Source organism: Zootoca vivipara, chromosome 6 (genome assembly GCF_963506605.1).
Source record: "Zootoca vivipara chromosome 6, rZooViv1.1, whole genome shotgun sequence".
Lineage (NCBI taxonomy): Eukaryota > Metazoa > Chordata > Lepidosauria > Squamata > Lacertidae > Zootoca > Zootoca vivipara.
Window position 1 is genome coordinate 52,819,638 of NC_083281.1, and position 288,358 is coordinate 53,107,995.

Below are 288,358 nucleotides of genomic sequence, written 5' to 3' on the forward strand. Positions count from 1 at the left end.
GGGTGTTGTTGGGTTGCAATGGGAAGGAGGAGACATTGCAAATTGCCTGGGCCACCACCGTGTAGTCCCCTGGGGTGACAGATTCTCCTCAGGACAGATATGCTTTCACCATTGAGGAAGAGAGACAATATGTTGGCTTATCCTGTGGCTCATCAGCGCCAACATCTCATGCCTGCAACTCCCAGTCCACTCAGCCCCCACTGCCACTCACTTCAGAACATCCTCTGTGTCTCTGGCTCCTGGTGTGAGATGGGGATGTGGGAAGGCAGCCTAGTCATACAATGGAGAGAGTGAAAGTGGGGCGGGGATGGGAAAGAGGCGTTGAAAGAGAGGGCTGCCAACCAACTAAAAAATTCTTACTCTCCTGACCAGCAAGGGCCACCACCCCTTACATTTTCCTCCTCAGGCATGGAGGGATGCTGCTCATAGCTTGCTGTATCTTCTCTTAGTTAGGGTTTAAAACCTGGATTAAACATTAGGACTGGCTCTTGATTCACTTTTTGGCCTGGAAATAGGTCAGGTTGGCAAATAGGTCAGGTTCTGCATTTGACTGAGCCCTGGTCAGCATCAGGAACCCGTCCCCTGTGTGTGTGTTATTTTAAACATACGGGCAAAAACCATAGCAATTGTGCCAATAGAGCATTTCATCTGTTTCACAACCATCCACTTTTTCCTTCCACTTAACTGCAGATGCTGTACATGTGTGACTGTAAGTGCTCCACTTTATCATTTCAATCCAGATAAAGCATTGCAAAGAGTTATGGAATCCTCCAAATATCTCTGGTTTTCTGCTGCCAATGGGGAGTGTATATGTGTGGGTGGGTGCATATATATATAAATGTCTCAAACTGGCAGTGGTTCTGAACAGATTATTGATGGATTCATAGTAAAATCAGCAAGGGCAGCATCAGCACCCAACACCCTCAGGCAGCTGTGAGGGTCACTGCTACCAGCTGCCCTAGCCTTCCTCTTCAAAAATATTCTGATCCATTTCTCTGAGCAGCTGCATTTAAATTTCTCAGAATGTCACTGATGCAATGTTGTTTTGAGTTGTTGTGGGAAAGTGAAATGGGTGGGTAATCCCAGCCACCCAGTCCACTGCTGATTTGCACCCCCTCTAGATCAGCCTACCAGGGCCCACTGACAGTGGGGTAAGGCCCTCTTGGCACTTGAAGTTGGCCCATTCTGGACGGTCACACTCTTGTTACTATATGTCACTATAAGACCTGTAGGATTCAGAATATACTACCTACAGTGATGTCTATGCTGAATGGGCAACATTGTGGGGGTGACGGAAATTAAGCTGACAATATCATTTGATATGCACAACAATGCATTATTAAAAAATAGTCACTTTTTAAAGACAGAAAGCATTGGGTCCAGAGAGGTTCCATGCAGAGTAGACCCACTGAAATAAAATAATCTAAGCTAGTAGTGCTCATTAATTTCAATAGGTCTACTCAGGGTAGAATTAACATTTGATTCAATTCAAAAACAGGATGCATTTCTATCAATCAATAAGTAACTTTGCATATTTGCTCATGTGGATAAGTGTATTGAACATGTGATACCATCCCAAGGGACGTGGTAGGGCAGGACTGTGGGCAAAAGTCTGGAGTGAGCGCGGAATCAGGTCCAAAGAGCGCTCAAGGTTAAACTAGGAGGTACAACTACAAAGCAAACCAGGCATTAGAACTAAATAGAAAAACATGTCTGAGATCTGGTAGGCTTTGTTGCTTAAAGAAAGAAACACTGAGATATGAAGGTCTGCTATACTAATTTCTGCCCAGGATAAGTCAATGACTAGTTTGAAAGGTTCTTCACTGAGAAGCTGTAATAATGTGGATTCCACAACACATTTAAAAGAGCCTGGCACCTAAAGGTGTATAATGAAGGCACAAGACAGCCTACTTGAGGAAAGTATTCCACAAATGGATTGCTACCTTATGATAGATCTACCACCTAGCTCAGAATCGTCTGCACTGACTGGCAGCAGCTCTTTATGTTCTTTCCCAGACACATACCTGGAAACACCAGGGATGAACCCAGACCTTATGCATGTAAAACATAAGCTCTACCACTGAACTACAGACCTGCCTCAAAGCACTGACTAAAGGAAATAGCAAGGGACTCCTGTTGCATATTGCTTCAGGCAATAGGTTAATGCTGTTTTATTCAAAATTAAACCATGGGACAAAAAGATGGGGAAGGGGGTCGGCTTTGTTTTACTTTTTGTGAAATTGTTCTATCTTGCTACATGTTCAAAACCAAATGAACAACATATTTAATTTGTATGGCTTCCTGTTGTTTCGTATTAGCCCTAATGAGTATGATAGTTTAGAACATCTGCGGATCATCAAGCTTCTAAAGTAGCAGCGCATTCAATAGGTCTCTTACAGACAGGTGGAATCCCACGGAGGAAAGGGATTGAGGAGGAGTACAGATAATGAGAATGTATTTTAAGGAGCATATTAAACTGCACTGTAATTAATTGCCAGTGTTTGGGATCAAAGGGGAGAGTTTATTACAGGCGGGCAGGATGGGGTGGGGTAAGGGAGGCAGGCAAGGAAGTCAAATCTTGGCCAGAAATGTTTTTAGCTACAACGCAAGAGAAGTGTGGCATCAGAGCAGATGCGTTATGGCAAAACATTGCCCATTAATGTCACATCAATGACATGTGCCATGACCCAGGGTGGGGGGCTAAGGCAGGGAGAGGGCAGGGGGGATCATTTGTTTGTAAGCTATTACCACATTAGCAGTTTGAGCCAATTGCCAAAAGCTTCCCCGTCTGACAGAATGATTTTTAAGCTAAGAGCGTGGAATTGTTCATTAAGACATTGAATGGCAGCCTAATATAGCAAATCAGTTCAGAAGATTTCCGAATGCATTAGCACTGGCAATTTAATACCTTCAACAAATTTAGCTGTCACTCATGAGCCTATCTGTCCTTGTTAAAAGAAAAGAGGAGGAATTAAATAGATTCTTTCTCGTGATGGACAACAACTTGGCGGAGACAAAAGCCCTGCTTTGGACTTTTCTGTTGGGAGGTGTTACATTAATCAGGATTAAATAACCCGTGTGAAGTGGTGGTACTTTAGGCCAAAGGGTTGGGTGGGATGCTCAAGATTGTGTGAGTGAAATTCCTATTGTTGCTCCTGACTTCTTAGAGGCGGTTTACTCATAAATGAACTGTGAAGTTTGCCTGTTTCACTCTATTTACCCACTCTTTTCTGTATGTTTTATTCATAGTGCCTAATGGCAAAATCCTAACTGTGTCTACTTAGAAATAAGTCCTTTTCCAAGGGTAGGGAAACTTTGTCCAGCCTGAGTATAGTATAGTATAGTATAGTATAGTATAGTATAGTATAGTATAGTATAGTATAGTATAGTATAGTATAGTATAGTATAGTATAGTGGGCAATGGGCTCAGAGTAAAAAGTGAACAGAGTGACATGTATGTTATATATATATATATATATATATATATATATATATACATATATATACACACACACACACACACACACACACACACACACACACACACACGTCCTCCATAAAGCGAATCATTATCAGAGTTCAAGGAGACAATTCAGCTATGCAAAAACACTTGGGGAGCACATAAAACAAGGACAGTGGGGTGTACAATGGGGAGGGTGTGTAATCTGGCAAGAGTCCCAAGGGCTAGACAGAGAAAAAAGAAGGGGCACATTTAACCCCTGACCATCAGATTACCCTGTTGTCTTTGTCCATGGAGTTTTCTTGGCAGGGATACTGGAGTGGCTTGCCAGTTCCTTCTCCTGGTGGATCATGTTTAGTCAAAACTCTCCACTATGACCTGTCCATCTTGGGTGGCCCTGCATGGCATAGCTCATAGCTTCTCTGAGTTATTCAAGCCCCTTCCATGATCCATGAAGGGAGGCTTGTAACATTATACAGGAGGCAGCAACGAAAACCATCCCAAGGAAAAGGAAATGCAAGAAAGCAAAATGGCTGTCCAAAGAGGCCTTACAAATAGCGGAGGAGAGGAGGCAAGCAAAATGCAAGGGAGATAGGGAAAGATACAGGAAACTGAATGCAGATTTCCAAAAAACAGCAAGGAGAGACAAGAGGGTCTTCTTAAATGAGCAATGCAAAGAAATAGAGGAAAACAATAGAATGGGGAAAACCAGAGATCTGTTCAAGAAAATTGGAGATATGAAAGGAACATTTCATACAAAGATTACCATAATAAAGGACAAAAGTGGTAAGGACCTAACAGAAACAGAAGACATCAAGAAGAGGTGGCAAGAATACACAGGAATTATACCAGAAAGATATGGAGGTCTCGTACACCCCAGGTAGTGTGGTTGCTGACCTTGAGCCAGACATCTTGGAGAGTGAAGTCAAATGGGCCTTAGAAAGCATTGCTAATAACAAGGCCAGTGGAAGTGATGATATTCCAGCTGAACTATTTAAAATTTTAAAAGATGATGCTGTTAAGGTGCTACACCCAATATGCCAGCAAGTTTGGAAAACTCAGCAGTGGCCAGAGGACTGGAGAAGATCAGTCTACATCCCAATTCCAAAGAAGGGCAGTGCCAAGGAATGCTCCAACTACCGCACAATTGCGCTCATTTCACACGCTAGCAAGGTTATGCTTAAAATTCTACAAGGCAGGCTTAGGCAGTATGTGGACCGAGAACTCCCAGAAGTGCAAGCTGGATTTCGAAGGGGCAGAGGAACCAGACACCAAATAGCAAACATGTGCTGGATTATGGAGAAAGCTAGAGAGTTCCAGAAAAACGTCTACTTCTGCTTCATTGACTATGCAAAAGCCTTTGACTGTGTTGACCACAGCAAACTATGGCAAGTTCTTAAAGAAATGGGAGTGCCTGATCACCTCATCTGTCTCCTGAGAAATCTCTATGTGGGACAAGAAGCTACAGTTAGAACTGGATATGGAACAACTGATTGGTTCAAAATTGGGAAAGGAGTACGACAAGGTTGTATATTGTCTCCCTGCTTATTTAACTTATATGCAGAATTCATCATGCTAAAGGCTGGACTAGATGAATCCCAAACCGGAATTAAGATTGCCGGAAGAAATATCAACAACCTCAGATATGCAGATGACACAACCTTGATAGCAGAAAGTGAGGAGGAATTAAAGAACCTTTCAATGAGGGTGAAAGAGGAGAGCGCAAAATATGGTCTGAAGCTCAACATCAAAAAAACCAAGATCATGGCCACTGGTCCCATCACCTCCTGGCAAATAGAAGGGGAAGAAATGGAGGCAGTGAGAGATTTTACTTTCTTGGGCTCCTTGATCACTGCAGATGGTGACAGCAGTCACGAAATTAAAAGACGCCTGCTTCTTGGGAGAAAAGCAATGACAAACCTAGACAGCATCTTAAAAAGCAGAGACATCACCTTGCCGACAAAGGTCCGTATAGTTAAAGCTATGGTTTTCCCAGTAGTGATGTATGGAAGTGAGAGCTGGACCATAAAGAAGGCTGATCGCCGAAGAATTGATGCTTTTGAATTATGGTGCTGGAGGAGACTCTTGAGAGTCCCATTGACTGCAAGAAGATCAAACCTATCCATTCTGAAGGAAATCAGCCCTGAGTATTCACTGGAAGGACAGATCCTGAAGCTGAGGCTCCAATACTTTGGCCACCTCAAGAGAAGAGAAGAAGCCTTGGAAAAGACCCTGATGTTGGGAAAGATGGAGGGCACTAGGAGAAGGGGACGACAGAGGACGAGATGGTTGTACAGTGTTCTCGAAGTTACGAACATGAGTTTGACCAAACTGCGGGAGGCAGTGGAAGACAGGAGTGCCTGGCGTGCTATGGTCCATGGGGTCACGGAGAGTCGGACACGACTAAACGACTAAACAACAACAACAATCAGATTACCCACCCCTGACCTATTTAATTCATTGGGGCTAGGAATAAGGTTGTATCCTGTGCCAGTTCTGCACTGAGAACAATACTCAGAGTGCTTTATTTACTTACTTACTTACTTACTTACTTACTTACTTACGAGTAAATAAATCCAAAGTTCTCAAGGCAACTTAATGATATATTTTAAATTATTTAAATTAAATTAAATAGACAATGATACAATGGTCACCACAGCATGGCAAAGGTATATTTAAGCCCCCCCCCCCAATTCTCTGACATTCTAACAAATGCCATTCTGCAGCCGAGTCTCCTGGACTAGAATTGATTATTTGAGCAACTAAAAGTTAGTCCCACACAGGTAAGTTATTCATTGCATGACAAGTTCAGAGGTAACAGTATTTTTTTCTCCTTTCAAAGAGATCTCATTTTAGGGGTGCAACCTACATACAGGGCAGTTTATATTCAGAATGGTATTGGGGAAAGTGTGCATAAAAATGCTTATGTTAGTGAAAAAAATTGCTTGAAAAAATGCAATTTTTAGGCAAAATTGCAAACATGTAATATGTGCTGCTGCTGTTGCTCTAAACTATTTTATTATTATTATTATTATTATTATTTTATTTGTTTGTTTTTATACTTGCAATTGTTTAAACTTTTTATGTATTTAACTATACATATACAGTTGTACAATACTATTGTATTGTAAATCACCTTGGGATGCCACACAGAATGAGACACTAAGCCAGGCACCCCAAACTTCAGCCCTCCAGATGTTTTGGACTACAATTCCCATCATCCCTGACCACTGTTATCTAGGGATCATGGGAGTTGTAGGCCAAAACATCTGGAGAGCCGCAGTTTGGGGATGCCTGCACTAAGCTTTCTCTCTTCTAGGTTATTTCAATAACATTACTTTTATAAAGCTCCTTTATTACATGCAGAAAGGTTGGGGGGTGTTGAGCTATAAAGCCAGAAATGGTTTGGGAACACAATACCTCGAGGACTGCCTCTCCCCATATAAAGCAACATGGGTCCTATGATCATCATCTGAGGCCCTTCTTTGTGTGCTTCCTCCATGAGAGGTCAGAAGAGCAGCAACACAAGAACAGGACTTTTCTGTAGTGGCTCCCCACTTGTGGAATGCTCTCTCCTGGGAGGCTTACCAGGTGCCTTCGTTACGTACCTTTAGGCAACAGGCAAAAATATTTCTCTTCTCCCAGGTCTTTGGCTAATTAAACAATCTACAGTGGTAGCTTGGTTTAAGTACACAATTGGTTCCGGAAGTCTGTACTTAACCTGAAGCGTACTTAACCTGAAGCGAACTTTCCTATTGAAAGTAATGGAAAGTGGATTAATCCGTTCCAGATGGTCCGCGGAGTACTCAAACCGAAGCGTACTTAAACCGAGGTATGACTGTACAGGCTTTTGAATGGGGGGTTATTGTTTTTGTTTGTTACTATGTTATGCATTTTTGTGTTTTTATATTGTAAATTGCCCTGTGGTCTTTAGCACTCATATCCACAGTATATGCAAATGGATTTTTTTTTCCTGGAAGCAAACAGTACATGCAAGAGCACTTAACTAGCACTATATTTCACAATGGTTCCAAAATAGCTTTTACATCATGTGGAAGCTCAAATATAATGGGGGGGGGGAAGGACATGGAATAAAGTGCTATGTGAGTGCAGTCAATGCCGGGATGGAAGGTGGAGAGTTGCAAGTTGGAACTTTTGATTTCTGCATAGCTGGCTGTAGCCTGATGCACAAAGGTGAGAGCCACATCTTTTCCATTTTTGCGCATGGCCACACCCCGCACTGGCACATGGCTCCTAAATGGTTTCTCATAAGAAAATGCACCCCTCGGGTTTAAAAAGTTTCCTTGGGCGAAAGTATTGGAACATACAACACTGGAAGCTACCTTAGAGTTAGCTGGTTCATCTAGTTCAGTACTGTCAACAATGACTGGCAGCGACTCTGATTAGTGCCCATCTTCAGATCCTTACTCAGCCACAAAGCGGACCTTGGGCTTCTTACCATCTATCAAGCCCTACCTAACAGGGTTGCTGTGAGACTAAAAAAGCCACTTGGAACTGCATGGAAGTAAAGTTAGATAAAAATGTCTAAGTTGTTTTCTTACGATGATTTGAATTAGCATGGGAAGGGGGTGTAATTATTTCCCCAACCAGAAAAAGAAGCTGATTTTTAGCCCCACTGATGCCAATAGTAGAAATGGGCAGACCACTCTATTTTCAGTCTATTGTCACTTTTGAGCCACACTCTAGTCTAGGAGGCAAAATCAGGTCAATTTGTACAGATCAAAAAGATTGAATTCCTGAAGCATCTCTACCAAATAGCAGCTCCAGGGAATGATTTCATTCACCTCTCCTTGATCCCCTTCTTCCTTTCCATATGTATGTAAGAGACATCTTCGGTTAATGCCATTATTTAGCAAAGGCAGCTCTTCAGAAGAACATGATTAAAGTGGACCGTGTTGTGTAAGTAAATAGCTTTCATCTTAGCCAAGGGTCAGGGTCAAAATATTGCTGATTGGGGATGTTACAAAACCCTCCTATGAAATGTCACTAAGTGTTCCAAAAACTCTTATGGCTTACTTGAAGAAGCTACAAATTGACTTTTTGAATATTACTTTAGACAACACCTGGTGACAATATAGGAATGCAAAGAACTCCTGAAGTAATTCAAGTGGTCTTTTCAAAACATTTTTTGCTTCCCTTGACCCAAGTGAAATGATCATACTAACCTTTGCTGAAATATTTGGAGATAGTGGGGATTTGCCCCCCTCCTCCATGAAAATGGTTTCCAGTAAAAGAAAGCTTGAACATAACAGTGCAGATGGATATTACAGAACTAATGTGAGCGATATGAAATCCATGAGGCTAAGTAATTCCCATATCCCTTTCCAGTTCATTAAAGGCTGTATTTTTAATTGAAGTTATAATATTTATTTGCTCATTCTCACCTGTTTGGGTATGCTACATTTCTTCAGTAATTTCTCTAGTGATTTTTTGTGCAGTTAAGTCTATTCCCTCCCATTATCTCTGACTTAATTGTGCTGCATCATAGCAAAGGCTATATGCCAGCTTTTAGATTTTCAATGAATTCAATTTTTGTGCTAGGTCTGATACACATACCCAGATCTATGACCCAATGTTTGGTCAAGAGCAAGCACATTGAGGAGGATGTGGTGTTAGAGTGCTTGTGAATACTCTCCCCTCCTCATGTGTTTATCTATGTCCATTGGAAATTCATCAATTAAGGCATATGGGGCAGCTCCCTATGTGCTCTCTGCCTGCCTGCCTTCTAAGTTACAGCCAGTCCACAGGATGGTACTGCCTGTCAGCTTCCTCCTCTTCCTTAGTCTCAGTGTTGCCCCTTGTGAACTCAGAAGGAAAAGGATGTGGATGAAACTAGAATTAGTTCCCCCCTGCCATTGGCTCTGACACAACCTACTTTCCAGACTCCTTGCCTACCACCTTAGGAGTCCCAGTGGGCAACAGTCATCACTGTCTAAGCCTCATTAGACAGTATTTTAAAGATGTTTGAGAAATCACAGACCAAAAGAAGAAGAAGAAGAAAAGTGGTATGCCTTCAGGACAGGACCCACTTCATAGGAGAACAGCAGAGGTTTCCTCTAGCCAATGAAGGCAAAGACAGAAACCCCATTCCAAACTATTTATTTTAAAGATGAAATCCAAGCATAGGCATATGCAGTGCATTTCATTAGGGTGTGCGCCCAGGGATTATGTATGCATCTATTTCAACAAATGAAGAAGGGGGGAAGTGGCATGATAAAGAAATCAGTAAAGAGGCAAAAAGCTAAAACAACCACAATAAGTGTGGTCGTGTAGCCAAAACAGGGGGTGGATATATATATATATATATATATATATATATATATATATATATCAAAGAAAAAGACCCATGGCAAGCTGACAAGAGGACAGATCTGGAGGGCCAAAGATGGGGTGTCTCCTTCTTTTTCGCACACCACAAAAGCAGTCCTTCGCCCCCACAGTTCTCTCTCTCTATAATAGGTGTCTAGCAGAGCTTGGACAGAGGCGGAGCCATGAGGCAGAGACAGATTAAGGCCAAGAAAAGGGCTGAAATGAATCTGCAGTTTCTGCCTCTGGAAAAGCCCCTCTTCCTCCCTTTCTTACCACCACTGAAACCAATAATCACACTACTACTTCCAGATGCAGACATAGGGAAGAGCTGTAGTTCCATTCCAGCCTTTTTCTTCTGCCTGTATCTTTCTCTCTCTCTGCTTCCCTCGATCCCCACCTTTTTGAAATATCAGGGGGGGCCTGGACACACCCTCTGCACATGCCTATGGGTAAGCAAAAGATCAACCTTTAATGAGAGAGGGTCTTGGAGGTTTGCCTGGGCAGCACATAAGCAGAAAACTGTACTTATCCCCAGGAAATATTTAGAAAATGTGTCAATTAGAGGAGCTATCTCTAATGGATGGTTAATTTTTGCATTGGTCAATAAAGTGGTGAGTTGGTGTTTATATGTTGGCTGGCTGTATAAATTATGAATGGCAATAACTTTTCACACATTGTTGAGTGGAAGAAAAGTGTTCGTGGCAGCCAAGTGATTATTAAGCGAAAGTGGACTTAGGCCTGGTTCTATTTACAGGCACCCAATATGGGTAGACCCAGGTCTATGGTCCAGTTCCCAATTTCAGCTCATAATATGTGGATGCCTTTAACTGACACTAAGGCAACTTGCCTGAAGGAAGAGATGTGTGGCAGGAGTTGCCCTGTCCTCTTGGAATGGGTTTTGTTACCAGCTCTACTCCTGGATCTGAGCGTTTCAGGGAAGAGACTTCTACTTATCAGGGGGAAGACTGCTGGAACCTCCACTGGCACCCACTGTAAGTTTAAGAACTGTGATTCTAAGAACTTGTTACTGTGCTTTCTTTTCCCTCCCTCCCCCTGTTCTTTTTTCCTCATGTGCCATTTCTTTTTTAGACTGTGAACCTGTCCTACAGTTTATTTTTTAAGCTGCTCTGAAAGACCACTTGGCTAATGGATGTAAAATAATAAATGATAATGACCAACAACAAGCCCAACTGTAGATGGTAGAACTGGCATGGCAGATAGAAAGCGAAAGAAGGCACGGTGTCATGCCCATCACACATGAATAGATCCAGATAAGAGTACTGTCTTTTCCAGGCTGCATTGTAACATTTGAACAAGCTATTCCTTCCTATCTGCGTCAACAGGGAAATTAACCATAAAATGTCATTCTACCCCCCCCTCCAGTACAACAGTAAATACAGTTGCCATTGTATTTAAAGATCAAGCATGCATTTCACAGGGTTGGAATTGGCTTGTTCCCCCTGTCTGATGTGAATTTATCTTTTGCTTGTTTGAATATACGCTACCAGCATGGAAGAGCAATGATTCAATATGTGGTAAAATATATCACTTAATGGTTGCAGTGTTTGTTAGCTGGAAAGCACAGCCAGCCTCAACATGACAGGGGTTTGGTTGTAAATCTCAGTTTAATAACAGTTACTGAATGGAGGAAGCTTTGGTTTATATATTTCTATTGCACTGCTTTCTCCTTTTTGCATGAATCATGGCTAAGTAAAAGCTGTAGCTCACAGGACTTAAACTCATGCTCTAAATTTCATGCCGGCAGGAGCAATTCTAATGGACAGGTCATTATGACCTCATCTAAAATATGCCTCAAGGGAGAAAAAAGTTACTTTTTTATCATGAGATCATAAGAACATAAGAAGAGCTCTGCTGGATGAGACCAAACCTGCCTCAACCAGAATCCTGCTTCCGATCATAGCCATTGTTGGAAATGCAATAGCAGAGATCATTCAGTTTGTAGATTAAGGGCTAATTCTATTATCAGCTAACCAAGAGGGGTTAAAGTGGTAGAGGCAGGCCCATGTGTAAGTGTGGGCAGCTGGGTACCCTTGTCCCAGGACTTGGAGGACTAAGCTGGCTGGTGGGCTCCGCCAGGGACCTGCTGGACTTACACCAGACATCCCCAAACTTCAGCCCTCCAGATGTTTTGGACTACAATTCCCATCATCCCTGACCTCTGGTCCTGTTAGCTAGGGATCATGGGAGTTGTAGGCCAAAACATCTGGAGGGCCGCAGTTTGGGGATGCCTGACTTACACTGTCATGCCAAGAGGAAGACTCCTACTCCAGGTCTCAGACAAGCTCTGCATGGCTCTGGGTGGTATGTTGCTTAGCAACCAGGCAAAGTGGCATTGTCTCTAGTGAGGCAGCATGTGCTCTGATTGGCTGTGTAGTTATGAGGGAGTCCCCCCCCCGTGCATGTGTTGTTGTATACCTAACTTTGCTCTGTACAAGACTTGAACAAAGAAAAGACAAAGAACCTCTCCTCAAAATACTACCCCCCAAATGTTTTTCTTCAGTTTTCTCCGTAAAGTGTTATCAGAATTTTTCTCTCCGGACTCCATCTGCTTTGCTTATGTGATTTTGCTAACACCATCTGGACACATATGAGGCACCTGCAATCAGCACATGAGGGCAACAGCTCTCTTCTACTGTTGTCTCCCATCAACTGTTTATTCAGAAGCACACTGCCTCTGATATGGGAGGCATGTCCACAGGCATCATGACTAGTAGCCAGGCTCCATTAACATCCGTGAGAGCTTTGCCAGCTTGTCAGGCTACTTATTCTGCCCACCATGTGGGTGCTACCAAAAATAGCATCCCCATCTCCATATCTAATTAATTCAGCAGTACGCTGATGAGCAAAAATCTATGTTTTCATCGGATCAAGTTGGCAAAACTTGGAGTACAATGGCATCAATATGCAGGTGGCACTCAACACTCTCCCTTCATTCCTTCTTAATCAAGAGAGGCTGTTCAGTTGCAAGAAGAATGCCAAGATGAAGTACTGGGCTAGAGATGAAGAAGGGAAAACTGAGACTTCATTCCAACAAGTTGGAGGCACTGATGGTGGGAAATTTCTGGGAGTAGGGTAGGCAGATTGTTCTGGAAAGAGATGTGTGGCCACTGAAGGAAAAGGCTAGTAGTCTGGGAGTGATCCTGCCATTTGAGATCCACGTGGCTAGGTAATGAGGAATGCCTTTTTCCACCTAAAGTTCATTTGCCATCTACAGTTCTTCTAAGACTTGAATAGTCACATCTAGTCAACCTCCCATTATACAATTGCAATGTACTCTGTGTGGAACTGCCAGTGCTGATTCTGCAGAAGCTGCAGCTAGTGCAGAATAAAGTCACCAGGCTACTGGGTGGCTCCTAAAAGAACTGACTGGCTGTTTGATGCTGGACGCTGTTCAGGTTTTTGAATCTGGTGAATAAAGTCCTCCACCACTTGGGACCCAGGTATTTTAAGTTGTGCTTCTCTTATTATCTGCTAGCCCAGGCATAGGCAAACTCAGCCCTCCAGATATTTTGGGACTACAACTCCCATCAGCCCTAGATAACAGGACCAGTGGTCAGGGATGATGGGAACTGTAGTTTCAAAACATCTGGAGGGCCGAGTTTGCCTATGCCTGTGCTAGACTGTGCTTTGATGGGAGGTCCTGTCTTGATTCCATGGCCCTCAATGTTTTCATAGTGCAGAGCCATATTTTATGGCTCCCCAGTTGTGGAACTCCATTCCATTGCAGGTATGATCAATCCCCTCACTTTTTGCTGTCTTTTTAATTAATAAGAAGATCCCTAATTGATCCAGCTAGAAGCACATCTAGTGCAGCATCCCATTTTCACAATAGCATTCTGGAAGCATATGGGGAACCCACAAACAGGACCTGAGTGCAACAGCATCTTGTGATGCCCAGCAATGGTTCAGCTGAAGACATAGCTGTTCCATCCAGCATTTGGAGAGAGATGGGGTATTTGAACGCCCTGTTAGTTGTACACCACCCAGGGACTCTTGGTTAAAGGACAGTTTAAATAAATCATCTGAAGTGTGAAATTAGGGGGGGGGACACATACGGGGAAGGAAACCCTCAATGTGGTTTCCGCAACATCAACATCATGAAAAAAACCTCTCTCTACCACTCAAGAATTCTGAGTACGACAACAAAGAAAACCTTGAGTGAATAATGTAGTGTAATTTAAGACTGCTGGAGTTTCTTAAAAGTGACAGGTGCTTGCGTCAATCTGGTAGCTAGACTACAATAGTCCATATTAACAGAGAGCTTTTGCATTAACTAGTCTTATAAAGTGAACATGCTTAATATCAACAGGCGAACAGCTAAGGTGCTTTGTAGATATGTGTCAGACTACACAGGAAAAGGTGTCAAGACACTTTTTGTAACAAAGCACCTCATAAGTCTCTAGTACTTTAGTAATATGTGGAAATCCAGTAACATTGTAATTCCCAATTGACAGCTATGTATAAAGCATTATCTAGAAAAGAGCATTAAAGAATCCCAGCAAACGGAGACTGTTGACAGGCTCTCACCTGAGGTAGAAATAAAAATATTGGAGCTGAATTTGTCAAAAGAACTCCTTCAGTTTTGGAACAGTGTTGTTTGAGCAGCAGGAAGGCAAATTTTGCCCTTGAACAGGTTAGCACTGAATTTTGAGGTCTGCCACTATCCCAAGGGGTAAAACATATTGGCTCCCAACAATGAGAAATAGCTTAATCTGAGATTATTCAGCCCTAAATTGCCCCAGCTAGAGATATGATAGAACCAAGATTGGTAAATAGCTTAATCTGATCCAATTCGGTTCTATAGTATACTCAGTTAGGGAAGTGGCAGGGCCATTCCCTTCCTCGCCCCTCAAAACATGAGTCCCCAACTCCCTCCCCTCCTTGTCAGAGTCTTTCCTCCCACAACCCCGTGATCTTACTCACTAACATCTCTGCTGGCTTTGTAGATGGCAATTGTGGTAATGAAAGACTTCCCCTTCCAGTGCCCAACACCCTGATGTGCAAGTAGACCTGGTAAATATAAGCCTGCTAAATACCAAAATGGGGAGAGATCTCCCCATAGCTGCCAAGTTTTCCCTTTTCTCGCGAGGAAGCCTATTCAGCATAAGGGAAAATCCCTTTAAAAAAGGGATAACTTGGCAGCTATGGATCTCCCTCTTTTCCCTCTTTGTTTTCACTTGCCAACACCTAGGTGGAAAATAAGAATCGAGTAATAAAGTGTGTCTTGTATTTGACACATCACATATTTGCTTTCTATTGGTGTATTACTAGCCCTCAAGGTTCATATTTCTGAGCCAGGAAATACAATTTTCAGTGACATTCTTATTAAAAACTAAGCCAGTACAATTTAGAAAATGAGGATACCAATAAAGATCATGTGAGGAAGAAGTTGAGGGCAAAGCCGGTGGTAGCATCTAGCTACTGTGCCTCCCTGTTGATGGCTTGTATACAGGAATTGTGAGGTCCAGAAGGGGAATGTCACAACAATGACTAATCTAGGGGTATGCTCTTAGACCACAGCACTGGCGTTAAAGCTTGGCAGCAGGTGTCAAAGGGGTGGAAGGGTTGGCTCAGAGCATTGCAGCTGCTGTGTGTTTGCTTGAACATAGAGGAAGTATTAAAGTACAAGGTTCTTAACAACTTGGGTCCAGGATTTCTTAAGGACCACCTGATCGCTAATATCCCCTCCCAGTTACTCAGAGCAGTTTCTGTTGGCTTAGATACACAGTTCATAATGACGAGGAGCCATGCTTTCAGTTTCATGGGCCCAAGCCTATCACATTCCCTCCTGCCTGAGTATAGACAGGCATTCCTCCTTGCTAAACGTCAGGTGCATGGCAATGACTTTCTGGTTCCAGCATGCATTTTAATGCGGTGCTCATGTTTATGCTCAATTCTGTGTCTGTATATTGACTGAGCAAGACATCAATCTGATCTTAAGTGAATATTTGATTTCATGGTGGAAGGAACTAGACTGTGATGTGGAAATTTCTAGGCCATATATAGAATGGGCCTATAGAAGCTTGGCCCCCTAACCTAAGGACAATACTCGTCAGCAAATACATTATACTTGCATTTAGTAATTGTGCAGTCAAGGATGCCCTAACTAGAGTCATAAGAGACAAGGGGCAAGTAGAAAGTGAGGGAAAGCCAATTTCTTCAAGTGTGAAAATGCTACACACACACACACACAGAGAGAGAGAGAGAGAGAGAGAGAGAGAGAGAGAGAGAGCTTTCAAGCATGCCACTGATCTATGGAGAAAAGCTGTGGTCCAATATAAATGGAGCTTTTCATTTGCCCTAATCACTGAAATAAAGGGCATATAACACCTGCAAATTCATTGCTATGAAGACTCAGAAGACTTTAAAGACTTGATTGATTACTGGGAAGACTGGGAAATGGTTCTGTCCTCCATTAGGAAGTGCCACCACCCTAAGGCTTGACCCTACTTTATCTCTTTCTCACACTTCTAGATTTATCTGGTCTATTACTTCCAAAAAGAAATGAACAAGTGGTTTCAGGTTAAGGTTGTCTATGCATTCAGCAGGAAGTTATGGGACACACACTGACTGGAAACAAAGCAGTGAAGCATTATTTTCACCTCAAAACTTTTGCAGGGCAGGGCATATTGAAATAAGAATCACATATAATCACCCTGATATCATCATGAGCACATAAAGTATTATCATGGCTGCAGAATAGAAAGGATGCCTGGCCGTGGGTGGAGGTTGGGAGCAATGAGGCTGGATAGGAATTTGCGATAAAATCTTAGAGCTCAATCAGAGCATGAATTCTTAAACACTGTTGTTTTGCCAGTGAGGTATTAACACAGGCCAGAGAGAAGATTACAAAAGGAATAAGATGTCTGGAGGGATTTGATAGATGAATATTTTCAGTTAACCACTTAGTTTTTTCTTCTTCCTTTCATACATTTAAATTTTGTAATAATCCAGCGCTCACTGATAGAGTCTTGTTTCCTGTGTCTTTGGCAAACAAACATTGGTAGATGTTTGTTCTGATGTGAATATTTTTGCAGGATTTCCTCCCCTCCCTGTGCTGTTATTGTCTGATTTATGTACATCGGCAAAGTCAGGGGAAAGTCACAGATTCTTTCTTCTCACTATTACTTTCTTACCGTGAGCACCACTTTCTGTCCTGTATCTTTGATGTACTGGGTGCTTGATATTGCTGGCAATATAAATCCTTGCTCCAATCTTATTTACATAGACAGAAGTTATGTAGTGACAAGGTCCCTTCAAGGCTTGAATGGTTTGTTAATAACATGTACTAAATAGCATCTGGTATCAATCTTGTCCTGCAGACATGCCTGTAGTGATTTAAAGCTTTCATTCTTTGAATTCAAAATCTAATTTTTAATGCACTTTTTGTCAGCTGTCTTTGCACCTTTTAAATGAGATTCTGTCATCTTGACATACTCCCAGATAAATTGAAATTTAACTGGGGGGGTGGAGGTAAAATTGCATAGAATATTACCTGCCCACACCAGCCTATACTGTACAACTATATTGAAACTAGCTGTTTGTGATTTCCCTGCCTCCAGTCTGTTTATACTATTCTTTATCCTGATATAATAGCCCCTGGCTTAATTTCAATCTTTGGTTTTACTGGTTCAATGAGTGACTCAGAGGTGGTTGTAAATTGAAAGAGACAACAATCTCTAGCCTTGCATCACCTTTCTTCCATTTTAAAATAAAGAATCTTGAATGTTATACTTTATTACATTGGACAAAGGCTATAGAGTCTTGAGATTAGCACCAGGGAAATTTATAATCTAGGTGATTGTTATTAATCAAAAACACATACACACCCACACACTCACACACCACTGCTGATTTCAGCACCATTACTTAGGGGTAAGGATTGAAGAGAAAATTGATTCTGTTTATGTTTTGTTGTGAACATACTGAATTTGCACTTTCTAAAACTGTGAAAGAATTATCCATCATGAAATCATAGCACTGTAGAGTTGGAAGAATTCATACTTCTCTGAATTTTATGATGCAGTTTTCTAATGAAAATCTGTTCACAAATATGCATATATTAGGGGAAAGCATTACTAGAAAGGAATATACCAGTGACTATAATATATGGAAAAGGAAAAGTGTTATATTAGAGGAAGCATCTTGCAAAAGTTGGGAGAAATGCACAATGAAATGCTAATGAATTCCCACAAGAACTAAAATAATAAACATTAAAAAAATAATCAAATGGATTCAGAACCATGGAGAACTGAACATAAGGCTGGACAAACGAGAAACCGGGAGAAATAAAACATGATAGATTCATGCAGCCCTACTTAGGATCCTCTAAATAGGGTTGGATGAATCTGTCATTTTTAATTATTATTCCCCCCAGTCTTGTATAAGAAAGAAAGGTCCTATCTAGCCCAGCATCCTGTTATCACATTAGTCAACCACATGCTTATGAAAAACCCACAAGCAGGACCTGAGTGCAAGAGCCCTCTCCCCACTTGTGATTCCCAGCAATAGGTATACATAGGCATGCAGTGGAGGCAGAATATGTGTATGTGGCAGCTTGCATAACAATTGTCTTTGATGGCTACAGCCAACCCTGGATTTTCATCTTTCATTCTTTTTTAAAAAGCGAGGGGTGAGGAAAACTACACAACTAATGTTCTACCCAATTGTTTGCCAAGAAGTAAAGTTGATCCCATCTTTCACTGATCAGACCAATAAGCGCAAAGTCACTGGGATAACACACAACATTATACAACTAAAAGAAGAAGAAGAAGAAGCTACTCTTGCATTTTATCCTCCTATATGATAATAGTGAGCACACTTGGCAACAAGCTTGGAGGAGGGAGGGGAACCCCAATATTTGCAGAAGCGTGAAGAAACGTAAGAGGAGGGAGGAGCCCCAGAAACAGCTAAATAAGAACTGTTGATACAGTCATACCTCATGTTACGTCCACTGCGGGTTGCGTCTTTTCAGGATACGGACGCGCCAAACCCGGAAGTCCCAGAATGGGTTACTTCTGGGTTCAGCACGCACACATGTGCAGAAGTGCTAAATTGTGCTTTGTGCATGCGCAGAAGCACCGAATTCCGTCACGCGTGCGCAGATGCAGCACTTCAGGATGGATGCGGCCTTTTCATGTTGCGAACGGGCCTTTGGAACGGATCCCGTTCGCAACCAGAGGTACTACTATATTCTGTTTGGGGAGGAGTGAGGCAGAAAAGAATCAAAGAACTATTGAGGAGGGAGTATACTAGATAAGGACCTTCAATAGCCCACCCATGAGACAAGGTGAGGTGACTACCTCAGGTGGCAGGATCCACAGAGACAGCAGATCTAGCCTTCAAGGAATCCATTGCCTGCTGGCACAGCAACAGCTGTGGCGCTCTGATTGGATGTTGGATTTGCTGCCTCCTCTGCAGTCCCCTATGCCACCTCTCCAGCAGCCTCTTGGTAGATAGGAGTCACTGTTGGTATCCTCCTACTCTTTTCCCCCTTGTTCCTGTTGTAGGTCTTGTTGCAGGTCCTTGCTGGCTGGGAAGGGAGGATATCATTTTATGCTTTGCTTCAGGTGCCAAAATGTATTGGGCCGGCCCTGGAGCACTAAAACATTTTCTTTCAGGCCCCACTTATTTTATTTATCTTCATTGCAAGTAAATAATTTTAGCCCTCTTAGGCTACATAGATCAGGGGTCGGCAAACTTTTTCAGCAGTAGGCCGATCCACAGACCTTGGGGGGGGCACTATATTTTGGGGGGGAAATTGAATGAATTCCTATGCACACCAGATAGGCCCCACAAATAACCCACAGATGCATTTCAAAAGGACACATTCCATGCAAGAGCACCAGGCAGGCCAGACAGTATTGTAGATGATAAAAATAAAAATTATTTCTTACCTGCACTGATGATAGTCATTGTTTGGATGGAGGAGGGGGGTCCTCACCTGGGTTTGATGCTGAGTTGTGGCCTGCTGGGCCTCCTGCTGCTGGCACCTCTTCTGTGCTCTGGGGATGGGATGGGGGCCCTCCCGATGGCAGCAGAGGTCAGATCGCTGCCGTGCCAGTGGCAGAGCGAGCTCTGGACTGCGGGAAGGTCTCCAGAGGCCTTCCAGCAGTCCGGAGCCTTCCTGCCGGCAGCAGAGACCAGATCGCCGCCGTGCCAGCGGCGGAGTGAGCTCCGGGTTGCCCACAGGAGCACCGGGGGGGGGGGGGCGGTGGAGAGAAGATGAGCAGTGTGAAAGGACTGGCTTCAGAGAGGGGCTGCAAAAATGTTGCTCAGCCAGCTCAGGCCAGCCCCCTTCCTCCTCTAGGCAGGGCAAGGAGAAGCCAGAAGGAGGGAGGGAGGGAGGCGCCGCCGTTACGCTGTGTGAGAGGGAGGGGGGGTATGGCACAGGTGGGGAAATGGCAGTGCAGGAAAAAATTCCCATACCGATCCACAGACAGTTCACAGGCCAGATCCTGAAGGCAATTGGGCCTGATCCGGCCCATGGACCTTAGTTTGCTGACATAGATATAGATTTTCTGCAATTATTCATTACCTCCCCATCACAACATTTCTGGTTATCTGCCCAGACAGAGCAGTGGTGAGCGAGGGTGAGGTTTTTGTTGTGGTAGGAGCAAGTTTGAACAGAATGAGTTGGAAGGTACCCAAAGAGTCAACTAGTCCAACCCCTGCAATGCAGGAATATTTTTAAATATTGCTGATGGACCCAATGGCTTTGGCACAGTCTGACTCTCTTCTCTTAGCCCATGACTTCCTACATTCTGCAAGGGGAACAATTGAATTTCATTCAATGTTAAGTGAGCCAAATCTCTCAGAATAACATCTTTCTCAGAAAAATCTGTTGGAAAAGTTCACTTCCCGCTGAAAAAAAATGCCTCCCTGACCACAAATAATATGGATTTTTTTAAAAAAAGAGGCTAGTTTACATTCTGCCCTACAAAGAATTGTTAGCAGAATCACTACAGATGTAAAATGTGTTGGCAGTTATAGGGGAGTAGAATGGATATAAATTTGCAGTCAATACCCTTGCGGTGGTGTACTGCATTTGTGATTCATGTCATTCATGACTGATTTATATTTCACTGAATCCTCTTCTTCCCCACTCATGACACATCCCACCCCATCTAAATGCACCCCTGCTTATTTATTTATACACTGAATTACTTTATCAAAGCACAAGGTTGTTCTGAGTTCATTTCCCCTCCAGCCACTGACCGGACCCTGACCAGATTAGTTTCAGCACTCTGTGTCTGCATACTATGTCTAAAGAGCTGGGAAAGACTTCCTGTTGCTTTCCTTCCCCTTTTTAGTTCACATTTTCAGGAGCGCCACTTTCACTTACCACCTTTTCCTCACAATGTTTCTGCCTTTTGAAAAAGGAGCAGGGATATGAAAACAAAGCTCCCTGTTATATAGCTAGAAATGGCTGACCCCACACTGGGCTAAGGTCAGTGGGACAAAAAGAGATGATGAATGGAGTCACAAAAAACCAACAACCCAGCTGCCGAATGTGACAGAATTTGACAAATCACTTCGGCATGATCGCCAAAGTAGAAACAAACAAATAGCTATTCCTGCATGTAGGAGGAATGTTGGCAAGGGGGAAATGATTGAATGGGTGGCACCTTATCAACTTAACCTCTTCTCTCTCTTTTTGTTACATAAAGATGATGCTCCAAAACAAATCACTGCCAAATCTGTACAAAATCTAAGGATGGCTGAGAACCTGAGAATCTTTAAGGTATCCTGATTAAATTTGTGGCCAGGTGATCTATTTTATATATATATATATATATATATATATATATATATATATATATATATATAATTGTTTATCTTGCACTCAATGGACAGAATTCAACAAGGAGTTAAATCATGTTGAAACTCACAGATTTTAATAAGCTTACTTCTGTGTTGGTTTAGGGAGAATTTGTGGTGGCTTAGGGATTTCAAAAAGTAAACCCAGGCAGTTTACTTTGGTGCCCTTTGCGGATTTTGTAGCTCTCATCATCTGAGGCCCTTGGTCATGTGCCTCCTCTGAAAGTAATCCTAAGGGTGGCAAAATGAGAGCAGGCCTTTTATGAGATGGCTCCCCCTTGTGGAATGCTCACCTGGTGCCTTTGTTACATATCTGTAGGTACCAGACAAAAACACTCCTCTTCTACCCGGCCTTTTAAAGTGTGTGTAGGGTATTGTTTTTGTTTGTTACTATGTTGTGTACTTTTGTAAGCATCCCTGTGATCCTCGGACCCAAAGGAGGTCAATATATGTTTGAAACACTGTCTTCCCCCTTCCCCAGACCTTTCTGAATATTTCACCCCTGTCTCATTCAGCCCTCCAAGTATAATGGATATGACTTAGGATGGAGGAGGAATCCACTGGGAGCTAAATAGTAATTATTGGGGAAGCCAGCAGTTGGCCCTTGGGACTCTACTTCACCTATCCACAATGCTGAGTGCTTTGATTTTCTCTCAATGTATGGACTTATTTGGTCAGTGACAATACTGAACTATATGGATCAATGGTCTGATTCAGTGTAAGGTGGCTTCCTAAATTCCTAACCACCTTGTCTTCTTTTATTCTAAGGATGGGTGCATTAGGCATCGAGTGGTTGGGGCAAGTCATTTTTGTATTAGTTGACCGCAGAAAAAGCAACACACATTTCTGTAACAAACCACCAATACAGTTGACCCACACATAGATGGTGTTTGGCTGCCAGCAGTTTTCGATACAATGAGAATTCTCTTATCAATCTGCTGTGCCTAAAGCAATCTTCCAGTGGTTTTCTGACTGCAAAGATAAAGGAGCTTAAAAAGCTAAAGAGGCTGAGAACTAAGTTATTGCCATGTTCACTCATAAATACAGAGCTTTCTTAAGTAATATACCACCAAACACCTTGCAATGCTCCAGAAAGCTATCTGCTAGGCACTCTGGTCCTACCTGTCTGGCCCATATTTCTTCCATGCCACCGTTAAATACACTGAGCCTTTCTTATCACGATATTTGTGCCATTTTAATAGCTTGAGGATTGCCCAAGAGACCTTGTGATTCAAGCATCTTTATATCTGATCTCAACTTTGGTCAATTTAAGCATCCTTTGGGGTAGCAGAAAGGGGACTAAGATGGTAAAGGCTGAGATGGTGACAGTTATAGGTAATGAAATAATAGCCATCTGTGAGCTAAGGGAGCTATATTTTTGTTCTCCCTTGGTAAACTTTCCACAGAACAAATATAAGGTTGTTTATTTGTATCCAGTCATCAGACCCTCACAAAAGAAACTTTAACAGTATGAAGCAATACAAGGTAACATCAATAGATGTTGACTCGAACCCAGATAAACCACAACATAAACAGACTAAAGATGCTGAATTCCCTTGGCTTTTAAAAGGGGGTGGGATATTACATTTTGTTTTACAAATATGAAAAAGAAATATTAAAAAAATAAAATGGAAAGGAATACAATATGCAAATCTGTGTAAAATTATGTAAAACCCAAATAAATGAATGAAAGAGTTCTTAAACTTCAAATTCTGAAATCTCCTTGGCAAGATACAGCATTCCCTCCTAAGATTTTTTTTCTCCTCTCACTAGTTACTACTGATAGAAAATGCACCGTCTTCTTGGTTGTATATTTCTCTTGCCTACCCTGTAAATAAATTACAGACTCCCCTTCTATCCCTAAAATTTGTTCCGAGCATAAGTGAAATTCCAGCTGCTCTGCCACACTATTCAGAGGAATCACAATGCGAGTACTGAATTTCTCATATTGCAATTGGTCCTGTGCTAAAAAAAAAAATCATTTTGTGTTATTGTCTACCCTCACCCATCAATTAGTGGAGAAACAAATTGTTTGCAAATTGTGCATTGTGTACACTGACTGGCAGCAGCTCTCCAGGATTTCAGACAGTTAAAATGGGAGCCAGTACCCTTTTTGTGTTTGGTCTGGATTGAGACTTCAGTATGGTGATAAGACTTGACCCTAGCCCCTCCCTCCCTCCCTCCCACCAGGATCAGCCTCCTGACCCACTATCTGCAACTACCACCACCCCAATTGTAAACTGTGTGAATGAAGTCACATTTATTTTGCTGGGCCCCAACCAAACTTGTCTCTCAATGTTGTCGTAAAAGAATACATATTGTACATATATGCTCTGAAAGAAGTGCAGTGTTTTTGTTTCGTTTTTTGTATGTGTGTGTGTATGTATTACTGGTTACATGACGCTGTGTTGCTCTAGATGGAGATGGTTGAATCAACTGGTTGTAAATGATGCTTCATGTTGCAAGGGACTTTTTGTAGATCAGACTTCACTTTGTGAGAAATGATTAGTTGAGGATTAGCTGTGTTATAGGTATGGTTAGTGGGAATGGCTGACTGAGGTTTTTTATGGAAAAATAAGGTAGGAGATGCTTTGAAGGTTTTGTGGGCGCAGCTTCTATTTCCATTATTTTGTTTGGCTGCTAATTACATTTTATATGCAGATGTTTTATTCATTGTATTTTCATACGTATTTGATTTTCCCTTGTATTTTTTTAAAAAATATTTAAGATAATGTTTTGTATTCCTGTCTGTTTAAATGAAGAATAAATAAACTGCTCCTATTTTACAGATGGGAAAATGAAACCAAGGAAGTATGGGAAAATGAAACCAGGGCCATACCTGTTCATTCATATGCTGAATACTTCTTTTGACTATACTTTCATGTGGTATTATCTGAAATTGTATCCCATCCTAGTAATCTATCAATGGCTAAATTGCTCAGGGGCATGGTGAGTCTAATATTTCATTATGCAAGGGTACATTCTGATGAAATGCAGAAACTTTCCACTGATCTTCAGAAGAGGATTCAGCTCGTGCTTGAAGTTAAATTGCATCAACAGGCATGTCCTGAAAGCAAAGCAATTGTTGATTATTTGTTTATTTTATAAAGACCTGCTACTGTCTGTGAATATGATAAGCTTATGAAAGTTGCCCCCCCCAATAAACCCATTTGTTTAAAGTAGTTCCACATACTTCAAAAAAGTATTTCAGCATCAAATCTCAGCATTAATGTCTTTTCCCTAAGTTTTATGCTAAGCCTCTTTAGTTCAACAATGGAAACATTTAACTTCACAGTTTGACAGAGCAATGTATTTGCAATGCCAGAGATGACTGTGTCATTCATTATCATTAAATTAAAACAGTTTCTGGGAGGCACTGCATGAGGTGTTAGCAATACAGTCCTTTTCTCTCCCTTTTCTTCCAACTTTTTTAAAAAATGTTGATTTCCTTGTCATGAATTGGTAGAGCCATAAGAATAAAAGCCCTGCTGGATCAGACCAAAGGCCCATCTAGTCCAGCATTCTTTTCTCACAGTGGCTAAGCAGATGCCTTTGGAATCCCATTTCCCTTTGCAAAGGTAAACAGTGTGAGATTCTATTAAGAGACATTGATTAACACTGAGAAGAAGCTTGCTATATCAGGCCTATAGGAACATAGGAAGCTGCCTTATTCTGAGCCAGACCATTGGTCCATGTAGCTCAGTATTGTTTACACTGATTGGTGACAGCTCTCCAGTGTTTCAGCCCTAGCTGGAGATACTGGGAATTGAACCAGGGGACCTTCTGCGTGCAGAGCAGATGCTCTACCACCAAGCTATGCCACCTATAGCAGTCAGCTATCTCTGGGAAGCCCAGAACCAGGATAGCTCTCCCTTTCTCAGCCCCCATGGGTGAAAGGGGGTGTCATTCTGGTAAGTGTGACCTGATTGGTTGCCACCTGCTCATCCTTCCTTGCAGTTCAGCATTTGCTTGCCTATTCTGGGTCTTGAGCAACCTGCTGAGGCAAGCCAGGAACCAGAAGCTAGAAGTGTAAAGGACTGAAGTACAGGTCAGGACTAAGGATACACTAAGCCTGAAGTTGAGACCAACTTGCAAATTAGGACTAAGGGACAAATCAAAAGGCAAGGTTAAGGAAAAATGAATGACTGGGAAATAATCAACAGTAATGACTAGTGTGTCTATTGGGGTCAGTAGGACTGGGAAGCCAGCAAGGAGTAGGTGGAGCCACAGCTAATAATTGAGTTATCTAATTCTAGGTTTGTTACCATCCTACTCCCTCTTGAATTACACAAGAGCAAAACTGATTAATAAGGAGGCAAAGGCTAACACCCAGGGCCACCCCTTGAACTGGTTATCAGAAGGCAGGCGATTGGCGGTTGACTGAGCCTGGTGGGTCAGTACCCTGTTTGCTTTAATGAAACAGCCTCCACTGATAATCAAAAATACAGGAACATACCAGAGATCAGAAAGACCTGCTGAAGCAGAGCTCAGACAGAATGGAAAGACTTTCTGCCCATAATGATCCAATGTCAGACAGATTGGGCAAAGTCAGTCTAGGGCCATAAAGTTCTTCATTTAGAAGCTGCTATCTACCATTCAATGGTTCACAACAGTTCCAGATACACCTGGAAGAGGTGAAGGTTGTACCTAAATTCTATTCAGAGCGGACCCATTGAAAGCAAAGAACATGGCTAACTTAGATCCATTAATTCCAATGGATCTGGTCTGAGGAGCTCATTTGGATGCAGTCCACATAATGTAATGTGCACAATGTGTAGGCTCATAGGTGCATAGGTTTGAATTGTATAGTATTGGGGGGGTGGGGTGGGAAGCATTTTACAAATGAGGCCTACACATGTTGCCTCATCGTATGCTGTGGATGGGTGATGCACATTGTCATCTTAAGCATATGGAGATTAGTTTTCGGCCCAATAAATGTGAAAACGTGCCCTGGAGATGGAGTTTCAACCTAACCATTGTGTTATAATTTCTGAAACATGGCACTGGGGACATTCAATTCATGGGCAATGTCCCCCCCTCCACTTCTGTATGTGGGGCATTGGGCTGTGTGTCAGTTGCAGGGACTGTTATAAGTTCAAGAGAAAGTTAAATGCTTGGAAAGGTAAAAGCAAAGCAGAGATAACTCTTGTCAACTTTCCAAGCTGGGTAGAAAGTCTCAGAGCTAACAGTAACACAGTGAATCCTTTCTGCAGCCCTGGATTAGAAAACGAAAGTGGATTTTAAAACTATCTCAAGCCTTTGAAGGGATGCTCAGCATCTATGAAATGAACCGATTGGGGGAAGTTTTAAAAGGATTATACCAATGATTACACTGAAATGACACTGCCACTTAGAGACTGACTTGTAATATCTTGGAGGTTAAAGAAAAGGCAGCAGAGATAGAAAGTTGTTTTAGCACTAAAGGGCAGAAAAATTACAGCGTGAGAAGCTGAAATATTAGGATTTCCACAAAGTTTGGAACAGCACACTGGTTGCAAAAGTGAGTAAGTCAGAAATGGAATTATTGAATGCAGTGGGTATCATCATCATCATTATTTATATGAATGCCATTAAAGGTTTGTATGGAATAAAACCAGTTTTTAAAAAGTCATTTAGAGCTTTCTACTAAACATTTTTGCTTGAAAGCACATCCCACTGAGATCAACTGGAAGCTTCCTGACTAATATGTTTAGCATTAAAGCCCCAAGGACAGATGTTCTCCTGAACAAGCGCCACATAAATTGGGACATGCCTCATTGGGGAAGAGGGGCATGGAGTCTTACACTGTCTGGAACTTATGCTCTAAGGAAAATATATTCACATAGGCATCAGATGAAGAGCATTCTGTGAAGAGTGCTCCATAACTAGGTTGCCATCACCAAGAAGGCCTTTTCCTTAGTAGCCACCCACTAGGTGGATGAATCTGGATAAGTGCCTCCAATGCAGATATTGAGGTCTGGACCCTAAACTATTCAGATGCACTTAGCCCCAAGATAATACTAGTGCTTTGTCCTGGGGCTGGAAATGGGCTGAAAGCCAATACAGTCATACCTCGGTTTAAGTACGCCTCGGTTTGAGTATTTTCAGTTTAAGTACTCTGCGGACCTGTCTGGAACGGATCAATCCACTTTCCATTACTTTCAATGGGAAAGTTCACTTCAGGTTAAGTATGCTTCAGGTTTAGTACTCCGCAGACCCATCTGGAATAGATTAATCCACTTTCCATTACTTTCAATGGGAAAGTTTGCTTCAGGTTAAGTACGCTTCAGGTTAAGTACAGACTTCCGGAACCAATTGTGTTTGTAAACCGAGGTACCACTGTACATATTATTTTATTCAATGTAATAAACTTCTAACTGGAGGCATAATACAATAAACATAATACAAAATAAAACCACAGTTAAAACTGTTAACTTTAAGTCATGAGGAATATAGCATGATGAAAATACAATGATACATTCCAGTCAGTGGCAGAGCAAGGTCAGGTTGTACCTTGTGCGGAAAATTTCTTGTCAACCCACCTCCCGGCCATTGAATTCCCTCCCCCTGCAACAATTTACATTTTTTTGGAGGGGGATAGAGCCAAAGTTGTTGAGCTTTTGTTGAGGCATGTTGCAACAAGGAGCCTGCCGGCCGCCATACAACTAAGGGAGAACCGGCAGGCAGACCATTTCAGCAGCAGGAAGCCTGTGCATGCCAAAGCAACAGCGTCCCTCACAGCCGTTGACTGCCTCACAGCATTTTGTCACCCCTCCCCCTCAGAGGTGGCACCCGGGGCGCACCACACCCACCTGGTGACACCTCTGATTCCAGTGCCTGTCAATAATCCTGCAGCCCTATTCTGCACTAGCTGGTGTTTCTAGATCATTTTCAAAGGCAGACTCACATAAAAATTATGTGATCAGTCCACTGCAAGCTCCTTCGCCCCATATAAAACAACCCAAAACATTTTTTCTGAGTAAAATAACAAGGAACAAAAACACAAATATACACTTTTTCAATTTACTACTGAGGGGTGTCTCAAAAAATAATGATGATCCTGTGATGGATTCTCCAGATTCTGCAAGCTAGTTCAAACACGCATACCAGAACTTGATGTCCACAGAATGAAGTGATGGTGACTTGCATACATGATCCAATACTACACACTAAACTTTATTATCTCCTCAGCCACAACACATTTCATGGCTGCTGCTTCACATATTCCACTGCTTCTCAAGAGAAGAGAAAGACAGTGATATATATATGTATATATGGACTGGCCACTGGTTGCTTATAAGATTCTTCAAACTAGTTCAGTTGCAGTAGCTGAATTCATGCCTAGATAATGACCTCACCTTTGTTTGCCTTCTGAAATATAATTAATACTTGAAATTAGTGGATGTTCACTCTCTGCCGCCTACTCTGTCTGCAAACTTGTTTTTTTATCAGCTACTAGAGCCATCAGCAGTGGATTAGACTCAATTTGCCCTCAACTCTTCATGGCATTTGGACAAATCCCACCTAGAGACCTCAATAGAGACACCAGACTATTAGATTCACAGGCTTTCTCCTCCTTGGCATTTAGAGATTGTCACAGATGTGAAAAAGAAAGAAAGAAACCTCTGAAAGTGTAAGTCTTCGGTTATTATTTGTTGTTTTGTCATCTTGGTAATATGATGCACAGATCCTAAAGTCTAAACAACCTGGAGATGGTCAGCTGTTATGATTTTCCCTAGAAACCAACACTGAAATGGCAAATAATGAAAATAGAAGCATGGGATATGTTCCCTATATACAATGACCAAATTTTAAATTCACTTATCCAAAATGTAAGGATAATTGTACACCATAATCTATAATCAAATGTTTCGTTTCAGATATTTGGAGGCACAATCTGTTGAAAATCTTTGTGAAATAATTTATCCCACTGAAATAAATAGGATCTACATAAGAACATAAGAAAAGCCCTGCTGGATCAGGCCAAACTTCATTTAATACAGTGGTGGGAAACTTCCAGCCTCAAACCATTTCCCCCAAACCATGGCCATTTGCCCACACCTGACTTCAGAAAGAAACACAGCTAGATCAGCTATGTGACTGAATTTTGATCCAACATAGCTGGATCAGCTGCACAATCAAGTTCCTCATGGGAAACTAAGTTGTATAGCTGATCCCTACAGAAAGGAGGGCTGAAGGAGGAGCTAGGACTTGGATATGTAAGGAAAGGATCTGGTGAAATCTGTCTTGCCCACATTTCCAGTGGAAAAGCAGGAACCACTTCCTTCTTGAGCCTGAGACTGGCAGTGTAGAATACCCAGAGACGGCTTCTTCTGACTTTGACCTTCCCTCTGCAGGAATCAAGTCCCATCATGCCAAACCACTCCCTAATACCTGCTCACCAGTGCAGAGTACACACCAGGAATGAATGAAAGGAACTTACTGGCCCCAAACTGAAGCTTCCTCAACCATCAATGGTGTAGTCTAGGAGTCTATAAGACATTATCTGGAGCTAGGGCGCTTTTGGAGCAAGCTGTTTCCTCCTGATGATCTGTCCATGGTCCTGAAGACCTTGTGCTTGACGCCCTTGCTTCTTTTGAACGCCCTTGCTTCTTTTGATTGTTATCAGTTGCCTTTCTCTGTTTGAATCACACTGGAGTGACCTCCTCATTGATATGAATTCCCCTATGACTGTTGATTTGATGCCCTGCTGTCTTTGGACTCTACTACAATGGACTGGAACAAACTGGGAGAAGTGGGAGGGATGACATACTAGGAAGCACCTTTATCTATCAAACATTCTGAAGCAGCAGCAATGAATTCAGCATGCTAAGATGCACTTTCTCAAGCCCCAAGCTGAGAGAGAGAGAAGCTTAAAAAGCAATTCTAGATTTAACTGAGGGTGATAAGTAATGTAAAAGGCTCTGATAGCAGAGAAATTATCTCTGTTAGCTGGTCCTTCACTTGAGCATTTCTGTATTAGTTATTTCAGCACTCCGCTCCAAATGATTGCTTTGTCACTAGCTAAGAATTACAATTTCAGCATTCTTAAACAGACTGGGTGGAAAAGAGGTCAGCACATTTCAATACCAAAAATGAAAATAAGAGAGAAAATGAAGGATGGTGTCCCTCAAAGCCACAAATTGTTGTTGTTGTTCCTGTTGTTTTTTTTTTAAAGTCAGGATCCAAGTTATGAATACCTGCATTTTTTCAGATGTAAAATGAAGTCAATGTAGCAAGAACAATTTAGTTAATAACATTACATTTTTTTTAAAAAAATGCTATGAGCAGTCTAAGTTTAAAAATAGGTCTTGTTAAGGTATTTCCAATGTCCTGGTAAATGTTCCAGTTCTCTGGTGAACAATATTGTACTTTTGTGGAAGCTGTTCAACCCATTGATCTCTTCTTCATTGTAGCTATTGCATTCCCCTGCCACATTGGTAACTTACTAAAGCAGAACTGGTTGCATGCAACTGAAAGCACCATAGCTCAGTGTTAGGATGCCTGCTTTGAATGTAGAAGATTCTAACCTCAATCTCTGTTACTTCCAGTTAAAAACAAAACAAAAACTCATTTAACAAACATAGACCATTGGAGATCTACTGCCAGTCCAAACGGACAGCTTTGAACTAGATTTGATACTCCCAGACAGTTTCATATGTACTATATTGAGACTTGTAAATTCAGAGGACTAAAAACAAATTGAGACAACAAATGTTTAAACTACTTATTAGGGCCCAGCATTTTCAGCTTGCTTAAGTTGTAACCAGGTGCGTCAACTCTATGGGGCCAAGGTATCTTCAATCGCCCTCAATAGCTGTTGGAAGTGGGCTGGTCACCCTCAGTGTTGAGGGGGTGGGGTGGGGCCAAGTGCAGAGCCAAGTGTGGCACGGCTTCATTGGCCATGAGGGGGGAGGAGCCACTGGTCATTGAAGGTGCACCATGCTGGGCTCCATGCTCAGCCTCCTCCTGACATTGCAATGTTGTGTGTGTGTTGCATGTATGACATCATATTCATATGATGTGCGTCATGTACATGACATCACACAATGACACTGTGTGCAGGGTCTCCTCAATCTTGGGAGCAAGTCAGCACTCTGGTTGTAAGCCTTCCTAAGCATATATTTAATGTATATCTAGGGAATAAGATTCAGTAAATTCAGTGAGGTCTGTGAACTCAGATGATTTTACTGTTGAATAAGTGCTTAGGAATGGGTTGTAACCTAAGCAACACACACACACTTTAAAGAGAGGTCTCTTTAAAGAATTGTTCCATCAGAACAGAAAAGGGTCATTTTCCCACTAATTTGATTAGTCTTTCATCCTGTTAGTACAGAAGAAGCATACTTAGGCACAAATGTCTATGGTCATCTCCAACAAATGACAGTGGGTGTGGGCAGAAATAATATAAAGAGGACAATTTTGAGTTTTGAGTCTGTCAATAATTATTTAAGATGGTCAAAAGCAATTATCATGGCTTCAATCCTAAGTAAATTGAACTGCAGATTGATCTCACTGAACCCAGTAGGATCAACTGCTGAATAAGCATGCTTAGGATCACACTGTGCATTCACCAACCTTTTTAGGTCCAAAAGCACATTTGCAAACCAGAGAAACTATTGTGGACACCATGTCCAAGACACAACTCTGCATTTCAATTGGCCCCTGTACTACAAGTAGACTTGGGGGGGGAAGCCTCCTGTTGGCTAAGGAAGGCCTCTTTCAAGGATCATTTCAGCAGAGGGAGGGGTGGAAGATAGGACCCTGCCAGTGTCAGGGAAGACCTTTGAAGGCACAAGTGGCACTACATTGGAGATCCATGCATTAAAACAGATTGTACAGCAAGACTTTTCTATGAGGTCCTAAACAACACTTTTGGAGTAGGGTATATATGCAACCAAAGCACAATGTAGTATCTGATCCTGTCAGCATTAGATTGTAACTAGTTTAGCCAGCATTTGAAAACTGGGTCAGGAAAGGTCATGTGTATGAACTTGAACCGCTGTGAAATACACTTTGAATTATCCAAACCTGAACTTGTCCCTCTTGCTGCCCTCACAATGTTGCTTTTGAAGTCCACTCTTCTGGAAGCTTGCCCTAAATGGGAACTGATGTTGTTCTAAAAACTTCTGCAAGCTGCTACTGGACTTTGAAATCTGCCGTTCATCCAAAAGCTGAACTATATCAACATTGGAACAGTAATATCATCAGGTCCTAGAACCAAGCATGAGGTGAAATGAGCTCTTTCACATGGTAACACCCATAATCAAACTAAGTAAGTGGGCAATGGAGTGTGGCATTAGTAGGCTACTAGGTCAATATTACTGGCTATCACTAAGATTTCTTCAATGAAAAGCAGAGGGCTGCTCTGTCAATGCAATACACATTTCTATTTTGTACACAATAGGCTTCAATTCATAGCTGCAATATGAAGTGTGACAGGAGGGAAGCCATTAAGCATCGGTCTCAATTGGTATCTTTGCCAATGCAAAGAAATCACAGTTTAACTTCCATGAAACTCAAGCAAGACAGGTATGTTTTAAATTAAAAATGAAAACAGCCACCATCAGAGTTTGGAGCACTGTAAATCTACAACTGGGACCCTTTGCCATCTTCCCCCTCATTTTAGGTAGTAAGGCCTTTGAGAAGAGGGGCATGCCAAATTTTACTTACAAAACTCTATAGGATGCTAAGTATATGGATGGCTTCTCATTGCTTGCAAGTATTTTTTTTTAATAAAGCATTTTATTGAATTTTCCAATTAAACACATTTAAAACAATAAACAAAACAAACAAACATTCAAAAACAAATACAACACACACAACAATCTTTTTAACATTTATTTCCAAATTTCTTCTTCTCAATGCTCTGCTGAGCTTGACTTCCCTCCCTCCCCTCATTTGGTTTTCTATTCAGTTCTTATCTCGCAGTTCCTTTATTCCATCCATTTAAAATCAATTCGTAGGATTTATTTCAGTCCTGCAAGTGTCTTTAAACTGCTACAGTTCTTTTCCATATAGTCCACAAATTTACTCCAGTCTTTTTGGAACCTTGTTTCCCCCTGGTTCTGGATCCTGCTAGTCAGTCTCGCTAGTTCCACATAGTCTATAATTTTTGTCTGCCACTCTTCAATCGTCGGTAAATCCTGAGTTTTCCATTTTTGGGCTAACAAAGCCCTAGCCGCAGTTGTCGCATACAAAAATATTATATAGTCCTCCTTTGCAATCTCTTGTCCAATAATTCATAATAAGAATGCCTCTGGTTTTTTGGGGAAAGTATATTTTAAAATCTTTTTCAGTTCATTATATATCATTTCCCAAAATCTTTTAACTTTTTCGCATTTCCACCACATATGATAAAAGTCTCCTTCCTTCTCATTACATTTCCAGCACATTTTATTACTCATTCTATACATTTTAGCTAATTTCGCTGGTGTTAAATACCATCTATACATCATCTTCCAGGCATTCTCTTTCAGGGCGGTACATGCAGTAAACTTCATGCTTGCAAGTATTTAAGTGGAGTTCTGGACAGGTATGCCGAAGCTGCATCCAGTACTGAGCAGAAGCTTGGACTAACATACCTCTAAGGCACCTGCCAACTCTGTGATTCTATAGTTCTGCAGTCCTATATAAAAATAACTGCAAGAAGAAGGGGGGAAAGGAATATTGCAGGCTTTCTGGTAAAGTATCCCTTATTTTCCAGTTGAGAGACAGGCGAAATCAAGGAGAATAATCTTAGAAAACAAGAGCATAATTCTGGTCCCAGCTGGAGCAGCCTTTTGTCTCTTGTCAGAGACACGATATGGGTCACAAAAACCACATCACGCTGACAGTTGTTACTTGAGGGATTAGCTCCATTTTATCCTCCCCTCTCCCTTTCCTCTAGGAGTTAGACAAGCAGCTGCCTTTGGGAAATAGATATTTCTCTCTCAGAAGAGAACTGCTATCTGCATGGGATGCAGATTGAGTTTAATTTCACCTTTCCATTTATTTCTCTAATACTTACGGTGCTGCTATCGCTCACAGCACTACTTGGAATCCTGCAGGTAAAGAGAATATAAAAGAATGCATGTTAGTGGATTAGTCATCAGATTTAAATAGCAGGTTCTATGTAAAGCAGGATATTACTTTTTTCCCTGAGAGATGATTTATAAAGAATTTTTACAGGGGATTAGAGGTACCTGTCACCCCCCGTTTTCTGTGAAGTGGCTATGTTTGCTGCTTTATATGCTGGAGGGAATAATAATAATAATAATAATAATATGCACATTTGTCATCTTATGAAACTTCTTCATAAAGAGCCAATGTCTTAATTTCAAAAGACCCAGATGGAATGAATGTGCCTCCCCAACCCCAGAAGGTCCTTTTGTATAGAAATCTGCAGGGCACTGCTGAGAGCTGGAGCATGTCCAGAAGAGGGCAACGAAAATGGTCAAAGGCCTGGAAACGATGCCTTATGAGGAACGGCTTAGGGAGCTGGGTATGTTTAGCCTGGAGAAGAGAAGGTTAAGGGGTGATATGATAGCCATGTTCAAATATATAAAAGGATGTCATATAGAGGAGGGAGAAAGATTGTTTTCTGTTGCTCCAGAGAAGTGGACACGGAGCAATGGATTCAAGCTACAAGAAAGAAGATTCCACCTAAACATTAGGAAGAACTTCCTGACAGTAAGAGCTGTTCGGCAGTGGAATTTGCTACCAAGGAGTGTGGTGGAGTCTCCTTCTTTGGAGGTCTTTAAGCAGAGGCTTGACAGGCATATGTCAAGAATGCTTTGATGGTGTTTCCTGCTCGGCAGGGGGTTGGACTGGATGGCCCTTGTGGTCTCTTCCAACTCTACGATTCTATGATTCTATGAGAGTAATGAACTCTAGGTGTACAAATAAATATTGTTCCTAGCCTCTGTTGCTTCAGTTTAGATTTATGACACAACCCCAACCCAATATTTACCAGGATGAGCAAGTTTGGAACATGCAGAACTTGGACTGTCCTTGGCCAGGGCTGCGTCAGTGCAGCTCCCTCATCCTGGCTCAACCAGGGATGCATCAGCGTAACTCCCTCAACCTCACTGAGCCAAGGCTATGCTGGCTCAGGCTGGCCTCTGCCAGTGAAACTGAAGCTAGCAGAATTTAAGTCAGTACATGTAAATCCCCAAAAAGGGCCACTCCAGGGACATCACAGGGCAAGGAGTGATTTCCACCTATTCCAAATCTCTCTCTGCCTTACCATGCAACCTGGCAACCCAGCAGAACCTTTTCTTCTATTTTATGTTCCTCTCTAAAACTATTTTAATCTACAAATTAATGTAGTCATGGAATAGAACAGACTTCTAAATCAGGTATAGGCAGTATATATCTGCCTGGCTGTTCTTGGACTATGGTTCCCCATATCATCCCTGCACATTGTCTAGGGATATGAGAGTTGGAGTCCAAAAACAAATGGAGGGGTGCAGGTTTCCCATCCCTGATGTCAATGAAAAAAAATGCAAAACTGATATCAGCAAGGAATAGGCTGGTTCATTCATTCCTAGTCCTCTGCCTTACTGTAGTCTGCTCCTGTCTCTTATGCCCCCTGTCTTGCTGTGTGCCAATTCTGTATCACATGTTTCCTTCCTATTGCACCTGTTGTTTGTTGATCCTTGCCTCTCTGTGACTTCTTTGTGTTTCTCTCCTCTCTCTCTCTCCCCGTACCCCCAGCAGTTCCTTTGCTCAAAATTCCCTGAAATGGTTGGGCTCTATGTTTTCCTTAAACATTGTTATTTTGGGTGACATATGTGACAACTTTAGGAAAACAAAATCATCTGGATCACTTGGAAGGAGAGCTGTAGCCCAGTTGCTAGAGCATCTGTTTTCATGGAGAAGGTATACCTGCTTCAATTTCCAGCATCCCTAGGGACATATAAGAGAAACCCCTGTCCAAAATCCTGGAGAGCCTCTACCAGCAGTGCCAGATTACCAAACAGGTAGAGTAGGCACTAGCCTATGGGCCCCATGCCTTTTAGGGGCCCCATAGCAATGGATCAAAATAATATTAGGGGATAATTTGTGAAAGCCCCCCCCCCATTTCAAGTGCTTAGGGGCCTCCACAGGGTTTAATCCGGCACTGTCTACAAGCCAGTGTAGACAACACTGAGCAAAATGGTCCAATGGTCTGACTCACATATATTATATATTCTGTGTTCTTCCTCCACTGTTAGAGAGAGAGTATGCCTCCATATAGTAGCTGCTGGGGGACCCACATGGAAGAGTGATGTTTCAGTCCTGCTTGTGAGTTTTCCATAGGCCTCTGATAAGCCACTATGAGAACAGGATACTGAACTAGATGCTGAACTAGAACCAGCAGTGCTCTCCTTATAGTCTTCCAATTGCGATAACTCACAATTGGCTTACCCTGTCTAAACTAATGGTATAATTTTGTGGTAAAGGAAAATAGAATAATTATTTCACTCACTATAAGCTTGTACACCAGTTGTTTGGTGAGAGAAACTTAAATACTAATGTGCCGCACAGTATGAGCAAACAGTGACCTAAGTCAGAGGTACAGTACTGTATACATTGAACTGGCTCCATCTTTTTTGTGGGAAGTAAATTGCATTCACCTCTGGTAGGCACTTTTGCTTATTTCTAGCAGTCATGGAAAGTTACGTTCAGTGAACAAGGTCCAGCCTGCCAAATTCTAGCAGAGAGTCACAGGTACAAATTGCATCTTGAGACTGGCAATTTTAAATGGATTTAAACAGGCTCCAAAATTCCAAATCTCCCACTCAAAATATGGGCATGTGTTGGAAAGCATTTGTTTCTCTCATTCTTGTACATTGCCAGAATAGGAGTAGGATAATGTAGGGTACAAGTGAAATGAGTGAGAAGCTAGCCACAAAGGAGATGCCAATTTCCAGCTCTGCAGAAAGACAAACTGCGCTCTACAGTAATAGTTCCCACTGTTTTTACCTAACACAACTTACTTTAGTTATATCCTGCTCTTTTTCCATTGAGCTCAGGCTATAGGGATCTCTCTCTCTCTCTCTCTCTCCCTCCCTCTCTCCCTCCCTCTCTCCCTCCCTCCCTCCCTCTCTCTCTCTCCTCTACACCCACACATCCACACATCACATTTTATTTTACAACAACACTTAAAGGTAGGTTAGGTTTAAATATTTTTTCCCAATGAGCTTTGTGGCCACGTGGAAATCTGTATCCAATTCTCTTTTGTTTTAAGTACAACACTCTATGCACTGTTGGAAGGTGATTTTTACTCACAGTAGACACAAGAAAACTAATGGGTATGACGAAGTTAGTTCCACTGACTTTAGTGGGTTTACTCTGAGTAAAAGGTAGTTGAATGACACTCATTTTAGTTAGTTCATTTATGAATCACTTTCTATGAAGCATCTCAAAGTGATTTCACAAAACAGTATAATGTATATCAAAAGCTTGTAGAGCTAAAGTGATGCTAGGAAGAGGCAGGAACATCACAAAGATATCTAGACAATGTTTTGTGCTCAAATAATGTTCAGAGCACTAAGTAAGTAATCCTTTTAGTGCATATTGCTTGGTTGAAGAACAAAAGCTCTGTTTTAGTTCATGTATTGTTTTGAAAAGTGCAAATTAGGTAGGTTTGCCTTTAAAATGCAAACTGAATGAAATTTCTCCCTCATCCCTATCAGAAGGCGACCTTACTAAAGCTACCCACTATTCCCTGGTTAAGGCAAGATCTGAACCAAGGAGTATCCAGTTCCTATTCTCAGCTATTATACCGTCCAATGCCAGTACATGAGCAATACCTTAAGCTTAGGGGAATCCCCCCCACCCAAATAAATAGTGGCAGGCACAGCTCTATCAAATGATCTCTCAACAGACAGAGAACAATGAGTTTTCCAATGATCCACTATTAACAGCATCTATCAGCTTTTTCGGCACTGACAGCAATGAAGGCTGCAGGTCAAAGGTGAACAAATGGATTAAAAGCAGAACTGCACAACTAATGTTGCATGCACTGATATTCTATGCTTGATTGCTTCCCTGGTTATTCATTCTTTACACCTGTCTTTGGGGACAAAATCAATGAGATTTTATGTTATGCTTCAGGGTCATCATCATAGTTTATACAGATGCAACATTTGTTCTGGCATATAAACTGCAGATAAAGCAAATAGCTGATTTTAAAATGACGTATAATGTATTTTGAAAAAGTGAGGGTGTAAGCTTTTTGTCATCATTCTCTTCCTTCTGTTTATGGAAGTTTTGAAAACAAATGCCAAACTGATAATTTCCCTAGATAAATGTTGTATGTGCCTTCCCCCAAATTTCTTTAAGTCAATATTTTAAGTTTACATTCCTTAGATTCCTTATCTATCCCATCTCATCCTCGTGAACATGCACCTAAAACAGGTTGCATTCTTACAACCTTGAGGAATTAATTAGAATATGTTCAGGAATTAGAATTTTAATCCCAAGAAACACACACTTAAAATTTGAGAATAATTCATCATTTCACCATCCTGTAGATGGCTATAAGCCTGGTTGTAACTGAGCCTTAATTTCTCATTACAAGATTGAGGAAGTATGAATTTTGAGCTTGCATTTCCCCCTTTTACCTCCCAAACTCTTCTGCATGCAGTGGGTGAGAAATTAAAACTTTCATTTGCAGTTTGAAAAAACCTGCCATTTCCATTAGATCTTAATATGAGAAGCTCTGATTTGTTCATACTGTTGATATCCTAGTTTGTAACTTAGCTGTGGTGGTTTGAACAAACTACAATTTCCAATGATCCATTCTACAAACAGAAGCTGACAATGGGTCCAAACCTTTTTCATCTTGCCTCTAAACAGTATTAGGATTTTGCTTTTTGGTCCTCCATAGTTATCATCATTGGATGAATATTCATGGTTAAAATATGAATGCCTAGTAAATATTTCTCACTATAAATGTAAAGACCGGTTACAAAGGAACATTCCTTAGCAGCATTAACTTATCTTTCACAGCTGATGTCATAGTTTTTGTCAGGGGTGAGAAGAAAACGGATTGAGATCTACCAGTATATCTCTGGTTGGTGTGCAGTAGAACAGCCAACATATCTTGTTCACAATTGTTTAACAGCAGCAACAAACTCTTCCTACCCAAATTAGGCTACTGAAATGAAGAAAACCTAATCAGAGATGGACATCTATGCGAACTGCATGTGAGCTCAAGTCAGCTTTAGTTCTGGTACCGAAAGAAAACCATATGTTCAGAATGTGCTCAGATGCAGCCTTGTTTTGTAATTCTAGCTATGTGTCTGCTACATACATCTCTAGTTGGTAGTTCTTGGCATTCAAGTGTAAAAGAAAGTAAATCCAAAATGCCTGGAGTCTGCTAACCCCTGGGTCTAGCTCACGCTCTGTAGCTTTAACCCACATGTACTCTACTATAAATTTTATCTGTTACCAAGCCAGGGGTGCAGGGCCATCCTGCTTATGAAATGGGGTGAAGCAGTCACCTCAGGCAGTGGAAGCCACCAAGACGATGGTGCAATCTTGTGCGATCTTGCTGGAAATTAGCGCCAATGCTGGTGTTGCTTCTCTGCTGCGGGCAGGGCAAACAAAGCAGTTTCTGTGCCCAAACTGGGCCTAAGCCGCGACTGAAATGAATCTAGAAAATCAGAAAATATACACATTTTGCAAAGCATTCTTTCTGAAATGCATTTTAACATTATTCTCACCAATATATGCATTCATATGGACACTTCACATTATTATTATTAATATTTCCTGAATTTGTTAATCCCTTTTTTTCTTGCCAGGACAACTTAAAGTGAATCAGGGCTCACCCACTTTACTTATCTAGGCATAAGTCCAGGTTTTCCAGGTCCAGGTCCAAGCACTTTTTCTTTTTGGCCTGGTATGTTCCCTGAAAAAAACTGTTCTTTATTGCTGAATCAGAGCAAACGGCAATCTGTGGTAAACATCGGGTTATCCTGGGGAAAGAGGTTGGGCAAACAACAAAGTGCTCAGACATGGACTGGGAGAGTGCAGACTAGTGCAGATTTCAAAGGATAGCTGTGTTCCAGTATTATTTCTTAAAGTGGAAATTAGGTAGGCTCACTTTACATAAGTCATGAATCAAATTTCATTCCCATTCCTACCCTAAATGCACACAACAGCACGTAACAGTATCGGGTCTCTTTTAGGAAAGACTGGCCTTACATTAGAATTTCGTATTTTTGCCCCCCTCTCGTCATCTTTTATCCACTCCCGCTTTACAAATACTCTTGTTTTCTACCCATTCTGCAGAAGTCAGCTTCACAGGAGTCAACCTATTTCATTTTATAACAGATTTCATGTGAGAAATTCTGTCAGTTCTGGAAACATCTCAACCCAAGAGGGATAGCAGCAACCAAGAGAGGGCAACTAAGATGTGATTTTCAGCTTGCTCTATTGTATAGCTCTTCAGTCAGATAAGTGACTGTTTCTATGTAGTCTTTTGACAGGAGCAGAGGGTTCCCCCCACCTCTTTCTCTGCTTTATACATTCACAAAGGTGAACACTTGGCACTTAGAAGAGCAGCTTTTCAAGAAACAATTTAGGCTCTGGGTAAGGCCTTAGAGAACTAGGTCAAAAGCAAGGGAGGGCAAAGGATGTTTGAAAATATCCCACATAGCCATCAAGTGGCAGCAGTTATGGCATGCAACCAAACTGATACACCATCTCCGAGATGCTTTTATTTTCTCCCGCTGTCAGGTGAGGAGAAGGCAACTGACAGCAGCTGTGTTAATTTAGATGTGACAACTGAGAAGAGCAGAAGGAAGCTAGGGAAAGAAGACCACAGCTGAAAAGGAAGCAGCGGACACTGTGGGAAAGAGACAGAGTGTGTGAGAGTCACTTTAAAAGCATCAGATTCAGGTTTTGTGAAAAACTACTCAAAGATTTGCTGGAGACATTATGGATCTATTGTCTACAGTGCTGGCCACCACAGTGCAAGCAAACGCAGAAATACTGTAACAGTCCTTTTTACATAAATCATAGCAACACTTTGATCATTCCTAACTTTAGCCATGCTTCTTCCTCCCAAGTTAGCCACACATTGCCTTTCCATTGTCACCTTATTTAAGAGACAGAGGTCAGAACTCTTAACAGAATTGGCATTTGCACTTGCATCTCTAACAGCAGTTCAAATGGTAAATACCTCATTAAATCTGTTGGTATCTGAGAATGACTAGCACTACAAATCTCTTTGATGTTAAAGGCCACCTCGTTAACATGACCTTAGGATTCTGCTTGGAACTTTCAAGCAGCCCACCAATTTAAAGCTAATAGGGGAGTTTGATAAATGTCTTTTAGCCTTAACTAGCCATTATAATCGTCATAATCACTGACAGGCCCTGTGTGGCAAAGCAAAAGGAATGTGTTTTTCAGAATCCTTGAGTCCTGTCATCTATCCTTTGAAAAACCCATATTATCTTTTGGAGAAAATGTTAAGTTACTTTCAGATATGCTCATCCTAGGACGTCCCACTATAAGGATGATTGTCAAAGCCAATCATAGCTGAAGCAGATCCCTGAAATAAGTCCATGAGAATGACTATGTGTATACTTGTGCTGGTGCACATTCAGAGTTGTTTAGTTTGTGATTTATCTCTCTGTATTCCTTGGGCATGGCATTGAGCTTCACAGTCTCAGCATCTGTAGGATACCACATTGGTTACCCCCGTCCTATATCAGAAATATATTATTTATTATGTATTATAATACATTATAAATGGATTATTTATTGTTTTATTTAATTAATTCAATTAATTTATACCTGACTTTTATTCCCAAATAAGTCCTGGACAGAAGACACATTATGATAAACTAACACACACACACACACACAAAGCATTCTAAAAACAGTTTAAACATTCAACTAATGATCTCTGAGGGGCCAGGGACAGAAGTTGCAACCATCAAATGCCTGGCTAAACAGGGGGAATCAAGCACTAACATATTTTTTAAGGAATCTTTTCAATATTTCTTTAGAGGAGAAGCTCAAAAAAACCTCTCATAATTATAGTTACCAAACTTTGCTGCAGAATTTCTGGGAAATCTCAAAATCCCTGTCTTCAAATAGCTGTTGTATTGCCCACCATACATGCCTAATTCAGTACTGACTGATGAAATACAAACCAAGTCATTCAAGGTAATTGAAACCCTTGATGCGGGACCAGGTGTACAAAAATGTTCAAACTAATTATTTAATCATAAAACAATAACTAGTGCTGTTAAACCTCTTGTTGATTTTTCAAACGTTTATTAATTTCAGCACCTGTGTTATCTTGCAACAATTTCCTTTAAAATACTTATTACACTATGTGTGGCATGTAAATTTACAATGGATGTGATTATCTCTTGACACACACTTGTTCCAGATGCTTATAATGATTGGGTGCACATTTTTACTTTAACTTTTGTGTAGATTACAGCCTTTTGAGTGTGCTTATATAATAATAGTTAGCATTCAGAGAACGTCGTCAAGCAATTGGATTTAAATTAAAATCCCAGTCTTTCCATTCACACAGATCTAATAAGTTAAGTTTAAGTTAGAAGATCCCTGCTGGATTAGACCAGAGGTCTAACTAGTCAAGCATTGTGTTTCCGATTGTGGCTGAACCAGAAGCTTTTTGAAAAGACCAAAGGCAGGAAACAAGAGCAATAGCACTCTGTTGCTCATGTCCAGGTGCACTAACTCAATTTTAAGAGGGGCAGCCCGCAACAATATTCAGGCAGCCCTGCAGGTGTTGTGTGTGTGTGTGTGCGATGTCACATGTACACCACCCACTGTGCACTACAGGTCCAATGGCCAGCTCCTCCAAAGCGCTTGGCCTCCTGCATTGTGCAAGTGCCATCGCACACACGTGACACATGATGCATGATGAACCTGTGACGATGTGCACACACGATGTGTGACAGGCCTCTCCAATCTCGAGGGCAACCCAGTGCCTCATATCCCACAGAAACAAGTATTCAGAAGCAGGAATTGTATCAAACAAAATCATGGCACAAGCACACCCTCTCCATAAGGGAGCATCCCTTCCCTCCATGCCCCACCAAATCTGCTCTGAGATTTTCCACCCACCCCCCAGTGCAGATCTGGGGTAGGGGTGGAATAAATGAGGAGGAGAGGGGGGAATTTCCATTGCACAAGCAGAAGTCATTCTGCACATGCAGAATTCACCCCATGTTGCATTTATCAAGCTATCATGACTGCTCAAAGCAATGGAGAACCAAAATACATTCTCCCCATCTCCTTCTCCTTCCACAACATCATGATGGAGCATAAGGTTCAGACAAATTCTGCATTAAATTCCAATCTGTTTTCCCCCACCCGCAGAGTGGTAGCAGGACACTGTTGTATCCAGTATATGAAAGAGGCAGGGCAGAGGGGGAGAGTGTGCAGACACACTGAACATCAGCATGTTGCTTGTGGGAGATGTGGCCAGAAAAAGGTTTAAAAGTCTTTGCCCCTCCAGCAATCTTGAAGTCATCTTCACACCATCCCTCCCACGTCTGATGTTTATAGTATAGCAGTATCCTGTTGTTTTGAGGCCAAGTAGGGATTCCCACCCCACTCCAACTAGTTTGGTAAAAGGGAAACAATTTTTCCACCTACCCTACACCTCTTCTAAGGGAGATTTTCATCTAATTCTGTTCAATGCTGAGCAGTTAAACAGGCTGCTCCAGCTGGCGGAGCTTCATGCTCCACCACCGGGGGCGGAGAGCAGGCGCGCTGCCCCCACAGACGTGGTGCACATTCTGGGGGTGGGGCGTACCATGTGCAGGGGCAGAATGTGTGTGTTTTTTGGGGGGGGCGTGCATTTTGGGGTGGGGCTGGCATTTTGGGGTGGGGCGGGCAGCCGCGATGGTGCCCCTGGGATCGCGCCGCTCAGTGCGCCCTGTCCCCACCGCCCCTATCTTCCTATGCCCCTGGGCTGCTCACAATGGAAGGAGCATATTGCAAGCTGAGCCATTTATACATGTTCAGAATGCTTGGTATTTGAACCTTGGCTAGATCATAGCCTTAGGGTGGGAGAAAATCCGGATGACCTTCTTCACACACAAAAAGCTTGAACAAACCAGGTAGAAGCAGGTGCTTTTTTCCAGCTCAGGGCAGGATCAGGATCACCCATATCAAACAAGCAAGGGGGAGGTCACACGGTGATGCCTGGCTTAGCTGGTTTCTGTACATCTGATCGTGCTCTCTCCCAGGCCATTACCCCTGAGCTTCAGAGAGTGGTAGAACAACCAAGAGTGCACTCTCCATTGATCTTAGCATCTCAGAGGGTCTGGTAGGAAGGAATCCATTTCTTGGCTCTTTAAATCCTGAGTTGTTCAGGGCTTCAAACATTAACTTGAGCACCTTGACTTGTGCCCAGAAGCTAACCAGCAGCCAGTTCACTTCCAGGCCCAACTGAAGGTGCTCATGCTAGTGCTTAAAGCCCTTAAATAATTTAGGCTCCTGAGTAGGATTAGCAATAGGAATACTACTCTACATGAATTTAGGCATTTCAAAAGTCCCAAAGAGTTTTGCTATGACTAGCAAAGAGATATTGTTTTATGAGATCTTCCAGCAGCTAAATCCAAATTTACTGCTGTTCTAAGGGGGTATGCAGAAAGCTGGACTCTTGAACAAGGTTGAAAAATCAATTGGAAAACATTTGAATGCCCATTCCTGTCACAGAGCTGAAAGAACAAATATTGGAGGCCATTTGGTTATTGGTGGGATCTGGTTGCTATTGTCACCAGGACAGTCTCAAGCAGGTCAGCTGCCCTGGCACTGAGGGGCGGGGATCGCTCCGGCGCCCCCGCCCTCGCAGGGCTCAGCATGGCTTCCGCATGGCTTTGCCGTGCAGCGCCCTGCCTACCGGTCCCGCGCCCTGCCGCCCCGCGCCACCGGGACTCTACCTAGAGCCGGCCCTGATTGTCACTCAGTCTCAAGGTTTTCAATTAGGAAGTGACATGATAAGTTATAACAGGAAAGCTTTTTTTAAATAAAATAAAATAATGCAAACAGAACAATACCAAATATTTCTAACCAGTCTCCCCAAGCTGGGCACCAGCTTATTTTGCTATTAAGGGGGAGACAGTGTTCCATTGGCTAAAGCTTTATTTTAAAAGCATAGAACAGTGCTGCGGATATGGCAGAATAACAATACAATTGAACAGCATGAGTTGAATAAATGGGCAGTATTAACTGTATCATTGCAACAGCTTCAGCAGTGGCTATAATGCCTTAACAGAATGTGCAAAAGTAAATGAAATGGCACAGTGATTACACTGATTACACCACTTCCAAATATGTTAGGATCCATTCTTGCTTCAGCAGGGCTGTAATTATGCTTCAAAAATGGCCACACACTGAGCTGCCTGATTCTTATTGCATTTCTCCTGCTAATTTATTCCTACTAACATAGGGCCCAATCTCATAGACTGTTGGAGCATCCTCTCTCATTTCCTGGTGACAGCAGACCAGTGAATGTGAGCGAGACCTGACTCTTATTATCACATGTTCAGATATACAGGGATTCTCGAGTCACGTTTGGGCCACATGAGTGGGTGGGGAGAGAGATACAGTCATTTGCTGCAAAGAACTAGCATATCCAACAGATTCAACAAAAGGTGTTCAAATATGCCAGTTTTGGTTTCTCTTATCCTCAGTTTTCCAAACTTAAGTTCGGCTCTACACACTTCCACTTGCAGGGATTTTTTTTAAAAGTCCACATTAAAATTCATCAGCATTTCCCATAATAATTTCTCCTATTATACCAGAGGTCGGCAACCTAAGGCTCATGGGTCAGAAGCAGCCCATGAGGGTTGCTTAACCAGCCCACGAGCTGCCCTCAAACCGAGCTGGCTGCTCAGCGAGTCCCCACGCGCTGCGCTAAACCGGCACAGTGTGGCGTGGGGACTCTCTTCTGTGGCTCCGGAAATTGCTTCTGCACATGCCCAGACGCCGACAATCATGTCTGCTCATGTCCGTGGTGCCGAAAATCGCTTCTGTGCATGCCCAGACACTGGAAATCGCTTCTGCGCAGGTGTGATTTTTGGCGTCTGTGCATATGCAGAAGCAATTTCCAGCGTCGCGCTGCGCCGGCCCGGCCCATGGAGGCTCTCCACGGGAGTGATCTGGCCCATGCCCGGTAAGCTTTGCTCATTACAAAGCCTTTACAAAGCCATTTCCCATAACATAATGCATGTCGCTATGGAATTTTCACCAATATATGCATACATATGTGCATCTTATCCAATTATTTGTTCTTATGTACAGATTATTTGTTCTTATGTACAGGGGACGACAGAGGACGAGATGGTTGGACAGTGTTCTCGAGGCTACGAACATGAGTTTGACCAAACTGCGGGAGGCAGTGCAAGACAGGAGTGCCTGGCGTGCTATGGTCCATGGGGTCACGAAGAGTCGGACACGACTAAACGACTAAACAACAACAACAACAGATTACTTAGCTGCTGCAAAATTCAGAGAAGTGGTGAATTTCAAAGGGTGGCTTTATTTCTCTTTTTGTAATGTTTCAGAATGGAAAAATCATGTAGGTTCACCAATACACAAATCAAAACACAACTATCCTTCAAAATCCACACTTCTACACTTTATCCAATGTCTTCCAAGCAGAAAATGGGTCCAAAAGGCATATATTAGGATAAAGTCTGCATAATAATGCATATATTGGTGAAAATAACATACAAAATGCAGCATATTCAGGAAATTTCCTTGCAGAAAATGTGTGTGTTAGTTAAAACAGCAAAACTAGGGGGGGAAATCTTAATTTGGTAGCTCCCTAAATACAAACTGGAATGAATTGTAGCAAGGGCCTGAACACATATGAACAGAAAAGCAATAATGATTACTGCTTCTAATATACAGCTACATAACTGCTATCACCTAGGTAAATATGGTTTGATATGATTGAATACCTTGTTATCTCCCCTGTTAAATAAATCCACTCAGCATTCATTAAATCATCCTGTAGTAAATGGTGCAGCTCTTTAATATCAGGACACTCTTCCTTCTCTCTAATGTTTTAGTATTAAAAGAAACTGGAGAGACTCCTTTGTTGAGCAAGCCTTGATTATTGATTCAAGAGGAAGAAAATGCATCTGGGGTTGTTTTTTCTGCTTCCAGGGGGTAAGAGGACTGCAGCAACACTTGAAACCAAAGGGAAAGAAACAGAAAGGAAGGAAAGTGCCTTTTGATGTGTCTAAAAGTCCCTCTGCACTTCAAAGTTTTTTTAAATATTACAGAAAGGCCCTTGAGGGTAGCAGAAAAGATTTTCAGAATACAGCTCAGATGCCTTGTTGTAGAGAGAACATCTTGGCTGTTTGCTAGTGCAGACCTAGATTTCATTGCCACTGTCCTCCATGAACCACCATGCAGGAAAGGCAGCAGCAACAGCATAATAATAATAATAATAATAATAATAATAATAATAATAATAATAATTATTATTTATACCCCGCCCATCTGGCCGGGTTCCCCCAGCCACTCTGGGCAGCTTCCAACAAAATATTAAAATACAGAAATCCATCAATCCATCCATCAGGGCTGCCTTGAGATGCCTTCTAAAGGTCTGGTAATTGTTGTTCTCTTTGACCTCTGGTGGGAGGGCATTCCACAGGGTGGGTGCCACTACCAAGAAGGCCCTCTGGCTGCTTCCCTGTAACTTGGCTTCTCGTAGCGAGGGAACCGCCAGAAGGCCCTCGGCACTGGACCTCAGTGTCCGGGCAGAACGATGGGGGTGGAGACGCTCCTTCAGGTATACTGGACCGAGGCCGTTTAGGGCTTTAACGGTCAGCACCAACACTTTGAATTGTGCTCGGAAATGTACTTTTTTTGTTTTATGCTTATGATAATACATTATTCTCTTGTTAATTATGTCATTTAAAATATGCATTTTATATTTAACTCCCTTGATGTTTTCTTTTCAAATATTTAAGTTTGCTGTGTTAATGTGCATTGTGCAGTTGATCTTTTAAACATTTTATTTGAAATCTTTAAGATTATATTGTAGTTTCCTGTTAATAATGTTGCTTTGAATGTATTAATTTTGACTTCAGTAATGCTTTATTCTGGATTTTTTTATTTGACGTTTTTAATGTGTTGTAAACTGCTTTGAGATTTTTTTCCCGTAAAAATATAAAGTGGCACAGAAATGAAATGAACAACAACACAATAAATTAAAAGGGCATGTTGGGCTCCTGGAACCAGACTGTTATATTTGGAATCTATCTGTGTTATGCTGCCTTAACTCATTGTACAATGCACATAGCTGCAGAATGATGACTCATCTTGCTTGCATGTGTCAGTTCCTCTGCTAGGAACAGGTATGCACAGTCAAAGCAAAGTCCTAGTTTCAGGTAGGTAGCCGTGTTGGTCTGCCGTAGTCGAAACAAAATAAAAAAAAATCCTTCCAGTAGCACCTTAGAGACCAACTAAGTTTGTCATTGGTATGAGCTTTCGTGTGCATGCACACTTCTTCAGATACAGGTGGGCCAACCCAACCCAGAAAAAATCATGAACTGCCTCCACCAAAATAAGATCTGAGTATGGGAGAATGTGATACTCATGTCCAGTATCAAGATCTACCAGACTTGCATGTTGAGCATTGTTCTTGGGGATGCATCTTTAACAGGAAAATGATTCCATCTGTGTCAGAGGGCAACATAAAAACTAAGCTTTTCACAGCTGGAGGCTGTACTTTGCCTGTCAAGGCATTGATAAATGAAGGCAATTGCCTTAGTCCATAGTTAATTACAATATTGCAATTAGTGGGTTGAAAGTGCAGGTGGTTAAGGGTCACTGTTCATGGGCCTGACACTTGATAAGCCACAAAGGGATGGGGGGGGGGGTGGAAAGGAGAAAGCGGTAGCAAAGTCAAACTGCAATGAAGCTTTAATGGCACAGCTTATATACCCCCTCTTTCATACAGACCTTTATATATATATATAAACCTAAAGACAAGATTAATGTTATCCCATTTCACCCTTGTGTGGCAACCTGTCCATGATTTTTATGGCTTTTTCATAGTATGCAAGCTCACTACATGCTAACTCAAAAGCTTATTATGGACAGAGTTTGTCCATATCTTGGTCAAGTAAGCAAGCAAATTTTATTTGTTTGGACAAATAAATTTGTTTGGACCATAATAAAACTAAAATATCAATGCAAAATTCTAGGGTGGTGCACTGGTCACAGAATTCAACTTGTATCTGTATCTTTTCGAATCAGCCAGATCTGTCTCAGAGTTGCTATGCATTATTCCAGGTTGACTTGTTATCTGGGGCTGAATTAAACTTGTTAGAAGCAAAGGTCTGTTTCTTTTTTCTCCAGTCACTATAATGGGGCTGTAAAAATCCCTAGAACCTTAATTTTTGGGAAATTGGGTGCAATTTGTAGCCATGTTCATCCCTTCAGAGGGGACAAAGTATGCCAAATTTCAGAATAATAAATGCAGCAGTACCTCTGCAAGGGAAGACTACCATTATGTAATGGGTGCAGTAGTTGCTATAGGGGATTGGGGTTAAAATAAGAGCATGGATCCTAAGGAAACACTGCAGTGGGGATGTTATCCCCAGCAAGGACCCTTGGTGGGGCTGGGCTTCAGACCCCCCACCATGGATTTGTGGGGGATATAATGGGTTTTGGGGAATGATTACATGAGAGGGAGAACTGCACAGATGCATGTGAAAAGACAAATAAAGATTTTAACGTTTACTTAAACATCCGTCCCCAAAAACCACTGAAATTGGAGTGCCCTGGGGGAATAATTTACTGTGATCAAAAGCTAAACCAACAGTGCACAGCTCTCCCTGATCCAATTTGGGGTCCAATCCAGTGCTTCAGAATGGCCCCAATCTGTTTTGGGATGATTTAGTGCCAGCCTAAACTGTATCTGGGCCCTGAATCAATTTGGGGGATTTTCATAGTCATGAAGTTGAAGAGGCGAGGGAGGTGTGTTAAAGCTCTGGTTAAACACATGGTCAGGAGAGGTGGAAGAAAGAGACACACACAGTGAGCTAGCCCATCTCCTTTTTTTTCCTGCTCTCATCAGTGGCAGGCTGCCACCATTTGACAGCTCTGGACCATAGCTGATCTGCAACAATCTCAGACTGCCTCAACGCAATTCAACTGAATCTCAGTTTGACCCAATTGATTCAGGATCCAGGATCTGTTCAAGTCCAGTTCACAAACACAATTAATAATGACAATTGAATCATATCTGTCAGGGTTTGTTGTGACTACTCTTGAGTAACGACCATCCACATGCTTGTCTTTCAGACGTTTTTATTGGTGCACATTATTTACAGTGTAACGGATTGCTCATTTCATGCCTACCCGCTCAAGTCCGATTCCTGCACTAGCCCCTTCCGCGTTCGGGACCAGCATAAAAGCCTCGGAACTGAGAAGCGCCTCCCTTTCCTCCTCCTTCTCAATTCCGGCATTGGGGGGACAGGTCTTCTGTCTGACCTATTCCTGTCCACTCTTTCCGCCTCCCTCTCTTCTTGCCTATGGAGCAGGGGCTCTTTGATGTTTCCAGAGCCCTGGCACTCCCTCTCCGTTTCCTGACTAACCCCTTCAGACCCCTCGCTCTCATGACTGCTTGGAGACGGGCTGCTTCTGATGAGGGGGGAGGGTTCTCTATAATCCCTCCCCCTTACAATATCCATTCTTGACAAAGTGCTAACATAAATAGTACACGGGAGTCTGAAAGGCAGTTTAAGCCTTATGTTGGGAAATGATCAGAACCTTAAGAGATTACAAGGTTTCTCCCAGTACGACAAGTTCCAGGAAATGACACCACTGGTTGGTAGATTATTTATTTATTTTTATAGCTTACTTCTGCCATGCACTATTTCTCCTAGTCGGTTTGAAAGGATCCGTTAACAGGGATTAAAGTTCATAGTCCCCTGAATGGTGTTTGCCAAAATCAGTACAAACTGCACATTTAATTATTGTGTACTCAGAGACTGATAATTGTGAGAGATCAAATACACAGCTTGGCTGATTCAGAAAGTATTTTTAATAGGGTGCTGTTAAATTATAGAGCTAAACATTATTAGATATATTTATTCATGAAAGCTAATTTGATATGTTACAAAATAAGCCAATACATGGTGTAACCTCTTGCAGTCTAATTTCCATGGATGAGCTCTTGCATATTTAATATCCTTTGAGGATGTATTTTAACCTACTCTAATTACTGCTTTCCTCTTAGTTCGTATTCAGGAAGACATAGACATTAAGGCTAAAATAATTTAATAATGTTATTACTGCACATACAAAGCAAATCTAGCTTATTAAACTGGAAGCTTTTAATATATGCAGCATATTCTAGAAAATCCATTTCAGTTGCTGGTACATATGTGTAGCAGACACAAAGAACAGAAAGTTCCGGGGCAGCACTGAGGTGTCAAAAGTGAACTCTCATATCAGCCTTGAACTCGCAGCTGTCGTCTGGATGCTTACGTAGGAATAAGTCTCATTTACAGTCACATGACTTCCTTGTGAGGAAAGATTCATAGACTCAGTCTTAGCAGCAAGGTTTTGTTTTCTTAAACCCGCTTCCCATCTAAAACATGAGGACATTAATTCTAGCCCAGGCTTCCTCAACCTTGGCCCTCCAGATATTTTTGGCCTACAATTCCCAGCATCCCTGACCACTGGTTCTGCTAGCTAGGGATCATGGGAGTTGTAGGCCAAAAACATCTGGAGGGCCGAGGTTGAGGAAGCCTGTTCTAGTCCATCTTGCATGGCCATTGTGAGCATAGCGAAGACAATTTTAAAATTTGTCCACCTGTTATCCACATAGACACCCACAGTGTCAATAGTCATTCACGCTTCTGGCACAATACATTCTGCCTTCTTAGGCAAAGCCACTGCTATTGCCCTGCTGCCCTCCCTCCTCTCTTACACAGCAATTGTTTCTTTTTGCTGCTGCCAGGGATGTATTGGAGGTGGACAATGAGCCAGTGGGGCCACTGCATTTGTCAAGGTTTGGCAGCAAGGTTCAAGGAAGAAGTATTCCTTCCAACCCTTTGCTTTGAGGCCACAGGCATCACCTCTAAACATGCCCAGGAATAGGGAGTGACCTCATTCTTATCATTTTAGCAAACTTTGCTGCCTGGAATGCAGTTTGTTGTCGCTTGTACCACACCAGGGTTCAATTCTAGACAGCTCCCATATAGCGGCTCCCATATATGCCAACCCCACCCACTTGCTCTTAGTCAATAAAGTCTGGTGTCCGCTTGATTTATTTCCACTGAATTCATGAGCTACAAAATGCACCTGCCCGGGCAACCATAAGTATTATTGGTTTGTAATGATACATAATGATCAAAGCAGTGTTATTAAATGAAGAAGAATAAACACTGTGCAGAAACATAATTAGAATACAAGAATTTGTGTGTATCGTAATATCAGTTTAAATATAAACAATATATCCTTCTTTCCTTCCTTCTTCTTCTAATCTCTCTCTCTTTTTTTACCAAGGAAAAATAATAACATGAACTCAGCGAGGTTGTCAATGAAATAGTTCCCAAGGGAGAATTTTGTTCTCCTCTCTCATTTGTCTGGCCACGTGTGTAGGCTTTTGACCCAATTTAGCATAGATAAATGACCCATGATGTGAAATTCCCCAACAGTTTAATAATGCATTTAACTCAAAGTGACACTTGCTTGCAGCTGCCTTAGAGCAGTTCCTAGGCTATATATGTCTCTTTGAAATGATGTATGACATGCAGGAAAGCTTCCTTGATAGAACCCCAACTCTCATGGGTGAGGAACAAGAAAATCCTTTTTAGACTGCCAGCAGCAAAATCATACTTTGCAAGTCTTTATTTAATTTTGTATGGATTTTTCCTCCCACTATCATTTACAGCAATGACCATTAGTTTAGCTGTCATGTAACTCATGGAAAGCGCTATATAAATTATTTTTCCCCCTTCACCCTGTAATGCATTTTAAAGGGTTTATTGATTTTATTATTTCTCAGCAGATCAAAAAGCAAAATCCCTGGTTTATTTCTTAAACTGTTTGCATAATCCAAGTAATAAGTTAGCAGCAGCAAAACTACTTTGAGTAAACTGTGCAATGGAACAAGAAAACTTTATTGCACATATGAGCATAGATGCACAAATGCTTTGTTAGCTCCATAAAAAGCCAAGGACTCAATCCATCTCCTTCAGCATGCACATGACTGGCCTCATACAAAGGTCTCCTGATACCCTCAACTCTCATCTTCTCTGACCATTAGCCATGCTGACTGGGGCTGATGGGTGTTGGAGACCATCAACATCTGGAGGGCTACAAGTTAGTTCTTCTTATCATACATGGTGCATTGAACCTCACACCTTACAAGACTGCAGCTGGACATGTGTCATGCTATCAGTCTGAGAGGCCTTCCAGTTTCTCACTTAGAAATGTCCAATGGGCTTTGCCCTCGTCAGGACCCTAACACATGGGGTGGCAAACTAAGGCCCGCAGGCTGTATCAGGCCCAATTGCCTTCTGGATCCGGCCCACGGATGGCCCGGGAATCGCTGCGTGGATTGCCAGCACATGCATTCTTTCCCTCTCCTTCCCTCTCCCTCACATGGCACCTCCTCCCTCCCTCCTCCTGGCTTCTCCCCACCCTGCCTAGAGGAGGAAGGGGGCTGGGCTTTGTTGGTGCCAGCAGCAGCAGCGCTCAAGTGGCCGCCATTTTAAGCAGCCCCTCTCCGGAGCCCTTTTGTGCGCCGCTTATTGTTCCTCCACCACCGCCGCCAGCCCCTGCTGCTCACAAGACACAGGTAAGCAGCCACTGGGGCTTGTCCAGTGCTGTGGAGAGGGGGGGTCTGAGGGACAGTGGACTGGTCCCCTGCTGAAAAGGTTTGCTGACCCCTGCCCTAGCATGTAATCTATTTGTATACCTAGTGAGAATTGGTGTGCCTTTATTTGCTTTCTTCTTCCACTGTTCTGAGGAACTCTGAAAATTCTGTGCTGCCAATTCTTCAGGTTTTGAACTCTTTGTGGTTCTTTGGGAATTCTTGGTTTGATTGCCTCTTACAAGACAGAGGTCTCAGATAATCACTGTTCTTTCCCTGATGAATGATGGGGAGTCACTGAAGAAGCAATCCATTTGTTTCTTTTTCCTAAAGGTCCTCTATTTGAAAAAATGTTGATTATTGTATCATAGCTGCCAAGTTATCCCTTTTTTTAAAGGGATTTTCCCTTATGCTGAATAGGCTTCCTCGCGAGAAAAGTGAAAACTTGGCAGCTATGTATTGTATCCTGGTGTTGTTGTTTTCTGTAATCTGAGTTTAAATTAAAGGTCATATTATATTAGCCCATGGATCATTATTTCCATCCAGGGGAAAGGAGGATGGGATTAAAGGACACAGATGGTGTTAAAACAGGGAATACATCGCCAAAATCCAAAAGAAAAGAGGACAAAACTGCAAAAGATTTGCAATACATATATGGAAATGTAGGGGGGAATACTATAGTTCAACTAAAGATTCAATACATCACAACAAGAGCATGGCTTGGCATGGTCAAATTTGCAATTTTTGTTCTCCAGGGTTTTCATTTTTCCAATCTTGCATTCAGTTCTCTGCATTTCCACAGCAATCTGCAATTTTATAAATAAAAAGTCCTGATAAATATTGGTCAGCATTTTAGGTGTATTTTTCCTAATATGCACATATCATTATATGCAGTTCTGACTAACATACAATTTTTCCCAAAGCAATTTCCCTGAATATAATCCATTTTTGAATGCTATTTTCACAGATATATGCATTTTTATACACACTTTACCCTAGAATATGCAGTTTTGTACACATTACTCCTCTCATGATACTGCGCTATTTACTTTCTGTCTCCACCAGATGGTAGGGCTGACTGTGTTTCACCGGTCTACAAAGGGCACTACAGTTCATTTTTTTTTTGGGGGGGTGAAAGTATCACCTTCTTGTTCTGGAAATCAGATGGCAAGCTAAGAATGGCTTGGTTAGAATGTCAGTATCAGAACTGAGCAACTTGTTCCAGATCCAGTTATTTGTATGTCTCTCCCCCTCTCCATATGACTTAACCATATTTAAAAAGGAGTATGTCTCCTTTAAAAAAAACATGATCCCCAAATACTATGGTTTTAAGGTATTAAATTACTTTGAAATTAACACATTTTCTTCAAAAGTTGTCATTTAAACATTTGTGCCTGGCAGCCTTCAGAGCTAAAAGCAAACGGAATATCTGGAGCAACCTCCCCACACCACAATGATTTTTCTAAAGTGCAGCCTGATTTGATGTTACCTCCTTCAACAGTGACTGCTAATGAATAATTATTTTGCATTCTAATGGCTTTATGTAGTGTGATTAAAGCTGATATGGAATCTTTATTTGCATGATTAAAAAGATATAACAAAATAACTTCAGAAGAGCAAGTTTAGTAATATTGAAAGAAACCAATCTAAGAAATAAAATACCTTATATTTATAATTTCAGAACCCCTTCCCAGTGTGTCAATAACCCTGCCTACAGGAGACATTCGTTGAGGCAAGACCATTAACAGGGTAAGCTTAAATCAGTGTGGTTGTGTGTGAGGTATATATGGCCAAATTCCCTGCTGTCTCAAATATTTTTCAGGCAATACATTACTAGAACATGACATGTTACTGCATCTTTGAGCGGCCATGTAATCATTATGGCATACACAGGACTTTTGGTTGTGCAGAAGAACATGCACACACCAACAATCCTTGGAGTAATAGGCTTCTTGCTGGGGTGTTGGCGAGAGGGTTACATTTTCCCATCCCAATCCTCCCTGGAAATTTATATTAAGTTTCTATAGCCCATTCTACTATGCAAGTCATTGTATTCTCCAAAATCTGTGGAGAAAGACAGAAGACTCCCTTTCCCCTAACTAATGACCCTTCGGGTAACAGGGTAATTGGTGGGTGTGGGTGAATTTCCCCAACCCAGTCTTCCATGTGGATCTATGACCCTTTTTTCCTACTTCCAGTCCCTATAATTCCTATTGTAAAAGGTAAAAGTGAAGGACCCCTGACAGTTAAGTCCATTCACGAATGATTCTGGGGTTACGACACTCATCTCGCTTTACTGGCCAAGGGAGCAGACGTTTGTCTGCAGACAGTTTGGTGAAACCAGAGCAGCGCATGGAAACGCTGTTTCCTATTCCTGCTCCTTTTGTACCCATCCCCAAAGAGTGAAGTCTAGCCGTTCAGGGCAAGTACTGCATCTATTAATGTGGAATATGGGAGACTTCATCAATTCAAAATTGGTTACAATGCCTGTAAATTGCATCCAGTTCAGGCAGAAAGTAAAAGAGTCAGACTTTTCCTTGTTCTTTTTTAAAATCAATTTTAAAGGCACTCCACCCCACCCCAAGAAACACCCAGTAAGAGGAAAGGTCTACTCAAGAGGTGGGAGACACCAAAAAGGACCAGGTGTACCTTGTAACCCACAGTAATCAGGAATGGGGTGGGTTGATTGTAAATATCCATGTCTATGCTGGGAGATAGATGCATTATTGGTCACATTTAGACAGGCATGGTGCTAGTGTAATTTTCCCTTGAGTATACTGCACCTCTAACAGGAAAGCATGGTGTTGTGGATCCTTTTGCAGACCCACTTGGAGTGCACCCCACCCCATGAGTGAAGACATTAACCAATGATAGGTGCAACTAACTTGACACAACTACTTACTGGGATTGAAAATTGGCCACAGCTTTATTTATTACAGGTGTAAATAGGCTTTGACATTGGGTGTGCATCCATATTCAGCTTCTGGGGTGAAGGAGGCAGGTAGCGTATTGCGGCACAACTTTGCTCCAGTGATGAGGGCTGGGCTGGTGTAGCGGGCTTCTTTCACCCTCTGTGCCCTGTACCTGCCTGGCATGCCCGCACCTGCCCCGGGCACTGGCAAACAATGCTACTTGCTGCAAGGCACAGGCCCACCCTGAATCAGGTAAGCAGCCTTTTTGATACTACCTATACCTTCACTGTTGCTTGTAGGTTGCTTGTATGCTAGATATGAAGAATGGACCTTGGACCAGTTATCTTTTGCTTTTTGCACCAGTTATCCCTGTGCATGAAAGAGGTATAGGAAGAAATTGTTGCCTTGCATCAATGACAGATAGTCCTTTTACCTACAGTAATATGGTGAGAAGAGAAATAGGATGAAAGGACCACCCTGGGGATTCGGTTTGAAAAGAAGGCAAGAACACCATGTATCTTGCTTGATAACTGCATGAGTCATTCAGAATAATAGTTTTTAGCTTCTGATTATTCAGAATTTATTACAACACAAATTTCCAATTCAAAGTATTTTTTATAAAGAAAAATACCCACTTGTCCTTCCTGGTGGAAAATTAGCATTAGCCAAGATGATTTATATGGATGCTAAACTGAAGTGCTTTGGTTTTATTGTAAAATCTACCAAGAAGTTATAATGTAACTCTAAAAAGTTTTGCTTGAATGTCATTGGAAGGGAAAATAGCAATGGAGGGAAAAATGAAGCTTGGATTTATGGCATTAGCCTGGCTTTGATAGGTGTTGATTCACACTGCTGGGCTGGTGATTTGAGCAAGGGTGGTATTCAGACAGAGACAAAGGAGGCACTGCTTCCTGGGCCTTCTGCATTTTTTTAGGCTCAAAAGTCTGTGTCCATAGTAGCTCAACTGTACAAATGAGCAAGAGCACGTTCTTCTCACAAACACTTGTACATGTGGAGAGACCATGTGTACCTGCATTCAGTATAGTAACGTGTGAATGGACCAAAAGTGGCCATTCAATCTATTTATTGTGTTGAGTCATTATTATGACTTTTCTGTGCTGGAAGGGAGCAGGATTACACTCCGCAAAGATTGTTGAGAGAAGAGTCAACAAGCCAGCTCCAGATCTTGAAGGGTGCTTGGGCAAGAAGCCCTCAGTGGGTCCCTTTCCTTCACCACTGTTCCAGATGCCCATTCACCTGCCCTCACCCTCTGTGCTTAGCCTGCACAGCCTGTTGGAGATTCATCTCCCATGTCTGCAGGCATGGGATTGTTGTCTATCACATGACGGTGTATGTTTTCATTCCACAGTGTGGGAAGTGACGGAGACAGGATGTTTTGGAATTACTGTGTTCCGTGAAGTGGGACTATTGTCCTTTGTTCTTTCTCTCTTTGCTGTCTGATGAGAAAGAGGAAGGAGCTAAAGCAGAATGCTCTGAGTGTATGTAAATAAAGTAGATTAGCCAAAATACTGTGCTACTGAGTTCTGTTACGCAAAGTGTGAATGCTCTGCGGATCCCTAAGTGTGCTGATGTCTCCAAGGCATCAGTCACTGTGATGTTCAGGTTGGAGAAAGCTTTTGATGCTCCCAAACGATTGACCAGGAGGGAGAGAACATGCCAGTCAGGCATGTGTCTCTGCCAGGGTCCTACACGAGAGTAGGACGCTCCTAACACAGCCGACCAGTGGAGGACTGCAATACTAGAGTGAAATACTTCTTTTTGCCTGGTCTTATTTAATGGTATGTTTACACCTCACCTTTCTTCCAAAGAGCTTCTTCCCTTCCCCATTTTACTCTCACAACAGCCCTGTGAAGTAAATTAGGCTTTGACTGGCCTATTGAACCAAACAGTTAAGTACTCCTATTTCAGGAGTATTATTGCTGTTTTTGTTAATTTTACAATTGCACATTTATTAGCCCAGAATTCAAACCCAGTACACTAGGTCAGCCTTATCTTCCATTGATGGTCACCATTTGTGTGCTTGGAGAAGGCAAGTGAAGAGGCATAAAGACCAAGGACTCTTCAGGTGTGTGTGTCTCAGCAGCTGCATAATGGTGCTGACTTATAATGCCAGCCCTTAAAAGCATTATCCAATTCCAGTCAGTATCCCAGCCAGGTTTTGGCACCCCAAATCTCCCCTGATACGTTTGACCTTTAAACACTTAAAATATCATTGCAAGTACCAAGCAGGTTGAAGGGAATTTCTAATTGAGCGCAGCTTTGATGTATTTTTTTTAACATAGCAATTTGCAATACAGCAAGTACAGCGATCAGATTTCTACAGTAAAAGGTAATATCTAGCAATTATATAAAAATAGTTTAATTAAACACTTTTGCTTCCAGGAAGATGGTTTTTTAAAAAGGACGTAACCTAACATTTGCAGCCAATAAAATAGGAGGGATTTTAAAAGAGTGACTTTTCCATTTATTTCACCATAAAATGTATGCTGTAAAAGTACAGGGAATGTCAGCAGATATTTCACCAAGCAGCACCATCTGCATTGCTGGCAGATTCTTGAGGCAGTGTGGGTGTCTCAGAGCAATTTGGATCTATAAAATCACCCACCTAGGTTGTTTGAATGGGTGACCTTTCCAATGTTGAGATGGGTTTGTGATCACATCATTGGTTCCTTGAAAAGTTTGTTTTGTGTGCTCATTTGGTGGAACCTGGTGTGTGTGTGTGTGTGAATCTGGAAGTGTTAATAATTGTAGCCCCCTTTGGCATGAAATAAACTTTACTAAACATGTGTGCTTCAAATGCAAACCTTTCCTTTAATTCTGTAAAGATCACAATAGTTGTTACCCATTTCTACTTTTGTGACTGCTTTCTTTTGCTCTTCAACACAAGGCAGGGTGTTACACAGCTGTCTGGCTGAGCTCCCTATTGGGGAAATTGTCCCTTGAAACAATTTAGTATAAGTGAAAATTGGAACAGGGGTAGGATGGTCTATGGTGGTTTGATAGAACTTGCCCTTTCTCCGTCATCTGCAGAGGAGAAAAAAATTAAATGTGAAGCCCTGGAACATTAGGTAAAGGGACCCCTGACCATTAGGTCCAGTCGTGACCAACTCTGGGGTTGCGGCGCTCATCTCGCGTTATTGGCTGAGGGAGCCGGCGTACAGCTTCCAGGTCATGTGGCCAGCATGACAAAGCTGCTTCTGGCGAACCAGAGCAGCACACGGAAACGCTGATTACCTTCCTGCTGTAGCGGTACCTATTTATCTACTTGCACTTTTACATGCTTTCAAACTACTAGGTTGGCAGGAGCAGGGACCAAGCAACGGGAGCTCACCCCGTCGCGGGGATTCAAACTGCCGACCTTCTGACTCGCAAGCCCTAGGCTCAGTGGTTTAACCCACAGCGCCACCCGCATCCCTGGAACATTAAGTGGGTATAAAAGTTGCTGGGGTATGTTTGATACTGATGAAAGGCTACAGCATGATGGGGCAAACAAGCAAATTGGGAAATGGCATAGGAGTGGAAGACTTTAATACATATGACAAGAGGGAAGATGTAAGGAACTGCAGCACGAAGGAAAGGCAACACATGGCCTTGCTACACATCCTTTTTATTTTGCATTCCTTATAATTGGAGAAGTTATACATGATCTCATTTTCACTTTTGTTTGTGTGTGGTGGACATTCAGCTTTGTTTCTCAATGGAGCATGTCCTGTATCTTCCTGCTAAAATCCTGTAACTTCTCAGTCCCAGTAAATAGTTCAGCTGCTGCATTCTGTTTGATTTAAAGATAGAGCTGTCTATATTATGTCTGGGATATGTTATAATTCACACAGGCCTCCCAGAGGGTCCATGTACAAACCCTAGCATTGCTTGTGGTGGGCTGACAAAGAAAATTCCTTCTCCTGGGCCACCACCTCTGAGGGTAGTGCAACTATCAGTAAGGTCCCTTTTGCCAATCTTAATGTGTTAAAGGGCCTGTAGGGAAGGAGGTGGTGTTTCATATATTTTGGGCTTAAGTCATCAAGGGTTTTAAACACTTGCGAGCACCTTAAATTGGGCCTTGATAACTAGGCTGTTGCTATCCTCTCATCTTGTTCACAGGCATATGCTAGCTCCCTCTGTGCTTTTTCCTAACATAATCTCCATGGCAAATGTCAGATATTGCACTCTGTCAGGTTTTGGCAAACTATAGATCCAATCATCCTAGACAATTGACCATCTATCCTGGAGCTGTTGGCAGTTGTAGCCCACCAACATTTGGAGAGCATCACTTTGAATTCCCTCTGCACTGTGGCAAACAGCAGGGCCGTCTTAAGTGTATCTGGCGCCATGGTGTAAAGGTCCCTCCGGCGGCCCCACCCCACCTCGTTTCGCAGCGCGGCTGTCTGGTGGGTGCAGCACGGCTGCCACGGGCACAGCAGTGCAGCGTCCCCCTGGCAGCTCAGTGCCCTGGCGCATTGCGCCACCCAGCCTTGTCTTAGAGCCGGCCCTGGCAAACAGCAAATGTATCTGTTGCAGTTGCTATATTCCTTCACATGTTCAGCTACCAGAGCCAAGCAACTTACTTTATATTCTTGGCCCGTAATATTCCATGCCACTACTATTTTAATAAATAAATAACAGGAAGAAGCTGAGTTTTGTAACAACAGCTGGTTAGCTTTACAAATAAAATTCTTCTCAGGTAAAAAAACAAACAAAAACCTCACAAAATATGTTCTTTCCTCAAGAGTGCACTTCACTCCTACTAAATCCTCATCAAGCATCTAAAGAATGACAAGAGTATCATAATGATATCTCCCTGTCAAGTACAGCTAGAATCATATTCCCATTTGTACCCTAGGGGAAGGCGGATTGAATAAAACCATTTTAATGTTTCTGAATTGCTCATGTGGATTAAAAAAGAGAGAAAGGCAATCAGAGTCACTATCTTATTAGAGTGTTTCAGTCAGCCTGGAATTTGAAACTCCAGGAGGAAAGAAGGTCTTTCACAACTTGTAGCAGTGACTCACCAAGCTGAATGTGGCCCATCAACTATGGGAGTGTGGCAACAGCTCTGTGGTAGGCTGTATGCTTTCCAAATAGGTTCAGTCCCTAAGAACATAGAAAAATGTCATATGATGAGTCAGACCATTCATCCATCTAGTTCAGTATTGTCTACACTGACTGATAGATATGTGTATCTCTAGGCCAAGCATCCCCAAACTTTGGCCCTCCAGATATTTTGGACTACAGTTCCCATCATCCCTGACCACTGGTCCTGTTAGCTAAGGATCATGGGAGTTGTAGGCCAAAACATCTGGAGGGCTGCAGTTTGGGGGTGCCTGCTCTAGGCTAAACATACCCAAATCCCACAACCACTCCTCATAAAACTTAGTTTTCAGACTCTTTATAATCTTGGTCACCCTCTTATGCACACATTCCACTTGTCAATATCCTTTTTAAACTTCAACTGTGGTGCCCAGAACTGGACACAAAGTGTGGTTTGACCAAGACAAAATAGAATGGTACTATTACTTTCCTTGATCTGCATCCTATACTTCTGTTGGTCTAGCCTAGAACTGAATAGATCCCTGTTTCGTCGTTCCTGGACTGTGAGTGGGGAAATGGTTGAAGATGTCTCAAAGTAGATTCCTCTTTGGAACGTCTGACTTTGTTTCTCATGGTCCCCTGGGCAAGTGAAAGAAACTGCACCCAGTCAATCAGCACCAACACCAGTCCTGTTACCAGCCTCTTGCAAAGCACCTGTCTCATAAAGTTACACTATGTTCCATTACACAAAGTTCCCCTGGGATGGTCTGGAGAAGCAGAGAGGACTAGTCACATGTGCCATTAACAGGGCTCAAGGGAGGCAATTTGGAAAGAGAGCCCTGGAAGATTTCCTCTGCAGTAAGGTATCTGCCTGCCACTTTAAATGAGCTTTCTTTCTTTTTTTAATTAAAGGAAATCATTTCTGCACTGAAAGAAACTGCCTTTCCAGCCATCTTCCCATGTTGGAGGAGGGCTTAACGGTAGGAATTCACAAAGTTCACCTGTCATTATCACTGGAGGTGCAGCAGACAAATGTAACAAAAGAGCAACAATCCCCGCTTTCGGTCCTGAGTATAATTCCTGACAAACCTTTCATTAGTTTCCATTAAAGCCTGGTTTTTTAAAAAAATCAGATCACATTACCTATTTCTTATCCCGGTGAACAGAACTGCTGTACTAGCCAGATAATCTTAAGAGGGGAACTGAAGGCACATGTCAGAGACAAGATGAAGGCAAATTTGAAACAAAATCAGCATCTGGATTATGCAGCTTTTATATTCTCCAGGTTTGACATTGGGAGGGGGCTAGAGAGTGGGGTGGGGGAGAATATTACATCAAGGATGAAAGGGATGTCAATGCTGCGTATCAAGTAGCAGGTGAAAATGCCTGCAGTTCATTCCAATACGTCTCGGTTGTGCCTTCCAGCACAGCCCACAGCAAGGCAGGTTGTGTTCAAATCACAATGGCATGAATCCTCCCAGCAGGCATTGCACCTCTGAGATGGCAAATCACATTATATCTCTTTTCCACCACCTTTGCCCAATATATTTTTTTGCTCCAGGGGGATGGGCACAGAGGGAAGAAAGTTAGTTAGGAAAAATAGCTTAGAAAGCCAGGGGCTACATTTGCTGCAAACAATTTGATGTAGGAAGCTGCCTATTTGTTTCATTTATTTTCAAAAAAAATCATTGTGCTGGAACCATAGTTGCTTTCTCGCAGAAACTGCTGGCCATCATTGTAGGAAATCAGGGAAATCAGTGAGGGGTGGTGGTAGTGGAAGTGAGGACACCACAGTCACTGGGGATAACTTCTGAAGAAGAAGAAGAAGAAGAAGAAGAAGAAGAAGAAGAAGAAGAAGAAGAAGAAGAAGAAGAAGAAGAAGTAGGAGAAGAAGAAGTAGGAGGAGGAGGAGGAGGAGGAGGAGGAGGAGGAGGAGGAGGGGTTTGGATTTGATATCCTGCTTTATCACTGCCCTAAGGAGTCTCAAAGCGGCTAACATTCTCCTTTCCCTTCCTCCCCCACAACAAACACCCTGTGAGGTGAGTGGGGCTGAGAGACTTCAGAGAAGTGTGACTAGCCCAAGGTCACCCTGCAGCTGCATGTGGAGGAGCGGAGACGCGAACCCGGTTCGCCAGATTACGAGTCTACCACTCTTAACCACTGCACCACATTGGCCACTGAGCTATGGCCCTTCCCTGGCTATATCAGTGTATGCCTGTTAGCATGTGGCCCAGCTCACTGGCAGGTGCTGCGGGAGGTCTGGTCCTTGCACAAGCTGAACCAACTCCAAAGAGCCAGAGCCATGTGATGTGATCAAAGACAAGCTGGAGATCAGGTTCCTGACCAAACAAACAAGAACCAAAGGCCAGAGGCAGGAGACATAGCTCCAACTAGGCAAGTGAGATGAGAGGCTGCATTGCAATTCAGGGCAAGTTCCTTAGATCAAAGAACCAAGTCCTGAGCAGCAGTTATATAGAATAAGCCACACTCCACACACCCTGGCTAGGTCCTCAGGTTACGTGGTCTGGTTTAGCTTATGTACTATAGTGTCTCGTCCAGTTGCAAAACAAGGATCAATGAGATAGTATCTCCTTCAGCTTTTACACATTCGAGCAAAACAAGATGTGAAGCTACTATCTGCATTTCAAGGGGAGCTTCCATGGGTGTCCATGGACCAACATGAGAACATGAGAAGAGCTAGGTGGATCAGGCCATTGGCTCATCTATCCATCATCCTGTTCTCACAGTTATAATAATAATAATTTATTATTTATACCCCACCCATCTGGCTGGGTTTCCCCAGCCACTCTGGGCGGCTTCCAACAGAAGTATTAAAATACAATAATTTATTAAATATTAAAAGCTTCCCGAAACAGTTGCCAACCAGGTGCCTGTGGCAAACCCACAAGCAGGATTTGAGCACAAGAACACACTCCCCACCTCCTGTGGTTTCCAGTAGCTGGTGTTCAGAAATGTTGGTGCCTCCAACGGTGGAGACAGAGAGCACACCCACCATGGCTAGTAGCCATTCATAGCATTCTCCTCCAGGAATTTGTCTAATCCTCTTCTAAAGCCATCTAGGTTGGTGGCCATTACTGCTTACTGTGGGAACAAGCTCCACAGTTTAAGTGTCCATGAAGAAGTATGTTCTTTTCGCTGTTCTTTCATCTGACCAATGCTCAAGGATGATGGAAGCAGGATTGTTTTTATAATGTTAGCTGCTCAGAGCCCGGCCTCGGCTGGAGAGGGCAGGATACAAATAAATTATTATTATTATTATTATTATTATTATTATTCTGTAGGGTGCCACATTAGCTACTTCTGTTCTAAAGTGTCTGCTCAGACCAGCACTTTCTCTCTAGCACAGGGTCCCAAACTAAGGCCCGGGGGCCGGATGCGGCCCAATCGCCTTCTAAATCCGGCCCACGGATGGTCCGGGAATCAGCATGTTTTTACATGAGTAGGATGTGTCCTTTTATTTAAAATGCATCTCTGGGTTATTAGTGGGGCAAAGGAATTTGCTTTTTTTCTTTTTTTCCCAAAATATAGTCCGGCCCCCACAAGGTCTGAGGGACAGTGGACCGGCCCCCTGCTGGAAAAGTTTGCTGACCCCTGATCTAGCAACTTAAGCAAGGGTCTTTTTCAGTTTTCCACCTGAAATCTGCTATATTGGAAGACTACAGAGAGACTGAATCCATAACATGAATGATATCATGCTTTCACTTCCTTTCAGTTTGTAGGGGATGGTACAAAAGCCTTAGGCTTCAGGCTCATGTACTTTCACCTACCAACTGTAAATGTTAGGGCTAATGTATGTACATTCCTGCATGGGTTCATGAAATCTATTCATCCTGAAAGAAAGAAAAAAAGATAATGAACAATGACCTAGGGCTAGGGCAAGTGAGTTGGCTTTCATTAATTATTCTAAAGGTGAATATAAAAGTTATTGAGGAGAAAAAAAGCAATCTGTTCTGACTACCTGATTAAGCCAAGGTTGTCACACTGACTTGAAGCATTTGATGTTAATTATCCAAGGTGGGCAGGAAAATGGCAGTTTTGCAATTGCGGTGTGAGAAATACCACATGCAGCCTCTTTTGAGCACTCTGCAGGGTGCAGGAAGAGATGGAGAGGAATCGAAGAAATCTGCTGAACATGAACTTCTGTGTTCAGCTGGTATGATCACACAAATGTGGAATAGAAGTATAACTGCATGGCTTCCTTAAAGGAACACATCTTTATTACATTGTACTTGTGGTGATGAGCTGAGCTGGTATATTATCTTAGCTGTCCAGAGAGCGTTTGCAGTCCAGCTTCTGTGAAGGATGAGAAAGTCACCAGTTTAGCATGGATTAAATCTCACACAGGCTAAATTCAAAGAATGGGTCTTGCAACATAGGGAAAAATAGAAGGAAACTGGTGGAAGGGTGTGGAATAGGCAACAGAATGAGAAAGAGGTGGTGAGAGACTTGACAGGAAGGACAGAAGAGATGGAGAATTGTGGCAAGAAGGGGCTAAACAAAGATCATTCCCTCAGATTGAACCAGGGGTCCTTTTCTCCCACCTCAGTGGCAGCTGGTGCCCACTAGCCCTTGTGAGGCTGCTACATGTCATCAGGGCATGACCAGCAATGTAATGAGGTGTGTGGCCAAAATTTGGTTTTCACTCTATCTTCCTTTGTGGGCATGTAAGCATTGGCCGATTTATAAATTGAGCCTCATCCAACAGACAAACATCTTACTTTGGTTCCTGTTGTCACATTTGCATTTCTGATGGGGGGAAAGTTTTGTTGCCTTCAACTTCTCTGGTTCTTTCTCTCCTTTGCAAATAAAATAAAATAATGTATACATCTAAACATTTTAATTTCAATTTTATTAGTACTTAGCACCTAGCACAATTTTAGTACTACAATTGTTCTCATGAGTGTGCACACAGCTAATCCATGCCTTTGTAAAGGTAAAGGTACCCGTGACCGTTAGGTCCAGTTGCGGACAACTGTGGAGTTGCGGCGCTCATCTCGCTCTATGGGCCAAGGGAGCCGGCATTTGTCCACAGACAGCTTCCGGGTCATGTGACCAGCACGATTCAGCCACTTCTGGCAAACCAGAGCAACACACAGAAATGCCGTTTACCCTCCCACCAGAGCGGTACCTATTTATCTACTTGTACTTTGACGTGCTTTCGAACTGTTAGGTGGGCAGGAGCTGGGACCGAACAACGGGAGCTCCCCATCGCAGGGATTCGAACAGCTGACCTTCTGATCAGCAAGCCTACTTGCTCAGTAATGTTTCCCCAACCCTATGAAAGAACACACGCCATGAGTGAGTTTCTGGAAACACATTTTGAAGGCACTTCCAAAGGCTTCATTCCTGTGCACAAAACACAGTGTGGTTTATTCAAGTTAAAAGTAAAATGAAAGGTATACACACATTTGGGCAAATGGGTAATTTTTAATTGTTTTTTTAAAATAAATGTGCACCCATAATTGAATGCATACACTGGTTAGAGTGTTGGACTAGCGCTCGAAAGACCTGGGTTGAATTCTCTATCCACTTAAATGAACACAGTCGGGCTTACCTCTAAGTAAAATGATTAGAATTAACCCAGTCACCACAGATAGATCATACGTCCTCCTTAGTATACTTAATCATTATGCATGCTAGACTACATTACTCCTATGGAAAAACAACAGATATTACATTCAGGAATATTAGCAGTGGATTAAAATATTATGTATAACAGTCATTGGCTAAAGATCTCCAGAATACCTTTTTCTTTTTCTTTTTTAAAACCAATCCTGTAAACTGCAAGTTGTGATTTCTCAAGGGGAAAGATGTGGTGGATGGGGGAAAAAACACTTCCCCACACAGTGAAATTTGGGCTGGAAGTGTGTCACAGTATTCTCTATACAGACTGACTGTGGCTCTCCAGGGATTCAAAGAGTGATCTCTCCCAGTCCTAACTGGAATGCTGGGGACTGAACCTGCTCTACCATTGAGTGTATGTGTAATAGAATTCTACTCAATATTGATCCATAGCAGAACTCTGATGTATACTGTAGTTAGCAGAGTAAAAACTTAAACATGTAGCAAGATTCCCCCAAAATAGACCAGAATCCCTTCTAAATGGAATTTCACCTAAAGGGGTCAGACATGAATCAAATGCAGAGGTTCTTGCTTGGACAAGTGGTGATGGGGAATTTAAAGAGATAATTAAATTTCTTTGCCCATTATTAAATTCTGTTAAGCCACCATTTTGAGGGGAAAGGGTTCCATTCTTTTGCAAATCTTCTGCCCCATTTGCAACAGCAAAACCATCTACTCTTTCTACCATTCAGAACTGTGCAGCTGAGACAGATTGGGCTCTAGGATATGAAGCTGTTAACAATGAATGTTCCTTTATAACAAAAAGGAGCCAGAGAGAATTCTTTTTAATATTCATTCATCATATATTTGTAAGGGTGTGAATTTGTTTTATGGGTAATAATTCACTGAATTTTTGTACGGAGCTGGGATGCTCTGTGAGGATGCAATTAACCCTGGATCTAGGCTTCTCTACTAGATAAAAGATGGTGATCTGTAGGTGGAGGAGTCAGGTCTGACTCCTTTGTCATGGACAGTTCATTACTTAGGTTGGATTTTAAGGCTAGCTGTAATCTTCTCAGGGGTGAAAGAACTCTTCCTCCTGAGGGTTTCTTGAGGTTATTGGGGGGATCCCACCCCCCGCCGATTGAGCTAGCAGTCCTGTCAAGGCCCACAGAAGTTAATAATGGCTCAGTTGTTTTTCTAGTACAGTGGTACCTCGAGTTACAGACGTCTCAGGTTTCAAACGCTTCAGGTTACAAACTCCGCTAACCTGGAAGAGTTACCTTGAGGTGAGAACTTTGCCCCAGGGTGAGAATGGAAATCGTGGGCCAGCGGCGCAGCAGCAAGAGGCTCCATTAGCAAAAGCACGCCTCTAGTTAAGAACAGTTTCAGGTTAAGAACGGACCTCCGGAATGAACTAAGTTTGTAAGTAGAGGTACCACTGTACTGTGGGTTGGGTTTGATTGTTGCATTTCACTGAATTATGCTACATTGTTATAGATGGACTCTTGCTGGGTTTGCTTGTCCTAAAAAGAGAAAAAGCAGAAATGGGAGCTTTTATGAAAGCTGAATTGATCACCTACTCCAAATATCTCCACTGTTGTGGCTTCTCTACACACTCATGCTATAGTTGAATCCAACATTAAATAAAGCCTCACACAGATGAAAAATCAGTTCAGTATATTCAGGTTTCATTTAGTTCTGGACACTGACTGTGCTGGCGCAGCATTTTGGTCTTTATATCCTTCCAGTTTCCATGCAAGAGAAGAGTGTTACTAACATAAAAGAAGAGGGGGGAATTCTTGACATGGAATCAGAAGCTATTAAGCAGAAGCTACAATATAACAATGCAGACTTAATGGGACATTTAAAAAATATGCTGTTGCTGATATTGTTCATGTGCTATTACTGATATTGTTTCATTATCCATTTTCTTGTACATGGTTGTCATGCTTAAGTGACCCCTAAATTGGACCGTAGCAAATTGCTGCTAATGGGTTTGGAATGCAATACATGATAGTATTTGGGACTAGGACAAAAGTGCTGTTCAAGAGATGCTGTGTTTAATGTTTCAATCTTTGCAAGTATTGCTGAATGAATTGTGGATGCCAGGTCAGCATCCACTTCATAGACCACCTTACTCTTGGGAATGTCATAATATTCTGGTAGCCGTGTCTAGTGTTAAGGAAATAATAATAATAATAAAATTTTATTTATAGCCCGCCCTCCCCAGTGAGAGCTGGGCTCAGGGCAGCTGACATCAATAAAGTTACAATAAAACATAAAAGAAAGAAAACAATTTATTAAAATGCAGATTAAAATACAATTTAGATTTAAAAATTGTTTTAAAATGCAACCTCATTTTAAAATGGCCCAAATCAAAATCCAAAGGCCAGGTGGAACAGCTCCGTCTTGCAGGCCCTGCGGAAAGATGTCAAATCCCGCAGGGCCCTGGTCTCCTGTGAGAGAGCGTTCCACCAAGTCGGAGCCAATACTGAAAAGGCCCTGGCCCTAGTTGAGGCCACCTTATGGCTCGGGATCTCCAAAATATTGTTATTTGTGGACTTTAAGGTCCTCCGCGGGGCATACCAGGAGAGTCAGCCCCATAGGTACGAGGTTCCCAAGCCGCATAGGGCTTTAAAGGTCAAAACCAGCACCTTAAATCTGATCCTGTACTCCATCGGGAGCCAGTGCAGCTAGTAAAGCACTGGATGATTTACTGAAATCCCGATGACCACTTCTTGCACCCATGCCTAACAGAAAGAGGCAAGACACAGATGCATAGGAACATAGGAAGCTCTCTGAGTCTGACCATTGGTCTCCACTTGGACACAAAAAGCACTGTATGACCTTGAGCCAGTCACTGCCTCTCAGCTTTTGTCTACAAAGACTGGTAGCTGCTTTTCAGGATTTCCAGCAGGGGACATTTGCAACCCGAACTAAGGATTCGGGAGTTGAACATGGGACATTTTGCATGCAAAGTAGATGTTCTATGACTGAGCTAAGGCCCTCCCCTATGATTGTAAAGGTAACTGGAAAACTTGAGCTTAATCAACTTGATTAAGTGGATAGCTTTATTAGACAAAATCTACATTGCTAAAGTTGCACAGAGCTGCCATCTGAGCTGTTAACCCCACTTTGTCTAATGGCAGAGCCTGGTACAAATATTTCCACCCACCCACCCCTCCAATTCAACTCACCCCATCGTCTGTCTCCCACTTTTTCTTCATTTTCTTGCTAGATGGTTTCTTTCTGTTTCATAACTCTAATAATTTCAGCCAGATTTTCTTTAGCAGTTGACAGGCTGAGCATGTCAAAAGCTAGGTAAGTAGCAAATGGGAAGTATATAGAGAGCAATTTTTGCTACTAAATCCCAAGCAAAAGAGGGGTTGCCACAGAATGTCTGGTGCTTATATAACCATGAATGAATTCCATATTGCATTTATAGACACATGACCCATGGTACAGGCTGGAGAGAACCTCTTCCACTCCACTACCATATCTCGTAGCCATGTCATGGGGATCAGCTTCCCATTTTTTGCATTTATTAAAAATATAAGACATGATGTAGGTGCTTTTTCTCGTGACTTGGGCTAAATGTGTTTTGTAGATGAGCTATTATTAGTTGGCGTGAGATGTACTGTCTTATTTATTTGCCATTATGTGTAAACACATTTCCATTGCATACCACTTGCCCATACATTACTTATGGCATTTTAAATCCCCTAGCAATTCGAAAGCACGTCAAAGTGCAAGTAGATAAATAGGTACCGCTACAGTGGGAAGGTAAACGGCGTTTCCATGTGCTGCTCTGGTTCGCCAGAAGCGGCTTAGTCATGCTGGCCACATGACCTGGAAGCTGTACACCAGCTCCCTCGGCCAATAATGTGAGATGAGCACGCAACCCCAGAGTCGGTCACGACTGGACCTAATGGTCAGGGGTCCCTTTACCTTTACCTAACTGGTGGTTAAGAACTTTCTTTGCTCCCAGTGGCTGTTCTCTCATGCCATGCATTAGCATTCTTTAATGTACATTATCAGGTTATTTCAGCAAAAGGCAGCACCTCGTAAATTCTTCCCCATGGAAGCAGCAAAGTTTATCTGCAACTGTCAAGATGATGCATTTCTTCATGCTTGATCCATGTAGATCTTTTCTCTTCGCCTCAGTATAATCAAGAAACACAAGAGGTGAAGTGAAAAGATCTTGAGTACTGTTAACTGCTAAGTATTTGGTGTGGTGTTTTTTTTTTTTTAAAAAAAGATGTAAAGTTCTTATCTTTTGATCAGAAGTTGAAGAGTTGCAAGGAGGTAACATCTCTCTTGAGTGCACTCTGTTGTGCCAAAGTGGTTGTTGTCTTCTGTGTTACGGAAGCAAATTTCTCAATGTGAAACCACTGCATTGATTTGGCAGCTTGCAATGTTCCTCTTTATTAGTAATGGGCAAATTTCTGTCATCTCAGTACAGAATTGGCTTGGCATTTACAAGCGCTCTCTGAGAATTCTTAGGGAAAGTGTCTGCGTGGTGGTTTTTATTTATTTATTTGTGCCATACCTTGGGAGCAGGTCGCACCTATCACAACCCTAACCCACCTCATCTACCAACCTTTCTGACTCTCTCAGCTTCTCCCAAGTATTGGCTTTTGGACCTGTGTTTTTAAACTTGAATTGTGGGTTTTGATACCGGACCCAAGAGTAATTTAGTACTGGCGACAAGCTATCATCCCCCTCATCAAAATGTTCAAGGAGGTCTTGAAATGCAGAATGAAATTAAGAAAGCATGCAAAAGATGAAAATTTTGTAGCAATGGAAGATAAAACTTCATTCCCACAGACCCTCCCACCCCCACTGACTTTCTGAAGTTAAGGGTTAAATATAGTTGGGGGGAAGAAGGATGGGGGAAAGGGTACTGAACCCATTCTGCAGGAATCAAGTCATAATGATAGTCATAATAATACATGCTAGTTTATAAGGAAAACTTCAGTGGAGGAGGAACATAAATATTGTAGCTAGTAGCCACTGATAGCCTTATCCTCAATTAATCTTCCTATTTTTCTTTTAAAAGCTTCCCATACTGATTCCGTACCTCAAAAGCAAGCCCCACATTCTTCAGTAGGGCTCACTCCAAGGTGCCTGTGTGTGTAACAGGATTGCACAGATTACTCAGTCACAAGCAAGCCACATGAAAAAGCCTGTACACTCAAACCTTGGTTTACGTCTACCTCTGTTTGCGACTGCTTCGGCGAGTGACCGCCGCGGACCCGGAAGTGTTTACATCTGGGTTCCGCGGTTTTGGATGCACAGATGCAATCTGCGCAGCTCGCACATGCACAGAAGTGATCTGTGCAGCATGCGCGTGTGCAGAAGCGCTCTATCAATGCTTCGCGCACGCGCAGAAGCGTGCCTTCGGGGAGCGACCACCTCGGGGAGCGACCGCCTCCGCGGAACGGATTGTGGTTGCAAATCGAGTTACCACTGTACATTAATGCTCTAGATTAGAACGCAGTACAATTATTTGATATCACACCACTCCCTCCGTTTAGAGGGGACAAATTCATCACAGCCCAGCTCTTCTAGGAAGAAGACTTGAAATGGTTCTTTCCAATGAAGGATCTAGGTTTAGTCCTCATGGGTAGCGTGCCCAATCAGGAATGGGAACAAGCGAGCCCCTTTAAACTTGGTCCTCCCACAAATGCTTCCTTCTCTGCTTGAAGCTTCCTCCTTTCCTTCCTATTCAGTATGGACACTGCTAGTCACCTGTTTGGGGATTGAATAGGAAGTTTTGGGGGACTCTATTTTGTTTGGCTTGCTATTTAATTGGTTGCTTTGCAGATTCTCTTGCAGATTTTGACAGTGCTTTTTTTTCTTAAAAATGTTTAGGGGTGCTCTCTTTCCTACTCATATTGAAATACTGCTCCTCAATTAGGCCAAACTTAGATTCACAAAATGTTTAGGGGTATGCGTCCCCCTGCGTCCCCCCAGAAAAAAAACACTGGGTTTTTAATAACTACAACTAGTTTTTCACCATCACATGACCAATGAGTCTTCTTTCAGGGTGTGAGCAATAAATAAGCACAGACAAACAGACACATGCAGACTTTCTGTAGTCTAGATAAATAAAAATGTAAATGTCCGTTTGTACAAAATCAAAAATCTACAAATGTTCTTGACCGATTGCTTTGAAATTTTGACACAACGTTCCCATCAAATACGGGAGTGTTTGCATATAATTAGATTATATAGATGTCACACATATGACAGGTAAAAATATGCTTTTTGGAAAAACAGCGCCATCTATTGGATGTCAAAGCAACACATGCTATAGTAAATTTTTTACTCCCAGGATGCATTGGGGTATGCAGTGGCGTCCTTCTGGCATGAATGCGCAGAGGGTACTGGGATCAGGTGGCCAACGGCTCCTTCTGGGAGAGTGGGAGCCAGATCCTGTCCCTTCACCACCACCGCCTCTCCTCTCCCCCCTGCCCTCAGCATGTCCTCCTTCGATAAGGGACTGCACCTGGATCGCCTGCCCCCTTGCCCACTGGGATCCACCGGGGGAACTGTCCAGGCCCTCCCCAAAATGTGCATATGGTATGCGAGGGGGAGAGAAAGAGGGGTCAGGGTGGAGGGTGGTGTAACGTGGGGGAAAGATGATGTCATGTGCCGGGGGCAACAGAGAGAGGGTGTCGTTACGTTATGCACCTGTCCTGGAAAACGTGGGCCCTGACTGAGCCACAGCAACATGTGGCTGGGTACAGCTAGTTACAAATATAAGACAACTCTCTACATCTGTTAATGTTGATGTTAGCTTTCCTGATGTCATACTTCATTTTTAAATAATGGTGTGGGGGGGAGAGAAAGCCCTTTGCTTCACTTTAACTTCAGCAACCAGCTGCTTAGCTTTAAGCAAGAGATATTCTATTGCTGAAACACAGTATCAAGATGAGATGTATAAAAATTGATGTTTCTTACAGGCAGTTCTCCTTTCCCCAGAGAATTCTAGATTTTGTATTTTCTCCTTATTCTTTCCCCCTTGTTCTTTTGTATAAAATAATTTATACTTCTTCTTTTTGCATACACAATTTCCCTGTATTTTCTTTTTTTAATGTCAGTGCTTTCATTTAAAGGTCTCCCAATGTAAAAAAAAACAAAACAAACCCACAATTCCAGAGGTTCCACACAATGCATCCATAATGAATAAGTATTGGTACTGCAAACTTCAGAGAATCATCTAACAAAAGAAAGTATTGGAAAATAAAATATAAAAAATTAATAGAATGATTGTAGTGGAGTAAAGTGCAAAGAGAATAATACAAGAGAGCTTACTGTAGGCATACACATTTCATGTTTATTTAAGTATAAGCAAAAATCAAATTAGCAAATGGATAGAAAAGAAACCTGTAAAGATAAATAAAAAAATAAGGAAACAATGTTTATTGAAATTTCATTTTTTTTCTTTTTACATTAATCTCGTTGTTTCCCAAGACTTGTTTTCTAAGATTCCCCCCTTTAGCAAGAACAATAATGACAACAACAAACAGAATTAGCCCAGATCACAGAATTTATGTTACATTTCTCAGTGAAAAAAGATGGTTGATGTTTAAAGAGAAGTATATTTTACATGACACACACAAAATATAAAGACTTCTGGGAAAAGCAATAAACACAATACCACAGCCAGCTATAATTTTCACTCTTTTTTAATTTTATTGCAATAGTCTGACGAAGATGCCTTAGATCAGGCAAATAATTGCTTGTCTGGAAAGTACTCACAAATCTGGCCACAAAATTAAACAGTCCTGCAGTATTTCACATTGGCTTGTACAGATCTATAAATCCAAGCAGTGTTGAGGGAACTTTATATAAATAGGAAATGGTCATAAATTTTAACATAGGCTTCCAACTCTTGCACCTATAAATATGCATTATGGATTGGGGAACACATCTCTGTGACTCATGAACATATATGTAATCTCACAATCCAGGCTTGGAAAACAATTGAGCAGAGTTTGAAAACATTGAAGCAGTATCATACCTCTTTAAACAGTCATGGCTTCCCCCAAAGAATTCTCTTGAAGATGACTCAGAAATGTCAACTGGTCCAAAATGCAGTGGCCAGATTACTCTCCAATTTAAAGTGCTCACATTGGTGATTGAAGCCCCAAATGACTTTGTCTTCAAATATCTGAAAGAATGCCACTTCCCGTACAGAATCCCTTGGGTGTTAGAATCAGCAGAGAGGGCCTCTTGCCATTTCTGCCGCCCCTGGGGTAACTGTCCAAAAGGCATTTTCTGTGGCACCACCTAAGCAAGGAGTAGTCAACATGTTACCCTCTATATGTTCCTGGGCTACAACTCTTATGAACTATAAGTCAGCATGGCCAGTGGTCAGGGATTGTGGTACGGTAGTTGTAGTATGAGTACTCTAAAACTAACTGAAGTACAGGTTGGTTAAGTAGCAGTGTTCATGCTGAAAAATAATTTCTACCACATAGCACTTTTATACCTGGATAATTGTCATGTGATGGCAATAATGATACACTTGACATAAAAGAATGACTACATGAATCAATCCTTAGGCAGCACTTAAATTGTGCTGGGTGATGAAGATAAAATTAACTATTTGGTGTGTGTTACTTTTTTAAAAGAAGTGAATCATACAAAACACAAACGTATGCATCTTATGTTGCAGTGGAGACACACAATTGCCTGTCTGGGATTTTTTCTTTTTTTAAAAACAAAAACAAAAACAAAACTTATTTTACTGACTCACTCCAGTACACAACTGAATATTGTATCACTGCAGCTTCTCATTTCCCAGGAAGCATCTTGAGCAAAGCACACTTTAAATAGAAATCAATCAAACAAATGCAGAATTGGCAAGCCATTGGGAATGGCATGTGAATTACGAATCCTATCAGAGCAAAGGAGTTTTTCCTCTCCCATTATCCACCCCCCCCCTCGCCCAGGGACTTTCTTTTCCCGTTCTGCTGGTCCAGCATGTCAATTTCTCATCCTTTACGTCACTATAAATATCCTCTCTGTACTGAATGTTAACACAGCATAGTATTGCATAGGATGAGCAGTGTCTGCTTATCTAGAGTATCGTGGATGGTACCAGGGGCTTGTGTCTATTAAGGATATTGGCAAAGAATGAGAGTCCTTGGTTTCTCAGCACTAGATAAATGGTGTCTGAGTTAGCATTCATGAAGATCCTGGAAGACTCATTTAAAACAGCCCCTGAGGCTATATGCTTCCTTGGATTCCAGAACAGCACATAAAGCTCTTAGTGTTCTGATCTGCATTTGGAATGGATTGCCTGCATATTACAAAGATTATGCAGGGAATATCGAGTAGCTTTGCTGGTAATGTTCATTCCAGGATTGTTGTATATATGCTGCATGCAAGCAATACTACCAAGTGAGCCAGAGAGTCCTTTGATGGATTAAAATGGAAGGCTTTTATGTTGTTTGCCATGGAAAGCCAATGCCAGTGGAGAGTTTCACAGTGCCTCCTCTGCCAGAAGTGAATCCAGAGGAAGTGGGCGGTAGGGGTGTGTTACAGATGAGCACAATTCCTCTAATACCCAGCATGGGCTCTTAAAGAGGACTCTTGTCTGGGCAAGAGGAAGAAGGCTCCAATGAGAAAGTGAGGAAAGGAAGCACCTTCATGAGTGGGGGTAGACACCTTGTTTAGTTAGAAAACAGCCTAAATGGACATCAAATTTGCCCTCCATATTCAAAAAGTGGAGACTCTTGAGAGTCCCATGGACTGCAAGAAGATCAAACCTATCCATTCTGAAAGAAATCAGCCCTGAGTGCTCACTGGAAGGACAGATCCTGAAGCTGAGGCTCCAATAGTTTGGCCAACTCATGAGAAGAGAAGACTCCCTGGAAAAGACCCCGGTGTTGTTACTTCTGACGCTATATTGAGTTCAGCGCTTTGCGGCGGGGGTTCCTTCTCCGACTGGGTGGTTACCATAATAGGTCCCTGTTTGTCTTTTGCTTTGCTGACTCGCCGGGGAGATTTGTTTGGGCCAGGTGTAGTGGATGATGGAAGTAGGTTGTAGAGTTTTTGCCAATAGTTGAAAACAAGAAATACGTTGCTGCCCCGGCAGCGTATCTCTTTTATCTTGAATCCAGAAACTCAAGAAGAGCCTTCACACTCGCCCGAAGCTCGGCATTGCCCTCGCCAGTGCTGCTAGGCTCATTCAGAAAGATCCCATACGAGCAGAGACTCTGCTCCTGCCCGTTGGGGGAAGTAGGCAGCCCTGAACATCTTTCTTTTTAGATGCCCTCTGTTCGATAAGGTACGTAGAGATACCATTGCCCCCATTCTGGAGAGCCTGGCCGACCTCCCAGATAAGGCCAAACTAAAGGCCCTACTATTAGGAAAAGAGCAAAAGTTAACTCGGATGGTAGCCAGATTCTGCACCCAGATCTGCAGGACCAGTCTTCCCTCCCCCCCAGAACAGGACAGCCATTGGAATAGTAAACGCGGGATTGGACTGTGGGAAGTAGTTCCTTCGCTCGGGCACGAAACTGAGAACTTTGAGCAGCACCAGGAGAAAGGCCAGCTGGACCCGCCTTCTGGAAACATAGCCGCTTCAAACTTATAGACTCTTATATCCACCCCGAATGACAACCCCCATAGCCCTGTAAAGCATTTTTATTTTAATAGCTGGTATACAATCGTAATAAAGCTTGATTGATTGATTGATTGACCCTGGTGTTGGGAAAGATTGAGGGCACATAGAGGAGGGGCAAGATGGTTGGACAGAAGGGAGAAGGGGCAGAGGACAAGATGGTTGGACAGTGTTCTCAAAGCTACGAACATGAGTTTGACCAAGCTGTGGGAGGCAGTGGAAGACAGGAGTGCCTGGCGTGCTCTGGTCCATGGGGTCACGAAGAGTCAGACATGACTAAACGACTAAACAACAACAATTAAAAAGTATGAGAACTGCAGTCACAAACACCTGGAGGGTATCAGGATGTCGATCACTGGTCCATATCAATGTGTTCTCAGAACACACCCAGAAGCAGTACACAAAATGCTGTCTATTTTGGAAGCCAAGGCCAAAAAGGTCACAGGCTGCAAGTTATGGTGCTAAACTCGCAAACCAGTCATATGTGTGTTTACACATATAAGTCCCAAGTCTCTGCACAAAATGTTGCAGAATGGGTTTGATAAAACATGGTTTACCACCTGAATTTGCTTTCTTTCTTCTATCAAGAAATGGGCACCAAGGGCTCCTCAATATTATCTATTTATTGAGCAGTCATCCTGATTAACATGTGCAATGCTTACATGCAGGTTAGACTATGGCTGTATTCAAACAGCACTTTATTCTCTCTTCCCAACATTTCATTACTGGATTGTTTTTATATTTTACATGATCTTTCAAATGACATAAAAGTCATTGGACCAGGCTTCTTGTCTGCAGCTCCCCCCCAAAAAATATATATATAGAGGACAACAGGACAGAAGGCAGCTACATTGCCAGAGGCATTAAGATAGCCCCCATAGTAGTCCCAGTTTCATCAGTGGCAAGATTTGGGTTTTACAATTTCAGCGGTGGCCTGTACAACACCAAAAATTTGGCACCCACCCCAGCTCTTGCATTCCATTGTTCATCATTGTTGCAGAGCCCCCTGCCACACCCTCTCAACTTGGCACCCAGTGCGGGCAAATCAGTCACACTCCCCTAAATCTGCCTATGGCTTCATTAGCACACTTCCTGTCCACCACTCAAAAAAATCTTAAATTATAATTCTTCCATTCTTCCATTTTTTTAAAAAAAGCTTTTCAGAAGCACCTTTTCTTATAGGATTGTAACATTTGTCATAATGCAATCTTTTCTTTTCCGTTTGGCTATATGAATACATGAAAGAAACTATGCATTATTTTATTGCTGCAATTATTGCCAATTATTTCTAATTAGCTAAAGTGTAGGCTCTCTTACGAAAACTTAAACTTTTTCACGTATGGCTTCAGCTTGGTTGTCAGGCAAAGTTATACTTAGGAACTGAACAAATGCAAAGGACTGGGCCGGATCTGAGAGAGAGGTTCACTAGAATAGACAAAAGAATAGCATAATATAACTTCTTTTTTAAAAATAAAGAAGTGAACCTTTGCTGGTTCTGTGCGTCTAAGGAGTGTGTGTGTGTGTGTGTGTGTGTGAGAGAGAGAGAGAGAGAGAGAGAGAGAGAACTTTATCCCACCCAGTTCTGTATTTCATGCAAATATTATCCTAGTACTGTATATGCATTTTTGTACATATTAGCTTGCTGGAGAACTGCATTGCAAAATTCGAAAAAAGTATGCATTTAGAAGGATTGCCATGTTTTAGTTCACATATTCTTTAGGAAAGTATAAATTTGGAAGATTTACTTTTAGATGCAAACTGATTTGAATCCCCACTCTAGCCTCCAGTTAAAGGTAAAGGGACCCCTGACCATTAAGGTCCAGTCGTGACCGACTCTGGGGTTGCGGTGCTCATCTCACATTATTGGCCGAGGGAGCCGGTGTATAGCTTCCAGGTCATGTGGCCAGCATGACAAAGCCACTTCTGGCGAACCAGAACAGCACATGGAAATGCCATTAACCTTCCCGCTGTATTTATCCTATTTATCTTATTTATCCACTTGCACTTTGACGTGCTTTCGAACTGCTAGGTTGGCAGGAGCTGGGACCGAGCAATGGGAGCTCAGCCCGTCACAGGGATTCAAACCACTGACCTTCTGATCGGCAAGCCCTAGACTCTGTGGTTTAACCCACAGTGCCACCTGTGTCCCAGCCTCCAGTTACCCCCTTCCAAAAGAAACCAAACCCGAGTAAGCACCACATACCTGGAACTTCTTGTAGCTCCAACAGATGGGGATGCATGTACCAATATGACAAATCTGAACATAAAGTAGCAATTTTAGCGCAGCTTTTTTATTCCTAGCATATAAAGAATTAACACTGGAATCCTATATACATCTACTCAGGAGTATGGCCCATTGAGTTCAATGGGCCTTGTTCAAAGGAAAATGTGTGTATGATCGCTCACTAAATGTGCCCGATGAATATATATAACAATTAGTTCTGAAACACAGAACTCAGTTGAATGCCAAATAATAAGATTTATCTTAATGTCTGGTTGATGATTCAACAATCACTAATTTGTCATGAAACTGCCCCTCTAAGAATCTGATAATATATATAATTCTGGCCACGTATCATCATCATAATAAGACAATGCCAATTCATTAAAAAGGCACTTCTAGAAAACTATTTCACATAAAAGAGAGAGATATTTTAGTAGTTGACTGTTAACATTTATATTCATCACTGGCATCCATCACAAAGTCAAAGCAAAATATAACAGGCAGGGCAGTAAAGCTTGCTCATCAATGCAGTGTTCCTTACTGTGTCTATTTCACCATAAAGGGAGGAAAATGGACTTAAAATAGGAATCAATTAAATAGCATAGCAGAATAAGAAAAATAATATTTAAAATAATGTAATACATGATCTGCTCTATTTTTGTTGTTCCTTGAGTAAAGATTACTCATTAGAGCCAAGGCTAAGTCCTTCACACAAGTATGAGATGATTACTTTTGTAAAATTAGATTCATAAAAATTATAATTATAATGGAAATCCAGTTCTTCAATTTGCATTAGCTGATTAGTACTGAGTGGGTTTTAATGACAATTTATTCACAGGTTTTATCAACCAGTTCTACAAAGATATTGTGCCCATTACCTGCCTGCTCTAGTGCTACAATAATAAAGTAGAATTTGGAAGAAGGATTGCTAATCTTACTTCAAGAAAGTCTGCTTGGGGTCAAAACTATCTATCCCCACTCATGAAGACTTGACGGACATATGTCAAGAATGCTTTGATGGTGTTTCCTGCTCGGCAGGGGGTTGGACTGGATGGCCCTTGTGGTCTCTTCCAACTCTATGATTCTATGAAGATGCTTCATTTTCCCACTTTCTCACTGAAGCCTTCTTTGAGAGCTCTGGCCATGAGAAGATGACAGTCTGAGGATTCATGCTCATTTCATTTGTGAAGCAGGTGGTATAAACTCTAAGGTTTGTATTTCATATCATATAATCATATAATATGAGCCTCAATGACATCATGCTCTACTCCATGGCTTCCAATGAATGCACAGAGATGGACATGTCCAAGAACTATTCAATAATAATCTGTATGGAATCTTGGCTGAAAGTACCATGACCACAGAGTACATTTTGCATTAACTCTCCCCAGTCAACCTGTTTTCAGAGACAATTCATAGCAGACTGACTACAAAACTCACCACCTGGTTGTGTTAAGGTGTCCCCCAAGTTGCAGTCTCTCTTTGGCCTTCTGTCATTTCTGCGAGCTGTTCCAGTTGGGCATAAGTGTGCTATTTGTTCCAAAAACATTTGTCATGGGATTTTACAGGCATCCAGATACGTTTTCTTCTTGTGCCTGTTTTTGTTTTTGGAGTAGAATAAAGATTCTCCAGTCATCCAAGCATATAGATATTGGCAGGTAGCAAGAGGTTTTCATCCCAAGCACGTAAACAGAATTTCCAAAGGATGCCTTGAGGGGGCTTCTTTTCCAAAGCTCGAGTCCTTAATAAACAACTCTATTCTGTTCTTATTTCAGATACCTTGCATTTAGCTTTAGTTGATCCATGCATATAATAAATATGGCACTGAAAAACAACAGCAACGCTTAAATGGGAACACTGTCAAGGCAGAGTGGGTTAAAATGATTTTCATTGTACTTAAGAAGCACCTTCCTGGTGAAAAGGGAGCCATTAATGGAACTCAGTATTTAAAGGGTTTCAAAACAAAACAAAACCTCTGGCAAATTATTACTCTGGGCTATCCTTCTTCTTCTTTGAATAATATATAGGTGCAAAATAATAATGATGTCTTCAGCAGTACATAGGTTTTGTCATTTTAAAGTAATTTTTATTGTGCATTTATGATGATTTGTGCCCCTGATAGCATTGGGATAGTTATATGAGACCCCACTTCCAATACTATTTGCTTCTTTCTAAGTTTCAGAGTGGGCACGGTGCTCCATTTTCACTCAGAGCTTGTCCCATAACTTCCTACTGAAATTCTGTAACCACTGAGGTTCATAACTGAGAAGCTGTATAGCTGACTAGTGATTGTCCTGGCCAGGAAAGGTAAAGATAAAGGGACCCCTGACCATTAGGTCCACTCGTGACCGACTCTGGGGTTGTGGCACTCATCTTGCATTATTGGCCGAGGGAGCCAGCATACAGCTTCCAGGTCATGTGGCCAGCATGACAAAGCCGCTTCTGGCGAACCAGAGCAGCACACGGAAACACCGTTTACCTTCCCTCTGTAGCGGTACCTATTTATCTACTTGCACTTTGATGTGCTTTCGAAGTGCTAGGTTGGCAGGAGCTGGAACTGAGCAACAGGAGCTCACCCCGTCGCAGGGATTTGAACCGCCAACCTTCTGATCGGCAAGCCCTAGGCTCTGTGGTTTAACCCACAGCACCACCTGCGTCCCTGGCCAGTAGCGACCACCAAACAAGCAAAAAGGTTCTTTTGGTCTCCATAAAATTGAGGGCCAGACAGACTGTTAAGTTTTAGAAGAAAGCTTTATTAACTGATACATTACTTAACAAGGAAAGTAGAATAGCATTGATATCCCACACTCACTGCAAAGTAATAACTAACAACATATAAAGCCAATAATAAAGAAAATAAGCAGAGATATTAAGCAAGGATATGCAAAAAGATACAGTTAGGAAATGAAGCTCATCAACATGTCCCCTCAACCACTGGAGATCCCTTTAGCAGCAGACCAACAGACAGTTCCCCAGTTAGGCACAATATGCTTGCACCTTCCCAGAATGGTCTAAGCCAAGATCTCATCTGTCTTCTCCAAGTCTGGGCTTTTATACAGTTCAGGGGGGGGGATCATGACAACTTTGCAAATGTGCCACACCATCAGGTTGCCTCCTTTCCATATTCTCAGCTCTGAGCCAAAGTCTATGTCTGGGAGTCAACTCTGAAGCTGGTTGAAAGTCAGGCTGCCCTTTTTCTCTCTGCTCCCGCTCTTATTTTCACAGCTGGTGAACTTGGTCAATAGTCAACTCTCATTCTCATATATATGAATGATATGCTATATTATAAGCTACATTGAAAGCAGGAGCACTACCTAGTGTCTGTTTCCCTGCTACTACTGTACTACTGAAGCCTCTTGTACCTGCATTTGCTACTTCATCATAGATACCAATGATGAACTCCTTTCTGGTAGGGTTCACATGGTGGAAGTGAGAAAACAAAGAGTTTGGTAACCCTTCCTCCCAAGGTGGAGTGACTTCATCAAGCCTGGCAGGATAGTTGGCTCCTCACTCCATCAACTGTCACCTGGCAGCTACAATTTCACTAGGCTGAAGCAAAGTGGTGCTGGGGTGGGAGAGAGAAAAGATGCAGAGTGCTGTCCAAGTGTTCACTTTTGATAGGCAACTTCAAGGTTGATCTGCTCTTCTTTCTGATTGGTCTATTCCATAAGACATCCATTGTGGCTGGACAGTCCTTCAAAAAGAGCACTGTCCTCTATAAAGCCGGAAACATGACCTAGTTCTGATGCAAAGAGACTAAGACCCAAAAGGTCAGGCGCAAATGATATAGTTTTGGCTCACTCATACAAAACTCTCAGCTATAACTCCATTGCACCTGTATTGATTTTTAGGGTGTTGGGGAAATTTATTTCCAGGGAGTCCAAAGACACGGGCTATGTTGTGCTATGCAGTAATGACATAGTTGTGGGCCAGGACCTAGCAGTCTCACTTCCCACCACAGGACTCCCCTGGGATGCCTCTCTGCTATCAGCCATCACCCTTCATAACGCATACACACACAAGAATAGGTGGATAAATATTTTAAAGATTGGTACGGACCCTGGACACTTAGAGTCCAACCTGAAATTGATGAAGTTGTAGACACCTAATATCTGGTTAAGGGGGAAAGCCTTTCCAGTTGCGACCCCATGTCTATAGAATGCTTTTCCCAGGGAGGCCTGCCTGTTGCTGACATTAACAGTATCCTAGCACCAGATTTGAACATACTTCTTCATTCAGGCTTTCAATGAGACTCCACCACACTCCTTGGTAGCAAATTCCACTGCCGAACAGCTCTTACTGTCAGGAAGTTCTTCCTGATGTTTAGGTGGAATCTTCTTTCTTGTAGTTTGAATCCATTGCTCCGTGTCCGCATCTCTGGAGTAGCAGAAAACAACCTTTCTCCCTCCTTTATATGACATCCTTTTATATATTTGAACATGGCTATCATATCACCCCTTAACCTTCTCTTCTCCAGGCTAAACATACCCAGCTCCCTAAGGCATTGTTTCCTCCTCTGGACACGTTCCAGCTTGTCAGTATCCTTCTTGAACTGTGGTGCCCAGAACTGGACACAATACTCCAGGTGAGGTCTGACCAGAGCAGAATACAGTGGTACTGTACTATTACTTCCCTTGATCTAGATGCTATACTCTAGATGCTATACTCCTATTGATACATCCCAGAATTGCATTGGCTTTTTTAGCTGCTGCATCACACTGTTGACTTATGTCAAGTTTGTGGTCTACCAAGACTCCTTTTCACATGTACTGCTCTCAAGCAGTAAATTTTTAGGGGGAGGAGGACATTTATTGTTTTACTGTAAACTTTATGAGATTTTGTAATTATATAAGTTGCCTAGAGGTGTATTATATTTAATAATAATAATAATTAATAATAATAACAGTTATTATTAATGGACTCTGCTCTCCAGATGCTTATGTGGTTGCACAGAGCAACTTAGATGACTGAAAAATTGGTATATATGAATACTCAGATATAGGTGCCTCCTTGGAACCTTGGATCTATCATCATTTACAATGTTGAGACCACCTTCCAGTAAAACTATTAGAATAAAGCAATAAGGATAATAAAGCACTAGTATAAAATATAAAATCACATATAAACAAACAGAGCAGAGCAACATCATAAAAATAAAGCATAAAGCTTCAGCAAAGCACATAAAACATCATTCAGTGGATTAATGGACAGGTATTCCTGGGTTTTATGCTTTAGGGATGGGCAGATGCCACTGGTTCTGCTCTGAAAAACAAGTTAGCAAAACTAGTGCAGTTATGCAGGAGTTTGAAAGAACCAGGTGGACTTTTGTGCCTACTTTCTTGGGGTCATCTTTCTCTCCAGGCCAGGAAAGGGAAACTGTGGTCTTCCAGAGATTGTTGGACTCCAACTCCCATCAACCTTGACCAGCATGCCCAAAGGTCAGTGATACTAGGTCCAACAACAAGTCAAGGGCCACAGGTTTTCCATGATACATGCTAATGATGTCATTGGTGCAAGCACTGGCGGAGGAAGGGTTGTGTGGTGGGTGCGGCCTGTCCTGGGTGTCATCCCTGAGGGGGGGTGACATTGCCGCACCATCCCCTGGGACGCTTGCCTCAGGCGATGCCTGTTATTTATATGTGAATGTCTCAATTCCACTTTTATTCGTTTCTCTATCTTTTCCCCCAGTATTAAGTTCAGTTCTTCACATTTCCATTTGACTTGGCCAGGCATAGGCAAACTTGGCCCTCCAGATGTTTTGAGACTACAATTCCCATCATCCCTGACCACTGGTGCTGTTAGCTAGGGATGATGGGAGTTCCAGTCCCAAAACATCTGGCGGGCCAAGTTTACCTATGCCTGTAAAAGGTAAAGGGTAAAGGGACCCCTGATACCATTTACCTTCCAACTGGAGCGGTACCTATTAATCTACTTGCACTTTTTGGGGGTAAGCTTTCGAACTGCTAGGTTGGCAGGAGCTGGGACCAAGCAACGGGAGCTCACCTCTTCGTGGAGATTCGAACCTCTGACCTTTTTATCGGCAAGTCCAAGGCTCCGTGGTTTAGACCACAGCGCCACCCATGTCCCATGCCTGTACTAGGCAGTAAAATAAGTCGTCATGAAATTCATTATTTTAGCACAAATTTCTCTTAATATACAAACATGACTTTCTTTCTTTCTTTCTTTCTTTCTTTCTTTCTTTCTTTCTTTCTTTCTTTCTTTACCAGATATATACATTTTGCCAAACAATTTTCCCTGGGAAGAGGGATTGATTGTTAAACCGCTCTGAGAATTGTAGCTCTGTGTGGGGAAAAGAGGTCTAATAACTCGCAATGTGTTTAAGAAACCACAGCTCCCAGGATTCTGTAGGGGAAGCCATGACTTGCTTGAAGTGGTATGATACTGCTTTAAATTTATAGTACAGATAGGACCTGTTTGTACATGACGGAACCAGCACTCAGTTGTTACCATTCCCAGAACAGTCTGTTCAAGATGATTCACATGTCCTGTGTTCCCCAAGTTGGGCGTCTGGAAGCCTGAATGCTTGCCTTCTGAATTAGTTGCCCTGCAATTGATTGGATTGCCTGCCTGGGAGAAAGCGTCCCCTTTTAAGAAATACCTAAAAAATCACATTATATACTCAGGCTGTTGTATACACAACCAATCACTATGCTCTGCAGGAGAGGGCAGCTGCAGATGCCAGCTCTTCAGGAGGTCTGTTACATACAATGTAGTAATTGGGCCCTTGACATGGTGGCACCTGCCCTTGAGAACAGTCTCACATTACTTATCAGGCAGATATTGTCTCTCCAGTCTTTTTGTCAACTATTGAAAACCTTCCGTTTTCAAGAAGGCATTTAAATGGATATTTTCTATCCTAGTGTGTATTGGGATTGGATTTGAATTTGTTGTTACTTATGAAGTTGTTGCAAAGGTTTTCATACATGAAATTGTTTTACAGACTTGTTTATTGTTGATTTGTTTTGAGATGCTTCTTTGAAGTGATTCATAGAAGGAATTAAAAATAATATATAAAGCATGCATGTAACAGCCTACTGGATCAGGCCAATGGCCCATTAGTCTAGCATCCATTTCTCACACTGCTCAACCAGATGCCAATGGAAAGCCTGCAAGCGGGACCTGAGACCTTTCTCACCATTTGTGATGCCAGGCAACTGGTATTCAGAGGCACGCTGCGCCCAACACTGGAAGTGCAACACAGCAGTTGCAGCTAGTAGCCATGGATATCTCTACCCTCCATGATTTTATCTAATTCTCTTTTGAAGCCATCCAACCTGGTAGCAATCTCTGCCTCTTGTGGGAGTGAATTCCATAATTTAACGGTGTGCTGTGTAAATAAGCACTTTCATTTGTCCTGAATGTTCCAACATTCAACTTCATTGGATGTCCAAGAGTACTAGTGCTATGACCACTTTCTCCACACCATGCATTATAAAATATGCAATTCTATACTATCTATCTATGTATTGCAAGAGATGCTAAAATAATTTGGGGAAGGGAAGGGCTGGATGGGAAACTGTTCCCATTTGCCTTCATTAATCACTTCGCAAGGCCCTCCCCACAAGAGAGAAGTTATGTAGTAGGGGCACATGCTATTAATTACAGACTGGGAGAAGCTTCTCCAGTTCAAATTAATTAATTATGCTCCTTTGGGGAGAAGGAGTCTAGTTTAGCAGTGGAAATTCAGGGTCACGATTCCTTCCATCACTTCTGAAATGAATATATTGGGTCTGACAAGCTGTTCATTGAAAGTCGTACCTTGTTCAACCAATCACGGCGTAACTCTTTGCATATTTCTGCTATCATTTACCGAAGGCTAGAGCTTTTTCTTTGCAAGCTCTCTGCTTATTACCAGGCAAGAAAAAATTATGTCTTATATTGGATCAAATTAAGTAAGTGAAAGTGTCACATATCTGCTCAGCCCCCAGACTCTAAAGTTTTTGGTGGGCAAGTGCTGCATTTTCTAGTGCTGTACCAAAATCTCTCCTTCAATTTCTGAAAAGTTTTCTCTCCCCATGAAAGAGGCCTCTCCTTTTTCTTATTCATTTGTACGGCATTTCATAGCATTTCTTTAGAATTCCAGTGTTCACAATTGATTTTACTTCATTAATTCAAGCTGGCCAAAGATGGTGTGTGTGTGTTTCTTTCCATTAAATATTTTCCCACTACACTGCAACCCTCACTTCAGTCCCATCCACACCATACCTTTAAAGCACATTGTTTCCCTCAAAGAATTCTGGGAACTGTTCTCTGCATAGAATTATCTTTCTGTTAAAACAACCACCACAGTTCCCAAAATTATTTGGGATAATCCATGTGCTTTAAATGTATGATAGCACATGCACATAGAAAGACAATCATTATGATAAACCCTGGAAACCAAGCCTTATATAGAATGGTTGAAGGAGTTGGGTAAGTTTAGCCTGGAGAAGAGGCGACTGAGAGATATGTTAAAAGGGTAAAGGTAAAGGACCCCTGACAGTTAAGTCCAGTCGTGGACGTCTCTGGGGTTGTGGTGCTCATCTCGCTTTACTGGTCGAGGGAGCTGACATTTGTCCGCAGAATGTTTTTCCGAGTCATGTGGCCAGCATGACTAAGCCGCTTCTGGCGAACCAGAGCAGCGCACGGAAACGTCGTTTACCTTCCCGCTTGGAGTGGTACCTATTTATCTACTTGCACTTTGACGTGCTTTTGAATTGCTAGGTTGGCAGGAGCTGGGACCGAGCAACAGGGATTCGAACCACCAACCTTCCGATTGGCAAGGGCTGTCACATGGAAGATAAAGCAGGTTTGTTTTCTCCTGCTCCAGAGGGTAGGAATCAAACCAATGGATTCAAATGATAATAAAAGAGATTCCAACTAAGCATTAGGAAGAACTTCTGGTGGTGAGAGCTGTCTGACAGTGGAGTGACTACCTTAGATGGTGACAGACTCTACTTTACTGAAGGTTTTAAACAGAGGTTGGATGGTCATCTGTCTGGGATTATTTAGTTTTGATCCTGCAGAGGGTGTTGATTAGATGACCCTTTGGGTCTACTTCTCTCATTAATTCTTTGATTCTATGTAAATGTGACCTATCGGCTATCTGCTCCTCTGGGGTTTTATTGAAATATGCAAAGCCAGGGAGGTTGGTTATTAAGCACACTGCATTTTATGTTTCTTTTAAAAAAAATCCTTTATTTTACCTTCTGGAAAAAAAATATTCCACACTGTTTTATAGAAAAGTAAAAAAGCAAAGAAAAAGGCATACATATCTCCCTAGGGGATTAAGGTGTGAATTGTTTTGTTTCAGAATGTCTGAGTGTTCTTGTCAGTGAGCTGACATGCTAAGGTTGCAGAAGGGCTGGGAATTAAACAAGCAAAACAGCAGCTGCATTTTTTCCTCCTTTTCTGAATCAGTGGCTGCACTGAGGAAGCTTCAGCCAATCGAGAATGAATGGCGCAGAACTCCAAATCCCTCAGGATGGGGACTTATACCTGATAATGGAAATTCTGGCAGAACCATTGCGAGTGCAGCGTGACTGGTGCAGTGATTATTCTTTATTGCTGTGGCATTTACTGCTGGTAGAGTAGTGGGCAGCTCCTAACACTCAAAATTAATGTGCAGTAACAGCCTTACGTGAGGCGTAGCCCAAGGTGCAGTGTGTAGAAGCCTAATATATCAAAGTGATTGCAGTTCTCCATTTAAGTTGGTCCGGTCACTCTCCATATAACCTGCTGCTTCAAAGTTACTTTTAATACTTTGCTGAATAAATCAATCAAGATATAGATGGAGAAACTTCTTTTTTAAAGAGATTCTGATTCCTGATGAACATGGGGTGCACATAGTAGGCATATGAACCACAGATTCTTTTATTAACATATTATTCTGTGTGTGATGGGTTAATGGAACCTGCTGGTGCAAAGGAACTTGACCTGGGAATATCAGGTGCTTGGAACAGAGCAGGTGAAGACTACTAGCTTCATGACCCACTTATAAACTTTTTGAAAGCACCTGACCGACCAAAAGAAAATGCTAGATTAAACTTGAGAAAAGGGCTGTAATGCAGTGCAGAACACATGCCTTGCATGCCCAAGGTCACAGGTTTGATTCCCCTTGAGAGGGAGGAATCCCAGGATGTCTCCAGATTGCCACTATTTTGCATGGTTGTTTCAAAACTTGCTGGAAATTTAGGTTTCTGCAGTTAAAGTGGATTGAAGCAACTCTAGTGCAACATTTCCACTTTAAAAAATCTTTGGAGAGCTGACTGCAAAGGAGAGCTACAGTACTCCCAACATTTTGAATGTTCTTCAGTGCAGAAAAAGAAACCTTATCTGCTTTTAATAAATTAGCACATTTCTGTGTCTTGAAAGTTTTTTTGCTGAACCCTTATTATTATTATTAATATTATTGTTGTTATTAATTCAATAGCAATGCTATTCAGATTTCTTTGTTAATCATAAAATGTCATGGATGCTAGAAGAAAGAAAACTAAAATTGCAATGCTTATGCTCTGTCTGAAGTAGTTATTTTGTTAGCAATCCTGTAAACAAAAGCACTTACACAATTCTGCTTCATCTGTTATAAAAAACACCTGACAAAAATATCTACATGATAAGAAATAATTAAATAAAACCATCTGATTTACAAAGGGGAGGGGTGAGATACAAGTATATCTTGCAGCATAAAAGTGATTTTTCTCATTAGAAGTATTGGAATTTGAGTTAAATATGATCCAGCTGTGTGGGCGGTATTCACATTTGTGTGAGTTTGAAAGTGAAGAGAATAGTCTTTTATTTATTGACTTCCTTCAAGTCTTTTTATGGGCAAGGAGAAAGAAGACACACTGTAACAAGGGTAACTCAATCTCCACTATCCTGATTCTCCTGTCTGGCTGTTGCAACACTGACTCCTAGAACATTTGTATTAGTGGTCTTAGGATCTCGCATCCCACACATCACATGAGGCAGATATTCCACAAGTCACACACATCAAGCTGATAAACATTCAGTATGGGAGGTAGGCAAGAAAATCTGGCAAAAGTTCTTGCCTCTGCTAGATAGGGGGAGAAATTAAATTCAGTTTGCATTTAAAGGGGGGGGCACCTTAATATGAGCTTTCTGAAGCAATATGCAAAAAGAAATACAGCCATCCTTCAAAATCCTCACTTCAAATTTTGCAGTGTAGTTCTCCAGTATGTGTACAAAATGCACATACAATTGTAAAGCATGCATTTAAATGCATTTATTAGTGAAAACAGCATACAAAATTCATTATTCTAGGTAACATTGCTTTCTATCAATGTGTGTATTATCCAAAATTGCATATAAAGTTGTATATAAAGGACAATTTGTACTAAAAAGTTAATAAATTTTCATGATATAAACAACAACAAGAACAACAACAACCTGCTGTGGAAATGTGAACTGAATGCAAGATTGGGAAAATGAGATTGGGAAAGAAAACAAAATTGACTTATTAGTCCATCCGTGTGATTAATCCATCTCACATCCCACAAGTTCAACTTACGTTACATTTCAAATCAATTCCATATTAAGAATCTGAAAGGACTGCCTTCCCTATTCATGTAATGGAAAATATATTTATTTTTTCCCCCTCTGTTCTACTTAGTATTATTCCAAATCTGTTTATTGACTGTGTGTGGGTGTCATTCAAAACTCCTCCCCCCACCTTAACATAAGAAAATGTTATAATTTTTAATCCATTGTGGGGACTCTTTGTACCTATCTGCTTCATAAAGATGCACACTCTTCTAAAGTTCACAGAATCCAATTCCATTTATCTTGCATAAATCAATATTAATACTTCTTCCATCACTCAGCAACAATAATCATAACTTACAATCATGTCCCTCTGTAAAAATATAAATTAACCTGAGCAGCCATCACATGGAGCGTAAACAATAAAATGCAATAAGATGTTTGTATTTTATTCCTTTAATCTGAAGTGATGATGGTCAGACAGATGAACGGATAAAAGAATTGGACAGTTAAAAATTAAATCCAGGGGCAAATAAAAAGGATCAATAGCATTTCCTTGCCGCCACATTCTCTTGTGGTTCCTTATGTTGGACTAGTAGTGTGGTGGAGTGCTGCCGTTCACTGGTCCATCACATCACCGCTGTTTACTGCTCCCAGAAAGTGAGGTAGGATGTGGTGGTGGTGAGGCTGGTGCAGTGCAAACACACCAGTGGAGTCATTTCAGTTCAGTTGCTAGGGCATTTGCACTGTGGCACTTTCCCCAGAAACTCCTTGGCACTTCCACCTCTTGGGTAAGCAGTAACAATGCAACGGACCAGAGGTCAGGTGAGCAGTGCCACACCGTTCCTCACTTCCATGTCTCACCCAAACATAGGAGCTGTTCTGTCTGAGGCAGGCTATTGAACTATCTAGAGCACGACACAGACAGGCAGAGGATTGCTATGACTGCAGACAGGGAATGTTTTGCAGTCCTACCTGGAGATAGTTATGATAGAACCTGGGAAACTTTTGCATGCAAAACAGATGATCTCCCACTAAGCTATCCCCCTACTCAATGATTGGGGGATTCCTCAGAACAGCAGGGAATGAGGTGGTGTGGCTGCAGCTGGGGATGATGCCAGCAGAAATCAGAGATATCTCTTAAACAAGGGGAGACACCTCTTACTCAAGGGGAGCGTTGAGTCACAACAGCTTGGAAAGGCCATGAAATAAATGTGTTTGTGGGTATAGTCTCCCCAAGTGGAAGGCCAATGAGACAGAGGCATTGAGTTTCATAGTTGACATTTATCAGATTTTTTCTCATACACACACAAGCACAAGAAAGATGGGCACAACCTTCACTCTCTGCTGAGTGGTAGCAAGATTCCAGGGGGTTCCAGGTGCTCACCCAGGGTTTGTGCTCCTTTGGAGAACTGAAGAGTCAGTGGAAACTGTCATGGCTTTAAGAAATATGATTTATTCACATATTTATACCTTCAGACTGCATGGAGGGCATCTAGATCTTACAGCATGGTCACCTCTAGTAGGGCTTGTTTCCCACAACAGTGTAGCACTAGAGTTCAAGGCATCTCTCTTCCTTCTGGTTCCTAAAACCCAAGCCTTCCATACATTGAAATGATTGGTTCTTTTGACGCTTTAATGTACTAATGGTTAATCCCCACAAGGTGTCACCCACCAAAGAAGTCCCCCCCCCCCAAACACACCTTATCAACACTTGTTGATTGACTAGGAATACAGACTAGTACACACTTAGGATGTTTACCTTGGTTAATTAACTTTTGAGAAGTTTCAAGGAAGATCCAAAGAGTTTTGTGAAGACCTAATCAAATGTAAATTCCACTAACCCCTATACTGTCAATTGATCTCACATGAAGCAAAATTTGAGTCAAAGATTAGGGACACTTGTGGAATTCAGTCTCTGTGAATTTTGATGTGAATGGCCTGTTTTTCACTTCCAGATTAATGTGTGGTTTGTAACTTAATTATCCAGATTTTGCACTTACACAATACACTGTAGCAGTTTGTGGCTCTCCCTCCCACAAAAAGTGCAATTTTTTTGTATTTTAAGCAAAATTTGTATTTCAAGGAAATGAAAAGTGTGGTAGGACAGGAAACACTTGTCTCTATTCTAAGTGAAACAAATAAGACTAAATGTTGTTGTAATTAGTTATTCAACATTGTATCTCTTGCTGGGGCAAAAGAGTTGACACCTCTGCATTGGTACAATGTCATGAATTGTCTGATATATTTCCTGTGCAGTACTACAACATGTGAGATTTCTGCCAGATCCTCAGTATTGACACCCCATCCAGACCAGTGTGCCCGTATAGTGGCCCAATCTTTTTGTAATCAACATTGAGCATCTTGCTAAGAAAGTCCATTCAATGCCTTCTCATTTGTTATTACAAAAGATGATTGTACTTTGGAAAATTCAATACAAAGTTAATGAAAGAGAAATAACCGGGAGGGTTTGCATTCTTTATTATTTGGTTATTATTAATACAACTATTTCCCTGTTGGCATGTACTACTTTTTATATCTGAAAGTGTAAAATAAAATTGTATATTCACATATTTCCACTACCTTCTATAGATTGACATATTTGGCAAATATTGTTTCCCCAGCAATTCATGAAAAGCAAGTTGCAGTTCTGTTAAAAAGGCACACTTACTTCCTGTCCTGATCATTGCACCCTATTTGCTTGAATATATTGATGTCTGATTGCAGTGACAGACCTTGGGGTCTCAAATTTAGGTGGCCCCCTGTGCAATGCTAAAATCTAGTACTCCCCCCCACCTCTCATGCTCCATTCTAAATAATAGTTGTGGCATCCCCTGTAGTGCTCGCAAGGCTCCACACCTTGTGCAACCAAATTGGTCATGCTCCCCTAAATCCGGTTCTGCTGATTGACATGTCTTTGGGTTTCCATTTGACTGATATTCATGTAGGTGGAGACATATTTTAATTTTCTTACCAAATGGATGGGAAGCAAGCATTGACATTAGCTAGTACTTCATCTTGAACGCATGCCAAAGTGTGCTGGGGAAAAATAATTTAAAGTTTTCATTTTCATGAGTTTACCATGTAGTGGAAGATGAGCAACTTTCTAGTCATCGGCATTTCTTAAGGAGAGATCAACTGCTGTTTAAATCCTTTAATAATGAGACACATTGTTATGAAGTAATAATCTCCTGTGTTGACCTGGTTACTGTGCATACACACAGAATAGTGATAAATGTCTAATCACTGGATTATTTTGCATGTGTATTGGGATTTATATAATGAACTTGGGTCATATTGCATAGTGAGTGGTAGGTACTGTTTAAGATAGGGCAGGGGTCGGCAACGTTTTTTGAGGCTGGGCCGGTCCACTCCCTGTCAGACCTCTTGGTGGGCCGGAGCGTGCACTCCCACACTCAATCTATTTCTGGGTGAGGATTGCCCATGCACACGCACTATTTCTGGTGCTCTTACAACCCGGAAGTTGGTCCCAGCAGCGGGGGGGGGGGGAATGCCGGCGTGGGGGGAAAAGCACAGAATCCCCACGCCGATCCATGGAATAGCCATGGACCGGATCCAGGAAGCTCATGGGCCAGAACCAGCCCCTGGGCCTTAGGTTGCTGACCTCTGAGATAGGGCATTATGACAGAGCTGCAAAGCAGGAGGGCAGTCTGGTATTTGAAACGGCAAAATATATTAGTAAGCACCCTATGGAAACCTGTACAAATATACAGCTGTCATCAGATCGTTTGTCTAGAGAATCAGACTCAGGATCCAGGTACGTGAAGGCCACATTCTTTCATGAGCAACATCCCAGAGGTCATATGCCAGTAGTAGGTGGGATCAGAGACAAAAGTAGGTAGATTGACAGATGTGTCTCTTACCTATGTATTCCTGCCACGCTAGGGTCAAAGGTTTTTACACTCACAGATCTCATCTTCCATCCAGACAAGCAAGAGGCATTATTGTATTCCTATGAAGCAAAACCTGCAAACAGGGGCACTCTGTTTGCAGGAACATTCCTTCCCACTTCCAAATATGACAACCATTAAAGAACCACAGCAAAGCTGTGCCGTAGGAAGGGAAAGGTTAGCATAAAGAAACTCAAGATATTACTAGCTAGGGTGGGAGGGAGGGTTGTTCTTTGGCTGGCTGCTATCCCTGGGGTGAGGCACAACTGACCTTTATTGGCACCCGAACCCCACCCACTCAGCCTAGCCAGATTGGCTGGAATTTAAATCAAGCAGCTGGTGGGAAAGCCCACCAAACTCTAGCACCTGGCCTGGGAATTCCCTAATCTGCTGGCTGCTGGTCACAGGCATTGCTCCTTGGGGGGTGGGAGTTCTCTGTGCTGGGCAGCAACAGCACACTCAGAAATCTGCAGCTGTAATAAGCATTCTGCTCTTCAACTGGGTAAGCAGCCATTCTAGACAGGCAAAAACACTCAAAAAGAAGGCAAAGGAGGGCCAGGGAGGGACAAGCTGATGGATGGAGCATGGCCTGCAGGGAGTCCCGAGGGCCAGACAGAGGGACCCAGATGGCCACTTCCACTTATTGGCCAGAGAGACCCCTACTATGTTTACAGGGATGTTGCAAGTATTTCATTCCATTGAAAGCACTTTAAACATTTCAAAGCTTCACATTCTGTGCAATTCAGCAGAGCATACTTTTGAGTAGACTTAAATAGGCTAGTTTTGTTCAGCTGCATTCCAGTGTTCACTTACCTAGTTGTAAGTCCCACTGAACTCTTCAATGGGGCTTACAGATGAGTAGAGTGTATGTATATCTCAAAGTGTTACATAAATGCTAGTTGTTATTAGCATTTTTAATCCCGTACACTCAGAAATCTGGAGCTGTAAGAAGCATTCTACTTCTGGCTATTTAATTTTCATTCATTGATACTTTGCAGTTTGACCTTTGATAGATGCCATTTCCCTCCCATTTCATCTTTTTATACATATCTTCTCAGAAATATCTCTTCCCTGCGCGCGCGCGCACACACACACACACACACACACACACACACACACTCCTGCACACAATTTCCCTGAAACATGAGGCTTCATAATGGAAAGGTTGCTGCTAATCCCTTTTCTATATATCCCCTTCCTTGGAGTGTATTTTGTTCATCCACTTTCATCTCAAGAAATACTCTCTATTCATAGACATTTACTCAGATACTGAAAGAGCCACTTTTCTAAGCCACTTTTAATATATTTTGAGTGTTGTGATGCATTACCTCTGGAAAAAGAACCCCAAAGAATACAAGGGTCTGTTACTGGAAGATCTTTTTTTCCTTTTCCTTTGCAGAGCAGCAGAGCTAGAGTCTAGTGCTGTGTGGTTAGAATTTAATCTTAGGTGGAAGAGGCTGAGTTTCAAATGCATTCTCACCTATGATGAAGTTGACTTGCAATGATAGTCTTTATCAACCTAGTCCTCTCATAAGGTTATTTTGAGGATAACATGGGACAACAGCAATACAGATGAGTGAATCTATCAATTTCAGTTTTCTCTCTGTTTCCCATTTTTTATATATTAAATTTGCATTTATTTTTATAGGGTCTTTATGATAAATTATTGGTATTCTGGTGCCATTTTCCCAATAGATAGATAGATAGATAGATATTAGGGCTGGACGATGTTGGGTTTTCAACATCCCAGTGTATTACCAACCAAACATCGCAGTTGGGTGATAAACTATGATGTTGTAAAAAGCTGCATTGGCCCCAGCCGGCAAGGTGCTGGGTGAAACTGCTGTAGCTGTCACCATGGGAGTTGAGTCACTTTCACCTCAGCAACTTGCAGGCTGTGGACAATACAGCTGGCCCCAGCCCACTGCTCAGCTGGGGGGCAGAAAGGTTCCTGCCTCCAGCTGAGTGAGCCCCGAGTCTTATATGCCCCGCGGAGGACCTTAAGGTCCACAAACAACAATACTCTTGCGATCCCAAGCCATAAGGTAGCTAGATTGGCCTCTACTAGGACCAGGGCCTTTTCAGTATTGGCCCCAACTTGGTGGAATGCTCTTTCACAGGAGACCAGGGCCCTGCAGGATTTGTCATCTTTCCGCAGGGCCTGCAAGACAGAGCTGTTCCGCCTGGCCTTTGGGTTGGACTTAGTCTGACCCCTGTGTTTTCCTCCCTCATGGCTTGGATTTATGGACTACTTAGATTGAGGCTGCACTTTAAAATTTTAATATTGTATTTTAATCTGTATTTTAATTAATTGCTTTTTATGTTTTATTGTAATTTTATTGATGTGAGCCGCCCTAAGCCCATTTGATTGCCCGTGTGGGTGCACTGTTTCTTTTCTCGGGGGGTTGTTCATCCCCAGGGGAAATATGCAGCCCACCCACACGGGCAAAGTTCGCAAGGCACGGAGTGCAAACCCACCCTATCTGCACCTTGTGGAGCAGGGCTGCTGGAAGCACTGGACCAGCTACCAGCAGCATCAAAGAGCCCCACAGAGCCTGGCTGTTTTCCAAGCAAGCAAGGTTGCAGCCCCAATCCCACTTCTATTCTCCTGGAAGTAGGGCCAGGGCCAGGGCCAGGCCTCTGAGAGGATGACCACTTTAACAGAGCCCCCATCCCACCGCTGGCTTCTGCAAGCTGGTGGCGGGTCAGGGGCTCCATAAAACCACTACTGCTTGAGGCCCTCTGCCTCCAGCTCCTGGCTAGTTTGTTTCTTCCTCAGCACCTTGGGTGCTGGAAGCAGAGGGACTCAAGATCAGTGGTGGTTTCACCAGCAATATACCGCTGAGAGAAGCTGTCATCACGGTCTCGCCCCAACCCCATACCCACTGCTAATACACATACATACATACATACATACGTGTGTGTGTGTGTGTGTGTGTGTGCGTGCGCGCGCGCACACACACACACAGTACACACACACATATATGCATATATGGGACGCAGGTGGCGCTGTGGGTTAAACCACAGAGCCTAGGGCTTGCCGATCAGAAGGTCAGCGATTCGAATCCCCTCAACGGGGTGAGCTCCCGTTGCTTGGTCCCTGCTCCTGCCAACCTAACAGTTCGAAAGCACGTCAAAATGCAAGTAGATAAATAGGTACCACTACAGTGGGAAGGTAAACAGCATTTCCATGTGCTGCTCTGATTCTGCAGAAGCGGCTTTGTCATGACTTAGAAGCTGTACGCCGGCTCCCTTGACCAATAATGCGAGATGGGCGCCACAACCCCGGAGTCGGTCATGACTGGACCTAATGGTCAGGGGTCCCTTTACCTTTACCTTTACATATATCTTAATCCTACAGTGAACTGAAAATTGTAATCAACAGATAATGACTCAAAAATAAATCCGAAACTGAAATAAAGTAGTATCACTACCTCCTTGGATCCCGCCCCAAACCAGACAAATTTGTGAAATGAGCTAACAAAATCAAACAATCCATTGTTCACCACACCGCAGTTGCCACATTCAGGATCCCAGTCCTATGAATTTCATTGAGAGTGCTTTTCATATGTTCTAAGACTAAGTGGATGAAATGGAGAGAGAGGAAGAAAAAAAAATGAGGGGGAAACATCAAATGCAGTTGTGAATCTGCATTACCTTGTAATTCAGCCAGGCTTTGGGCTGATTGATATTCTTTGTTTTGTTTTTTGGTGGTAGCATTAAACCATGGGTAGACAAACTGTGGCCTGGGGGCTGGATCCGGCCCAATCACCTTCTGTATCTGGCCCGTGGACGGTGCAGGAATCAGCGTGTTTTTACATGAGTAGAATGTGTCCTTTTATTTAAAATGCATCTCTGTGTTATTTGTGGGGTATAGGAATTCATTCATTTAATGTTATTTTTCAAAATATAGGCCACCCCACCCAAGCTCTGAGGAACAGTGGAATGGCCCCCTGCTGAAAAAGTTTGCTGACCCCTGCATTAAACTTTCTCCATTTTCCTCATTGAAGGCTACAAAAGGTTAACCCTATGAAGATACTGCTCATGTGCTTTGTTCCTGATCAATCATATGTTCCTCTATTCAAAGCTCAGGAGTTTGAGATGCATGTCCCAATGTTGGACTTAAACAAAATATTAACTGCAGTTCATGAGTTGAATTAATTATCAGTGTAAGAAGTGCACTCTTTTCTCCTTTTTTTTGGTCCTGTTGTTCTGCTCAGTTAAAAGGCTGTGCATGGGAAAAGTGGTGATTGTCACATAAAATAATTTAGAGTCCGTAATGGTTTACAAATGTCAGTTCAATTAGCCACTTAAGGAAACCATGCCTATTTTCTCGAAATTAAGTGAAGTGAATCTTTAAGTACTGTTAATTGCAACTTTGTATATTCTTGTTCAGCCTCATTGGAAGCTTTCAAACATTCTGAAATGTTCTCTATATGTAATTGGCGGTAAATGGGGGCTATATCCAAAGGCCATGGAAGTCACAGTTCACATTCCCACAGTTCAGAAAATGTGAAGTATGTCTGTTAAGAAATTAGAAAAGCTGTGGGGAAATATTTCCCCCACAAATGGGCTAAGAAAACATCCCATTGCCTAGCCCTAGAAACCACTAATGTTTATTTTTTAATTTATTAAAAAAACATACTTATCAGCATTGCCATTGACTTTTGAAAGTGTGCATGCATAAGTGTGAAGCATCTAACATTTTCTAAGCACTCTGCAAAGATTAAAACAACAGCAAGATAATTCCTGTCTGCAGGCTCACAATTTAAGATAGACATGATATGAAAGGGTCTCTCAACCAAGTATAGAACACAGGAAGTTGCCTTTTGCTAAGTCCAGCCCACTGGTCCATCCGTCTCAGTTCAGTATGATCAACAACAGGGATAAGAAAACTGTGGCCTTCCAGATGTTGTTGCTCCAAAGTCCCATCATTCTTGAACATTGACCTTGATGACTGGGGCAGATGGGAGTAGGTTTCCCATTCCTGATTTAATTAGGTTCAAATTAAAGTTATTATTAGAGAAATATAACTGGGAAATTATTCCTTCTAATACATGGTCAGATTTATTATTTTGTCTGAAAAAAATCTGGGCAATTGCTAATTGCCAAAGCTAATCTACTATCTCAGACATGGTAGCCAATATATTGTCCTCAGATGTTGTTGGACTTCAACTCCCATCATCGTTAATTGGCCATGTTAGCTGGGGCTGAAGGCAGTTGGGAGTCCAGCAGCATCTAGAGGGCATCATGTTGGCTGCCCCAATCTAACAGCACTGTGGTTCACTAAAAAACAAACATTGGCTATGGTTCATTGGAATAACAAATTCTGGGACAATGTTCATCTCCATATGCCTTTTCCTATTCTGTAATAAAGGTAAAGGGACCCCTGACCACTAGGTCCAGTCGTGACCGACTCTGGGTTTGCGGTGCTCATCTCACATTATTGGCCAAGGGAGCCGGAGTACAGCTTCTAGGTCATGTGGCCAGCATGACAAAGCCGCTTCTGGTGAACCAGAGCAGCGCACGGAAACACCGTTTACCTTCCCTAATAGGTACCTGTAGCTGTACCTATTTATCTACTTGCACTTTGACGTGCTTTCGAAGTGCTAAGTTGGCAGGAGCTGGGACCGAGCAACGGGAGCTCACCTCGTCGCGGGGATTTGAACCACCAACCTTCTGATCGGCAAGCCCTAGGCTCAGTGATTTAACCCACAGCTCCACCCGCGTCCCAATATCCTGTAATATTGCATTACTATTCTGACACCAGTAAATGCAAATAAAAGTTATCTACTTCTTTCAAGATTTGTATCATCCACACATATGCATATACAATGCATAATTAACTTATGAAGTGCTCTGTCACAAGGTGTGGTGATTGCCACCAGCATTGAGGTAAAGACTACCAAATGAGTACTAATGATGTTCATATCTAATGTCCAAGTTCAGAAGCAAGATGTTACTGAATACCGGTTGCTGTCTGCAATAATGGAAGAAGGTTATTACCTTCACATCCTATACTTCTGAGAGTCATGAAGTAGGGCGCTAGACTAGATGGTCAGATCCAACAGCGCTCTTCTAATATTCTTAAGAACATATATTTATTTATTTATTTATTTATTGAATTCTGATAATCAAATCAACCATGCAGTTCTGCTCCTCCATCCTAAGGAAGAAACTATTAGCACCCTTAAGGATGGACAAATGTGTCAGTTTCTATTGGTTTATATTCTTTCCCAGTTTTACGTGTTGTTCATAATATTTCCTCAACATGTGCAATATTATTTTCAAAAACCTTCAGGAAAATCAATCAGCACTTCAGTGTGCATTTCTCCTAATACATACATTAATATGTTGATTATAACTAATATATGCATTTGTATGCACCCTTTTATGGATATTTTCAAGCATATGTCTTGCATGGAGAACTGCAGTGCAAAATTCAAAGACGTGTGTGTGTTTTAGTTTGCACATACGTTTGGAAAGTGTTATTAGGTGCTTTTACATTAAAATGAGAACCAACCCCAAAGACTAGATCTAAAAGACAAGTTCAAAGTAGGTGGCACATTCCGAAAGACTGCAGATTACCATGATCTCTAGTCTGTTCTCGTATAAAGAAACAGTGGGTTGGATTTTGTGCTTGTTGAAGATCATTTAATTTTCCAGGGAAATTCTGTACTTCTAAAGTGACTGTGACATAATTCATAAGCTTCCCTTTTTATCATGAAAATATTGCTTTGATTTGACCATTGGATGTCAGACTTCCCCCCGGTAAGTAAAGATAGATACAAGCTGCTTTGTCTTTTTACTTCCCTCATATAAAGATTCAGCATAAGCCTACAAAATATGAAATAATTTCCCCCTCTAATCCCAACTCTACAACCATTTAAAAGTAATTAGGCTTTAACACAAAAGGTCCTCTTGTGCATCAGGATTTGGTTAAATAGCAGGAATTAGAGAGTAGGAATAGACGGACAGTTTTCCAATGGAAAATGTGGAAAGTGGCATCTCCCAAGAATTGGCATTGGGACCTGTGCTTTTAAACTTGTTCATAATATAAATGATCTAGAGGTGAGCAGTGAGATGGCTAAATTGCTGATGATGCTATATTGCTCAGGGTAATTAAAACAAAAAGAGATTGTGAAGAGCATTTGGGGCATCTTGGGTCCCTGCATGGGCTGTTAATTGCCCATGTGTTGTGTTCAGGGGAGAGATACAATTTCCCCTACATATTGTAATCTTGAAGGGTGGTATTTTTCATCTTTCAGATTACCCACCTACCTACCCCTGTGTGTGTTAGGAGACAAATCTGCCTTCTTATGTGGACCTATTTGCAAAGATGCAAGTCCAATGCTGAAACGCCACACCGGGTTTATTTCAGCCTCAGGTTTTGCCTCAAGCTCATTCCCCAACCCCCTCATTCTGTCCCTCCCCCTCCGTCCCTTTGTCACCTCTTCCTGGCCACGTGCTGCCTCAGCAGGGGCAGGGAAGGAGCCGGAGCAGCCCTCCAGCTGCTGCCTATCAGTGCGCAAGGATTTCACACGACGCATGTGTCTCACTTGAAGACAGTGGCAAATGCCTCTATCAGTATCAGTTTCCAGGGGTCCTGCGAGGGTGCCAAAAGTCAAGCCCATGTTTTTGTTTATTTCCCCATTCAAGAAACTGACCAGCCAAGGTGGGTTTTGTAGTTTGTTTATTTTTTGTTGGTCTCTCCTCCTCAATTTCCACCTGGGAGGCAGAAAGAGCCATGTTGAGTCAGTTCAGTGGCATCACCCAGGCCTTTTCCTGTTTCCCAAGAGATCTCCAATATTGGGATTTTTGAAAAGAGGGTTCCTAGTAATGAAGGGCGGCTCCTTGGTTAGGTAACTGCAGTAGGACAAACAGGTCCAAGTTGCAATCCACAATTCCCCAGCCTCTTGAGCTGTTCCTTCTCTTTTGAATAGGGTTACTCGTGAGAAAATGGCTCCTGTCTCTGGAGTGCAAGAGGACATGCTCGTTCATATTTTTTCCCCGAAACTATAGTACGGCCCCCAACAGTGTCTGAGGGACAGTGAACCGGCCCCCTGTTTTAAAAGTTTAAAAAGTTTGAGGACCCCTGGTCTACACTGATTGGCAGCAGCTCTCCAGGATCTGAGATATTGGGGATTGAATCTGGAACCTTCTGCATGCAAAGCAGATACTCTGCTTCTGAGCTATCATCTTTCCCTTTATTATTAGTAATGTGTCTTTATCTTATTAGTATTTTCAGTCTGTTCCACTGGAATCAATTTATCTCATTTCAGTTGGGGGGTGTGTGGAAATCTTTTGGCTTTCTTGCCATGCTTTGTTGAAGCCTCTTAAGTCATAGCCTGATCAAATCAGTCATTTTCACAGCAGGTGAAAAGATTTGAGAGTTGTGAGCATCTCATCTCTTCCTCCCTCTTTCAAAATTTCTCTTTCAGATAATTAATCCAGAGAGTTAAAGCTAATTTAAGTAATGCCAAGTGAATTGCCACTTGGCTCGCTTTCTTCTTTCTCTAAATGAGTAAAAATGTAGGATGCACCACTATAAAAGATAGGAATGGGAATAAAATAAGCATGCTAATGAAAGTTACTGGCAAATGAAAGAGTGCTAAATGGTCACACATCATGCCTGCATTATGTCTCACAAAAAATTATGCGTCACAAAAAATATGGGCTCAATCATTTCAATGGGTTTGCTCTGAGAAGGACTAACTTTGGGCGCAACCCTATGTTAGAAGTAAGTGCATTTTCTCCATGAGGTTTGCTCATTGTGCACAATGGCTGGTGTCAGAGGGTCATCGTGGCTACTCTAGAGTAACTCCGCCTGAGTCCACTTTGTCTTCAAAGATGTTTATTGTGCTATTTATTTACAGTGTAGAGACAGCTTAAAATATGACCTCTCATCCCAAATCAGAATCCGGCAATGGGTGTACGTCTGTTCCTACGCCAGCAAAGTAGTCTAGGCACCCCAAAATGCCACCCCTTGACCTGCATTTGCGACGCTCTCCTTACTTCTTGCGCTGGAAGGAGTGATGCCCTTCAGCTTCCTCCCTAAGCAGTCGGTGCCCTGGCTCTGCAACATCCCTGAGCATCTGCCTGTAGCCCTCCACCCCCGAGCTTTCCCATTGTTCCGCCCTCTGATTTCTCTCCTCCTCCGAGTCTCTCCTTCCCCCTCTGGCTGCTTCAGAACCACTGGTGCTCTCTGTACTTGACGAGGTGGACGTCAGGATGATGGGGGCTGGTTCCCTGTAGGGAGTCACCCTTACAGCTGGTAATTATGCACATTAACCACTCAATTTACATTCCCCTTAATATTAAGGACCTTAGTGAATGTGATTCAGGTAGGTAGCTATGTTGGTCTGACACAGTTGAAATAAATAAATAAATTGTCCAGCAGCACCTTAGAGACCAACTAAGTTTGTTCTGGGTATAAGCTTCCATGTGCATGCACACTTCTTCAGATACCAACTGTATCTGAAGAAGTGTGCATGCACACAAAAGTTTATACCCAGAACAGACTTAGTTGGTCTCTAAGGTGCTGCTGGACAATTTATTATTATTATTATTATTATTGTATGTGAGTGAGACAAACACTGTTCAGTAAATCACAGGTCTAAAGGACCTCCATATCTCTATACAACAATAGCAAAAGGATCCGAAATTCTGAGTGATGAGGTGCATCTTAAACAACCAGGGAAACTGGAACATTGAAGATGCCTGAAGATCCAGCACCCTATGATCAGAACCCAGAAGCAAGACCCCAAGGAGGATTGCCTCCAAAAATCTCACCTCTTGGGCTGGCCCACACCAGGAGCAATACTACATCACACTATGTTCTTCATCCTGCATAGGAGTCTATGCTGATTTCAAGGCATGGTAGAAGATGTTCTGAATGTACCAAGTTACATATACTGACTTATAACATTCAATTTTATGGTCTTTCTTGCCGTGAATTTCTATGGTTAATAGTGACTACCTTTAGATTTTGATGAACTATCCATGTTTAAATTGAGTAATACCTCTTCATAAGAAAGGGGGGGGGGACTTGAGATGCCTGCATTCCATAAATTTCAGCAGATATCTATTTCCAAATTGTTTGGGGCCACTCATTATGAGACTTGCTCACTGCCTTCCCTCCTCTCTATCACTGTGTTGGTCTCAGTGGGCATAATTAATAGCAAAGCTGTTTTTAACAAGAATACTTTTATACCTCTCAAAGCACTTTTCTAATTAATAATTCCTTTTCAAAAATAGAGAGAAAATTATAATATAATGATATTTTGCTCTTCCCAAATGACTGGAAGGCAGCTGTCAAATACATGCCCCCCATGCTTTCCCTAAGTTCCACAGCACCATCTTCTTCATTGAAACTCCACTGAGATCCAGGGTTGCATCTGTTTGTAACAGTTTTGAATCTGACTTGCATTTTTTTAAAGGACATTTCAAATATGGATGAAGCAGAACAAAATATTTGTTCCTGATGCTGTTGATTTATTTTTATTTTTTATTCCCCCTTTTTGGTCCCCTCTCCCCATGCCTCTGGAAGCTTTGATTACCCTAAACAATAAGCTCAGGAACACCCCTTGGAGTATTTTAGTTTAAATACATTTCAACTGTCCCTGTTTGCCCAACAGTCTCTGTTTCCTGAACATGTGCTCCCGATGCTGGAGAAAGTTTTCTTTTAAACATGCATGTGCTTTCTTGCGGTTTTCAGCATCCACTACCCACCTTATTCATCATAATTAGTACATCACACTTCCAGAGGAAATAAAAAAAAGCTTGACTTGGGAAAAGGGGTAAACAGTACTGGAGGACAGCACAGTGAGCCAGGAGATACTGCAAACAGCTGCATCTCAGTTCAAAATGATGCTCCATGCATCATTTATTGCCAGGATCACAAGTACTGATTACAAGTCAGTAATCTCTACCTAAAGTGACACGCAGAGCATGTCATCAGACCTCTTCAATCTTGCAATCAGCTTGTTGACCAGTCTGATTGCCTCATCTCCTTAGGTGCCATTGGCTTATCTTCTCTGATGTTAAAGTGACCCCGTGTTGGTTGCAAGGTCACAGCCCCTCTGGCTGCTAGGCTAACTAGCTCAGACTTTCCTGGTGTGTTGCTCTTCAGATGTTGCTCTACAGATGTACTACAACTTCCACCATCCCTGTCCACTGGCCGTGATGGAACAGGGTTGATGGGAGTTGCAGTAAAAAGCTGCAGGCTGGAGAAAGATGGCTTAGGTGCTTTGAACCATGGTGATTTGAACCATGCAGTTTGAGTGTCAAGTGTGAATGGTGGACCCAACAATCTGAATCCAGCATTTAGTAGATTTAACCACATAAATCTTATGTGCCAACCACAAGCTTTTGACATGGCTCAAATCACTAAAAACTTCTGGATCCTTGGTGTGTGCACCTGTAGCATGGTACTGCTACTTGTGGTATATTTCCTTGAACTGGTAATCCTATATAATAATGTCCATGTTGTCCCTGCGTCCAGATGTCCCGTGTGTCCCTGGGGTACTGCGCATGTCCCCCAGAGACACAGGGATTGGACGGAGGGACAACCAGGGACACAGGGATTGGACCCGTGCTCTCGGGACACAGGGAACAGCCAACTGCCGCTCCGCCAACCGCCGCTCCGAAGCCCAGTCTCATGCTGGAGGTGCGCGGTGAGGCGGCGGGGGAGAGAAGCGCTCCCCCCCCCCGGCAGCCTTGCCGCACACCTCCGGCATGGGACGGCGCTTCCTCGGGGAACCCGAGGAAGCCGAAGCGGCAGCGGGCGCGGAGGGAGGCCCGCTTTGGCTTGGCAGCGGCGGGAAGAAGGGGAGGAATTCCTCCCCTTTTTCCCGCCGCCGCCAAGCCAGTCCCGGAGCCGAATTGCGGCGCGGCGGGGTTTTTCGCCGTTTGCCTCCCCCTCGAGGGAAGGCAAACGGCGAAAAGCCCCCGCTGCGGACTGGCTTGGCGGTGGCGGGAAGACCCGCCACCGCCAAGCCAGTCCCGGAGCCGAATTGCGGCGCGGCGGGGTTTTTCGCCGTTTGCCTCCCCCAGGGGAAGGCAAACGGCGAAAAGCCCCCGCTGCGGACTGGCTTGGCGGTGGCGGGAACATCCCGCCACCGCCAAGCCAGTCCCGGAGCCGAATTGCGGCGCGGCGGGGTTTTTCGCTGTTTGCCTCCCCCAGGGGAAGGCAAACGGCGAAAACCCCCCGCTGCGGACTGGCTTGGCGGTGGCGGGAAGACCCGCCACCGCCAAGCCAGTCCCGGAGCCGATTTGCGGCGCGGCGGGGTTTTTCGCCGTTTGCCTCCCCCAGGGGAAGGCAAACGGCGAAAAACCCCCACTGCGGACTGGCTTGGCGGTGGCGGGAAGACCCGCCACCGCCAAGCCAGTCCCGGAGCCGAATTGCGGCGCGGCGAGGTTTTTCGCCGTTTGCCTCCCCCAGGGGAAGGCAAACGGCGAAAAGCCCCCGCTGCGAACTGGCTTGGTGGTGGCGGGAAGACCCGCCACCGCCAAGCCAGTCCCGGCAGGCCGCTTCCTCTAGCGCCCGTTTTTAAACGGGCTAAAATCCACTAGTGAGAAATAAAAGCCATGAGGATATCCTGTCATCCCTAATGGATGAACATATTTATTATATTTTGGATGAATGGATGTATTTATTTATTACATTTACATCCCCCCTCCCCCCCTAATTGAAATAAGTAGTGTGCATGCATCTTCCCAAGTGGTTTCTCATCCATGCAGTGTTTAGCCTCTGGCTCATCTTTGGGATCTCTGCCAACTAGGATAAGGTAGATGGCAAGCAGAGAAAGGTGCTTCTCAGTTGTGGCATCACATTTATGGAACTGCTTAGTCAAAGACATTTGCTTGGAGCCAGTTGTCTTTCCAAAACCATGTGAAGAAATTATCCCCAACAGGCTTTTTAATGCATTTCTATTTCAACAAGCTGCAATTTGCTGTTTTAGCTTGATTTTTGTATTTTATTTTGTCTACTGATCTGGAAGTGCAGCTTAAGGATGTTTTCTACATATCTACTGTAGGGGTAGGGTATCTCAGCTCAGGGGGTTGCAGTAAGGTCAATGTATGTCCCCTATGAAATGATTTGGGGCCCAATCTGGTATTCAGAAGTGGTCCCAATTTGGGATGGCCCAACCTGGAACTGGGCCCCAAAGCAATTGGCAACCTTGTGTGGTCAGAAGGTGGGAGAAGGACACACACACAGGCTGCCAGTGTGCATCTTCTCCTTCCCTCCTTGTCACCAGACAGCTCTTCTCTGAGAGCCCCAGATCACCCTAGGTGAACTAAAAGTGACCCGGGGCAATCAAGAGCTCCTTAATTTGCTCTGATCAAATGCTAGGCCAACCTGAATTGGCTGGATTGTTTGGGATCCAGGATTCAGCTGAAACTGGTGCAGAGCCCTAGTTGCATCAGCTAATTACAACAAAGGCAGCAGCAGCAGCAGCAACAACAACAACAACAATAACAACACATCTTAATAGGAATACATATTTATACATACATAGTAAGAACAGCCCTGCAGGGCCATTGTAACTGATCAAGTATCTGAATGACACCAAAGTCCTTATGTTAATTCTCAACAACAAACTATGACTGCAGAATCAAATAGCATTTAAAATGGAGGGGAAATGTGAAGGTTGGCTATAATAACAAAAAACCTTAGTCTGCCTTGCATGAACTCACAACTAGAAAATATTTACTGAGTACGTTTAACAAAATGATTTTTAAGTGCACCTAATCTATTTACAACCATAATCTGGTAAACTGAGCTCATTGTTTGAATGCCTGTTTTTGCAATCGAACTGTAATCATGTGTAAACTATGTGCAATCATGTGCAGCTCATCTGCAATTACTAACAAAACAGTTCTCACAAACTCCAGTTGTATCTCTAGGGATAATGAACATCAACAGAGAGGAGTTTGGAGAACATCTTTAAAATGCACATGAAAGGGATAAAATAATTCACCTTTGCATTCTAGAAATGTTACTAGGGCATATTGCTGCAGTCAATGCATCAGTTTTGGTATGCAGGTGCTAGGGATGTTTAAGGACTTCAGTTTTTGTATGTAATTCTAAATCAAGCTGACCTTATCTGCACCTTCCAGACTAGCATGTCCATGTGCCCAATCTATTCTGTTTTCAGTTAGGAAATGTAAAAGGTCTGTAGTCATAGCTGCTTCTGTGAAGTAGCACACTGGATTGTCTCCATTTTCAGCACCCCTCAGAGTATACCTATTGAAAGTAATGCCAATGGGCCGTTCATAAGAAACAATTGCCTTTGATTTCCTGAATTTCAGCTTCCTTCCCAGCAATGCATATTTTGCTTCCAGAGCTTCACGACTGCATTGCCCCACATCACTGATCCTGAAGTGCACAATGACTGCCGACTCCTCTACAGCACTATCAACCAGTATATCTGGCTGAAGTATGATACCTGCTACCTTCACACTAAGTATGTGATCTATATGCCCATCACAAACCCATAACTCTGTTTCTAATTATTGAACTGCCAAATACCAGGAGCCCTTTGCCCCCAGAGGCATGTTTTTGGTGTGAGAGATTACCTGCTACTCCCCACAAGGAATGGATCCCTTCCTCCCCTTAGAGCAATGCTTTCCTTGCCTGAGACTTTCATTCTCCCGGACAGAAGAACTGTCATCCTACACATCCTTGAAGGCTTCAGCCACACATATTTCTACTTCTCTGAGTCTTACTCCTTTGGCCTCAAGGTACTGGGGACTGTTGCCCATTGGGCCTTGTAGGGTGGAAGTCAGGGAGACCAACAGTTGATGAAGAGAGAACCAATGACAGGCACAGCCAATTTATTTTATCTTTGTCATTCTTACTGCTGAGCTCCACAATGGCAAAAATTGGAGAACTGGGTGCAAGCTTAACTAAATATATTTCAATAAGGACAGGTGTAAGTTTCTGCACTTACGCAGGAAGAACCAGATGCACAAATATAGGATGGGGGACACCTGGCTTACTAGCAGTACATGTGAAAGGGATCTAGGGGTCTTGGTGAACCACAAGCTTGACATGAGTCAACAGTGTGATGCAGTAGCAAAGAAAAAAGAAAAAAGGCTAATGCTGTTCTAGGCTGCATCAACAGAAGTATAGTGTCCAGATCAAAGGAAGTAATAATACCACTTTATTGTCCCTTGGTCAGACCACACCTGGAATACTGTGTCCAGTTCTGGGCACCACAATTCAAGAAGGATATTGACATTCTGGGACGTGTGCAGAGGAGGGCAACCAAAATGATCAAAGGTCTGGAAACTAAGCCTTATGAGGGGCGCTTGAAGGAGCTGGGTATGTTTAGCCTGGAAAAGAGGAGACTGAGAGGAGATATGATAGACACTTTCAAATATCTTAAGGGCTGTCACATGGAAGAGGGAGTAAGCTTTTTTCCCCTCCTGCTCTAAAGGGTAGGACCCAAAGCAATGGATTCAAGGTACAAGACAGGAGATTCCAACTAAAAGTTTGAAGAAAAAAAACCATACTGACAGTAAGAACTAGAGGAGCTAGAAAAAGAGGAGCCACAGCAAACAAGCTCACCCCCCCCAAACCTCTGCTGCTTAAACTTCTGATCCTGTGGTCTCTGTTCCTCCTCCTGCCTCCAATGACTTGCTGACTTGGCAACATGGGAGAGTTAGGATTTGCATTGGACTAGTGTGCTGCCCAAGTTTTCTGTGGTTTTAGGAGGCTTGTTTTTTATGGTATAATGTAGCCATGTTAATGCTTCATATGTGTTGTAAATCATTTGGAGACTTTTGGATAACAAGCGATTAACTACTCAGAATAACATCATCACCACCACCACCACCGCCATTACCATTTAAACTGTTCATTTCTTCATTTTCATTTGGAAGTAGTTTGTCGGGTGGGGGAGACGTTGGTGCTGAAAGCTATGGTGGGTCTGTCACCAAATAAATAAATCATTTTTGTCTGAGGAAAGCGCAGGCAACACTTCCAATCTTGTTCCTCTTTATAGGCTGCGAAGTGGACAGCAGGGGAAGGCAATGAAAGTTTAACATGAATGCCATTTTATTTCAAGGTTTTCTCTGTAAAGCACGTAACAATAAAACTTCATAAGCTGATGGCATGCAACAACAGTTTTACTGGTTTTCACTTAGCATGACCCAAATAAATCAGTTCGAGCTTCGCTGCATGTGTGGCATATAATCAGCTCCCCTGTTCCCCAATAAAAGTTTTATGCCGAATCACACTTTTTATGTAGTCTCTCTCCTCCTCTTTTGCACAGCTGTGTTCTGGCCCATTGAGCTGCACAGCTACCACACATACCATTTGAAAAATGGTATGCAAACCTACTGAATAATCCATCCCTTCTCATGGTAGCAGATGTGGTCATTCTCACATGCCTTAGCCAGGTGTTCAGTTTCCCCACACAATTTGAATCATGCAGAGGAACACAGGTTTATGTCTCTCCCCATGCCCAGCTCAACACTCTGCATGGATTAGAGGGTAAATGGGTGCAGATGGGATGGGTGAATCTGCCAATTTCAGTTTCTCCTATTCTTCCAATCTTAACTTCAGTGTTCTACATTTCCATATCAGTTCAGATTTTTTTTTCTTTTTAAAGTCCTTAGGAAAATCCACAATTTCTCCTAATACACACAGTTTTGTATGTGATTTTTGACCAATGTTATGCATTTTGCAAGCAATTTTGCATAATGCGATACGTTATTATGTAATTTTCACCGATGCAAGTATTTGGTTTGCACATTTTTCCATGCTTATATGCATTTTTGTATATATTGATTGGAAAACTGCATCACAAAATTTGAAGAAATGTGAACTTCAGAGGCCAGCTCTATTTTGGTTCACATATTCATTTGAGAAGTATGAATTGCATAATATCTCATTAAAATGAGAACAAAATCTAATATCTCTGCCATCCTTAGGTATTTCATTGTAACTAAGCAACTTACTAACACACACAGAATTTGGAAGAGGAGAGTTAAACTGAAGGCCTGACTTTAGTCAATCTATTCTATATTATCCCTAAGCTGGGCTTTTCTCTCTTTTTTGGGTGTGTGTGTGTTCCTGTTCTGTTTCCTTCTCCCCTGAACAAGTAATTAGGAGTTGTTTCTTGTGAATATTACAGTGCAGTGGTCGATTCTATTTTTAAAAAATGTCAAGGTATAAAGCAGCCATGTATCAAATCTGAGCTCCGAATTGGGTGGGGGGAATCAAAGGGGAAGTTATTCATCAAATATTATATCCTTCTATTACAAAGGCTTTATATTTCTATACTGTTGCGTGATTGATGGGGTCTACATGTAATCATTCTTTTCATGTACTAGGGTATCAATTGCTCACTGTAGCATTGTTAAATAGTTGCCTTTTGATTAACTTCAGCTAGAGTGTTTTGTGTGTTGGCTGAGCAGGGAAGATGATATCCCCTTCTCATGCTAATCGGATACACACCCAAACACACACATAATATGTTTACAAATAAATCAAGGCCCCTCATAGCTATAAAAAGAAGCCTTCATAGCTATACGTTTTCTATCATAGCCAAAGGTGTGTGGTGTGTGTGTGTGCACAGAGATGTGCTGAGATCAGTAGAGGGAGCCGTCTTGGTAGTTTCTTAGCCCTCAGAGGCTTGCGGGGTAGCAGCCCGAGAGAGGGCATTTTCTGTGCTGGTCTCTAAACTATGAAACTCCCTCCCCACAGAGGGGCATCTGGCTTCCAGAGAATGCTGAAGATGTGCTGATTTACCTTGACTTTTGCCACTTCAGGTGTATGTTTTTAGAACCAGCCTTATTTTTATGATTTTAAGTTGTTTTACGTTGTTTTAAATATTGTGTTAATGCTGTAACACCCTGGGTGTTAGTCTAGGAGTGAGGAGGTCTGGGCTGGATTCAATTCCCCTCTCAGCTATGGAACTCCTGTGTCACAGGCTCCATCTGCAATATTAAAGCAGGATTCTAGCACATCAAACAGCCATGTGTCCCCCCCCCTCACCCCCCTAGAAATCATGGGAACTCTAGTTTGTTAAGAGGGGTGAGAATTGTTAGGAGACCCCCTATTCATCTCACAGAGCTACAATTCTCAGAGATCCCTGTGAGCCATGGCTGATAAGTTTCAAAGCAAATGAACAGGTTAAAATTACATGGCTGGTAAGCTTGCTAAACAAAAAAAGTTGTTAGCATGTATTGACAACAGTATATTATTATTATTATTATTATTATTATTATTATTATTATTATTCAGAAAATAAATACAATGCAAAATGCTTCTCATACTGTATAACGCAGTTATACAAGAATAATCTATATCACATAATAACATTTTAAAGAGCTTACCATATTTAACTCATTGAAATAATCTACATTTAAATAAATAGTTCTCTTTGATTGAATACTAAAACACAGTGGCAAAAAGAGAGAGAAAAGCAAGCAACATGCTGAATGAAACTAAGGAAGATACTAAACACATTTATATATTTATAATTTCTGTACCCTTCTGTACAATGAAGGGACTTGCCTAATATCAATAGTCAGGGAATTCCAGAGAATAGGATCTGTCACACTAAAATGTTGGTTTCTTGGAAGTGGGGAACATTCATTGCATGGGGCTTATGAAAGCGTGGAACAGGTGAAAATGCCAGTTCCATGGAATGAAGCATTTGCGTCTGCACATAAGGTGCTACTCAAATAAAGTGGTCCAAACATGCTCGGAATGGCTGAAACACTGAACAAAAGCATTTTCTTGCTTGTAACACCTTCAAACTTTTCAGACCCAGGTTCCACCTTCAAGCCAAACATGCATTGCGGACCCATTTCTTAACCTTTTATCATATATTTACATGATGGTAGTGTTCCTGTTATCACCCACCTTGGGTCAGGCCACAATCCACTAGTGTGTCCTGACCCACCAGTTGAAGATCAGTGCCCTAGAACCATTTTCCATGGCTTCTCAAACATAATTATTGGCTAGTTGGTGAGTGCCATGCCATAATTACCGACAGATATGCAAAGCATTTGTAAATTGTCAGTCTCTGCCGAGTTATTACATTCTCCTGTCTTTGTTTTTCAAAAAGTGAACAGGACAAGGAGTCACACAGCTGCATTTGTTTTATATTCTGTAACGACAATATTATGCCGAAATGTCAGTTTTGTGTTATTCATTGAATCACACAAGCCTGCTTTTTAATTATTTTTAATCACTAGGTGCAAAAGCGGTGTGTTTGTGTATATTGGCAGATATTTTATCTCTTAACATTAGAGTCACCTGTGTGATTAAATTGAAGGGAATAGCTGTTGTTCTGTGAGAAACAAAGATAATTATTTGTTTGTTCCCCGCAAACACAAACAATGTACCCCTCCTCATTTCATATTCTTATATCGGCAGTGGTGGCTGCTTCCCGTTGGACCCGGTAGGACAGAAGAAACATCTGTAGGTGGAACCAAAGCCAATATTTGGCTGAGCCAAATAATTCTTGCTTTGTTCCTATCCTCCTCCCTGCTCAGTTCTAGCAGGGCAACTCTGAGACAAAGGAGGAGGAGGAAGTCAGTAGGTAATCCTACACTCTGGACTGGTTGTAAGGAAGAAGGCAGACAACAGGTGAGGGCTGTCTAAGGGCAAACTGAGGTTGGTGGGCCGGCGCACCATTTGCCCTAATGGCTGAGCCTCCATGTAATTCCACTTTATGATGAAGTATTTTTTTAAAAAATAATCTATTGATTTTTCACTTGGCATTGAATATCCAGATACCATGAAGACAGAAAGACATACTTAAAAAGGGGAGAAAACAACTCCCTCTGCTAAAGGGAGTAGGTAAATCAAAACAATAATTCTTTAGCATCTTGGCTGTGAGTCCTGGAAGACCCACTCATTGCCTTGCAGGTCTTTTCCCACATAGCCTGGGAGGGCAGGGCACAGACTGACTCCAGCTACCAGAAGCTGAGGCTGCTGAAGAGGCCAGATACCATCTTGGCTGCTCCTTTGTGCAGACCCACATCATTGAGCTTGAGCTTCCACAGCTGCTACCTGCTATGAACTACCATTGGCAGCAACAGCAGCAGATATGTTCAATACTTATGGTAATATTTTATTCTCTTGTTGATGGGTATGATCCCATCAATGATGCTGCTTTGACTTCGTATTTGAATTTCTTCAGTAACGTTTTGTTCTGGATTTTTTTTTTATTTGATGTATTAATATGTTCTAAACCACTTTGAGCTTTTTTTGCTGAAATAGCAACAACAACAACAACAACAACAACAACAACAACAACAACAACAACAACATTTATTATTTCTACCCCGCCCATCTGGCTGGGTCACCCCAGCCACTCTGGGTGGCTTCCAACAAAAGATTAAAAATACATTAAAACACCAGTCATTAAAAACTTCCCTAAACAGGGCTGCCTTCAAATGTCTTCTAGATGTCAGATACTTGTTTATTTCTTTGACATCTGATGGGAGGGCGTTTCACAGGGTGGGCGCCACAATAAAGCAGTATAGATATGAAAGGGATAATAATAATAATTTTAGTGTGCATATTTCCTAATGTACAGTTTTGTATGTGATTTTGCCAAATATACACATTTTCACAAAGCATTTTCCCCATATATAATGCACATTACAGTGGTACCTCAGTTTAAGAACAGCCCTGTTTATGAACTATTCTGTTTACGAACTCCGCAAAACCGGAAGTAGTGTCCTGGTTTGCGAACTTTACCTCAGTTTACAAACAGAAGCCAAATGGTGGAAGGGCACCGGCGGAGGGAGGCCTCATTAGGGAAAGTGTGCCTCATTTTAAGAATGGGTTCAGTTTAAGAACGGACTTTCGGAATGGATTAAGTTCATAAACCGACGTACCACTGTACTTAACTGGAGAGCTGGACAACTGTGTTGCAAAATTCAGAGAATCAAGAATTTCAAAGGACTGCAATGTTTTGGTTCATGTACTGCTTTAGAAAATGTGAATTAGGTTAGTTCACCTTTAGATGGGAATTTATTTAAATTTCTCCCTGATCCCTATAGTTGGGACTCAAGATAGTCTATTATTATTATAGAGGTTTTTTTAAAAAGAAATATTTTAGATGTACTTAATGTTCTCAAAGTTTTTTACTTATTGTATTTTTAATTCTGATGTATTAACACTAAGTTGTTTGCTGCCCTGGACTCTTTGGGAAAGAATGAAGGAAAGGACAGAAATTTAATAAACTGGGAGAAAAGTGGGATAGAAATTAAATAAAACAAGCAAAGAAATTTGTGTTGGATATTACACAGGAGAAAATAAAATTAGTGTCTGTTGACCTCAAAGGAGAAACACAGATGATCATTATTAGTAACTGATTGCTATCACAGAATATGAACAATGAATAACTTCCTTTTACCTGCTAAAATCCAAAACAAAATGACAACAATATCATGGCACCCTCATATTCATTATTTCAGAGTAAGAAATATAATCTTCCAGTGCCATTAGCTTTTCTTTCCCCCCTGCCCCACCTTGATTTTTTATTTAATGCCCAGGGAGTCATACCACAAAGTTACAAGCTTTCTTTTGATTATCTGGATGATTGAGAGATATTTGCTCATTAGCAACTAATTTGCTAGTCCCGATTCGTAGTATCACGCCTAACTATGGAAATCTTGCCATGAGCATCAAGTCAGCTAGTGCCACTTCTGAGTATTTGTCTTATTGTTCGAGCCACAGCAGGGGAGTTACCTGGTATCATAGAGAAAAGAAATCCAAGTGCCATGCCCACGAGCACTGTGGCTTAATTAAGACGAAGTCCCTTATTGTCAGTGAAAAGTAGTGTCATGAAAAGACTGCATCAGTTTCTCAGCAGCAGCAAATCAAGGTATTTCTCCATGACCTACATGTTTTGTAAGCACCAATTTAGGCTTCAATTTAATAGTTTAGATATATGCTGGTAATGTAATTTTGATAATGTCTCTTTATGATGTATATGTGTGTGTCCTGGGGGGGTCTTCTTTTTGGTCGAAATTGCTGTTTCTTTTTTTTGGGGGGGGGATTTATGTCTATGGATGTCTACACTCTTTTAAATTATATTCCTTTGATGTGGGAACTAACAGATGGACAATGAAAGTGGAACCTGTGAGCCCTTCTGCTGGCAAGGAGATTTATACTTCAGGGTTGGAAGAATAATCACCGATCATTTATTACCCAGTGGACTGAAGTTCTCACTGCTGTTTCTGCGTGTGTGTGTATATCTTCAAACTGGTTTGGGCATCTATTTTGACATATGGATTGCTTATATTATCTATGTTTTAATTTAGGTTAATGGATTTTTTCTTATTGTTAGTGTGAGAGCTGAAATCTTTTTTTTTTCCTTCGCACACACATTGATACCCCACACAGATTGGAACTTAACCCTTCTGCCCCACACTGCGGCCCCAAGAAACAAAATCCTTGCCTTGACAATATATAGGGATTCATAATGTGTCTATTGCACAGGTGTCAGAAAAGTGAGATGTGGTACAAATAGTTCTGGGATTTTAACAAAGCTATTTATTATTATTATCATGTATTGCACGTATTTGATCATGCACCATACAGTGGTGACAACTGTTTCACTGGAATCAAAATGCCTCCTCTAGCCAGGGAATTTCCTTTTATTACCATTAAATTTAGCATCGCCATATGCTAAATCTGTTTTCTCAGTGGAAAGCACATGCCCAGCTTTTGATAAAGAAAACTGTTAAAGTAGCTCCCATAACAAGAAGTACAAAGAATGGTAGATGCAGCTTGCTATCAAGAGTTAGAACTCTGCAGGACCTTTTTAAAAGCAAGGCTCATATTCATTGGGAACTTGACCCTTCAAGAGAACCACTGTCTACCACTGGCACCTTTGGGCTTTGACGCTCTTCTTCCTCCTTGCTGTATTTGATTACCGCAGGAAGCTGCTTTACGCTGTGTCTGACCTTTGGTCCATTTATCTCAGTACTACCAGTATCTGCTCTGAAAGGCAGCAGCTACCCAGAGTTTGAGGCAGGAGCTTTTTCCACCCATATTTGGCTGTGCCAGAAATCAATCCTGGGACTTTCTGCATGCAGAGAAAAAAAATCTACCACTTAGTTATTGCCTTTTCCAAGCATGCAACAGTGAGGAGATAGAAAACAACATTTACTTTCCTTGTACTTGAAATCTGGACCATTTTATGGATTAGTTTGAAAGGGTGAGGTTTTTATTTGTACAGCCCCAAACAGTGTGGGATCCAGGTATGCTAAGGGTCACCTTCTTCCATGTCTTCCTTCTCAAATATTTTGTTAAATGTCAGGGATCTTCCTGCAGTTCCCTTGGATATATAAGGTGCAGCAGGCAGTTACTAGGAATAAATATTTTCCCATAATCTTGTGGAATGCTCTCTCAGCTGGGATCTGTCAAAGCATATGAACGTATTCTTTCAGGAATTTGCTTAAGAAGGCTTTTTGTTGAGTACTTTATTATTGGTTTGTTTTGCCAATTCTGTTATTAGAATTAAGAGTACAATAAACACACGAGGGGGCAATGGGAATGAGCATGCTAGCTGGCATCATATGGCATTCAAACATAACCCCAAACCCACTCCTTGGGAACCATCCTGATGAATTGGATTTGAAATTGTTTGGTCCAGCATCTTAATTCAAAGCAGCATCTTGCATCATCCAAACATAGGCCGAAGCCCACTCCTCACTCTCTGAAACCATCACTTTTGGTCTTCCATTTTGATTTAAAATGGCAGCTGGCATCCAAATGTAGATGAAAACTAGTAGCTCCATCTCTGGAACAATCATGCCAAATTTGGCAGGAATATCTTAATAGAGAACAGATAGAAAGACAAACCACTTTCCACAATATATCCAAAATATACCCCAAATATATATTACACTGAACAATCTAGACAAAGATAAGCACATCAAAATTCTGTCAATTTCAGTTGGAAAGGTTAAAGCCTGTATCACTGCTCTGTTTGAACCCACAATGTATACAACAGTGATATAGAGAGTATGAATCAAACTGCTGAAGAACTTTCTGAACATTTAAGGCTTCCATAGCCCTTCACCAGTAAGTTGAAGCTTTGTAGATATAAAAGGAGGATCCCATTTGCATTTTTTGTGCTAAGAATGCTTTGTCCAAAGCTAGTATGGAAGCTTCCCATTAAATGTTTTCTCTTTAGGTTTTTAAAAACAGTACTCAAATGTCTGTTATGATGATCCTAATCCTACCAATGGTAAATCATTCTTTGTATTGATTGCATGGCATTTTGATATTAAGATGCATAAAATCTGCCAACACTCTCGAAATGAAGCACCAGCAAAGAGGATTATTGGTCTCCCGAAATAATAATGCGCCCATTAAGAGGATAACATTTTCCAATTGCAATTACATGGCTTCATTTTAAAGAAGCAATCATTTACAATAATTTGGCAGATTCAGTCCATATTTCTTTCACAAATTTATTTCTTCATTATGCTTCCAAACAAATATATGGCACATTTACGTTGTGGGAGATAATTTGCTTAGTTTATTGTGAATGGGAATCAGTAATTACACAATCCCATTTTCTAGTGACATAAAGTTAATTCATGGTGGTAATTTTACACAGAATATTAGCTTGGGTTAGTTATGATGAAGATGTTGCTGTGGCAAATGCTCTGTTACAGCATCATTTCCTTGGGCTTGATGAAAAGGGGAATATTGGTTTGCTCATAACACTTCCACATGATGATCTGAGGGGCTCAGGTTATTTCATGGATACATTACACCCTATGGACAAAGGATAGTTACCTGCATAAAAAACCATAATAAACATTCCTAGTATCCAAAGTCAGTTTGGGAAGTTCTGACAATCTGAAACAGTGGCTGAGGTCTGTTTCTTTTAATAACCCAGAGATGGGTTAGCTTGCAATGGTTATGTAGGCCAGCGTTTCTCAACCACTGTTCCGCGGCACACTAGTGTGCCGCGAGACGCTGGCTGGTGTGCCGCGACGTGCGGCGACGAGAAGGCCGATTTGCATTGTCACGTGCCTGGTGGCCGCCAATACACAACGCTGACCCGCCGGAAAGCAATATTTCTCCTTCTCTTTCCCAAAGCTCAGTGCAAACGAGCCTGGCGGCCGCCAATGTACAACGCTGACCCGCCAGAAAGCAATATTTGGCAAGTGTTTCTTACAGTCATAATTATAATATAGGGCGGCACAGAGTTAATTTTTTTAACTTTTTTAATGGTGGTGTGCCTCGTGATTTTTTTCACGGAACAAGTGTGCCGTGGCCCAAAAAAGGTTGAGAAACACTGATGTAGGCTACACCTATTTAAAATTCCTGTTGAGTTGAGTCCATTGCACCATCTCAACCCAAGACATGCCACTTGTTTCATCAAAACTATTTTTGCTTCTATCATGTTGTTTACTCTAGAGACGACTCTAGTCCCAGGACTTATAAACACTGCCCATTGTGTAGACAGTTTCTTCACCAACCCAACAGGACAGGCCATGATAGATTTCACCCACAACAAAAGGGACAAAACAAGATAGCAGAGGAAGAACTAGTTGTCAAAAGACTCTAAGAGAAAAAGAACAAAATAACAAAAGGTTGATGGATCAGGCCAATGGCCTATCTAATTCAGTACAGTGGTGCCTTGGTGCTTGAACATAATCTGCCCTGGAAGACCATTCAAGTTCCAAAATGTTCAAAAACTGAAAACTCAGTAGCAAAAAGCTAGGCCTCAGGATCTTGGACTCAGTGGAAGCTGTGTGGCATGTTCAACTTCTGAGGCATGTTCAAAAACTGAAGCATTTACTTCTGGGTTTATGGCGTTTGAAAACCGAAACGTTTGTCAATTAAGGCATTCGAAAACCAAGGTACCACTGTATTCTGTTCCCACAGTGACCAACCAGATGCCCATGGGAAGCCTGTAAGCAGGACCTGAGCACAACTTCACTCTTCCCTGCTGCGGTTTCCAACAGATGGTACCCAGAAGCATGCTGCCATTGACAGGGGAGGTAGATTATAGATTACATTACTAGTAGTCACAGATAACCTTTACTAAGTTCAGGGCACGAGTTCTGGGCACCACAGTTCAAGAAGGATACTGACAAGGCCTGGAAACGCTGTTTTAAGAGGAACGGCTTAGGGAGCTGGGCATGTTTAGCCTGGAGAAGAGAAGGTTAAGGGGTGATATGATAGCCATGTTCAAATATATAAAAGGATGTCATATAGAGGAGGGAGAAAGGTTGTTTTCTGCTGCTCCAGAGAAGTGGACACAGAACAATGGATTCAAACTACAAGAAAGAAGATTCCACCTAAACATTAGGAAGAACTTCCTGATGGTAAGAGCTGTTCGGCAGTGGAATTTGCTGCCAAGGAGTGTGGTGAAGTCTCTTTCTTTGGAGGTCTTTAAGCGGAGGCTTGATGGCCATCTGTCAAGAATGCTTTGATGGTGTTTCTTGCTTGGCAGGGGGTTGGACAGGATGGCCCTTGTGGTCTCTTTCAACTCTATGATTCTATTTTTAATCCTTCATTCATTTTTCTAAATAGGAACCGGTGCCTCTCTGTGTATTTGATGGGCACTGAAATATAGAAATAAGGGAGAACGAGCCATCAGTAATGAAAGTGGTCCCTCTTTTTTTAAAGGGATCATGATCATACCAAAATAGAGCAGCAGTGTCTACCTAGGGCAATTGGCTATCTGATTGGGGGGGATCAGACATATAACCAGGCAAAAAACAAAAACAAAAACACCATTGCCATTGCTGTCAATGAGCTTTCTTTTCTCTCTGTGGAATCATATTGTCAGATCACTTTTAACAAACTAGGTTTAACAAGGAGAAATTGCAGAGTTGGGCATAACACAGGAACTAAAATAAAAAAGCCAGCAGAACCTTTCCCAACTCCCTTCTTGCTGTATTCAAATACTGCCTTATACTGCTACCTCCTCCCACCAATGTTATCCCTTGTTCACTCTAATCAGACCTCTCCTGTTGTTTAAAATCATGACTTTTCCCCTCTCAGTTTTTCCATTCCTGCTTTATTCAATCTTCTGTTGTTGTTTAAAACCACATTTTACCTTTCAGATGCCTTCAGTTCCATGGTACTCAAACTTCTGCTGTTAAGCCACTACTTTCCCCTAGTCACTGTCCTCCCATGTCATGGCCACTGGTGTTTGACAACCTACCATCTCTTTTACTCCACTCTCCTTACCTAACTTCGTGCAAATCCAGGGCTGTGATACAGCACTATAAATCCTTCAACAGATGACAGCCTTACATTTTGATGTATATAGAAAGATATATGAATTGTTCATTACTATGCAGAACTGGGTGTACCTAACCTTTTGAAATTAACATGTTTTATCCCCCACTGTCACTAATACAATAACGGCTTCACAAAACCCATGATGTTTAAATTAATGAAAACTGAAGTCTTCCATTTCATTTATTTCTGCATTAAAGACCGTTTACAGCATAGTGGAATGAAAAGCTATCAGCTAGCTAACTTTCCATGGGGAATTTGGGTAACCCTACCCTGTCTTAAAGATGCACTTACAAGGAAGGGGAAAACTCCTGTTCTCCCAAGTAAACAAAAGGAACACAAACCTGTCATTAGTCTTTATATCACAATGTGTCTGTCTCAGTGTTTGTTTGTTTGTTTGTGTGTGTGTGTATGTGTGCTCGTGCACACAGACACACACTCATTAAAAATAAATGAGCTTTGGTGAATTCTTGTTTAGAAACGAGACCATTACCAAGCATTTAAACTGTTAAGATTGAATTACTTGTGGGATGCTTAAGGAGAAATGCTTGACCTCAAGGAATATCATGGAAATTATACTACTTAATCTATTGATTGCTACTTTACGATCTTAGTGGAAATATTTATTATACAGTTAGGATTATGTGTATTTAAAGCCAAGGAAGCATATGGGGCACCAGCAAACTGGAATACTTTGATTTCAAGAGAAGCCAGAAAGCTATAAAAATAATTATTTCATAATTAACAAGATCTGATATGGGGCTGCACATATTTTATATCAATTATCCACACAACAAGCCTAAAAGATAGACCATTTTTATTGTCCAACTGTTGCATGACCTTAGGTGGACTAAAGCTGAGAGCCAAAAGTCTGACTCAGCATACATGGAAACATTTGCAGTCCTGACCCCTTCCAGCGTATTCTGGATTCCCAGCTTAATTTTTAGTTTTAAGGTATAGGGTTGTTGTTGTTTTTTAATGCCCTTTTTATTAAGGGGGGAGACACAGAATCACATAATTACTTTGCTAATTCTAGGTTTGAAAAGAAGCAACTTTATGGACTAGCTTTATGAATACTGAAGTGACTTCAAATGCATCAGAAAGAGGTTCAGGACCATAAACAGCAACGCTGCAAAAGGGGGCAGTTTGTTCCAGTGCTGATTTGCTGCCACTGTCAGAGTTCTGTAGTCTTACATGGAATTTCAGCACTGAAGTTCCACATTCTGAATGTCGCAATGTGCCAATTAAAGGGCCATTGTCTTTAGTTCAGTAGTAGGGTGTTTTTGTTTTTTTCCCCAGTTCAAGGCTGTTGTGCAGGGGCCCAGAGGCAAAATTGGGCAGAGCAGTGAGTGTGGATTTTTCCCTGGTGAATTTTACACATGTGAAGGGCTCTGTTTTCTGTCCTTGCTCAAAATCTTGGTGATATGACGTTGCCTCCTGAAAGGCATAATAAAATTTTTTAAAAATAGTTTTTTTATGTAAATCAGCATTTCTCAAGGGGAAGATGAAAGTAATTGCTGATTGTAGTGTGGTATCCAAGAATAACTCACTGTGTTGCTATTAACTGAAAATTATCTCACAAGCGAGCATTACTTTGAAAAAAAATATAAATTTGAAATTATAATGCTAATGGGCCACAATGGTTATGTGGACTTTAAGAATGGAACCAGTTTGTGATTATTATTTTTTAAAGTTCTCATAAAAACCCACCAGCATTTTAGGGTGAATTTATCCTACTATGCACATTTTTGTTTGCAATTTTGCTTAATATACACATTTTGCTAATTAATTTCCCCTGTTACATTTCTGTATGAGATTTGCACCAATAAAGCCATTGTTATGCACACTTTTCTTTTGTATATGCATATTTATAGATATTTATTGGCTGAAGAACTGCATTGCAAAATTTGGTGAAAGTGCATGTTTTGAAAGATGCATGTGTTTGGGTTCATAGTTGTTTCAGAAAGTTCAGATTTGGTTCATCTTTAAATATGAACTGAATTGTACTCCTCCTTTCCCACCTGCATTCCTAGACTCAGCCTATATGACCTAAACAGGAAGCAGTTCAACCCCAATGCTGCATTCTATCTGCATTCTATTCTTAATATTTACGATATTGGATCTAATCTATCTATCTAAATACCTTTGGAAAAAATTAAGCAGCAGTCCTATGCCCATGATACTCAGAAGGCAGTCACACCGAACCCTTTCTTTCAAAATAAGCATGCATAGGATTGGGCTGCAGTTTTGTCAAGGCTATTTCCCTAGTGTGCATAGATTAGGAAGTTAGCTTAATAAATAATAATAATAATAATAATAATAATAATAATAATAATAATAATAATTTATTTGTACCCCGCCCATCCAGCTGGGTTTCCCCAGCCACTCTGGGCGGCTTCCAACAAAGATTAAAATACATTTAAATGTCACACATTAAAAACTTCCCTAAACAGGGCTGCCTTCAGATGTTTTCTAAATGTCAGGTAGTTGTTTATCTCTTTGACATCTGATGGGAGGGCGTTCCACAGGGTGGGTGCCACTACCGAAAAGGCCCTCTGCCTGGTTCTCTGTAGCTTTGCTTCTCGCAGTGAGGGAACCGCCAGAAAGCCCTCAGCGCTGGACCTCAGTGTCTGGGCAGAATGATGGGGGTGGAGACGCTCCTTCAGGTATACTGGACCGAGGCCGTTTAGGGCTTTAAATGTCGGCACCAACTTTGAATTGTGCTCAGAAATGTACTGGGGGCCAATGTAGCTATAACTTACCTACCAAGCATAGCTGCTGCAGTTCCCACTGCTCTTTGCATCCTGTCAGCTATAGAAGTTTTATAAAGACAGGCGTTTTACTGTATAAAGATTCTCTCTTCCCCCCCCCCTGCCCTTTGAGGTCTAGCATGCCTCCTCCTTAATTTTAAGTGTTTCGTTTTCATAGATCCTGTCCATTTTAGAACTATGTAGCCTCTATGATATTTTTCTCTTTCTTTTTTCTGGCAGTGAGGAAATCGGTGCCACAGTTTAGACCTTGGACTATGTTCTGGGTTTTCAGATCAATGGAATAATGCATCTCAGTGTGCTACCTGTGAGGCTTCCATGAGTGGCAAGAGCTCAGTAACTTTGCTCTCCATTTGAGCCAAGTAAAAAAAAATGTATTCCACCACCAAAAGAAGAAGAAATATTTGAAATCGGAAGTCTCACACAGAAACTACTGTAAAAGGAACAATAATCTTTTAGTCAAGAAGAGCAAAGTGTACTTAGTCCTCCAATAGTAACAAACTTCGCCAATAATAATAGTAATAATAACAAGACTCTTCAGATGTGGAATGAAAAAGGAGAAGATCAACAGAAGATGCTAGGTTCCCTTTCAGCCATATTGATCTACAAGAGCTCTAAGACATCAATGACACAATGGTGTAATGAAATATTTTTTTTTTAATGGTGTAATGAAATATTGAGAGTATAAGATACTGTGCACCATCCAGTGAAAGGTTTAAGCCACACTGAAATCAATGGAAGTTTAATGTCAAATTAGATGCATAAAGCTGAAATCCTAAATGTAAATAATGTAGAGGTAAATCCCATTGAAACAATGGCTGGAACTTGGCTGGAATTGGGAGGCTGTTGGCATAATTGGCTTCAGTCTGTCTCGGGAGACAATGGAGGAGTGTACCTTTGTGGGTGAATTTAAACTGTTGTAAGGTTACAGTGCCTGCTGTGGCTGTAGAGACAGATATGGTAGAGATGTTTTGTTGCAGCTGGGCCAGATAAAGGTTTCTGGTTGTTCTGGTGCAGATGCACCATGGTGTTTTGTCTCTCTGCACTCCTCCCAGCTGAAAGTCTCATTTACAGCAACTGAACAATTTCATTCTCCAAGGAAGGTATTTACAACCCTGTCATTCCTAACAATGCTCTCATTTTATGAAGAGGACAGAAATCTTAAGGCCCCCTAAATGGCCTCGTTCCTGTATACCTGAAGGAGCGTATCCACCCCCATCATTCAGCCCGGACACTGAGATCCAGCACCGAGGGCCTTCTGGCGGTTCCCTCATTGCGAGAAGTGAGGTTACAGGGAACCAGACAGAGGACCTTCTCGGTAATGCCACCCGCCCTGTGGAACGCCCTCCCAGCAGATGTCAAGGCAATAAGCAACTATTTTACTTTTAAAAGACAACTGAAGGCAACCCTGTTTAGGTAAGTTTTAAATGTTTGATGCTGTACTGTTTTTAATATTCAGTTGGAAGCCGCCCAGAGGGGCTGGGTATAGAAATTAGTAATTTATTTAATAGTATGGTAGCTACCCTCATTGTCATGTGGTGTATTTTAATATATTAACTGATACACACACACACACACACAAATATATATATATATATATATATATATATATATATATATATATATATATATATATATGGATTGAACTTTAGTATATCCAGTCTCATCCTCAGAAGAAGAGGGAACCATCGGCATGGAGTTGGCTATGCTACAATTCTACCACAGCACAGGGCCATAGCTCAGTGGTATAGAATCCACTTTGCATGAAGAAGGTTCAGTTCCTGGCATATCCAGGTAGGGCTTGGAGAGACTCCTACTTTGAAAACCCCAGGCAGCCACTGACAACCAGTGTGTAGACAATACTGAGCTAGATGAACCAATGAGTCTGCCTCCGAATAAGATATCCTCCTACCATAGCAAAAAGCAGGAAAACTTTCCTTACAGAGGTTAAGTGTATTAATGGTTACTAGCCACAGTAGCTAAGTTCTACCTCCACCACCCGAGCCAGTAAATCTCTGAATACCAGTTACTGGAAATCGCAAGTGAGGACATACTAATACACTTGGGTCCTGCTTGCAGGTTTCCCCAAAGCCATCTGGCTGGCCACCAAGAAAACAGATTGTTAGATTATTGTGCTATATTTGTAGGGGACACTTATGGGAGTACCTTTATTCTCTTTACGCAACATAAAAAGCAGAAGTAGGCACATTAGTCCATAACAAAAGCTCACAATCCACCGCTGAGCAGTACCTTCACTGGGACTAGTATAGCTGCCCCATCCCACAAATGTTATTGCTGAACTGTGGACTTGAGGAGTGGGGGTGTGTCTTGTTTTACTGCCATTGCACATGGAGCAAGTAGAACCTCTTTGCATCGTATTTTCCCTTTCTTTCTCCTTGATGGCTTTGTCCCAAGCACTAGCCTTAACAGTCCTGGACATTGGCAAGTGAGAATTGTGTCCAAGTTTATTTTTTGTTTCAGGAGGCTGCATTAGTTTTTGTAGAGCAAGAAGGGTCATGTCTCTCCTGCTTTGCTCTTGATAAAACTGTTCCTTTAATCTCTCTCTCCCCACCAAAATTCAATAATACTCCCCTCTTCTCCCACACCAGGCAATTAAATGGAAAATATGCTTCATTTTGAAAAATAAGCAGCCTGTAACTTGCTTTTAAGCTGATGCTGCATTCACAGTTTGGTCTAAGCGGGGAAATAAACACCACCATCCCCACTTTTTTTCCACTGCATCCAGTGCAGTTAAGTATTTAAAATGCACCATCACTAGCTATAGAGTTAGATGGAATGTGCTTTTTTTAATTCAGATGTTCTCTTGTGTGTATTATATTCCCCACTCCAGCAATTCAGCTAAATAGTTTAGTTGCACTAAACATGTAAACACCCATAAAAGCATTTAAAGAGACAGCATCAGGAGAGATAAGAAAAGCAGAAGTTACAGAATATTTTAAATTCATTCATATGTACTCACAACTCACAGGAAATCACAGTAGCTGTTAGGAATATAGCAATTTCTATGCCACTCTCCTGTCTTCCCAACTGAAATACTCAAGAGGGAATCTGAATGAAACAATAGTAAAAGCACAATGAAACAGGGTTGTTGTTTTTAACAAAGCACATCCCTACACCAATCTATTAAAAGCAAAGGTTAGCCATTAAGATGATGATGATGATGATGATGATGATGATGATGATGATGATGATGCAAGACATTTTTAATGAGAAAAAATACAAAAAGACTATATATAGATAGACAGATACACACATATTAAGTATTTTAACATCTATTATGCTTAATTAGAAAGCAAATATCTTTAGAAAACAATATGTTAATACTTTAATAGTAATCACAAATAATAACTTTTATTTTATTTGAAATAATTATTTCAATTTCAATTTTAATAATTTTTTCAATTCATTTTAATATTTTTTTCAATTCATTTAAATAGTTTTCCCCCCATTCATTTTACCTACTTCCAACACAGAGTACAATGCATCTCCCAACACAATGTCATCACATCTTGCAATTTGGTTATTCTGTTAAGAAATAAACATAGATTTCTTAATTGCATCATATGCATCCTATAGTTTAAATAAGGAGCAGCAACACATTTCCATTTTGGATATATTGCCATTCTACTTACTGGCAGCAGGTGGAAGTCCTAGTACATTTGTTATTATTTGTGTTTTCTTTTTTAATACCCCACCTTTCCTCCAAGGAGCTGACAGTGATATGCATGATTCTCTCTCTGTCTCTCTCCGTTTTATCCTCACAACAACTCTGCAAGGTAGGCTAGCTGGAAAGACACTGCCTGGCCCAAGGTCACTCAGTGTTTTGAACTCTAACCACTGCACAGCACTGATTCTATTAATCCACTCAGAATAACATGTGAAGGCTAAGCCTGAACTCACAAGCACTCTTTGGACCTCCCTGCTCAACATGGGAAGGTGAAGGTGGAGGTGCTGCACACCTTGTTTGCAAGAATACTGTAGGGGTGTGGCTGCCATGCATGTGCCCACTCTCCCCGCCCACCTCAGTTTGAACCCTCATGTGTTAACCAATATATGCATTTTATACACATTTTATACACATTTTATACACATTTGAATCCATCAATGCATATTACTTGGCTGAGCGCCTGCATTACAAAATTCAGAGAGGAGCCAATGTCAAAGGATCACTTTGCATATTAATTCAGGAAGCTTTTTTTTTTAAGTAAGTTTGGCTTTAAATGTGAACTGAACTGAATTCCTCCTCTAATCTTAGTTGCAGCCCAACAACATCAGGCTTAAACTATTCATAAAAGTTATATATTTCTTTATATCATTATTCTCAGAATGATTAGGTAAGTCATTTTTGTATATAATTGTCATTGTTGTAATTTGATACTTGTTTGTATATTTATTTTAGTTTTGGTACTCTTTTGTTTGTTCCCCAGTAGTAAAACACTTTCCCCCCCTCCAAACCCAGCAATCTCCCTACAAAGGAATGCTTGGCCACAGCCATAACAATATTTAAGTTATCTAGTCATTTGTCTGATTCCCCCTGTCTGGATGCAAAATGCCAGTATTCTCAAACGACGTGAAGATGCATATTTTCAATTAAGATGGTGAGGCTTCTGTTTGCAAATCTTTCTGCTGGTGCTTAATATTACAGTTGGAGAAAAAGAAACTGGCATAAATACTGGAAACTTTTTCCACTCTGGAAACAGTGGGGCAAACAAACTCTGTTTCGGCACTGTAAATATGCTCTTTTTACTTCATGGCACTGAAGTAAGTGGAGGTTTTCATATCACTGAAATAAAAAGCAGGGTAGGAATTGAAAACAGTAAATTCAGTTTGTTTCTTTAAAAGGCAATTGAGCCCCTAATTAGGGGTCACCAAACTTTTCGGGTCTTTTAGCACATGTTGCTACTGAGCTCAATTTCTGCCATGGCACCCAAGGCAATTTACAATTTAATCACTAAAACAAATACATTATATAAAAAGAAGACTGATAGAGTCCTCTCATCCCAACTGCGAGCTGATAGTACATGTGTTTCCTGGCCTGGACTCCTTCTCCACTCATGATTTAGGTTGGATGAGGCCCTCAGCTACTGAAGGTAATGGGGCCCTTTATATGTCCAGCTGTACTTTGTCAACAACAAATTGCCGCTGCTTTTTTGTGTTGAATATATGCTATATGGTAATTTATGGAGCTAATAGTTATCTAAAGCCATTTGCACATAACAAAATGTGTATTTTATCAAAGTAATTGTTATATTTTGGAAATGTACATCCAGGTTGTTCCTCAGATTATTTCATTGGAGGTGCCTGATTATCAGGAGAGGTTCCAGAGTTAGCTGTTTGATGAACTTTGTCTCCAATGAAATCTTGAATTCCCTCTATAGATGCTTTACAGCCCACAATACAATCAACAAGCAGCCAGGTGGGATGTTTTGCCATAAAACCTGGCTGTTATTAAGCAATAAATATTATTTAACATCTCAATAACAATGAAAAGTTCAGTCACTGAGCTGTCTTTTCAGATTCATGCAACGAATCCTTGCCAATAATTTGCTGACATGCCCATTATTACAACACTTAAAGGGGCACAACCCCCCCCTTTTTTTTTTGTTTAACCATCAACAGCATACCAAAGCCTTGCCAGCAGTACTGGGAAAGAATCCAGAACTCGTGGAGCAGCAGGAAAGCATTCTGAACTGAGAATAAATTACTGCCTCAGTGAAAGCATTCATGAGTGGGTAAATTACAGTTCTTTTCAGGAACAAAGGGACATCTCTCTCTGCAACAATTTGGGCATAGATATATTAGTTCAAGGGAACTTGCCCAACCATAATAATAATAATAATAATAATAATAATAATAATAATAATAAACCCCTCACACAATGACATCCAATATTAGAGTTGCAAAAAATTATCAAAACAACTTTTCCTGGCCTGAACTATTTCAGCGGTGTGGGGTGGATAGCATTTTCCAATGCTTCCAATATTCTTTGTGCATCACCATCATGCTTAAAACATCATGGGGAGGGCAGAGGGAAGCAAACAAATTCAGATATGCAAATGTTTCAGCACATCAGGGGAAATGATAGAAGGTTTCACTTTCCTGACACACTAAGGACCCATCTGCACATGTAAATCACATTTAAACTGTCATGGCTTCCCCCACGGAACCCTGTGAACTGTAGTTTATTAGGGATGCTGTGAAATATTAGGAAAACACAATTCCCAGAATTCCTTGGGAGGAGTGATTGACCGTTAAACCATTTTTTGAGAATTGTAGCTCTGTGAGAGAAATACATGATTATCTCATTTTCCAAACTTAAATTCACTTCTAAACATTTCAGCACTATTGTGTGACCCCCCCCCCAAATATACCCATTTTGTCTCCATTTTTGACTAAAACAGAATTTTTTGCAAACATTTCCCCTATTATAATGCATTTTGATGTTATTTCCTTAATATAAGTATTTTATGCACTTTCTGACATTATTTGATTAGGGAATCGCTTTGAAAATTTGGAGAAATGCAGATTTCAAATGATAATCTGTTTCAGTTTATGTATTGCTTATAGAAGTTTGAAATCGTAGAATCATAGAATTGTAGAGTTGGTAGGGACCCTGGGGGTCATCTAGTCCAGCTCCCTGAATGCAGGAATCACAGTTAAAGCACCCATGTTGAGATAATGAGAAAACAAGTAGTTTCTCATTAAAATGCAAACAGAGTTGCATTTCTACACCATTCCTACCTTGCTCACCAGACAGGGAAATGTTTCTTTAAAGACTCAAAAATCAAATGAGATGAAACCTAAAATGAAGTCTCCAGTTAAGAATTCAGAATGGAAATCTATGCAACCATAATTAAAATTAGGGTGGAAATCTATGGAAAATCCAACAAAAAGGTTCCAGAACTTTAAGTTCTCTCCCACCACTGTAGGCAGTTGGTACATATGATGCCGAAGCTTCTTTGGGTCATAGTTTCTGTGGAACCTTTCAGCATATTTTCCTTTATAAAGTCTAACACAACTGGCCAATTGATCCTGAACATAAAACTAAGAAGCAGAACAACCACGAGCCTTTGTGCTCATTACAATAACAGCATGGTTTTGTTCAACAGCTAGGCAGGACATTTGAAATTGAACTTGCAACTAACTGTGTGTATTACAGGAATTACGTTACATTTAGGCTGTCACTGTAACTAATGTTTGCACACCCTCGGCTAGTGGGTAACTTTTGACTTGTTTCCAGGGGTGACTGAAGGGTTTCGTTACAAACAGTAAATGGATGCCCCAGGTAGCTTTTGGGAGGGTGTTACAAATGAAGACAAATTTTGCCTTGGAAATAGCTTCTTCACTTTCTTTCTTTTTTTTAGTGCATGGTGGTCACAATTGTTATTACCCTACAGAAGGGATTATTTCCTAGTAAAAGAAACAAAACACAGTGTGAAAAAGTGTCTTGCACTTAGTAGTAAATTATGCATATTCTCTATGATGCAGAAACCTAAGAAGCATTGAAAAGCAAAGATTGGACTGTAGGGTTAAAAAGTCACTGATAAAAACACATGAAGTATTTGACACAAAGGAACCAGCTCTCTTCATTGACTAATAGACTGCATGCTGATATCAGATGCACTTTGGGGCATCTCCCAAGGCTTAAACTTCAGCAGGGATAGCATTTCCAACCCCAAAAGCCCCTTGACCATGCCACTTCTCCTGCTGCAGCACACCTGCCATATATAATTGATTTATTTAATTTCTACCCCCACCTTTTCTCCGGGGAGTTCAAGGTGACATACATGGTTCTCCCTCTCCTCATTTAATCCTCACAACAACCTTGTGAGATGGGTTAGGCTGAGAGGGAGTTACTGGCACAAGGTCATCCAGTGAGCTTCATGGCTGAGTGGGGATTGAAACCCTGCTCTCCCAGGTCAAAGTCCAACACTCTTGCAACATCATGGTGGCTTGCTCTGATTCTGTTCAGAAGCATTAGATTGGGTTGCTCAGACTGGGACTCAAGGAAAAAATCTACTTCCATGGATGTTTGTCCATATCTGCTGCCCCATGGGCTCAGGCGGGCGGGATAAATATAAGCAGTGCCCAGGAATCACTTGTAAGGTTTGTTGTGATGGGGCACATGGAACAAACACATCTGAGACCTTTTATTTTATTTTATTTTTTAATTCTCACAGGAATATGGTAAATCAGTATTTGGAAACCCTTCATGTCTGGATCAAGCAGCCCAGTTAAGGGCAGCCTGAGGGTATTCCAGACTCATGGGACTGAAGACTTTCCAGCTCACTGTGAAGCAGATCAAGGGGAGTTCTAACCTGCTGCTGCTTAATTCACATTAGCAATTCTTTGCATCTACCGGGGAACTTAGCAAAAACATTTTCCTTTCCAATTCACTCAGCATGAGTGAAGCACAAGCACAGGGCCTGGGATGAAAGCATTTTCGTGTTGTGATTCAGTATCATTTGCATAGGTGTGCAAACAATTTATTAGCATAACATGAAAACATCTCCTAAGAGCCTGGGTTTCCTATTTTTATAGGCCAATGCAACCTTCATAGGACATTGCAGGGCAAAAATAGTAGGTCTCCACCAGACAAAAATTAAGTCATCACACCTTATGCCAGATGTGAGCTGATTCAGTGCACAACTCCTTATATTTCTATTTCATCACCGTGAAGTGGAATAAACCATCTCTTGCATCAAGAGAGAGAAATCCCCCTCAGCATCTTTGTTTTTAGGCATAGCCATGCAGAGAGGAATATAAGGCTCAAGTGTTATCAGACATTATCATCACTATGCTGTGGATTCATAACAAGCCCAGATGCTGCAATGCTTTTATGCTCCCTAATGTTGCTTTTTCTTGCTTTTGTGCGGCATATTGTGTGCTTCCCCCCTCCCTGCCAAATGTGCACATCTGTTGTAACTTCTTCAAGTAGGCTTCCTTTGCTGCAATTAGGCCTTCTGAAGATTTGTCCAGCCATAAATCAGATCTATTGTAAAAGGAAAGGATAAAGTTTGTTTGTGTAGCTAATCAGCATCCTTTCAAAGATGGAACGTTCTCTCCTACAAAGCTGGGAAACGGGTGGCTTTGGGAAAAGAAGCTCTGTTCCCTTAAGTCAGTGATAGCAGGAATGCACACAACTGGCAAGAGCAATTTCACTCAGGAAAAGATTTGGAGATTGGGGGTGGTCCTTGAGAAAAGTCCCCTCCATGGCCCTCTCCCATACCAATAGGCCTCCTTTCTCAAGCTCAGAAGATGGGAAATAGCTGTAACTCAGTGGCAGACCAGCATGTCCAGGTAGATCTGAAAAAAGATTTCAGTCTGAAGCTCTGAGAGTCACTGCCAGTCAGTGTTGATTGAACAAGATGGACCAATGGTCTGGCTTGATGTAAGGCAGCCTTCATCTGTTCCCATCTCCTTATCCAAAAGAGAAGACAATAACCACAATAGTGAGAGTCTTGATTATTAGGAAGCTATTAGTCCTAATGATGAAACATCAACTTATCTGTGTGATCAGTGTGGAGATTTAGCCAGCAGCCTTTCTTTTGTTACTACCATATGTGGTGGAAGTTTTCCCAAGTGGGGAAGATTATGGTAAATGGTAACTGATAAACAAGGGAAGGGCAAATTGCAGCCCTCCAGATATTGGTGGATTGCATCTCGCATTACACCTCACCATTGACTATGCTACTGGGGATAACAGTTTACCATGAGCATTTTCAAACTAGAATAATGATTAACCTATTAATTACTATGTTTTGTATACCTAAACTATGTCAGATGCAGGAATTGTACATGTAGTTTTACTCCTTTCTTTCCACAACTGTCAGTCTTGGTAGGCCAGCATGGCAATAATCTTGATGACAACAGAGAATTGTTGCTGGTACAGAAAGATTGACTCGTGTTTAAGATGCAGATTTCAAGAAAAAGAAGTGCATCTTAGTCTAACTTCCATGTGCACTGCTGTCAAACATTATTCTAAATTTTATGAGAATTTATATGTACATATGCATAGCTGTAATGCTAAGGACACAAGTCATTGCTTCGATTTCCTCCCACCCATTTCTACCATCAGTCCAATGTTATCCTGCTGAGTCAAATCTGCACTTCCAGAAGTAGTGCCTCTGGAGAGAACAGCAAGAGGCACCTCTATCAGAGGGGAATGAGTCATTTCTGCACAGTGGGGATGAGACAGATTAATGCCAGCCTGAGAAGGAACCAGGGAAGAGAGGCTGGTGGTGTCCTTTAGAGAAGGGAAATTATAGCACAAAAGACAACGTATCTAGGTAGATTTATTTCTCACTCTGCTGCAAAAGGATGAGGGTTAGTTGCAATTTGAATTGCTGTGAATTTCACCTAAAGTGAAATGGAGAGACCCCAGGCCAATAACTGAGATGCTGTCAGAAATGTCCCCTCCCCCAAAGAAGATTTAAGTAAGATGAGCTGAAATTTGTCCCAGTGGTCCACACATCACTATATTTCTGATGAGATTCCATAAAAAATGAACTCAGGTTGAATCTGGCAGTCCTCATTTGGTCAAAACATCAAGAGCAAGTTGAGGGAAATGAAAATAGTTTCCACGACACTAGTGAAATTTCTTGGAAGGGTAAGAGAGAGTGTCTGCACACATTTTTGTCCTCATTTAAAAAATTGGATAAACTGAGAAAAGAGTTGCAATTTTACCTAAACCAGAGGTAGTTATCCTTTTCATACTTACCACCTACTAATGCATCTTTCTTGATGGTAAAATTTCCTTACTGCCCACCTGTGCTCAATGGAAGGAGGATTCAGCTTGTACCGTAGAACCCCCTACCGCCTACCTAGAATCCTGAAACGCCCATTAGTGGGCGGTAGGGACCAGGATGACAACCCCTGACCTAAACTGAAATTAAGTCAGTTTGGAGTTGCTCCCTCAAGCAACACACCTCAGAATTGTCAAGGGAGGCTAAACTAGGTTTTCTATGATGAGCATTGGGTAGGACCCTTAGTTAAGAATGAGGGGAGGGGTTAAGTCTTTGCCTTCCCCCTCCAAGAGAAGAGGGTATCCCATTAAAGAGATCCCAGGGGAGGTTCATATGTCCATACACCCAGATGGGGACTGTGGGCCATAGCACCCCCAAAGGCAGTGATCCTGTTGGGTTGCTCCTATTGGATGTATGCCATAGGATCATCCTTGTCCAGGTTCAACCCCCAAGAAAATCAAACAGCAGGCAGGCTGGATGATGCAGAAGATCCTCAGTGCCTAAGCCAATTATCACTTACATCTGTAACCAACAAAGTTGTGGCCTGGTTTGATCCATGTTTGTTTTCCTGTAATTCTTCTTATTTGCACAAACAACACTGTAGGCAGTGAACACACTGTGCCTTGACACCCAATATACAACATAGCTGCCAAGTTATCCCCTTTTTTAAGGGATTTTTCCTTATGCTGAATAGGCTTCCTCGCAAGAAAAGGGAAAACTTGGCAGCTATGATATACAACCCTGTGCACAACTATTTCCCCTAATATAAGACACGTCTTACTTTCCCCTTCAATATTTCCTATGGGTTTTTTTCTTTTAAAAAAACCATACACACAAATGTGCATTACTTTAAACATACTTTACCCTCCTCTTTTGCAATATCTGTATTATTGTACCCATGCCCACCTACAATATGGAGTTTTGCGAGCATCTAAACCAGGCATCCCCAAACTTTGGCCCTCCAGATGTTTTGGACTACAATTCCCATCTTCCCCGACCACTGGTCCTGTTAGCTAGGGATCATGGGAGTTGTAGGCCAAAACATCTGGAGGGCCACAGTTTGGGGGTGCCTGATCTAAACTAACACGTGTTTTTAATAATCATTTAATAATCATTATTTGTTACATGCCTTGAGCCAAGAACTATTGTAAAATTTTGAGAAGTGTGAAATTGAAGGATATCTATGTTTCAATCTCTGTATTAGTCTGTGAAGTGTGAACTGGGGTATTTTGCTTAAAAAAATGGACCAAATGAAATCCCTTGGCACAAGCCAGTCTCCCTGAAAATGGGCTCAGAGAAATTAAATGGACAGAGAATGTTTAGATTCCTGTAGTTCAGGAATAGTCAATGCAGTGCCCTTCAAAATTTGCTGGACTACAATTCCCATGTTTGTGACCATCAGCAATGATTGCCAGGCGCTGATTTATGCCCAAGATTAAGGGGGGATGCATCGCATGCATGTGACCTCATGTGTGTGCTGTGTGTTGCATGTGTGTGACATCGTGCATGTGAGATGTGTCACAAGTGCGGAGCCCAACATGATGTGGTTTCAATGGCCAGCAGCTCCTTCTCTTGCATGTTCAGGAGGAACTGGTCGCTGAAGCCATGTTCTGCTTAGCTCTGCACTCAATCTCCACCTCCTCAACATTGAGGGGGCTGAAGACAGCTATGCCCCATAGAACTGGTGTGCCTGCTGATAGGTTTTGTAGTCCAGCAACATCTGGAGAGCACCCCATTGACTATTCTAGCTATAGGTATTGCCACTGAATTTTTCACTCAGCAAATCTGCTTGGGCTAAATACCTGAGTTTATTTTTTTTAATTGTTTTTATTATTATTTAAAAAAATGCTTCAATGGATCACTGGCAATATTTCTCAAGAAGAAGAGTTTCCATGACTCTGTTCATGTGGGCAGCATCTCAAGGTATACTTCAAAATTAGCACTTTCCTGACAATCTCCATGGTTATACTCCAGAGACATTCACCTGCTACATTCCCTGCAAATCAATACCATGGTGTCTCTTTGGGCAGCTGCCTATTGATGGAAAGTGGAATTAGCATGAAAGAGCAGCCACGGAATGTGCAAGATAATCTGTCTTTATTTTTTTTTGCCTTCTCTTCCTGGACTCTCTCTCTCTGTTATGCTTATGTTATTACCAGGGAAAATTGCTTCCCTTTTCACTGCCCTTTTGGAATTTCAAACAAATTACTATCACGCATAATTGAAATGTTAGCCTTCCTGGTGGTGCCGAGATTAAACTTGAATGCTGTCAAACTCATAGCAGTTACTGCAACAAACAACCACAAAAAAGCAGTTACTGGGGAGGTGTGCAGGGAGAAGCATGCTGAATTAATCAAATGTGTTCCTTTCAAGAACTTACAATTCCAGAGGGAGATGCATAGTGTGACAAGGGGGAACTGAAAGCTTTTAAAGCTCTCAGGCATGCAAAAGACTGCCACCTACTGGTCTGTAAAAATGCAGCTCAAAACAAACGTTTCAGTTCCAATTCAACTTGACGAGGGGCAGGAATACATGTTCTAAGTAGCAATAATATCCTGGTGCATGTAAAATATGAATGAATGGAGCTTGGATTTCCCAAGCATAGACAAACGTCCCTCAATGCTACAAGAAAACTCTCCAAAGGGCTCACTTCCAGTTATCCCCCTCCAATAATCCAGGTGTCTGTAATACACAGGTTCTCAATTTCCAGACATATGGAATTCTGATACTGCACAAGTCCTTCATTTCTTAGTCCCTCCCCCCCCTCACATAAATGAATCTTCCATTCCACAAGCACATGCACATGTTTCTAGCTGCTAATGGAAGCACATCCTCCCTAAAATTTTACTCTGAAGTGGAAATGGGGACTCCCACAGCCCAATATTCATCTCATATGCAGCATGGTTTATCCTATACTGCAGGGATGTCCAACTCCCAAGAGACTGTGATCTACTCCCGGTGGGGGGGGACTGCCAGTGATCTACTCATTATTGGGGGGGGGAGGTCAAAGTTGTTGACCTTTTTTAAAACAGTAAGTGTGCAGAATTAAGATAAAATGCTCAACAACAACACAGCCGCTAACAGATGAACACAGCGCTACAGAAGACAACAAAGGAACGCATACTAAACGTGACACAGGGAAAGACTGAGGGGTGTGTGGAGACATGATTCTAAACAATGCAAGCAAAAATGATCCTGCAATTGACCGCAATTGACCATGATCACCCGGGGATTGACCTGTCCCGGGGAACATCCCTGCTATACTGGAATGCTGGCCTCGCAAATATGCAGCATGTTTGGTCAGCAAGAAGCGAACATGCCCCATGTTCAGACTTTACTAATAATTGGTAGGTTGTATCCAGTTGGTGCCATTGCATGAGATGGTTGAGTTGTTGTTGTTGTTGTTTGTTGTTTGTTGTTTGTTGTTGTTGTTTTGTTTTGTTTTGTTTTTAATCCAGTGGGAAATTGCACTAATTGACTTTTTTATTATTAGTTGGTATGGTGTAAAGCAAACCCTGTGCACCATAATTTTGTATTTCGAGGAGATAGGTCAGTTGCTTTCTACAATTCTTTCTCCTTGCTTATTGGCACATCCCAAAGTGTTAAACCCTATGGGACTGTCAAGAGTTTTTGGTTTGCTTTATTGTTTAGATTTACGGGTTGTGCTCCAGGGATAAATATGAGCAAGATGTGGGAAGATCCACTTGTGGGCCAGGTGTAGGCTGAGTTCCTGCCAGCGGTAGTGCAGCTCCAGGCTTAATTAACTATACTGGCCCCTGTATATTGGCATAGCGTAACAGGAGGGAGCAATTTAGACATTAGTCCAGCCAGCATATAGACACTAAGGGTTTAAAGTATATAAATCTCTCAGATTGGGGGCTGACCTTGGAGCTTTGAGACTAGCTCTGCCCTGGAGGGTGCTGCATACTGGCCAGCTGGAGGCTCTCAATTACAGTATCAGTCCCTGAAGCTCCCAATAACTGAAGGGGGAAGTAGTTTATCTTCCTTATGCCTTGTTATTCTACATAAAGACTGTTCTCCTGCTTTTTATTCTGTATTCATGCCTGCTACTTTACAGAAGCACTGAACTTCACTCCACCAGTGTTGTTACTGCCACTGAATCAAAAAGAATCCTTGCATTTGGCGAGACGTGTGGCTACAGGTTAGACTTCTGAGGCAAGTGAAGTTAAAAAGTCTTGGTTATTCTCTCCACCGAGGTGACACTCTTTGCTTTTTTGCTTTGGGTTCCGTTGAAGAGCATGAACTCTTGCAATATAAGCAGTGGCTTTAAAATGATAATTTGCTAATAGAGCATTAGTGTGTAAAGCCCTAAATGAATCAGGCTTCAAATATCTGGCCCCAATTATCCAGCGGATGGCTGGGTGGAGCTTAGGATATCACATGGATGGAGCCTAGGAAGCCAAAAGTGTAGAACGCAGGAGATTGATCATGTTGAGGTCACCATCCTCCTCCATTGCTATCTATCTTCTGAGAAGAGAGAGAGAGAGAGAGAGAGCAGAAGAATAGGACAAGACTCTTTCCGCCTTACCTTCCTAGCGTTTTCTATGTGAGACAATTGCTTGGGTCTTTTAAAACCGTTTCCGCACCTTGAAATCAGGTGATGGAATCTACTGACTTTTTTATGACTGCTAAGCAGAGAAGATGGACAGAAGCTTCTCAGCAAAGGTGGCACAAGAAGTTTTGATGCCTGAGGCAAAATGTCCCACTTATATCCCTGCAATGGGAGAGGTGAAGCTCTGAAAGAGCTTTGCCGCCAGTCCCTCTCTGTCCCTAGGGGTGGGATGGCAGAATGCCTCCCCTCTTGCCTAGTTGGAGAAAGTGGTAAAGCTGGGTAGTGGAATGTTGTGCCCCTCTGTAGCCAATCCTCCTTTACCTGTGTTGCTTCTTTGCAGCTGGGGGAAGTGGTGGGGTGGGCAGGGTGCCTGTGGGAGCACCGCCTCTTGTTCCCACCACCTGAAGCAGCTGCTTCATCCTGCCTCATGGGTGACACGAAACATATCAAAATCCCAATGAGTGCCTTGCATTTAAGGGGAAGTGATATTGTTTTGGTGTAATCTGTGCTCAAGTGGAAAGTATGTCACTGAGTTAGAAGATTTCGGGGAGCCTCTGCGGTCTACTGGCTACAGTGTTGAGAGACCAGGGTTCACATCCCCCAACATGGCCATGAAGCTCACTGAGTGACTTTGGTCACTCATTTTCTCTCAGTCTAACTAACATCACAGGGTTGTTGTGGGGATTAAATGAGGAGTGAGAGAACCATATTGTTACATGCCACACCAATCAGGAGTTCCAGGAGTCTGTGTTTCCTTTTAGAAAACGAGGCATAGCTTGCCCCATCTTCCATGTGACAGCCCTTTAGATATTTGAAGATGGCGATCATATTTCCTCTGTCTCCTCTTTTCTAGCCTAAACATACCTGGCTTCCTCAATTGTTCCTCATAAGGCTTGGTTTCCAGACCCTTGATCATATTGGTTGCCCTCTGCACATATTCCAGCTCATTAATATCATTCTTAAATTATAGCGCTCAGAACTGGACACAGTACTCCAGGTGTGATCTGACCAAGGCAAAATAGAGTGGTACTGTTAGTTCCCTTGACCTGGACACTATACTTTTGTTGATGCAGCCTAGAATAGCATTATTATTTTTGCTGCTGCATCACACCATTGACTCATGTTAAGCTTGTGGTCTACATAGTTGCCTGCATAGTTCTTTTGTCTTGGAATTTCAAAGAGTTTTCTGTTCAGGTAAATCAACATCCACTTCAGGGCTCAAATCACAGCTTCAGGGTTTGTTTGTTTTTTTTGGAACCCTTTGATTTTGCTTTGGCCTCTCCTCTGGTTGTGGATCAGAGGCTCCAAAATCACATTCCATTCCCAAATGGTCCCTGTAGCTGTACACAGGGCATCATACACAACTCAAGGAACACATCTGCTTCCTCAATGGCACATTGTGGATCCCCTTCATTTATATTCTTCTCGCTGGCCTTGGGCCATTCCACTTCACCCCCTCCCTCAAACTGCAAATCAAAGTCTTGCTCCAAGTCCTTATCTGCAGGCACCTTTTTCAGAATCAGCTGGCCCAGTCTCCCCAGGTTGGCAAGCCAGGAATTCCCCTCTCCCCTTACTCCCAAAAACTCTTGAACACTTCAAGGATGTAAACAAAGACAGGTAAGCTTCCTAGTGGCTCTTGCCCACAAAACCCATAGGTCCACGAGTGACCCTGGCTGCTGGATCCTGGTTAAGGGCTACATCCAGTGTAGGCTTGGGGCACCAGAAAGGGGGGGGGATCATCAATTTATTTATTTTTTTATCTCACCCAATTAAGCAGGAGCTGACTGCTCTTCTCGCTTCTCCACTGCAATGCACATAGGAAAACACCTTTTCCGTGGGCTCTGGCTGCTCTTCCTGTATGCCCACAAGCACCTCTAAGGCCTCCTGCTCCCCCTTTTATGCAGTGGGCTTCTAGGGGTTGGATAAAACACTTAGAAACAATTCCTCATTTCCAGGCAGCCAGCCCATCTCCACGGCAGGCTCCTTAGAGAGAGAGAGAGAAAGTGTGATACAATTAAATAATAAATGTGATTCAATTAAAAAATAAAAGATATGTGTGTGCAGGCAAGATTACACACATGCATGTCCCCACATCATACACATGCACACAGAGAGAGACAGGGAAAAGGAGATGGAAAGGTGTGTGTGGGGGGACGTAAACATCAAGCAAATTTCAGTTGTCACTTGTTGGGATCATTAACTAGGCATGTCCAAAATAAAATGCTGAGTGCAAAAGGACATGTCATGCATTCTATAAATTATGTGGCCAGTGAACCTATTAAAGCTGACAGTGAAGGGGGCTCTGAATTGGTGACGAGTCTGATTACACCTCATTCTTTATTCCCTATTGACTTTGGATATGCCATACTTTTCCATTTCCTGGAGAAATAAATTAAAAGTCAGAAGTAATTTGCCTGATGGAGGGTGCAGGTAGGATTCTTTTCTCTCTTTTTTACACTGAGGAACATTTGCACACTGAAAAATCCAATTTAACCCCTAGATGGGGGATAGCTTATTTTCTTTTGTTGACAGCTTTGTGGCAGCTAAAATAGGAACCTGATTAAACGGAGACAGTGAGAGATTGAGGTCTTGTTCTAACAGGAGGAGGATCAAGGCCTCTAATCTCATCTCCCTCTACACAGAGATGAACTGCAGGTGCTGGCAGTGAGATAAGCCTCACCTCTTTCAAACTATCAAAAGACCGCTCAGCGCCCACCCACGCCATGAAGTGTTGAGTGAAGGAAATACTTTTTTTCTGTAAAGAGGCATGGACATAATATCGCTTACATCAATTCATGGTTCTCCAGGTACAAAAACCCAGCATGGTGCTATGGAGCACAGTTGGATCTGGGTTAAAATCCCCCCTTAGCTCTGAGGCTTAAAAGGTGCCTTTGGACAAGCCATGAAATAGAATCGTAGAATTATAGAGTTGGAAGGGACTCCCAACCGTCATCCAGTCCAACCCACTGAGATACCGGAATCTCAGTTAAAACATACACATCAGATGGCCATCCAACCTCTGCTTAAAAACCCCCAAAGAAGGAGAGTCCACCACCTCTCGGAGTCTGTTCCAGTGCCAAACAGCTCTTGCAGTTCTTCCTGATTTATAGTCAGAATCTTCTTTCTTGTATCTTGAAGGCATTAGTTCAGATCCTGGCCTCTGGAGCAGGAGAAAACATGTGATAGCCCTTTAGATATTTGAAGCTGCCTATCATATCTCCTCTCAGTCTTCTTTTTTCCTGGCTAAACATACCCAACTCCCTCAACCATTCCTCATAAGGCTTGGTTTGTAGATCCTTGATCATCTTGTGGGTTTGTGTTGGTGTGTGCTGGAGGGAATTCTTCCTTCATTACCCTCATTTCATTACGAAAAACCTCTGAAAAGTTACTGGTGTCGATTCAAGCCTTCAAGGGGTTGAGTAAATTTATTTTTCCCTCATGTTAGGCCTGGACCTTTTTTGCACAGTGCAAATGTGGATCTGTTATCTAAGAATCCATAGGAACACAGAAAGGTACCTAATACTGAGTCAGACAACTGAGCCATCTAGCTCAGTATTGTCTACACAGACAGGCAGTGGCTGTGTAGGGATTCAGGCACAGTTCTCTCCTAGCCCATCCTGGAGATGCCAGGGATTGAACCTGGGACCTTGTGCATGCAAAGCAGTTGTTCTACTACTGAGCTGCAGACTCTCCCCTGAGCTTTCTTACTTTGTTTCTTGCATGCCAAATAATGCATCTTGGTGATGTGATTTATCTTATTCATTGACAGAATAATTACCTGGCAGGAGTCTAAATCTGGGATAAATTTCATCAGAGGAAAGCCAAAAATAAGTAGCTCTAAGTGAAAAGCGGAATGATTTGTGAATGAGTTCAAAGATGTGGATCTCATTGCTTCTTTGTGCTTTGACAATGCCTACTGGAGAAGGCACCTTCTCTCTCTCTCTCTCTCTCTCTCTCTCTCTCTCTCTCTCTCTCTCTCTCTCTCTCCTCCTCCTCCTCCTCCTCCTCCTCCTCCTCCTCCTCCTCTTCTTCTTCTTCTTCTTCTTCTTCTTCTTCTTCTTCTTCTTCTTCTTCTTCTTCTTCTTCTTCTTCAAAAATAGGGCTATGACAGCACTAATGAGTTCCTATAACAATAATTTAGGAACTTTCACCACCATGACAAAGCCAAGTTTTATTGCCTATGTAACTTTTTCTTAATGCTGTATGGAGAAGCACATGGATCTAACCTTTGGAGAATTTGTAAGTAAACATTTTTTAAACTTACCAAACAAGTGGCCTTTTTCTATGCTAGGGGAAGAGTTTGGAACTCACAAGGGCCAATCTTAAAGGTCTAACAGCCTATCCAGCCAGACTTTACTTTGCTTAGTATTTTGTGGTTTTTAATCTCTGCTGGGGTTTTTTCACCAAAGTATGAGAGGAATTCTCACTTTAAAAGTTTTTTCCCCCTTTAACCAACAAAAAGTGGGCTTAGTAGTTGCATGGGATAGGAAGGGAAAGCCTGAGGGGCTTTATGTGGATAGAGTAGAGGTTCCCAAGCAAAATGAGCAGGGAGGCAGAGGCCACCTAGTATTACAAATTATCATTAAAACCATAAAATCTAACCAATAACAAAGTTAATGAAACAGCACTTCAGAACAGCTATGCAGTAGCATTAAGAAATTGAGTACAATGCTGAAATTTCATTTCACTACCCACAATGGGTGAAACTACCATAATTATGAAATTAATTATGTAACTAATTTCATTGCATCTCAGTGGAAGTAGAATGTCAAACACAATGTAGAAAATAACAATTATTTATGTAACATTTGCACTTAAAAAACAACAACAACCAAGCAATGACACTCATATTCACTTGTTCGGCTACTGATCCTGACCTCTGACAAAAATGCAAATTGTGGCACTTTCTAGTCCCATTTCTGTTTGTTTGCAATGGAGTTCTCTGACTTGCCTAACATAAAGAAGCATGAATGAGGCAGTGCAATCTGGGACATTTTTCAGAGCAGTTGTGGTAATGCTATCTGCTGGAAGCACTAAGATAACTGAAGGACCTTCCTTGGTCTGGCAAGTAAAGGCGGTGATAACTGGGATTTTTACAGTGCAATTATGTCTGTTAACTTCCAACATATCTTCTCAGAAATGTTTAAGCATTTTTTTTAAAAAAAAACAGCTTTTGACAAAGAGAGTTCAAACAAACCAAATAATCATAACTGATAAGATAAATCAGCTAGTTTGAGGGAGGGAGGGAGGGAGGGAGGGAGGGAGGGAGAGAGAGAGAGAGAGAGAGAGAGAGAGAGAGAGAGAGAGAGAGAGAGATTAGAACATTAGTGACTGGCTTCCTTTATTGGTCATAGCTTTCTTTCCAAGAGAGAGAAGGTGGGATATTTTTTGTTTGTTTGGTTACAAACAAGTATTTATATAGCACCATCTCATAAAATATCAGGGCAATGTACAGAAATAGAGAAACAAAATATTGATTAAATTGCCAATAATACATACTTTTTACACTCCACCTTTCCTCCAGCACCTTTTTCTACCTATGGCACTGAAGAAGGGAACAGTATAAATGTAACCTTCTTAGCAATGTTCATTTGTTCCTGCACCCCTCTCTACCTGTCTTTCCCTTCAAAGAATGAACACAAGAAAGAAATCTTGTTAGGAATTCAGAGTAAGATTAGAGGAGACATTTCAAAGGACATACTTGTAGATATTTATCTAATATACCCTGAGGATAATTATATCAGAAATCCACATAGGACTAAAACTAAGCTGATTATGTTCAAGTAATGGAGCAGTAATTTTCCTCTGCCCAAACTATAGCAATGTTTATTGCCTTATTATTTCAGAAATGGCATGATTATCATAAAACACCCAAATAATCAAGTTTAGAAAAAAGTGCACCCCATTTCCAGCATAGCTACATTATTTATTTCATGGATGGGGCTGTTTGTTGAGGGGGGTAATTACCAAAATGCTTTCTTGTTTTATTTTGAGAAGTAGGATGGATGGAAACACATTTGTCAACTTCTAAGCTTAAGGGAAATGCATATACAGTATTGCTCCTACAGATTAATATGAATTACTGACTTCTGCCCTCCCATTTGGTAAGCATCTGATTGCTATTGGGTGCATGTACATAAAACCCATTAATTTTTAAAGTAATGCAAATATTCAGGTTGAATGCAGACGCTTATGAGGTGGCACTGGAAATGTGACAGCCTTCACCATAACCAGAATTTGGGTGCCTAGTTAAAACTATGGAATTCACTACCATAAGGTAGTGAGGGCCACCAATTTGGGTGATTTTAAAAGAGGATTAGGCAAATTTATGGAGGATAAGACTACCAATGGCTACTAGACACAATGGCAGTATTGCACCCACACGGTCAGTGCCACTTGTATAGAGATCTGGTTGGCCACTGTGAAAACAGGATCCTGGGCTAGATGGGGCTTTGGCCTGATCTGGCAGGGCTCTTCTTGTGCTCTTAACCCATATGAAATTATATCAAGGTGAAGCCATGAAATTAGACTGAGGGCCACATGCATCCCTAGGCCCATACATGGTTGATCCATGTGCTACTGTCACTTATGAGGAACAAGCCTTGTGAGAAATGCTTGAGGGAGCTGGGAATGTTTAACCTGGAGAAGACTGAGAAATGATATGATGGTCCTTTTCAAATATCTGAAGGGCTGTCACGTGGAAGATGGACTGAGCTTGTTTTCTGCTGCTCCAGGAGGTAGGACCTGAGCAAGTGGATTCAAACGGCCAGAAGGGAGATTCCAAATAAACATTAGGCACAACTTCCTGTCAGTAAGAACTGTCTGACAGTGGAGCAGACTACCTCGGAAGATGGTGAACTCTCCTTTGATTGAGGTTTTTGAGCATTGCAGGGGTCTGGGCTAGATGACCCTTTGGGTCATTCCAAGCATACAATTTTGTGATCTTGGGACTTTTCAGTCCTGCCTTGGACTGAATGAAGAAATGAGAGAATGAACTTTGTGTGCAATACTCAAATGTTACTCCTCTAAGCATCACTTCAGAAAGCAACCTATTCCCTACCCCCACCCCCAAAGCCAATTTCTCCAGAAAGAAAGTTTTCCAAACAGCAGTTTGTACCAACTAACCAGCATGGTAGAAGTCTATTGAGTGCCTCCAATTGATGTCTATTAAAAGTGCAAATCTGTTCATCTCTGATCTGACTCCCCATGAAGAACCTACAAAGGAACTTGAGTCCATTAATTCAGCAGCCAGCTGCTTCCACACCACTTAAAATTAAGCAAGGTTTGACCAGATTTTGATAGCATAACTCAGTGGTAGCTATTGAAAACCAATTAAAAAATACGTATGTACTTAGTTTTAAATATTCATGTTATTGAACCATTTCCACTAATGGCACAAATGACAACATAATATCTGACTGTAACAGTTGGCGGAAGCCATTCTCAAGTAGCAGTTGAACAAACAAAGATGAATTTTAATTTGCAATGCCGGCTGAGCTGTAATAAAAAGTTATATTCCAACTGTGGGGGGGAAAGGCAGCACAGCTTGCTGTAGAATTATTTACAGATGTGTATCTGATTTTTTCACCCCGTCTTGTCCTTATCCACACCAGATACACACTTGCTATCTGTAGTTCTGTGGAATTTTATTTATGTCTTTTATCTTCCATTTCACGAATGATAACTATTTGTGGGTAGCACTGGAAATCTGAAGTTATGCCTGAGACAGCTTCATTTTATGAATCCTGCAGTTGGGCCTGCCTGAGAGATATAATATTCCTCTGCTCCACAATCTTCCAGTTTATGTATTCTGACCATATTTCCAATTTCCTTTCTAATGGCTATATCTACGGTAACATTCCCTTGTGCTAATGGATGGCAGAGTTTAAAGGCTGCACAACAAAGGAATCCAATGCAACTGTTGCACCAGTGGAAACTTGTTGTGCAACATCTGTTTTTCGTTGCTCAATCTGATCCATTGTACAACAACCTTTGGTAATGTACTTGTGTTTTCTCTTGTGCAACAACCTTCTGCTGGTGTGGAACAATCCACAGTTGAGGACAACCCACAATATCTCTTCATCGGTGTCCTGATGCTTTCCTCTCCGTTATTGGATAATCACACCTTTCTTCAGGGTCATCCAAAACATTAGGTGGCTGCCCCATCAGGCAGCAGAAGCTGAGGTGGGTGTGAGGGTCAACAGTGGTGGTCCCCCTGGCTCACCCTCCTTGAGTCGCCTGGCTTTCACCTTTGCGGCAAGGCAGAACCATGTATGCGCCACACAATCTTTCCTGTGCCCACGAAGCTTGCCTGCTGCCTTAAGGCGCACTGGAGGGTGCTAGCAGAGGCTGATGTAGGGCAGGGTGTTACACCACACTGGGCGCTGAGCCTAGGGGGTGCCAAAGAGAGTTGCAGCTATGTCATAGTGAATTGAGCAAAATGGAAGGCAAGAGGTGTGGGGCGAGGCACAGGGCCCTGCTGACATTTTAAAGACCAAAGTCTGCCTCTGATTCTGCCCTGTTGTCAGTTAGCACAACTTCCGCATGTTTATAGTGCTGTAGTGCTCTCTCTCCCTCTGCCCACCCCCCTCATTCATTCATTGGTAGAACTTTGTGCCCTATCTCATGTGTGGGCAAAATTTAAATTGGAATCTGCTGGTAGATCTCCAGGTATTTTGCAATAGATCATCATAGGTTAAACTGCATTTTCAATCTGGTGTACTGCATTTCTAAAGTGAAAGGTGGGTTATGGCAACTTTTTACCTTAGATAATCACAATATTACAGAATGTATGCAGAACTGTATGGATAGATCACGATGATAGATGCAAACTTGAAAATCTTCTTGTTGTGGCTTCCGGGTTCAGCGCCAGCGCCGATCGGCGGGGTTTCGTCTCGTCTCCGAGACGGCCCGTCCCTGCTAGGAGTGGGGAGGGCAGCGAGAGCAACGCTGCGCCCCTTAGAACCTCGGGAAGGGCGTCCCGGGGGCAATTTGCTCGGCACAGCCCCAATCCGGACTCCCCAACTCTTCGGTTAGCTCTAATAAGAGCTCCGGAGCGAGGAGGGTAGAAGTCGCGGGGGCCATTTTGAGCGGCAACGTTATTCTAGCAGGGAGAAGCTTCAAGCCGAAGGCGGAGAGCGCTGGATTCTTCCGAAAATAAAACGATTGGAAAAGACTGTAAGTAACCTCACGATTTGGATTATAAAACAATTTGGATCTGGGAGAGAGGGGAGAAAAGAAGAAGCCACCCCCCCCCACGGCAACAAAAGAGACAGAAACCTGAAGCCGTAAACAGAAGATTTGTAATTCAAAAGGATCCCTCAAAGGCATCAAAGAGAATCTCCCCTTTGATGCAGGGTGAAAAGGGGAGAGAGACTGTGGTTTATGACTGCCCTGCAGCAAGAGGTAAAGACTAAGAAAAACCTTTCTTTTCCTCGGGAGCCAGCAGCCCAGACAACCCAGTGAGTTGATCAGGATTTATAAGTCAATTTTTATTTCACTTTGTATTTCTGGACTTTGTGGAATTTCTTTTTTGGTTTAAATGTTTGTGAAATGTGAGTTCGAACTTTATTGTTAATAAGACTTGAAGAATGCAGCCAGCTTGTTAAAATGGAGTCGAGAAAATAAACTGTGATCATATTCCACCCCACGTGACAAGTTTTGACCTTGGCAGGATTGAATTATGTCAACAAAAAAGTGTTCCCCTGAGTTCCAGCGGTCTGTTTTGACCTTAATGTGGGAAACAAGAATAGAGCTATGTCAAGAGGAGACACGACGGCAAGAGTTACAGCAAAAATTACAGATGGTGATGGCAGAATATGATTTTTTAGGAGATGAAGCTTTTGACACTGAAAAAGATGAATGTGAGAATGACAATGATGGTGACTGTGATTTGGAAGGAAAAGATGAAGATGAGGACTGTGATGATTCAACACAAAATGAAGCACACCATGAAAAAAATGATGACTTTACTCTACAAAAAGTTGGATGGAGTGCCCTGCTTTTGAGGGGGGCACGATTGGTATTATTGGAACTCCAGAACGCCCACAGGGAAGAAGGAAAAAATATGCAGAGAAGAGAAGAAATTCAGGGGTCCTGTATGGTGGCCTGGATGGCAAAAGACTGTAAACAGGGGGTGGGGTGAAGGGAAAGTGATGTTGTGATTATAAGGATGGATTAACAGGTTTATAACTGGTCTGCTGATTATGGAATTTGCTGGATTGGGGGGGTGGAGCCGGTAATCGGGGATGTAAGGTTAAATTGAGAATAGTTATAGTTTTAAAAGTGAATGGATTTTGGAAAATGTGAAAATATGGAGGCTTATAGAGGGAGAAAAAATTAGGCACGGGAAGATAAAATGGGAGTTTGATTTTTCAGTGATTTGAATATTAGATGAAAATGTTAACAATTGATTTATAAGTTGTATAAGATACAAAGGTGTATTTTTATAAAGTAAGAAACTGTTGCAGATGATAAAAAAGGGATGAAAACCGGGGAAGGGGGGGGGAAGCCCACAAAATATGGTTTTACAATTATGAATGTAAGAAATTTTTTTCTGTTTTGTATTGTTTTTTTCTCTTTTTTTGCCCTTTCTTTTTTCCCTTTTTTCCTATTTCTATTTTTCTCTTTTTTTGGTATGACAATAGATGGTTGGATGGATGGCCTCCTGCGTACTGCCCTGGTTTGCTGGAGCTCCCTGGTGGCAGGGGGGGGCTTTGGGGTCAGGGGAGGGGGAGGAGGACAGAAATCCAAGCATAAAATGGACCATCTCTGACTGTTCACATACATGGGATACTTCTGTGGCAGGGGAGGACCCATGTGGGTGGGTAGGAAGGAGGTGGAAAAGGTGTTTATGTATGTACCGTTTTTTTTGTTTTTTTGTATTTTGTAAAATTAATAAAAAGTATGTTTAAAAAAAAAAAAGAAAATCTTCTTGTTGTTGTTGTTTCCATAATGGATCCATCATCTCAAAATGACCCGGCAACAATTCCTCAGTGAGGAATTCCTGTTCACAAAACCCTGGTTGGGCAGGTTCTTATTGTGTGGCGATACCCCGATCCTTCCCAGAATAAATAAAGACGCAGGACACATTGCATAAGGTTAATGGGCGTAAAAAGGCCACAACTTTATTGATTATGGATGTAGAGAGGTATTGGCTTAGGCATTGGATCTAACCGTCTATATCCAACTCCAGCCCGCTCTGCTGGCAGTCTGTGAAGGGTTAACCACCGTTGGGTGGACGCGCCAAGGGAGCGCCACGTCCGAGAGCTGGACACTTGGGCTGGGGGGAATGGCAACCATTCCCCCAGCACATGAATGCCTAGGGGGGGGCACAACCCCCCTCCTTCTATGGTGGAAGGGGCTATGCCACCAATCACAGAGTAATAACTGAGGCTGGAAGTTACTTACTTGCCCTTTGAATGCTTATCTACCCCACAGATAGACTAGGAGTAGGAGTCCAATCTTTAAGCAGCCTGATACTTCAAACCCAGAATTATTCAGTGGCTACGTTTTAATTCCCCTATTCTGTATCCCACCAACCAGGCTCAAATACATACATTTTGCTGTAATCCCCGTTTTTTATTCATTTTTTTAAAAATATATTTAGTATCAGGCACTGTTGCTACTCCTCAAATCGTTTAATTTCTCAAAGTGATATCCGTGCATGTCTCTGAAGATGACATTGTGATGCAGAGAGACCTGAAGTGAGAGGTAATGGAAGGTAATGAAAAAGTCAGCGATAGATGAGATGATGCTTTGATGTGAGGACAGGCAAAACAAAACATTTAATAGAAGTCTGTGGAGCTGGAATTAGCCACTGTGAAAGAATGAGCTGCATATGTCAGGGAAGCAATAATCTCATTGTCACTGTGTGAGCGAGTGGAGGGAGACTGCCAGCGTGGTGAACATCTCTGACTTTGCCATATTCTTTCACAGCTTGGGAGGGATGGTACTGAAGCTATGAAAGACGAGTGGGCTTTTTGGCATGTGTATGAACAATGAAACATAGCATTACTCAGGAAGTCAGACCATTGAGCTAGCTTGTAGAGATCTGATCTCCGCTGACTGGCAGCAGCTCTGAATGGTTTCGGATAGGGGACATTCCCTGCTGTACCTGTATACGCCAGGAATTAAATCCAGGATTTTCTACATGCAAGACAGGTCTACCACTGAGCTACAGCCCTTCCCAGCAGCAACAAATAAACAAACTTCTCAGAAAACAGTGCATGCTCTGTACTGCATATAAGAGATGGTGAGCAAATTTCCTTCAGTCTGTTCAGGGATCCCATAAATTAAATGCAAGTGTTGAAAAGGGATGGTTGGTGAATGCTACCTAATTCTGAGTTCATTTTTATACTTGTTCATTTTATGGCAAATAATAAAGCTATCAGTCATCTCATTTAATATTGTTGGAAAAAGTTACAAGCTTAATTCATTCCAGAGGTCCATTCTTAACCTGAAACTGTTCCTAACTAGAGGCATACTTTCACTGATGGGGCCTCTTGCTGCTGCTGTGCCGCCGGCACACGATTTCCATCCTCATCCTGGGGCAAAGTTCTCAACTCGAGGTAACTCTTCCAGGTTAGCGGAGTTTGTAACCTGAAGCGTTTCTAACCTGAGGCTTTTGTAACTCGAGGTACCACTGTACTTGATTACATACACTTTACACAGATCTCAAATATAGATATTGTGTGTGATTTTTGTTGCCTAAAACAAACCAAATCACAAGTGCTCACAGGATCCCCAATCATGAGAAACTCTACACCCCTCTTCAGTTGTTATTAAGCTCTACCTTAAGTAAGGTACAGGGTTGTGTACACCATTTCCACACTCTCGGACCCCAACTTACATAATTTTGCCACAGCAAACATTGGGACAAATAATTGTTTGGAGTGAGGATGAAACGTAGCAGAATGGAAACAGTGTTGTTCATGATGAATACATGGTGGAATGGAAATTGATGCCTTCTTATACGCCTACTTAAAAACCCTTTCAGACCTTCCCATGCAATAGAGGAAGCTTCCGAGTAGAGAGGGTGGGATCGCCACACATGACCTTATTGCATCTCTATGAATAGGCCTTATGAATGCCTGAATGTGATTTACCATCTTGCTATATACTATATAATTACCAATGTGAACAGAATTATTCCAGAATACCAGATTCTTTCTGGTGTTGAACCTGTATTTGGGAAACAAAACAAAAAAATTCTTTCCAGTAGCACCTTGTTGTTGTTGTTGTTGTTGTTGTTGTTTAGTCATTGAGTCATGTCCGACTCTTTGTGACCCCATGGACTGGAGCATGCCAGGCACTCCTGTCTTCCACTGCCTCCTGCAGCTTGGTCAAACTCATGTTTGTAGCTTCAAGAACACTGTCCAACCATCTCATTCTCTGTCGTCCCCTTCTCCTTGTGCCCTCAATCTTTCCCTACATCAGGGTCTTTTCCTGGGAGTCTTCTCTTTTCATGAGGTGGCCTTAGTTTGTTATCTCCTGCCAACCTTGCAGTTGGAAAGCACATCAAAAGCACACTCTGGCGGGAAGGTAAACAGCATTTCCGTGCACTGCTCACCAGAACCATCGCCAGAAGCAGCTAAGTCATGCTGGCCACATGCCTCGGAAGCTGTCTGCGGACAAACGCCAGCTCCCTCGGCCTATAGAACGAGATGTGCGCCGCAACCCCAGAGACATCCGCGACTGGACCTAACGGTCAGGGGTACCTTTACCTTTAAGTTTGTTATTGGTATGAGCTTTCCTGTGCATGCACACTTCTTCAGATACACTGAAACAGAAGTCACCAGGGGTTGGGATGGGTATTACTGATAGGTGTGGTAAACCTGTTGACAACTGTTAACTACTGCAATTGGTTTTACAGGAAAAAGCAAGGGGTGAGATGGCTAGAAATAGCTTTATCATGTATTATGAGATAATCCAATGTCTCTATTCAGACCAGGTCTCTCCATGGTTTTAAGTGTGGTAATAAGTTGCAATTCATTTGGGAAGTAATTTAAAATAATCAAACTGGCAAGGAAAGGAATGGACTTTCTTCTAGTCTGATTGTTATTGCTATTGTTATTACTACTACCACCACCCAATGAAAAGAAAAATCTTTCAGCAACCATTTCTTCTTTCTCTTTCTTCCCGGAGTTCTTCATCTGAAAAGAATGTTATATGTTCCAACTTTCCTCCTGTGTCAAAGGGTCACCAGCATGTATTTGTGGAGCCTCGTGGGTGTCCTTTCAGTGTAATAGAGTTAAAATGCATTCAGAAGGTTAAAGCCAAGAGGGGACAAAAAAGAGAGAGAAAATGTCTTTCAAAAGAGAGAAATGTTGTGCACCACCGAAAGAACTGCCTGGGCTCTTAATGCACTTCTAAACATCATAAAAAAGCTCTGTTGGCCCTCTCTGCAGGGGTTCAATGAGTGGTAAACTAATAATAGAGGATAAAGTTAAACAATTTGGTGACTAAAAGGACCTTTTCTTTTCTTATTTGATTTTTATCCCTTGTATTTAAAATATCAAATGCAAGGAATGGGAATTATAAATATGAGATATGGATAAATGCAAAATGCAAAAATAAATGCATATCAGACTGAAATCTAATAGAGTATATTTTAATCCTTCAAAGAGATACAATCTTCCCCCATTCTTTATGCTCACAGGAACCCCATGTGGTACACAGATCTAATATAAGTTGGTTATAGCATTTCAGTGACAACTAAATATGAATTATGCCAGGGGCTTTTATCTCTCCTTACCAAAACAGTGGCAAGAGTAGTGCCATCAACAGGGGGAAGACAAAGGAGAGACTTTACCTCCATTCTCACTCTGGCAATGGTGACAGGGTGAGAATGGGCAGGCTTGCAAAGCCTGCCCCGTGCTGATCCTTTACACCCCAACTCCCTACCTCAACCTGCCACTTCACTTCACTTTCCTGCTCTTCACTTCCCTGCTCAGCCAAACTACCCATTTCCTCTTACAAGTCAGCCAAACCATGGTCCAGGCAAGCCACAGAGGGAGAGCCAGGGCAGCTTCCTAAAAGCCATCATGCTCTGTTGAAGCTTCTGTCCTGTATGTTGCAGAGGCAGAAACAGCAGCATCAGTGTGATGTGTGCAGTGACGACATAGCAGAATGGTTGCTGGGGAACTGCACCAGCCTGCCTGGACTTTCCCTACTCACTCTCTTGCCTGACTGCCTGGGTTTCCCAGTTGCTGTTCTGTTGTCATGTAGTTGTTGTTTGTTGTTGTTTAGTCGTTTAGTCATGTCCGACTCTTCATGAACCTATGGACCATAGCACGCCAGGCACTCCTGTCTTCCACTGCCTCCCGCAGTTTGGTCAAACTCATGTTCGTAGCTTTGAGAACACTGTCCAACCATCTTGTCCTCTGACGTCCCCTTCTCCTAGTGCCCTCAATCTTTCCCAACATCAGGGTCTTTTCCAATGAGTCTTCTCTTCTCATGAGGTGGCCAAAGTATTGGAGCCTCAGTTTCACGATATGTCATGTAGAAGTTTACGTGATCACCTATTGGATGATGCATGATGACATTCTTATAATCTTATTATATATGTATTAAAGGCTTCTAAAAAGACCTGTAACATTTCTGCCTTTCCCTTTTCATTTAGAACTCAAGTAATACTTGGCATATGGAACATAAGAATATAAGAGAGATAATAGTTTCTTTGAAAGAGGGATCGCCCCTGCAGAACCCATGCTGGTTCTGCTTCAGCAAAGCTTGTTCTTCTATATAATTGTTAATTTTATCTTTAATAATACTTCCCACCAGTTTTCTTGGGGCAGACACTGTCCTGTAATTTCCAATATTCCCCTGGATCCCTTCCCCATTTTCCAGTTCTCAGGTATGGAGGCTGATCTGGGAGACAAGATACATTTTTTGGGGGGGGGGATCAGCAATTTCACATTTGAGATCTTTGATAACTTGAGTGGGTGACATCCAGACCTCGTGATTTGTCAGTTTTTATTTCGCTGTTAGACCTAGAACATCATCTTTTGTCACTACTATCGGCCTCAGTTTCTCAGATTTCCTTCCTGAAAAATGACTGAGCGTGGCAGAGGAATGGGGCGGGGGGCAGGGAGAGTGGTCCATTCTGGATGCTATGCCAGACAGGGTACCATCACGGCCACCTCTGACATGCACTGTGCACCACGCTCCCTGGGCGGCACGCCATGCCCCGGGACGTGCACCATGCCCCACGGGTGGTGTGCCACGCCCCTGCAGGCAGCGTGCCATGCCCCTGGGGCACGTGTCATGGCCGCCGGGATGTGCACCAGCCATGCCCCCACCTGTTCTTTGCCCCCAGTGCCGGAGTATGCAGCTCCGCCACTGACCCTCCCCTATATCCTCTGTTGTGGAGACAGAAGCAAATGATTAATTCAGCTTTTCTGCAAGCTCCTTATCCTCCTTTAGCTCACATTTGACTCCCTTGTTGACACCCCTTGTCATCCAATGATGCAACCACCACCCTCGACAATCTCCTGCTGCTAATGTATTTAAATAACTTCTTGTTGGTCTCAATGTTTTTAGCAATGTTCTTCTTTAATTCTTTTTTAGATCCCTCACTGCAAAAAAATTGTGTTCCTTTTTGTTCTCTTCATTTGGAGAAGGCTTCCATCTTTTGAAGGAAGCCTTATTAGCTCTAGTAGCTTCTTTGACTCTGCTCATTAACCACACTGGAATCCTCTTAACCCTCATGATCCCTTGCTTGATCTGCAGAATACACCCCACTTGACCTTGTAATTTTGTGTTTTTAAACAACTCCCAAGCATTTTTAAGTCCTCAAATTTGCTATCTATTTGTTCGCTTTTGTTTAAAATAAAGAAAACAATTGATATTGGTGGTGGTGGTAGTAGTAGTAGTAGTATCTCTGGGCACAGCTGACAGTTCAGATGTTGGAGTTATACGCAATCCTGTAGTTCTACTTCCACAACAGGCTCCCACTTGCCAAACAGAGCCTCTCCTTCTCAGTGGTGGAGGAAGCCGCTTGGGCACCTGGAGCGACAAACATGGCATGCACCCGGGAACGGGGCGTCACTACGTAGTGCGCATGTGCGGCATCACTGTGTTGTAGGTAGCAATGCCGCACATTTGCGCTATGTAGCTGTTTGCTGGCGCTGCCACTCCAGCACCATACGGATGGTGCCAGGATCCTCTGCTCACAGCTACAGCCACGAATGTTTACATGCGGCTGCAGCCGCGAGCAGAGGATCCCGGCACCGTCCATACGGCGCTGGAGCGCCACCACCGCCAAACCGCTGCTTGTGCTGTCGCAGTGGGGCGCTGCCTTGTCACCCCCGGAGACGTGGCACTGGGAACACATTGCCCCCACTGCCCCCACTTTGCAACGCCACTGCTCCTTCTCTCCTTTCTGTTGTAGCCTGAGCTGCAGATCGCCTGGAGCAGATTTTGGGGGTGTGAAGGGAGAGGAGAGGAATGATAATTTTTGATGTATGAGCTGAGCTCCATGCCAAGAGCATTGGATGCACAACTTGATCTTTAAATACATTTAAAGACATAGGGACATCAGAAGATGCAATTTACTATGTCAGGCCATCTAGAACAGTATTATCTAAGGTGACCGGCAGTGGCTCTCCCAATCAGGGAGCTTCCCAGCCCTATTTGGAGATGCCGGGGACTAAATTAGGGACCTTCTGCATGCAAATCAGATGCTCTGCCACTGAACCTTCCTGATCCCAGCACTTTGAATTGTGCCCATAAACAAATGGTGGTAGCAGAAGCAGAAGCAGCTTTCACCTGTATGCTTGTTTTAGAAATGAGAAGCAGGAGCCAAGTGTACAGGATGAAATGAAAGCCAGCTTTTTGTCTCCTTTCAATTAGATTCTGCATCTCTTATGGAGCAAATTGCAATAGTCCATCAGGCTGTAAAGCAGGTGGGGGAGATATACAAACTGTTCATTAAGATGTTACTCTCTTTTTTAATTGCTTCATAAAGCCATTCCATCCTAAGATAAATATAGGACAGAAAACATGGCTGTTTTAATTTTAGATGCATCACTGTGTTCAAGTTGTTTGAAGGACACAACAGCAAACTTCTGAAGGAGAAGAGAGAATTTAGAGACAGTTGGCTCGAAAACATGTGTGATATTTTTCCTTTGGGATTGTTGTAATGGAAACTGATCCTGGCCTGGGTACACTGGCTGCCAATTAGTTTCCATGCCCAATTCAAAGTGCTTGTTTTGACCTATAGAACCTTAAACAGCTCAGGGTGGCAATACTTAAGTACCACCCACCCCTCCCCATATGAACCGGCCTGGACCCTGCAATCATCACAAGACCCTTCTTTGTGTGCCTCTTCCACAAGAGGTTTGGAGAGTGGCAACACAAGAACGTGCCTTTTCTGCAGTCGGTTATGGAATGCTCTTCCTGGGAAGGCTTGCCTGGCACCTTCACTATACATCTTTAGACAACAAGTGAAAATGTTCCTCTTCAACCAGGCTTTTGGCTAATTAGCATCCTATGTCCTATTAAGTGTGTTTGTGGGAGGAGGGTTATTGTTTTGTTCTGTTATTGTTTTTGCTATTCATACTGTGTTTTTATTTTGTATTTTTAAGCTGTGAACCGCACCGAGATCTTCGGATGTGGTATACAAATTTTTAATAATAATAATAATAATAATAATAATAATAATAATAATAATAATAGGCACTGGCTTTCTTCATTCCTTACTTACCTAGGGGCAGTGGGGTGCCACTCCCCTTTGCAGTATGAAAAACAGCAACTACATTAGCTTTACTCTCACTTTCATATGCTTTGATTGAATATGTAGTAGAGGAACTGTTCTCACATCTGCTGGCTCCCTCCTTGCCTTCCTCTTCTACAGGGGTCCCCAAACTTACGTCACCGAGGGCTGGTGCCGCCAGCACTGATCACGCTGTGGGCCGGAGCAGGCCGGAGCGGACGCCCATACGCGTGCGCACACGTGATCTCCGGCTCACTTCCGGGTCACCGGAACACCAGAAATAGCATGTGCACATGCGCGTGGGCCTCCTCCAGCCCAGAAGTGCACCAGAAATGATGCTTGCGCATGCGCACAAGCTATTTCCGACACTCCGGCACCCTGGAAGTGGGCAGCGCCACGACACGCCGTTAAGAGCGGGTGGCGGCAGCGGGCGGCGGGGGTCGGCGGGAGCTGTATAAAAGAGCCTTGCGGGCCGCATCCGGCCCCTGGGCTTTAGTTTGGGGAAGCCTGCTCTTGTACACTGGAAAATGTGAAAGGGGCTTTACAAAGTGAAACAAATGGAACACTGCCCCATCAAGCACAGTCTGCCTCAGGCCAGCCCCCAAATTGTCTGCCTGCTTCTTTGATTTCAGAATGGCACTGGCTGTTAGTCTCCTCTTCAATCTCAGTGCTGCCTTTGTAGAATTCAGCCAGGAGTAGAATTTGGACAAACCAGCATTTGTTGGCTTTGCCAGTTACTGCCTCTGCCTCTGCTTATTACTGGATCTGGTACCACCTCCAGTTGGACTCTCTACCTTCTGTCCTACCAGTCCTGATGGACACTGGTGGCTGAGTGGGGATTTGAACCATCACCTCCCAAGTCCTTGTTCAACAGTTTAGTCACTATACCACACAGGCTCTCTGTACGTACCATATGGATGTCAACCAGTGTATCATGCTATTTTTATGAGTTCTACAGTATGAGCATATCACAGAAAACACATTTTGCATATGTGCTTAACTTGCAGCCCTCTCTGCTGAAAACACAGACTTCTGCACTTTGAGATAAATTACAGTTATTACGAGCTCATCCAATAGAGGAATGTAGAATCACTCTGGAACTACTGCTTTCATTAGATTAGCTTGTACAGGAGCAATCTGTATGATTGTGAAGATCTATGCCATTCTGTTGCTGAACTTTATTATTCTCCTCTTCCTGCTGCTGTAAACATGCAGTAAACTACACCTTTGGGTTCCTTATAAAGATTTTCTGGTAAGGTGTGTAGGGTGGGGGGAATCCCTATTCTATTAATACAGCTACTAGAGATTTCCTAACAGGAATGGGAAAGAGAGATTAATAACGGCTTAGTATTAAGAGCACTGACATGTTCCAGGGGGAAATAATGAAATAATGTCCTGCTAGACTATTGACGCGGGTGGCGCTGTGGGTTAAACCATAGAGCCTAGGGCTTGCCGATCAGAAGGTTTGTGGTTCGAATCCCCGCGATGGGGTGAGCTCCCATTGTTCAAAAGCACGTCAAAGTGCAAGTAGATAAATAGGTACCGCTACAGCGGGAAGGTAAACGGCGTTTCCGTGTGCTGCTCTGGTTCACCAGAAGTGGCTTTGTCATGCTGACCACATGATCTGGAAGCTGTACACCGGCTCCCTCGGCCAAAAATGCGAGATGAGCGCCGCAACCCCAGAGTTGGTCACGACTGGACCTAATGGTCAGGGGTCCCTTTACCTTTAGACTATTGAAGTGCTGGATACTTGGCATATAAAATTTCCACATCACTCTTGCAGTGATAGCCAGCCTTTCTGGCAATTATTGCCACAAGTCAGGGTGGGGAACCACATTCCTTTCTAGGCATCCTCTGAGGTCTAAATGCCAGTGGTGGGCAGATCCAGAAACAAGAGTGGGTGGAGCAATGAATGTACCCCTGCTTTTGTACAATAGGCTCATTTATACACACACTCACACATCCCTCCCTATCATCCCCCAGTGGCATGTGATCAGTGGATTAGGGGGCCAGGCTAGTCCCCTAAATGCCCCCCCCCCTAGTGCCTCCTTCCCAAAGCCTGGGAAGCTTCTGTTCGGCTTAGGGAAGGAGGCACAATGCTCACATGTGCAATGTCAGGACATCAAGATGTCACACATGTGATGCCCCCCCCCCAATCGCCCTCACAAGCTGGTGCCTCTAGCCCTAACTGTTCCCCTGTTTCATCACATGCCTTTGTCCTTCACCCAGGCATTATCAGGGTTTAAGAACACATTGCAGTCAGCAGGAAATATCCAAGGAGGGTGTGAAGCAAGGGTGGTAAGTGGTGTGGCATGATGAGAGAGAGGTGGATGAAGTCCCAAGGGCTTTATAGAAAGGCCTGGAGGACTGCATTTGACCCCCATGACTAAGATTCTCCAAGTCAAAAGTATAAGATTGTAACAGTTAATTAGCTTCACTTGCCCTCAGTACTATTAATGAATGTAGCCATGTGGTCAAAATTTGATTGACTGTGTGACTTGTTCCTAAGAGAAAGACCTATTTGAAATGAAAGCAGGGGGCAGCACAGAACCAGCAGCTGGGACTTGACAGACGCTGAAGGGGGGAAATGAGGCAACATAGCTTTTGTTGTTCTTTTAGGGTGGTCAGGCAATATACCAAATTCCCAAATGTCTCCTTGCATGAGAAGAATAAGTATCAGTCAGTTTTCAGCTCATTCCTAAATTCTAGCTCTATATCTATATCTATACTTAAGATGGTCTGGAAATATATGTGATGATTTTAATTTCGATACACTTTCCAATTGGCTTGTGGAGTTAAAAATAAACAAATAAACAAATGTTTGACATAATTTCCTGCTTTTATAACCACAAATGATTGGGTGTTTGTTTTAGTTCTGCATTTGCCCTGTGGTACAAGGGTGTCCCTGCAGTTGGCAATAATGTACGTAGTAACATTGGGGCAGCAGCACCACAGAACACTTAACAAAGTGGAATTATGCATGCATAGTCCAGTATGAACCCACCACAACTGCACGGACATTGCAACAATGACATGTCACAGAATACACCTGCAAAAAATAACCTGACTCATTACAATTAAGGCATACAGTAGTACCTTGGTTCTCAAACTTAATTCGTTCTGGGAATTCGTTTGACTCCCGAAACCATTCAAAAACCAAGGCATGGCTTCTGATTAGCTGTAGGAGCTTCCTGCACTCAATCGGAAACCACGTCGGATGTTCAGCTTCCAAAAAACATTAGCAAACCAGAACACTTACTTCCGGGTTTGCGTCATTTGGGAGCCAATTTGTTTGACAAGTAAGCCGTTTGGGAACCAAGGTACCACTGTATTTATATCTCTGACAACTTCAACAACACTTATAAAACACACTGTTGTTGTTGTTGGTGGTTTAATCTTGAATATATCCAAAGCAGGCCTATTTTTCTTTAAATAATATGCCTGACTTACTGAAAACTCACCACCACCACCACCACCACCACTTTACTGAACCCATGAATCCTCTCATTGAAAGAAACATATCACTTAGCCAGGCAGTGTTCTGGATGACAATTGCATTTTCTTCCCTCATTGCTAGTTGGAGATGCCTCATTTTTGTACATTGGTTTTCATCGACATTTGTTATGGAAGGTATAATTGTGTATTCGCTAAACTGATTTGCCAGTCTGGCATAGAAGGAAAATTAAAATAAAATGCAGTTGCATTAACACAGAGAGCTTATTCTAGTGAATTTCCAATAAATATAAAAATGGCTATGATATTGTTCTTGTGATTTCATGCCAATATAAGGAGGATTAATACATTATAGGAACCCACTTGGCTATAATAAAGCAGAAGGAATTCAAATCACTCGTCTACATGCAAGAGATAAAACTTTGAAAAGAACTGGAAAATGCAGCCTTAAATATTATAATTGTCAATGTGTGAATTATTATATTTTTACAGATAATGTTATATGCAGAGGCTTATCATCAGGATGAAACAAAAGCCAAATCCATTGTTTTCAAAGACAGGGGGAAATTACAGAATTAGATGGGGAGGAATCAAAAGGCAGAGAGGCTTTGGTCTATACATGCAACAACACGACACAGGAATGTGGTGATAGCATTCCTAATGGGGCTGTGCCACTTCAGACAGTAGGTGAGGGAATTACTTATGCAAATGCTATCATATTTCTCTCACACACATGTGCACGCATGCACACACACACACACACACACAGAGAGAGAGAGAGAGAGAGAGAAAGTAGAAAACTGGAGAGAGGTCTGTACTTCCTATTGTATAATAAAATTATAAGATTGTCATCATGCTGCAATTCACCTGGCCACCAATAGTTGGCACTGTGAACTCCAATGTGAGTAGCCAATTGGAGGCGAGCCACAGAGGGATAGCTAGAATAGGCTGCCGAAGCCTTCCAGATCTGCTGGCTCCTCTGCCTGCCAGCTTTCAGACTTCTGACCAGATCCCCACCTCCTTCTTCCATGGCTGGCCTCAGAATCAGCTGCTGCCACTGCTGATTACCATGAAGAACAGCAGCAGGAGCTGTTTCCTTTACTCCCATACCTATTGCTCAACAAATAGTAATAAAAGCACAGTTAAACAAAAAAAACACCTAAAACAAATAAACCATCAATTCATAAGTTAACAGGAATGACATCATTTTAGCACAGCTATCAGACTTCAGTTATGAGGACACACAAAACTGTGTCTGAGGACACTATCAAGATATAACTATGGTCAAATGGGTGCAGTCAGATTCACACTATATAAGGTTTCAATAATAAAAAATACTGATTTGGCCACCAATTGGGAGCCAATGAAGTCATTGCAAAATAAAGGTTATATATTTCATGTACATCAGCCCAATAATCCAACAATCCAATTGCTGCATTTTGAACCTGTTGTCATTTATGCACACTGTTCAAAGGCAGCTCCAGAGGGAGATCATTTTGTAGTCCAGCCTAGCTGAGTGACTGAGGTATGAATCATTTAACTAGGTCACAAGACTTAAGGTAAGCACAGTGATGTTTGTCATTGACTTCAGTGAAGGGCAGCATCTTTTAAATTCAATTTCTAAAAGGGAAGAGTAAGGTGTAATCCGACATTTATTTGATTCACAGGCCCTCTGCTTTAAACCTTCTGTATTGTTGCTATAAGGAGAATAGTACAAAAACATTACCAAAACCCTCAAATAAAATTCATTTCTTTTCCTTATGCCTTCCTTTTGCCAAGCCCTTCCATGACGAAGGTCACTAGCACCTATATTCATTCCTTATCTTCTGACATTTTCCAGACAGACTTTGTGCATGATGTTCATTCCATAAGCTTTATATGCCCTCTTCACATCCTTCAGGATGATATACAGCTCTCTTATCTCTCTCTCAAACACATGCATTGGAGTTGGGCAAGTGACTGCAAACTCAGTGAAATAATGGTTCAGAGGAGGTCATACATCTGTGTCATTGTTCTTATTCTACTTGAGCCAGAAGAAATGGCTTCTCCCTTGGGGTTCTCTTTGGCTATCTAACACTATTCTGAATGAGTTTAGAATGCACATAGCATAACTAGGATTCTGGTCGATCTCATTTTGGTGTGTGTTCACCCCCAAATCCTTTCCCTCCGATTTCCACATTAATCTGCAAATTAAAAATAATCTGCATGAAGAATTAAGTATGCAAACGCTTACTGTCAAAATGCACATACAAAATGTATTTTTATATATTTGATTTGAGAACTGCATCAGAATATTCAATGAATAACTGAATTCAGATACACATACCGGTATTAGCCTTGGGTGGTTCATATGAGATCAGTTCATATTGGAATTTGCCATAATTGAAACCTTAAACAGCCCTAGACATACACATTCTTATTTTTTTTCTAGTTTTATCTGAACTCTTTTTTCCCTTGCCTTCTAAATGTATGAATGCTTTCCTTTTAACAGGAATCTCCAATGTTCCTTAAAGATTTGCTTTGTAGTCCTATACTTGCCTGTCACTACTCAGAACCAAGTCCCATTGTATTCATCAGAAATGGCTCCCAAGCAGTGCTTTTTTTCCCAAGGGGTACTCAACAGTTCTCTCTCTCTCTCTCTCTCTCTCTCTCTCTCTCTCTCTCTCTCTCTCTCTCTCTCGTGTTGTGACACTTGCTGTAACAACTTCATGGTGAGTATCTGCACCTATTTTTCTAGGAAAAAAGCACTGCTCCCAAGTAATTGTCTATATAGGATTGCAGAGATGGCTCTACTATTTCAAAATGCTATTATTATAATGTGTAGATGTATTCATTTTACCTTAATGTAATTTCTCCCATCCACCTCCATCCCATGGGTTGGAAACATCTGACATAGTGACAGCTCAGGGGTGTGTGTGTGTGTGTGTGTGTGTGTGTGTGTGTGTGTGTGTGTGTGTGTGTATGAACTAACTTTCCTCTTTGTTAAAGGGGGCAAAGATGCTTGCTGTAGGGTTTTGCTAGAGAATGATCAGAAATACCATTCTTATCTTTCCACCAGAAGCCATTCCTCTTCCATTGCTGTATGTTGCACCTTTCTCAGATGGAAGGCATTCAAAATTACCCCCTTGACCCTTCTCACTTGTAAAGTAGAAAATGAGCATCCAAGTTTCTATGGCAACATTTTTAATATAGAAACTGCTGGTTCTTGAGAGCAAGAGGGTGATCAGAAAGTCCAAGTACAATGATGGGCTGCTGTTGGCTAGCTCCTGCTTTGATCCCACCTTCTCACCCCACCACTCTTTCTTCTTCCCAGTTAATGTCACACACACACACACACACACACACACACAGTGCATCTGCACTGATTTTATTGTTATACTTGGCTCTATTTCAACAGGTTAAGAGTTCGAGTCTAACTGAAGATGAGGGGTCATCTATGCTGACTGGCAATGGCTTTCTGGAATTTCAAACAGGAGTATCTCTCAGCCTTACCTAGAGGTGCCAGGAATTTAACCTGAGACCTTTGGCTTCCAAAGCAAATATTCTACCACTGAGCTACCACCTTTTCCCAAGCTTCGTCACAATGCAACATCCTTCCATTTCAAGAGGGGGGAAATGGTTGGTGCCAATTGACTAGGAGCTGATGCTGGAAAATTGGAAAACAAACTAAGGAAGAAAGGAGAAAATTTAGGAAACCAAAACTGACAATTTCAGCCATATCTCTCGCAGATATGCCCATGGATCACATTGTGTTTATGTTTGTTAGGGAAGGGAAGCATCTTCATTTCTATATGCACAGCATTGCCTCTTTCAGGATGGAAATAGTAAAAAATAAACCCTTGGAGGATCAGAAGACAGTGAATGATTGACATCTGGTACTCACATTTATTCTACTGAGGCTTTGGTATGCCATTCATTGATGGGAAACTACTCTACTGAATGACATCCATATTTACCAGATGGGCCGTTAAGCCATATTGTATATGCCAATGTCTTCCCAGAATATCAGCTGAAGCATGAGTCCATCCAGTTGTGTCCGTCTGATTTTTGTCATGATGTTCCAAAATGAACCAGTGTACAGTTTCATTTCGTCTTTTAGCATGACTCCTATTACCTTGGAGTTCTGTGAAGCCTGACCAGTGAAATAAATGGAAACCTGTCTTGTGTCTTCAAATCAAAGCCAGCAATGAGAGGAATGCATCAGTATTAAGGCACTTTCTATATTAAATTATAGTTCTGTGTGTCAAAAAGGAGAGATAGAGCCTTCCAGGAACAGTTTTAAAGTTTTGAGGTTACAATACAAAATAAAATAAAGTCTTCTAAGGATGTTTCCTAGTACACCTCACATAATGACTAATGGCTTTGCGCAATGAGCAACTGTGACCTGATGAGTAACTGGATTCATCCAACCAGGAAAGAGACCAATTTCCCTCCTAGTGATATGTTAATATGGTGCTCTCTTACTGCTAGATACTATTGACCATTGTCCTTTGCATGTAACTGCCAGTTTTGCCTTTTGCATTTAGACTCGCTCCTCCCATCAAGTTGGGCTCCCTCTGTTCAGGAAAGAATTGAATCTAGCCAGGTTTACTTCCTTCTCCCACTCTTATCCCAGGGATTGCTCAGATGGAGTCCTTGGACTTTCTGTTCATTCCTCCTTCATTGAATATATTGAATGGTTGCTGGTACGAGCATAATAATTTCAATTGGCTGGCTGATGTTACTTCGAAAATGTGGCATATCCATCATTGCTAAGCCTCTTTTACACCTTAGTTCCCCCCCCTCCAGTTATTGGGATAAGAGGCAGAAGCAGCTTGCAGGATGAGGCAGAGCCAATCCACTAATTTCCCAGGAGGTGCATTAATGTTCTTATCGGGAGGGGGCAGGGAGGTTGCAACAGTGCAAACTCTATTGGTGCATTTGCACCACATCAACCTACTTGCAGACTTCCCCTCCTGGCAAGCAACAGTGTCCCACCTCTCAGAAAGTTGGCTTTGCCTCATTACAAGTGGGTATGTGAGTTTGGGAGATTAAGGAAACACAGAAGAGAATAGGGGAGAACATGAACTTTGAGGTAAGAAATACAGCAAAGGGACAAGGAGATAGCATAGAGATGACAGGACTCAGCAGATCCTGCTGTCAACTGTCTAATGATCACTAATATGTCAAGCTCTGAATGGACATATGCCTCTCAAAGATGAATTCAACTGGTCAGATGGATTTATTTATTTTTAAAAGTTGCAAAGCCTGAGGAACAGATCCAGGTTCCTGATTACTAAAGTCCAAATAGTCAAATTGTATGATTATTGAATTACCTACTGTGGTGTCTTCCATATCAACTCTTTAAAATGGGTCTGCAGCTAATAAGTCTCCAAGTCAGTTTTAGGATGTTGCACTCAGAGCTGAGGAAATAAAAGAAATGGCTCAATCAGAAACACTCAAAGTTTGAACTTAATTAAGACATGTACTCCCTGAGTGACATTCAACAGGTCATTTTGTCAATACTACCTCCATTCCCAGAGGAAAGCATATTTGAACTGAACTTCCCTCTGAAGACAGTTTTTTCTCCTTCCCAAAAAATGTGCAAAGGAGAATGTCTGCAAAATAATACTGGTAGTAACTTTTTCTGCTTAGTATATCCCTGACCTGACCTCCAACACTATATTTGCTGTTATGTTTGATGTTCATATAAGCAGGGTAGATACTTCATTACAATTAACTTGGATGACCATTTATCCCTCCTAAGGAGAAGCTTTGAGAAGGAAGTGAGTGTTTCCAAGGCATGCTCTGGTTCATGGGGTCACGGAGAGCTGAACACAACTAAGACGACTAAACAACAACAATAGCCCTGTGCTTAATTTGCTTTGTTTCTTTTATTTATTTAATTTAAAAAAGGTCTCCAAGAAAGGCATAACTAGCCACTATTGGATGGAAACCCTGCCTTCCCAATGAACTATAAATGAATGCCATAAAATCCTTTGTGTATGCTTCTTCAGTTGCTGTTTGCTTTCAACATTTTGCTTCCTTTTACTTACTTTATGCACACAACTGACTTCTGGAGTGGAGTATTTTTCATGGGGGTCACCACCAAAGGGGATTATCTATTTGGGAAGCAGCAAGAGAAAAGAAAACCCTCTGTGGAGTTTTTGTTCCTGAACTGAGATTTCATTGTTTGAGTTCTTCCCAGACAGTTGGCAGCCTGGAATTAGTGTTGTTTTGCCTATGCTGGTGTCAGCACTGCCAAATCCAGTAGCAAACCAGACACAGAGTTGGAGGCTGCAGGACCCAGATCAGGGTCAGAGCTCAGAACTGACTTCTGGAGATGACTGTGGTTGTTGAACAGGAGTCCCAAGAAGAACCTCTTGGGTCACCAGGGCTTGTAGGGCCAGAGTTCCGGATCCCCATGGATGCCTTCTCCTAAGGAGTCATATGCCTCCCACCACACATGATCCATCCAGGGGCACATGAAGTGCACCAAATGGAAAGATATAAAAGTACCTTTTTAAGGGCGTAGGCTCTGAAGTTCTCCACAAGTGTTTAGAGCCTGAAAGAGATAGTGTGGAGATAAAGGCTTAAAAGTCTGCAGTACTCACCCTCAAAGCATTTTAACAGTCATAGAGAGTTCTAAAAACTGTAGTTTGTAAAGGGTGCCGGGAACTGCATCTCTTTGAGGTCAAATCCCTTAACAAACTAGAGTTCCCACAATTCTCTAGGGTAAGTCATGACTGCCTAATGTGGTATGAGTGGTATTGTGACTTATGTGCACAGCCTTTTTTATTTTAAAAAGCACATATCATTGCTTTCCATGATTCATCCACATTTGATTAATATGTGAATTCCCAAATTGATGAATATTCCCATTGCTTTTCCCAATAGCTATCAATCACTTTTGTCTTGCTTTGTACAAAGGGACATAAATGCCTTGTGCTCCAGGTGGTCCCAACCATTTCTGAGCACATTGCTCTGAGTAAAATGTGACAAGCTGCATTTCAGACCTAAATGATTCAGCTCAAAGACAAAGGCAAACATATCTCAGTCTATTTACCATTTGAACAAATCTCAAAACAGCATGCACAGCTGGTTAAACTGCTGGGTATTTATTTATTTTTTAGGGTTGCTGTGTGGTAAAGAATTGCATCTTCCCACAAATAGTTTAATAGTTTTTAAATTTTTATATCTTATTATTTTTGTCTGTTTATTTTTATTACTTTGTTCCCTGCACTGGGGTAGAATGTATAGCATGAGGAACATGCTATAGATACTGTAACATAAATAAACACATTGTCAAATGCTTCACTATGTTGAGACTGGGGATTTCTACTCTGTATCTGAAGAAGTGTGCATGCACATGGAAGCTCATACCAATGACAAACTTAGTTGGTCTCTAAGGCAGCGTTTCTCAACCACTGTTCCGCGGCACAGTACTGTGACGCGGGACGCTGGTTGGTGTGCCGGGAGACGCTGGCGACGAGAAGGGCGATTTGCTGCCCTGTCACGTGACTGGCGGCCGCCATTAGGGGCGCTGACCCGCCGGAAAGGAAGCCGGCCGGGTCACGACGGGGGCGGGGCGAGCGCAGCTCTCAACAGCCACCACCACGGCTGTTTGTCTCGCTCTCGCTCCTCTTGCTGGTGGCGCCCGGGAGTTTTTTGGTCGGCGCGGGAGTGAGCGGCCTCTTCAGCAAGGAGTCCTGCAGAAGGTGAGGTGCTCTTCTTGCTAGCCCAGGGGTTGGCAACCCGCGGCTCCGGAGCCGCATGTGGGAGCCTCAAAAGGGAGCCTCACCAAGAAGCCCCAGCCCACACAGACAGGGACCGATCGGAGGTCGGTCCGTCGTTTGTTCCCTTCCGCTGCAGAAACTCCGCCGCCGGGGCTGCGCGCACGGGGAGAAGGCGGCGAGTGGCTCCGCCAAGGACATAATGCAGAACAGACCCGCAAAGGAACCCCTCAACAGTCTTTTGCCATTAAACTCCAACTTTTACACCATGCACTTTTTGCACCCGTGTGTGTAATGATTACGTCTCCCCTCCAAACTAAACTAAATATAGGGCGGCACAGAGTTGGTGTGCCGCGGGATTTTTTTTTCATAGAACAAGTGTGCCGTGGCCCAAAAAAGGTTGAGAAACACTGCTCTAAGGTGCTACTGGAAGGAATTTATTTTGTTTCGACTATGGCAGACCAACACGGCTACCTACCTGTAACTACTCTGTATTAAATACATGCAACATTGTTTCTATTCTACTAGAGTTCATCTTCTGCCAAAATCTATGTTATTCTTTTTGCTGTCCACTGGGGTGAAATAACTAACCTGTGAAATTTGTTCTGTAAATTGCACAATTAAGTTTCGATTATGCTATTCCACCTCACTCATTTCAATACAAAGGAAACACTATGCAAATGGGTGGGGGTGGTAATCATTTTAGACTGAAAACAGAAACAATAGTGAATCCCAATTGTATTCACTGGATTGATTTCCCTTCTCGACATGGGGCATGGGATGAACAAGGGACAACAACAATTTCTGCTTCCATTTCCATTTTCCTTGGAATTCTCTGATGTCTCTAATAATGGAAAGGAAACAGCAAGATTTGCCTATATGGACATGAGTCCGAGGGGCGTAGATCAGGACACAATCAATATCAGAATTCTCAAAGTTCAAGTTATTCAAGATTCCCTAAAACAGGAATATCTGCTTGAAGAGGATTGCCAGCTTTGTGTGTTTATAAACCAGGCCATTGTCTTTTATTATTGCAACTTGTTGGCAAATCAAAGAAATGAGTTGAAGAAAGTTCAAAAGCAGGGAAAGCTCAAAAGTAGGAGAATCTCAATTTCAGTCTTAAGAGTTCTAAATTAATTTCAGGTGTAAATGGTTGGCTCAGAACATTTTTGTATTTATTTTACCATTTTTAGAGGTATGCATGCCTAAAGTAGGTGAGCATATAAGAATAGAACAACAAAACAGTGTTTTCCCCCCCATTTCATTTTTTTTCTGCCTTTATTTTTTCACTCCAGAATAAGCACTATAACATCTTAAATACATTTACACAATCACAATGAACCACTCTAGGAACATTCATTCCACTTTATTGTTCTCCATAATGGGCATTTAAAAACATTTATCAATAGATATTTAAACCTCAGACTCGAATGGCTCTTTCAGAGACAATCTGGGCCTGATGCAAATTTATAATACTCTTATTTAAAATACATTATTCACCACAGAAAGACTGGAAATGGTTTCTAAAGACAAATTCTTGTCTCCTAAAATACATTACATATGCCCAGGATTTAATGTTCACATTTGGGGGGGGGGCTTGCCTGTTAAAACACGATTAGAACACCAAGTTGTGCTCATCCCTAACTCACCCACTGAAACAAATTGGACAGAAAAGTTTATGGCTTTGGATAGAATTGATGCCCTGTAGTTGATGGAGTCACCAGCAATCCAGATGAACTTAAAATGATGTTTTACCGTAGTACCCTGGATATAGTACAGGAAGTTAACCAGGGGGATCTGTGTTCCAATTACCATTTATGCTAGATGAGGTAGGCCTTTGATCTGATTCATATTATGGTAAATGAAACTTTTATAAACTGGACTAAAACAGGGGTTTGTGCGGGTAACCATTGTGCTTATATATGCACTTTCTTTACAGAGAGAAATACAATTTCCATATTTGAAAAAAAAAGTTGGAGCAGGCTACAGCCCTACTCCCAATGGGTCTTTTGAAAGTTTTTGCTTGAACACAGACATTAGATGTAGAGCCAGAATATAATAGCAAAGAAACAACTAAAACTTTTAAATACACTTCTATTAATATTGTGTGTGTGTGTGTGTGTTGTGCCCATCACAATATCTATCAAAAAGAGAAAATCCTATCAGTATCAGTAAATCCTCCTTTAAAGGTTTCATTGATCTTAGCCTAAGAACAAGATTATATATATACAAAAGTCTTACATAGAGATAATATCTAGAGGATTTGGGGGTAATCTTAGCACTTCATTTTAGATTAAATCTAGCAGTTTTCAAACTCAGAATCATTCACATTGATTGCAAGCATCCATAAATGTTCACTCTTAATTATAAATAAATAAATAAACAAACAAATAAATAAATAAATAAATAAATATGTTTCCTATGGATGTGTGAGCAAAATCATCATTGTTGCACAATAAGTAATTTACCCTTTCTCTTTTTTATTTGTAAATATTCAAAATTTATTTAACTGCATGAACCAACTTTCTTTTTTAATCACCATTATTTTCACAATAGAAAACAGATTGTGTTGCAATCTTATCAGGCAATCACCTTCAATCCATTACCAAATATCAGTATACTTTTATGGTGTCTATAAGAGAACTTGTGGCTTAATTGGGAGTAGGAATGGCTGGATCTTTCAATTTAAAATTATCTCCATATCCCATTTTTAAGTTAAGTTCCCTACATTTCTGCAGCAGTTTGCACCCCCCCACTAAGTGTCCCCATGAAAATATGTTAGCAATTTGGTGCACCTCTCTCCTAATATACACAATATTTCACTAATGTGTGCTTTACTATACACACACATCACAAAAGTTCCACTTGGAAGGATAATTGTTTCTCTGTTCAAGTATTTGTTTGAAAAGAGTGAAATGGATAAATTCTCATTAAAATACAAAGAAAATTGTATTTCTCTGCCATCTCTAACAGGGGTGTCAGGGGAGGAAACAGGTATGTGAAACTGCCTTTCCTCGTTCACATTTTCAGGGAATGGGAGTTAGTGTTGCAGTTAAGTGGGTGCTGGTCACTGGCACTTCCCTGGCCTCTATTTGACTGGTGGCAACCTTTCTTAAAAAAACTATATGTGAACAATATTCTCAGAAACATTTGGATGACTTCTCTATACAATCTAACCCATAGATGTAAAGGAAAGGAAAGCATGCCTGCTCTTCCTCTTCCTTCCCTGTAGCATTTGAATATGGCCTGTGTGCATTAAATCCAATGTCTATAGGGCAGGCCCAGATTATGTTGTCAGTTTCTGGATTTTGACATGGAATTTTATGGGTGATATCCATTGAGCTATTCAGAGTAGACCCGTTTAAGACATTACTATCTTAGACTATTTAATTCCATTAAGTCTACTCTTAGTTGGATGAAACCCCATATGTGTAGACTGCACCTGGGAAGAGCAGGTAAGTTTGAGACCCAGAGAAATCTAGACTGGATTTCTGTTTTCTATATTTGTATTGGCAAATAAATAGGTTATGATGTCCTCCAAGAGAACTTTACTGGATTGTCAAGAACTCCTGTTGCACATTCTGAGGAGTAACAGCAGCAATGTCTTCGTGCCCTTGAAAGCAACTGGTTGGCATCTGCCAAATTATGATGTGAACAGACAACATGACAACTTTTTTTCAGGCAATATCCAAGATCATCCAATCCATTTTTATTTATTTTTTGTTCTAAACTGAAATTCCCTGCCTAGTCTTCTAACCTTCTCTAGCTTATTCACTTATCTGGACTTAGAACTGGAAGAAACATTGACTACCCAAGCACCAGCCTTACATACCTGCAAAGTCTCCTGCTGAAAAATGCAGGATCAGCAGTGGCATGGCACCGGAAGTTGCGAAGAAGCAATTTCTGGGGCCGCTCTTCCCATGTGTGGGCCCCGGAAATCAGGCAGAGCGGCACCGGAAGCCGCTTCTACACATACCCACTGGCCATCTTGGTGGTGGCCGCCACCATGCGGCCACCAGCAAGATGGCCGCCAGGCATGCGTAGAAGCGACTTCCGGTGCTGCTCTGCTCAATTTCCGGTGCCCACACATGGGAAGAGCGGTACCCAAAATGGAGGCTCCCTGGCAGGTAGGAAATCCAGGGGATTTCCGGGATTTTATTCCATTCAGGAGAACAGCGGGAAACGGATTAAAATCTGGGGGTTTTCTGCGAAAAACTGGGTACTTGGCAGCTAAGTCCTTAGAAGATTGGGAGGGTGTGGTCTTACATTTATGTGATAGCCCCTAAATTGTATAATTCCCTCTCTAAAGACATGCATTTTGCACCTTCACTTTACAATTTTTGCAATTTGTTTTAAACTGGGACCTGCCCTGGGACCTTAGGGTTAAGGGTGAATGGTGATGATGATGATGTGCTAACCAACTGCTTTTATACCTATGTATTTGTGTATTATTAATCCCATGTCCTTTGTTGTAATTCAGATGTGTCCTTCAAATATTCTGCTTACACTTTCAGCAAATACGTTCTTGGCCACTTCAAAGGTAAGCTATCACAAAGTGCCTTTCTAAGAACACAGTGCCTCTCAGAAGTAGAGGCCACCTTTTCATCCCTTAGAAGCTAATCACAGCAGTGGAGTGCAATAACAAAATGATCCCAGTTGCATAACTAAAGCTTAATGAATTGGTGTTTAGCTACCCCACCACCACCAACAGAATAGGCAGGTCAAATTTTATCCTCTAATTCCCAATCACAAGTACTATCTTATTGTGTACTATTAAAGGGTATAATTTGACTAAACACATTCAGAAATGACACACACGGAAAATAGTTCTCCCTTTGAAAGTCACAACACATGGAATGTAAGAAAGTATGGTTAGTTTGCTGCTGTCATGGATGGGTCGCTCTCTCGCTCTCTCTGGTAGCAACTGATAAAACAGCTTTTGAAGTCAAACTGTCACATAAAAGCACTTAAATCCAGCTTAATGTACCCTAGCCAGGCGAATCTGAATTAACCAGGCTTCTTAGTTTTGCAACAGTAATAAGGTGAAAGGGTGTACACAGCAGAGAAAGAAAAGAATATAATAAGTGAAACAAAAGAGGAAAGGGGAACAATAAAGCAAAAGTGGGAATGGGACTGGAAGGAATGCATCTCTTATCCAGCTATGTGTAAAATAAGAAGAGCACTCATGTTGTATTGTTCAGCTAACTGCTGTGGTGCTTTGCCCCTTCCTGCTCCATCCTGAGCATATTAGAAGCCACACAGATGCCTTCCCTCAAACACAAAGCCTTCTGATTAGTGCCATCCTACAACACCACACCATTGCCTATGCATGTGACCTCCCAACAACTGTCATTCGGAGGCTTACTACCTCTGGCTGTGGAGGTAGAAGTAGAACGTAGTCATTGTGGCTAATATCTAATCCTCATTTAAAAGCATCCAAGTTGGTGGCTATCATTATCTCTCGTGGGAACAACTTCCATTGTTTAACAAGCTGCTGTGTAGAAAACTTTGTTTAATTTGTCCTGAATCTTCCAAAAGTCAGCTTTATTGGATGTCTGCAAGTTCTAATATTATGTGAGAGGGAGAAGGCTTTCTAAATTTTATGTCCATCAATGTCTCGGAGTGACACAATTGTGGGAAATATGCATCAATAGCTATTTATTTGCATCAGCCCTCAGCCATTGCAATCTGGGTACAAAGTACATCCATTCATAAACACAATCAAGTAAAGAACAAACTAGTGAGCTCACCATTAGTCTATATGCTGACTCTAGATTGGTGAAGCAACATTTTGATGACCTCAGAGTAATTATTCTATTTATTTATTTATTTATTTATTTATTTATTTCCAACCTTTATAGTCCACTTTTCAACAGAAGATAGCCTATAACTATTCACAAATACAGATAAAAATATCCACACAAAACAGAAAAACCCCAGTCAATACTAGGGGTGTACACCAGCCATAATATTACACTAGTGTCTGTCTATAGCTTTGGGAAACAACCTGATTTGTTCAGAGCTGCTCTGTGTCTTTCCATTTGACTTGTTATTCAGAGCCAAATTAGATTTGTTAAACACACATAGACACCCTGCCACCAACTCCACTATTTCAAGTAAACTGCTTAGAGTTGTGTGGCACAGGAGCTGTCGTGCCTTTGCCTTGTATTTTAGGAAGTACACCACAGAGCCAATGTCTCTTCTAATGGCCTATGAAACAAGATTAGGGAGGAAAACTGCATGTGGAATCCCCAGGAGAAACTGTTCCAGAACTCTGGAGCTACTACAGAAAAAGTCATGCTGCTAATAGGAGGCAACATTATTTTTCTAAGAAGGCTAGCCTACTGGTAGCCAGAGTGATGTAGCCACCTCTGGTAGTGTGTACAAGGTTGTGTGTAGAGGTGGCAAATTAATGTGTGTGACATGCAACTTTTCCCACATTCTCCAGTCTAGGGTGCTGCAGTGAAGGAGATAGTGGCTCTCCTCTTTCCACTGTTGAAGTAAGATTATATTGTCATAGAGTTGCAAATAATCAGAGGAGTCTATTCTGAGACAGAAAGACCAATGGTGTGATTTGTTGTGCCATGTCTCAATCACTGTACAAATCTAATTCTAATGATATTGATATTTCTTGCAATATTATTTGTGAATGAAGATCTAAATGACTACTTATTGACAAAATTCCTATAAAGAACATCATAAAAGAGCTTTTTTATTTCCTTTTAAGGAACACTGCTTTAACTTATCATTTTAAATGTGCTTACATGGAGCATATTCTAAGGGCATATCGAGCAATGCATCATGTTACCCAAAATTAATTTGTTTTTTATAGTTTATTTAATATAGTATTAATTGAATTAGCATTTGAGTTAATGATCTTTAAATGCTCAAGTGCTAGAACAGGGTGACAGTTGCAAGACTGAAATCACACACACACACACACACACACACACACACACACGTTATAGGTTTGTGTATGCCAAAGCAGTGTTGAAAATTAGAACATTAGAATGAAGTTGTCAGCTCTAAATCAATACTAGAAGGGCATATATTCCATATGGGTAATTGTTCATTATGTTCTTAAAGTGATCAGTCATGGTTATTCTGGGCTACAGAGTCAACTACGAACATTTTCTTAGACTCAGAAAACTGCAAAAGATAACTGCACTAAGTAGAGACTTTGCCAAGCTCTTTAGAATCATGGCTATCATAGGATTGCTCAGTTCACATATTGTTTCTGAAAGTGTGAATTAGTTAGGTATGTCATTAAATGTGAACTGGGTCAACTTTATCCCTCATCCTTACTGTTATCTTCATCAACGTGTCTCATTCTGTAAGGCAAGACAGCTACTGAAATGCTGGTGATTTCTGAATGCTGTTTCCCCAGCCCTTGAGAGGTTTTGGCAATAATATGTTACCTTTTTGTGGAGATGATGAGACTGACCCACGAATAAGTATGTCAATCCATAGTAAGGTTAAGGAACTGGGCAGATGGAGAGAAAAAGGTGTGTGTGGATTTTTGATAATCCCCAGCTACCATTATTGCAATAACAGAATGTCTTGGGAAGATTAGTGGGGAAAGGCTTCAGCAAAAGAAAGATTTGTTGCCTCCTACAATGACTTGTGGGGGGGAGTACTTTTTGATGGATCTGAAAAGCCTTTAAATGATGGATGGATAGGTCAATTTCCCATCCTTAGCAGGTTTCTTGGGAGACAAAACAGCAAATCACTCTGTATTTCACTCACCAGGTTTAAGGAGAGTGCAGACTGTGTGAAAAGGCAAAGATTACCAGTTTCATCTCTGAACAAAGCCAGCGCCCTACATTGTGAACCAACCCTGTAATAAATGAGCAGGGTTGTCCCCCAATAGGTGAATCAGGGGAAATTCAAGAACTTTGCTAAGAATTCATCAGGGGGCTTGAGTTAGATTCCTTTCACAGTGCTACAATTCCCAGAGCTCCCTGGGAAGAGAGATTTATTGTAAAACCACTCTAGGAATTGTCACTTTGTTACGGGAATGGGGGTCTCTCCATAACTCTCAGCCTTCTGAACAGATGACATTTCCCAGGATTTTTGGGAGGGAGCCATGACTGTTTAAAGTGCTATGAAACTGCTTTAAATGTACAGTACAGCTGGGGCCCTTGACTGTTAAAAAATACCCCACTTTTATCTACTTTTTTTTTTTAAATGAAAATAGGTTACATAAGGAAGTTACATAATTCCATGCTGGGGAATTAAGAGCTGGTGAACTAAGCCCCTTTAGGGATATTTTCAACTGCAAAAAGTCGTTTGAATTTGCAGCTATGTGCATTATTATAATCACTTTCCTTCTGTAATTTGGCTTCTTTTCTTGAATTCAATCTGTATTCTGAGTGAAGTGTACCATGACTGGCATTCTAGCATCCTCCATGGTCTGAAGCCCAGTGACTTTCTAATCGTCTACTTCTGCCAACAAAACATTCAGAATTTTCTAGCCACTGAGCTCACCAACTTCCTAATTTCCTATGGAGGCTGGAGGACATGAGAAATGCCTAGAATCTGATTTTTAAGGACAAGGTATTTGTGGTATGGTCATCAATATATCTGATAATACACCACCTGCCCTATGTATCTATGGATAATAAAATGGTTCTCTGTTATTTCCACTTCTGTACTGACTAATATATTCTTTAACCACAGACATTTATTCTGTCCCATTTGGCATTCTCGCTTAATTAAGTGAACAGATGTGGCCGTATTCTAAGTTATGCATGGTGAGAGACAGATGCTACTCTCTGGCTTATACAATCTTTTCCATTGGAAACATCTGGAACTGTGGCTCAATGCCATTTCTGTATTTGCTGCTTAATGGCCTCAGGAGATCTTTCCATATTAGCCAGTAGCAGAGTCTTTCTTGGATATCTTGTTGTCCAGGCAACCACTTTTTCCAGAGCCTTTTCGGGGAGGTTTTGTTGCTTGCTGTTCATGTTTTCTTCTTCTTCAGTGATACAGTACATACGGTAGAACTTCAGGTTCCCTCTCCATTTATAGCAAAATATAGGAAGTTGTCTTAAATGGGTCAGACTCTTGGCCCCTCAAGACCAGTATAGTCTACACCAGTGTTTCCCAAACTTGGGTCTTCAGCTATTTTGGACTACAGTCATACCTCGGTTTAAGTACACCTCGGTTTGAGTATTTTCAGTTTAAGTACTCCGCGGACCTGTCTGGAACGGATTAATCCACTTTCCATTACTTTCAATGGGAAAGTTCGCTTCAGGTTAAGTACGCTTCAGGTTAAGTACAGACTTCCAGAACCAATTGTGTTTGTAAACCAAGGTACCACTGTATAATTCCCATCATCCATTACCACTGGTCCTGCTAGCTAGGGATGATGGGAGTTGTAGTCCAAAAACACAGGCCTACACTGAGTGACAGCAACTCTCCAGCATTTTATAGTGTCTCTCCTAGATATGGGGATTCTGGGGATTGAATTTGGGGCCTCTTGCATGCAAAACAAATGAGAATGCACCAAGCTATGGCGCTTCCACTAGGAACCCCCCCCCCCAGTGATATAAATATTTTAATGCCTTTGTGTGGGTCAGGCTGTGCAGAATGTAAAGGTTGTGAAATTATCTTCTGAGGATTTCCAGATTCTAGTTTATATGACAGAAGTGAAAACTTTCCCATTTTGTTAAAAAGCTTGTCCTGTGAATGTCTGTTTGGAATTTTATATCATCCTTATCAAAATGAATTAATTTGTTCATTATCTCCACCAACCGAGACATTGAAATTCTCACAAAACATAAGCCTTCATTTTTAAAACACTTCCTCAATACACTGTAGTACTTGTTCAAAAGGAGGAGGGGGTGGCAAGGGCGTTACGCACCACGGGGCAAGTTAGGGCAGCTGCCCTACTCTAAAAGCAGGGCTGGTGGGCAGAGGCGGAGCACAGCCCGGCGGAGCGCGAGTTCGCCATTCCCGCCGCGCCGCGCCGCACCCTCCCTCCAGCTCCCCGGCGCGCCCTCAGGCAAGGCCAAGTGCGGCGGGGAACCAGGGAGCGCGGCGCAGTGGGCGGGAACGCCAAACTCGCGCTCCGCTGGGCTGGGCTCCGCCTCCGCCCGCCAGCCCTGCTTCTAGGGAGGGCCACAGCCCGGCGGAGCGCGGGTTCGCCGTTCCCGCCCGCCGCGCTGTGCCCTCCCTCCAGCTCCCCGCCGCGCCCTCTGGCAAGGCCAAGCGCGGCGGGGAACCAGAGAGCACGGCGCGGCGGGCGGGAACGCTGAACTCGTGCTGGGCTGGGCTCCGCCTCCGCCCACCAGCCCTGCTTCTAGGGAGGGGCACAGCCCAGCGGAGCGCGAGTTCGCCGTTCCCGCCCACTTTGTGGCCCCTCCCCTTCCGTGCCTTGGCCCCTCCCCTTGCCCCCCTAGTTTTGATCCTGGGTATGCCCATGGGGTGTGGGCCTTTTCCCACCTCACCTGCCTGGATGCTACATCATCCTAAGAAGGAGAACAATAGGCTGGGGGGGGCACTGTCTGTGACTGAATTTTGGCTAGGCAAGATTCCGTATAGAGATGCTTGCATAGCTGCCAAGTTATCCCTTTTTTAAGGGAAATTCCCTTATGCTGAATAGGCTTCCTCGCGAGAAAAGGGAAAACTTGGCTGCTATGGGTGCTTGACTTTGTTGTGTGTGCTGAATCCCAAGGTATGGCTTTAGTAGGGGAAGGGTGCTCATTGAAAACCTAACAGCAAGATTTCCTCGGAGTGCTGATGCTGTGACTCCTTTCATTCCATGCTCAGGTTGCATATATAGCATGGACAGGCAAACTAAGGTTCGGGGGGGGGCGGATCTGGCCCAATTGCCTTCTAAATCTGGCCCAAATATGGTCCGGGAATCAGCGTGTTTTTACATGAGTAGAATGTGTCCTTTTATTTAAAATGCATCTCTGGGTTATTTGTGGTGCATAAGAATTCGTTCATCCCCCCCCAAATAGTCTGCCCCCCCACAAGGTCTGAGGGACAGTGGACTGGCCCCCTGATGCAAAAGTTTGCAGACCCCGATATATAGCATAACGTATCGTATTATATATATCATAGACACCACAGCCTATATTGATCTTCATTCCAAAATAACCCATCTCTGGGTAAGGAATCTCTTGGAGATTGAGGTGAGTATAACAGTATTTTGCATTTTTCTCCCCTTTAATAACAGAAGAAACAAGGTGATGTTTGAACTATGAAGGTGGAATACGTGCATAGTTTATTTTGTTATCTCAAATGTTATCTCAAAGTTGCTTCATGAGAAACAAACCAATGAGCAAATGAAATGCCAGGTGATGAATTAGACCCTAAGTTTGGCTTGGCTCCACCAGTAATCACTTGCGTGCCAAGGCCCTGTGTCCTGCAGTTACCCAAAGATTAATAAACACACCAACATGAGTATTTTGGATTATGGGCTAAAATTGGCCACAACTTTATTGCATTGAGTGAAACCAGGCTATATCTTGACTCCTGCCCATCTGCAGGGAATCGGACTAAGAGTAAACCACCAGAAGGCTTACATCAAATAGGGGCATCCTGAGGGCTCCCCATTGGGGAAGCGGCACCCCTGGGCTTCAGACAGAATCCGCACCCCTGAATCCCTTTAACAGAATACCCTTTTTGAGGAGGGACAGGTGGAGGCTACAACATCCCCTCCCATAAGCAAAGGCTTACCCAATGCCTAACCTTGCAAAGTTGTGATGATTGCTACAATGTAGGCAAAAACCAAATGGCAAGTGCCAATTCGTCATGTGTAAAAATTCCTACCTGGCTCCAACAACAAGGCGGCTGATAAGTCCATAGCAAGGTCATGTAAAATCCTGGCCACTCACCCAGAAGGCGAGCTACTCATATTGAGTTGAGCTACTGATTGTTAACAATGCACTCCTATACATCTCTACTCAGGAGTAAATCTCTTTGAGTTCAATAGGCCTTATTCCAAGGGAAGAGGTACAGGATTGTGGACTTAAGGATCAGTATCCACATCATCTTTCTCCAACACAGTGCTCTTTGGCTCTTGTTGGAAGAATGCAGATTACATCTCTCTCTCTCTCTCTCTCTCTCTCTCTCTCTCTCTCTCTCTCTCTCTCTGTGTGTGTGTGTGTGTGTGTGTGTGTGTGTGCGTGTGTGAATGCCTGCAAACGCTAGACACAGATATGCACACTCCATTGACATTTGAGGGAAATAACAGCATCATCCCAAGACAGTACGGATAATGGCCAGGGATGATGTGAGCTGCAGTCCAAACATTTGCAGGGCGCCAAGTGGGGGAAGACTTCTCTACACTTTATTCTTAATGGTTAGATAATTACATTCTCCATTTGTCTTATGGATCTTGTCACAAGAATTAATTAATATCAATTTCTGGCTAAAAGATTCAACTTTCTCAGTGAAACACAGGATGAAATGACCAATCCATTATCAAAATGAAATAATTAGTTAACTAGTTTTAAAGGAAATTGTTCTATTTTTCCCATTTGAAAGTATACCTGTATTGATAGTTACAAATGGAAGATGAGGACACAATGATATATGCAATTAAACACTGATGAACTCTACTTGACTAGTCACCTTTTTGTACTTTTTGAGTTAAATTCCTTGAAGAAAAATTAATTTAATTAAAGATAAGAGGAGCACCTAATGGAGATCTGGCGCCTTATAAGTATTCTTTGTTCTACTTTGGGATATAGCTGCAATTTTCTAACAGTTTCTCAAAAAAAAAAAAAACAGAACAAAAAGAGATCTAAATTTAAAGGAATAACATTATATGTGAATTTATATAGATTACAGCCTTATTACTGAAAATTCAGTTATCTCAAATCCTCATTACTCAAATTGCATTTCTGCACCTGTAATAGTTTTCTAATGGAATTATCCTGAGATTGCTGCACCTGTGATTGAATAATTTCATCCTTTCTCTCAAGCCTCAATATGGCATGTGTGCATATTTGTGTCTTGTAATGCATGCCTGCATGTGTGTGTATGCACAACTAAATATTTATGTAATCTGTAATCTATATTACTTCCATCCAGGAGTTCTCAAACTGTGGTCTATAGTCATTCAGCATTCTATTATACAGTGGTGCCTCGATTTACGAATTTAATCCGTTCCGAAGGCACCTTCGTAGGTCGAAAAATTCGTAAGTCGAAAAGCGCCATTGGAAAATTCGTAAGTCAAAAAAACCCTATCTAAAACCGACACGGTTTCCGCTCGGATGTCGAGAAATTCGTAAGCATGCGGTCATTTGCCCCATTCGTAAGTCGAAAAATTTGGTTGTTGAGTCGTTCGTAAGTCAAGGTACCACTGTATTGCAATTGAATTCTATGGAATGCAAATTGTAGCAACTCCTAGCGGTGCATGATTTATAACAGTGTCCCCAAACTAAGGCCCGGGGGCCGGATGCGGCCCAATCACCTTCTAAATCCGGCCCGCGGACGGTCCGGGAATCAGCATGTTTTTACATGAGTAGAATGTGTCCTTTTATTTAAAATGCATCTCTGGGTTATTTGTGGGGCATAGGAATTCATTCATATTTTTTTCAAAATATAGTCTGGCCCCCCACAAGGTCTGAGGGACAGTGGACCGGCCCCCTGCTGAAAAAGTTTGCTGACCCCTGATTTATAACATAGAACACAACTGCTTTATAATATGATCCTAGGACATCCAGAACAATGCAGCTATGTAAGAACTGAGACTCTTACATGTGTACCTTACGTATGTATACAAATTCATTGAGAGGTGTGAGTTTGCAGTATCACTTGATGTTCTTGATATGTTGAATACATATCTATTCATATTCTGCAAATAACAATAAAATATTTTAATACTATACTATAATACACTACACCAAAATGTTTTAATGTTTCTTGGATTGTCTTAGAATTTTCCTGCCACACTTGCCATCTTCTGCTGCCACAGCCTTTGAGAACCCCTGTACTAGGCTTACTAGACAAAATAAAAGCTGACAAATTGCCAATTGTGGAAAGAACCCACATACCCTCCAACATTCCTCAAATGAAAATAACAAGCCTTCATACCTGAGGTCTGTAAAGGCGTCGAACCAGCTCTCAGAAAGCTTCATAAACAATTGTAAATCTGTTCTGTCCTGACAACAGCTCGGATGAATGGGATGAATGAATTTTTCTGCCATCGCTATCTATTATCAAATTAAAATGGCAGCCTTAAACGTCAATTGGGTCTAGGGCCGTCTTAAGCATAACTGGCGCCGTGGTGCGAAGATCCCTCCGGCGCCCCCCTTCCCATAGTTGGCGACCTTTTTTAAGGTGGGGGGAAAGGTTTAGGAAAGGTTCCCCAGAGTTGTTGACCTTTTTTAAGGGAGCTGACACCACGCTTACACATTATCTCTCCTTGGGAAAAGAAAACAGGAAACATAAACAAACCTCAGTCAGTATAGCATGAAACTCTTAATGTCGGGGTTGTGGTTTCAAGCCCCATGCTGGGCAAAAGATTCCTGCATTGCAGGGGGTTGGACTAGATGACCCTTGTGGTTCCCTTCCAACTCTGTGAATGGTTCTGTTATTCTGTTGTATCTGAAGGGCTGTTCACAGGGAAGATGGAGCAAACTTGTTTTGTGAGAGATGCTTGTGCTGTGATTCCTGCACCGGAGGGGGTTAGTCTAGAGGACCCTCGGGGGTCCTTTCCAACCATCCAGTTCTGTGATACTATGATTAAAAGGCTCCAAGAAATAAATAAACGGGCTTCTCTGTGGCAGTCATTGGAAAGGGCCGGGGGGGGGGGCATCCCACAGAAAGTTTGGTATGTGCCCTGCCAAACCACCCTCTAGCCTTCAGGTTTATTCTGTTTTTATTTACTTATTTATATACTAATCGATTGTAAAATAACAACAGCAACAACCTCAAAGCAGTTTACAAAAGGATAAAACAAGGAAATTAAGGGGGCGGGAATCACAAAACTTTAAAACGTACAAAAAGTTAAAATACTAAAATAGATTGAATTTCACATCTACTTTATTGGATATTCCCTGGTTCTAGTATTATGAGAAGGAAAAAAAATCTCTCATTCCCACCCCCAATTACTTGCCTTTTTTTCTAAAAGTTAAAATGCCCCAGATTTTGTAACATTTTCTCATGGGAGAATTGCTCCAATCCCTGGATCATATTGGTTACACTCCCCCTCCCCCAATAATGTGATTCTCTGCCATGGCAATGGGTATGCTCTCAAGAGACCCAACCTTCAGCAAAGTAGCCTGTCAGTTTTGTTCAGTGCACATGCTGTCAATTACCGGGGTCCGTGTGTGTGTGTGTGTGTGTGTGTGTGTGACACAATGTCCTCTGCCATGCTACCTGATAAACTGCAAATATGGTACTCAGAGGTACATGATCCACTGAGTCAACCATTCATCCTATTATTTAATGTAAACTGCTTAGCTGCTTGTTTATAGGAACAAGGGAGTTGGTCAATCTTGTTTAGTATTGTCTACACCGACTGGCAGCAGCTTTGCAGAGTTTCTGACTCTACCTGAACATGCCTGCAACTGAACCTGGGGCAATGCAAGGCAGGTGATCTATACTGAGCTACAGCCCAGAAAGCATAAACCAGGAACCAGAGGAGCAATTACAGTAAGAAAGGACAATAACAGTTTGTTATAATTTGGCAAGCTTTGGCTACCTAAACCAGCTCAAGAGAGTGGCTTGCAAAAGGTACCTTTTGTTTATTTGAAACCAAAGAATGTCACAAATTTGCAAGATGCAAATTGAATCCCTGCCCCCAGGCAATTCTACTGTACTTGGGGTGCAAATTGGATTTGAGCTCACAGCTCCTTCTTTTATGTGGCTGTTGTGCAACTGGTGGGGATTCTTACTGCGCCAACAATGGGCACAGGAGAAGGCGCTGCTAAAAAGATATATTAAAAAGCAAAACTTTTGAGGCCATTTATCGTAATAATTTTCACAAATTGCCAGACGGAAGTGAACTAAAGAGTGTCACAAAAGGAGGGAGAGAGGGAGGGAGGGAGAAAGAGAGAGAGAGAGCGCTTGCAGGAAAAGCCTGGCAGATCTCTCCCCCACCCGTTCTATCGATCCCTCACCTTAATGGGGCAACAGCAAGGATCACTCACCTTTTTTACTCTCTGGGCCATAAAGAGTCCAGCCCGTCTTGAATGTTAGATGACTTCAAGCAAACCTGTCCTGCACGTACATGCCCAGCATTTTGTACAATTGTGAGGGAGGGGGGTTTACTAGTGCAGCCTCTTAAACGGGGGAAAGGGATCCAGACACAGGCGCATTGCCGGCCAGCCACTGAGGGAGGGAGGTGGTGTGTGTGTGTGTGTGTGTGTGTGTGTGTGAGAGAGAGAGAGAGAGAGAGAGAGAGAGAGAGAGAGAGAGAGAGAGGCAGAGGCAGAGGCAGGGTGTGTGAGAGAGAGAGGCAGAGAGGCAGAAAGTGTGCCCATGATGGAAGCGAGTCCTCCTGCAAATTCTTTCCCAAAGTTGCAGGATGGAGACTGACCGCATCCCTTGCCAGAAAAAAAAGGGGGGGGCAGCCAGGATCATACTGTGTAAAGCAAGGATTCATTTCTGTCAATGTCTATGCAGTGAACTGCTTAACTTCATGCAAATGCTGCCTTCTCTCTCCCCATCCCCCGTTTCCCTTTTGGCTCAGAGAGAGAGGGAAAGAAAAAGAAAGAAAGAAAGAAAGAAAGAAAGAAAGAAAGAAAGAAAGAAAGAAAGAAAGAAAGAAAGAAAGAAAGAGAGAGAGAGAGAGAGAGAGAGAAAAGCTAAGAGCCACACAGGCGCCTAACCCCCGCCGCTTGCAGCCGCTGGCAGGGAAGCGCCTCCTTCCCAGCGGGGAAAGGAGCGAGCTACAAGTGGATGACGGAGAGTCAGCTGGGGAGGGGGGCTGCTTTGCCAGGAGGGAAGGAGCCCTTGCTGGGGCTGCGAGACAGGGAAGAAGCCGAGGAGAGAAGAACAGCTTTTCCAAGGGTGCTGTCCGCGACTCGAGCCGCTGCCTTGCAGGGGAGTCAGCCAGGGAGGAAGGGGGCGGGGGAGCCGCTTTGCAGGGAGCTGGCGGGACTCGCCAGGGCGCCGCCTAGAGGCCAGGCACCCTGGCGCAATGTGCCAGTAACCTCAAAGGGAAAGATGGCTCTGATTGGGTCTCATTCCAGGGTGTCTAGGTAATTCAATAATGTAAAAGAGGAGATAGACACTTTTCGACATGGTTTAGAATTAATGTGGAAGGCCACAGATAGTTTCAGCTGAGGTGTTATCATTATTTTAGATATATGAGTGTGTTACCAAATATTGAAAATATAAAAATTAAGTCATGCTGTGCACTGGTATCTTTTTCTGTCCATCTTCCATACAAGAACCTTTCAGGGGTTGCAAACTTTTTTTTAAGAGTATAAATGGAGTTACTATTTCCTAAATCTAAATTACAGTTCTCAGTTGCATAAGGTGTTCTATTTAGAATAAAAGTGGATATATTTATTGTATTATGATTTAGGAGGTTTGTTTAGCTTTTAGCTTGGCTTCAGGGCAAAGCTGTGGGTAAACCATGCTCCCCCATTCGCTTGCTGAAATACAATTAAAGCTATTGCCCTGATATTAACATCAACATCTTAATTGCCATATAGAAATATGAATATGTATTCCCCCCTTTTCTCATATTACTTTCTTGCTAACTTTCTGTGAAATATAAGTCTTAATTAAAGGGAAATGTTAATCCCTTTGTACAGAGATGTTGAAGGGAACATATGGTTGTCCTTAAGTAGAACAAGCATTGCATTTCAAGCCAGTTCTCTGATATATATTCTGGGAAATGAAACAGGATTGAGCTCTTTTACGTGTCCCTCAAAGGACCAAATACAGGGTCTCAACTTCATATGTGCAATCCCTGGTTTTGCCTTTCAGGACACATATTGTCTCCACTTTGTAAAATTCAATTCAATTCAGTTTGCATTGAAAGGTGAGCCTAGATGAGTCACACTTACTTAAACAATACATTAAGTCAAACACAAATTTTGCACTTCTTCAATGCAGTTGTCTAGTCAAGTTACATGTAAAAAAATGCATAAACAGGGATAAACTGTGTGTGAAAATACCATACCAAAATACTTTATATTTGGGAAATTTCTTTGCAAAAGGGTGTACATTGGGCAAAAATGCATAGAAATGTGTACATTAACAGAAATTTGCACTCAAATGCTGCTGAATTTTCATAAGGAATTGCTTTTTTAAGAAAAAGTGACAAATTGGTGCAGACGTTGGACAAACTGAATCTAAGTTTGCGGGAAAATGAAATTGAGAGAAACCAAAACTGACAGTTGTGCTCATTCATAAACCTGATTCACTCTTTACACAGCAGGTGGAACATTCAGGGGGCAGGGATGGGTGGAGATATCTCTGTGAATTCCTCTACAAACGGTCCTGATCAGTACTCAAATTAATGGAATTTAGCTACCCACCCTCATTTGTGGGTGATACAGTTATTGGTTGTTTAAATATAACAAAGTACATTTTTACATACTCCCTCCACCACTGTGACAGCACACACATACACATACATCTAAATCTATCTATCATCTATCTATCTATCTATCTATCTATCTATCTATCTATCTATCTATCTATCATCTATCTATCTTACAGGTTAATGCAGAAATAAAATTGATTTTTGAGTATAAACATGGAGAAGTGATACAGTCTGGAAATAGACATAATAGTCCTTCCCTTAGTAGGGATCAAGCTCAGTTTATGTCTGAGTGTATGAAAAGAGTGAGACTTGAGAGAGAACACAAGGGGAATATATAAGCACTCATCTAACGTGTTCAGAGCCTCCAGGTGGGTGGGAGGTCTAGTACAGCCCAGAGACTATGCTCTTTAACCTCCCATCACAGAGATATCAGAACTGATGAAGGAAAGGGTGTTTTTAATTTTGCCTGGCTGGGTTACAATCCTTCTGTGTTGGTATACAAATGACACTTCGCATCCTAGCAGGGGAGATATATGATCCAGTTATGGAAATACAGAAGCATCTTCAATATGCTGAATCTTAGAGTCATCAGGATAAAGAGAATAAACTATACCTCCATTGTTTCCTCAATATCTCGGTTACAGCAAGGGAAATGTTAATATTACTGTTATACTTCATAGCAGGGTCAGTTTCAAGGTTGTTCGATCGTAAATATATTCTGACCCATTTTCAGTGTGCTTTTTAAAAAATTGCATTTCAATTGTGTGCATTTCTAAACATGTTTGAACATTTCAACGTGCTTTGTTCTCATTTCCCCATAAATTCACATTGCAAAATTTGGAGAAAAGCATAATCCAGTTAACTGTATTCATTTTCATATAGGTCTAGGAACTGCAAATTATGCTGTTCCGCTTTACATTGTAGAGTTAATGAAATTCTCTTCCATCCCTAGAATTAGGCATATCTAGATTAAGTTAGATGAAAATCTATTTTGAATATTCATTGTGCAGTGTCATTGTGTGGTGTTTCACAGTGGTATAAAATTACCCCCCCCCCCCAAGAAAAAAGACTGTTGTACTTCTGATGACAGTGTTGTATTACAAAGAAAAGGAGAGACTTACTCTTATTAGATTCCCATGTGTCATTCTACTGTTGGGTGCATACTGTTGGATGCATCTAAAACAAAATGCTGTTCTGCTGTTTTCACTGTTGAATATTTTAATTAAAAACTCACATAGGAACTTTATAACTCTGGGTGTCCCCTGTTCACTCTACTTGCCAACCCTTCTTCCTTGCCTTAGTTTCCTTTTCCAAGTATTTCCTTCCCCAAGACCACACATGTTCTTTCTTTCTCAGCTTCTGGACCCACAAAGGGTCATAATATCCCCCTTCCTGACCACCCACTTTCGCATCCACAGCTTCCAACCAAAAAGGGCAATAATATCTCCCTATGCCAGTCTGCCTCCCTCTCTCACCTGCCACCTCCTTCAATGCCAGGAATTAAAAGATGGAGAGCCTCCCTCTCCTTTTCTTTCTAGCGAGGTGATCCTTTCAGACTCTGAGGTGGATTCCTGTAAGTTCTGCATGCCTTAGACCAGCCATCCCCAAATTTGGACCTCCAGATGTTTTGGACTACAATTCCCATCATCCCTGACCACTAGTCCTGTTAGCTAGGGATCATGGGAGTTGTAGGCCAAAACATCTGGAGGGCCGCAGTTTGGAGATACCTGCCTTAGACCAGTACAAGTATTATACAGAGATATATATTGGGATCTGCTATCTGTGAGCAGGTGTGGGAACATAGAAACTGCTTCATACTGAGGTAGAAAATTGTTCCACCTAGTTCAGTCTTGTCTACCCTGACCGGCAGTGGCAGGATTATTTTTTCACCCTTATGTGGAGATGCCAGGAATTAGATATAAGATCTTCTGCATGCGGTACTCTTCTTTTCTAATTGAGCTACAGCCCATCACCTTCAAGTATGCCCCCAAACCACCTCTTCCTTTTTATAGTTTTGCTGGCATGGGCAGGAGAGTGACTGCCAGAAACTGACAAGAATGGGAAGGTTATTTCTGGCTTTGGGGAAACTATGACCTTTCATCTTCAAGAGAACCAAGCAAATGTCTCATACCCCCTTGAACACCAGTAAAGAATCAGCTCTCTTAATGCTCTGTGAAGAGCTTTCCTGATGTTGGCAACCAATAGACCAAACCTCTCAGTCTGTTCTCCACCTTAATTGCAAGCTGGAAAACCTTAAGCACACAGTAGCAAGATGTCATGCTCATGCTCCATAATCTAAACATCCCCCATCACTTTGTGAGCATCTTTCCAGAAAAGAAATCAAAGCAGAGGAAGTTGAATTAGAGATATAAGAAGTTGCAGACTGGAATAAAAGCAGTGTTCCCTTTTGTGGTGAAGTCTTTTCTTCCAAACCTTTTCAAGCCTCCATTGTTATTTGGCTTTTATGGCACAAAAGGTATCTCCCATCCCTAATTTTCATTCCGAAGAATACATTGATGTCCTGCTGTGTTACATATGAAGGGGGTTTATTTTATAATTTGACACTGCATATATTTGTAGGTATGAAATACAATAACAGAAAATTGGCTCATAGGCTCCAGTGAGTTGTTTGTTCAGTAATGGAGTCAGTGGGTAATACTCAGCACAAATTAATTTGTAATTTCTGCAGTTTCTTGGATAATTGTTCTCCATAATAAAATTCTACAACTGAAAAATAAAGTTGCATACTTTAATGATTTTAAACAGCTCCCTGGTTGAAATCTTCCTGACTGATGGGGGAGGGGGGAAGCCTCAGCCTCTTCGGTTTATTTATTTATTTTAAGAAAAACAAAACCAAGCAAAATAGGCATTGTTCTCGTTCTCTCTCTGTCTCTCTCATCTCATTATGGTATGCCTTGTATCTCACAGTGAGTGACCAACTTTCACTCTAGTCTAGGTTTTCATAAATTTCTTCATTCTATCTAGAGGCATCATTATTAAACATCCTGACAGATAAATTGACTGTCTCACTGACAAGTGACCTTAGCTACCCAGTAATAGGAGTTACATTGATGTTAGAACCAAAGATAATTGTATTGTTTGTGGGCTTTGTAGCTGTGAACCGTTCCAGCCCACCAAAGGACATGTGCTGTACATCTAAAAGAAAATCTTTACATTCACTGAAGCAAAGAACATGGTGGAAACTAGGTGTGCATTGACCACAGGATTTGGTTTGCACCCCAATTTGGCACTTCAGGAAGCAACCAGCCTTGATCTGAAGGACTTTGTAGGCTACCTGATTAAGATGGGGGCTCTGCTCAAATATGTTTTATTTTTCCCCATTCACTATTTCAATATATTTTAAATATAGCTATAACTTTTTCTCACTTTTGATGAAAGGAGATGAAATGTGCAGGCTTATTAGCTCCATCAGCATAGACAGAGCCTGCCATATTATAGGCAAATGGATCTAGGAGGTTTTGCTCTAGATCTATTTAAAGTGCATTTGTTTTCAAAGGGATATATAAGAATTATGGGGGGGGGGTTGAATGACATTTTCAGGCAAGGTCACCTCTTCTAGGTTCATGAATCCTGCCAAATTTCATTACAGTTTTGAGGTTACTTGATCACTAAGGACAAATAATCTGAAAATTTCAGACATGATACAGGTGCCCCTGGACAAGACACCTGTCAATAAATAAATAAAAGTTCTATGTTTTTTTATTGGGGGTGGGGTTGTTCCAAGGCAACTTGATTTGGGGATGAGAACTAAAAGGATTTGCTTTCCAGGTAAAATCTGATAATAAACTTGAACTGTCAATCACAACTCAGCTCTGTCTTCACTCTGGTACTTGCTTTCCCTTCCCTCATCATCCCACACTGGCATTAGGGTAAACCTAGAGGCATTGCTTTGTATTTCTTGAAACACTTGCCTGCATTTTGAGGTGGGTGGGTGTCTGGATTGCTAGGTAGTAAAGCTCCCTATAGCTTTTCTCTACTGCAGTTTGCAGACCCTGGGGCACCCCCCCTCCCAATATTAATGATATTCCTTCCCATGTTTAAAGCTGGGGTTCCATATATACACAGCATGAATTATTCTGACTCCTATATTTTGGCACAAAACATTTGCAGGTATCATGTATGAATTGCCATGCTATTCATTAGGAACAGGCGGAAATGTGTGATAATTCTAGGGTAGTGTTCTCACGTGTACTTTTATACAATGGGCGCCATGCTTTTGTACAGAGGGACCGTGCTTATGTATTCTCAGGCAGGCAGGCAGGCTTTCTCCATAAGCATAGCTGATGTTTTCTCTTGCCAGACAATTTCATGTTTAGAATTGCCGATATGCCTTTTAAGTGAGTAGATGAAAGTTAAAAAACAAAAACAAAAAACACACCTCATTGATTTCAGTGAACAGTTCCAAGGTCAAATATTGCTCATCTGTAAAATTATCTCTCTCTCCCCCGCCCCTTTTACTAAGGAAGACCAACTGAGCAGAGAAAGACAAGATAACAGTCCATGGACAGAAAGCAAATGAGGGCAATGTGTTAGTATAGCTCATCAACTGAGGATATGGAACTGTGCCACAGCTTTTAACTTTAAGTTTCCCATAACATTCTGCAAATCACTAGCTCGTGATGCAGCCAAAACAGAAGAAGGCAATATTATTAAATTGATTCACCATTTCCAACCTTTATAGAAAGGTGTATACCCATAGCTGCCAAGTTTTCCCTTTTCTTGCGAGGAAGCCTATTCAGCATAAGGGAAAATCCCTTAAAAAAGGGGATAACTTGGTTTTCATTATTGTTTTTGGGGGGCAGAGGGGGGACTTAATAGAATGGGATTACTTCCAATGCCTTTGTAATTCTCAACATTACATAAAGTTCCCATTTAACTATTCTTTATTTCTGCTTTTCATCTATCAAATCCTGGGTGCCAGTTAGCTGCTGAAAGTCCATGTCACGCCTTATATACACAATAACTCACTGCACTCTGCAGGTGAGACCTTCCACAGACACAATCTTATCAGAGTCAATTCTGCAATATGTAGGAATTACGGTAGTATTGTGGCATCTATACCTCCTGCCCCTGAGTATTGGGCAAGCACTTTTTCTGTTGCCTTCATGGCACCTACGGGAGACCTTTCTCTTTCAACAAGTCTTTTAAGTAGAGAACTTTCCCAGTCTGCATCTGTATTCTAAGGGACTCTGAGCATTATCTGAGTTGATAATTAACTATTGATGTTTACTGCTAGCTAACATGTGTTTTAACTTTAGATCACATGAGAGGTATTGAATTGCAAATTCGCCATCTTGGGAGGTTGGTGGCTGGAGTCATTTGAGGCTGGAATGCAGGCTGTGGGGAGAAACAGAGCTCTGCTTCTAGGACCTTTGGAATTATTTTGTATTTTGTAAAATTCCGAGCCTATGCCTCGGAATGGCATATGTCTTATGGAATTGTTTGGATGTATCATTTGATGTTTCTGTTTTGTTTTGAAGAAAGATCTAAAGTTTTAATTAAACTTATGGCCTTTGGTAATGCTTATTTTTTTTAAAGGAGGCAGTTTCATACCCTCCAACATTTCTCCAATTAAAAAAGGGACACCCTATTCCATTATTATTATTATTATTATTATTATTATTATTATTATACCACTAGTTATACCTTGCCCATCTTACTGGGTTGCCCCAGCTAACTCTAGGTGGCTTCCATTATATAAAAACATAATAAAACATTAAACATTAAAAACCCCTTCCCTATAAAGGGCTGCCTTCAGATGGCTCAGGGGGCAGATAACTTCATACCCTCCAATATTTCTCTGATGAAAATAGGGACGTCCTAAGGAAAAGCAAGACATTCCAGGATCAAATCAGAAACTGGTTTCTGTAAATCCAGGACTGTCCCTGGAAAATAGGGACCCTTGGAGGGTCTGCAGTTTTCATGCCTCCAGTTGCTTCCAACTGTGCGATGTTAATATCTGCAATAGGTTCTCATTATATTTAAAAGAAAGGCACATTTGCACAAACATGGGAAAGTTTGGTTCACATAGTGGCTTGTAATTCAAATGTACTTAAATAAGTTGGGTATGCAGTTGAACATTTGGGGAAAGAAAGTGGCAGTCACTAGAAATAGCTGCTGCAAGGAGCTCCACTTTCATTGCTACTGGAGAGAAGTAAGCTCCCCATACATACCCTCCAGACTATGAACAGGTAAGGATTCAGTCCCACTTGCATTTATTTGTTAGTGTGGCTTCATTTTGGAATGAATGACAAATGAACATAATGGGCCCTATTAAGTTCAATGTTTCCTTCATTCAAAAATCAATGGACATCTCATCTGGGAATTTGCACTTCTACCTTGGCTGAAAGTGTTCTGAAGATCTGAACAATAGGATGAAACAGTTGTGCAAGTATGGAGAGTCCTCAGTTGTATTATTTTAGAGGGAAAATTTTAAAGGACTGATTCTGTTGAGTTCTAGCCAGAACAGGTGATTCATCTTGCTGAGTGCTAATAATAGAATTTAAGCACTAGGCATTTTGTTGTTTTCCATTTTAAGCAACATTTGTAAAACTTTCAAGTGCTTTAGGCTGCTGGATAAAAGACTATATTGTGTACATCTTGGTTATATTTCCACATTATTACGTGAAGAAAGGAATGCTTACACAATTAAATCAATAGATCTGGGCTTTGTGAGTGCTCTAATAGCTGCAAAGATTTGAAATTGGATTTAATGAATGCTCAGCAGGCGAGAAAAACATGCTTTTATGCCCACTCAAAACAAATATACGCAAGCTGGAAGCCAACTTTTTAAAAAACAAAAACAATGTAATGCAACATAAACAGAGGGTCAAACTGCAGCCTGTCATTAAAACAGGAACTAAATTATTTGCTCTGCTAAAATAAAAGGCCAACTGCTACATCTATGCAGGAAATTTATAGAATTTGAACCCTGATCTCCCAGATCCTAGTCCAGGACTCTTACCTCCTATCCACATTGCCTCTCTGAATGAACAGACACCCATTTACAGCACATGTAGGAAATAGTCATCCAGTGATGTTTCCACCACAACTGGTATCCAGTGGTATAATGCATCTGAAAAGAGAGGTTCCATTTAGCTGTCATGGTTAGTGGGTATTGATTCAGTACTTGGTATAATTCCCTTTTAAAGCAATTTAAGCAAGTGGATGTCACCGCATCTTATGGTAGTGATTTCTATAAATTAATTGTGCAGCCTTTAATTTTTTTCCCCTTTTGTCTGTACTGAATCTTCTTCTGACTAAGCTGTATTGTCCCATGGAAAGCACAGAGAAGATGTTTGGAGGCAGACCTCAGTAGGCTGATCTCATGAAAAGTATTGGGCAATGATACCCTAGAAATAGAATGGGAGACACAACTAAACATTGTCATGTGTCCTTGTTTCCTCAGTCATCCAAGCCCTCCTCAAAAGTATTGCATTCCACCACTGCCCTATTTCCCATTTGTTTTGTTTTGTTTTCCAACTAACACTCCATAGCTATTAATCCCATTGAACTATTTTTATTATTTTTATTTTGGTGATGATGTTAAGAAAGTGGGCAGTACAGCTTTAAGTTAATATGATAGTTTAGATGAAATTTTGCCAGCTTCCTAAGATGTAGGTTAGCAAGCTGGGAAGAAGCATCAGACCCACAATTTGTTTGGTGTTTCAACCTTGGGCTGTTTAAATCAGAGCTCTCATGCTGCTGCATGCAAAGCAGGATACTTTGTTCTAGTGTCAGTTTGCTAACCAGTATCTTAAACCATGGTTTGTTCCTGCTTTAAAACCCTGGTTAGTAAATCAACATTAAACCAGAGTTCTTAGATTTTGGATGCCATGTGGATATCTGGTTTAAACAACTGGGGTTGAAACACCACAGGCAGTGTACAAAGGAGGAGAGATAAGGAAGGGATTGTGAGCCCTTTCCCATGATTTAGAAAGCCAGGGTAATTGCATCTGAGAGGACACACAATGTGAATCCTTGCTTTTGGAAGTGCAAGTTATGTAAGTCTCCCCCCAAAGTACATAGAATATTAGAATATTAAAAAATATTCCCATGCCAGCATTGAAGCTGATTGAACTTCATTTTAGCAATATGAAGGTTTTTTGTTGTTCTCATTGCATTTCTAATGCAGCCTTCTTTAATTATTTCAGCCCAACAAAGGATTGACTAATATGTCTACGTCAGGAAAAAGTCCCACCACGCTTTTTCAATGGTATCAAAGATAGATGACGGTGATGCTTTGTCCATGCTTTAAAGTTTCACAGAATCTCATCACAAAGATACAGTTATGAGGACACTGAATATGCATATTGAGTGGCTGGTTACTTGCTGACTATCTGAGCTTTTTGACAGGCTAAACAGACTCCTAACCATACTTCGTCTAATGATAAAGTAAACCATGTCGCTATCATTGAAAAGCTGCAGGCTGTCCTTTCTAACGCTTAAACAATGTTGCATTTAATTGAATCTACTTCCCCTGTTGCTCATTAAGATGTCAACAACCTCAAGCTTCAGAGCAGTTGTCACCATACACAGAATAAAGGGCTGATTACTCTATTTGTGGGCATGACGTTTCTCTGAATGGAATATTTGGATAATATCAATCTATATAGTTTGACCCAGAGAATATGATAGGAAGGAACTAAATGTTTATCTAGATCAGGTATTGGGAATCTTTTCAGCTTGTGGATCACATTTCTTCATGAAGAACCTAGGAATTGGTCAAGGCAGTGGTGTGACTATCGATATTATCTGTGTACAGCAGGCGGCATCCCAACCATGCAGCAATTTCTATGCAGTCGATCACATCTTCCCATCCTCCATTGAAGCAGGCAAGGTGTATTAGCAGATTTCAATGTCCTATTCCAGTAGTTAGGAAAACTCCGAAGGAGGATGGTGAGTAGGGATGATGAGGGCATGGCCTGAGGAAAGAGAATGGCCAGAAAGGGACCCAAGAGGCCAGACAAAAAGAACTAGAGGGCTACATTTGACTCCAAGCCTGACACTCTCAGCCCCTGATGATGATGATGATGAAACTTGAAACGGTGAAACATGAGGAGAGTATGTAAAAAGAAGGTAATTTTTTTAATAAAAAAACCCGGGCTGTCATACTTTGGAACCATTCCATGGACACGTCTTGTTAAACCATTTTTTTTATTTTAGGTGATACTTAGTTACCAATACATGTGCATCCTCCTCCTCCGTGTCTGCAAATAATATATTTTCACAAGAAAACTCACTTGTAGGGCAATCACGGGCACAAATGGCTGTGAGATGTCACAAATAGCTCTCTTATACTCTCTTGACATTATTGCATTGCCATGTAAGTTTGCACATTCTGCACATTATCCAGTCAGTGAGGAATGTGACATTAGGGCAGAGGTCAGAGGTGTGGTTGATGCCTCATGGTTGGATTTGTGAATGAACTCCCTGAAAATATAGTGCATGAATTCAATCTGAAAGTTTTCTCTGTGATGTTTGGTCTTTGAAGGCTCACTGACACATGCAAGTCCCCATCTGAAGCTCTCATCACCGACCAATGACACATAGGCGTGAACCAACTCACAGCAGAGGGATGGGCAACCTGTGGCTCTCCAAATTGTTGCTTGGCTCCAGTTGTTGCCATCAGCCTCTGCCATCTTAGTCAATTGTCAAGAATGATGGGCACTGCATTCCAACCACATCTGGCAGGCCACAGGCTGCCCATATGGAATACCCTGAATGGAACTTTTGAGGGCACCATGATTTGGTTCTTACAGCCATACTATATCTGCTTTCTATAGACATGTCATCAAGCAAGGGAATTAACTTGTTTTTGCTAACTTGCTGCAGTAAATTAAGAACACTTTGGACTTTTCTGTAGTTTCCTTCTGAATGGAGGGAAAGCTACAAAAATGAAATAAGGCTAATCACTGTTGTTCTAAAGTGTTTTTTCACCTCTCCCCCCCCCTTTCCCTCTTTCCTGTGGTGTTTTAAGACAAGTAGCACCAATAATGAAAAACCTGGAAGCTCCTATCTGCTTTAAACAGGTATCTAATTAGTTTCTATAATTGATCTTTCTGCTACAGCAGGTGAACGAGGTAATTATCTTGTTTATACTGGAGGTGAGTCAGTGAATGCCAGAGATTTAGTTCTCACTATATCTCTAAAGAATAATGGTTTATAACTTTGCTGCATCTGTCTGTCTTAGGGATGTTCAAGGATTTGGTTTGGCCCACCTGTTTAAGCCAGCCAACCTGATCTGCACTTCCTGAACTAATTTGTGGATTGGAACACAATTATGCTTTCACTTTTGCACTTCTCCAAATTGTGCAATAAGATTATCAGCTCAAAAACATCCCAAAATGTATTAGAAAATGTATGCTTTAACATGCATCTATCTATCTATCATCTATCTATCTATCGAGGTAAAATATGAACAAAAATGTGTATTTTGTGGGGGGAAATGCAAAATAATGCAAAATAATGCATGTGTGTGTGTGTGTGTGTGTGTGTGTGTGTGTGTGTGTTTTAAAAAATGGTGCAGAAACAGGTGAAACTGACATTAACTGGTAATAGGCTGGTCTGTCCAGTCCCGACTGTCTATCCATCTTTCTCCTGCCAGGACACTCACAGTATGTTTTGCATTCAGCTGCAGCAACTGCATTCTGTCATTTCGTGCACTGGGGTCTTGATGTCAAAGACTTTGATTGGAATGTGCAGTGAATGCATCTATTAGTGAGATCACAACCATAGCTGCTGACTTTGATGTCTCAACCTACCAAAGTCGAGTCGACCATATGAACATAACCTGCTTGGGTACCAGTAAAGCTTGCATATAATTGCCTCCGTGGTTAGCAACCCTGTTTTTGTTGTTGTGCAGTCTGTATGATTTTAGACTGTGCTGCAGTCAGAGGCGTAGCAAGGTCAGGGGGTACCTGGTGCGAAGTTTTTTTTGTCAACCCCCCCGATTGCAATTTTTTGGGAACGATGCCCAGAGTTGAGCTTTTTTAAGGGATGGTACCCCAAAGTCGTTGACCCTTTTTGGGGGATCTTTGACCACGGAACTGATATGCCCGCAGATCACACAAATCCGACCGATCAACACATAAAACTGTGTCAGCACTGCCAGCCGGGGTTGCCAGCGCCACCCGATTGCAAAAGCCAGACCGTCGATCACATGAAACCGCCCGCCAGGGATGCAAGTGCCACCCGCCAGGGGGGTGCGAGCACTGCCATGCCGATCCTCCTGGGGGGCTTTTGTCACCCCCCCTAGGCATGACACCTGGGGTGGACCGCATCCCCCACACCCCTCTTGTGACGTCCCTGGCTGCAGTAGGAATTCAAACTAGCCTCACATGCAGGACAGAACTGGGGTGACATTGCTGATATATTTCATTGATTGTGGTTCTGTAATGATTTAGACAGATTAGGTGCAATTGGTGTGCACCAGAATCTCTGGGAAGGCTCAGCGGGACATGGCAGGAAGAGGACGTGAGTCCTCATCGTAGGATCTGATGTCCCCTGCGACTCTCCTCGAATGTTCTGCCTAGTTTTAAATGCAGCACCTAATTGTGGAAGCCAGAGGTTTTGGGTGCATAGGGCTAGTTCCAACTGTGAGAAGTAGCTTTATACTACAAGGCACACTATATAAAGATGATTTTTAATCTCATCCATTCTGGGAAATTAGATTCCTCAGTGGATCACTAGAAAAGGAAGGGTAGTGTCTTTTTTACCAATTGGGGGAAACAAAAACAACAAAACGGCTTTCCCTTTTCAAATGTCATGGCATTTTTCACAGAACTGAGCACACTTTACAAGCAAAATGCTGAAATAAAAATTTCAGCAAACACATCTCTCTCTCTCTTTTTTACATTTTTCAGAGGCTTGTCTCTAGCAAATTTGGTTTCAAGGTCTTTTCTGTCTGTTTCTTAAGCAATTATCCTCTGGGTCTGTTCTTTTCTGCTTTGTATGATGCAGGGCTAATTATTCTTCTGCTAATGAATGCTTGAAATAGATCCCATATGGTAGCATATGTGCCTTCAGATGGAAGCTTCATTTGAATAAAATAAGAAAATTCTCCTCTTGGGGCTTTCTTAAATTTTTCACTCTGTAACAATGATGAGTCAAATCTCTCTCTTGAGAATTGGGACAGACAACATGAAGTTTATTGTACTTATGCACAACGTCTTGTGTTTGAGAATCCTTAAGTCCCCACTGGAGTGTCCTCTTAGAAAGGACAACCATTTCACAGACTAGAATGATCAAATTCCCCCACCCCGCTTTCTCTTGTTGATTGTTGGGTAATATCCCATTAACTGCAGGGATTCTGTTATCTTCTTCTACTCTTTGATGAGCAAATTGTATACCTAGAGATGAAGGGAATTTTCATTTAGCAAGAATGGATATGCTGCAACCAGTTAGTTTAACTGAAGTCAGTGGAATTATTTGACAGATTTTTTTCCCCTTTGCCTGATTATCTTTGCCACAGTCTTCTTCAAGCTGTTTAAGGCTGACTTTGGTAGGATTCAAAAGATCTCAATGGTTATTTTCTAAACTGTTTGTTTGTTTGTTTGCTCTGTATGAAACAGTAAAAGAACACCTGACTTATAGAAGCTAAAATGTAGGTGTTTTGGCATTGGACGATCACTGCTCAGCCTCTAATTTGCCATTTGGGGGGGGGGAATATGTTGGTGCAGCTGGTGACCTTGCAACTTATACTGGAGAATGGATGGGTAGTGTCCTACCCTGTTAGTTCCCCTAGATCTCTAGGAACTTTAAGTACCATCAACCATGTGGTATCCTTCTGGATAATCGATCAGATACTTTGTGGGCATTATTTTACAGTGATGGGCATTGTTTTATTATGGTGCTGGAGGACTCTGATTCTACCTTTGGATCACAGAATGCTTCAAGGCTCTATACCACCCTCAATGCTTTTTAAGATCTACATGGAGGAAGTCATCTGAAAGCTTTGACTGCAGTATTATCAGTATGCTGATGCCACTCTGCTCTACATTTCTTTTCCAACTTCTGATACCAGTGAGGCTGCTGAAACTCTAAACTGGTGCCTGGAGGCAGTTCTTGGAAGGATGAGGGTAAGCAAGCTGAGGTTAAATTCAGGTAAACTGACAGCACTGTGGATTGGGAGATTATTGACTTTAGAAGGAAGATTAGGACTAGTGATAGACGCTCCCACCAAAAGACCAAGTCAACCGTTTGGGAGTGCTCCTGGGTTTGGCATTGACTGTAGCAGCCTGGTAACATTCACAGCCAGGAGTGGGTCCAGCTTCTCACTCTGAGAAACTCATTGCCTAGGCAGAGACTGAGGTAGCCTCCAGTTCCCGATTTATGGGCTTTAGGGTCTGACAACCCACCTCTCAGCATGACTATCTGTTTTGGTACTCATTTGCTTCCAGAGAGACAGACCTGGCACAAATTTGTATGGCTATATATCTAGGAATCAAATATTCTTTTTAAAGGAGATGCCTTTATTTGCCTTTTTTTTCATCAGAACAATCATTCTTGCATGCACTAAATGATAATTGAAAAGGATTTGGATGCTTTTAACAACCTGGACATTTCAGCAGTTCACAATACCACTGGTGTATCTGGTCATTCACAGAATGTCATGCAGTGAACAGAATCTTCTTCAGATAATGAGATCCTCCTTCAAATGAAATGGATTGCTGTAGAAAAAGAACTAATGATTTTGTATTGCTCCTTTGAAATATGTGAGGGTTTTCCAAAGCATTTGAAATAAATGTGACTGAGATTCACAGCTTCCTCCCCACCATGACCATGCACACACAAACCTCAGGAACAAGAAGATATGGACCCTCTTTAAATACATTTAATAAAATATATTAAAGTTCTACATTCTTGTATTAAGCCTGAATCAGACTTTTTGTCCCCCGATACCACTCCTGTTATTTTCAGAGAGGTGGAGAATGAAATACACTTACCATCAAGTAAAACCAAAATAGAGAAGGACATGATAGAGGTTAAAAAATTATGCATGGTGTAAAGGAAAATAGATTGAGACACGTTTTTCCTCACTATTTCTAAATACTAGAACTCAGGGCCATCTAGTGAAGCTGAATGTTGGGAGATTAAAGACATCTTACAACAAGGGCAACGAAAATGGTCAAAGGCCTGGAAACGATGCCTTATGAGGAACGGCTTAGGGAGCTGGGTATGTTTAGCCTGGAGAAGAGAAGGTTAAGGGGTGATATGATAGCCATGTTCAAATATATAAAAGGATGTCATATGGACAAGGGAGAAAGGTTGTTTTCTGCTGCTCCAGAGAAGCGGACACGGAGCAATGGATTCAAACTACAAGAAAGAAGATTCCACCTAAACATTAGGAAGAACTTCCTGACAGTAAGAGCTGTTTGGCAGTGGAATTTGCTGCCAAGGAGTGTGGTGGAGTCTCCTTCTTTGGAGGTCTTTAAGCAGAGGCTTGACAGGCATATGTCAAGAATGCTTTGATGGTGTTTCCTGCTCGGCAGGGGGTTGGACTGGATGGCCCTTGCGGTCTCTTCCAACTCTACGATTCTATGATTCTATCTGAAAGGAAATACTTTTTCACACAACATTTAGGCCAGATTCACTTCCATGAGATGTAGTGCTGGCCACCAATTTAGACGACTTTGAAAAGAGGATTATACAAAGTCATTAGTGACTACTAGCCCTGATGGATATCCTTTGCTGCAGGCAGAAAGCTATCCACCTGTCAAGCAACCAACATCACTATGATGTCAGGTGATGCTGCACTTGGAAACCCCAGTTGGAAACCCAAGCACGGGTTGTTTGAAAGCAGCTCTTTAAACTCCTTCGTTTTTGTTTTAGGAAACAAAGGAAACCATATACATCCCCCCCCTCAAATAGAACCTGTCCTTCTTTGTGTCAGGTGCAACAGCTTTAGGGCCAGGACTGAGACATTTGAATTCCCACTCATATCATAAGGCAAAGCAAGCCAGTTCAATAAGATAAAGGTTTGTCCTGGGTCTGCAGGCTTCCATACATGAATTACACATGCAATCTGTCATTGCACTTTTTGATTATTGAATCCCTTTCTACCATCCTAGCTTCACACTATTGCAGCTGTCACTGCCTCTTCAGTAAATGATTATTCGTCAGCATTCCAATAATTTGGATCATTTGAAACAATGAACGCCTGATAATTATGAGGATTGCTAAGCGTACAAATTATTTGAACAATAATCCTTGAGTTGCTTATGTGGCTTTTGAGGCTTGTGGAAATGATTAACAGTAGAGACCTGCATGAGGCTCCAGAGACTGCTTAGTAGCCCTTGTCCTCTACTTGACTTTCAATCACAGAGTTCCAAATAATAACCAAAGGAAACATATCCCATTTAAAGAGATAATAATTTCTCTTTGGCTGTCCTAATGCTCCTGCCGACTTATGTAGTGAGAGCGTGGAATGCTTAATTCACAGCTCAGAAGGAAATTTTCACAGGAGCCACCCTCTCTATGGAAACAGAGGAGGACATTCTGACAAAGGAATGGCTTCCAACATGAGATCGGCAGAAATCCTATATCCAAAATGAATGAGTGTCAAATCAATGTTTATGGCCCCCTGTCCTCTTGGCACCTGCCCAAAATGTACTGTTAACCCCACTGCTCAGAAGGTCTGCAATGCACTATGATTAATAAATCTTTGAAGAGACTACAATAATAAGAATTTCATTAAAAAAAAACCTATCTCATTTGGATTTAAACTATATCCATCATTTTCTTCTTCATTTTAATTTTGTTGTTGTTTAGTTGTTTAGCTGTGTCCGACTCTTCGTGACCCCATGGACTAGAGCATGCCAGGCACTCTTGGCTTCCACTGCCTCCTGCAGTTTGGTCAAACTCATGTTAGCAGCTTTGAGAACACTGTGCAACCATCTCATTCTCTGTCATTCCCTTCTCCTGGTGTCCTCAATCTTCAGGGTCTTTTCCAGGGAGTCTTCTCATGAGGTGGCCAAAGTATTGGAGCCTCAGCTTCAGGATCTGTCCTTCCAGTGAGCACTCATGGCTGATTTCCTTCAGAATGGATAGGTTTCATCTTCTTACAGTCCATGGGACTCTCAAGAGTCTCCTCCAGCACCATAATTCAAAAGCATCAATTCTTTGGCGATCAACCTTCTTTATGGTCCAGCTCTCACTTCCATACATCACTACTAGGAAAACCATAGCTTTAACTATACAGACCTTTGTCAGCAAGGTGATATCTCTGCTTTTTAAGATGCTGTCTAGGTTTTTCATTGCTTTTCTCCCAAGAAGCAGGCATCTTTTAATTTTGTGGCTTTATATACCACTTACTTGTCAAAATGGCAACTAAGCAATTTACAAATGTAAAATCAAGGGGAGAGAGAGAGAATTGAAATAGACAATAAAACAATTTCATCAAAACATATTTGATCCATAATGAAAATGTACAATAAAACAATCCCATTAAAACCTTATAACAATTAAAAGAATTAACAGAACAAATAAAATGATTTAATATTGAGGTTTGGATCAGGAGATCAGAATGATGCTTGTCTAAACTAGTTTATCTTTAAGAACTAGTGGAATGCCAATCCCAATGTTGGAGCAGGAAGGACATGCCACAGCAGTGCTACTACCAGTGAAAATGCTCACTTCTGTGTTACCAGAAACACACAATCATCATCATAATCCACATTACAGTGATCTGAAGTGTCTATGCCCCTGGTTGAGATGAGATCACATGAAACTAAGCTTTGAATTTGGTGTAGAGTAAACTAACCCCAAAGAGCCACAAATAACACTGACCTATTTATGTGGCTTGTTAAAATGGATAGGTTTATAACCTTTGCAACAGTATCCCATTCTGTGTCAGTCACAGGCATGGATTAACCTACCCAAAAGGTTGTGTTTGCGAAGTTAGACACTGCTACATATCTACACTTCCCACACCCAATTTTAAGAGGTAGATCCTCCTATGACTCTGTGGACCTTCTCCTCAGAACCTTCTCGCCACTCTCAATCGGTTTTAGACAGTACTGAGCTAGATGGACCAATAGTCTGACTCTGCATAAGGCCACTTTCTATGTCCCCATGTCCCAGTTTGTAACAGAGCGCTTCGCCTTTGTTCTTTGGTTTGTTTGTTTGTTTGTTTGTTTGCATATAAGGACTTATATAAGGATTCAGTAAAGAACTTTATCTCCATCATACTATAAACATGAATTCGTCATCACTGGTTATCTGCAAAACATAATTATATTGAACAGTAAGCCAGAGATAAACTTTGAAAACCAACATAGTTTTCTAAAGAGCCCATTGTCTCTAAAAGAAAAGAAAAATACACTGCTTCTGACCATCTGTTAAGTAGAATTTTACAAAACAGAGGTGGAGGAAGTTTTGCAAAACACATGGTTTTCCCTAGGAATAACCCCAGCAATTTTGCTTTACCTGATGCATTCAATTTCAAAATTAATTCTCCTCAGTCCCTATGAAAAAATAATCTATGGTGTATTGATTTGCCAAATCCCAAATAAAGCTACCTAGATGACTCATTGATCAAAAAATTGGGTTCCATCCATAGGAACATTAAGTCAGCTGTCAGATGTATTCAATTATTTATAAGCTTTGTTTTAGTAAAACTTTTCATAGGTTAGAAAATTAGAAATAATAAATGGCTTGCTAGCTGTTATTCCATTGAACATAGAAAACAGAAGTTCTGGTACTTCCAAAAAAGATTTATTTTTTCCAAGTCTCATGAAAGAACAGCACTCCCCCTCCTTTTTTATTTATTTATTTGCAAATTACCATTCCCATAAAGAATTTGTACTGTTTTCGGAATGGGAGGCATAGTTCAATGGTATAGCACCAGTGCTTAAACTAGTTTGTGGTATAAAAAGACAAACTTTAGTTCCTTTTTAGACAAGATGAACTTGAATTAGAACTAGTTCCTTTTAAAATGAACTTTCCAAGAACTTCACAGCACACATTCTACATGCAGGAGGTCCCAGTTTAAAACTTTGGCCTCCACAGTTAAAAATAACTTGGATGAAGTCCATGGAAAGACAGTTCCTTAAGAATCTGGAGAGATGCAGTCAATCAAGAGACAGAGAATACTAGGTTAGATAGACCAATGATCTGACTCAATATGTGGTAGCTTCATATAGAAGTATGTTTTGGTGGATCATTTAGGCCAAGGGGTGGGGAAATGGTTGGTAAAAAAACTTTTATTCCAAAAGGCTTTTACCTGCTCAAGATTCTCAGTAAAAGTCATTTTCATCTATGATTTGTGTACATCTAAATGTATTTTTAATGCTGTGCACTTTATGCCTTTTTCTGTTCTTTAATATATATATTTAATATATGCTAAATACTTGCTCCCCTTCATGGATCACTGCCTTGTCATGGCGAAAGGGCTTGAATATCTCCAAGAAGCTATGAGCTATGCCGTGGAGGGCCACCCAAGACGGACTGGTCATAGCCAAGAGTTTAGACTAAATGTGATCCACCTGGAGAAGGAACTGGCAAACCACTCCAGTATTTTGCCAAGAAAACTCCATGGACATAAAAAAGGAGAAGCTTTGAGAAGAAAGTGAGAGTTTCCAAGGCATGCTCTGGTTCATGGGGTCACAGAGAGTCGAGCATGACTTAGACGACTAAACAACAACAAAAATACTTGCTGGCACTGATAGGCTCCCCATACCTGAGATAGAAACTCAACCCATTTTCTGACTCCTTATGACTCCAGATGCTAAAAAACAACCATCCTTTCTGCCTCGTGGGTTTTGATTCTTAATCATTCTAGACTCTAGAGGGTGACCAATGGCTGAGAACTTTGATTTTTTTATAGATTAAAACTGAAAAAACTGAATGAATTTGTTTCAAAAGACCAGCTGTTCAATTAAACATTTGCTTCTGCCAGATCCCCACTGACAATGTTACTGGTCATATGTAAATATTACCATGTGTTATTTAACCATAACTTCTTTTCCCATACCCAATGACCTTAATGAATATCTGTTTGAATATTAATAACTTCTTCCCTTCCTCTCTTGACAGCAATGTTGGTGCTCATTTTGCCTGCTGAACTGGAGTGGGCAACAGTTATTCATACAGCTACTGGTACTGGAGAAAAGAAGACCAACAGGAATAACAGGAATGTCTGCTTTCAGTCTACTTTGTGCCAAAGCAAGCCTTCAGCAAGCTTTCAGGATTCATGAGGTCACATTGTGGTGCTTAGGGGTGGGTGAACCTGTCAGCTTCGGTTTTCTGTTCCTCATTTTTCTCAATCTTACATTCAGTTTCCAAAGCAGTTTTTTAAAAAAATCCTGATGAAAATTCATCAGCATGTTGGTATAAGTTTTCCTAATAAACACTTCTTTGTATGCAGTTCTGACAAATATGCACATTTTGCAAGGATATCACTCCAACATAATGCATTTTTGCATGTTATTTTTCACTCATATGTGTGTTTATGCACATTTTCCTCCAATATCATTGTTTTACATATTGTTTGGTTGTACAACTGTATTACAAAATTCAGAGAAGTTCAGATTTCAGAGGATAGCTCTGTTTTTGTTCACATAATGATTCAACAAGTGTGAATTGAATAGTTTCTCCTTAAAATACAAGTAAAATCACATTTCTTCTCCAAGTCCCCCTGACCGACCATTAAAACTCTTGATCTGGAAGTTTAAAAGTGTAGGGAGACTTGCAAAAGCTTTAAGAAAGCCCTGTATTCCTCTGAAACGGGAGCATAGGGCTATCTTAACACACTTTTCAAAAAGCATTTAAAGGAGAACATAAAAAAAATGCTTGTCCTTTAACAGTCCTACACCTGTGATCTTTCCACACTAGTGAAGGCACACAGCCACAGCACAATTTAACACCATTACGTCAGCTGTTAGGTGTGTGGGCATGGTTTAAGAAAAATGGCCTTTGGGCCAAATTGAACCCCCTAGCAAGTCAAGATTGGCCTTCAGGCTGTATTCCCATTACACATGCCTACTTGAAAATTAAGTCCATGAAAATCAATAGAATAGATAAAATGGATTATATCCAGCAATGTTAGTCATATTCAGAGTAGAACAGTTTGAAAACAATGGACCATGGTAGCTTAAATACGTTAATTTCAACTATGAATATGACTTTGCTAGATGTCACCCAGTATGTTTAGGATGGAAGTGTTGAAGAGAAATATGCCATTCCTTCTGTTTCAGAAAGCTAACATATTGCCCACTGCAAGATTTCATGTTTTCCTTACAATATTTGTGCCATCTTCATTTCCCTTCACCCGGTGCCATCACTGCATGAATAATAAAGGCTAAATGTCAGTGTGGGCTTAAGGGAGGGGGATCTGTAATTCTCCAGATGTTGGATGACAATTCACATCATCCCTGATCATCAGCCATGCTCTCTAGGCAGGGGCCAATTTAGGGCAGTGTGAGCAGTGCAGTCGCACCAGGCACACAGCCGAGAAGGGTGCCTTCTCAAAACCCAGTAAATGAGGGTTCTCACAGGGTCCTAGAGTCCTGCTTCACCCTTCCCAAAGCTGGGCAAGTCTTTGGGAAGGAGATAGGAGGGCTCTATGACCCTACCAGAGCCTTGCACCTCCTTCCTAAAGCCTGCTTAAACTGGCGCCATGACGGCTGGGGGGAGGACATCAAATGGCCTTGCACAGGGTGGCATATTGCCAAGGTCCTCCCCTGCTCTAGTGCTGTTGGAAGGTGGAGTCCCACAAGCTCTGGAGGGCCACAGGATCCCCATTCCTGCCACTTCTCTTGCTTGAGTTAAATTTAGCTAAAATTGTCCCACTGGCCTTCCCAACAGCAGGGAAGATGTTTTAGCTGGAAGAAGTTCTCATCTTGCATTTTCTATTATCAATCCCAGTCATATTTATTTCCCATGGAGACTTTTCATTACAAATATTATTCTCTCAAAGTTTAATTTGATTCTCTTTTTTTTGTTGGTTTGTTTTAAAGCCCCCAATGCAATTTGCATTTTGAGAGAAAGAGAAGCAGTCCCCCCCTCCTCTTTCTTTCTTTTTCTTTTTGGTTATTGCTTGTAGTACAAAATGATATATCACAAATATATACAGAATATTCTCACTCCATGTGTAACTATATGCATACACAGATATAGTGCAGAGTGAAACATTAAAACATCTCTAAAATATTAATGGCATATTTGCATTTTCCCTCCTCTAATGAACATGTTCCTCTCACATCTCCTCTTGGTTAAAATAAAAATAATGAATAAAGAATGACTGAATACATGCCAGAGGAAAACATAGGCTGTAAAGAATAGCTACAATGGATCATTTCAATCTCAGTACAGAAATATGAAATAGCCATTTTCAGCATCAACCCAAACACATATTGGTTCTATGCACCCCATAAGTTCATCAGTTGGATGAATCATATAGGAAATGGATTTCAATAAATCTATGTGAAAATTTAATTTAAGCTGACATGCAGAAGGAAATAAGAGTTACCTTATGCACCTAATTTGTTGTAATAGAACAAATTGAGAGGAATGCAAATGTTTGTGTGTTTTGTTTTGTTTTTTAAAAAAGCTCTGTCACATGATTTGGTCCTGTCCCAATGTCACAGTTTTTTGACCAGCTGCTTTCAGTTGCATGAATATGGTTTGGGGGAGGCCTCCTTAAGATTTACAGATGTTAATGTTCCATTGAATTATGTACCTGTCATTTGGCACCTAGCAGAGGGACAATTTATCTGGCTTCTAAGGGCACTCATGATAGCTTAATATCTAATGCTTCTATACTGGAAGGAAAAGACTACTTACCCCCTGCCCCATCCAATTGTTCACTTGACAGAGGGGAAATACTCAACTGGGTGCATATGAAAATGTGTCCATCTGTAAAGACAGGGAAGATGGAAAGTTTTCTGCTATATAGACCCCTTATACTGATCTACTTGCTTGGATGCCTGAGTACTCAGTTGGCTGGACTACCAGTCATTCTCCACTCCTACTTTAACCCTCCTACCCCTTACATGTATGCACAGAACAAATGGTATTTATTTATTATTTTTATTTTATATTGTTTGAATGCATTTGTTTTTCTTTTCAGAAAATTCAAAAAGCAGTAATAAAAAGGTGTGTATGTAGCTCTATCTCTATCTCCACCTACCTACCTACCTATCTGTCAAACGGTGGCTAGATAAACTGAGTTTTTTTTTATTTACAGTAATAAATGTATAATTTTGGTGATTAGTTTCATTCTTCCAGAATCCAGAGCAAACTTCTCTTAAATGCTGCTTGATACTTTGCCTGCACACACGCACACTTGAATGAAATGAAGCTTCTTCTGTCAATACAGCTTCAGCTAAAAATCATCTCTCAAAAATTCAACTTGCAAATTTTGAATAGGCTTCTCAGGGTTTAGAAAATGATTCGTCCACCGCTCTTTGCCAGCATTTTATTTACAAATGGCAGAAGCATCCCTGTGTCACAGCCGGTTACTGCCTCCTGGGCCTGTTTTTCATTCTACTCCATGCCCTAGTCTTCTCTACAAAGTACTGAGCAGGATCAACCAAACACCCTCTTAGGAATATAAAAGAAATCTCTTTTCTTCCATGGAATCAGCTGTCTAAATGGCTTCAGCCAGTAGCTGATAGTCTTTTACTGATATGATAATAGCCCTTCTTGTGTTCAATGCCCATTCCATTTGATATGTATTATGCATAACTTAAGTGGAAAAGAGATTGCTGCATTTCAGAGTTGCTGCTCTTTCAGTTCTGAGACTCTTTCTGAGATGGAATGGGGTACCTGAGGAAATGTGGGAGCTGAGAATTAAAGCATTAACTTTTCTGCTAGGGAGAGAATTAACAGAGCTGAGGCAGGCTTGACCAGGACATACACCCTGGATCCATAAAGTAACTAAACAACCTCTGGCCTCTAAGGCCAGCACTACATATCTGCACTACATATTTAAAGCGGAATCACACCACTTAAAACAGTTGTGGCTTTCCCCAAAGAATCCTGGGAACTCTAGTTTGTTAAGGGTGTTAAGAGTTGTTAGGAGACCCCAATCCCTTCATAGAGGTACATTTCCCAGAATTCCCTGGGAAGGATTGATTGCTAAACCACTCTCAAAATTGCTGCTTATATGCACAGTACTGAAGGGTCTTTAGTTCAAACAAAGTTCAAGGTGTTGGCATTGGTGTACAGAGTCCTAAACATCTTGGGACCAGAATACCCAAAAGATCATATCACCCAGTGCTCTTTTTCTGGGGGGACGCAGGAGTATGCATACCCCTAAACATTTTGTGAATCTTTGTACTTTTGTCCATTTGCTGAATTTATTTTTCCTGATTTGAACTATAAAATGGTGATTTTCTTGAGTCAAAATGAGAGTACCGCTAAAGATTTTTTTAAAAAGAAAAAAAGCATCGATAACACCCAATTGATCACAGCAGTCTGCAGGAAACAGCCTCCTGCAGATACCATCTTATGAGGAGGTCTGTTCCATATGATTGGGCCTTCAATGTTGTGGCATATGCCTTTTGGAATTTCTTCCCATTACAGTGGTACCTCAGGTTAAGAACTTAATTTGTTCTGGAGGTCCATTCTTAACCTGGAACTGTTCTTAACCTGAAGTACCACGTTAGCTAATGGGGCTTCCCACTGCCACCTCTCCGCCACCGCACAATTTCTGTTCTCATCCTGAAGCAAAGTTTTTAACCTAAGGTACTATTTCTGGGTTAGCGGAGTCTGTAACCTGAAGCGTCTGTAACCTGAGGTACCACTGTATTAGATAGGTGCCATATCTATGATCTTTTCTGTGCATACTGGAGATGTTCATCTTTCAATAGACTTTATTGTCCCAGTCTGTGTCTGTGTCTGTAGGTGAAATTGTCTTTAAATATTTGTATTACTTTTTTATATAATTATTTTTGATTGTTTTATATGTATGGAACTGTTCATGGCTTTAACTGTTTTAAATTGTTTTATAGTTGTTGTTGTTTTTATTGTTGTAACCCACCCTGAGCCTTTGTGGTGAAGGCCAGGTAAGGAACCTAATAATATTATAATAATTAGTGTAGGAGTTTACATTAATTAATTTATTCATTTATTTCATCTCCATGGTTGGGCCGGGTCTGCATTTGAGGGTCTCCTCAGCAATGTGGCAGGGGCACTTTTCTATTGGTAAGGTAAAGGTAAAGGGACCCCTGACCATTAGGTCCAGTCATGACCGACTCTGGGGTTGTGGCGCTCATCTCACGTTATGCGGCGCTCATCTCGTGTTATTGGCATACAGCTTCCTGGTCATGTGGCCAGCATGACAAAGCCTCTTATGGCGAACCAGAGCAGCACATGGAAACGCCGTTTACCTTCCCACTGTAGTGGTACCTATTTATCTACTTGCACTTTGACGTGCTTTCGAACTGCTAGGTTGGCAAGAGCTGGGACCGAGCAACGGGAGCTCACCCCGTCGAGGGGATTCGAACCGCTGACCTTCTGATCAGCAAGCCCTAGGCTCTGTGGTTTAACCCACAGTGCCACCCTCCAATGAAGCACCACCCTCTATTGGTAGCCCCCCTCCAATGAAGGGTAGTTTGGAGCCAGCGTTTAAATTTCCCACAATGTCCTGAAGCTTCTATGGCATAGTGTCATTCTGGGGCATTCTGGGGAATGTAGAGTGTCTCCCAGTCACTGAATGGAGCATCAGAAAAAAGGAGCCCTGGGTAGGCATTAATGGGGCCCCTTCCTAGTTGCCTATGAGTCTCTGAACCATACTACACGGAGTACTCATCCCCACCCACCCCAATTCCAGGCACTGAATCCAGAGCTGCCTAACATGAACAAGGTTGCTACTTTTTTGTCTTCAGAAATGTCTTGTACTGTATATAATTGTGTTTTTATTTAAGCAGCTATATACCACAGCTTTTAATTGTTGTATCTCATAGGCATAAAGCTCAAATAAGCAACATTTTGCACCCTTTGTTTGTTTGTTTGTTTCTTCCAGCATAGCATTTGCTGCTGTTGACTTTTGTGGCCTCAGCATTTCATTTAATTCCTGTGACGAATATGAGTGAGCTGAACGGTTGCATTATGGCATCTGTTGTGCTTACTGTTTGAGCCACCTTAAATGAGCCTCCTGCTGGGACATCCTGAGCTATGACAGTTGCTGGGTTTTGTTTGTTTGTTTGTTTGCTGTCTTCTATTCATTCAGGAGAAAAAGAGAAAGAGCTCCATATTTCAAACCTCATAAAGGAGTCTGAATTGAATGTTTCCTGCCATCGTGGATTTATGTCAACTAGCCATGGCGTCCCTTGTCCCCTAGGCCCACCCTGTATCAAACATAGCATATACAGGGTGGATGAGATAAGGATCCTATCTGCCGGCCAGATCCAATTCCACCACCACCACCACTGGCTAGTGGTGACAGCCAGTTAAGTGGTGGCAGCAGGCTAAGTGAAATATGATTTGTGTGTCCCTCAGTATTGTCCTTGGCCCTTGAGCAATCACCTACAGCTCCAGAGATGCATTCCCATGGAGGTTTTTTTGGTTTGGTTTGGTTTTGGATGATGATCATGATAGAACTTCAGAGAACTCATATCTGATTGTTCAGTTGCATGCTGATCTTTAGATGGCAACTGGCAATTTCTTAATTCCTTGCAAAGTAATGAAATTGAGCAATTACTGAGCACATATTTGTTATCTTTAGTGGCAATTCCTCATCCCAGTAAATTGTCTCTGGAGTTCTCTTCTTCCTGCTTGTATATAAGTAATAGTTTTGTTCCACCTTTTAACTACAGCTGAAACCATGAGATCAGCAACTTCTATTAATTGTTTTCTGATTTGTATCCCGCCCTCCAGTTGTTGGTTTCCTATTAATGTACCTTTGGTTTGTACTCAGGAAGATATTTGGACATTATCTGCATTATTCTGATTAAGCAGTAAACTCAAACCCAGTCAAGTCCATTATGAGAGATGCATTGATTGGGTTGCAGTCTGACACAATCCACATCCAGAGATGTGTCCCAAACTGATCTACTCCTGGCTGTCAGCTCCTTCACCAAAATGCATCTATCACATATCAGGTTCAGTCACTGTCCATAATCATATTGGGTTTGTGTGAGTGTGTGTGTGTGAGTCTGGGTATCTTCCCAGAATGCACCAGGTTGGTCTGTGTCCTGGTTCTGTGCAATAAATATTTGGTCTCAAAACTAGGTCTGCTGTATTTTAGCCAGTGCTTTGTTTTGGAATAAAAAGAATGCTTCTGGAGGCTCTTTTGGTCTACTTGGGGTCCCTCCAGACATCCTTTTTCTTGTGCATTAATGATGATGTGCTAGTGATGGAATGGCCATACATAATCCTGCTTCCAGTAATGTTTTCACTTTCAAAAATTCATTTTATTTTTCAAATTTCTATCTTTAAACATGCAGATATAAAATCATCAAAACATTCCAAAGATTATATGTGCATATATATGAACTGTGCATCCTCATTTTACATTTTGTGAATAATACCGTATTTTTCCGTGCATAAGAAAATGTTTTAAACCCAATTTTTAAAGTTAAAAAACATAGTTCGTCTTATACATGGAATATAGCAATTAAATATATAAATAAATACGGTACTTGCTCTGGCAGGCTCAGCTCCTCGCAGTGGCGAGCCGCGGGGCCTCCAAAATCTGCTTGCCTCCCCCACTCAGCCTGTCCTACAGCTGGGAGGGAGGCTGTAGGAAGTTCATTTTTGCCATGCAGCAAACTCTGTAAACTAAGGGGGAAGGGTGGAAGGCCCCCTGCAAAGCGGAGCTGCTGATCGAAGATATTTCTCCCCTCTGTGCCTTTCCTGTGCCTTTCGCACGGAGGAAAGGCACAGAGGGAAGAAATATTTTGATCAGCAGCTCTGCTTTGCAGGCAGCCTTCCCTCTTCCTTTACAGAGTTTGCATGGGTGGGGGAAGCCACGGAATAGCGGATGGGTGGCACAACGTTACACAAGAGCAGCCGCAGAAATTTCTGCACTGCTCCTCTTGTGTAGCGCCCGCCCGCTATTCCATAGCCTCCTCCACCTATGCAAACTCTGTAAATGAAGGGGGAAGGCAAAGTGGAGTTGCCACCATTAGACAGCCACAGTACCACAATATCATATAGCAATAAAATTAACAGTAAACTTCACATATAAAGAAAGTTCACCACTCCCCCCTAAAAAAGCTCAACAACTGTGATCCCCCAAAAGCTCAACAACTCTGGGGAACCCCCCCCCCAAAGCATAACAGCTCTGGGCAATCCTCCTCTAAAGCTGCAGAAAAACTGTGCCCCCCCCATAAAGCTCAGGGTTTCTGTAATCATTAAATCAAGTCTAAATCCAAGCTCTAGGCTGTAATGTTTGCAATGAGAAAGGTCTTGCTTTCTGATATTTGTGGGGGCTGAAATGGGGATCAGTGGAAATAGTGTTGTGATGTCCCAGCATGCACTCACACCACCTGCTGCTTTGTGGGAGCTGTTGTCTCCCAGCATACACTGTTGAGCCATTACTGTAACTTCAGAGTACTGCATTAACAGTTTTGTGTTTTTTTTATCACTAGCCCATAAAAATGTCAGGGGGAAAAATATTGGCATATTCTGCAAGATTCAAGTTAAAAGTAATCAATTACACAAAACAACATGGAAATAAAGCTTCAGAGAGAAAGTTTGGACCGCCTCCCACTGAGTGCATGATCAGAAGGTGGAGAAAACAGGAATAATGTCTGCTCAAAATGCCAAAATAGAAAAGCGCCTTAAGAGGAAAACCACCAAAATGACCAAACTTGGAGCAGAGGCTTAAGACATGGATTATGGAGCAACGTCAAAGTAGGATAAGTGTGTCGACCAAGATGATACAATATGAGGCAAAAAGGTTTGCAAGGAAATGAACATTGCTGACTTCACAGGAAAGTTCTTCTTTCTAGGTTCTTCTGGTGAGGGAATAATGAAAGAAATGAAGGGAGACTAGTTATCATAACATGTACCTCTGGTAATATCAGGGCCGGCTCTAGGTAGACCCCCGGTGGTGCGGTGCGCCAGGGTGCTGGGCCGGTAGGCAGGGCGCCGCATGGCGAAGCTGCGTGGAAACCATGCTGCGCCCTGCGAGGGCGGGGGCGCTGGAGCGATCTCTGCCCCTCAGCACCAGGGCACGTGACCTGCTCAAGACTGCCCTGGGTAATATCACCTCTGACTACTTCACAATGTTGTGTTAGTTTGTTAACAAGGGACACCTTCCAAACACTCTCATACCAGGCTAGGATTTTCAGCAAGAACAATAGGTCTGATGGGCATTCCCTCTAAACCTTGGTTCATATTTTATGGCTCCTGCTTCTTGCTCAGTGGCTTCCTGTAACCCAGGTCTGCTAGATGCAAAGCTCAGCTGTACAGTAATTGCAAACTTAGTTCCTACTTTTCTGCGATGCCTCACACAAAGTCATCACTGAAACATTTGTATCATTGTCATGGGACAAACATGTCATTTAAACCAATTGCCACAGCTGTCAGATAAGCAGATGACTCCCTTAGGCTGAGTCACTTTGTGCTTCTCTATCTGCCTCTGCTTATCGGACTCTTTTATTCTTCCTAGTTAGGAAAAAAAGAAGATAAAAGTTTATAAGGCCCTGGTGAACATCTTACTCAAGCCATAAAACATGCTTGTCTTAAGTTGACATTGTAAACCATTTGATTTTCCATGAATGGGTCATATAAGTACAAGAGAAGGACTTTGTGCTTGATTTCATTGGCATTCTGGAGTCAGAGATGCAAAGGAAAATGAAAGCCATTCTGCTGATATAAATGTCTTGGTTTTGTTTTAAAGACCAACTAAGTTTTTATTTTGATATGAGCTTTCGTGTGCATGCACACTTCGACTCAGACCAACATGGCTACCTACCTGTAACTAGAACTTGGTTTTGTTTGTTTGTTTGTTTTTAAGGAAGTCTCTTTAGTTCCTAATGAAAAAGTGGTAGATTTATCAAAGCTGGGAATGAATGATGGCAAGAATGAAAGCTTTCTTAATGTCACTTATCAATTCACTTCCACCCTAGCCTGAAAAGCTGTTAGAACCATTGTACACATTCTATGAAGTAAACTGAGCTTTGCCACTAAGCATACTCTCAACTGCAGTCAATTATGATCCAACTACCATGCCAAGTTTACACTAGTGTTGCACTGCAAATTTCTCCTGTGCACTCTACCAATTTAAAAGAAACAACAATTTGTCACCAAAACTTTTGAGTGATTTTGCTCTCCTGTTTTACTGTTTAAGTGGTTCTTAGATTTACTACCAGCCCCCACTTTTGTTCATAGCCATGAACTACCTGCCAACCTAGCAGTTCAAAAGCACATCAAAATGCAAGTAGATAAATAGGAACCACTATAGCGGGAAGGTAAACGGTGTTTCCATGTGCTACTCTGGTTTGCCAGAAGCGGCTTTGTCATGCTGGCCACATGACCTGGAAGCTATACGCCAGTGTTTAAATGTTATAACCCCAAAAGGGGTTGCTGCAAACAGTTTTTTTTCAGAAGTCTCACTGAGACAGACAGTGCCATTTGCTGTGTACTTGCTGAGCTCATACCAGCATGGTGAAAAGAAGGGGTGCCACATTTTCTTTCTTTTTTATGCCCTGGCTTTTTGGGGGGTCCCTCCCATTGATTCAATCAGATGAAAGCAAACTCACATAGTTTCCCACTGCCCCCCAAATCCCAGGATCCACATGAAAACCCTTAAGCCATCATGATGTTGTAAAATTTAAGCTGGTTCCTATGAACCCAGAGAAATGGATCTTGACCCAGGGAGAGCTCAAGGATCCAGGCAAGCAGACAAATTTAAGCGTCTCCTGCCCACCAAATAACAGAGACCAAACCAGGACGTACGAAGCAAGGCACTTTTATTTTTGCTGTTGCAACAGGGTCCTTCCTCTCACACAGGAGAACAAGGAAGGAACCCCAAACAAAGATGTCTTGTCCTTAAAAAGAGATTTGAAATTGGTTTCAGCCCACCCCCCAGAAGCATCATCCATATGTCACAGAAGGGGTGTAGCCCAAGACCCCCCTCCCTAGATTCATCATAGGTACATCATGAAAGGGGAGGTCTGGTGGCAGTAATCTGAGCAGTCTGGACCCTGCCCCCTGCCCCCCAAAACCTAATCAACAAAATTGAGAGATATTTACATTTCCCTGTTTCCCAGCCAAGTTAATCACACCCTTTTGTCTGGCAGTCAGGTATCAGGATGCCAGGGATTATCACTTTAATTCCTGAGACAATGAGAAGGTTCCCCCCACCCCACTTCTTCCTTGCAGAGGAACACCTGGTCAGAGAGAGTCAAAATGGTGTCAGTCAGGCCTGTTTTCCTGTGCTGCTTCAGACATGTTTCTGTACATTCATGTACATGTTTTATGAACAATTATTATATATATATAGATATGACCTCAAAATTCTTATAACAATTCCCCATTTGGGGCTATAATTTTTCTTAAAAATTGTTGCCCCACAAAAGAATAACCAGATGTGTTGTTTTAGTACTTTGGGAGAAGCATTTCTCAAAAATGGTCTACGTATTTCATTTAACAGGATGGTCCACCAATATTGACTGGAAAGTGCAGTTTGTTTGTTTACCCTTTTGTGTGTTCTTCAGGTGTCAAAAGCTAGCTCTCCTCTGGTTGCACACCTCCATCGTGGCACAACAGCAACAATCCCTGGTGAATCCCCTTAGGGCTTTCATATTGACCATGTCGCCTGGCACCCCCCATAGCTGCCACAGGTTTGGACATGTCATGAGAGAGATGCCTTTGCCTTGGGCTTCCTATGGGCCTTTATTATAGGCTCTGGCCTTGCACTGTAGGGAGTTGCCCAGTTGCTCTTAAAGGAAGAAAGCTACTTGCACCTTGGATACACTTGCCCAATTAGAACTGAAGCCAAATTAAAATTTATACAGCCCCATAAAACATGTCCAAATTAGTCAAATTTAACTCTAAAAGGGATCATTCCTGTTAAATCAAGACATAAATACCTTCATTTATCTGGTGTTTCATGGATCTTGGGGCTTATTCTTGGTAAAATGATTTAAACAATCTAAAATTGTGTAAGAAGGCTGGCACACTGCAGAGTGCCAGGTGGGACAAGAAAATGTGGTCATAATTTGATCTAATCTAAATACTGAACTATGCAATATCCTGATCCTTTAAAAGGCATACAATGCATGGCAATAATACAAAAAAAAACATTGGGACACTATACATTAAACATTAAAAAACAACTAAACACAAAATTGGTTCACCCCCCCCTCCTTGTGGAAATAACATACTGTCAGACATAGTTCAATGTTTCTGTCGAATATCACACAACATAAAACATAATCATATATCAGTTGTATGTCTTGAGGCCATCATGATCTTGAGACAATTCCGGCTGCTTTTAAATCCTAGGGCACAGAGTCTTGAGGTCAAGGAGAGAGAATGTCCTTGCAATTCACTTTCCCCCTTTGTCCCAAAGTCATTTGACACATTTCAGTATTCCTATATAACACAGAATGCACAAAACCTTCAAATTATTAATTATACGCCATTTGTATATCTTGAGACAATCAGGTGAACTTGAGATAATTCTTGCTGCTTTTGCATGTATCTCCAACAAGGGGGTTTTCTTGTCTGCCTTCGAGTCACTGGGAGGAAGTTAACAGTACTTCTATAACAGCACTTCTAAACCTTGCTGAAACGTTATAGCTTTCTAGGTCCTCCTTCTTAGGTTGTGATCAAAGAGATAAAATGTCAATTTGGTTTCCTGTAAAACATCCTTTTGAAAATAGGCCTGCAGGGGGTTGGGGCCTGAAGATATAATTAGTTAAAAAATAATAATAATAAATAGTCGAGAAAGGGGAGAATATTCTAGAAATTTCTTCTTGGGAAGCTGCAAATAATATAAGATCATAGTTAGGCATTTTATTCATTTAAATATTATTATTATCATTCATATTTAATTACTGCTGTTATTGTCTGCTCAGTCTGTTTAATTTACTTCACCTAGTTTGGCTGTGGAGGAAACAAAGGACAAAAATTTTGTTAATTATGACACAATCGATAAGTTATTAACATTTTCCTTATGTGGTTCTGAATTCTCTTTGAGGTTCACGTATCTTGTTTGAAAGGGATTATTATTATTATTATTTACAGGAAAGAATGACTTAGATGCTACATTTGTATGTACAGAAAGAAAAAGTAGAAATACCAAAAAAGATACAAAAATAAAATAATAAAATTTAGATTACCACTCACACAACAATTTTTCAAATGAAATTGGACGTATCAGATTTTTTTAAAAAAAATTATCATTAAATAATACAAAGACATTATAAATTGGAGAGGAACCTTAAAGATCTGAAGGTGAAATATCCAATTAAGATGGAAAAATGGTAAAATAACGGAAAAAGCTTTGAAATTCATCATAATAAGAAATACTCAGGCAAGACTACCTGACAAAATACAGTCACAAAACAATACCTGGTTATTGTTAGAATAATTTCATAGACATAATGGAAAAACTGATTTAATAAATGGAAGCAGATTATTTATAAGCTAAAGAGAAGAGGCAAAGCCAAAGAGAAATGAAATTACTGTTTGTATCTCCTCACTCCTCACTTTTTTTTTTTTTTTTTTGCTGTGGAAGAAAAGAATTGGCAAAACACTCAAACATTGCTACATTAGAAAAGGGAGGGTTATATTAACATAGGGTAATGCTTCGGGGTGAAATGCAAATGAGAGATAAGTATCCATCCTGAGTACCTGCTAGGAAAGAAATGGAGCCTTTTGTTTGCATAGTCTGTCAACTGGTAGACAGCAATTTTCTATGAATTTCCAAGTGTGGAGGGGCTTGTTTAGGTGGCGTCCCCCCCCCCCATTGGGAGATAATTTTGCATTAAGGTTCTGAAAGAATTTCTCCACACCCTGAATCTCAGTATTCTGCTGGAAAGGGAAAATTATTTCATGTGAAAATCAGTCAGGAAATGTTCCTAAAATGTACAGAGTTTTGCATGTTGAACTGGAATTGGCAGCTTCTAAACAGTTGATGGTTCTCAATGGTTCTTTATCTATTTATTTTTACATAAGGAAATTTAAATTTAAGTTTCATGTGCAAAGCATAACCTTGAACCTCTTAATTAATTTATAAACTACTCAAGAGACAGACTTATAGTAGTACTCTGCTATTTATACCTGTGGAAAGAATCTGGCATGTTAAGATTTTTGGAACTTGGCAACCACTTAACCTTGATGGACCAGTAACACACATGAGGTTGTTTTCCCTCAGTGGTTCAAAGCTTTACATTAAGAAATTTGAATAATATTTCATGAGCAGATTATAACCTTTTCGCCCCTTAGTTAAAACCTCATTTTTCTCCTCTATTTTCCTCTTCAAGCTGACATAGCCTCTGTGCATGTACAGAGTTCATGATTCGGCAGTCTATTGTACCATTTTTTTAAGTGCTGCACCTCTTGACAAAATTACCATCTGAATAAAGGAAGGGAAGGGGAAAGAGTAGATTTTAAAATAGGGTTAGATTTTACACAGAAACTCACTTTTCAGTGCTTACAAACACATTTTCTCTCCCTCCTTTTTGCAAGTTTGGAAAGGGTTGGAAGGGATCTTGAGTAATCTAGTCCACCCCTTCTGAAATATGGGGATCTCAACACTATCACTGCCCTTAGGATACACATACATTTGAGTACAGACGCCTGACTGGGAGGGAAACACAGGTTATGCCCTATCACGGAAGCACACGTGTGTACTAAGGGAAAAATAAGGAAGGGGAAGATTAAAAGTACCAACATTATATAGAAGCCTTTAGCAAACCTTAAGATTGGATAAACAGTTTAAGAGGGAATTTACTTCCTTACTAAAACCATTCTGTCCATTTGAATCAAGGTTAAAGTGACTCAGATAGACATTTGCTGGCTATGGATCCTCTACTTTTAATAACATTTCCCTAGAAGGAACACCATATTCCATAGTCACATGGTGAAACATTACATACAGAGCACATGGCTCCCTTGTGACACAGACCTTAAATATTGTGAGTTCACAAACAAACATTTTCAAGGTTACAATCTCCCTTTTCCCTTCCCGCTCCCCCTTTCTGTACAGAAAGGGGTAGGTATGCACATACACCCCTCTTTTACTCTCTAGAGAAAGATTGGGAAATGTTCAAGACTTTCATATGTGCTTAGACTTTAAACCTTAATAGAGAAAGTGATAAAAACTTATATAATCACTCCATAAAAACAACAAGGACACTCTTGTTCCAACTCTGAAAACCAATAATCTTTCCTTGCCAGAAAGCAGAGCTGGGCTGAATTTCAACCCATCACCACATCAGACACATTGCCTTTCACATAGCTCTAAAATGGGGGTTAGAAGGGACCCTGAGGTCATTTAGTCTAACCCTCTAAGATACAGGATTCACAAGATTTGAATGAAAATACCAACTTTATATAGAACCCTTTAGCAGATGAGTTTTTTTCCTTAAGAGGTGATATCAGGAGCCCAACACAATTGAAGTTAAAACTAGACTCAGATAGACAATTCCTGGCTAAGGAAGCTCTACTTTTGACAAACAATTCACCTTTATAGGAATAGCTGTTCAATTTTCCTTTAGTCAATATTCCTCTAGTCACTTGGAGGAAGACTCCCTTTTAGAGCCTCTCTCAATAACAAACATTTGCACACCTCATGAAGTGAACATTTTCAAGTTTCAAAATATTTTCAAAGCATTGAGCAAGCATTTTCAAACTTACTACTCTTATTTTCCTTCATCCTGCCCCCTCTTTTTACTTTTGGAGAGGAAAAAATGGCCTTCTACAGCCTCTTTAAAACAAACCTTTACACACTACCTCCACTCTTTTAAATATTTGCCATTGTTTTTGGGTTGATCAAGCCCTTACATAAGATTATTTAAGCAAGCTTGCCTTATTATTATATTATTTTAAACTATGCATGCTTTAAAAAAGGCAGTCTGTGGGTGTCATGGCCAAATTTTACACAAACCCCTAATTTCCTAAACCTGGATTATATCTCTCATTTACTTTAAGGGGAACAATGAACTATAGCAGACACAAGGATCAGACGCACATACACTTCACAGACAACACAGACAACATGTAACATGCAAACATATATAATTTTATACCATAACATACTTTGTAGGATTCCTCACAAAACTTTTCTCATTCAGAGTTCACCAGGGTTAATTTTAAAGCGGAGATTCACTGTATGTTAAAGGAACCTCCTGGTAGCCATTTCCCCTCATCTGGGTGGTCCATAGTAAAGCGGACCCAGTGTTTTTTTCTTACAAAGTTTTTGCAATTGGTTCCCTTCAAGCTTGTCCGCCCCGGGGATTTCGTGCCAATTTAAGAGAACGAATTGGAGTGGACTTTCATCCTCAAAGTCCTTACCGGAGCCAAGCCTCAGTTGTGCTTTGCCTCGGTTGGGAGTCTGGGAAAGGAATTCCTTAGAGTGGGTTGCACCCATTTTACTTAAGCCTTTTTATACTGCAGTTCGGGTCCCCGACCCTGTTCCTGGACACTCTTAACTTCCCGAGTCTATGACTCACCCCCACGTCCTAGTGGTGTTCCTGCCTGCCGTTCGCGTGCACTAACTACTAGGCGGCCTGGTGCAGCTAAAACCCTATTGGAACCCTCCCACTGGTCATCAATTGCCTGAGGGTTCCACAGCAACTTCCCTGCCTCTTACACACTAGACTCATATCCTACTGAACGCTTGCCTACGCAATGTCAGGTCGGAACTGAGGAATACAGAGATACAGAGTAGTAGGAAAGGAACGGGCGCACTTGCAATCTCTGGTCATGGGTCATACCTAACAAAGGTCGCCATGGCAGGGGGGCGTCTTCACCCGAAGATTAAGAGCAGAGGAATAGGAAACAGAGCTGGGATAGCCAGATTCCCAGATTGGTAGAAAAGCGACAGTTTGCTCAGACTTCTGCTCAGTTTGGCAGAAGGGAGCTGGGACAGTCTTTCTGAGCTCTGCGTTTAACGTAAAGACTGTTGCCCTGGACCTCAGTTCTACCTTGTAACTGTGCCTGGCAGCCTTGCTGCAACTAAGGTCCAAAGAGGAGAGTAGAAAAGGATAGTCCAAGTGGAGAAATAGATTTTTAGTTGCTGTGGTTCTTAGCTCACCCAAGGTGTCCCCTTTTAATACTCACGACCGATCCTTTCAGTCGAATCCCATTGTCTCCAGCTTCCAACTGGTTCCTGAAAAAAAACAGCCTTGTCCCTTTAAACGTTGCTTCGTCCTGGGGGTCCCGCTTGGACTCTCAATTACTACCAAGTGCCTCGGGTCCTGAGGTTGGTTTACCCCCCTGCAAAAGAGGCAAGGGCGCGCTGGGCTCCCCTTCCTCAGTCAACCCGGAGCTCAAGGCAAAACTGGGTCCCCGAAGTGGTCGCCAAATTGTTGTAAAATTTAAGCTGGTTCCTATGAACCCAGAGAAATGGATCTTGACCCAGGGAGAGCTCAAGGATCCAGGCAAGCAGACAAATTTAAGCGTCTCCTGCCCACCAAATAACAGAGACCAAACCAGGACGTACGAAGCAAGGCACTTTTATTTTTGCTGTTGCAACAGGGTCCTTCCTCTCACACAGGAGAACAAGGAAGGAACCCCAAACAAAGATGTCTTGTCCTTAAAAAGAGATTTGAAATTGGTTTCAGCCCACCCCCCAGAAGCATCATCCATATGTCACAGAAGGGGTGTAGCCCAAGACCCCCCTCCCTAGATTCATCATAGGTACATCATGAAAGGGGAGGTCTGGTGGCAGTAATCTGAGCAGTCTGGACCCTGCCCCCTGCCCCCCAAAACCTAATCAACAAAATTGAGAGATATTTACATTTCCCTGTTTCCCAGCCAAGTTAATCACACCCTTTTGTCTGGCAGTCAGGTATCAGGATGCCAGGGATTATCACTTTAATTCCTGAGACAATGAGAAGGTTCCCCCCACCCCACTTCTTCCTTGCAGAGGAACACCTGGTCAGAGAGAGTCAAAATGGTGTCAGTCAGGCCTGTTTTCCTGTGCTGCTTCAGACATGTTTCTGTACATTCATGTACATGTTTTATGAACAATTATTATATATATATAGATATGACCTCAAAATTCTTATAACAATGACTTCTCACTTTGACACACAGAGTCTCGAATTCCCATCTTTGATGAGGTACACCAGCTGGTGGAGTAACAGCAGCAGCTGTAGTGGAAAGAGGAGGAGGAGGAGGAGGAGGAGGAGGAGGAGGAGGAGGAGGAGGAGGAAGAGGAAGAGGAAGAGGAAGAGGAAGAGGAAGAGGAGGAAGAAGTGGGAGGGAGGCAACAGGGACACCGACACCACTGCCATTGCTGCCATGGGAGACTGTGACTTTCTGGTCTGGTAGGCCATGCCAAATAAAAAGCAAGAAGGAGAAAGTGAGCCAGGTGATGTGTGAAGAAAAGGCAGCAACTGGAAGAGACCTTGGGCAGGAGCAGACCTTGGGATTGGGTGGGAAGGGTGTAGCAGGCAGGCCTGTGGGGAGCTGGAGCTTGATGGGTGGGAGGCAAGGAGGTTGAGGGTTGGGGTTGAGAATGAGTAATGGAGCTGGCTGTGCTTTGCGGGGGTTGCTTGTATCATGAAAAACTTTAATAAAAATCTTAACGTCCAAAAAAGGCCCCCTCCCAGCAATGATACTGTTGTAGAATAGAATGTCCCTCTTTTCATTTGAGGAATATTGGAGAGTATGGATTCGGTTTATGCGTCCTGATTATCTACTGACTCTCTCGGAATAACTCTAGAATGGTTCTGTTTTGCTCTTTCCAACATCAGAGCACCAGCATCATATAGGCACAAGCTGTGGGCTTTTCAATGCTTCAGAGAGGAGGTGGTCAGCCCTCTTTGCCTCTCTTTCTCTGCCTGTGGAGGCAATGTTCTGCCTCCATGTTTGGATGTAGTACACATCTGAATACCAGTTGCTGGAAAACACAGGAGGGGAGAGTGCTTTGTGCTCAGGTTCTGCTTGCAGGTTCCGCATAGGAATTTGGTGAGAAAATGATGTTGGTCTAGATGGGCTATTGAGCTCATCCAGCAAGCTCTTCTTATCTTCTTGGTGAAGTTAGAGTATATTGGTTTATAGTATTTGTGTGTTTGATCACTGTAAGTGTTTTTTTATTAAATAAGGATGCACTGGACTTGGGTTGAGTGATCATGATAGAACTTCTGTGCCTACAAGAACAAGTAAATAAAGTAATTTCCATAATTTGTAGATTTTTGAACTGAACTGATATCAGACTATTAGTTTCTGTGTGTTCTTAAATTGTTTGGTTTGCTGTTATAATTAGTTCTTGGCATTTCTCTAAAGATTAGGAAGCGTCAGTTCTTAAAAGATCAGTAAAAATTAGGCTGAGATCAAGAAGCATGCCTGGGTAAGAGAGTGAGAATTAAGGAACATGAACATTAGCAGTTGTTTACCCTGGAATGTAATTAAATGCAACTGCCAGAAGAGTTCTAAATTTTGAGCAGATGTCATGATGTAAAGCTAGCATCCCAACAGAGTATTCAAAAAGAAGAAGTTACTGACATAATATTTAATTCTAAAATAGCCAAGGGATATACTATTTGCTCATTTTATTTTTTAAATGTTGCCACTTGCCCAAGAGCAAGACTGGCTAGCATCGGTATCTCACCTCTCAAGAAAGACTGCAGGCCTGCTAATATTTATCTTTGAAAATGTTTTTTTTTTCATACTCACAAATTACTTGTGTTGCAAGGATGTTTAATTCAGAGAAATTAATGGAGAACTTCAGTGGTATGAATTGTCATGTCCACTGGGGAAAGTTGTTCTAGGAATGCCCAGACATATAGTACGAGGGTATCTCCAGAGAGAAAAACCAGGTCACCCTGGTTCAGAAGCATTGAAGAAATTTTATCTGAAAGCTACAACCTCTGCTCAGTAGTATTTGCTCAAGGCCTTTGAGAGACTTATTTTGATCTTAAAATTGTCATTAGTGGAATACCTCTGGGCACCTTAATTTCCAAGGGGGGGGGGGAGAGACGGAGAGAGATCTAGGTAAACATGTGGAAACTCGGTTCTCATCGGAAAGAGGCAAATGGCTGTTCTTTCCTTGTTGTAATTCCACCCCACTCACCTACCCACCTACCTATTTTCAGTAGCCAGATTGAAACAAGGAAAATGTACATACAGCATGTTATATTTGAAGGACTCCTTAAATTTGAGAAATGCAGTGTGCTGGAGGCTGAAGGGAGTCTGCTTGGATTAGAAAACTAGGACTCCATTATGTAAAGATGTGACACACACGTACACAGCACAGTTAGTGATGATAAGTAGAAGTAACTGTTAGCTTGCCTAAGCATTAGCCATAATGATTCAGCGAAAGTAGAAATGAAGTAAACATGCTTAATGTGCAGGCATCTAAAGTTGAAATAAAAATGCTATAGAGCAGTGGTCCTCAACCTTGGGCCGCCAGCTGTTTTGGAACTACAACTCCCATCATCCCCGGCCACTGGTCCTGCTAGCTAAGGATGATGGGAGTTGTAGTCCCAAAACAGTTGGAGGCCCAAGGTTGAGGAACACTGCTATAGAGTATCCATATGTGGTAATAGCTTGGCCGTGGAATGTCACAATTACATTACACAAATACAACCCTTCCAGTACATGACTTGATGACTTGGAGATAAAACAAGCCTCTAGTTTAGAGGAGAAAGCAGATCTCTGTGTGAAAAACAAAATTTTTGAAGGCACCAAAAGTGAGAGGATACAGTACCTCTCTCTGAGAATCTGACTCAGGGTAGTAGACCTACTGCCCTGTAGGACTGAATCTTCCACTTCTTCCCTTTTTTTCTACCTCTAAATCAATGGTGGGGAATTTCCAAGCTTGTGGGCCAAATGTGGCAATTCACGATTCCTTATGTGACCCTTGGAACTCTTTCCAGGTCCTACCTCCTCTTCCCATGGCCACACTCTGCATTCATGTCAGTGGAATGGAAGTCCCATTTGTGTCAATGGAAAGGAAACACAATGCAACGGTCAGGTGGTTTAATCAAGTACATATTATTTGTGGGCTGAAAACCACAATAACAATGAATGCCAATCATGAGATGGATAAATGCTCCTATTTCTGTTTCCATCAGAATTCTCCAACATTCTTAGCAGTCAAACCAGAAAATTATTCCTAAATGCACCCTTGACAACTTAATTCAGATCTAATATCATTGCAAACCAGCCCATAACAAAGACGAAAGACCAGTTCTGTAAATTTTGTGTACAGAGAAACTCTGTGCATCAGAAGATCTAGTACTTTGTTAAGGCCAAGGACATTAAGATGTTGATTTCAACGGTTACGCTGAAGTAGTTTCTAACTCATTTATTTTCTCCCTGGAAATATCCCGTTGGAGCCTTTAAGGAGGAAAAGTGACACACTTTAAATGTCACATTTCTTCCTGATAACAGAAGGCATTTAGCATGTAGTGACAGGGTTTGCACTGTGATGCCAGCACAACTCCACTTGCTAATTTGGTGCTGATTTGGTCCTGATATTTAGATTGCATATTTAGATTGCATTTCCAGTTTCTAAGTTTATATATATATATATATATATATATATATATATATATATATATATATATTATGGTGCTGGAGGAGACTCTTGAGAGTCCCATGGACTGCAAGAAGATCAAACCTATCCATTCTTAAGGAAATCAGCCCTGAGTGCTCCCTGGAAGGACAGATCGTGAAGCTGAGGCTCCAATACTTTGGCCACCTCATGAGAAGAGAAGAATCCTTGGAAAAGACCCTGATGTTGGGAAAGATTGAGGGCACTAGGAGAAGGGGACGACAGAGGACAAGATGGTTGGACAGTGTTCTCGAAGCTACGAACATGAGTTTGACCAAACTGCGGGAGGCAGTGCAAGACAGGAGTGCCTGGCGTGCTCTGGTCCATGGGGTCACGAAGAGTCGGACACGACTAAACGACTAAACAACAACAACAATATATATATATATATATATATATATATATATATATATATATATATATATATCTTTATTGATAGCACACAAAAAAACAAGTCAAATACAATCAACTCGAAAACTAGTACAGATCATTAAAACCAATGAACAAAAACTTATATCCCATTGAAATATCGTTTTTGTTTTACCCCCTCCCTCCCTCCCACTTCTCCCCATTCTCCTCTGAACTCTTTCCTCTAATTTCTTCGTAATTTTTTGCTAGATTATAATAATTGAATAATTTTATCTGCCATTCGTCTTTACTTGGGTTTACCGAGGTTTTCCAATTTTTTGCACAGTTTCTAAGTTTAATATATTCAGGAAAACATCAACATTACTTCTGAATAGCAGCTATAGATTAAGCTCCAAAGCCATAGTTTTCACTACAATGATATATATATATATATATATATATATATATATATATATATATATATATATATATATATAATATTTCCCTTTTCCTGTCTTTGGCACTAGAACACTTAGTATTCTGCTTGCTGTCAATAATCTCAGGAGAGCTGCAAGCTAATTTTAACAGCCTCAGTGGACTGACCTATTGCTTGAAATGTACAGGAATCAGAGATTAAGCACAAATGAAAACAGGTCCCAATTTTCCAGGGACATCTCTGATTTAGAGAAGCCATTCCAGTTTCTGTTTTGATCCCAAAATGTCCTGCTTTTCCTTAGGATGTCTCTATTTTCATTAGAGAAATACTGGAGGGTATGGAGTTATCCAACCTCCCAAGCCATCTGAATGCAATCCTGTATAGGGAAACTTCTTAAATGTTTAATGTATTATGTTTTTATTTATGTTGGAAGCTGTCTAGAGTGGCTGGGGCAACCCAGTAAGATGTATGGGGTATAAATAGTAAAATTATCATTATGGAATGGGACATCCTTATTTTCATTGGAGAAATGTTGGGGGATATGCACTCAGCTTCTAAGTTTGCAGCTGGGTTAATTTGGCCCAAACCAAAGGGTGAAATGCAGATTTTCTTGCCCTGTGCCTATTTGCTTGTGAGACAGAGGTTGTGGCCACCAAGATCTGCAGGTCCAACAAGAAGGGAGGAACTATATAACTGGACCTGCTTGCTAATTCTGCTTTTCATGAAGCGTGAGACTGTGTAATATAAAAGGGTCCCAAAGTCATCTGATTTCAGTGAGCCTGCAGTTAGACCTCCCAAGTATCATTTCAGCTGAGTATTTTAAGACGCATGACAGGACATTTATTTTGCCTGAGCTGCCCCAGTTGCCACTAGTTGCAGGCCCATAATCCTTTCAGGATTCCTTGGTGTGGTCTTGGATTGCCCTTTATATCAAACCTTCTGTGAATAGATACTATGGCACTGTAGAGGAGGGAGAGAGAGGTTAGGCTGGTATAGTGTCAAGGGCTTCCATACCTCCTCATCTTGTCCCCACCTCTCCTGCTCCACTGTCGCTCAGGACCAGACAAAAATTGAAGCAGGAGGAGCAGAAGGTTACACACAGGAGGAGTCTTCGCCTGCTTGAATGCAGCTTGGATAGGGGAGATACATTTTTCTCCAAGGTTTCATTTGAAATAATATATTGCTTTACTGCTGCCAAAAATGACAACAACAAGCAGTTTGATGGCAGCCTGGCTAACATTGTTCATCTGCTACTTTGGCCTGGTCCTATCTTTGTTCTGAGAAGTGTGTGTGTGTGTGTGTGAAGGAGAGGGAGAAGGAGAGAGAGAGAAAGAGAAAGAGGGAGGGAGAGGGAGAGGGAGAGGGAGAGGGAGGGAGGGAGGGAGAGAGAGAGAGAGAGAGGCAGAGGCAGAGGCAGAGACAGAGACAGAGACAGAGACTCGTAGGACCTGATCATCACTGGGAGGGATACAGCAGTTGCTGAAGCTTGAGGGTGGCAGTGCTTCTCATCTAATTATTGACTAGAGATTTTTAAAAACAACCACCTCCACCAACAAGCAGCTCTGGTTCCATTTGGATGTCTAATTAATTCAACTAGATGCCTGATATTTATGCATAAACACAAACATCCTAAAATCTGGATGCCCTAATGTACATTCTCTCTCTCTCCTATACATTTACTTGTCCATGAAAAATGCCACCTTAATGAGCAGCAAAATAATACTAACAGCTTGCTGATGAACTGTTTATGGACAGTTTTAAAAGATGGTTCCCCATTCAAATAGATTGCCAACATAATTTTCTTTTGAATCCAGGATTGCCTTTAGGACTTCCCTTGCTCAAACTGACTGGACCTAACTTTGTGAAATTTAATGAATTCACAGCTAAAAAATAAGGGGGGTGCTTTGATATGCTGCCAAGCAATGCTCGTCATTTAAATTTCACCTAAGAGGCGCCCATGCAGCAAACAGATCTACTGGTGGATGTGAAAATGCACAGACTATCGGTGTCTCTTTCTGTAGTTGTGGGGAAGAAAACAGAAAACAGAAGGGAAGTGATAGCAGAGGTCGAAGAGGGAGATAGTGACTGGCAGGTGCATTTTCATGAAAATATGGATTGATGTTAAGCCAAACCTCCCCCTTCATTTTTAGAAGGATTCTTGTTTCGTTGTCTTCATAGCGATCAAAGAATCAGCAGAGTAAAGAGGAGAGACCAGGGAGGAAAGAAGCCTTGGAACTGTTACTTAGCACAAACAAACAAACAACAAAAAAAAAACAAAACACTGGCACAGCTGGTCAATGCCAGCAAATCTTCAAAATTTTAGTTCAGGATTTTGTTGTGTACAAGATATCAGACAACTATTTCTGAATGTATACGCCCCTGGTCAGCAACTAGATGTGCTACAGTGCTAAGAAAATCAAGTCAGTTGTACAGTGGTACCTTCGGTTACAAACGCTTCAGGTTACAGACTCCGCTAACCCAGGGTTAGCGTTAACCTTGGGTTAAGAACTTTGCTTCAGGATGAGAACAGAAATCGTGCTCTGGCGGCACGGCAGCAGCAGGAGGCCCCATTAGCTAAAGTGGTGCTTCAGGTTAAGAACAGTTTCAGGTTAAGAACGGATCTCTGGAACGAATTAAGTTCTTAACCAGAGGTACCACTGTAAAGGCAAAGGCGAATGCTGTTTTCATAGATGCATTCATGTAACTTTTCTCTTTAGTGTGTGGATTAACAGCTAAGGCATAATCCTAACCATGTCTGCTCAGAAGTAAGTGCTATTGAAAACAGGGTACAGGAGAAAATAGTCCCTTTAACATTCTGTTTTTAACGAAAGCCCAACTACATTTTCTTTTTCCTTGTCATGATTATTATTTTTACTTTTCCACATGAGATTTAATTCAACTTGGAAAGTCTTTCAACTTAAGGATCTCATAGAGTTTTCTTTCTCAAAACACACAGGCACCAAAGAAAGCCCTGTTCTTCACAAACCCATAATCACTCACTAGGAGGATTTCTTTGTCATCTTTTCCCATCTTTTGAAATCATTCTAGGTAGCTACATCTCCGATTGTCATTTGGTTTGATGTCTGCCTTTAAATGATATGATGGGATCAGCAGATCATAGGCCTGGAGTGTCATTGTCATGTCGCTGGTATGAAAGATAGACTTCCTGCTGGAGGGGGGGGGAGAGATGGTCACTGCCATCACACATTCAGATCCAAAGCATTGTCACTCTATCACACAAAAAGGAAGGGAGAAAAATACACAAAAGGCAAGGTGGAAGAAAGAACTGTTCACTCCCACCCACACCAATATCAAGCCTATAGAGCTGTGACAAAATAAGTTAGCTGTTTAAATGGTGTTTTATTTTCGTTTTATTTTATTTCAAAGACATAAATAGTGTTATTTAAACTCCATTTAGGCAGTAGATTTTGGAAACACATTAAAACATACAGAGTGAAAGTATGTAGAAAAAAATGCAAATATTTGTGAAAATAACATGCAAAAATGCATTATATTGGGGAAAATTGCTTGCAAAAAAATTGTATTACACAGCACTCAAAACTGCATACAAAAATTCTTTTTAGGAGAAATTTTACACTGAAATGCTTACAAATTGGGATTCTTTTATTTAAAAATTGCAGATTGCTGCAGGAATGTGGCGAACTGAGTATAGGACTGGCAAAATGAGAAATTGAGGGAAACTGAAATTGACAGATTTGGCCACTCCAATGGGTGACTAGGCTTTTGGTCAGCAATTTGGTTGGTTTGTGGGCTCCAGTTTACAAAATGTCCCAATGACAAATCTTATTGGCACAGATGTTCCTTCTCCATACTCCTCTTGACTCTTTGGGAAGGGACTGTCACTTGGTGCAATTGATTTAACTCCCAACTAGAGTTTTCACCAGATTAATAAAATCTCAGTAGGTTCTTTTGTACGTTTATTTCTAAACCATTAACTTTTAACATTCTTAAGCAATATGCAAAAACAACATTAAAGCAATAATACAATGTAATAAAACAGCATTTCAGAAAGAAAGAAAAAACCAGGAACATGTAAAAACAGAAATTCAGTGGGAGAAAACCCAGAGTCAGATTTTATAGACTGAGGAGGCCTGGAAATAAAGATATGACTCAGCCTTCACAAGACATCTGAAGCAACTAATAGATGGTATATGGCTGAGGGAAGGGCATTCCATACTGCAGTCCCATTTGGGGCTCACTGCTCTGCCATCTTCTCTAGGGTGTGGTGCCACAAGTAACATTTACCCCAATTATCTAAGTTAGTGGTTTCCAAAGTGGGTGATACGGCCCCCTTGTGGGGTGGTGAGATCATCTAGTGAGGTGCTAAGAGGCAAGGGAACGGCAGGGGGGGGCACTGGAGGTATAAATTACTCTCAGAATTAAAAAAAGAAACTGGCATCAATTTTGTTGAATTTTCAATAAATGTGCAATTAATGGTTAACAGTTTGAATTTTATTATATTATTATTTTCCTTAGTAGGTTGCACAAACTAATACTTTTGATAGGACAGGGGGCCCTAGGAATGAGCTTATGGAACCAAGGGGCAGTGGCCTAAAAATATTTGGGAACCACTGAATTAAGTGATCTTACATGTTTACACAGTCTTTCAAGTAACCTGGTCCCAAGTTTTTCAGGGATGTACAGGTTAGTAACAAGACCTTGAACATTGCGTGGAAGCTGATCAGCAACCAGTGCAGTGTCCCCAACACAGATGTAACTTTTGCTCATCCAGGTGCTTTGCTCCAAAACCTGGCTGCAGATTATTGTAATTGATGGTGCCCCCCCCCCCGTCCCCAGGAATGCATCTGTGAATTGTGCTACATCACAACCACCACATCATTTTCAAAATCTGCAGTGGCAGCCAGGCTTCCTTGTTTTCCAAAGTGGATCTTACCTTTTACAGAGTTTGTAAAAGAGAAACTTAATAAAATGACACAAAGCAAAAATTGGGAGGGGAGAAAACTTTAGGACCTCCTTGTAACGGTAAGTGACTAAGTACCTCGCCCAAGAATGCAACCATAGCTGCCAAGTTATCCCTTTTTTTAAGGGATTTTCCCTTATGCTGAATAGGCTTCCTCGCGAGAAAAGGGAAAACTTGGCAGCTATGAATGCAACTTGTAATGAACAATATATTTAAAGAGAAGGCAACCTTCATGTGCTATGCATGACACTATGAGACATTAGGAAGCCCCTGGGAATGATGCTATGTGGTGCCATAGCATTCTTAATTAATTAAAGACTTTAATTACTAGGGATGCTTGAGGAATTCATTCAGCCTGATTTTGAAGTGAGCTGATGTTATTCACATTTCCCAGATTAATAAACAGTTTGGAAGACAGCTACCTTTCGGTTTTCACATTTCTCAAAACAGTTCTTGACTCAAAAGGTATGCTGAATTTGTATCTAGAAATGCATATTTAAAATTGCAATGCATGCACAAATGTATACTGTAGGAAGTAATGGGTATAAAAATAAACATTGCCAAAATAATGTGAATTTTCATACGTTTTTTCAAAATTGAAGATGATGTAAAAAGGGGGTGAAGTGGATTTCTGCAATGAACACATGCAGAGCTGTCACAGATTAGAAATGGACTTACACACACAAATGCACTTATAATGGTACCATGTACAACAGTTTCCAGGGACATTTCAGATCTTAGTTCAAAGCACCCAGTGACAGCTGGGTTTCCTAGCCATTTTTAGCAGTTCTCCTCTTTAACAAATTTTACAAAGAGAGGGGGAGCCCTTGGCTTATATTGTAACTGTAAGTTTACTAAGTCCTCCACACCCGCCCAACCCTGAAAGTGAAATGGATTTAGACACACAACCAACCCATGTCCTGGGATTTCTTCTCCCCACATGGGGGTAGAATAAGCTTACTGCAATCAATGGGTCTTACTAACTATCTTACATTTCTTAATAGGACTAGTATGGGATACAACCCAATGAGTAACATTCAACTAAGTTCTACTCAGAGCAGTTCCACTGAAATTTTTGAACACTGCTTACACCACAATCCTAACTATGTCTACTCAGAAGTAAGTCCTATATTGGTTTATGAGGCTTACTTCCAAGTAAACAGAGGTAGGATTTCAGCCTTCGTTATGTCCATTAACTTCAGTGGATCTACTCTAAGTAAGACTTAGTTGAATACCATACAATATGTGTTTTTTTAATGTGTGTGTATGTGTGTGCGCACGAGCAAATTGGCAAGGACTTTATTGTTTATTAATCGCTGATCAATGTAAGTAAATGGTATGGAATAGAATGAATAGCTACCTCATGAGAAGAGAAGACTCCCTGGAAAAGACCCTGATGTGGGGAAAGATGGAGGGCACAAGGAGAAGGGGACAACAGAGGACGAGATGGTTGGGCAGTGTTCTCGAAGCTACCAGCATGAGTCTGACCAAACTGCGGGAGGCAGTGGAAGACAGGAATGCCTGGCGTGCTCTGGTCCATGGGGTCATGAAGAATCGGACATGACTAAATGACTAAACAACAAGAAAGACTGAAGTGAAAAGTTCTGGAGCTGGGCTGATTTATCTATCCCTAATAATATCATTGTAAGTAAAAGAAGAAAAAGAGTCTGTGGAACAGTGGTAGTGGCTATTTTCTTCCTGCTTATGGTCCTTTGGATCCAATCCATTGTTTTGTATTTATGAGGGACATGGAACATTTTGTCAGTGACAAATAGCTTCAGCTTCTCTGACTTTCCCCCTGCCATTTGTATTAAAGCCATTGTCTCATGGTGTCATGCCTAGCACACAAATGCAGCATTCCTGTTTAAATATATTGTTCAGAGCAAGGTGCTTGGCTTTAAACAAAATTCTTCCTTATGGTCCAGAGGCTAATATGTGCATTCTTGAAGCATTCTTGTTATTGATAGCACTGTCTTTGGCACATGTTATATTGAGATATTGATAATGTATGAAGCGTAACATCCGATTTCTAATCTAATCAATCAAGTGACATACATATGCAGTAGATCGCTGGCTTTTACCAAGATTAATTACTATGAGCCATGAAAACTAGCTTTTGATGAGGTGAACTATTGAAAGAGCTATCTTGTTTTTGTGTTGTTCTTTTTAAAAAAGGAAGGCAATCCAATCCATGCAAAGAAATGGGTGCTCTAATAAGTTAACAAATATTCTGTCACTCAAAACATATGCACAGCCTTTAAGACAACAGAAAGCAAAGATTAAAAGCAGCTAAATCAGCTCTATATTAAAGCATTTAGAGCTTTTATCCAGATTTTACATGAAAATTATGCAATCTGTTGCAAAATGAAATACTCATCTTCCAGATGGTATTCTAAGTCTAAGCAAACATTTGCATGCTTCGTGTAACAAACTGTGCATGTATAGATATAGATGTATTTCCCAGTGTGCTTTGTCATGCAGTTGAGGATGTTAGCACAGAATGTGCAAATGCAGAGCGGATGCAAATTTGCATTACAATGCTCAGTGATGTCCCGCTAATGTGTACTTCTGATTGGGCTCACAAAGTGTGAGATCCTGCCATTTTCCATGATGAAGTGTCTCCAGTCAAGTCGGCTGGAAGTTAACAAATGGAACCTCTTTACTGAACGTCAGTAAATTCTCACAGGCCACTGATAGTCTTCCATTAAATTAATTAAGAGCTAATTGCATTGTTGGATTCTATTGTAAAGTTAAGCTGCTATAGCAGAATGTTCTTAAGGGCTTCAAAGTGCTCATTAGCAAACAATGGAATGAAGGGTAAGGAAAAGAGACACATTGGGTCTTACCTTTACTTAAAAGTGGTACAATTTTGCATGTTTTGTATGTTCTGCACCACAATATTTTCATTAATTATTGGTGATCAGGTTTTTCTTGTTTTTTTTTAAGTAATGAAACACATCCCTCTTTTGAAGGGTCTGATTCTTTAGAAAAATATATCAGTTTTTTAAAAACATTATTATTATTTTTGCAACCCACAGGGAAATAAGGAGGCAGGATATAAGGTTGGGTCATTTCCTGGGTCACATTAGCTCAATGTAACTGTCAAGTCAACTCTGTTAAGGAGAGGTTCTTTCCCTTAAGCCCCACCCTTTCAGGTGTGTAGGGAAGCATCCTGCTCCACCCCTCCTAGAGCTCCAGAACTCTGGGTGTGCATTACAGGTTGTCTTGAAAGGTGCTGCTTTCCATTCCTGTGAATATGACAGGCCTGAAGGCAAACTTCAGGAATACACTCTTGTCTTTTCAGGGTCCCTACGCAGCCTGAAGACTTCCAGTTCTTATCCACCAGTGTGACCAAATAAACATATTTGTTTATTTGGTCGCACATATTTGCAGCTGCAACTGGGTAACCCTGTATCTTTAATGCAGTGCGGGCACAACATAAGGGACATGGGTGATGCTGTGGTCTAAACCACTGAGCCTCTTGGGCTTGCCGATTCGAAGGTTGGTGTTTCAAATCCCCACACCGGAGTGAGCTCCCATTGCTCTGTCCCTGCCCCCAGCCAGCCTAGCAGTTTGAAAGCATGCCAGTGCAAGTAGATAAATAGGTACTGCTGTGGCAGGAAGGTAAATGGTGTTTCCGTGCACTCTGGTTTCCATCATGGTGTTCTGTTATGCCAGAAGTGGTTTAATCATGCTGGCCACATGACCCGGAAAGCTGTCTGTGGACAAACGCCAGCTCCCTCGGCCTGAAAGTGAGATGAGCACCACAACCCCATAGTCACCTTTGACTGGACTTCACCATCCACGGATCCTTTACCTATATATATATATATTTACCTTGCAGGCACAACAACAAATTCAGCAAGGCCAGTCAGCTAATAATGAGCAAGAAATCCATATTCAGCAATCTTGGACAAACCGGTAGAGACTGTACTGGATGAAGGGCAGGAGTTGGTAGGAGGCAGAGCTGAGTTAAATAGTCCCAGCTTCCACCCCGCCCCAGTGCTCAATGTATGTGCCTGAAGTGGGAAGTACTTGCTTCTTCTAGAATCTGTTCCCTGATCTCAGCCCTCCCTCAGCTGCTGTCGTCATCAACCTGTTTCCCCATTTTTACTGTCTCAGCCTGCTACTCCACTCCTGAACCTGGTGATGCACCAGGACTTGCAACAGGCATCTGTGTCCATGTGGGTTTATATGAAGAAAGGCAGTCTTTGAGATACTGGGGTCATGAGCTGCATAAAGCTTTATAGGTCAAAAACAGCACTTTTAACTGAGCCCAGAAACTAACTGGTGGCCACTGTAATCATGCCAGTGTTATCTTCCATAACACTGCTATGTTTCAAAAAGCACATATCATTTTGGAGAAGCATTAATTCATTCCTTTAGTCAGCAACAGGATGATTAACTGAAAAGAAATTCTTTAATTTTGTTCTGTTTAGCACATCCACCCTCAATTAATTGAGGCCTGTCTGATAAGCCTTAGTGGAAGATCCATTTTTATGTCTCACAGAAGTAAGAATAAATACCCTCATATAAATTAGTGGGTATAATTATTTCTTAAAATTGATAGCTACTATGGGTTTCTTTCAATTACTCTTCCAGTTCCAATGATATTTGAAACATGGCACATATAATGACTCCTGATGCATTCAAGCCCACAGTACGTTACATTTATATCCTGCTGCAAAAGAAAATAATTAGTCTTTTCAATATAACGGATGGGACACTGGAGTAGTGGTGCAAAAAGGCATTGGCTAGAATTCTGTTTTATCTGCATTGCTAATAGATCATTTCCAGATACTGTATCATATATCCTGGAAAAGGTGGGCTCTGCAACTGGACTATTTCACCCCTTCAGATTGAGGGTGCCAAAGTTTGAGCACTCAGGCACTGAGCTTTATAGCACAGACCTATGCCTAGACATAGGGCACAGAAGAAAGTTTGGATGAGCCCTGAGACTAAGGAGGAACAAGCTGGTAGGCAGTGTCATCCCTTGGTCTGGTTTTAAGTAAGAAGGCAGGCAAGTGGAGGCTAGCTAAGAACCAAATGAGCTTCCCAGAGGTCGGTGGGGCATTCCCAGCCCTACCTGGAGATGCCAGGAATTGAATGTGGGTCAGTGCCCAATTCATCCTAATAGATCAGTCTCCACTGTTGCACTGGCAACAGCTTCCCAGAGGTCGGTGGGGCATTCCTAGCCCTACCTGGAGATGCCAGGAACTGAATGTGGGACTTTCCGCATGCAAACCATGTGCTCTGTGACTGAGCTACAGACCTTCCTCCAAGGTACACCAGCACTCTTTAAGGCTGCAGGAGAGACTAGGGGAAATTTATTCCCCTCTGTTAACTGCTTTGACCCTGCAGAAAACTCGGGTGCAAGATGTATGCACTCTTCTGCAACATTTGGTTTTAGCAATGGAGTATTGGTTGCCAGTACTACTTTTCTCTCTCATCTCCCCATCCCTGCACTAATTTAGGCTGCTTGAAGAAAATGTCCCTCACAGCTTGGAAAGCAGAAGTGTTTTGCTTTGCTTTTTTTTAAAAAAAAAACACAGCAAAGAGAATGTGAGGCAGTTACTCTAGAGACTTTCAAAGGGTCTAGATTAGTGGAGCCTGATTGCTAGCACTGATAGCTATGTGTGATAAGTTTGACTTTATGTCTCCATTTGCATATTAATTGTAATTCAACTATGGTATAATTAGAAAAGTTCAACACACAGTTTTATCAAGACTTCGGCTGCATCAACAAGAAGTCAAAGGCTTTCTGAGCTTTTCCACAGTTCACTCAAACTGCTCAGGAAATCATTTCGCGTTCCATTTTGGCTGGGAAATAATTTTCTGATTTATATACTGTTTTCGTGTTCATCCTTGGGGAGTCATTAATGCAAAATATCTCCTAGCAAAGGAACTTCAGGCCAATGATCCTGGGTACAAAATATTCTCATTCAGTAGGGTCTCCATACAGGGGAAGTGTGGCAAGCAATTCCTGGAATGACAGGGAGATTTCAGCTCATGCAAAAAATTGGCACAGGAATTCATCCCAGGAACTGTTGTAGGAATAGTAAAGCATGGTGGCAGTGAATCAAATAAAAAACAAATATATAACGAAGCAAATAAAGCTCTGCAATGGTTTGCATATAACTTGAGACTGCTTCAACATATTAATTGGAATCTCCTTCTCCTCCCCGTGTGTGTGTGTGTGTTTGTGTGTTAGTGTAATACTGATCTTCATGAGTGGCTAAGATAAAGAGATCTTGAATTCAGCTGAATAAATTTGGCAGTTTTTTAACCTTTCCAATTTTGCAAAATGATGCACCTAACCACCACATGATCCTCTAGTATGTCCCATTAATGAATAATCTATTCCACTAAAAAATGGGCACCTTGTATTCTAAGTGAGGTTTCTGGGACCACTTTAATCCTGAGGAAAGCTTTTTTCTATAAAGGTGCCACAAATGGGCAATCCCACAATATGTGTGCTAAATTAGCCTGCAGACGATATACTTAAGAGGGACTTAAGAGAAAATAATAATATTATAATGGTGTCATTTTGTTAGCATAAAATGTGATATTCATGCTGTTTATTGTAATGCACTAGCTGTTTTATCTGTTGCTTTAAAAGGTAGGTGCTTAACAACCAAATAAGCAGAAAATACATTTTGTAATACTCTTCTGGCAATGCTACTATTACGGCAATGTGCTTCTTGACCTCTTGCAAATTACAGTGACTTATAAAAAATAGACACACTCAATGAAATTCTGTACGTATATTTCCTTAAGCAAAACATTTATTGCAACTGTAAAATGGAAAATACCTTTTTTTTAAAGCCTTTGCCACAGTCTGAAGGTCTGCCCAACCAACCAAATAGGATTTTTAAAGACAAAAATAAAATAAAAACAAAAGCCATTCATTTTCTACATTTATTCCATCTTTTCTACAAGGACCTCAAAACATTACACATGGTCCTTCACCCCTCCATTTCACCATCACAACCCTGTGAGGTTGGTTAGGTAGGCTGCTCCTGAGGTTTCCAGCAACTGGTATTCAGAAGCATACTGTATCTGAAATTATCAGGATGTGTTGGCCTTCCATAGAATGATCTGGTGCTGGAAACAAGGGCTAGAGTTCTGGAATGTGGACTTAGGGAGCAGGAAGTGTGTGACTCTCTGTGAGAAGCAATATGGATTTTGGAAGGAAACACGTGGTGGTTTCCTCCTTCACATGAACTGCAGAGATACCTGGCCAAGTCCTCCTTCTATGATAAACTCTACTGTGCTACAAGGGAAGAATAGAGGTCCCTGAGAGGAGGGCAGAAAGGGCTGTCACAAGGAAGATGGCGCAAGCTTGTTTTTTCCTGCTCCAACCAGTGGATTCAAGTTACAAGAAAAGAGATTCTGACTAAACATCAGGAAGAACTTTTTGACAGTAAGAGCTTTTCAACAGTGGAATGGACTTCCCCAGAAGGTGGTTGACTCTCCTTCTGGGGGAGGTTTTTAATCAGTAGCCTTCAAGGATACTTTAGCTGAGATTCCTGCATTCTAGGGTGTTGGATTAGATGACACTTGGAGTCTCTTCCAACTCTACAGTTCTGTGGTTCTATGAATTCCAAATGGGGAAGGATGGACATTTAAACATTGATTATACCTACAAAATAGAATGCAGATTACTTTCATAATGGGATGGACAAATGTGTTAATTTCAGATTCTCTCTGTTTATTATTTTTCTAATCTTAAATTCATTTTTATATCAGTTTGCATTTTTAAAATGTCGTCCTCAAAATTCATTAGCATTTCAGTTCTGATTTCTCCTAATATACACATCTTTGCAAAGCAATCTTCCCTAATATAATGCATTTTAATGTTGTTTTCACTAATATATGCAGTGGTGTGCATACTGGTATACCCCAGTATATGCATTTTTGTACACATTACCTGGCAGTGGAAGTGTACTGTAATATTCTGAGAACTGCACATGTTCAATTTTCAGTTATGAATTTTCAAACGAATCAAAATTCTCCCCTATACCTACTTGCATGGTTACTTGTAGGAGCCATGTCTTTGCCTCAAGAAGATGTGGATACCTACAATGTGGACATACCCTCCATAGCTATGAAGGTGAGAAGGATGTATCAGTCCTATACAAGTATCTTCTTTTCAAGAGCTATTCTATACGTGTCTACTGAAAAGCAAGTTCCAATGAGTTTAACAAAGCATAGGATTACAGTCTCAGTGTCTTCTCCCTGCCTTCTTTCGTTTCCCTATGCAGAGCTATATACCATCCAATGAAGACTGCTGGTGAGAAGAGATTTCCCTTGAATGTAGGTGGAATCATCATTTCTGGTGAAGTTATGGAGGCAGTCCTGACTGTAAGATGGCAAATGTGGCCTTCCAACTCATTTGAGTTTGACAACTCTGCCATAGATTTAACTCACGTAAAAAGCTGGCATCATCAGTTGAGTAGATCAGACACTTGCATCCGTTTGCTTTCGAGTTTTCCAGCTATAGCAGAAGTTTTAACCTCCATTCACATTTACATTTGCCCTCTATTTCCTCAATTCAAATGATCCTTCTGAGAAGATTGGCTTCATGCAGAGATGGGGAAATGTTTGCTCATTTCTTCCTGAACCCATGATAGTCATAATAACATTTCTCTCTCTCTCTTTGTGGGTCGGTAAGAGAAAGCAACAACAGTACAGATGTTAGAGACTTCTGAATATGGAACAACATTTCATTGTTCAAAAGTTTGCCACCGAAAAAAACCTTTTAAAATAATGAGAAGAATACTTCTGTTTAACATACTCTGGCAGGAGTGGGGAACCATTGGCTATTCAGATGTTGCTGCACCAGAACTCCGTTCTGCCCCCGCAAGCATAGCTAATGGCCAGGAATGATGAGAATTGTAGTTCACCAGCAACAGGAGGGCCAAAGGTCCCCCACACATGTGCTGTAGGCAGAAGACTCAGAGCCCAGATTCAGGTCATTATCCCATTTGTGAGAGCTTGGCCTTGGGTTTACTTCTGTATAATCCGTATAGAGAGACTCTGGAAATAAAGGCATTCAGTTCAGACACTATTTCCATTTACCACAGCCTCCTGGGAACGGTGGGTTGGCTTCTGCACTCCAGCTTGACACCTACTGTTGGATGTCTTGTCTTCAGGTCTTATACAAAACAGTTTTAAATATTATTTTCCCCACCCACTTGCCCCCTGTCTCACTTCATGATGAGAGGAAAAACAACTTGGGCTGTAGTAAAGTCTCCTCCAACAAAATATCCTCTGCTAAGGATATTTAGAAAAAATATTTTGAAAAAAACAAGTCAAAGAAAATCAGCATTCAGGGAGACCAGGCATTCTGTTATCCATTTAACCACCTAAGTGACTCAGACACAACTGCTGAATCAATATGGAGCCAGATGCTACAGCTAGGAAGCTATTTCCAACAGCTTAGCATCTGGGTTCTGCAGTTTTTCAAGAAAAATAAGGCTGGTGTGATCTAATGGCAACTGCTGCACTGCAGAATGGTGGTTCTTAATAGCAAGTGCTTTGTTGATTTAAAAATAAAAATATACCGGTAGATACATTAGCCAAAAAGAGATAATGAGGGAGAGAACACTGTTCTCTCTGTTAGATTTCTGCACGCATAATCAGGATGTCACCTGCCCCAATTCTGCTCAGCACTTCCAGCCACCAGCCTATTCCCAAGAGGAGAAAGTTTACCTTTGGTGTCAGGAGAATGTTTCACACCATGTAGACAAAACTGGATCACCTGGTGTCATTGGGATGTCAGCTTACTGACAAATGGAAGGCTCCATGCACCTGTCAGACTTGGTCCATGGGTAGAATATATTCCCGATCCCTGCCCCAGCATGACACTCTTTTCAACAGGAGTGGCAAAACCTGCCACTGCAAACCCAAAAGCCACAGAAGAGGCTTGAAATGAATTGCCTATGCACCACAATCTCCAAGTAGTGAGATGTTTCCCTGGTGTAAACTCATGGTTTCCTTAGAATTAACGTCACTTCAAATGGCGGTACCTTTGTAATACATGATTTTATATACAGGTTTAGTATAAGTTGGAAGGCTCACAGCATTAACACTGCAACCAATCTTGCTGCCCCATTCAATTTCTTGAGGATTTCTGGGTGCATGTGTGTACACTCAAAGGTCCAATATATACACTGGGTTGTATTCAGAGTAGACCAGGGGTCAGCAAACTTTTTCATCAGGGGGCCCGTCTACTGTCCCTCAGACCTTGTGGGGGGCTGGACTATATTTTTTTTTGGGGGGGGATGAATTCCTATGCCCCACAAATAACCCAGAGATGCATTTTAAATAAAAGGACACATTCTACTCATGCAAAAGCACCAGACAGGTCCCACAAATAACCCAGAGATGCATTTTAAATAATAGGACACATTATTCTCATATAAAAACATGCTGATTCCCGGACCGTCTGCGGGCCGGATTTAGAAGGTGATTGGGCCGCATCTGGCCCCCGGGCCTTAGTTTGGGGACACCTGGAGTAGACCCACTGAAATGAATAAACCTATGGTCATGTCTATTAACTTCAATGTGCCTGCTCCGAGTAGGAGTAGCATTGAATACTACCCACTACTTCACCCACTTTTGCCCAGAAGAAAGTACAGCTCTTGGCATGAAAAGAGATCCTTCTATGCCCCTCATTTACAGCTAAAGGCCTTTGAAAAAAATGCATTCAACATGGGACAACAAACACATTTGAAAACACTCCCTTTTTCAAGTTAAGACAAATTTAATTGATACTGTGGGATTAGCCTATATCCATTGCCCTCCATCTCCTCTAGACACAATCCTAAGGAACATTTTGCATGGCAGCAAATCTAACTATAGATGTTGTCCTTTCATATTTGAGCATTACCCATATGCCGACATAAACACATACTAATTTCCCTCCTGGTACTTCCAGGCAGAAAGGAGATGACAAGCCCAGTAAATCTGTCTCTTGATCAGCTCTCTGAGGGTTTGCTAAAGGTGTCACCCCCGGTCAGCACTTGGGTTCGTTCTACTTTCTACAGCTTCCCTCAAGACATTGTGGAGTTATAAAGTACTATTTCTGGCGCTGCCCTCTGGGTCACTGTCTTTTATCTTCTTTCATTCCCTTTGGTGGTCTTTCCTGACAGGCAGCAGGATCTGAGGCTCTCTAGCATTTTCCGCTTTTGCCAGCTCTGTAGCATTCAGCCCCAAATTAACTGCCTTTCAAACTCCTCTTTTGTCAGATAGGTTTAGAGGCATGGCACCCTGGAAGGGCTTTTGTTTTAGATTAAACTAGGCAGAGGTTAGAGTGTTAAGAGGAAATGGCATGTATGGAGGGGAGAGAGTACAGGGAGACCCCCACCGGTTACATTTAAGAGACCAAGATGAAACTGTACCACTAACTGGAGGAAATGAAATTGAAGGAATGCACAAGGAGCCTTTGGCAGAGCTGGGAAGGCAACATGCTCATGTGAAATGAGGCAATAGCTGCCTGATAAAGAAACTGAGCTACTTCGAAAGGCAATCCTAGAGCAAAGAGGCAACATAAAGTTAAATGCCTGTGTAAAGGAGGACCAGATTTAGGTTGGTAGGAGCCCCATGGCAGGGTGAAGGAGGAGCAACTTTCTCTCCTTTTGAAGTACAGATCTACATGGTTCCACTCAGTAGCATCTCTGCTACTTTCATGATCTAACTGCCATTATGGTTGTATTTAAAAACTTGGATACAATCTGCAAAGTCACTGACATGCACTGTGCCCTTGTTTAATGTGCTTTGGAAGAAACCAAAGAGCAGGCAAGGGCTAATTGCATGAATACACTATTGCAATTGACTGGTTGTTTTAATTTAAAAAAAATAACTGTTACAAAGGGGCATCTGGATCGCACCCACCCTGAATAATGGACATAGGAATAGAAGAAAATTAATTCAGTTTTTTTAAAAGTAATCTGTATTTATTTTTTGCAAAAGGAAAACAAAATAATAAAGATAATTCCATGCATGATTTTGCAGCTCATAAAACTAATTGCTTCCCCTGCTCAAGAGCGCCTCTGGTTAAAACATATGTCCGGCAAACAAAAATCGAGGTGTCAAGAGTTAGAAAACCAATAAAGAATAAAAATCATCTTCCTGATCCATTCAGTTTGAACTTAAAAGTGAACCTATCTAATTTGCACTTTGTGAAACAACATGCAAAACAAAACATTCTTTGAAATCCGTGCTTCTCTGAATTTTGCAATGCAGTTCTCCACCAAATAAATATGTACGAAAAGAGCAAAGCATGCATGAAAAAAACATACATCAGTGAAAGTAGCCATCAAAATGCTTTATATAAGAGGAAATTGCTTTGCAAAGATATGGTTAGTATGAATATTTTGCACTAAAATCATAACGAATTTTCACGAGGGCTTTAAAAACCGATGTGGAAATGTGGGGAAGTGAACTTTGTTTTGGGAAAATTAAAAACTGAAATAAACCCAAATTGACTGATTTATCCATCCCTGACCAAAGGGGTAATGGGAAACATCTCTCTTGCTTTGAGAGGGACATATTTTATCAGGGTGGTAGCCAAAGGCATCTCTGCTTTGTATGTTGTTTTAGGAAGATCAGAGCTTTACATAGCACAGGGAGCATACTTAAACAAACTCTTTTCTGCAGATATTCAACCCCCCCCCCCACACACCCAACACGTGAAGTTATGCCTTTAAAGCAGGGATGGGGAATGTTTTTGAATCTGAGAGCCACATCCCCTTTTGGGTAACCTTCTGGGGGCCACATCCCAGTGGTGGGTGGAACAGAAGCCATAGGAGGCAGCTTTATTCCACTCACATACCCTGTTTCACCATACATCTAGGTAGGCAAGAAGCATTACAAAAGTTTCCTATAAAGCAAAAACACTTGAATAGTTTGCAATGCCCGTGAGGGGTGTGGTGGGGAAGGGATGTAGAGACCCTCAAGGATCAGATAGAGAGGCCTGGAGAGCTGCATTTGGTCCCAGTGTGTGATGTTCCCATTCATGCTTTCAGGGGCAGACTTTAGTAACATGGCATCCTGAGCAAGGACAAGATTTGGCAGCCCCCCCCCATATTTTCACAATAAGTCATTTGGGTACAGTTGCTTTTTAATAGGTCTTCTCAGTACATACCTTATAAACATAGGGTTATTATTATTGTTATTTTGTGACCCACCCACCCCTGGCTTGGAGCCCTGTGTGTGGGAACCGCCCACGCTGCCCTCAATCCAGTGCTGATGCTTTAAGTGATGCATAGCTTGTACGCCTTGGTTTATTATGCAGCCCAATTCTATGCATATTTATTCAGAAGCAAGCCCCCACCCTTTGCCCGCTAGTTCAGTGGGCTTTTCTTCCCAGGAAAAGAGCATTGAATTGAAGTCTAAATTAGTTTAAATTCCTGTTCAGTGCTACTGGAATAAAATGCCTCTCTAGAAATCCTTTAAGCGATTTATAGAAGGCTTATTTAGATTTTGCATAACTAGGTTCCTTAGTAAATCAAGTGAAATCAATGCATGACTGGCTGAAATCAATTTAAGACAGGAAAAACGTTCTCAGCCCAAATTGGCATGATAACAAGGTTGTTTATATGGAGTGCAAGCAAAGTAGGGGCCTCGTGCTAAATAGGGTGACCAGATGCAGAAACGGGCACAGCACCTAAACCTTTCAGTTATAGGGCAGCAGGATTTAAGCAGGTGTAGCTTATAATGCATAGTGTTCCTGCTTAAAGTCCCACTTAAAGAATGGGCTGACTTCAGTCTTGTGGGAGCTACTTCATTTTTTACTAGGATAATGAAATCTCCCCAGCAGAGTCAGGTGCAAAGGAGTGGCTCTCCCAGGTGGGAATACCCAGCAGTAAACAACCATGTGCCTCTGAGCAGATACCCAGTCCAGGAATTTGTGATCAGCAACAGAGGTAAGCCAAGAAGTCTTTTCACGCAAAAACCCATGCCTGGTTTTCCCCAAGCCTTCTTTTTCAGCAACCTAATTTAGGAATTAAAAACATTTTTGTTGTTACCGTTGTTAAAGGATTGGGAATTGGGGGCGCAAGGGTCCCCCTGGTGTGACTCTAAAGGTTTTGCCAAAATCCCTCATTTTTGTAACTGCCTCAAACTGCCCCAGAATTTGCCCTTTTAAAAACAAAACACACAAACAAAATAGCCACACCTACTTTGGCTACACCTATTTTGGACATGTGGCCCTCAGAGTAAAAAAGGATTAGCCAGCTATATGTACTCACCTGTTCAAGTAAAAAAATATTAGCCAGTTATAAGTATTGAAAGTCTTCACTCATGTAGTTACATACCTCACTGTGGTTTGCAGGAGAGGACCTCAGGGGGTCCATTTGGCATAGTACAGGAATCAGGCCTTTAGTGATGTGATGGCTACTGTTTGGAATTACCGCCCATTAAGTATTATTATTATTATTATTATTATTATTATTATTATTAATAATACCCCGCCCTTCTGGGCGCTTCCAATACACATTAAAATACATTAAAATATCACAGATTAAAAACTTCCTTAAACAGGGCTGCCTTTAGGTATTTTCTAAATGTCAGGTAGTTGTTATCTCTCTGACCTCTGATGGGAGGGTGTTCCACAGGGCGGGTGTCACTACCAAGAAGGCCCTCTACCTGGTTCCCTGTAGCTTTGCTTCTCGCAGTGAGGGAGCCACCAGAAGGCCCTCGGCTCTGGATCTCAGTGTCTGGGCTGAACGATGGGGGTGGAGACGCTCCTTCAGGATACAGGACCGAGGCTGTTAGGGCTTTAAAGGTCAGCACCAACACTTTGAATTGTGCTCGGAAATGTATTAGGCGGGCACCATCTCTGTTGTCTTTTTGGCACCTTTTCCCAATAAGTCTTCTAAGTAGAGAACTTTCCCAATACACATCTGTACTGGAATTGTTTTTTGATGTTTAATTGTTTTGTCTGTTATGTATTTGCCACCAAGGGTGGAATATAGATTTTAGCAGTAGTAATGAGAAAGAGAGCTGAGCTGGAAGGACCCTTTGTTGGTTTTTGTTTGGTTAAATATACAATATAGATATAATAAAAGGAGAATTCCCTGGATGCCTAGAGCCAGGTTTGGGACAAGTACTCTTTGGTTAGGGAACCCCAGCAGAAATTTAAAATCACAAAAAATGCAAAAAAGTAAAGTGTGGGAGTAGAGGCTGTTAAACTTTTAAAATATTCGCTTCTAAGTTGCTTCCAGAGTTCCCCACTTCCCATAGCATGGGTAGAAAGAGACCACACATTTGGTAAGTTAAAAATGATTTACTTACAGACTCTTCAAAGGTCAAATACATGTGCTATTCCACGCAGCAGCGAGAAAACACAGGCAGTAAAACTTAGGTTACAAAGTGGTAAATGTTTCTAAATTATTTGTGTAGAAACAGAAAGATGGCTTGCTTACTGGTAGGGATCTGGAAATGGAGAGGATAAAGGCTGGATAACCCTTCATTCTAAGGTGAGGAGTGACCTAGTCAACTTGGCAGGGCAGATTACTCTATGGTCATAACCCCTTTATGTATTAATTAGAGTTAAGCATGTTAGTTATGAGAGTCGGGTTATTCCACCTATTTCACCTGATCCAGCAGGTCTCTTCTTACCTTCTTATCAACTTTGACTTGAAAAGTAAGCTTCACTGAGCAGAGTAGGACTTACTTCTGAGTAACCACAAGAGTAATCATGCTAAGCTCGAGCTGCAAGTTTTTCCTCCCCCAATGCAAGGATTAGTCTGCTCACAAACAAGATAAACAGGCTTCCCAGGATGAGAGCTGGAGGAAAACGATGTGAATTAAAGCTGGATCTGTTACTGCCTTGCAAGACGACTGTTAGGCTCCTATATTTGTCACTATATCAGAGATACAAAGTAATTTCTCCTGATGGAATGCAGCTCTGGGGAACCTAAATGAGGCTCCAGACTTCAAAGATTTAAGATGTGTAGAATGGAAAAGAGAGAGAGGGACGGGGGAAGAAAGAGACAATGGGAATGAACCATAGTAAAATGCAGACACTATAATGTTTTGGTTCTAAGATTCATGTTTGCATATATTAGAATAAGATCCTCTTCTTTGCTCCCCTAATTTTCCCCTTCACCACCCTTGTTCTTTTAACTATTTATAATTCCAGCATTTCACTGTGGGTCCTATCGGAGGGAGTCACTCCCAGGTCAGCATTGCTAAGCCTATGTGGGCAGTGCTGTCATGGCAACTAAACATAATTGCACCCAACCTGGCTTCCCAAAACCTCAGTCAAAGAGACACAGAAAGGAGCAAGCTGGTAAGCGATGTCCCATTGCTTCTCACCCCATCTGAGATGCTGACCAGACCTCTGTATGGCCTGTGCCACTGCAGCATACAGGGATGGAGGGGGGGGGCAGGCAGCAGCAAGGTTGGCACAATGCAAACACACCTGCAAAGCCAATCCAGCACTCTTGCTGGCATCGTTGTGCTGTAATGACCTCACTACTGCTACCTACCTTCCCTGCTCTATCATATCCTCCAACATTTCATTGGTGAAAAAGGGGTGTCCTAAATAATAATAATAATAATAATAATAATAATAATAATAATAATAATATCTCACCCATATGACTGAGTTGCCCCAGCCACTCTGGGCATCTTCCAACATATATAAAAACTTTTTAAAACTTACCTCTACAGGGCTGCCTTCAAATACCTTCTAAAGGTTGTATAGCTACTTATCTCCTAGGGTCAGGTGTGTGTGTGTGTGTGTGTGTGTGTGTGTGTGTGTACATAACTCCATGCGTGATGAAAATAGGGATGACCTAAGGAAAACTGGGACATTCCAGGATCAAATCAGAAACCAGGATGGCTTCTGTAAATTTGGGACTTTTGCTGGAAAATAGGGACACTTGGAGTGGTCTGCTCTCAGGCTGGGGCTGAAACTAGCAAAACAGCTTGAAGCAAGGAATACCAATTCCCAGTGCTTTTTTTTCTTAAAAAAATGTTTAGGGGTACTTTCATTTCCTACTCATATTGAAATACTGCCCCTCAATGAGTCTAAACTTAGATTCACAAAATGTTTAGGGGTATGCATACCCCTGCATTCCCCCCCTCAAACAAAGCACTGACAAAGGATCCCTGCTTGACAGCCAGGAAGTGAGAAGTGACAGATATATTGTGAGCAGGGATACTTTAAGGACCAAGTTGAAGTTGGAGTGGCAGTATTTCACAAACAGATTAAGATTTGTCTTCCAATTAATCTCCATGGGGAAGAAAGCTTCACACTTCTAGAAGTTTGTGCATCAGGCTGTTAGATGAAGGGACATTTGTCATAATGGTAATGATAATAATATATTAATGTAGGATATTCAAAGAGAAATAGGCAAAGTTGCCGAGAGAGAGAGAGAGAGAGAGGGAGGTAAAAAGAGAGAGAAATATATCTGAATTCTTTTCTTAGAGATCATGTCTTCTGATAAATTCCAGTTCATTTCTACAATAATTAAAAACAAATTTATTGTACTAGTGTTAGTCTTGATAATATTTAAAATAAAATACTAATATAAAATTTCCAGTGTACAAACATTGCAGCGCTCAGCTCTACAATGGACTGTCAGTACGGGCACTGTCTTGGTCAAAATTCCACCACAGAGGAACTGCAGTTATTTCCCTGCTCAGTCACTGAGATCATCTGCAGGAGTATTAATGGTGGTTGTTCCCTTAGTTGGTGAGGCAAATTTGACAGAAACTGAGCCTTTAGTGCCATTGGCCCAGTCCTGTGGAATACTCTGCCAATGGAGATTCAGCAGGTGCCTTCTGTGCCAACTTTTAAATGCCTACTAAAAACATTTCTATTCTGTCATGCCAAGGGAATCATTTAAGAATACGTTTCCCACAATACTTAATTGATGTCTGATTTTAACTTTTTATATGTTTTTTATTGTATGTTGTAAGTGTCTTTGATATTATTATGAAGTACCAGTATACAATTTTTTATTTTTATTTTTTTTATAAACAAACACTGCCTGTTGCATCTCCCACAGCAAGTGGATAATACAGAGCCAAAACCCTATGTACAGAATTGCTACTTTCTAATTGTAGTGCAGGTGCAAATTACATATAGAGCTGAACAAGAAGAGTGGAGAAAATGAGATACCTGGGGAAATATTTTTCAAAGGCCTGCAGCACAGCTGAACTGCACAAAATATGTGCATAGGAGGGAGGCCTCTGTGAACTCTGAGAGGTTTACGTCTTATGGGAGTCTTTTCTGTATGCCCCTTGATTTGCTATCAAACCTAGTTTCAAAACAGCTGGGTCTTTAAAAGATTGAAGTTCGGAAGATAATGAATTACGGAAGTAGCAGCATCCCACCTGCAAACTGTCAGTTCTCCAGCTCATTGCATAAATACAAATTACTGCAGATAGGTAAACCCTATGCAGTGCATAGGCCATTCACGGTAAGTGTTTATCTTAAGAGGCCACAGCAACCTAATAATGTGAAGTCAGGTAGGAAGCCTTCGATAGCATTTCAGCAACTGGCTCAGTGCCGCTGCATAGCATGCCTCGGTTATTTACAGAATGCTTATACACTAGGTGGTCAATCAGGGGCCAGCCTTTCCATTATAAATATTAGGCCAAAAGACCGCAGGTGCTGATTTCATTGAACCATTTCTGCTCTTCAGTATTACGAGTGCATAATACTTACACACCTATGGAGAGAAGCTGCCATTATTCATTCAGCCATTGATTCATTCATTTCATGCAGCAGATTTTCATTTGTAAACAACAGTGGCTACGCTGCTTTCTGTACTGACCATCTCTAGGCACGTCCTGCATTTAATATGAGGGAAATAAGAGCAGGGCTTCAAAATGGTTCTTTGATCAGGGATGGGGAATTTGTGTCTCTCCAGGCTCCCACTCCCACTAGCCCTAGCCTCCATAGCCATTGACTGGGGTGATAGTTGTAGTCCAGCAACATATGAATGGACACAGGTTTCCCACACCCTGCTTTTTTAAAAAAATACTTAAAAATAGATTCATGCTAGGGTTGAGTGAGAATTGCTTCTGATCATTCTCCACCCTTTTTGTAGAAAATGGGAAAAGTAAGGGGAAGCTTTTTCTGAATACTCTTCAGGGGGTGAGGGTAGTTCTTTTCTTTTTTCTTTTTTATCAGCTACTGACTCACAACAGCAACAACATCAAAACTCCTGTGTTGATGACGCGGCTACCTTTCGTGTTGTTGTTTTCCAGTGTCGTTCCAGGAATATTTGTACAAAATTGGTACAAAGTTTCTCTTCTTTTTCAGACAGACTCCTGAAAAAGTAAAGTCCCAGGGAAAGGTTTACCCTTGCCCCCTGCAAACACCGGAAAACAAAATTGAAATTTTACATTCACACAGAACTTATTATAGTGTTCGTATCTAGCTCTCTCTCTCCATGGTCAAGATTCTTCTGGCGTGTTTACTCAGAAGTAATTCCCATTCTGAACAGGCTTCCTGCATTTTTAAGCAGATTCTTATTCATTGTAGATTCTGCTCCTTTGTTTCAGAAGTGATGAACCGTCTGTCATGTTGCTTTTAAGATCAGTTTAAGTTCCTGCATTTACTTGTTGTCTTTTAATTGCATTTAACTGTCTTCTTAAAAAAGCAAAAATGCAAAATAGTACTCACCATACGGGAACAGGGATATCAAGTGACAATCAAAAGGCTACAAGTGGTGCTCTGTAAAAAAAGAAGACAAAAGAAAGAAAGTCTCCCTTCACAGAGAGAAGACCACAGGGTGCAAGTGACAGATGGATACAACAGAACAAGTGAACTTGTGGTTATAGGCTAGTAAAAGAACAGGTGCATTGAAGGGTGTCTTAATATCTATTCCACTATCATTCTTTTTCAGTCTCTCCGTTTCATTCCTCCCTCCTCCACAATTTGTAATATTTCTCCTCTCAACAGCAAGTCCGAATTTCTTGATGTGTGCGCTGTTTGGGATAATATGTGAATGTATGTGTTTGTATAACATGGTGCGAGGGGCGGACTTCACCTACTCACGTACAGAATTGGTAAACATCGGACTTGCAAGGAATTTAGAGATAACAAGAGGATTTCAGTGGTCTCACAGCACACCAAACTGCATAGCAAGGCCTCCAGGTTCCCCATGGATTGTCGTTGGGAGGGGGAAGTGCTGACAGAAATGAAAGAGGAAGGAGCGAAAACAAAAATGAGGGTGTACGGTAGAGCTGGTTTGCTGACTTGGCTTCGCAAACAACCCACCAGGCCAGCACTGCCAAGTGTCTCCCTGACAAGCATCAGATCTCTCGTCCATAAATTTGACGAATTAGAGTTGCAGGTGGCGGCAAGCAAGTTTCTTCCTGAGAGCTGTGTGGTAATTATCACTGAAACCTGGTTACGACCAGCAGTACCAGACACAGTGGTGGAGCTGACTAATCGAGTAATTTATCGCCTTGGCAGAGACAGTAATTCTGGTAAGACAAGAGGAGGAGGAATCTGCATTTACATATATAGGGACTGGTGTGTTAAAAGCAAAGTAGTCTATACGCACTGCTCACCAGAAGTGGAATTGATGGCAGTTACATGCAGGCCATTTTATCTGCCTAGAGAAGTAACTGTGATAATTATCATAGCCATTTACATTCCACCTGATACCAATGTCACAGTGGCACTTTCTAAATTATATGGAGTCATCTCCATGCAGCAGCAACTACATCCAGAGGGTGCCCTGGTTGTGGCGGGGGACTTTAATCAAGCTTCTCTGAAGACAGTTTTTTCCTAAGTTTGAACAGTATGTGAAATCACCCACTAGAGGGAAGAATATTTTGAACCAAGTGTACTCTAATTTGAAGCCCGCGTACAGGGCAATCTCCCTCCCCCACTTAGGTTCATTTGACCATTCCTCACTCTTTTTATGTCCGAAGTACATTCTCCTTAGAAGAATTCAGCCAGCTATAAAAACAGTTAGAATCTGGCCAGAGGGGGCTCTTAGTCAGCTCCAGGACTGTTTTGAAAGTACTAATTGGAGTGTGTTTGAACATCAAGATCTGCACAGATACACAGACACTGTACTTTCCCATATAACGACAGAGAGAAGCATTAGAGTTTATGGGAACAGCAAACCCTGGATGACTGCTGAAGTTAGGTCACTCTTGAAAGCCCGGGATACTGCCTTTAAGACAGGGAGCATGGAGACATTTAGAGAGGCAAGAAAAAAGCTTAGGAAAGGCATCAAGGTGGCAAAGCAACAATATAAGCTCAAGGTTGAAGACTGCTTAGCTGAGAACAATATGAAACAAGTGTGGCAAGGATTGCAGCACCTAACCAACTATAAAGGCAATATGATGAACATGGTCACAGCCAATGATATGTTGGCAGAGGAGCTGAACATCTACTTCACCCGCTATGAGGCAAAAAGAGCAGATATCTCGGCTCCTGTCTCCCAGCCTACAAACTCACAGCCACTTGTTTTATATGACCATCAAGTGAAAGCTGCATTGCAGGCAGTCAATCCCAGCAAAGCTGTTGGCCCAGATGGGGTGCTGGGAATAGTGGTGAAAAATTGTGCCGATCAATTAGCAGGGGTCTTGATGAGGATTTTTAACATCTCTCTCCACTTGTGTTCCATCATTTTTGAAAATGGCCACCATTATCCCAGTCCCAAAGAAAACAGCAATTAACCGCCTAAATGACTATAGACCCATTGCATTAACATCTGCAGTGATTAAATGCTTTGAGAGATTGGTCCTTCAACATCTTAGGACATGTTTTCCACCAGTTCACCTATAGGAGAAATAGGTCAACAGATGATGCAATTGTTACAGCTTTTCACCTTGCAGCAAGTCATCTGGAGAGACCAGGGAATTATGTCAGAATGCTGTTTATTGATTACAGCTCAGCATTCAATACCATCCTTCCAAACATTCTGATCGGAAAGTTAAGGGACCTGCACCTTTATTCTAACATCTGTAATTGGATTAAAGACTTTCTGAGAGATTGGACACAAAGAGTGAGGATTGGACCTGTTACATCTACCTCCCTGAAGCTCAGCACTGGCACTCCACAGGGATTCATGCTAAGTCCATACCTGTATTCATTGTATACATATGATTGCATTTCATCTGGCCCATCTACTGCAATTATTAAGTTTGCTGATGACACCACCATAATGGGTTTAATTACAGGAGGAGACAAATTTGCGTACAGGGGGGAGGTTCAAAAGGTATCCACATGGTGTTGGACTTTCGGAGGAAGAGAGGGGAGCTAGCCCCATTGTATATCGGGGGGGGGGCTGTGGGGAGAAAGTCTCTTCCTTTAAATACCCTGGAGTCCATCTTAGTGAAGACCTAACTTGGAAGGTCAATACAGCCCAGGTGGTTAGGAAGGCCCAACAGAGACCTCATTTCCTTAGGGTCTTGCGAAAGAACAAGGTTGGACAGCAACTGATGATTTCCTTCTATCGATCCACGGTAGAAAGTGTTCTCTCATACTGCATTACGGTGTGGTATGCTGGTTTGGCAGCCATGGACAGAGAGTCCCTATGGAGGGTGGGGAAGACAGCACACAATACCTGAGTCCGCTAGATGTTATCACAAGAGGAACATTCTCAGGGATGACTCACACCCTGGCAGCTCACCCTTTTAATCTCCTGCCCTCGGGCAGGATATATAGAAGCATGATAAGCCGCACCAGCAGGTTAATGAACAGTTTCTACCCATGGGCCGTGAGGCTTCTGAATGGAAGACAGCAACATTGCAGCTGGCGTTCAAGGTTGGTGGTCATACGACAACACACAGAGTGTAACAAGGACTGAGAGATTGTGGGGGGAGGGGGGCTCGTTTAATTTCACTGTAAACAAGTGGTACAGTGTCAATAAAGTATTTCTATTCTATTGAGATCTGAGCATACCCAGACATCACTGGGAGTTTGAGAGAGTTTACACCAGTTAGTTGTTGTCTCCCCCCCAAAATAATAATATTATTTTTGTATCTCTACAGACCTCAAGATTACCCTGAGTTTACTGATGCCTCCCTCTTGTATGTGTGCATGATGCTTTTGTGACTGCATCTGTGCCTGCACTTGGAGAACTGAATCCAATAAAGGATGAAGTGGGACCCTCCAAGGTGTTATAGTGCTGAGTGCTTCTGTGAAAGGTTTCAGACACCCCAATTTCTCCTCATGGTTTTCTCTGTGTCCACTGAGGATGCAGAATTTGACTGGAGAGAGTAGACTCACTGGTGCCTAATCTCAGCTAAAATCTTAGATGCCTCCATTGATTCCTAAGGCAGCTATTCGTGTCCCTGGGGACATTTATGAATAGCTTCTCTGTGAGCTAGTAAATGACCTATCCAGGCAAGGACAGAGATGGACAAATCTGTCAATTTTGGTTTCTCTAGGTTTCTTATTTTTCCAGTCTTAAGATCAGTCTCCCACAGTTCTGTATCAGTTTGCAATTTATTTATTTAAGATGTTCATGAAAATGCTCTAGCATTTTTTTTATTTATTGTTTCAAAAGTTTATATATTGCTTAACATTGTAGTTTTTAAGGAGAATACAATCAAGTTACAACATGTAGTGAAAATTCCTTTCATTTTTTTCAAGTTATTTCCCATTAGTATATGCTTTTATATGTTATTTTCACTAATATGTACATTTTATGCACACTTTTCTATAATATACATATTTATGTACTTTTTTTCCATTGGAGAACTGTGTCACAAAATTGCATTTTGAAGCACTGTTGTGTTTGGTTTTGAGTATTTTTTTTTGGGGGGGGGGGAGTGCAAACCAGGTCGGTTTGCATTAAAATGTAATCCAAACTGATTTTTTCCTCTACTGCTATGCAATGAAACAGTTCTCTCTGTGGTGGGTCTGCTCCTCTGGTTCTGTGGTGGGTCTGCCCCTTTCCCCTCTTCAGGCCATGGGACTTCTGCTGTGAGCTGCACTGGTCTGTGGTCCCAGCCATTTCACTGCAGAAAGGCTATCCCTCCTTCACCCACCCACCCAGGCTTCAGCCCGTCAGCCCCTCAACCCTCCCATGCAGCCAACAGGCTCCAGCCTCTTTGATTGCAGGCACTTTGGGAATGTGCATCTTTATTTTTCCTGATGGACAAATCTAACAAGGCCAGAAGGAAATGATAGCAAGACTGGTGATGGTTGTTGTATTAGGACAAATGGGAAACCCCAATCTGCCCTCAGCCAGTCCCCACCTACCTACCTCCATACTTGTAGCCATCCCTGGGGGAGGAACTAGCTGTCAGCATCTTCCTCCTCCTTAGTCTCAGTGCTCCCCCTGTAGAACTTTGCAGGGAGGAAAAAGAGATGCAAACAAAACTAAAACTAGTTGGCTCTGCCTGTCATTGGTTCTGGCTCCACCTACTGTTGGTCTTCCTGCCTACCGCCTTACTGGTCCCAATGGACAATTCCTTTCTGTGAAATTCCCAAAGACATATTATCAATATGTAAAGAGAATGAGCACATTTTATGCTAAGTTTAGAGATGAATTAGCTATTATGGGATTTGGTGGGCCTTCTTTAAAAATATAACATTCATAATATTGATTTATTTTCATTCAAGGTCTTTCTCTTTTTTAAATCCAAAGCAAATATTTATTGCACAGCACAAATATTCTGTAAAATATTTTCTGGCAGATTCTTCCAAAGAGAGGTCAATAAAGAAGGAAGATCACTATATATAGGGGTGTTTTTATTATTTTGAAACAGCAAAGTCTAGTGTCAGTAAATATATGCCAGAATGCTGTTGATTAATTAAATCTTGGATTATGGGTCATCACATTAAAAAATCAAGCTGCATTTAATGTGTGATTGCTGGTAAATATTAAAACCGAGGGTTTGTAGCTTGTGAGGTCTAAACAAAATAAAAATAAAAATGCACACTAGAATTTACATGTGTGGTAAAGGAATCTGAACAGCCTTGATTAAGTATAGATAAGATTGCAGCCATGATACCCTACTCTGAGATGAAGAAGAAATGGGTTTACAACGGTGTTGCTATTTACCAACAGCTGTCTTCCTTTGCATACTGACTTCTGAGTTCATAGGATCAGGCTGTGTTAAAGATTATGAAGGTTTATTAGGACACCCTTTCTGAGGCCAGCGGAGCAGCAGCAGCATAGAAAGCTGCCATGTACCAAGTTAGACTACTGGTCCATGATCTAGTTCAATACTGTCCACACTGACTAGCAACCATTCTTCCGGATTGCATAAAGTGAGCCACAGCCCTTCCCCAAGCATACAACAGGCAAAAAAAGAAAGAAAAAGCCTCAGCAATGTGATTGTGTCTGTTTACAGATACTGACCATTGGCATGGGAATAAAAGCATCCCATGTATTCAAGAATACCTGTTTCGTCTTCAACATTTTGAAAGTCACCAGGTCCTGCTTGCAGGCTTTTCATAACCATGGTGTCTGTCTGGTTGGCCATTGTGAGAACAGGATGCTGGGACAAACAGATGGGCCTTTAGCCCAGCAGGGCTCTTTTCGTGTTCGTTTACAGTACACAAGAACAGACTGCCCCAATGCAGTGCCCTGCAGATGCTTTGAACTATAGCTCCTATCAGCCCATGCAGGGGTGGCAAATTGTCTGGGAAGATGGGAGTTGTACTACAACAACAGATGGAGAACTTGGGTTTAGAGAAGGCTGTATTAAAACTTGCTGAGAATGCTGCAGTTTTCAAGTTCTTAATACTTTACTTCTCTCTCTACCTCTTTGGCAAGGAGAACCTAACTAAATTTTGTTTTTGTTTTTTTGTTTTTGAGCTACTAATATGAGCATAGACTTGATACAAACTTCAACATAAAGCATAAGGGAGGAGACCACCCATCATTAATGGATGAGAAATACAACACAGGCAACTGGAAGCTAAAATGATGCATCTTATATAAGTATGTTTTTGGATATAATTCCCCTGCTTTTTGGTAGTCTCTTCCTCTTCTCCCCATCGAGTTTTCAATACCAAGGGAGAAAAACAAGAGTTTCTCTTGCTACAGTGTCTGCGAATAAAGTGCAATATTATGACAGAGAAGGTTTCTGCACTCAGGCAAATTAGGCTCCCTCTATAATTAGTTGATCCACGGAAGCTGAAACTGCGTTTCTGAAAAATTTCACTGAGCTTTTAGTGCAGTGCAGCACATTATGTCTCCAACCCTGCTGGAAGAATGCTGATGATTCTGGAATGTTTTCTCTCCCTTGTTATACAGCTGGGTGTTAGTATCCAGCAGGTGTGTAATGAGGGAGGTGTTGGAACACACACACACACACACACACACACACACACACACACACACACAATACAGGCAGGGAAAGGCTATGCCATCCCACGTGAACAGCTGCCTGCTTCTCTCATTGTTTGCTAACTGCTGTTATTTCCTTCCCCCCTTCCTCTCACAATCTTCATTTTTCCCCCCTTATTTGCAATAGAGATGGATAAATCAGTTTATTCCCAATGCATATGACTTTTGTGTGCTTTTACCCATAATGCTATTCCATTTCATAATTCCCCTGATATACTGACTTAAATCACATGCATTCATTGCTGTTTATTTTTTTTTTCCAGAAAACCAAAACAAAGCATTGTTTTCTTATGTTACAGTGAAACAAATAAAACTGCCCTCCTTGCCTCCCCAGGAGATGAAATTACAGGTCAATGTGAGTTTTCATGGCTGTTGTAACTGCTTTAATTCTTGTGTTGTTTTACTTGGCTTTTTTATTGCACATTTTAATTGTGGATGTTCCATAATTCTAATTCATTTCCTCATTAAACTGTGAATACTATGTTTGAAATAAAAATAATCTGAAAACACACACTAACTAACAAAACATTTTAAATTCTATAGAAATGCATTTTTAGCTTCTACCTTTGTTAGTTGTTCTGATAAAGTATGGAACGCTCAGAAGACATTGATGTGTCTCTCTGTTAAATTCACATTTTGATACATACAGAAACTAAAAGATTAAAATCCCAATGCTTCCCTAGAATTTTATTTTAATTGTCCAAAAGGAGAAACCATAGTGTATTTGTACAACATTCAGACGGTTATCTAAAATGGTTTTCAAATTAAATCCTGCAATTTTTGTACTCACTAGATGTATCATAATGCCAGAACGCCCATAGATGGCACTTCTCTGTCCTTGTATCAATTCCAGAATTGTTTAAATTGCATTTATACAATTCCTAGCTGCTATTCAAACACCGTGGAAAATTACAAAACAAAACAAAAATTATATAAAGACAGAATGGTAAGATCACAAAACATGTGCAGTCTCTCTCTTTTTAAATGAAGCTTCTTTACATTGTACGTACTGTGTTCAGAATCTATTCTTGGCAGATATACAAAAGGTGATAACTCTGGCTTCGTAATTGTTGGACTGGAGGTTAAACTATATAAATCTTAAACCTTTGACCAAACCCATTTGTTTTTATCTCCAGCTAAGACTAAGGACGTGTATTTGTAACTGCATCTTCCCCCTTCCTACCTTGCCTTCTTTGTCTTTGCCTGTGCTCCCCACCCACAGTCCAACTGTCATTGTACTGAAAGTTCTCTGAAGGACCTGCTCTGCTCACCACACTCTCTGATGGCACAACACTTAAGGCATCATCACTGAGCTCAGCTGAGCCTCTACTGCTGTGCTCCAATGACTGACTTACATGCTGAGTTCTCAGGTTTCATCTCATGCTGAGAAAGATCTCTGCTTGGCCTCAAGTTTCTAGGGAAGACTCATCAGTTTGCTTTAAATGCTCAGGTGGAAATCTGCAGCCTTTTCCTTGCTGCATTTGCTAGAGACAAACCTCCTCTTGCCTGATACAAACCTCTCTGCATAGCATTTTAAATACAATGCATTCAAACCATATCATTGTATGCATATTAATCTTAAATCATTAACACAATGATGCTGGTAGGCCAGCAAAAAAAAGGCTTGGTGGCTCAGATCAGGCCTGCAAGTCAGAAGCTCCTGCCCCCCCCCCCCAACATGAGAACTAAACACTTATCAGATTAGGATACACTACTTATGTACAGGGGTAGACTCAGCTAACCCGGAAGCAGTACCTTGGGTTAATAACTTTACTTCAGGATGAGAACAGAAATTGTGCAGTGGCGGCGCGGCAGCAGCGGGAGGCCCCCATTAGCTAAAGTGGTACCTCAGGTTAAGAATGGTTTCAGGTTAAGAACGGACCTCCAGAATGAATTAAGTTCGTAACCAGAGGTACCACTGTAGTCTTCTGGGAAGCACCAGAGGCTTATAGGTTTGCATAGTGTGCCCAGAATGCCTTGGGGCCACTGGGGTCATCTTAGAGGTGCTGTGTGACTGGGCATGTGTGGAAGGCTCAGATTGCATAAGAGTGCTGTGCCAAATTCAGATGTTTCAAGGCCCAGGTAGGCCTCTGGTGAGATCATTATTATATTTCGTAGGTGGTCTCCAAAATGAGGCTGAACAGAATAGACCTCTCAAATTCACTAAATTTTGGTACTGATAATACCTCTGGAGTAAGACATACCACAAGCTTCTCTGTGCCTTACAGCCATTGTGAGAAGCAGCTATCCAAAGGCTATTTAAATGCAATGCCCATAGAACGGCAGATGAAGCTTGGTGGCTATCTAATGTCAATATTTGATGCAGGCCCTATTTTAGTGTAAGCCCAGTTAGGTATATTAAGACTAGTGAAAGAACTGGGGATAATGTGCATTCCTAGGCTGAGCCTATATTTCACTAAAATTTGAAATTTCAGGATGAATATCTGACAAACCAGCAGAATTTCAGTAAAAGTATTGAAATGTCTCAGAAAGAGGACTTCTTAATATCACCATTAAAAGCTCACATTTGTTCATCCCCTGGACACCAAAGAATCATAGAATTGTAGAGTTGGGAAGGACCCTGAGGATCATCTAGTCCAACCCCCTGCAATGTAAGAATATGCAGCTGTGCCATACAGGGATTGAACCTGCAAACTTAGCATTATCAGTACCATGCTCTAAGCAACTGAGCTATCCAATGAATCCTGTTCCTCTTAAAACCTGCGTCATATCACCTTGTATTTCTCCTTATGATGTTTACTATAGCATGTGACAACCTGTCAAATAACACCTTAATTTTTTGCAGAGCTGCATAATTATTTGTGAATGGTATTTAATTATTCACACACACATTGGCAGAAATGATTACAGGGTAAACTCATGAATGAGTGCCACGTCGGTGCTTAATAAATTATGTGTCTTTGTGGTAGAAGTCCTGCATGATTAGAGGCATTCAGCAAACTAATGCTTCCAACAAGTGTTTCATGACTCTTCCAACAAATTCACCACTTCATTTGGCATCCATTGTAGGCATCTCAAAGTTTGGTTCGATTATGTTGATCAAATAATTTATTCAAAGTATGCCAGGTTTTTATTTTTAAAAAAATATCAAATCTATTATTGGAGATGATAGACAGAAAGACAGACAGAAACAACTCTAATCACACTTTTATCACTTGGCATTGGATTCTTCATTTAAAGGACTTGGCACACACAAAAGAATGAAAATGATAGAAGAGTTTTGGATTGAGGATTATGTCCAGTCTAGGTTTCCAAAATGCCAGATTAGATCATATTATTTAATGTTTAATGATGTTATTTAATCTCAGTGACAGCTGAGAAACATGCTAATAAGCAGACAGATGGATTTTCCAGGTGAAATCAAATTTTGTGAGGCCACTAAGTTATGGCAGAAAAATAAATTGCAGAAGGTTAACTCTGTCTGGAAAACAGTGAAAATGGAGAGAATACACTGCAAGCAATTATGAGCAGAAGGAAGTGCAAAGAGGAAGATATAAAATCCTCAATCAATCCCCTTCTTCCCACTTTCCCCACTACCTCTTGCTGTTCCATCTGTATTCCATTACAATCTCCATTTCCCCTTAGCTATTTTCTTCCTCCTGTCATTATCTGGGGGTTGGGTCAGGGACGCTGAAAGGCTAGTGTTAAATCCCAAGAGGAGTTCCAATGATTGCTAACTCATGAGCCAAACAATGATTCTGAGTATGCAGACCGTTGCTATGTTGTTGCTCTTCAATCTAGGCTTAGGCCTTTCCGTACTGGGGTTCTTGAGGACTGAAGGGTAGCTCCACCTCATCCTCTGAAAGTTTCAAGGGTTCTTCGGCAGATCTCCCAGCAGAGGGCCTTTCAGGGGGACCCTCAGAACTGGTTCCAGGAGACCCTGCTTCTCAAGGTCCATGACCTGCAGTGTCTGGTTCCTCCTTTGAGGACTCTGTGTCTAGAACCAGGTCAGGGTTCAGCATGAACACTGTTGTCTGAATTTCTTCCATTACCCCACTTTTCCCCTCTGATCCCCAACTTGTCTCTCTCCATAGTTCATCTCCCTCTCTCCTCTTTGACCTCTTGCATTATAGCTGGGTTTCGGGAAATGAAGTGTCCTTTGCTGAGCAATTGATTTCCTATAAGTACTGTATGATATGCAAATGTGGGCGCAGGAGGAGAATAAGATCTAAAAGCAGAAATGACCTGGGTAATTATAGGACTGTTTCCATTTTTCCTTTGTTGGTATGGAGTATGTGAGGGCAAAGCAGCATATTGTATTGCTTTTGTTTATTGCTTTCCAATTTTATTCTAAGGTTACCAGATTCCCCCCCCCCCAATAAATCCAGGGACACTTTCAACTTCAATTGATTTTGTATGGGGGCTGATTTGTAAATCCAGGGACTGTCCCCGGGAAATGGGGGTGTCTGGTAACCTTATTTTATTCAGAATTCAGTTTTTAGTTTTTTGCATTTTTCATCCTGTTCTTTGCCTAAGGAGTTTAGAGTCTCCACACAATTCCTTTTCCAATACATATTGATGAGACAGCTTTTATAACTCAATTGGATTGTCTATGATACTGAGACATATTGGGTCCCTGATGCACGAACTGGGCATTGAGCAGCCTTCCCCAACTAGATGCCCTAAGCATGTCTCCATCATAATTGGCCATGCTAGCAGGGTCTGATGGGAGCGGTAGTTCACAACATCTGGAGGGCACTAGTATAGGAAAGACTGCAAGAGGAATTGCCCTTCTTCAATCATCTTGACAATGTTAAGCACTGTGTAACATCGTACTATGGTGGGTAGAACAGATAGGAAAAGGGATTCTGGACTTGTTCTTGACCTTTTCATTCATTAGTGGAGAGGTGCACTCAAGAGTGTTGTGATGGTAGAGATGGATTTGGTCTGACTGCATGGGGTTCTGCATGTGTTCACATTGCCACATAAAGGGACCTTGGGTGCAATCCTGCACATACTTGCCTGGTGAGACTCATGGAACTCAGTGTGGCTCAACATGCTTAGGGCTGCAGTCATAAGAAGTTACTCATGCCAAGTCAGGTCTATATAGTTCTGCTTTGTCTACGTTGACTGGCAGTAGCTCTGTGGTGTTTCCAGCTGGAGTCTTTGACAGCCCCACTTGGAGATGCCAGGGTCTGAACCTAGGGCCTTCTTCTTGAAAGGTATGTCCTACGCCTTTGAGCTGCGGAGCTGATTAATTACCGTATTAGCCTGAATATTTGCCTCACTTTCACCCGAAATTCTGATCACAAAAAGTTAAAGTGTGGCTTATATTCGTGACCTTGCGGTATGCAGCCAGAAGCATGGGGCAAACAGCAACCAGGAGTGCGCCAAAGCAGTGCCTGCCCCACGAGTAGTCCCCCCCCCATCCTCTTCCCCAAGGCAGGGACAGGAGAGAGCGAGGAAGGGGAAAGGCCACCAGCAATGCAGCTTGCCCCCCCCAATGCAGCCAGGAGCAGCGGGGAACTTATATTCACGTATTTTTTTCTTTTATTTTTTTCTTTTCCTCCCTCCAATTTTAAAGGTGTGGCATATATTCGGGTGCGGCTTATATTCGGGCCAATATGGTAATGAGACACAACTATGTGAAAATGTAGGTGGCACATTTCCTGATGAGCACATAACCATTTTTATTCTGATTAGATAGGATTTCTCCAGGTCACAAGCCCTTGCTTTGGTTCTTAAGCTTTGTAAGTGGTAACAAAGAGTCGTGGATGTGTGTGTGTGTGTGTGTGTGTGTGTGTGTGTGTGTGTGTGTATTCCATTCACACACACATTCACATTTCAACACACTCCTCCCTTCCACATACATTTCTGTCTCTGCCATCCCATTGTCTGTCACACTATCCCCCATTCTGTTTTCCCCATATTAGTTTTCATCCTGTGACCTGTCTGCCCATATGTCTCTCTCCCTTGCTTCCCATTGTCCTGGCCAGATTTTATACAAAACTGAATAATCTCCCTGCTCACTCACAATCAAGGAAAGGTTTTGAGGGGGAATCCAATGGAGTGGATATGAGGAATTCATGGGTTTTCCCCACAGTCCTATTTCACGATGTCTCGGGTCCTCCTTGGGGCATTCTGTATGCAAAGCGGGTGCTCTACACCTCAGCTATAGTGCTTCATGAAATTTGCCTTTAGAAAACTTCACAGGCAAATATATGGAGAGTTGGGTGGTGGTTGTTTATTTTGCAGTAATTTGTTTTCTCTTTCCTTCCCCTCGTATAGGAAAACAACACAAACTGTATGCACTTGCGGGGATGTGTTTTCTATCACACATAAAGCCATATCAGTGCACTACTCCAGAAGCATATGCAATATAAATATCAAATACGTTTTATGCAGGGCACATACCTTTAGCTGAAATAAATACGGGAGGCAACATGAGCATTAAAGACAGGATAGTTTTTTTTTTGGAGAGGAAAATGATGAAATAAATGTATCTTCTGATTTCCAGCTCCAGCCCACCTTCCTGAAAGAAATTTCCTCTCTTACTTAGTATTCAGTGCATTGCTCTGTTCCCTTATTCATATGAAATTCAGCATCTCTTTTGAAAACAACAAAACAATGACTTTGTCTCCCTCATAATTTGGATGGAGTCCAAATTAAGCTATTATGGGAGATAAATGATATAATCAGAGCAACATGGAATTTACAGTAAAGAAGGAACAGGCAGAAATGACCTCCTGAATGTTTGCATTTCTTTCATTCCCCCCCCCTTTTTTCTTTTTCTTTTTAACTTATTGAAATTTTAATGTTATAGGTAGTAAAGTCAAGTTTCATATTCAGCAACCCTGTTCAAGGTAACATGCACCTGACAGATTCCAACTAAGCTGAAAAATAGGGCGTTAGAATGCCAATGAACACTTGGGTTATTATCAAGGATAAATGAACTCGACGGCTGTGGAATTTCTGTGTTAATGCTTGAGAGAATGTGCTCACCCTGCACAGAATATGTTGAGGGGTTTTCGCATATTATATCTGTTCCATGCCCAAATGGAGGCAATGATTACTGTGATATTTTGGCAATGTTTTCCTTCTTGGGGAGACTGGAGGGTGCAGATATTATTTTAATCTGCTAAAACTATGAAGCAATTTCATTCAGAGGACAGTGCTGCTTAATAAATAATTCTTGGATAAGATTCTAGGCTGTAACCTGCAATAGTCTTCAGGCTAGAATATTGGATGTAAAAAAAAACCACCTTGACAAATACCACTTGTCTCATGAAAGCTCATTCCTAGGATGGTCTGCTCAAGGAGAAACATCTAAATTAGGAAGCTACCTTACATCAAATTAGTCCCTGCTCCATGTATCAGTGTATTATCTGAAGCTATCTTCCCCATCCTGGAGCCCTCCAGGTGTTTTGGACTAAAGCTCCCATCACCCATGACAATTAGGCCATGCTGGCTGGGACTGATGGGAATTGTAGTCCAAAACACCTGGAGGGCTCCAGGATGAGGAAGGATAGTCTAAACTATATGACAGCTGCTCTGCAGGTTTTTTTTCCAGATGGAGATGTTGGGGGCAGAACCAGCTATAGGAAGCACTATAGGAAGCTCACCCTGAATCTGAGCTGGGTCCTTTCACAAAGATCCAAGCATGTGTCTGGTTGACATTTCAAAATAAAATGCAAGGGTGGAGAGTTCCTGGGATATCCTAATTAACTGCCATGTCCATTAATGTTTCTGCTCAATCAAATGGTCTTTTGCCCTGCTATTAATGATAAAATTCATGAGTTTTTCAAGTAGTGCAAACAATCAATTTTTTTTTAACATAGTCTCAGATTTATATGTCCTTGCCCAGCTAGAAGAGAATGGGGCTGGAATTCCCTATGAAAGCAAAGGGAATACTAGATTAGATTAGTGTAATCGAACCACAGAATTGTAGACCCCAAGGGTCATCTAGTCCAATCCCCTGCAATGCAGGAATCTCAATTATAGCATCCATGGCAAATGGACATCCAACCTCTGCTTAAAATTCTCCACCTTCTGAGGGTGTCTGTTCCACTCTCAAACAGCTCTTAAGAGAAGGGTGGGGTGTGCTTCCCATATGATATTCCTTTATTTCTAGTGAGAGATTATTTCTCTGTTAAGTATGTTGCTCCCGCACATAGTCTCACACAGAGTTACAGCTGAACCATGCCATACCATAACAAAGTTTCAGATTTGCAGTAGATACTAATAATGTCGCAACAAAAATACATCCACAACAGAAGTCTTTGACTCCAACCTATGTGTATTCATTCTGAAGTTCTCAACTTCCTTTTCAGGTATGCAAGAAAGAAAGAAAAATGTATTCATGTCTTTTGAAATGAACAAATGCAGGTTTGGGAACTTCTGTAATTATAAAAGGTAAAGGGGCCCCTGACCAGCAGGTCCAGTCAGGTCCGACTCTGGGGTTGCGGCGCTCATCTTGCTCTGTAGGCCGAGGGAGCCGGCGTTTGTCCGCAGACAGTTTCTGGGTCATGTGGCCAGCATGACAAAGCTGCTTCTGGTGAACCACAGCAGCACACGGAAACGCCGTTTGCCTTCCCGCTGGAGCGGTCCCTATTTATCTACTTGCACTTTGATTTGCTTTCGAACTGCTAGGTGGGCAGGAGCTGGGACCGAGCAACGGGAGCTTACCCCATTGCAGGGATTTGAACCGCCGACCTTCTGATCAGCAAGCCCTAAACTCTGTGGTTTAACCCACAGTGCCACTGTAATTATAATGCCCCCTCTAAAAGCAACTAGAGCAGGCATCCCCAAACTGCGGCCCTCCAGATGTTTTGGCCTACAACTCCCATGATCCCTAGCTAACAGGACCAGTGGTCAGGGATGATGGGAATTGTAGTCCAAAACATCTGGAGGGCCGAAGTTTGGGGGTGCCTGAACTAGAGAATATATTCAAGTTAGAGTATCTCTGACCATCTGCACAGGGTTGTAGGAAACCATATATTTTAGCTAATCAGTTTGTAGATATTTTACTGAGGAAGTCTGCCAATCCAAGGAGAATGGCTTCTTTATTTCCTTTGCTTCAGGCTTTTAATCCTGTCTAAGTGATCCAATCAGATCTATATTAAGTGATGAGCATGTTATGTTAATGAGCATAATTATACTAACGATCATCCCTTCAAGGAATCTTTATCCCTTATTCATTAGAAAGCTTGATTCTATCATCTGAAATCACACACACACACACACACACACACACACACACACACACACACACCCTATAAGGATTTTCTTTAACCTTCCCCCTGGAAACAAAACATAAATATTGTGGTGGGCTCCCATGAATATAGGGTGTTATTCATGGGGAAGAGTGGAGAACTGGGTAATAGAGGAGAAATTTAAACAGTGACCTGTCATTAGTTTCAACAAAATCTTGTTCACTTACTTATATTGCTTAACCACCTTTCCAGGTCTACAAACTCAAATTACTTCACCACCCAGGGGTACTTTGATGAATTTTCTGCTGTTACCTTGAGATTGTAACAGGTGGCAGTTAGTGATCCTTAGAACAAATTACACCACACTGGAAACTGCACACTTTCCTCCCACACTAGGAACCCTCAGCAGTTTATTTTGGTTCTTTCAGGAACTACCGTATGCACTGAACCTCAAAGCACCCAAGAACATTTCACATCTTTAGCTATTTATGGAAATTCTTCCATTTGTTCCTGCTACTGACAATTCATGGGACACTAGTTTTGCAGGACATCCTTCCAACTAGCTCCAACAAGGACTCCCCCCCCCCACTGCTGCTTCCTTGAGGGTAGACGAATTCTCTCATTTTGGGAAGAGGAGTTTGCTGCTTCCGTTTCTGAGTCTTGTCAGGAAGTATAGCCAGCAAGAAGCTGTACAGAGAGCTTTGCACCACCTCCCATCAGCCACACTTTCTAAAATGCCTTAGGTGGCATGTCGTGATATGGCATTGCTAACCAAGATGTTTCAGGAAGTGTGGCTGAATTAAGGATAGCTGTGTAAAGCATTCTTAAGTTTAAAATGTGAGAAAATTTGAAAACCTTTGTCCACTGTATAAGCTTAAGGCTGCATTCCTACGGTACATGAGATGCAAGTAAGGAGAGCCAGGAGGAGAAACTGATATGGTGGGGATAGAAAGAAAGGAGAGGAAAACCAGAGGAAACAAAACAGAAGGATGCAGTTGTGAAAGAGAAACAGAGAAAACCCAGGAAAGGGGAGCCTTGTCTCAGAGAAAATGGAGAGCCAGAAAGTATGGAGAAGCTAAAATTGGTAAGAGTTCTGGGGCTTTAAACCCCAATGGTGAGACAGAGAAGATGGAGGGGGAGGTGGAAGGAGGGGGCTTGGAGAGAGGGTAATAATCCACCTATGTAGAGAGGATCCTATGTTGGCACAGACATTCATGTACCCAGAATAAGGATCTTATCTGGGTCTCTCAAGAAAAGAGAGAAACTGGGACTCGAGAGTCTTGGGAACCACACGAGGGAGAAAAACGGTATCTTCCTTTTCCATACTAAAGAAAATGTGCACACACAAATATATGCAAAAAGAGGAGTAGAAGCCAAGCTGCTTAAAAGAATAATAATGAGTAGCTAATCTTCAACATGTTGTTACAATTCTGGATGAATATCATGGGAAAATGAATGAATTGAAGACTCTCTGTTTAGCAGTATAGAAAATGGGATTTGAAATTGCTTTAAACAAGGTCATCAAAACCTTCCACCTCTCTTTATCTCCCCCCACCCCGTAAATATATTGAGTGCCACAGCACTGTGCCACAGACAAATATCTACATGCTCCTCATAATGAAACAGTGTCATTACTTTATCTTGACAAACTCCCAGTGTAATTGTAACCAAAATAAATGATGCCTTTGGCTAGTAAGAAGTGTCAAAATAGGAAATGAAATAGAGGGGACCTGCAATATTTTCCATTTGCAGGCCTTTGAGAGAATGTCTTTTTTCATATGCCGACCCATCAATTGAAAGGCATAATTTGATGATAGACATGAAACTGTGTATTAGTTTTTATTTTGACAAAATCATTAAACATCACATTTTTTGAAAAATGAACCAAGAGGCGCCAAGCCAGCTTGGGAAGATTGCACTTCATAAACTGGATTGCTCACACGGGCCACATTTGGGTGGAAGTTATAGATTTTCTAGCACATCCCTGATAGATAGCACTAATATAACTTCAATAAAAGCTCCAGATCTGTCAATATAAGGGTTTTTTTTCACCCCCAAGCTTTGAAAGATGTAGGATACTTCAGCTAATAAATTGGAAGACTATTTGTTCCTCAAGGAATGCTAACTTACACATTGGATTATAAGAAGCCAGATTATAGTCAGCTGCAGAAATGTTGTTTGTTTGTTTGTTTGCTTTCCAAAACAGCAACAGTTTGATCACATCCAGACTATTGCTGTTTTGCAGATGAGATTTAATCACATGCTGGCAAATTTAGGTTGTGAAATTGAAGGGGATTTGATCATTTTGTGCAATAAACCTGATTTATCCTCCCACTAAACTTTTTTTGCAATAAGGAAAATGATGGGGGAAAGGTGCTGGAGATTGTGAGCTAACAATTGTTTGATATGACATTGTGGGAAAAACCTGAAAAAGGAAATGGAGTAAATGCTCAATAAACGACAGGCATTATCTAACCTCCTTGCAAACTTTGTCCAAACAAATCTGGAAAACTATTCAATGGAAAGATCATCTGGAAACAACCTAAAATGCATTACATAGCTCAGAATCCCTAAAACCAAAGAACCACCCTTACCCATATAGACCTGCTCATAACATACGCAATAAAAATACAATTAAATGCCAATAAAAATATTTAATGCAATGGGTGTGCCATCTGCTGTCTTCAGCCACAAATCCACAGACACACTACAGACCACCTGAATAATGTTCATGGGCCACAGTTTGGGAATACTTGGAGTAACAAAGCCATGACATTCCAGTTTTCTAGATGTAAGGCCTATTTTTGTAATTGTCATTGGAGAACATTCAGAAATGCAGTCCCCCACCTATAGTGGCACGCTCCAGCAACAGTTTTGATCTGGCCATTATCGACAACTAGAAGAAATTACAATAAAACTGCAAAAAATAAAAACCGGAATGCCAGGTTGAGAAGTGTTTTCATTTTATTTTTTGTTTTACCTTTATCATTATAAATTGGCAGGGAGAGGAATTTGCAATCCCTACTGGCATCATTATTGTCCATCCACATACAAAGAAGACTTTTCAAATTTGCTAATCACATTTTAGCATTTGTTTCAGTGACCCAAGGCTGTGCTAATGCACAGTCTTATAATACTTGAATTTAGTGATTTTCTTGGTGGTATGTATAGGAGGGTTTGAATGCATCCACAAGCATTATTGAGGCATGGAGTGCTCCCACTGTCCCTTCTCCTGAAAGCCGTATGCTCAGTGAAAGTCCATGTGCATTGGCACTTCTTTCGCTGAGGCTGTCTTCAAGAAATTGAAAATTTCCAAAAGTCAAAATCCTTCATCATGCATACAACTGTTTGTACACAGGCTCTGTTTAGACCTTCAGGGGGCTGTATAGATCTTGGCAGAGTAGAGCTCCCTGAGTGTTTGAAAAATGCTACAAAACTCCACACAATTGTGTGTGTGTGTGTGTTCTTTTGAACAGAAAATTCTTCCTATGTAGAGAGGTAAAATGGAAAACAATGCATATTAGGTACCACATGATATACCACTGTATGTCAAATAACTATGGAAATACAGGTACCAAGTAACCTATTTATCTCAACATTAGTAGGGGGGGGGGACCTTAAAGGAGACTTGATGAAGGCAAACACATTTCAGAAGGAGGTTAATTGTATATTGAAGCTTGTTTTTGCTTCTCCCTTTTAATGTGTTCTAAATACATATTTAGGGGACCCAGGTGGCGCTGTGGTTAAACCACTGAGCCTAGGGCTTGCTGATCAGAAGGTCGGCGGTTCGAATCCCTGTGACAGGGTGAGCTCCCGTTGCTTGGTCCCTGCTCCTGCCAACCTAGCAGTTCGAAAGCACGTCAAAATGCAAGTAGATAAATAGGAACCGCTACAGCGGGAAGGTAAACGGCGTTTCCATGTGCTGCTCTGGTTTGCCAAAAGCGGCTTTGTCATGCTGGCCACATGACCTGGAAGCTATACGCCGGCTCCCTCGGCCAATAATGCGAGATGAGCGCGCAACCCCAGAGTCGGTCACGACTGGACCTAATGGGCAGGGGTCCCTTTACCTTTTAAATACATATTTAGAAAATGTATAGACTGCTTGATTAAAAACAACAAAAACAACCAATCATTCCAGCAGGATAAATCAGAAGATAAAACATGGCTGAAATCCATTGTTCACTAAGGACAGAAATATAGAAAAGTATCGAAAAGATATAGAAAAGTATAGAAAAGTATAGAAAAGGACAGAAATATAGAAAAATAAAGGGACGCAGGTGGCGCTGTGGTTAAACCACAGAGGCTAGGGCTTGCTGAACAGAAGGTCGGTGATTCGAATCCCTGCGACGTGTGAGCTCCCGTTGCTCGGTCCCAGCTCCTGCCAACCTAGCAGTTCGAAAGCACGTCAAAGTGCAAGTAGATAAATAGGGACCGCTACAGCGGGAAGGTAAACGGCGTTTCCATGTGCTGCTCTGGTTCGCCAAAAGCAGCTTTGTCATGCTGGCCACATGACCTGGAAGCTGTACGCCGGCTCCCTCGGCCAATAATGCGAGATGAGCGCGCAACCCCAGAGTCGGTCACGACTGGACCTAATGGTCAGGGGTCCCTTTACCTTTATCATAATTAAACACACACAAGTATACATGAAACCATCACAATTTAAAACAAATATAAAATCTGTAGCACTTAAAAACATATATAGGTAGCAATATCTAAGCAGGCTTTTTTGGCATTAAGTGATATATAAATTAATAAAATAGTAGGCATTGCAATGTCTTTTGGGTTGTGGTACACCACCACCTAGATCATGCATACTGATCTCTGTGGGGTTGCTATGAGCAAAATATGTGTAAGAATGCAGCCTGAATCTAAATTTCAAGCATACACTTTCCTCTCAGGAACCAATAAAAGTCTTTTTTATATATAAAATAGCTGCACTCCCTTAACATCAAGATAGTTATGTTTTCCCCAAAGTTGGCAGCCATTTTGCTTTCAATTAAACATCAAAGTAATGGAAAATAAAATATTCTCTTCAGAGCCAAAGGTTAATTTCCCCTCCTCTGCACCAATATGGAATGCTGGGAGGTCTTTAAAGGCCTACGGAGAATAGCAGTAAATATTTAAAGAAGATTTTTCATAGTGATGAAATCTCAGTACCTAGAAATAGGTTTCTGCTCTTCCAGTAATTTTTATTTGTTTATTTCTTACTAAATATGTAAATTTCATATTGCAATGTTTGGGTGGGTTTTGTTTTGTTTTTAAAAAGCCTCGTCGTCCCTAGTGGTGAAAGTTAAAACAAAACAAAATGGGTATGTGTGTGAGTCTAAATAGCTAGAACTATTTGCCAACTGCAGTAACAAGACTACAGTATTAACAACTTGGATTCTCCCATTTGCATGTAAGTGCACAGGAAGAGAGACTGTATCTAAATGTATTACCAACATTCATATATGCAAACCTTTCTTCATCTTCTTAGCACATCACCAATGCCAAACATATTACTTGTGAAAAAGTCTCAGTATGGATATGGAGTGGAGATTGTGGAATTCCCGTTTGCAAAAGGCTTTTAAAAAATGCAACCTAGTAGTCTTCCATCTTTCATATTCATATTTAATTTTATCCTGCAATGTGAGACCCTCTTTAAACCTTCACCACAAATGCCCAACTTCTTCTTCTTCTTTACTTTTCTGGACAAAGCAGATACCATTCACCTTCATTTCCAATGTGGCTGTTTTTATTCCAGTGAACTCACCCCAGATTATTAATGCCATATGATACAAATAAAAGTTCCCAAAATGAGGATCAGGAACATTTCACTAATTGAATTACAGTACAAAATGTCTCCATAAATAAGCAAGTGAGATGCCTTAAAACTATGTTCTGCGGGGTGTACACTATGCAGGATTGTGACTTGGGTAACCCAGTTTCAGAAATATTTTCAAAAGATCTTGCTAACTGCAGCTGCCTTCCCTCCTCCAACAAACCCTTTTATTATGATTATTCACAAGTAGTATGACCCTTAGAAGAGTAGATCTCTTTTCAAACAGTTCAATTGACATCTGAAAATTTATGTCAAAGCCAATATAAATCCAAAATAAGAAGAAAAAGGTGGAGGAGAGAGAGAGAGAATGCCATGGCAAGGTGACAATGGCTAGCTGCCATATTTATTTTTTCCCTGATATATAGCAGTGGCCAACTGTTTGTGGATTGCTAGCTTAATGAAATTAGAAAGGGTATGTAGGGATATACAAAACAATCTATTTCTAGTCCATGTTGCTCTTGCATATGTTCACCCATGAGTTCATTCTATTCAATTTCTGCATCATAATCACAATCATAATTATTTAAAATTCTACATGAAAAGTATCATTTTTCCAATATTTATTTTAATGTGTTCTCTCTCCCCATACATATCTCTGTACTCATTTCCCCACAAAAACTGCAACCAATTTTATCCAGATCTGAAAGATCACATAGGAGACAGACCACTGGTGCCATATAGACTGGAAAGCTCTACTTACCTGTACACCTTGCTGAAACCAAAATGAGGCACAGGTGCTTGTAATAAACCTAAATATCAATTATGTTCTCTGATCAGCAAAGGTACCACCCACCACATCCATGGCCTGTATCTGCAGGTCTACCAATAAGGTGTACTTAATTTTATGCACAACATGTCCATCTGCATATTACATTGGGTAAACTATACTGTGTGGTCACAAATAAGAATATAAAGAAAAAGAATACCATGATTGTTGCATTGGTATTCCATGGATGGGGATTATTACACCAATATTCTTGGTTTTAATGCTAACGTTTTTCTCCTGATCTCTAACATTTCTTTTACATTGCAGTCAGTATTGTGTTCTAGAACTGTGGCTATATGATCGATGCCATGTTGCACTGAATTTCAAACTGCGGGAAAGAAGTGTGTGCCAGAATACCGCCCCCAGATTTCATCATATGAGAGGCGGTGGTGTGATCATTGTGTCATGCTACACGTGCACAGCCATTTCTGAGTTATACCACACACAGCATGGCAACGATTTTGTGACTAGCACCCATGGCACTTTGTCCAAAGGTGCCCACTGGCCCAAAAATGTTGGCAACCACAGAATAACAATCTTCTGTTTGAGCCACAAACTTTGTAAGAGTAAAAGGGCGGTGTAAGTTAAATTCTATTTTAAAGACCTGTTTTACTTCTGCCAGGCTCAGACTGGCTCAGATGGCAGTAGCCCCACTCATGAATGGAGTTTGGAATAGGGGTAAATTACACCAGCATAATTTACATTGCTGGCTCCCAAGAATTTGGATTGCTCTTTTGGAATACATATCCACAACAGGAAACATGTGGTTTTCTATCTGGGAACGGGGGGGGGGGGTGACATATATTTGCACAATGCCTGCTTGAAACAAACAGAGAACCTAGAAAGTACTGTATGTGCAATATTCTCCAGAGGGGTTTTGCCAGGGGAATGAGACAACCTGGCAACAACAGCAATCAAAAAATAATACTTAATTTTACTCTGAATAAAACATATTGAAATGTGAATGGCAGACAGGATGCTATTCCCCTCCTTGCTTCTTCTTGTTGGTTAATGCACGCTCTGAATAAACACATTGCTGAACTTGAAAATGTATACAAATTATTTTGGACACCACAACTGTTAAAAAATTTATGCAGACACAGAAAAGGAATCATATTGCTGAATGTTTAATGCCATTCGCTTCCCGGCATTACCTATGAGTAAATAGAAATGACACATTCTTTTCTGATTATGGACTGTGAGTAAGAACAGCCGGTTTCTTCATGCTAATTCTCCCGTTCTGTGTGTTTTTTTTGTCATCAAACTCCACATCTGCCTGCATCCTGCTTCCAGACTAGCATATGGCTCGTTTGAGTGCAAATGTTCTTGAGGAAAGGAAAGCTTAAAAGCTTTTGCCTTTCATGTATTTTGTTTTTCACATGCTTCTCCCTTTTGTCATACAACGAGCCAACAAACATTAACTGCTTTAATTGTTTTATTGTCTCCTTTCCATTTAGCATCTCTTGTGTGTGTGTGTGTGTGTGTGTGTGTGTGTGTGTGTGTGTTAATATTATTATTTTGAAAGTTTCAAGTTGTGGACCTGTTTTTGTGTGCTTTGCTACATCAGGGGTGGGAAGCCTCTGGTCCAGGGCCAAATTCAGCCCACCAATCTTCTCCATCTAGACTCAGGATGCTCCCCACACCACACACTTCTCAAGATATACCCCTTACCAGCCCTCTTTTGCTCATCCCTTGAGTGTTCTTGCCTGGCTGAGGTGTGTCCTTGAACTATGCTAATGCTTTTTGGTTGCCTGGATGGAAGATAGAGAGGAGTGTGTGAGTATCTGTTGCTCTATCCTATTCTGACCCCGGCCATGACCATGTCTGCCATGTGGCCCCCACTCTGAGAAAGATTCTGTGCCCCTGATATACATAGCCCAGCCCTATGCATGTTTATACATAAGCTTAACTTAACTGGACTTGCTTTCAAGTGAGTGGACATAGGGTTACAGTTTTGAAAATATAATCCAAATTAGTCTATGGGAAAGCAGATTGTTTCATTTAAACTCTAAATCTTAACTATAAATACTTTTTAAAAAAACATGATTCCTGCAGCATGCTTGCTAGTAATCTGCTATTCAATGACCACCTGTAAGCATAGCCTCCCACTGCCAAATTGCCACTCCCCACAGAAGTTTTATGTCTGGGGAAGGTGTGATGTTGACTGCAATGAAGGCACACAGGGAAATCCATCTTTTCATGCTTTTGCTTCCCAATTTAAATCTCCAAGCCCACTAAAAAGCTTGGGGAACCTCAATTGGGGAGAACCTTTTCTTCCTCTGCCATAATTCTACAACTAAAGGCCACCCAATGAAGCGGAATGTTGAAAAATTCAGGACAGACAAAAGGAGGTTTCCCCCCCCCCCACCTGCACAGCACACACTTAAGTTATGGAATTTGCATAATGCTGGTGGCCAACAAAAGAGGTTTAAAGACTGTCTCGAGGCAAATCTTTAAAAATGTAGTATAAACACCAATAACTGGGAAACACTTGTCTGTGAGTGCACCAATTGGAGAACAGCCTTTACCAAAGGTGTCATGAGCTTTGAAGATACTCGAACTCAGGATGCAAGGGAGAAACGTGCTAAGAGGAATGCACACTTGGCAAATCCACACCGTGATCAACTCCCGCCTGGAAACCAATGTCCCCACTGTGGAAGGATGTGTGGGTCTAGAATTGGCCTCCACAGTCACTTATGGACTCACTGTTAAAACCGTGTTTATGGAAGACAATCTTACTCAGCTACGAGTGATCGATCGCCAAAGAAGAAGAAGAAGCATGGGAATAGCCCACTTATTATTAGAATTGATATACCGCCCTATACCTGGAGGTCTCAGGGCAGTTCACATAAAAATATCACAGCATATAAGATAAAAATAAAAGCAATAACCAATTAATATGTTTAATCAGGGTAGCTGACCTGACTTCCAACTCCTGTCAGCTCCAGCCAGCACACCCAATTGTCATGGATGATGAGAGCTTTAGTCCAGTAACATCTAGAGTGTCAAAGGTTAGCCACCCATGCTTTCATAGAAAGAAAAACATGCATACCACCCTTGGCCTCCTTACAACAATATATGAAGTTGGCCCACCACAACCTGGGATCATCCCTAGGAAACTCTCATACTATACTCTCATACTATACTCTGTGCCCACAATTCTCACCCTATTCTCACAGTGCCCTCACTTTCCAGAGGACTCTGGAAAGCCTAAAAGAAGGAAATGAGTGAAATAGCATGCTCCCCAGTTGTGATTCCCATCAACTGGTATTCAGAGGCATTTTGCCTCCAACAGTGGAGGCAGAACATAGCTGTTGTAGTAGCTGTTGATAGCCATATCTACCATGAATTTGTCTGATCCTCTTTTAAAGCTACTCAAGTTGGCTTTAATCATAGATAAACCACATTGTGCTGACTGCATGAAGGGAACCTTGTGAATTATTGGGAGCTACCATATAGAGCTTTGTTATGACCTTCTGCAAAGTGAGTGGATATCATAAGTTCCTGGGTATTGCGGAATATTGAATTAAAGGCATACCCTGTCCACAAGCACCCAATCCAATAGATTTTGTTTCTCTGGTTTTTACAGATACAGTAATCTGTTTAACATCCAAAAGAATGAGGGGATATTTTTGGTGCATCTTTAATAGTCTCCAAGGGCGATAGTTATAAGGTCCTTTTGATGGCACACTGCTGTAAATCTCCCTGGGTCACCTCTGCATGTACACCTACTGATTTGTGTTAATTAGCATAGTATTGTCCAATTTGTAAGCTGTATGTGTTTTATGAGGATATAAGTGGCGAAAAAACATGTCTGTATATTCTTTCCCTGAGACGTTTCTGCTGATCAAGTGACCAATAAATTGTTCTTAATGTAAACATTAATCAAACTGAATGCCAGGCTTTTGGCTGAGAGAAAAATAGATCTCTCTGCACACATGCTGCTTTCTTTTCTTTTTTGATGAATTGCAAATATGAACATTGCACGTGTCTGATAACAGATGAGCAAATTTATCTCTTTCATTTCCCTGCCAACAATTGCTTTTCTTTTGACATACCTGGATGACCTTAGACCTGCTCCTTTGATTGCTATATATCAGATTCATGTCATTCCTTCTGCAGAGGTGAATTATGGATGTTGTCCTTGGAGAACATCACTGATGCTAACACATCTAGGAAGGTTAAGGACATTTTGAGGAAACCCTAGAGAGAAAATAGATATGTAACATGCTCAATCTGCAACGATGGATGATCAGGGAAACTTTTATAGGGGGAATGAATGCCTTGTCAGGGAACCTCACAACTTTAGGTCTGATTATGCTTTTAATTTATAATTTGATTTTCGGATGTTTTAAAATTGATACTGTTGTGAAGGTGAATGTTGTGGTTTGTCGGGAATACAGTGGTACCTCGGTTTATGAACACAATTGGTTCCAGAAGTCTGTTCATAAACTGAAGCGTTCATAAACTGAAGCAAACTTTCCCATTGAAAGTAATGGAAAGTGGATTAATCTGTTCCAGACGGGTCCGCGGAGTACTCAACCTGAAGCGTACTTAACCCGAAGCATGGGTGTAATTGGTTCCGGAAGTCTGTTCATGAACTGAAGCGTTCATAAACTGAAGCGAACTTTCCCATTGAAAGCAATGGAAAGTGAATTAATCCGTTCCAGATGGTCCGTGGCATTCGTAAACCGAAAATTCGTAAACCGCGGTGTTCATAAACCAAGGTTCCACTGTATTGGCCTGTGTGCTACAACAGATACTTTGCAAACTAGTGAAGTTAGTTTCTTGCTACAGAAAAAGTTTTTCACCCTTATGCAAGTTAATGCAAATGACTTGATTAAGAAACTGAAGCTCATATGGTAAATTAGCTAAGTAACGGAAGTTGGTCATGACCTCCAATGCTGTTGTTCCAATGTACTATGTTGTCCAGCTGGAGTAAGGAACTTTTGGCAGGCTCCCATCAACCCTGCCAATTGATCATACTTGCTAGGACTGATGGGAGTCATAGTTCAGAAACATACGGAGGGCCAAATCTTCCCCACACCTTACAGCTTTAAAATCTTCTTTTGAGGCATGTTTGCCAAGCTTTTATGAGATGATCCACATGTATTGAACAGTTATGTCAGCTCTCACAACTCTGTCAAATTCTGCTGAAAATGCTTTTTGCATTGAAACAAAAGGCTTTTGAAGCAAATAGTTTACTTTGTAATTCAAAGCTTGCTTGCCTCCTTACAGTCTATCTTATGCTGATGATTCCTGTTCCTAGGCAAAGTCTTATTTTTTTTAAAAAAAGTATGATCATTATTATTAACAATTTTCTTCATGAATATTATTTCCTTGTCTTGCACATCTTCTTTGATACTTTCCTTTCAGGATTCCAAAAGGAAATGCATGCTTGCCATTTCCAAAAGAGAGCATTAGCCACAGCTGAAGAAGAAGCCCTCGACACAATGAAACATGATTTAAAACCAATTCTTTTTTATATTTGCAAAGATTTGATGAAGTGGTAAGATAATTACCATCAAATTAACTGTGACCTTCAGGTGTGCCTCAAAGGGTAATTAAGTCTAGATTAGGGAGTTATTTTTGTAAGCATCTTGTTGAATAAAAACATTTTTGTTTCAAAAGTCAAGTCTTCATTACATTCCCAACATTATATCTGTGGCTGCTATAGCCCTGAACACTTAATGCTCCAGCTCTTGAAGCATATGCATATATAATATACAGCTCATGCAAGTTTCATAAACTTCTCTCTGCTGACTCTCTTCTAATACCTCTCTAAAGAAATATGTGGCATCCTTCTTCATTTATTTTGCATGCTGCTTGCACCCACTGTGGATAAACATGAATATAAAATTGTGGAGTTATCTTTGCTGAGCCTTGCTCAGCATTGAATAAAATATACATAACACAAGCTATCCAACATAGTTTTTTTTGGATTACATGAAGCAGTGGAGTAATAAGATAATTATTGTTATATGAAGAAGTGTGTGGGATAAATATATTTCAACACACACACACAGTAGCATAAGCCAAGTTGACTGGAGAAGAAGAAACAATTTGTGACAATGTATTCCACAAAATAGGTTCCAACCATTTGCCATAATAATGAATTTTAAAAAAAGGATTCTGAACAATAATTATAGGACCTCTCATTTATTACATTGATTGACTGTTTGTTCTATTTTCCATATATATTGGCACATTAATGTAAGCAATAATGTTTCTGCATCATTATCAATAACAACTCAGCTAAATCAGTTATCCATCATCATCATCATCATCTCAGCTAATAAGTATCCCTATGCTGAATTATATATGATGGAACAGTGATGGAGCTAGGAGGACCTCCTTCAGGAGGGCATTCCACCATCCTGGCATGATAACAGAAAACACTGTATCCACCCACCAAGTACCTTAGGGGAGGAGGGAGACAAACAGAGCAGGGCCTCCGATGATGCGCTATCCCAGGTAAGAGTTGGGGAGGGCTCCTTGGATGGATGAAGATGGAGTCTCGGGCCTGGTTTCGAAACTCTTTATCATCTTGGTTGGCCTCCTCTGCACACATTCCAGCTTGTCAACATCCTTCTTTTACTATGGTGCCCAAAACTGGACATAGTGGGGTCTGACCAAAGCACAATAGAATGGTACTATTACTTCTCTTAATCTAGACACTATACTTATACTATAATTTGTGCTGTGCATGCCATGTCTTATTAAGTTGTAGAGAAATGTCTCTTTACATCACGATTCGGTTTTAGTATTGTATTAGACAAAAAAGATTAAACTCTGCAATCTCCTCCTTGTTGAAAGAATGGCTTGTCTGTCAGGAAACTTCGGACAATTCTTTAAGAGAACGAAGTAATTTCCAGCCTTCAAATGGGACACTGTGAAGTTGTAATTAGCTGTGTCACCATGGTAACCTATGAATATATTTCAAAATAACTTTTTTGGCATTCTAATTTTCCCCTTTCAGAATAATCACAGACAAGCCCTTTTGAACACAGCCCACCAGGAGTGGTTACACAAGCATAGAAGTAAAGATTTTCCATTTCTGTACAGGCCTACTTCCCAAAGGTCCACCTTTCCCCATCTTTTCCCCTGCCCAGACCATAAGGTCATTATTATAGGCCCTTCTCTGCATGCCATTTTCAAGAGATGCCTGGGGAGTGGCAATGAGAGAATGGACTTTCTCTATAGCACCCCTGAGGATGATGATTACAATTTCTATACTGCCTTTCATCTGAGGATCACAAAGCAGTTTACAATATATTACAATACAATTATAATTATACAATATGATATATAATTATAAAATATAATACATACAGTACTAACTAACAAAAACAATACCCTCCAGTATAAAAGGACCTAGATTGTGGGTAATTAGTCAAAGGCCTGGAAGAGCATTCCTGGGGGAGCCACAACAGAAAAAGCCCATTCTTAGGTTGCTACCCTCCAAACCTCTTTCAGAGGAGGCACATGAAAAAGGGCATCAAATGATAATTGCAACGTCCGGGTCAGAAATGCTTGCCATTGCTTTAACATTAAACACAGTTTTTTCTTATTATTATTTTCCAGGCATTTTGCCAGCACCAGTTAAACGACTGTACTGTTACATCCATTGTTTAAGTGATGTTATTTATTTGTCTCAACACCTTCAACACGTGCTGTGTCAGGAAGATTCGGGGGCATCGCTTTGCAGGACAGAGTTTCAAACAAAGATGTGCTCTCCCAAGCCCAAATTCCCAGCATGTTCACACTTCTGTCTCAGTGACATCCATGCTAGATTGGCCATGTCCACAAAACTGAAGACGGCAGGATCCCCAAGGACATGCTCTTTGGGGAGCTGGCTTCAGGTTCCAGGCCTGTTGGCAGATCAACTCTGCGTTACAACAATGTCTGTCAATGTGACATGAAGGCTGGCAAAATTATGGGAATCCCTTGCAGACAACCGCAGTGCCTGGAGACAATTTGTCAGGTTGTGCATCCACACCAGTGACCAGAGAAAGAAAGGCCGCTGAGAGGAGTGCAGAGAGAAGAAATGTCATGGTGCACCTGCAGCAGCACAACTGGATGCCCTCATCTGCCCCAGCTGCAACAAAACATATCTTTCCTCTATCCAACTCTACAACCACAGCAAGTGCTATAACTTTCTAACAATTTGACTTCATCCCTCTATTGTCTCCCAAGGCAGATAGATGCCAACTTTGGTTGTAAATTGCTTTGGGACTCTTTTAGTGGAAAGTGATGTGCATGTTTAATGGACCTAGACTTAAACCTATGCTTTTAAAGGCGGATTTGGCAGGAATAAACTCAACAGGAAAAGGTTTTCATTACATGGAAAGTGATGGGGAAAGCTTCACTTGTTAAATTTCTTCTAGGGCTCAGCAAATATTTCCCTTTGTATCCATTCCAAAAATTCCCTATCCATTTACTGGCAGTAAAAGTAGGAGGAGGTGGGGTTTTGTCACAAACGCTCTTGAGTGTGGGTGAGCAGATGTGCATGTGTGGAGCTAAAGTTACCATTACCAGTTATGTGCCTTTCTTTTCACCTCACAATAAAGGCCATGCATTCTGGGTTGGGGAGTGATGGCTGCAGTACCTACAGTATAAGGTACATCACAAGTCCCTGCAATTTTCAATGGGACCTAATTTGAGGTGAGCATGGGCAGATAGCAGTCACAATAAATAAAACATGAAACTTGGAAGGTGGTGTATTCTCCTTCAAGGGAGGCTTTTAAACAGAGTTTGGATGGCCATCTGTCAGGGATTTTTAAACTGTAATCCCTGAATTGCAGGGGGTTGGACTAGATGAGTCTTAGAGTGCCTTCCAAATCTACTATAATTACATGAACTCACCATCTCTCACAAGATCTGGAGATGGGGGGAAACAAAGCAATTTATGTAACAACCACACTGAAAGTGCTTGAATTTGCAGACCACTCACTGCTAATGCATTTAGGTAGGTTTTATGTTGGAGACAGCTTGCTTTATGCTTTTTTCATATTCAATAAATTTCAGCAAGTTAAATAAAAGAAATCCATCTGATTATGATTAGAGATATAAATATGAGAGAGAGAGAGCGCTTTGAAACGTCAAAAAATGACAGTATCTTGGTAACGAGCCTGGCGCCTACAAATACACTAGTTTGTAATCCTATTATTTATTGTTCATGATCTTATTTCCAAAGAGAAATGAACCATATGTTTTAATATATTTTCTGATGGGTTTCTTTTTATCTTTGTACATCAAGTTGATCCTTTTTATGGAAGCATATTGCTTGGGTCAAAAAAAGAATTTCTAGTTAGGACACTGCTGATTTTCTTTTTGTAATACCGGTATATATCCTGCGCAAGTCCTTTCCTGCCACAAGCACAGAAGTCACCAGAAGGTGAGTGTTGCTCAACACATGTGAATGGAACCCACTGTTGGCTTTCATCAAGCTCTCTCCCACTTGCTGATCTTCAGCTGGTTGTAGATTCAGTGCACTGTATCTACCAATAGCATCCAGGCCCCATAGCTCAGTGATGGTGAACGCATGGGGTTGTAGCCAACCGATTCCTACTCAGAGTAGACTCATTGAAATTAATGGACTAGAGTTACTCCTGTCCATTAACTTCAATGAGTTTACACTGAGTAGGACTAGCATTAGGCATGTCCCATGCTTTCATGCGAAATGTGCTGTGTTCAGCACCTCTAGAGGAGACCAAGAGCTCTGGAGGAGCCAGCCACTGAAGATCCTCTGCCCCCTCAAGATTGGGGGGTGGGTGGCCCCCTTCCAACAAATATTGAGGAGGCGAAGATACCTCACCCCCCTAGAGTTGGTGTGCCTGTTCTGGACTAAAAGCAACAACAGTGAATACCAATCATATTCACCGGATTGATTTCCATTCCCAACATGGTAGAATACATGGACACTAGCAATTTCTGCTCCCGATTCCATTTTTCTTCCAGTTCTTCA